Source organism: Gopherus evgoodei, chromosome 13 (genome assembly GCF_007399415.2).
Source record: "Gopherus evgoodei ecotype Sinaloan lineage chromosome 13, rGopEvg1_v1.p, whole genome shotgun sequence".
In the NCBI taxonomy this organism is placed as follows: domain Eukaryota; kingdom Metazoa; phylum Chordata; order Testudines; family Testudinidae; genus Gopherus; species Gopherus evgoodei.
The window spans coordinates 30088910-30328524 of NC_044334.1; the positions used below are offsets into that span (position 1 = coordinate 30088910).

At 52.0% G+C, this 239615-nt stretch overlaps 4 protein-coding genes and 1 long non-coding RNA gene across 11 annotated transcripts; 3 read left to right on the plus strand and 2 right to left on the minus strand.

Annotated features, from left to right (window-relative positions):
* The first annotated feature begins 16805 nt into the window (after nucleotides 1–16805).
* On the plus strand, nucleotides 16806–22175 carry LOC115661195 (fish-egg lectin-like). Its single transcript, XM_030583472.1, has 4 exons — nucleotides 16806–16960; nucleotides 18240–18467; nucleotides 19886–20225; nucleotides 21911–22175. Exons 1-4 carry the CDS (start codon nucleotides 16909–16911, stop codon nucleotides 22053–22055), a joined length of 765 nt encoding a protein of 254 aa, XP_030439332.1. The 5' UTR covers nucleotides 16806–16908; the 3' UTR covers nucleotides 22056–22175.
* A 33401-nt stretch (nucleotides 22176–55576) lies between these two features.
* DDX54 (DEAD-box helicase 54) lies at nucleotides 55577–72609 on the plus strand. 4 transcript variants are annotated; one of them, XM_030582339.1, is made up of 20 exons: nucleotides 55577–55723; nucleotides 56798–56927; nucleotides 57380–57450; nucleotides 57835–58023; nucleotides 59253–59302; nucleotides 59996–60037; nucleotides 63464–63559; nucleotides 64140–64261; nucleotides 64783–64844; nucleotides 65729–65860; nucleotides 66637–66847; nucleotides 67590–67724; nucleotides 68642–68863; nucleotides 69183–69256; nucleotides 69847–70032; nucleotides 70509–70651; nucleotides 70746–70859; nucleotides 71182–71286; nucleotides 71841–71938; nucleotides 72244–72609. In XM_030582339.1, exons 1-20 carry the CDS (start codon nucleotides 55616–55618, stop codon nucleotides 72483–72485), a joined length of 2532 nt encoding a protein of 843 aa, XP_030438199.1. In that variant the 5' UTR covers nucleotides 55577–55615; the 3' UTR covers nucleotides 72486–72609. The 4 variants fall into 4 exon arrangements, with proteins under 4 accessions (XP_030438199.1, XP_030438200.1, XP_030438197.1 ...); XM_030582340.1 differs by having other exon boundaries at nucleotides 56801–56927; XM_030582337.1 differs by lacking the exon at nucleotides 55577–55723 and adding an exon at nucleotides 56325–56453.
* A 1050-nt stretch (nucleotides 72610–73659) lies between these two features.
* CFAP73 (cilia and flagella associated protein 73) lies at nucleotides 73660–93353 on the minus strand. The gene is made up of 8 exons (XM_030582346.1): nucleotides 92980–93353; nucleotides 87542–87647; nucleotides 85704–85808; nucleotides 82447–82647; nucleotides 80293–80514; nucleotides 76790–76948; nucleotides 76266–76401; nucleotides 73660–74750 (listed from the first exon to the last, which is right to left on the minus strand). Exons 1-7 carry the CDS (start codon nucleotides 93036–93038, stop codon nucleotides 76303–76305), a joined length of 951 nt encoding a protein of 316 aa, XP_030438206.1. The 5' UTR covers nucleotides 93039–93353; the 3' UTR covers nucleotides 73660–74750; nucleotides 76266–76302.
* On the plus strand, nucleotides 82567–228363 carry RASAL1 (RAS protein activator like 1). Of its 4 annotated transcripts, XM_030582343.1 has the most exons (22): nucleotides 82567–83009; nucleotides 99898–100135; nucleotides 123927–123983; nucleotides 128182–128295; nucleotides 128989–129050; nucleotides 132187–132316; nucleotides 152235–152316; nucleotides 153729–153878; nucleotides 157119–157207; nucleotides 158345–158462; nucleotides 161518–161671; nucleotides 168737–168801; nucleotides 170859–170971; nucleotides 184847–185039; nucleotides 194967–195104; nucleotides 207852–207996; nucleotides 215310–215482; nucleotides 219162–219299; nucleotides 219864–219999; nucleotides 220666–220786; nucleotides 224675–224751; nucleotides 225944–228363. In XM_030582343.1, exons 2-22 carry the CDS (start codon nucleotides 100071–100073, stop codon nucleotides 226081–226083), a joined length of 2460 nt encoding a protein of 819 aa, XP_030438203.1. In that variant the 5' UTR covers nucleotides 82567–83009; nucleotides 99898–100070; the 3' UTR covers nucleotides 226084–228363. The 4 variants fall into 4 exon arrangements, with proteins under 4 accessions (XP_030438203.1, XP_030438205.1, XP_030438202.1 ...); XM_030582345.1 differs by lacking the exon at nucleotides 82567–83009 and having other exon boundaries at nucleotides 99612–100135; nucleotides 153729–153833; XM_030582342.1 differs by lacking the exon at nucleotides 82567–83009 and having other exon boundaries at nucleotides 99613–100135.
* On the minus strand, nucleotides 180113–193916 carry LOC115660720. The gene is made up of 3 exons (XR_004002901.1): nucleotides 193806–193916; nucleotides 188527–188533; nucleotides 180113–180123 (listed from the first exon to the last, which is right to left on the minus strand). It is a non-coding gene; the product is annotated as an uncharacterized LOC115660720 (long non-coding RNA).
* Nucleotides 228364–239615: the final 11252 nt, after the last annotated feature.

Sequence of the window (239615 nt, forward strand, 5' to 3'; positions counted from 1 at the left end):
ATGAACCCTTGGCTATACGTTTTAATTCGATCATATGATGCCCCCTTTTAACTTTAAAATATGGATCAGTTCATTGTTAAGATAAGAAAAGGAGCAGACAAACTGAATTATAATGAATATGCTTGTCATAAACAGATAGTTAAGGGTTAATGTCTCTTTTATCTGTAAAGGGTTATGAAGCTCAGTAAACCTGGCTGACACCTGACTAGAGGACCAATGAGGGGACAAGATACTTTCAAATCTTGGTGGAGGGAAGTCTTTGTTTGTGCTTTTTGTTTTGTTCATTGTTCGCTCTCGAAACTGAGAGAGACGGGACATCATTCCAGGCTCTCCAAATCTTTCTGAATCAGTCTCTCATGTTTCAAACTTGTAAGTAACAGCCAGGCAAGGTGTGTTAGTCTTATTTTTGTTTTCTCAACTTGTAAATGTTCCTTTTTTGCTGAGAGGATTTTACCTCTGTTTGCTGTAACTTTGAACCTAAGGCTAGAGGGGGTTCCTCTGGGCTATATGAATCTGATTACCCTGTAAAGTATTTTCCATTCTGATTTTACAGAGATGATTTTTACTTTTCTTTCTTTAATTAAAAGCTTTCTTTTTAAGAACCTGATTGATTTTTCCTTGTTTTAAGATCCAAGAGGATTGGGTCTGGACTCACCAGGGATTGGTGGGGGGAAAGAAGGGGGGAAGGTTAATTTATCCTTGTTTTAAGATCCAAGGGGTTTGGATCTGTGTTCACCAGGGAATTGGTGAAGTCCCTCAAGGCAACCCAGGAAGGGGAAAGTTTTGGGGGGACAGAAAGTGCTCCAGACACTGAAATTCTGGATGGTGGCAGTGTACCAGATCTAAGCTAGTAATTAAGCTTAGAAGTGTCCAGGCAGGTCCCCACATTAGTACCCTAAAGTTCAGAGTGGGGAAGGAATCTTGACAGTGCTGGTAGTAGTGCGAATACCTCAGACTCCTCGGTTAAGAACTGTGTCTCATTTTTTTAAGTAAAAGTTTAGTTGTTAATTTAAAAAACAATTAAGTTTAGTTAAGTTTTAGTTTCTTTAGTTTGTTTGATGAATAAAAAATAATATCCTTTATGACTGAGTATTGAATAAATGTCCTCCCTTAAAAATAAATAAATACATAAAATTCCCTGGGTGCACACCCTAATGAAATGTGCTATGCACGCCTATGAAAGTAAGGAAACTGTTTTTGTGCTCATTTCATTTAAATTAAGATGGTTAAAGAAGCATTTCTCTTCTGCACAGTAAAGTTTCAAAGCTGTATCAAGTCAATGTTCAGTTGTAAACTTTTGAAAGGCCTGTTCAGAGTTACGAACATTTCAAAGTTATGAACATCCTGCATTCCCAAGAGGTTTGTAACTCTGAGGTTCTACTGTAAGTTTGAGAACCACTGGCCTAGAGTACATATGAGTGTGTGGTGTCTGGCATGCAGTGCAGTGGTGACAGACTCTAGACAGAGAAACAGATTCATCTGACCGCAGCTTGTATGCCACACTGGACCATCCATCCGGGAGTGAGATTTTACTTACTTGCTGTCACTGTAGCCTAGGAGCATATATTTAGATCCTGTTGTTATATTTAGATCCTTTTGGTTCCGTCTATCACCCCACCACAGTTAGGGAATCCCATTGCAGCAAAGCCATCCACTATGACCTGCACGTTTCCCAGAGTCACAACCTTTCGTAGCAGCAGCTTAATGATTGCTTTGGCTACTTGCATCAGAGCAGCCCCCACAGTAGATTTTCCCATTCCAAATTGATTCCCGACTGACTGGTAGCTGTCTGGCGTTGCAAGCTTCCAGAAGGCTAGCGCCACTCGCTTGTGAGCTGTGAGGGCTGCTCTCATCTTGGTATTCTTGCTCTTCAGGCCAGGGGACAGCAAGTCAGAGTTCCATGAAAGTGCCCTTACACATGCGAAAGTTTCGCAGCCACTGGGAATCATGCCAGACCTGCAACACTATGCGGTCCCATCAGTCCATGCTTGTTTTATAAGCCCAGAATCGGCGTTCCACAGCATGAGCCTGTCCCATTATCACCATGATGTCCAAATTGTCAGGGCCCGTACTTTGAGATATGTCTGTGTCCATGTCCTCATTACTCTCATCACCGTGCTGCAGTCACCTCCTTGTCTGCTTTTGCAGGTTCTGGTTCTGCACATACTGCAGGATGATGCGTGAGGTGTTTACAATGATCATAACTGTGGCGGTGATCTGAGTGGGCTCCATGCTTGCCATGGTAGGGCGTCTGCTGGAGAGCAGAGTTGCAGCAGAAGCAGTGGATGACGGAATAGATATTTATAGAGAGATGCCACGAGAATAGATATTTATAGAGAATGACAAGAGGATCTCCGAGGTGGATTCATGACATCAGGAAAGCAGAGTTGCAGCGGAAGCGGGAGCCCATGATAGCCAACATGGAGAAATTCGCTATTGATGGAGACAAAAGCAGGAGAGCAGAGTGGCAGCGGAAGCGGTGGTTGGAAGACCAGTTTTGCAGACCTACTGCACTGTCTGCTGCCAGGACACAACAGTGGCGGTTTCCATTAGCTGAGCTGAGTGGGCTGCACGCTTGCTGTGGTATGGCGAGACAAGAGCAGGAGAGCAGAGTGGCAGTGGAAGCGGTGGATGATGACAGTAATATAGAGGATCTGTGAGGTGGATTCATGGCACCAGGAGAGCCGGAGAGCAGGGTGGCAGTGGAAGCGGTGGTTGAATGGCCAGTTTTGCCAACCTATTGTACCATCTGCTGCCAGCAGCACCAGGACACAACTGTGGTGGTGTCCCTTAGCTGAGCTGAGTGGGCTGCATTGGGAACTCAACCCAGAATTCCAATGAGCGACAAAGACTGTGGGAACTGTGAGATAGCTACCCACAGTGCACTGCTCCAAAAGTCGATGCTAGCCACGGTACTCCACCCATTTAATGCGCTTAGTGGGGACACACACAATCGACTGTATATAATCGCTTCCTAAAAAAATCTACTTCTATAAATTCATAGTGTAGACATACTCTTAGTGTCTGAGGTGTTTACTCGAGATTAATTAGTGGTCCTGGGGAAGACAGAGGATAGAGAAGTGAACATGAAGAGAAATCGCTGCCTAGAAAATGCTGCAGGAAAAGCTATCTGCCCTGAGCATTCTGTGCATTGAAAGTGACAAACTCCGTTGCTTATCATTTGAGGACATCATCAATAACATTGCTCTCCAAAAATCATGAAAGAAAATGTTTTAAAATTTCAGCATTAAAATGAAAGTGATGTGCTAGTAAAGAGGCTGTGGTGGGGACTGAGAAGCCATGATATGGAAGTAGGCCCCAGATGACAGGTCTGGGGACTGTCAGACAGTGGAAGGAGGACAGGTTGAGAATGCTCAGCCAGAGCCAGGGTGAGTCCTGCCCCCAATGCTCCTATCGGAAATGCCGCACTCTAGAAGGCCCCCAGTGCTCAGCACCCAGCAGCTCTTGCTTTCCCTGGGAGCTGCTGCATAATGGACACTTTGGAAAGTCTGTGCCCAATTTTGCACCTGGTGGACTGTGACGTGCTGCAGGCAGCTATGAGTGACAAGGCCTGCCCCACCTGACACCTGGCTTCAGTGGAATTGCACAGGGCAGCTCAGGCAGGAGGGGACTGCCCGCCAGAAAGGTAATGACAGGTATTGTTCAAGAACCCCACCTGCTATTTGCATGTACAGCTGGAGTTGACTCAGCAGTGGATTGATCCGCTTGTTATCTTATCAGCACAGCGGTTCCTGGGCTGGGATGAGCAGAAGAAGCAAAACTTAAAACATACAACCTGCCTCTGAGCCAGGGAACAAAGCTGGGGCTGTGACTCGAATGGCCTCAAACATCTGCCAAGGCCCACACAACCACCCACAGATTAATTCCTGCCCCACACCTAGGAGAGAGGAACAGGGAATTGTGCTTTCCATGCATGGATCTCACAGTGTTTTACAAGAGAAGCCAGTACCATTATCCCCATTTCACAGATGAGGAAATGGAGGCAGGGAGGGGGCATGATTTGTCTAGGTTCACAAAGCAGGTTAGTGGTAGAGGTGGGAATAGATCCCAGGTCCCCCTTATCCATCCAGTGCTCAAGCCACTTATTATAATGATACCACCTCCATCTTTCCCTCAGTAGATCACAAAGCCTTTTACAAAACTCAGTATAAACCCTGTTCTGCAAACAGGGAAACTGGCAGTCCCTCAGGGCAGGGGGTCCCAGCCAATCCAGCTAAACGTTGGATTAGCTGCATGGAAATGAAATATCTGGGTTACACTCTGGGGAATGGGAGAATCAAGCCTCTGACAGGTCAGGTAAAGGACCCTTGTGGAATCTCCAGTCCTCACCAAAATGTAATAAGTGAAATCTTCCCTGGGACTGGCAGGTGTTAGCCGTGGCTCATACCCCAATTTGCAACAATCAGAGCCCCTTTAGTGGCCCTTCTGTGCAACAAGGTGCCCCGCAAGATGCACTGGAGTCACTGGGGAGGTAAGGCAGGTTCCCTGTAGCACTTCAGTACCATGTAGCCCAGACGTAAATAAAGGGTTTATCATATAGATGTGTAATCCTTCTGCCCTTCTGAGTTGGCAGCAACAAGGGCCGGGTTCAGTATCCAGGGGTTCTGTTTCAATAGGACAATGCAAAACTGGCTCGAGCCCCCACCCAGTGCCCACAATTACATACCAGCCCTCCGGGTGCCTCTAGGAGGCAATACTTCTCCTCTCAAGCATGGAGTCTGAGTATAGCAAAATCCTTTTAATAAAGCAGGGAAACAATGCAGCATTACTTTGGGGAAACACCACAAACAGGATTCATAACATAAACCATGAGCAAAAGACCCACCTCCAAGTAAGTTTTGGCAATGTCCTTTTCCCCTCAGGGTCTTAAGTCCAATCAACCCCAAAATCCAACAACCCAAAAGTCTCTGTCCCTGGTCAGTGCCACCCTAGAGTTCAAAAATTTATTTGCAGAGTTTTACTCCCCTAGGCTGGGTGGAATTGTGGGGGGAAGCACACAGGGTGTTAAGGGGCACCTTACGTGGGCGGAGGCTGACTGTCCCGCCTCTCCGTGGAGTTCTGCTGCAGCCTTCACCATGAATGGCTCTGCTCCACCAGCCACTCCGCTCCTCCAGCTGTCCCCAAAAACTGCTCCGTTCTGCTCCACTTGCTGTTCTGTGGGCCACTCCAACCATCCCACATGTTGCTCCGCTCTGCTCTGCCAGCCACTCCACTCCACCAGCCGTCCCGTGAACCACTCCAGCTTTCCCTGCAAACTGCTCCAACCATCCTGAAAACTGCTCTGCTCACCACTTAGCAATATAGCTTCAGGCTCCCCCAGTAGTTAACACAGCATTCAGTAGTCTCAGCTCAGTAATTTTAGCTCTCTTAGTGGTTTCAGCTTGTAGTAGGGGAGCCCCAGTGCTAGTACACTATTGGCCCAAATTGAACTCAGCTCAGCAGCCTCTAGCTAGATTCCTAGTGGAATCAAAATAAGCTCTGCTATTCAACAGCAAAGAAGAAGAACTCAACTCAACTCAACTCAACTCAACTCAACTCAACTCAACTCAACTCAACTCAACTCAACTCAACTCAACTCAACTCAACTCAACTCAACTCAACTCAACTCAACTCAACTCAACTCAACTCAACTCAACTCAACTCAACTCCTCTCCTCCCCTCAATTCACTAGGTTGTAGAAACCCTGTCCCTTGTCTAGCAAGTGTTACTTCGTTGATGGTGAGACTCTCTGTCATAAAACAGTTTCATAGTCCTTCGTTCACATAATCAGGGTAACAACACTTTATTCCTCCTACCTCAATAACCAAGAAATTGGGGATCCCACAGCTGTCAAAGTTATCATTTTGGACTGCCATGGACTCATGCTAGGCAGAGTGGGTGTGCCTATGCAAACAAGATCAGCCCCCTAAGTTCTTTTCCACATTCGCCATAATTCACCACCAGATGTCAAGGTAGAGCTCATCCTGACTCTGCTTACAGATGGATGCGCCTGAACTGGGAAAGAGGGCTGGGCTCTTGCAGGAATTGGAGGTCAGGGAACCCCCCCATTTTATGCTTGAGCAGAAAGCAGCTGTCTTGGACACGAGCCGATGCAGTGACTGAAGAGTGCCTGGCAGTAGGGCAGGCCACTGGACATTATTTGCTTGGAGTGCCTTGCACCTTCCTCATTGGCCACACCTGCTAATGTGGCTACATGCTATGAGAGAGGCTGACATGATGGTACCTGGCTTTGCAGCCAGATTTACACTTCACCGTTGTTGCACAGCCACTGATGTGAATGAAGACTTTCTGTCACAGGGTGGCCTACGTAGGCAAAAAGCGTGTCTCCGACTCCACTCTGGAGATGGTGGGGGGTGGAACAGGGTAGGTCTATCCCTTTGAGGGCCAGGGTGCACCCAGCCCTCCTCTGGAGGAAAGCCCAGCAGGTAGGTGCTGGGAATCAGTTGACCCAGCTGGAGAGCAGCTAATGACTTGTTCTGATTTCCAGCTGCAGGATATAAACAAGGGCCCCGTTCACTTTTGGAGAGGGCTCAGAGTACGCGCTCCTGTGGCTGCAGCAGAAGGCTGTGAGAGGGCAAACGTAGACACACACTTCCCTCCCCGCTTCCCCATAGTGGGCAGGGCCAGATTCTTTAGCTACTGGGGACTGGATTAGAAGACCTCTCAAGGTCCCTTCCAGTCCTACACTTGTAAGATTCTGCCAGAGGGCCCCACAAGCCCAGCCCAGAACAGGACTATTGTTTGTGTTTGTTCTGCATTTCCTTTTGTGTTGGAGAATAAACAGAGCCCCAGGGAAAGGGCTACAAATGCAACCAGGCCTGGGTGATGTTTTGGCCCAGGCTGGTGATCACCAGCCTACAGTGTCCCAGAAAATTCAAGGCTGGTGCAACTAGCAAACGTGAGATCTCCTTTCAGTGGGGTCCTCTGGCATTTCCCCCTAGCTGCAGCACTGTGGGATTCCCCTGTTGTTCTCCACTGATATCCTTGCACCTGCCCTGCCCACGAGGACTGTCTGTGACCCCGGGGTAAGGCTGTTACAGAGCTTTGGGAGTTTACACATGTTAGTGGGTTGGTAAAATCTAACTATAGAACATACAGCCAGTTTGGGGTCTTTGCCCTGCTCCTTGCCAGTCTGCCCCGAGGTTGGCACTGACGCTCGTGAATCACTCCAGACAGCCTGACACTGGCCATAGTCTTTCCTCTAGGTGTCAAGCCCCGCTACAAAATGGCTGCTCTAGTCCCCAGAGGAGGCTGCAGTACGACAGTAACAACACAAAGTGGGGGCTGTAGCAGGGTGGTCACCCCGCTCTGGCCCGGAGGGGGTTAAAGCAGCCCTGGAAAGGGCTGCAGCCGAGAAAGCTGGGCTGATTGGGAAGCAGCCCCAGCTGTGGTCAGCTTAATCAGGGCCCAGCTGGCCCTTATAAGAGGGCTGGGGCCAGAAGCTGAAGACAGACTCTCTCTCTCTCTCACTCACTCACTCACTCAAACTTATGAGAGAGAAGGATCCAGCTGCCTGGGAAGCTGAGGAGGGTACCTAGGGTGGAGCAGGGCTGGTGCAAACATATTTTGTACCTAGGTGAAACTTCCACCTTGCGCACCCCCGTCCCTCCCCGCGAGCATCGCTTATTATAAACTTTCAAAAATGAATACTGCATAATGTGGCCTTGTTCATTAGAATTGATACACGTTCGGCTTGAAAATTTATTAATTTCATTATTAAGTCTATATATCTATCTGCCAGGAGGTTGCATCAACTGAAAATGAAAAAAAAAAATTCTATTCCTATCAGTTCTTTTTCTTGTTCACTATTAAAAGTAAAGGATAGAGAATACATTTCACTTACTAACTATGGGTATGTCTACACTGCGGGATTATTCCGATTTTACAGAAACCGATTTTTGGAAACAGATTGTATAAAGTTGAGTGCACGCGGCCAAACTAAGCACATTAAGTCGGCGGTGTGTGTCCATGTACCAAGGCTAGTGTTGATTTCCAGAGCATTGCACTGTGGGTAGCCATCCCACAGTTCCCACAGTCTCCCAGGCCCCTTGGAATTCTGGGTTGAGATTCCAATGCCTGATGGGGCAAAAGACATTGTCGCGTGTAGTTCTGGGTACAGCCTCATCCCTCCCTCCATGAAAGCAATGGCAGACAACTGTTTCGCGCCTTTTTTCCTGAGTGAACTGTGCAGACGCCATATCACAGCAAGCATGGAGCCTGCTCAGCTCAAGACAGCAGTCATGAACATTGTAAACATCTCGCACATTCTGGTGCAGTTTATGCTGAACCAGGACCTGAAAAACCAAGCGAGGAGGAGGCAGCTACTGCAGCGCGGCGACGAGAGTGAGGAGGACATGGACACAGAATTCTCTCAAACTGTGAGCCCAGGGCCAGTGCAACCATTTAGGCGGACTAGGCGGTTGCCTAGGGCGCCGAGATTTGAGGGCGCCAAAAAGCGCCCTCAAATTTTTTTTAAATGGTGAGCAGCCGCTGCTGCTGGGACAGAGAGGGAGTCTGAGCTGCAGGCAGTAGCTAGCAGCCCAGGGTGTCCCCCGGGTCAGGGTGCCTCTGCGGCAGCCGGCAATCCAGGGTGTCCCCCGGTCAGGGTGCCACCGCGGTAGCCGGCAGCCCAGGGTGTCCCCCGGGTCAGGGCGCCGCGGCAGCAGCTGGCAGCCCAAGGTGTCCCCTGGGTCAGGGCGCCGCCGTGGCAGCCAGCAGCCCAGGGTGTCCCCTGGGTCAATGCGCCGCCCCGGCAGCCGGCAGCCCAGGGGCGGGGGGTCCCCTAGCACAGGGAAACCCCGGGCTGCCAGCTGCCGTGGAGGTGCACTGACCCTGGGTCAGGGCGCCGCTGCGGCAGCCAGCAGTCCAGGGTGTCCGGAGGGGACGGCAGGCAGCTCCCGTGGAGCTGCCGCAGTCGTGCCTGCGGATGGTCGGCTGCTCACGCGGCTCCGGTGGACCTCCCACAGACACGACTGCGGCAGCTCCACTGGAGCCGCGGGACCGGCACGCGGGGCGGCGAAATTGCCGTCCGCCTAGGGCGCTCAAAACCCTAGCGCCGGTCCTGTGTGAGCCCCAGCACTTTGGAGATCATGCTGTTAATGGGGCAGGTTCTAGCCATGGAATGCCAATTTTGGGCCCGGGAAACAAGCACAGACTGGTGGGACCGCATAGTTTTGCAGGTGTGGGACGATTCCCAGTGATTGCGAAACTTTCGCATGTGTAAGGGCACTTTCATGGAACTTTGTGACTTGCTTTTCCCTGCCCTGAAGCGCCAGAATACCAAGATGAGAGCAGCCCTCACAGCTCACAAGTGAGTGGCGATAGCCCTGTGGAAACCTGCAATGCCAGACAGCTACTGGTCAGTCGGGAATCAGTTTGGAGTGGGAAAATCTACTGTGGGGGCTGCTGTGATGCAAGTAGCCAAAGTAATCACTGAGCTGTTGCTAACAAAGGTTGTGACTCTGGGAAATGTGCAGGTCATAGTGGATGGCTTGGCTGCAATGGGATTTCCTAACTGTGTGGGGGGGGTGGCGATAGATGGAACCCATATCCCTATCTTGGCACCGGAGCACCAGAGCAGCCAGTACATAAACTGCAAGGGGTACTTTTCAATGGTGCTGCAAGCATTGGTGGATCACAAAGGACGTTTCACCAACATCAACATGGGATGACTCAGAAGAGTTCATGACGCTCGTATCTTCAGGAACATTACTCTGTTTAAACGGCTGCAGCAAGGGAATTACTTCCCAGACCAGAAAATAACAGTTGGGGATGTTGAAATGCCTATAGTTATCCTTGGGGACCCAGCCTACCTCTTAATGCCATGGCTCATGAAGCCACACACAGGCAGCCTGGACAGTAGCCAGGAGCTGTTCAACTACAGGCTGAGCAAGTGCAGGATGGTGGTAGAATGTGCATTTGGCCGTTTAAAGGCGCGCTGGCTCACGTTACTGACTCACTCAGACCTCAGCCAAACCAATATACTCACTGTGATTGCTGCTTGCTGTGTGCTCCACAAACTCTGTGAGAGCAAGGGGGAGACATTTATGGTAGGATGGGAGGTTGAGGCAAATCACCTGGCCGCTGATTACATGCAGCCAGACACCAGGGCGGTTAGAAGAGCACACCAGGAAGCGCTGCGCATCAGAGAAGCTTTGAAAACCAGTTTCATGACTGGCCAGGCTACGATGTGAAAGTTCTGTTTGTTTCTCCTTGATGAAAACCCACCCCTTGATTGACTCATTCCCTGTAAGCAACCCACCCTCCCCCTTCGATCACAGCTTGCTTTCTAAGGAAATCAAGTCACTATTATTTAAAAATCATATATTCTTTATTAATTGATTATAAAAGAAGGGAGAGAACTGACAAGGTAGCCCGGGTGCGGTTTGGGAGGATGATAGAAGAAAAGGAAAAAGCCACTTCAGAAGTTCAAAATAATGAGAGCCTTTTGCTTGGCCTGTTCACTGGGGTTTAGTGGGTTGGTGCACAGAGCATCCCCAGCCCCCCGTATTCTTACACATCTGGGTGAGAAGGCTGTGGAACTTGGGGAGGTGGGACGGCGGTTATACAGGGGCTGCAACAGCACTCTGTGATCCTGCTGCCATTCCTGAAGCTCCACTAGATGCCAGAGCATGTCAGTTTGATCACGCAGCAGCTCCAGCATTGCATCCTGCCACCGCTGATCTTCCTGCCGACACCTCTGATCTTCCTGCCACCACCTCTCATCTCGAGCATCCCTTCTCTCTTCACGTTTGTCCTCCTGTCCTCATGTTTGTCCCTCCTGTCCTCAAGTTCACTGGCATCTTTCCTGTACGGTGATACCACGTCCTTCCACTCATTCAGATGAGCTCTTTCATTGCGGGTCGATTCCATGATTTCAGAGAACATTTCGTCTCACATCCTTTTTTTCTGCTGCCTTATCTGAGCTAGCCTTCGGGACGGAGGAGGGAGGCTTGAAAAATTTGCACCTGCGGGAGGGAAAAAAGGCAGAGAAGTATTTAAAAGATACATTTTACAGAGCAATGGGTATACTCTTTCATGGTGAACAACACTATTCACATTACATTGCACATGTGATTTCCGCACAAGGTCGCATTTTGCATCTTAATATTGAGTGCCTGCAGCTTTGATGTTAGAGATCACAGACGCAGGTCTGGGCAACAGAATTCGGCTTGCATGCGGCCATGGTAAGCCATTGTCTTTTGATTTCTGCAGCCTTCATATATTCAGTGCCCTCCTTTCCCGCATACCAAGCAAAGCCCGTTGAGTGCTGCGTCTTTCCTGTTAACATGCAGCAGCAGAAACAAAACTACCCCCCCCATACCAATTCTCTGGGATGATCACTTTACCCCTCCCCCCACTGCATGGCTGGTATCAGGAAAGATCCCTGCTGGCCAAATGCGAAAAAGCTCAGCGCCGATCTCACACACCCTCCCCACCCCCCCCGCTTGGCTAACTGCAGGGAAAGATTTCTTTTCAGCCACAGGCAAACAGCCCAGTAGGAACGGCCACCTCTGTGCCCTTAATTAAATTCCCATATTTCAACCAGGTGACCGTGAACGATATCACTCTCCTGAGGATAACACAGCAAGATAAAGAACGGATGTTACTTGAATGCCAGCAAACACCGAGATCAAACGGTGCTAGGCTTTGTCATTCAATGATACCAGATTACTTGCTACTAGCATGGTGTGGTCAAGTGTACTACCATGGAGGAGGGAATAAGGCTGCACTGCCCAGAAACCTTCTGCAAAGGCTTTCAGAGTACCTCCAGGAGAGCTTCATGGAGATGTCTCTGGAGGATTTCTGCTCCATCCCCAGACACTTTAACAGACTTTTCCAGTAGCTGTACTGCCCGCAAATGCATCCCAAGTCCTCAGGGCAAATTAATCATTAAAAATGCTTGCTTTTAAACCATGTTTTATATTTACAAAGGTACACTCACCAGAAGTCTCTTCCATGGCTTCATGGTCTGGGATACTGCCTTGGGAGGTTAGGAGGGTACTTCAGTCAAGCTGAGAAAAAGGTCCTGGCTGTTGGGGAGAACGGAGTGCCGTGTGCTCTCCGCAAGCTTGTCGTCCTCCTCCTCCTCCTCTTCCCCGTCCGCAGAATCCTGAGGCATGGCTGAGATTACCCCCTCCTTAGAATCCACGATCAGGGGTGGGGTAGTGGTGGCTGCTCCCCCTAGAATTGCATGCAGCTCAGCGTAGAAGCAGCATGTCTGTGGATTTGCCAAGGACCTTCCATTTGCTTCTTTGGTTTTCTGGTAGGCTTGTCTGAGCTCCTTAACTTTCACACAGCACTGTAGTGAGACCCTATTGTGACCTCTCTCCATCATGCCCTTGGAGACTTTTTCAAATGTTTTGGCATTTCATCTTTTGGAACGGAGTTCTGCTAGCACAGAATCCTCTCCCCATATAGCAATCAGATCCAGTATCTCCCATGCGGTCCATGCTGGAGCTCTTTTTCTATTCTCAGACTGCATGGTTACCTGTGCTGATGAGCTCTGCGTGCTGATCAGCTCTCCATGCTGGGCATACAGGAAATGAAATTCAGAAGTTCGTGGGGCTTTTCCTTCTGCCTGGCCAGTGCATCCGAGTTCAGATTGCTGTCCAGAGTGGTCACAATGGTGCACTGTGGGATAGCTCCCGGAGGCCAATATTGTTGAATTGCGGCCACACTAACCCTTATTCGAAATGGCAATACCGATTTCAGTGCTACTCCCCTCGTCCAGGAGGAGTACAGATATCGATATTACAAGCCCTTTATATTGAAATAAAAGGCTTTGTTGTGTGGACGGTGAGGGTTAATTCAGTTTAATGCTGCTAAATTCTAAAAAAACTCATAGTGTAGACCAGGCCTGTGAGTCACTATTTGAATTTCATCAACTGTTTGATGTAAACATTGATTAAGAGATCAAGATGACTTTTCCTTAAAATTAAGCACTGTTGCTTGTAATAAGAAATTCCCCCCGTTTTTAGTCACGTATACTTCCTCCCTTCCTTCTTTCATATCAAAATCTACTACATTTTTTTCTACCTTTAGAATATACGATTATTGTTATTAATAAAATTTATAAAATTAGAATGGCAGATACTCCGTCATACAACAAAAAACAACTGACATTATCAATATGACAAATTTCAACAACCTACACACGCATATTCACACATGATAAACATATACACTCAAATACTTAACATACACACACAATTGACACACAGTATTAGTGAACTGATGCAGGAGCAATTGCCAGAGTCTTAGATCTGAAACAACTCAACAAAAATAGTTAGCCTCAGGCAACAACCTCTGAAAACTAGTAAATAATAGCCTTATAAACAGCCTGTCAGAACGGATAATGGCTGCATGATGAGAAAAATGACGTCATTGCCACTTTGTACTGTAGTGAAGCAGTACGCTTGTGCCCGCAACGCAGCGCTGGCGTAAGTAGGATTACCATATTTGGATACAATGTGATTGTCAGAGGGAGGATTTGGCCATTAAACAATAACTGCATTAAGATGCGGTCTGTGAAACAGTTTGAGAAACCTTGACTTACATTTCTTTGGTGACATGATGTAATATTCAGTATTGCCAACCTCCAACATTCAGAACTCATGAGTTGGGCCCCCACAAAATCACTCGATATCTGACCTATCAGTCCTCATCCTCAAAGGAAACCTACAAAACACTTTTCAAAAGATGAGCCTGGGAGCTTGAATTCAAAACCTTGCTAGACATTAAAAATCATGATCCTCATAAAGATACTGGATTTATGGTTAATTACAACAACCTGCAACTAACTAATCTCCCTTTTGTCCTGGGATTAAAAGGGAGTTAATGGGCTACTTCACCCTGAATGGTCCCCTTGAATATGTGCTAAACTATCTGTTAGATCTAGTGTTTAGCTGTGACACTGTTAGTACCTTTTCAGACCTGGAGAAGAACTCTGTGTAGCTCAAAAACTTGTCCCTCTCACTAACAGAAGTTGGTTCAATAATAGATATCACCTCATCCACTTTGTCTCTTTCAAATAATGTGACAGCACAAGGGATTGTATAAAATTGTGTGTCTCTGTAAAGAAACCCCATCACCCTGGTTCTTTTCAAGTCTTCATAGTAGAATCTCAGGAGGTATCTAGTCCAACCACCTGCTCAAAGCAGGACCAATCCCTAGACAGATCTTTACCCCAGTTCCTTAAATGGCCCCCTCAAGGACTGAACTCATAACCCTGGGTTTAGGGCTACAAATCACTGAGCTATCCCTCTGCCCCAAAGTAATAAATTCAATAACAGATTTGCAGACATTTGACATCTCTACTTAAAAATGACCTGACAACTTTCCAACAACCGCTGAAAAGTGCTTTTTTGAAATGTTCTTTATAAAATAGGAGCCTCCCATATGATTTCATATTGTAAAGTTTGTCTTTAAGTTTAAACTAATATATATTGAAACTTCTGTTTCTATTTGACATTGACACGGCTTATGCATAATATGTGTTTCTTACTTTACTAATCACTTCCTTATGTGGGAAGTGTGAAAACAACAGTCTTGGCATGATTGTCCTAGTTTTGTGGCTGTGTTTTATAATCAGTTGAATTACTTTTTAAAATGTTAGCTACATTAATTTCTTTGGATGCTGTGGCTTTCTGAACAATTTAAAGAGCAGGATACATCATTGCAGCTGGAATTGTTTTTTGATTTAAAAACTGCAAATAAAAAAAGTTGGGGCATATTTTTGAAAGTTAGGTTAATGCAAATATCAAGTATTTAATCATGTAACTTTTTAAATAGGTTATTTTCTCATAGATATCTCAGATTAATCCATACAGGGAAATACAACTAGAAAGTCCACTTTTTTTTTTTCTTTTTTAAGCTGTGGAGCCTTGGCCCGTGCAACATGAGGGGAAGTTGACCCCAAGTGGCTGCGACTTACAACTCCCAGGTTCAGGTCATTGGATATAGGGGTTGGTGCCACGAAGGTTTCCTGTCAAGTCGGCCAGACGGTGATGGTCAGGAACATTTCCCAGGAACCTCACTCTGCCTGGTGGCCACGGTCCACAACAGCATGCCTCCTAGTCCTGCGCCACCTCCCGCTGCCGCTCTCAGGGCAGGAGCCAACATCAGGCTTTAGCGATCTGAAGAGGACAGTGGTAGCAGGCGGCATCCAAGTGCCTGAACTGTGGGGCCCGAAGCAACTTCCCACCCCTTCACCCCAGCTCTGGCTGCTGCTGCGTGAGGGAAGTGCCTGGCCAGGAGCTCATGGGCTGGAGAGTGGTGAAAGCCGGGAAAGTTGGAACCCGGGCAGGAGGTGGCTGCATGCTCGGATTCTGCCTGCCGCCTCTGTTCCCCGCAGATCACCAGAGCCCTTCGGGAGGGGCAGTGGCGGCAGCGGCAGCTCACACCCCCGAGAGCCACAGAACTCAAGCGAGGTGAGGGGAGAGCCGGGGGGTACACGGGAGCCACCACCTGAAGGCATCTGCTGTTGCCTGCAGCAGCCCTGGTGATGGTGGTGAGAGGAGCGGCCGCTCCCCACTAGTGGTGTCCTCCCCCGTACCTCACCAGCTCCTCCATGGCTGGGGCTCGCCATTTTTTGGTGCCCCCAACCGCTTGGTGCCCTAAGCGACTGCCTAGTTTGCCTAGTGGTTGCACCGGCCCTGGGTGAAGCAAGGCTGGGGAAGGGCAGAGGGAGCTGGGAGCCCAGGAAACTAAAGACTAGTTAGTTTAACTTCTGTGCCAGGGAAGATAATGGAGCAAGTAATTAAGGAAATCATCTGCAAACACTTGGAAGGTGGTAAGGTGATAGGGAATAGCCAGCATGGATTTGTAAAGAACAAATCGTGTCAAACCAATCTGATAGCTTTCTTTGATAGGATAACGAGTCTTGTGTCTAAGAGAGAAGCGGTGGATGTGGTATACCTAGACTTTAGTAAGGCATTTGAAATGGTCTCGCATGATATTCTTATCAATAAACTAGCAAATACAGCTTAGCCCTAGAGACTATGTTTTTAAGGGGTGCACTCAAGATGTGTCCATGTGGACGTTCCCCTTTCCAAAATCACATGCGACCAGTTCCAGTGTCAACCCTTCACCCACCAGGGCACCCTCCAAACACTGAGTGTAACAGCTCCTTCCCTCTCTGGAACACAGCTCATACAAAAAACCCTGCGGCCAGTTCACACGCCTCTTACCTGAAGAGCTAAAAGACCCAGAGAGAAGTGGAGGCTGATTCCCTGACTGTACCTTGTCTCTAGAGATCTAGTCTCCTGGGGATTTCTGAGCCCTCCCTGTGTATCTACCCCCTAAGACAAACATTTGCAAGGTCACTAGGAGAAGGCTGCATTCCTTACGTTAACCACAGCAAACAGAACAGGTGTGGCAGGGGGAAACACTTAACCCTTAAAACCTTCCATTACATAAGAATGGCCATACTGGGTCAGACCAAAGGTCCATCCAGCCCAGTATCCTATCTACCAACAGTGGCCAATGCCAGGTGTCCCAGAGGGAGTGAACCTAACAGGGAATAATCAAGTGATCTCTCTCCTGCCATCCTTCTCCATCCTCTGACAAACAGAGGCTAGGGATACCATTATCCAGAGGCCAGCCAAGTGTTCACCTACCAACCACAATACCTGCCGGGCTGGCTGCCATACAAGGGATCTAGTGTCACAATTGCTATGAGGAAACCCATAATGTTGCTCAACAGCCTTTGCTCCAGGGCGTGGTGTTGCCATGTGAGAATTTCCCTATTTCCTCATTGAGGATGTGGGGGGGCACCCGGGGAGGCAAGGTTGCTCAGCCTGCAGCTGTGCTTGAGCTATAAAAGCCCGTGGACTGCCCCAGTGCAGACACCAGGAGAGCTCCCATTGTCCAAGGGGTGCTGAGAAGATGATGCTCTGGGAGTTCCTGCTGTTGCTGCCCCTGCTTGCAGGAAGCTCAGGTATGTGGGGACAGGGATTCTGTCGAAGGGTTTGCAGATGGCTGTGTGGGTGTCTCAGCCCCAGTGCAGGACTGAGTTTGGATTCACTGCCACATTTTGGGGAACTGTTTTCAGGCAGATGCTCGTGGGTTGGGAACCAGATTTTCCTCTGCGCATGGCCTGCACTTCGCACATTGTGGCCGCAGCAGTCTGCACCAATGACAGTGACACAAACACCGATTGTTTGGTTTTTGAAAAGGTCTCATTGAGTTCTCTGTTGCCCGTCCGTTCTGCAGGAGCTCTCTGTGCCCTGACTGAGCGATGCTCCCTGCTCCCACCTTCCCAGCCCTGTCCCCAGGCTCAGCCCATCCATGTAATTTGACTTCTATATTTGGGGGGCGGCTCCAGTCAAGCCAACGGGGCCATGCATGAGGGTGGGGGCAAATTCTGTGCTGGCCCACGGAGACATCATTTCAGATTTGGGGGAGGGGACTTTAACCGTGATTCCAGGGGCTACTTAGGCAACTGAAAACTTCCTTTTCTTTTGCAGCTAATAACTGCAATAATAATAATAATAAGAAGAAGAATTATCTCTGACAGGAACATTGTATCTAATTCCTATATCTAGAAAAAAAATTAAATAAATATTCGACCCACTTAGGTCTAATACTAACATGTTCTGACATCTTGTGGCAAGTCACTTATGGGTCACTGGTTGGGTTTAAAATTGTAATGTATATTCTTACTCAGATACGCTTACTGAAGTCAGAAGGGACCATTGTGATCATCTAGTTTGACCTCCTGCACATCGCAGGCCACAGAACCTCGCTCACCCACTCCTGTACTAGACCCCTGAGCTCTGGCTGAGTTGCTGAAGTCCTCAAATTATGGTTTAAAGACTTCAAGTGACAGAGAATCCACCATTTGCACTAGTTTAAACCTGTACGTGACCCATGACCCATGCTGCAGAGAAAGCGAAAAACCACCAGGGTTTCAGTCAATCTGACCGGGGGGAAAATTCCTTCCTGACCACTAATATGGTGATCAGTTAGACCCTGAGCATGTGGGCAAGATCCACTAGGAAGATACCTGGGAAAGAATTCCTGGAGTAACTCAGAGCCCTCCCCATCTAGTGTCCCGTCTGCAGCTGTTGGGGATTTTTGCTCCAGGCAATCGCCAATGGGCCATTCACCATTCTCTATATCCTCAGCCACCCAGACCCCAAGCTCTCTCTCTTTTGTGGCTATTTCTCCCGTTTACTAACAAGTCCACATGCATGAACATTCTGTCTTCTTTTCAGGTCTGGACTGCATTGAGATACCGGGGTCATTAAAGCAGATTGATGTCGGGATTGGGCAGGTGTTTGGAGTGAACAGCGCGGGCAATATTTACACGCTGCATGGAAACAGCTGGGCCCAGGTGCCAGGCTCCTTGAAACACGTCACGGTTGGTCCTGCCGGAGTCTGGGGTGTGAACAACAACAACAACATTTATAAGCTGGTGGGAGGAAGCTGGCAACAGGTCACAGGTAACGTATGAGCTTTGATATGTCATGGGGACGACAAAAGGCACCTCTGTTAGGATCCTGTGTCCAGTTCCAAACTCCGACCCAGGCTGCTGTCACAATTCCCACCAGATGGGCCACTCTCAGGATCTGACGACAGCTTTTCTGTATAGTTACATTGGTACCGGTTCTGTACCATGAACTCTATAGGGAAGCTGATCTAGCTGAATTGGTGCAACCCCTGAGTGTGGATGCAGTTTCACAGGTTAGAAGGTGCTTATGTCCGTACAGATTATTGTGGAAAATGTAGTGAAATTAGCGATGGTGATACGAGCCCCTTGTTACTGGTCCAATTGTGTCTTCACTGGGGGGTGGCATTGATTTCATTCTATGTGTTTCCAGACTGATACAAAGCAATACAAAAACACACGTAGTCCTGTGCTTAAACTGAAAACAGAATGTTCACACAGGCCTGTCTATACATGGTTTGTACACCAGTCCGATTATTTGGATAGGAGTGTGATTGTCTACCAAATAGCTACTTCCATATAACTTGCGACACTTGGGGTTATATCTGTATAAAGGTGTCTTTTACCAGCATATCCTCTGGGTATAAGCACCTTCAGACCGGTGCTAGGAGCTGAAAGACCAGGCTGTCACACAGCTGTGGCAGTAGGACCTCGTAATCTGTGCAGTCCAGATACTCTAGGCTTCAGTGTGACACACTGAGAGGTGACAATCCTGAAATCTTATTATATAGATAACTGAGTCCACAGTAGAGGCATTGTACTCCAGGGGTTTACACTGGCTTCACACCATTGATTAAAGCAGTGCAACCTTCTCGTGTGGACAAGGCCTAATCGACTTAAGGGAAATGAAATCAGGTACCCTGAAAGCAAACTAAATGATCCCACAGCAGCTGAGTTAAATTAGGGACATGTAAACTGGTGCAATATAGTGTGTACACAAACCCCGACACTCACAAGCCCCCAGTGAGGTGGGAATATTTACTGCCCCCATATTCCGGTCACTAGGAGATTAACATCCATGTTTCCAAGCCTGAGTGCACAAATGTCAGCACCTAACTAAGACGTCCTGATTTCCAGGGCTGCTAAGCAGTGACGACTCCCACTGGTGTCAGTGGGAGCTCTCAGTGCTCAATACTTCCTATAATCAGGCCCTTGTTGCCCTAAGAGGCTTTCCAAGGGCTGTTAAGCAAGTTGGGAGAGAACTGGCAATCAGACCCAGGAATCCTGATCTCAGCTCACTGCTCCAAACACGAGACCACACGTCTCTGACTGATTTCTATCTTCCCTCTCACCCCTGGTGTCTAGTTATGTTTCTGGCTGAGTTCTCAATAGGTGGTTTGCTTCCTTATTTTCTCCATGCTGCTCCAGCCCTGCTCTTTCCTCTGAACATTGTTTTACCCTTGTTTGTTTTAGGGCTGCTCAAGCAAATTGATGCGGGTGGAGACATGTTCGTCGCTGGTGTCAACATGCATGATGACATCTACTGTCTGTCTCGTCCAGCAACGGTCTCTGTGAACAGTAACTCTGCCTTGCCCTGGGTCAATATTGCAGGAAAGCTGAAGTACTACAGCTGTGGTATGGGGGGCTGCTGGGGAGTTAACTCAGCTGACGATATCTATTTCCGGTTTGATGTCACCCCGGATCCTTGTGCAGGATCCAGGTGGGAGCACGTTCCAGGCAAACTGTCCATGATTGAGGTCGGGACCGAAGGCTCTGTCTACGGCGTGAACAGTGCAGGACAAGTATATCGCAGGTACAGTAAAGGAGAAGGCAGGAGGGAGGATTCCTCCCATGGGTGATCAGGGCCATTCACAGTCATCACTAAGAGCTTAGCGAGAACAGGATGTTGCCTGATGCTGTGGAGCAAGCCGACCCTGGTGCCTGATGTTCGCTGATTTCCTAATGAGCTGAGTCCAGGGCTCTCCAGCATCCCAATGACCTCACAGTCAGGGGGACACCACTATTTACCTCTCTCCATTCTGAAAACCGACCATTTATTCCTACCCTTTGTTTTCTATCTTTTAACCAGTTACCAATCCATGTGAGGACCTTTCCTCTTGTCCCATGACAGCTTACTTTGCTTAAGAGCCTTTGTTGAGGGACTTTGTCAAAGGCTTTCTGAAAATCTAAGTACTCTGTATCTGCTGGATCCCCCTTGTCCACATGCTTTTTGCAGGGCTGTCCAGAGGATTCAGGGGACCTGGGGCAGGGCCAGGTCATCAGCAGCAATTCAGCAGCAGGTCCCTCTCGGAGGGAACTGCCATCGAAGAATGAAGTGGTGGCGGTAGAGCTGCCGCCGATCGCGGCTTTTTTCTTTTTTTTTCCCCCTGCCTTGTACTCACCGGGCGGCATTCTGAGGCTTTGGCAGCACTTCAGCAGTGGGTCCTTCACTCGCTCCGAGTCTTCCGCTGCACTGAAGGACCCTCCGCCGAAAATTCAGAGTGAGTGAAGGGCCCGCCACCGAAGTGCCACCGAAAACCCGGAGCGGCTTGTGAGGCCCCTGCGGGGCCTGGGGCCTGGAGCAAATTTCCCCACTTGCTCCCTCTCTGGGCAGCCCCGGCTTTTTGACCCCCTCAGGGAATTCTAGTAGATTGGTGAGGCATGACTTCCCTTTACAAAAAACATGTTGACTCTTTCCTAACAAATTATGTTCATCTATGTGTCTGACAAGTTTATTTTATACTATAGTTTCAACCAGTTTGCTCAGTACTGAAGTCGGGCTTACTGGTCTGTAATTGCCAGGATCACCTCTGGAGCCTTTTTTTAAAAATTTGCATCACATTAGCTATCCTCCGTTCATTTGATACAGAAACTGATTTAAATGATAGGTAACAGACTACAGTTCATAGTTCTGCAATTTCACATTTGAGTTCCTTCAGAACTGTTGGGTGAATACTATCTGGTCTTGATGACTTATTACTGTTTAGTTTGCAGTTGCCCCACCTGGCCAGCAGGGAGGGGTTCCTGTGGAGCCAAGCACAGGAACTCAATGTCCCCCTGTGGGCCTAGGCAGTGGAGGAAGACACTCCCAGACTGGAATGGAGTGGGAGCAGGGGAGGGGAGGGTGTTCTCTATACCGCTCTGTCACTGGCTTTCATTCCATGTCACCTGCCAAGACAGAGGAAAGGCCCCATGTAGTTTGGAAGCAGGAATGTTTCCCTGGAGAGGATGTTCCCTGCCCTTCTGCCCTCAGCCCACACCACAGGGAGATGAAGCTTGCAATGCTCAGCTCTGACCCTGCTATCTTAATGGGATCTAGCCAGACACTCGTGTAGGAGGATGGGTTCTGCAGGGCCGCGAGTGGACTGCAAGGAGGAACATGTACTGGGGCTACCCTCTGGGCTGCACTGAAAAGCTGCTCTCCATAGGCTGGGATAGAGGCAGAGTCCTTCTCTTAGCAGGCCTGTATTAACACCAGTCCTGTCAACTTCCTTTCAGGGATGGAATCACTAAAAGCAACCCCGTCGGCACCACCTGGACCCAGGTGGCCAGCTTCATCTGCAACTGCAAACATGTGTCCTATGACCTGGGCCTGCTGTGGCTTATCACTGACCAGGGCAAGATTGTGAAATGCCGGATCTAAATGAGACTCCCCCGACCATCTCAGCCTCACAGTGATTAACAGTGTCCATTTAAACTCTCTCTCTCTCTCAATCTCCCTCAGTGCTTAATTTGTACCAGTGTGAGCTGAGCCCTGGCACCTCTTGGCTTGGCACTGCAGAGCCCCGGCACCTCTGGGTTTGCCATGTCAGTTATGAAAGTAACAAATTGCTTGAGCCCCAGCACCTCTTTCATTGCAAATGAAGCCCTGCTCCACTGCCTTGTCCAGGTTTTCTACATTCCTTCTCCAGCCAGTGGTGTGAAGCTTTTGTTCCAGGGGTAAAATCAAGTTGCACAAAATAGAACCAAGAACGTTCATCATTACCTGCTCCTTCTCTGCCTCTGCTGCCCCCGCCCCCGGACGCACATGCTTCTCCTCTGATAAAATTCAGTGGCTGGAAACTGAACACAGCAAGGCCCAAGCTGAAAACAAAGGGCAGTGTTTTAGCTAGGAGGGAAGTCAACCATATGAACGGATCCACAAGGGATGTGGTAAATTCACCATCACTTGGAGTCTTTTAGTCAAGACTGGATGTTTGTGTAAATGCTCTGATATACTCTGTATCAACTGCATGCCGTTGGGTGCGGTGCAAAAGTCACTGCATGACATCTGTGACCTCTGTTATGTAGGAAATCAGACTAGATGGTCAAAACTGCCCCCTTCTGGACTTTATATTTATAACTCTAATGGAGCCGATTGCATTAGCAACACACAAAACTGAGATAGGGCATAGGACGAACTTCCAATGAATGAGAAAGAAAAACAGAATTTAAGTAACCCCCAACTGGGTAATTTTCTCTGCCTTTCTGCAAACTTTACCATCACCAACGACCTGTGCTACAAGGTTCTCCCTCAGTTAGCCTGATTTCAGCCTCTCCACTTCAGAAGGTCTCAGCATGATCAGTTCATAATAAGCAACCAGGGCCAAGTTATTACACACACACTGTCCTGAGTTCTGTGCCAGAAGCTCTGCATATCCACCCCTCTCCCGCCGCATTTCCATTCTGATAAATCCAAATATCTGCATCACCAGATTAGAAAGAATAGAGGCCACATGTATCCAAGAGGAGGGCTGTGGAGCCAGAGCTGCTCTCTCTAGGCTGAGCAGGAAGGGCTGGTAAAGGTTTGAAGTTTCTATCTTGCTCGCTTTTGTTGGGGAAGCAGCTGGGATTCCCCTCTGCTTGGGGCTGTGTTTGTGCCAATAAAGTCTTGCAGCATCTCGTGTGCTCTCCTTGTCATTTTGTGCTCAGTGGAATCGATACAACTGAAGTTTGTGGCGTGCTGTGGTGCTGGAGATACCGCAGCCCAGAAACCAAGAGTGTTTGGGGGAGAGGAACAGTCTGAGCTCCACAACCCAGTATCCTGGCGGGTGCGACATCGTCATCTCCACTGGCCTGTCAACCCTCCCACTCAGCTAGTCTTCCCCCTTCTCCTCACAATGCTCACTCAAGCAGTCTGTGTTGCCCTGCTAATCTGTTCCTCTCCTTCCCTCACCTCTGACACACGCTGCCAGGGAGAGGAGAAAGGGTGAGCTAGTCATTCTGCCTCACGCTGGTCCCCCTCTCCCTTGCCATGTGCCCCATGTACACTCAGGAATCCTGATGAGTCTCCTGACTGAGCAGGTGGGCAGAGCTCCCACCTTGCCCACACAGTCAGAGAGAGACGGGCAAGAGAGAAAGAAAATCCACCTCTCTGCAGTCTGTGCAATCCTCCCCAACACTGGGAACACAGCCTCTGGCAGGGCTTTGCAGCCAAACTCGCCCCTTCAGCCTGAATCACAACAATGAGCTATGGCTCGCTGAGAGGTCTCTATAAGAAGTTGGTCCAATAAAAGATATTACCTCACCCGCCTTGTCTCTGGTATCCTGGGACCGATCCAGCTACAACAACACTGCTGCTCCCAAAATGTAATTGTAACTGGGGAATCATCATCAAATGGGTGTGTTTCTAGTGGGACTCTGCAGGGACTGGTTTTCGGCCCGACACTATTTAACAGTTTTATCAATGACCTGGAAGAAAATATAAAATCATCACAGATAAAGTCTGCAGATGACACAAATTGGGGGAGGGGTAAATAATGAAGAGGACAAGTCACTGCTGCAGAGCAAACTGGATCACCGAGTCGCCTGGGCGCAAGCAAACAACAGACATTTTAATGTACCTGCATGTAAATGTATAGATCTGGGAACAAAGAACACAGGCCAGACTGACAGGCTGGGGGACTCTTTCCTGGGAAGCAGTGACTCTGAAAGAGACTTGGAGATCATGGCGGATAATCAGCTGAACGTGAGCTCCCAGCTTGATGCCGTGGCCAAAAGGGCTAACGCGATCCTGGGATTCATAAACAGGAGAATCTCGAGTAGGAGCAGAGAGGTTATTTTACCTCTGCATTTGGCACTGGTGCAGCCACAGCTGGAATCCTGTGTCCAGTTCTGGGGTCCACAGTTCAAGAAGGATGCGGAATGATTGTAGTACGAAATACTGCTACATGTAGGAATTTGCTACCTAGAATGCACTGAACATGCTCACACAAACTGAGCAGCCTCAGTAACATCTGTGAAGGCACTGCCCGAGGACTGGTCAGTGACCAAGGCAGATGCAGCGAGCCCAGCTTCCTCTTTTATAGACAGGGTATCTGGTACTATGTTCTTCTTCCCTTTAATGTGCACAATCTCCATGTCAAATTCCTGCAGGGCTGGGTTCCAGCGTAGCAGTTTGGAGTCTGTGCCCTTGGTTCTGTTCAGCCATATTAAGGGCGAGGGGTCAGTTAGAATCTTGAACCTCCTGTTAAAGAGTTTTGGCCTCTGCTGTTTACCAGCCCACACTACGGCATAGCTCTCCTTCTCTATGGCAGAGTCAGTCTGTTCAGCGGGGGCAGCCTTTTGCTTAGGAAGGCAATGGGGTCCTTTGCATCAGCACAGCACCCAAGCCAGTGTCGGATGCATTGGGGAACAATTCAAAAGTCTTATCAAAGTCTGGGCTGGCCAACACAGGCTCTGCAGACAAGAGCAGCTTTAGCCAATCAAACCCCTTCTGGCGCGCCTCTGACCAAATCACCTGAGTAGGTTGGTGCCTTTCACATAAGTGTGTGATTGGGGCCACAATGTCGTTGAACCCCCTCACAAACCTCCTATAATAGTTCACCAAGCCTATTGAGGCTTGGACACAGGCCACTTGACAATTGCTTCCACCTTAAGAGGGTTGGGGAATATTTGCCTCCCCTCCAACCCCATGTCCTATGTAGGGGACTTTGACTGCCTCTATCTTGCACTTAGATAGTTTTATGGTTAAACCAGCTCCCTTGTGTTTTGATAGCACAACCTCCAAGTGCTCCTGATGGTCATCCCAGGTGTTGCTGAATACAGCAATGTCATCTACCTACACTCTGGCATAGTTCTGAAAACCATTTAACACTTTGTTGACCAGCCTCTGGAATGTTGCAACAGCATTTACCAAACCAGAAGGTAACAGCGTGAATTCATAGAGCCCTATATCAGTGATAAAAGCAGACTTTTGTTGTGCTTCTTCTTCCAGAGGGATTTGCCAGTAACCTCTAGTTAAATGAAACATGTGCTGTGCCCTTGCAGCACTGAAAACACCTCCCTCGTTTTGACTGGAGTTAATTCATTACAGATTTCCATATTTTCTGGAGTTGACCCATCTTGGCATTCATCCATCAAATCAATGACTGGGTGTGCCTCAGTTTCCCCTTCAACACAACAGATTTGGGGGGAGGGACAGCTCAGTGGTTTGAGCGTTGGCCTACTAAGCCCAGGGTTGTGAGCTCTATCCTTGAGGGGGCCACTTAGGGATCTGGGGCAAAATCAGTATTTGGTCCTGCTAGTGAAGGCAGGGGGCTGGACTCAATGACCTTTCAAGGTCCCTTCCAGTTTTAGGAGATAGGTATATCTCCTGTTATTATTATTATTTATCATGTTTACTCCAGCCCCTAACCTGTGTCTGAGTTACTGAAGTCCTCAAATCGTGGTTTAAAGACTTCAAGGTGCAGAGAAACTTCCAGCAAGTGACCCAGGCCCTACACTGCAGAGGAAGGCGAAAAACCTCCAGGGCCTCTGCCAATCTGCCCTGGAGGAAAATTCCCTCCCAATCCCAAATATGGTGATCAGCTAAGCCCTGAGCATGTGGGCAAGACTCACCAGCCAGCACCCAGGAAGAATTCTCTGTAGTAACTCAGATCTCACCCCGTCTAACATCCCGTCACAGACCAATGTGCATATTTACCCAGGGCCGCCCGGGGAGGGGTGGGGGGCAAATGAGGCAATTTGCCCCAGGCCCTGGGCTCCGCATAAGCTATACTAAAGACAAATCCACAGTAACCGTCTCCAGTTTGTGAGGGACCCCATGGAGCCATTAACGGCTGTTAGCCAGGAATGGGTAAGGAATGGTGTCCCTAGCCTCTCTTTATCAGAGGGTGGAGATGGACGGCAGGAGAGAGATCACTTCATCATTACTTGTTAGGTTCACTCCCTCTGGGGCACTTGGCATTGGCTATTGTCGGTAGACAGGATACTGAGCTGGATGAACCTTTGATTTGACCCAGTATGACTGTTCTTATGTTCTAACCTAAATGAACCCAAAGCTATGGAGACAGATATGAGTCAAGGAAGCCAGCAGAGTATCAGAAACCTGGAAAAATCTCTGACTGGATGGGCTCAGGCCAGGGCTGGCTCTAGCCATTTCGCCGCCCCAAGCACGGCGGCACGCCTTGGGGGGGGGCGCTCTGCCGCTCGCCAGTCCCGCGGCTCCAGTGGACCTCCCGGAGGCGTGCCTGCAGAAGCTCCATTGGAGTCGCAGAACCAGCGGACCCTATGCAGGCACACCTGCAGGAGGTCCACCGGAGCCACCTGCCACCCTCCCAGCAACTGGCAGAGCACCCCCCGTGGCATGCCGCTCCAAGCACGCACTTGGCACCCTGGGGCCTGGAGCCGGCCCTGGCTCAGGCGTTTGGTCACAAGCTGAGGTGGTTCAAAAGTTTTGGATTTTTTTTAAGCAGAATTTTTTTATTGTCTCTTTAAACAATCAAACACAGCAAGCAGCGAATATTTGGCTGTCGATCTGGGGTCCCAGCTGCTGACCTGCCAGCCAGTTATCAACTTATAATTCAGAAGCCCGTGTGCAGCGTAAAGTATCCAAATAGGTGCCACCAGACATGGGAAAACTCAGCAAGGAAAAGCAAGGGCAAAGATCACACTAAACTAATAAGATCTGCATTTTAATTTAATTTTAAATAAAGCTTCTGAAACATTTTGAGAACCTTGTTTACTTTACATATAACAGTAGTTTGGTTATATATTATAGACTGTGACAAAGTTCCTCCTTTACCTTGCTGGGTCCTGCGCTTATTGGTGGATTTTGCTAGCCTCAGAGATCTTCCTGCGTTGGATCAGGAGTTGGGAGGTTTTGGAGGGAACCTGGGCCCACCCTCTACCCTGAATTCCAGCCCAGGGCCCTGTGGACTGCAGTTGCCTAGAGTGCCTCCTGGAACAGCTACACGACAGCTACAATTCCTTGGGCTACTTCCCCATGGCCTCCTTCCAACACCTTCTGTATCCTCACCACAGGACCTTCCTCCTGGTGACTGATAATGCTTGTACCCCTCAGTCCTCCAGCAGCACAGCCTCTCACTATCAGATCCTTGTGCCTCTTGCTCCCAGCTCCTCACACGTGCACCACAACCTGAAGCGAGCTCCTTTTTAAACCCAGGTGCCCTGATTAGCCTGCCTTACTTGATTCTAGCAGCTTCCTGATTGGCTGCAGGTGTTCTAATCAGCCTCTTTGCCTTAATTGTTTCCAGAAAGGTCCTGATTGTTCTGGAACCTTCCCTGTTATCTTACCCAGGGAAAGGGGACCTACTTAATATGGGGCTAATATATCTGCCTTCGATCATTCTCCTGTTGCCATCTGGCCTGACCCTGTCACAAGACTTATAGAGAGACCTTCTAAAAAAATGTTGAAATGTATTGCCGGCACACGAAGACTTAAATTAGAGTGTATACATGAAAACTCGGCACACCACTGTTGAAAGGTTGCCGACCCCTGGCATAGAGTAACCATATGTTGTACTAAGATTTCCTTGCTTTTTTTCCCAGTGAGTCAGTATAGCTTTTGCCAGCCCAGAGGTTGGGCAGCCAATGTCTTATGTTTTCACAATGTTCTGTCCAACTTTCATGAAGTAAATACGTGGTTAATATGAATTAAAAATGCCAGGGACACTGCCTTGTGTAGACTGTGCAGCGGATCATGCTGGAGCTGTGAAAATGTCAGTTTTTTATGGCACTTTGGAGGCAGTGATTTATCATGTATTTCTGGCAGCACCCAAAATGTGCTGCTATTGCTAACATCTTTCCAAACAAAAATAAGGTACAATAGGACTTCTGTAACATTTCTGTGCTACCTGAATCTTGATGAGATAATTCTGTGCTGACTTCATTTTGGTCACTTTGTGCTTTACCGAGGAATAAAACTAGGGTTCTATTTTCTCACTGCTTGGAAACCCAGCTTATTAAACTGGATAATGCCATTGATCTATTTACAGTATAAGGTTGATATAGAGTCGTAACTAACATTAAGATTGATGCCCACTATACATTTAAAACATTTTAAAAGTGGCCTTGTAAAAATGACATGGGTTTCCAACTCTACTGTGTCTCAGTCAGGGTGGAGCACCTTGTGAGGTGTCTTTACACTAGCTCAAGGTCACAGACTCACGGGTATCCTATATTAGTTATTTTAAATAATATTTCTGATAATCTGACAATAATTTAAATGGTTATTTCTTTAAAAAAAACATCCTTATAAGTTATGTCGTATTGAAAACACCTTTCTGAGTCACAAAAAAGAAAACGGAAAGATGAAATAGGATTAGCACGGAAGGGTTCTATACTTAAGTTTGTACATCATGAAAACGGGATCTTGAAAAGTTGATCAAGATCATCAAATAACTGTCGATGAAAATTTGTATACAGACTTCACTAGTGCTTCATATGTGGCCTGTTGTAAAACTAGGCAGCTCTCCAGATGAGTTGATGTACCCACTGGAAGACTCTGCCTACCCTTGGTTGAGAACTACTGATCTAAGTTATAAGCACCTAGTACAAGCCCTCTCAACCAGTGCCCATTTATAGCCATGAGATGGCATCTTTGAGTTCCGCGGGGTAAGGCTGGTGGAGGCAGCTCTGCATTACTGTGCTCTGAGCAACATGGCGTGACAGCCTGGGGCTGGCCCATGCAATATCCCACAGCAACCCTGAGCAGGGGGACAGCAGCATCTCTTGGCTGGTCAAGCTAAGGAGAGAGAGTTTCTTTCGTCTCGTGAGACAAGAAAAAGGATCCGCCCCTTTCAGAGTCTAAACTATGGTGGTGGGGGGTTAAAACTTCTTTTCTTGTCCGGTGAACAAAGCGAAACACCAACTCTCTACAATTTCTCTCGTTCACACACAGCCGACTTTGTCTGAAGGGTTTTTTTTTTAAACCCTCCCATCATATTATCAGAGCTTCTAAATGATTCAGGCAAACTATGTAAACTCTTTAAACTCCCATATTAGTTAACTCTGAATTCTAAACAAACCCACAAGGTTCTGTAGCTGAAATCAGAAGAGTGACTGGAAAATTTTAAGAAGGAGAGACCTCTCTGAGTTGCCTATAAAACATTTCCCCATTCAGTTTCTTTCTTTGCCCACAAGGGGGTGTTGCTGTATCAATTGATACACACAGTGTTGGGTCCAGGATAGTATGGTGCCATGGTGGGTGAGATCATATCTTTTATTGGACCAACTTCTGCTGGTGAGAGAGAAAAGCTTTCCAGTAAGATGGATTGACCAGCAGAAATCCTTGTAGCAGCTACATTCTATTTAGACTCATTTGGGGAAGGTGGTATTATTATTATTAATAACAATGTATTATTTGAATTACCACAGCACCCTGAAGCCCAAGTCATAGACTATAACCCCATTGTGCCAGCCTTTCTACAGACAGCAAAAATAGAGTTTACAATCCAAGAGACAAGTGGATACAGCTAGACAGAGCGAGAGTACAATGAAATAGAGCCATGATCAGTAGTAGCCTACCCCTTGCTAAGTTTTGTGTAGGCAGCACAACACAGAAGAGTTTTAAGGAGGGATTCAAAAGACAACAATGAGGCTGTTTGTGGAAATATTTGTGAGGAGCTCCTCCCAAAAGTGAGGGATGGAATGAGAGAAAGCTTGAAGTTATTGTTTTTAGATCGAGATTTACAGGTTTGTAGAAGGAAGTCATCAGGGATCTACCCGACATTAACAAATGACATAGCCATCAGGGACATTCCCTTTCATAGAGAGAGGTATTTTGTCCCTTCCCCCACTGAGCTAAACTGTTTCTGCAGTTCCTGAAAATACCAAGTTGGAAAGAAGTCAACCCCACCTAATGGCTGAGGGTTGCCAAGCTTTGCCTGAGAGTCTACAGTGATGAGTGTGATAGAGGAGCCTGTATAGAAGAGAAAAACGCACACACACACCCCTTCTCCAGAGACTATAATCTCACACCAAGGCTGAGATTTTTCAAGCTGTCCGAGGGATTTGGATGCCTGCTCCTGATTTACTGTTTAATGGGGCTTGGACATCCAATCCTGCCATCAGGAACTAGCAGGACACCCAGACAGATCTACATGTATTTTAAAAGTTTCCTTCTCTTATTTTCCAGTGGATTAAGTGCCATCCAGCATTCAGTCACTCTTTCAATTTGGGACCTAGGTTCTTAAGTAACTAAGGTGGTTTCTGAAAATTTTACTTTTAGGTCAATTTGATTCCCAGACGAAGGGTACGTCTACAACAAAATTAATTCAAACTTATTTTATTTGAATTTTCAGAAGCAATTTTATACATTCGGTGTTGTGTGTCCCCACTAAAGCGTGTGAATTCGGCGGAGTGCGTCCAGAGTACCGAGGCTAGCATTGAATGTCGGAGTGTTGCACCATGGGAAGCTACCCCACAGTTCCCGCAGTCTCTACTGCCCATTGGAATTGTGGGTTAAGCACCCAGTGCATGATAGGGCAAAAACATTCTCGCAGGTGTTTCTGGGTGTGTGCTGTCACTCGCTTCTCCCTCTATGAAATCTGCAGCAGACGCCATACTACCAGAAGACGGTGCAGTAAGGTGCATCGCCTGTCTCCTGGTACTATGAATCCACCTCGCATGTCCTCTCGTCTTTCTATCTATTCTTTCATCTAACCATTTCCTGCCTTTTGGGGGCTATCGTGAACTGAGCCGCACAGTTTCTGCCGCTTTTTCCATGTTGTCGGTCATGGACTCCCATGGAAGCTACAGAAGGCAACAATTTCCCGCCATTTTTTGGCCATCATGAACAAAGCCTCACAGCTTCCTCTGCAAACTCTGCTCATGTTTCTGCCGCAAACTCTGCTCTCCCGCTCTTGCAGCTCTAGTGAGCTTCCCGACTCCGTGAAAGCTACAGAAGACAACCATTTACTGCCTTTTATCGGCCATCTTGAACCGAACAGCTCATTTTGCACCCTTTTTCCAGGATTGCCCATGCAGGCACCATAGTGCGGCAAGCATGGAGCCCACTCAGATCTCCGCTGCAGTTTTGACCATTGTAAATACCTCACGCATCATCCAGCAGTACGTGTAGTGCCTGCAAAACCGGGTGAGGAAGCAACAACAACGTAATTACTATACTGATGAGGACATGGACACAGAGGTTCCTAGGTGCATGGCTATAGCAGGGTGCTGGTGCAAAGGCACCTAATTAGCCCCTGCTCAGCCAGCTCCAATCAGGGGAAATAGATTGGGGCTGGGAAGAAACCTAGTGCCTGGCCTTTAGAACTGGCTGCACCTGCGGGCCTGAGGGTTCAAGGGCTATAAAGGCTGGCTGGCAGCCAGAAGGAGAGCGATGGCCAGGGGAAGGTCAGTCTCTGGGCTGAGGGTAGACTCTGAGTAGAAGAGAAGATTGTAAGGCTCGCTCTGTATCTATAGTATGTCGCTGGTGGTGGGAGAACATGTGTAAATAAAGCTATGGGTGCTGCAGAAGGAGAAGCCTCTCTGTGCTTTATTGGGGCAGCCAGTTGGCCCCAGGAAGAGAGGTGGGCAGAGGACCTTGTTACAATGGCATGTGGTGATTGGGAGATCATGGTGACATTGGGCCTGGTTCATACCGTGGAATGCCGATTCTGGGCCCGGGAAACAAGCACAGACTGGTGAGACTGCATAGTGTTGCAGATCTGGAATGATTCCCAGTGGCTGCGAAACTTTCATATGTGTAGGGCCACTTTCATAGAACTTTGTGACTTGCTGTCCCCTGCACTGAAATGCAAAGACACCAAAATGAGAGCAGCCCTCACAGTTGAGAAGCGAGCGGCCATAACCCTGTGGAAGATTGCAATGCCAGACAGCCACCAGTCAGTCAGGAATCAGTTTGGAGTCAGTAAATCTACTGTGGGGGCTGCAGTGCTGCAAGTAGCCAACGCAATCATTGACCAGCTGCTATCAAGGGTAGTGACTCTGGGAAAAGTACAGACCATTGTAGATGACTTTAATGCACTGGGGTTCCCTAATTGCGTTAGGGCGATACATGGAACACATATCCCCATCTTGGCCCCGGCACACGGGGGCAGCCAGTATGTAAACCACAAGGGGTACTTTTCTATGGTGCTGCAAGCACTGGTGGATCACAAGGGATGTTTCACCAACATCAACGTGGGATGGTACATGATGGGAAATGTACATGATATCCGCATCTTCAGGAACTCTAGTCTGTTTGAACAGCTGCAGGAAGGGACTTGCTCCCCAGACCAGCAAAATTACCACTGGAATGTTGAAATGCCTACAGTTATCCTTGGGGACCCAATCTACCCCTTAATGCCATGGCTCATGAAGCCGTACACAGGCACCCTGGACAGTAGTAAGGAGCAGTTCAACTATAGGCTGAGCATAAGAACATAAGAACAGCCGTACTGGGTCCATCTTGCCCAGTATCCTGTCTACTGACAGTGGCCAATGCCAGATGCCCCAGAGGGAGTGAACCTAACAGGCAATGATCAAGCGATCTCTCTCCTGCCATCCATCCCCACCCACTAACAGAGTCTAGGGACACCATTCCTTACCCCATCGTGAGTAATAGCCATTAATGGACTTAAACCGCCATGAATTTATCCAGTTCTCTTTTAAACCTTGTTATAGTCCCAGCCTTCACAACCTCCTCAGGTAAGGAGTTCCACAGGTTGACTGTGCGCTGCGTGAAGAACTTCCTTGTATTTGTTTCAAACTTGCTGCCTATTAAATTTTCATTTGGAGACCCCTAGTTCCTGTATTATGGGAATAAGTAAATAACTTTTCCTTATCCACTTTCTCAACATCACTCATGATTTTATATACCTCTATTATATCCCCCCTTAGTCTCCTCTTTTCCAAGCTGAAGAGTTCTAGTCTCTTTTAATCTTTCCTCATATGGGACCCTCTCCAAACCCCTAATCATTTTTGTTGCCCTTTTCTGAACCTTTTCTAGTGCTAGAATATCTTTTTTGAGGTGAGGAGACCACATCTGTACACAGAATTCAAGATGTGGGCATACCATGGATTTATATAAAGGCAATAATATATTCTCAGTCTTATCCTCTATCCCCTTTTTAATGATTCCTAACATCCTGTTTGCTTTTTTGACCGCTTCTGCACATTGCGTGGACATCTTCAAAGAACTATCCACGATGATGCCAAGATCTTTTTCCTGACTCATTGTAGCCAAATTAGCCCCCATCATATTGTATGTGTAGCTGGGGTTATTTTTTCTAATGTGCATTACTTTACATTTATCCACATTAAATTTCATTTGCCATTTTGTTGCCCAATCACTTCGTTTTGTGAGATCTTTTTGAAGTTCGTCACAGTCTGCTTTGGTCTTAACTATCTTGAGCAGTTTAGTATCATCTGCAAACTTTGCCACCTCACTCTTTATCTCTTTCTCCAGATCATTTATGAGTAAGTTGAATAGGATTGGTCCGAGTACTGACCCTTGGGGAACACCACTAGTTACCCCTCTCCATTCTGAGAATTTACCAATAATTCCTACCCTTTGTTCCCTGTCTTTTAACCAGTTCTCAGTCCATGAAAGGACCTTCCCTTTTATCCCATGACAGCTTAATTTACGTAAGAGCCTTTGGTGAGGGACCTTGTCAAAGGCTTTCTGGACATCTAAGTACACTATGTCCACTGGATCCCCCTTGTCCGCATGTTTGTTGACCCCTTCAAAGAACTCTAATAGATTAGTAAGACACAATTACAGAAACCATGTTGACTATTGCTTAACAGTTTATGTTTTTCTATGTATCTGACAATTTTATTCTTAACTATTGTTTCGACTAATTTGCCTGGTACCGATGTTAGACTCACCAGTCTGTAATTGCCAGGATCACCTCTCGAGCCATTTTTAAATATTGGTGTTACATTAGCTAACTTCCAGTCATTGAGTACCGAAGCCGATTTAAAGGACAGGTTACAAACCTTAGTTAAAAGTTCCACAACTTCACATTTGAGTTCTTTCAGAACTCTTGGGTGAATGCCATCTGGTCCCGGTGACTTGTTAATGTTGAGTTTATCAATTAATTCCAAAAGCTCCTCTAGTGATACTTCAGTCTTTGACAGTTCCTCAGATTTGTCACCTATAAAAGCCGGCTCAGGTTTGAGAATCTCCCTAACATCCTCAGCTGTGAAGACTGAAGCAAAGAATGGTGGCAGAATGTGTTTTTGGATGTTTGAAATCGTGCTGGCACAGTTTACTGACTCGATTAGATCTCAGCACAACCAATATTCCAATTGTAATTGCTGCTTGTTGTGTGCTCCACAATATCTGTGACAGTAAGGGGGAGACATTTATGGCGGGGTGGAAGATTGAGGCAACTTGCCTGGCAGCCAATTTCGCACAGCCAAACAACAGGGCAATCAGAAGAGCATAGCAGGGTGCGCTGCGCATCAGAGAAGCTTTGAAAGCGTTTCATGACTGGTCAGGGTACGGTGTGATAGTTGTGTTTGTTTCTCTTGAAGTTATCCGCACCATATATATATATGTGGGTGTGTATGTGAAAGGAAATAAAGTCCAAATTTTTTAAAAACTGTTCTTTGTTATCTGTTGCACAACACATTGAGAGAAACCTGAAGGGAGACTGGGGGATGAGGGGGGGTATTGGGTTAGGGATGTGGAGGAGGAGGGAAGGACAAGTCCAGAAACCAAATCAAATTTTGCATATGCCAGCTTTCTACTGCTTGGGCGATCCTCTGGGATTGAGTGTGTGGGTCCCTGTAGCCTCCTCGCTCATGTTCTTGGGCGTCTGGGTGAGGAGGCTATGGAACTTGGGGAGGAGGGAGGGCGGTTATACAAGGGCTGCAGCGGCAGTCTATGGTTTTGCTGCCTTTCCCACATTAGATCCACCATACTGCGGAGCATGTCCGTTTGCTCCCCCATGAGCATGACCATAGCATCCTGCCTGCTCTCATTGCACACTTCCCTCCTCTCTTTGTGTTCCTGTAATGTTTTACGGGACTCCGCAATTGTTTGCCTGCACGCATTCAGCTGGGCCCTATCAGTGTGGGAGGACTGCATGAGATCAGTGAACATGACTTCCCGAGTTTGTTTTTTCCACCTTCTAATCTGGACCAGTCTCTGGGACGGAGTAGATAGGGGTCGCATTGAAACATTTGCACCTGTGGGAGGATAAAAAGGGAGGATAGTTATTTAAAAGATACATTTCAGAGAACAAAGGGGACACTTTGGTATGAGTAAGCCATCATACACGGCCAAGCAATGGAATTCAGCTTGCAGGCAGCCTTGGGGCACGAGGGGTGTCAGAACCTAGTCCCAGATTTGGACCTTAGTGTCCAAAATATGGGGGTTAGCATGAAAACCTCCAAGCTTAGTTATCAGCTTGGACCTGGTAAAGCTGCCACCACCCAAAAAATTAGAGTGTTTTGGGGCACTCTGGTCCCCCAAAAAACCTTCCCTGGGGACCCCAAGACCCAAATTCCTTGAGTCTCACAACAAAGGGAAATAAACCATTTCCCTTCCCTTCTCCCTTCCAAGTATTCCCTCCCTGGGTTCCTGGAGAGATTCACAGAGTTTGCTTCTGTGTATCTAAACAGAGGGATTCCACCCTCTCTATTTCCAGTCCTGGAAAACAGAAGTACCGAGAGCTAATCTCTCTTCCCCCCTCACCCAGAGGGAATGCAAAGTCAGGCTAGTAAATCTAACACACACAGATTTCCCCCTGACTTCTTCCTCCCACCAATTCCCTGGTGAGCACAGACTCAATTCCCTGGAGTTCCTCACTAAAGAAAAAACTCCAACAGGTCTTAAAAAGAAAGCTTCATGTAAAAAGAAAGAAAAATACATAAAAATGGTCTCTCTGTATTAAGGTGACAAATACAGGGTCAATTGCTTAAAAGAAATATTGAATAAACAGCCTTATTTAAAAAGAATACAATTTAAAGCACTCCCGCAACTATACACAGGTAAATACCAAAAAAAAACCTATCTTTTTGGTACTTACAACTGGGAAACAGGAGATTAGAAAGGCAGGAAACAGAAATCTTCTCATAGCTGAGAGAGAGACAGACACAAGACCAAGAACAAAGGACTCACACACAAACTTCCCTCCACCCAGATTTGAAAAAGTCTTGTTTCCTGATTGGTCCTCTGGTCAGGTGTTTCAGATTACTTCTTTCCAGGTGAAAGAGACGTTAACCCTTAGCTATCTGTTTATGACAAGGGGTTCTGCTTCTTCTACATTCATTTCAATGTTTTCAAACTGCTGGGCCCCCTTTCCCATAGTAAGCAGTGCCTGGTGGGTTTACCATGTAAAAGGAGGGCCTGCGGGCTCTCTGGGATGATTGCTTCACACAACACGCCCTCCCTCCCCCGCACCCACCGCGTGGCTCCAATGAGGCTCTGAGCAGGGATGAGCCCTTTAAACTATACATGAACATCCCAGGGCAGCTGGGTTTCCCCCCCACTCCCCACTGTGTGGCTCTGATCAGGGTCTCACTCACCAGAAGTACCTTCTCCGGGAGCCTGCACTGGGAGTGGGGGGAGGCTATTGGCTCCAGCATTAAGAATAGTTCGTGGCTGGGGAGAAAACGGATTTCCCACTTGCCGCTTGTGCACTGTCCTCCTCTTCATCCTCCAGTGACTCTTCCTCCTCGCTCCGTGCAACTCCCGCCTTGCAGGTGTCCACGGACAGTGGTGGGGTAGTGGGGGCATCACCCCCCATAATTGCATGCGGCTCACGGTAGAAGCGGAATCTATGGGGCTGTGACCCAGCGCGCCCATTCACCTCCCTGGCTTTTTGGTACACTAGCCTGAGCCTGGAGACTTTAGCAAATGTATTTGCTTTCCTTTCTTTGGAACGTAGTTCTGCCATAACAGACTTGTCTCCCCAGTTTGCGATGAGATCCAGCACCTCCCATTCGGATCCTGCTGGAGCTCGTCTGTGAATCCGGGACTGCGTGATCTCCTGGGATGGTGGACTCTGCATGGTCGCCTGTGACGGTGGACTGTGCTGATGGTGACCAAACAAGATGGCTAGTGCATCGGAGTTGAAAGTGTTGTCCACAGAAGTCACAAGGGAGCATTCTGGGATAGCTTCCAGAGGCCAATAATGTCCAATTGCATCCACAATACCTTTAACCTGGGATTGCGATCTCGATTTAAGCACTACTCCACTTGCCAAGGTGGAGTACAGAAATCAGATTAAAGAGCCCTTTAAATCGAAAAAGCCAGTTTGGTCAGGTGGATGGAATCATTTTTTTTTCAAATTAACTCGGCTAATTCCGAAATAACAGACTACTGTAGACCAGGCCTAAGTGATTTGTCCAAGATCACACAGAGAGACCGTGGTAGAACCAGGAACTTACCTCTTATGTCTCATGAGTTTCAGTCCAGGGTCATAAGCACAAGATCACCCTTCTCCTTGCCTTTAATTTTAAAAAGGGAGAGGAAAATATTGAGGATGTGCTATGTTTCTCTCCATCCTCTTTGGCATGACAATGAACACAATGTACCAGAATGACTTCAATGGAGCTTTGCCAATATGCAGCAGCTGAAGGTGTGGCCCAATCGACTCTCTGACAAAACTCGGACCTCCAATTGGGTACCTGCTCTCGCTTTTCATTCATAGGCTTTTCTCTTGTGATTTCAAACTCTCAGGCTTCCTCTGTCAATTCTCACTCAGCTGGTACTAAACACCTTGAGAGTGGGGTCCGTCTCTTTCCCAGAAAATGTCTGTGATGAGGGGAGTGACTTTGTTGCTGACGTTATGTGAGTATCTGTATTTGAATTATTTAGGAATTTGGAAGAGAGACGGTTGGAACAGACCCTGGCGGTTTGCCTCTTACCTCACTCAGCTGGGTTGTGTATTCTGTGCTGGGCCAGAGGGAGAGATTTATCTTTGCTGCTAGTGGAACGTGATACTCAGACACGCTGGGGATGGATGAGTGTTGTAAAAAAACTTCTAAAGATAAGGTTGCTAGCTAGTAACCTCCAAACAAAGCTAGCCAGAGTATGTTTGCTCTAAGTGGAAATCACACCTTCCACATCCAATGGAGACATACACATAGCCCACGTCCAGACTACCCCGCCGTATCGGTGGGTTAAAATCGATTGCTTGGGGATCGATATATCGCGTCTAGTCTAGACGTGATATATCGATCCCCGAGCACGCTTACATCGATTCCGGAACTCCATCAACCCGAACGGAGTTCCGGAATCGACACGGAGAGCCGCAGACATCGATCCCGCGCCGTCTGGACGGGTGAGTAATTCGATCTTAGATATTCGACTTCAGCTACGTTATTCACGTAGCTGAAGTTGTGTATCTAAGATCGATTTTCCTCCCCTAGTCTGGACGAGGGCATAGATAGACAGACAAAGAGGTTGTGTAATCTCCACCAGTGACGGTTTTTAAGAGTATGTGGTGAGGCGGTGCCCCATCCCCTGAGGAAAAGGGCTGTACCAGGCCAGAGAAGCTGCACAGAGCAGCAGCCAATCAGCCAAGGCCTGGGGACAGCCAATCAGGGCAGGGAAAGAGGCAGCCAATCAGGACCGGGATAGGTCCTATATAAAGACTGCCTAGAAGAGGAGAAGTCAGTCACTTAGGGCTACGTCTAGACTACCCACCGTATCGGCGGGTAGCGATCAATTTCTCAGGAATCGATACAGCGCGTCTCATCTAGACGCTATATATTGATCCCCGAAAGAGCTCCCGTCGACTCCGGAACTCCACCAGCTCAAACGGCGGTAGCGGAGTTGACAGAGGGAGCCACAGACGTCGATCCTGTGCCATGAGGATGGCAGGTAATTCGATCTAAGATACTTCGACTTCAGCTATGCTATTCACGTAGCTGAAGTTGCGTATCTTAGATCGATCCCCCCCTCTAGTGTAGACCAGCCCTACGAGGGAGAAGGATGGGCTCCTGAGCTAAGGAGCAGCACCTTGGACAGAGCAGTGCTGGGCAGGCTTGGGGGAGCAGAGCGGTGTGGAGCGAAGCTCCGGCCCAGATGCCTACCAGGCTGCGGCCCTTGCTGGAAGGGGTTGAGAAGGTGCATAGGGCCAATGGGGAAGTGGCCCAGGAAAACTAGGAAGACGAGAAGGGAGAAAAGGAGGACAGGGGGAGGCTGCTGCTAGAAGGTCCCTGGGTCAGGACCCAGACTAGCAGGTGGGCCTGGGTCCCCTGTATTCCCCCTTGCATTGCCCCTGGCCACGAAGGAGAGGGGCTGAGACAGGCCGCAACCGGCCCCTGAGACGAGGGACTAGACTCTAGGGTTGTGGTTGGCCACCAAGGCAAGGACAAACATAGGTACTGCTGTTAACAATGACCCCCCGGAAGGGGGTGAGACCAGAGTAGTGGGCACTGCTGGAGGGCAGTGTCCTGAAGCGGATGAAGAGTGTCCTGAAAAGGACACTGCTGAGCAGGGAGCAACGCGGGTCCAAAGGCAGCAGAACGGAGGCAACAGGTGAGCTGCCACATGAGGAGGAGGCGCAGAGCCTTCAAGAGCTAATTCCCAGAGTGACAGACAGAGGGCGCCAGCGGTGGTGAGTCAGACCCCGTCACAGAGCAGGTCAGACAAACCCCTGTCAGGGATGGTCTAGATAATACTAAGTCCTGCCATGAGTGCAGGGGACGGGACTAGATGACCTCACACTCCAGGGCTGAGCAGTGAGGAGCACCGAGAGAGGGGCCGAAGGGTCCCAGGACAGAGGTGGAATGACTCAGGCATTTAAGGAACAGAAGGACACTTACAAAATCCACATATAGATACACAAACTCTTCCCCCCACCCACCCCAGTCAATCCATTGCTGAGTCTTCAGCCCTGCAGATGGCAGTCTGCCCTTATCCTAATGGGTACAATACACTCAGACCAACAACACGAGGAAGTTTCATTAGTTTCACCACAAGGTGTTATTTTTTAAGCGATTCAGTTAAACTAGTGCAGGTGTGTGAAGATACTAAAGGTGGCTACGCAACACAATTATCACACTAAGATATATTGTATACACCATTCCCACAACTCTACCCACATTTCCCATCAATACACCCTATTTCATATCACTATATCAAATTTTTCCCATCACCACAACATTATTTCCCATCCATATACACCCACAGCCCATTAATTTACCTGGCTCTGTCAGCCCCTGGGCCAGCACTAGCTGCTGCAGAAGTCATGGAGGTCATGGAAAGTCACGGAATCCGTGACCGTGGCCGACTTGCAGCCTCATTTAAAGCTATGACTCTACAACTCTATGAATCTATGTACATAAGACCATAAGAATGGCCACGATCAGTCAGACCAATGATCCATCTCGCCCCATGCCAGATGCTTCAGAGGGAATGAACAGAACAGGACAATTATCGAGTGCTCCATCCCGTCATCCAGCCACAGCTTCCCACAATCAGAGATTTAAGGAGCATAGGGTTGCATCTCTGACCATCCTGGTAAATAGCCATTAATGGAGCTATCATAGAATCATAGAAGATTAAGGTTGGAAGAGACCTCAGGAATCCAACCCTCTGCTCAATCCTCTATGAACTTATCAAATTCTTTTTTCAACTTATACTTTTGGCTTTCACGACATGCTCTGGCAATCAGTTGCACAGACTGACTGTGCGTTGTATGAAGAAGTACTTCCTTATGTTTGTTTTAAACCTGCTGGCTATTAATGTCATTGGGTGACCCCTAGATCTTGTGTTATGTGAAGGGCTTAATAACAATTCCTTACTCACTTTCTTCACACCACTCATGATTTCATAGACCTGCATCATATGCAACAGAACAAAACCTCAGACAGTGTAAATCTGTGTGGATCCATTGATCTCAATGAAGCTATAGGTCTCTGCACCATTTGAGGAGATGGTACATTAAATATGAACCCTTGTATTGTATATTTTTGATTTCTCCCATGTCTGCCTTAATGCAGGCTTAAGGTCATAATCCCCCTCACACACACATATTTTAAATAAAATTAGGGAATGGGACCAGCTGGTTTAAATGCACATGCCTGCATGGTAGAGTCAACAGATCTGAAACACTCCACACTAGCTGAGGATTTAGCCCATAAACGTGGCAGTTCTGGAGGGGACCTGTAGTCCACTTGTGACATTAAACATCATTTTAAAAACCAGAGGAAAGTCTGCATTAAAGCAGGCAGAGGGAAGAAATAATCAAAAATATGCAGTACAAGTGGAAGAGGAGACAGACTGGGTACTGATCAATGGAGGGAGGAATACTCAGGAAACAATGACAGGATATTGGGTAACACAAAAGAATTTGGTCTCAGCACAACAGCTGCCTAACCTGGCTCAGCATCACATCAGGCAGGTTTTACAGCTGGCTACTATGGCTGGAGTGTTATAAAAGAAACCGTGTTAGCGGCTGAGGAAGTTCCCCCACAGATGGACCACAAGAGGGGTCTGTTTTACCAGCCACTCACCCAAATGCAGAGCGGTCATTTCACAGCCTGCTGCTTCAGGTGGTCCGATCCCCCCCGCAATTTCTCCCCCTCCCCTTCCTCTCAGACACCGGGCAGAAGCCAGTTCAAGGGCAGTAGTCTGCTGTTGTGTGGTTGGCACCATAGGCACTCAGCATGAGGAGAGCTGCGCCACAAAGAAAGTGGGTGGATCTATATTTTTAAGACTTCTTTCCCTTCTCCTCTTCACAGCTGGGGAAGGCAAGGGAGAAGCTTCCCTCTGCATGTTGGGGACAAGGTTCTAGCTCACCTGATCCCCTGAAGATGTTCCTCACCTGGGTTTCAGTTGTTGCAATATTTTCCACACTCGGTGAGCAGGATTTCAGGTCTATTGGGCCAGATCCTCAGCTGGTGTGAATTGTCACAACTCCATGGAAGGCAGTGGAGTTACAAGTTCCATGAGATGCAGAGTTAGCCCTAATTTTGGATTTACAAACCACCCATTTATAAGCCTTCGTCCTGCTACCCCCAGGTTTAGAAGTTTGGAAGGTAGATAAGCAAGCCAGGTTCAAGCCAAGAGCCATCTGTATGCATGTGATATTTTATGTTTTCCAGAAAGGGCTAATGGAGAGCCAGTGACCCAACCTGATGACAGTGACTGTATCCAAAGGGGAACCAGTGCTTCTGAAATCCATCTATGACCCCATCCAGTCTCCAACGCTCTGGTGGTACAAGCACTACCCAGTGCAATCTGCAAGGATGGGCTGTATATTGTCCAAGGTAAATGAACACACACTAAATGTGGCACTTCAATGACCAGTTTCAATCATATTCAGACATAAAAATGGTTAGCCTTGTCTAAAGAGAAAAATACTATATATATTTCAAACAGTAATTATCCCATATTTAACTACTGTCCAAGAGCAGCTTAAAACAGGTCTTTGAATAAATAAGGTTGTCCAAAAATTGTCAAACAGTGCTTGTGCTTGTCACGGAGTTCCCGGGTGATGCTCTGGAACTGCTCCCCACCAAGCCAGTCAGGACTTTAGGGAGCCTCCATTCCCTTGGAGCAGACTGTCCCCAGGGCAAGAAGCTCACACGGCTTCACTGCCTGGGTCTCTCCTTGGAGCATTCAGCATCCTCTGCCCCTCCGTGCGCTTCCCACAGCGAGTCCAACCAAGCGGGGTCCTGGGGAAGCCACAGGGTCCTGCACCCCCACTTTCCAGTCAGATGTGACTCTCAGCCAGCCAGTAACACAGAGGTTTATTCGATGACAGGAACAGGGTCTAAACCAGAGCTTGTAGGTACAGAGAACTGGATCCCTCAGCCGGGTCCATTCTGGGGCCCAGTGAAGCAGACTCCCACGTCTGCCCTCACTCCTCATCCCCAGCCAGCTCCCAAACTGCAAACTCCTTTCAGCCCCTCCTCTCTGCTCAGTTCCTTTCCTGGGCCAGGAGGTCACCTGACCTCAGGGGTGAAAGTTACTTATAAGACTTACCGGTACTTCCGGAGTCCTGAGGGGGCATGGTCTCATCTGGAAGAGGCGTGGCCTCTCAAGATTTAAAGGTCCTGGTGCACCAGCTGTGGCTGGGAGCCCCAGGGCCTTTAAATCAACCCAAGGCTCTCAGCTGCAGAGGTGGCTTGGAACCCCTGGGGCTCAGGGGCAAATTAAAGGGCCCGGGGCTCCGGCCACCATGGAGCTCCAGGCCCTTTAAATCCCCACCACCCCGAGCCTTGCTGGGCTGGGGCCGGGATTTAAAGGGCCTGGAGCTCCTGCCACTGCGTGGAGCTCTGAGCCCTTTAAATCCCGGCCCCAGCCTGGCCATGTTGTACTTAAAGTACTGCACAGGATCTTTTCAGGGGGAATACAGCAAAATGCCACATGTATTAGTAACACATTTATTCATTAACACTGTATCATATGCATATGATTATAGATAGATAGATAGATATAATTAGTACACACACACACACACACACACACACACACAAGCACACTGTCTTGTTGTTGTTACCAACTAGTTGCTCCCCTTAACTGCACTGGCCAGGTGAGTTAGATGGAGGAGGGGTGGAGCCTGGCTTCTGCCGATCTGGATCGATGCTCCGATGTTTGACAAGACGAGACGCGGGGTCCTCTGCAAGACACCTCACATTTATAGCAGCTTCCCTCTCATGCAAATCTGTACCAGATTCAAAATCTCTGTCTGTGTCCGTTGGTCCTTTGTGCAGCTTGTCTCTGGGTGTTGTCACGCTGCTGTTCAAAGAGGGTGTTTTCAAAAGAAGGTGCTTGCTTCTAACCCCCAAGGCCATCAATATGTCTGACAAAAGCAGCAAAGAGTGCTGTGGCACCTTATAGACTAACAGACGTATTGGATACCCACTTCGTAGGTGAATACCCACTTTGTGGGATGCAATATGTCTGATCTTCTTTAATGAGACCACTTGACAGGTTTTATTGTCCTTGGGTTTGGCTTCCATCCCCTCTCCAAGGGTTGCAGCTGTTTGGAGGTGCTGCCTTCCTCATTTACACCTCGTTCATTCAACAGGGCAATTGATTAAGGGAGTAGGGGGAAGATCTTATTCTATACCTAGCAAAAAGACATTTTTCTTCTACTTTAACTATTCTTAGGGGCTATAATATTATACCAAGACTTAACACAAAGCTTTCTATAAGTTTTTCTACATAGGGATCTGATACAAAGTTCCTATATCAAAAGACTTGATACAAAGTGAAAATAGCTTAATACAGGATTATACAAAATAGCTTAATACAGAGATATACAAAATAGCTTAATACAGAGATTTATCTACAGCCACCGGAGCCACGGGTGGGATTTAAAGGGCTCTCGGCTGCTGGCAGCCGAGGGAGCTCTAAGCCCTTTAAATCCCAGCCCCAGCCAGCCACTGGAGCCGCAGGTGGGATTCAAAGGGCTCTGGGCTGCCTGCAGCCGTGGGGATCCCAGAGCCCTTTAAATCCCTGCCGTGGAAGCTGGTGCAGTCTGGCACGGTGTACTGGCTCTTGCCGGTACGCCGTACTGAACCAGCTTACTTTCACCTCTGCCTGACCTCTTTGTTCTCCCACACCTTTAGCATCCTCTTGCAGGGGGGAAGGGCCTGGCCATTAGTTGCCAGGCGACAGTGTGTCGGCCAGAAACTGAGGCCCCCACCAAAGTATTCAGAGGGAACGTTAAGAACAGCCCCACTTTGTCATAGTGCTCTCATGTGCTTTCCACTTCACCACCGAGATGGACACACACACACGTTTCCCTTGGTGCCAAACACACTACAAGAAGGAAAACACAACGTTAACCACAGTCTGCCATGATGGCTAGACTCTCCTTCTCGCATCTCTTCCCACCCCTGCTCCACCCCCGCCCCACCCCCACTCCACCACTTTCCCTGAGCAACATCCCGGGGACCTGCAGCGGGGAACGGGCGTGCCCTGCACTCACTGGGCAGGGGGAAGTGCAGTGACCCGGCACCAGACCGCCGGTGAGAGCTGAGGGTTTCTCCCCAGCCCCCCAAACCTGAGGAGGAGATGGAGCAGTGGGGAAGGGGCATGGGATGAGGAAGAGAAGGGAATAGGGGAAGTAGGGGCCTAGCATGTGGATCCCCTTGGCAGCAGCTGGGACTCCCCAGTTAAGCAGGCCCATCAAACCCTCACCTTGACAAGCCCCATCTCCCCTGCATCTGTACCACTCCAATAACCCCCCCCCACATCCTCCCCACTGATCCCCAACCACCTGCACCTGGACCCCCACCCAAATGAATCCCACCTCTCCTGCACCCAGACACCTCCCTCACTCCACACACACACTTTCACTTGGTCCCCCCTGCAGACTCCCATTGCCCCTGCACCTGGAACCTCCCTGTGCATCCAGATCCCCCACGGAGCTGACTGCACCCAGACTGCCCCACACAGAACCCTCTTACCCCCCTCTGGATCCCCTCACACTAAGTCTCTCTGCACTTGGATCCTGCTGCTGGGCTAAGCCTCCCTGCCCACATCTGGTGTGCCTGGTGCAAAAGGGGCAGGGCTGGCCCTTGCACTGTGTCAGGGTCAGGTTCAGCCTTACTGCCAAGTCCCTGTCCCAGGGGAGGCTGCAGGGTGATCTCCTACCTCCATGCAGCCAGTGGCCTGTGCTCCCCACTGCCGTGGTGGAGCTTCCACATTTATTAATTTTAAAATACTATGCGCAAAATTTGATGCAGAATTCCCTCAGGAATATGGGGCACTGCACAGCTGTGATGGTGGGACTGTGAAGGGGGTGCTGAACAGTAGGGGATCTGTGGGTGGGGGAGCTGGGCAGGGGGTATGGTGTGCAGGGTGCTGTGCAGTTGTGGTGGGAGGTCAGAGGGAGGGATCTCTGGGCAGGGAGTGCTGGGCATAGCAGGTCCAGGGGCACTGGGCATAGGATCTGTGGGGGAAATCTCTGGGCAAGGGGGCAGTGTGGAAGGGGCACGCTGGCTGTGCAGGGCTGGGCGGGCCAGTGTGCGTCTAACAGTTGTTGGTTTGTGGACAGTGCCCTTGTGCTGGGCTGAGTGGGGCCACTCCCACTGTGCCTCATTGCCCCCAACTGGCCCCTCGATCTGTGGACCACTCCCCATCACACACCCTATTTCCCCAATGGGGGTCCACAAATATATTTGGTGCCAGGCCCACAAAAAGTTAATCCAGCACTGGTGAGGCCACATCTGGAGTATTGCATCCAGTTTTGGGCCCCCCACTACAGAAGAGATGTGGACAAATTGGAGAGAGTCCAGCAGAGGGCAACGAAAATAATCAGGGGGCTGGAGCACATGACTTACAAGGAGAGGCTGAGGAAACTGGGGTTATTTAGTCTGCAGAAGAGAAGAATGAGGGGGGATTTGATAGCTGCTTTCAACTACCTGAAAGGGGGGTTCCAAAGAGTGTGGAGCTTGGCTGTTCTCAGTGATCCAGATGACAGAACAAGTTGACTGGCAGATGACTGGTCTCAAGTTGCAGTGGGAGAGGTTGAGGTTGGATATTAGGAAACACTATTTCGCTAGGAGGGTGGTGAAGCACTGGAATGGGTTACCTAGGGAGGTGGTGGAATCTCCTTCCTTAGAGGTTTTTAGGGTCAGGCTTGACAAAGCCCTGGCTGGGATGATTTAGTTGGATTTGGTCCTGCTTTGAGCAGAGGGTTGGACTAGATACCTCCTGAGGTTTCTTCCAACCCTGATATTCTATTATCCTCTCCCCAAGTGACCAGTGAGGAGGCATTCCTCATCTCCCACTATTCCTTTCCCAGTTTTCTCCTCTGGGCCCCCCTTTAAGGCACATTTCTCTGTGCTCCCTAGGAAGGGGAGAGGAGCCACCAGTGAGGAGAACCGAGTCTGCTATCCAGGCCCCTGTGAGATTTGAACCTGTGATGCTGGCATTCTGACCCTACCCTAACCCCCTGGCTGAGGGGGGAGATAAGTTAATGCTGAGGAGAGACAAGCCACTAGCGAGGAGATTGGGAGTCTGAGGCTGCTACCTAGGATCCCGCAAGTGAACCAGCCACCCCTGTGTTCTGAGATAACTACTCTTACCCCCTGAGATACAGAGCCAGGCCCTGAGTGTGATGAGATCCCTGAGGTGCAGCCTAGGACTGTAGGATCGTTGTGCCCCCTTAACCTTCCAGCCTGAGCTGTCTCTCCCAATGCTTTGTTAGTGACAAGCAGCAAACCTGTGATCACTCAGCACAACAGCACACTGAGCCCCACACCCAGCTAGATTACATGAATGCTCCCGGAGCCACTCTTGAATCACACAGTGAAAGGTACTGGCCGAATCCCCCCAGCTCCCAGCCCTGTACCTCAGGGATACACTGTCTTCAGGTTTATTAATTGGTTCACCACTTCATCAATGGAAAGTGGATATACACCGGCCTTTGTAAACCTGAGCAGATTTACCAAACACTTCAGGGAAACTCACTGGTAAAGATAAACAGTAAAACATGTTTACTGACTACAAAAGATAGATTTTAAGTGATAGGCAAAAAGTCAGAGTGGTTACCAAAATAAAATAAAATAAATATAAGAACACAGTCTAAATTCTCAACCCTGTTAGACTGGGCAACATCTAGGTTAAACAGTTTCTCTCACCCCATTGGATATTGCAGTTCATAGTACGCAGGTTTCACCCTTGAAACTTGGGCCAGTCTCCTCTGTTGGAGTCTTCAGTCCTTTCAGTGTCCTTGTTGCTGGCAGCATAGGTGGGGGGAGGAGAAAAAGAGAAGTATGGGGCCACTGTGCTCTGTTCTATACCCTTAATCCCATGTACTTGGAGAACACAAGTGCAGGCAGGTCTGGGGGCATTGCTGAGTCCCCAAGCATGGTTGAGCAATTCCCCTGGTGTGGCTTTGTGCAAGTGACTCATTGCATTGTAGCTTCCTTGATGGACAATGGTTCTTGATGGTTGTTTTGACACCTGCCCGGGCATTGGTTACTTTCTTTCCTGTAGTCTTTGGGGAGTCAATATCTGACCAATTCCCCAACTTACAGCATGTTTTAGTCACAACCATACAACACAATCTCATAACTTCATATGCACTAATGACATACATATTTAGATAGAACAGTGAATTTCAGCAGACTATAACCTTTCTCCTGATACCTCACATGGCATACAATTATATATAAACAAGGAATATGGGGGCTACAAGGTATAGAATGTCACACCTAGTCTCTTTGTAGAAGGAGGATGTAGATTAACGCTGAGGAGAAACGAGCTACCTAGGAAAGGGAGACGAGTCACCAGTGAGGATATTTCGAGTCCAAGAGCACCACTAAGACCTCTCTGAGCTGGCAATCGCTGCATTCTGAGACCACTGCCCTGACTCCTAGAGCTATGGAGCCGGGCACCAGAAGCAGTGGGGTGAGGTGGGGGTGGTGATGGAAGCTTGGAGTGTGCGTGCAGGGCTGTGGCGACTCCCCCAGCCCCAGGGCTGCAGCACGGCAGGGTGAGATGGCCCCCCAGCCCTGGGGATGCGGTGGGGTGAGATGGCTGGGGGGCATAGCCGTTGACTCCATGGGCCACAGAAAAAAATTAGCGAGTCCTTAGCACCCACCAGCAATAGTGCTGCAGCTCCAGCCAGGGATCAGTAGTTCCTGGGCAGCCCTGCCCCCACCCATCAGGCTGTGTTAATTGCCTGTGAGCTGTTCAACTTTTGTAGCCCCTGGGATTGCTGCAGCAGAGGCTGACACAGCCCTCAGTGGGGGGTGGGGTCCCTCCTTCAGCAGCCTCAGGGAGCTGCTCCACTGCTCCAGCCAGGGTTAGGGGTGGGCGAGGAGGGAGCACAGGGCTCCCCCTGCAGCACACCAGCCTGATCAGCAGTGGTGAGATCCTGCCGTGGCTCCTGCCTAGATCTCCTGAGCTGGCTCCAGCTTCCAGCCAGCTCCAACTGCCAGCAGCACTAAGTGAGTCCTGTTTCAGGAACAGGGAGCATGGGGGGCTCACTGCAGTGTCGGGAGAGGGGAGTCCTCCATGGGCATAGTTTGTGGGTGGGGGACATGCAGAGTCACTGCCACTGCTGCGCTGCTCTGTTTCAGTGGGGAAGTGTCTGTCCTCAGGGGTGCCATTTAAGGGAGGAAGGTGAAGACCCGCTAGGATAGTAAAAATCTAGGGCAAACTTCTCTCTCATCCGTCCCTTGCACCCAGCATCCTTTATCCAAAATACTCATTTGGCACTAAAGTTAAATAGGTGTTAACAAAATCAGACAAACCAGAGCTTTTCAAAATGTGATTTAAAATCCCTTCCCCTCTCCATTTCCCAATTTTTTGTCTCTTGACTTGTGACTGATGTTATCATTTCATTAGTTCGATTACTATAGGCTTTGTCTGGACTAGCATTTGTCCTGTTGTAATTGATTGCCAATTGCTTATTAAGTGACTGCAAATGCTAATCTAGACACAAGGGGGTCTCCTAGCTGTCACCGTCAGCCCCCAACTAAAATCTCCCCAGCACATCATCAAGGATCTACAACCTATCCTGAAGAACGACCCCTCACTCTCACAGACCTTGGGAGACAGGCCAGTCCTCACTTACAGACAGCCCCACAACCTGAACAAATACTCACTAGCAACTACACACCACACCACAAAAACACTAACCCAGGAACTAATCCCTGTAACAAACCCTGTTGCCTTCTCTGTCCCCATATCTACTCTAGTGACACCATCATAGGACCTAATCACATCAGCCACATCATCAGGGGCTTGTTCACCTGCACATCTACCAATGTTATATATGCCATCATGTGCCAGCAATGCCCCTCTGCCATGTACATTCGCCAAACCAGACAGTCTCTATGCAAAAGAATAGATAGACACAAATCAGACGTTAAGAATTATAACATTCAAAAACCAGTCGGAGTACACTTCAGCCTCCCTGGTCACGCAGTTACAGACCTCAAAGTGTCAAGTATCAGAGGGGTAGCCATGTTAGTCTGGATCTGTAAAAGCAGCAAAGAGTCCTGTGGCACCTTATAGACTAACAGATGTATTGGAGCATGAGCTTTCGTGGGCGAATACCCACTTCATCAGATGCGTGGCAATTCTTCAACAACAAAACTTCAAAGCCAGACTCCAACTAGAAAACTGCAGAACTGTAATTAATTTGCAGACTGGACTGGGAGTGGATGGGTCATTACATAAACTAAAAACTATTTCCCCATGCTAATTTTTTCCCCTACTGTTACTCACACCTTGTCAACTGTTTGAAATGGGCCATCCTGATTACCACTACAAACATGATCTTCCCTCGTCATGATAATAGCCTACTTTAATTGACTTGTCTCGTTAGAGTTGGTAAGGCAACCCCCATCTTTTCATGTTCTCTGTATATATACATATATATATATCTTCCTACTGTATTTTCCACTCCATGCATCTGATGAAGTGGGTTTTAAGCCCATGAAAGCTTACGCCCAAATAAATGTGTTAGTCTCTAAGGTGCCACAAGGACTCCTCGTTCTTTTACCTGGACATGGTGGCTCAGCCTCAGGCAAACCATAAAACATTGTGTTCCAGAACAAACATCTGCGGAGAGCCTCGGTTATCAATATAATTAGCGTTTATGATCAGTTAGCTCAAATTATAACAGGACCACCAACTCTAGTCTAGACAAAGCCGAAGCATGAGTCCCCCAGGCTAGACAGGACCTGGATTTTTAATATAAAAGGAGGCAACATAAATGTATCTTCTCTCCCCAAAACAAAAACAAAAACACACCTAGGCCCCCAAACCTTCATGCCTTCTTTACACATCTGAAGAAAATCAAACAAAGGCACAGTATCAGTTATTGCCCCTTTACAGATCAACTTTAAAAATGAAATTATCCTTTCCATTCCTAATTCCCCCAAATGAGGGTAACTGCTGATTTTATGGGGCTGAAAGACTGGATCTGGGTGTGAAAATTTGTCCATTTCCACCATTGCAAGTACATACAGAACAGAGTGCTGGGAGCACAGCAGAATAGGGTAGGGTAAGAGAAAGAAAAAAAAAACCAGCCCATTCCAAGCTGTAGCTCAGTGGTAGAGCACATACTTTGCATGTATGAGGGTCTGGGTTCAATCCCTAGCACCACCAGGATTTTTTGGGGCAAGGAAGGGATAGCTCAGTGGTTTGAGCATTAGCCTGCTAAACCCAGGGTTCTGAGCTCAATCCTTGAGGGGGGCCATTTGGGGATTGGTCCTGCTTTGAGCAGAGGGTTGGACTAGATGATCTCCTGAGGTCTCTTCCAACCCTGATGTTCTAGAAAGGTGATTAGCAGAAAGAAGCCCTCAGAAAAATCTTGTCTTGAAAATAGCCACAGGATTGGTTTAGTTGTTAAGATTTTTGAGGTTGTTTAAGTGAGATAGTCTCACTAAAATAATCATGTAACATCAACATTTTATACTTATGACTTTTTTTGTACACATACTTGGGGCTCAAACTATGGCTCTAATCCTGATATTACTCTTTCAGGATCAATTGTGGATAATTTCCACCACCACTTCCCTTTTGGGGAAGCAATAATTAAAAAGCTATTCAGGGACTGGGGTAGAATTTATGGTGCAAATTTAGGTCATTTGATCAAGAGGTTCCCAATATATGATGATGAAGTTGGAGACTGGGCCTGCTTTGAGAAGAGGGTTGGACTAGATACCTCCTGAGGTCCCTTCTAACCCTGATATTCTGATTCCCCTTGCATTATGAGCAGCTTTTATTTTCAAAGTACTCTAAAATCCACATGCATTATGAGATTATCTAAAATATTGGTATGCCACAACAGTGGCAGTGGTGCAAGTTTGGAATAATTTGGTTCAGGCGTTCCTTGCATACCGTCCCCTCTCCCCCAGTAAGGAGAAAAATTTAATATTCCAGTTGCTCTAAAACGGACCTGCACAGTGAGATTACCCTGAAGAGTGGTATTCCACAACTGAAATTGAGGTAGAAGAGAACTCCCATTGAGATGAATGGGTCATTTCACACCACCAGAGCTATCGTGTTAGGGCTTGGCTATGCTTGCGAGTTACAGCAAAATAAAGCAGCCCCAGGCACCCTAGCTCATTCCTCATCCACCCTGGCAAGGCATGTAGAGTGCTTTGACTCCGTGGCTACAGCACCTTGGCCAGTGGAATAACATTTGCTGAGCCTTGGCTACAACACACGGGCATCAGTGTGAACAAGGTGTTGGGTTACTGCGCTCTGACTGGCCTCTGGAAACATCCCATAATCCCCTTAAGTGGCCACTCTTGTCATTGTTTTGAACTCCTGTAGGAATGCAGAAATGCCCTTTCAAAGCTCCGTTTCTGACAGCCGGCATGCAAGCCGTTACTGTGGAATGCTGTTTTTGAGGGGGGTGTGGGGGCCTGCTGCTGTCTGAATTTACAAAACAGCATGCTGAGATGTCCTCAGCCCCCCAAAAGCCACTCTCTTTCCCCCCACATACACACAACACACTCCCTGTCACACTCCACCTCACCTCACCTCACCCCATTTGAAAAGCATGTTGCAGCCACTTGCATGCTGGGATAGCTGCCCATAATGCACTGCTCCCAATGCTGCTGCAAGTGTCGCAAATGTGGCTATGCCAGTGCGCAAGCAGCTGTCAGTGTGGTCATGCTGCAGCACCTTCGCTACTGCACTCTCTGAAGGCGGGTTTAACATCTGCAAGTGTAGCCAGGCCCTTAGACTATTCATCTTTCCAGGGCATCTTAATTCATCTGCGCACACCCCACTGAGGTGAATGGGCCATTCCACACATCAACACTCCTATACTGCAGAGGGCTGTGCAGAGCCCCATCCTCTGCACTAGCTCCCTGCTATTCCTCCTGCTGCCTCCCTCCAGGTGGTGGATGGGCTCCTCATGATCCATCACAGTTACCATCCTCCTTTCTTCCCATGGCCCTTCCAGCCCTACAGGGGGCATGGTGGGCCAGGAGGAGGGCAAAGCTGGTAGTTAAAGTGGCAGATCATTCCTCTCCCAGAGGTGCCCGCCAATCATGCCCCCTCACTAACACCTCTTCCTCAGGAAACAAGGGAAACTAGCTGCCCAAAACCATAGTTAATGCAGGTCTTGTTTACGCCACGGCACCTTTGCCAGCTAGACTCACCCCTGCTTAGTATCTCAATTCAAGAAGTGTGTTTCAGATTCCTGCTGGCACCCCCAGTCTGATGAGCCTTCTCTGGCCTGTCAGATTGGGTTGATATCTGCTGGTGAACCACAGCACCACTCATTAGGCTGCTTCCCAGGCTGGTGAAGCACCTGTAGTTCATTAGTTATATCAGTGTAACTCCACTGATTTCCTTGGGGTTGCTCCTGATTTAAGCTGCTACAAGTGAGGAGAGAATCAGGCATAGGCACCAACTTTGCAAGTGCTCTGGGGCTTTGGCACCCATGGAAAAAAATAGTGGGGTGGTCAGCTCCCACCAGCCACAACTGTTCAGCTGTTTGGCACTTGGCATGGGAAGAGAAGGCAGAGCAAGGACAGGAACAGGCAGAGTGAGAATGGGGCCTTGAAGGAGGGGATGGGGTGTAGTGGGGCAAAGCACCCACCAGGAAAATTAAAGTCAGAGCCTATGCTGGTGGGAGTCCTTTGTCCCCACTGCAGCCTTAGGGCAGCCTGCACCCCAAATTCCTCATCCCTGGCCCCACCCCAGAGCTGGTACCCCCATCTGGAGCCCCCACCCCAATCCTCTGCCCCAGCCCTGAGCCACCTTCTGCACCCTGAACCCCTCCTCATCCCTGCCGCACCCCAAGCCTGCACTCCCAGCCCTGAGCCTGCTTCTGCACCCTGAATGCGATCCCCAGAGCTTGCACCCCCAGCTGCAGCCTTCACCCCCTACACCCAATTCTGTGCCCCATAACTGAGCCCCCTCCCTCACTCTGAACCTCAGCCCCTTTCTTGCCACACTTCACCTCCATATTGGTGCACATAGGAAGAGCCATTCCACACATGGACGGGAAAAATTAGAGGATATGTTGCCCTTCACAGAGGAGGATGTAGGTTAACATGGAGAAGAAAAGGGGGTGGGGGGAGATGAGCCACCAGTGAGGTAATTCTGAGACTGTTACCCAGGTCTCTGCAAGATTTGAACTGGTGACCCCCGTATTCTCACACTACTGCTGTAAGCCTGGGAGCTCGGCAGCTAGAGACAGCAGGTTCATGCTGAGGAGAGACAAGCTACCTAGGAGGAAGGGGAGCTGAGTCACCAGTGAGGAGATTGTGATGCCTATCCAGGCCCCTGTGATGTTTGACCTGGTGTTCCCTGCAGTCTGAGACCTCTGCTCTCAGCTCCTGCGCTAGGAGCTGGGCTCCAGGTGCCCTTGCAGAGGGAGAAGGTAGGTTAACACTGAGGAGTGATGAGATCTCTGCTCTAACCCCGAGCACATGCAGCTGGCTGGGTCCCCACTGAGCTGCCAGACACGGTCTCAGGCACACAGGACGTGCTGGCCCTGACCTTGTAGCTACACAGCTGAATAGCTTGGACTCCAGGCAGGGCCAGCTCCATCGAGGGCGGGGTTGCCAAGCTGCCTCCGCAAAGCATCTGGGGCCAAGGTCCGTGCCCAGCAATGACCAGCCTGCAGTGCAGGAGAGCCCTGCAAGGGCCAGCTCCCGGGGGGCCTGGGGAGCGGGGCAGCCGCGCTCCCCCCGAGCTGCGGAGACGCGCAGGGTCCGGGAGCAGAGCTCAGCTCCCGGGGGGCCTGGGAAGCGGGGCAGCCGCGCTCCCCCGAGCTGCGGAGGCGCGCAGGGTCCGGGGGGACCGTGGGGCGGAGCAGGGAGGTTTTCCGGACCGGGGATTTCCCAGCGTTGGGCTCTGAGGGATCCTTCCGCGGGGGCAACGAGTCCCCGTGTCTCTACCCCGTGAGCCGGGCCCCGAGCACCGCCGGAGCCGCCGGACAGCGTCACACCGCCCCGCCCCCCGCTGGAAGCTCCTCCCCCTCCAGCTGCGCGTGCCCAGAGCCCCGCCCCGGGGCCTACCATCTCTCCAGCCGGGGAGGGGGGGCGGGAAGCGCAGCCCGCGGTGGGTCAGTCCGCCCCGGGGGCGGGGCCACATGGCGTGTTGGAGTCGGTCGCCTGCCCAGAATCATGGCGCGGGGCCGCCGCCGCCGCCCCCCTAGGGGCCGCGGGCCCGAGCCGGAGCCCGAGCTGGGCGAGCTCCGCCTGGGGCCTCCGGAGGGGAGCCCGGAGCGGGCGGTGAGCGGAGCGGGGCGGCGCCGCCTGCACGTGGTGCCAGGCCCGGTGCGCGGGGGCCGGCCGGCCGGCCGGCCGGGGGGGGTTACGGAGCCTCAGCGGCTTTGCCGAGGGCCCGAGTCCCGGATCAGTGAGAGGGGAAATGCTCCGGGCCCCCCTTCTCGTGCCGGCCCAGCCCGGCGGGTCCCGCCCCATGGCCGGGTCTCCGGGTGGGGCTCGCAGGCAGCGGTGCCGGGAGCTCAGGGCGCCATGCGGGGAGCGAGCGGAGTTCCCCGGGGGCTGGGCTGCTGAGGCAGGCGTGCAAACCCCTCGTTAGGCCGGTGCTTTTCAAGCGGGGGGTCAGCCTGGGTCGCAGCATGCCAGGCACGGGGGCGCTCTGGTCAGGCCACCGGGCTGTTCAAAGTCCCGGCAGTGCTGCTGCCTGGCTACGGCAGGCTAGTGCCTACCTGTCCGGGCACCGCACTGCGCCCCGGAAGCGGCCAGCAGCAGGTCCGGCTCCTAGGCAGGGGCACCATGGGGCTCTGTGCACCGCCCTGCCCCGAGCACCAGGCCTGGCACCAGCCAATGGGAGCTGGGGGTGGCGGGTGCTTGCCGGTGAGAGCCGCATGGAGCCACTTGTATGACTCCACCTAGGAGCCAGACCTGCTCCTGGCTGCTTCCGGGGTGCAGTCAGTGCTGCCAGGACAGGCAGGAAGCCTGCCTTAGCACCGCCACTGACCGAGAGCCGTGCAAGGTAACCCCATGCCCCAATCTCGTGCCCCAGCCCTGAGCGCCCCCCCCCAACCTGGAACCTCTTTCTGCACCCAAAATCCCTCATCCCTGACCCCACCCCAGAGCCTTCACCCCCAGCCCAGAGCCCTGACCCCCTCTCACACCCCAGATCCCTCATCCCCCAGCTCCCTTGGGTTGTGGGCATCAACAATTTTCTTCAACTGGGTCGCCAGAAAAGAAGTTTGAAAACCACTGCTCTAGGAGATTCTAAAATAAGACTGGACAGATGATCTAAGAGCTCTCTTCCATCTATCGTGACATGAAATGACATTGCTTTTTGCATGTGTGCCCTTTCCCCATTGTCAGCAGGGATCCGGTAAGGTCTTACCAGCCTTTCCAACGCCTGATTACTCCTCTGACATGGAGCCAGACACTAGAGAGATGGTACGAGCACAGAACAAAAAGAAGAAGAAATCTGGGGGCTTCCAGTCTATGGGTGAGTGAAATGGATGGTCATAAATCTGAAGGCAGAAATTGAATTTTGATTAACATGGGGTGCTCAGACTTAACTCGACTCAGGGTCACCTCAGCAATTGGTCAAGGCCTGAGTGCCAGGCAGAGGAGCACATTGCACGTGTATTCAGAAGAAATCACGTGTGCCAGCATGCGTTGAGGCTCATGCTTAGATCAAAATTGGGGGTCTTTTTCTTTGTCTTCTGGAATTTGAAGCTCTAAGTCACATTTTTGAGCTTTTTATCTGCAACTATTAGGGTAAGAAACTTTGTTAATGAAAGCTGATGTTACTCTCTAATCACATGACTCCAGAAGGTGGGATTTTAATTAAAAAACAATAATATTGTGGGACTTGCACTAAAATAGTTGGCAACACTGCACCCTTGTTATCTAAGGGCCATTTAATATTGTGATCATATTTGTCTTTTCTCATAGGCTTGAGTTATCCTGTATTCAAAGGGATCATGAAGAAAGGCTACAAAGTGCCTACGCCAATCCAGCGAAGGGTAATGGACAGGCTCTCATTGCTCCGGTGTAACTTTTATGGGGTGTATGTTTGTTAAAGGTCCTGGGGGGTTTCCATAGGTAATTTCTGCAGTGCTTTGTGGGGTTGAGGTGGGAGGTGAATCTCACTGTGCTGGTGAGCCTTAGCCATGTCTAGCATGTGGATTCCAGAAGGCCCAGTGTTAGCAAAGATTGCCCAACACCTCTGTAACCTACCTATGGAACTCATTTCCACAAGTTACCATTTAAGCTAAGAATTGTAGCAGAGTTCCCAAAAGATATGGATGTTTATGTGGATTATGAGAACATCCATGGATACCCCAGTGATTGGCACAGGATAAGAATCCTCCAGCTGGATTGGAGCAGCATCTGTTCTTGTCTTGCAGACTATCCCTGTGATCCTGGATGGGAAAGACATGGTGGCCATGGCAAGGACTGGCAGTGGGAAGACAGCTTGTTTCCTCATCCCCATGTTTGAGAAGCTGAAGGCGCACAGTGCCCAGACGGGAGCACGAGCCCTCATCCTCTCACCAACCCGCGAGCTTGCCTTGCAGACTATGAAATTCACAAAGGAGGTAGGGAGTAGAGGAAGCAGCATCAGCTGATCAAAGAGACACTGGGACTGGAGTAGCTGGGAGCTCTCTCACGGATGTGACTTGAGAGCATGGTACACGGAGCTTGTGTTGATACGGAGAGGCAATATAGTGCAGTAATTGCTGCATTTCTTGCATGACACAACGAACCTCTGGAACTCATTGCCACAAGGTATCATTGAAGCTAAGAGTGTAGCAGGGTTCCAAAAAGATGTGGGTGTTTATGTGGATTATGAGAATATCCATGGATACCACAGTGATGGGCACAGAATAAGAATCTGAATAGAATAGAACTAGATATGGTAAAAAACAAGGGTGAGATCATCAGGCTTCAGGGCATAAGCCAACTGGCTGGGGTTAGGCAGATGTGCCTGTAGGCAGGTTATTCCATACTTGTCCACTAGGAGGTTCTTTGCACCTACCTTTGAAATATTTGGTCCTGGCAAGAGACTAGACTGAGGTGGGCAAATTTTGGCCCAAGGGCCACATCTGGGTTGGGAAATTGTATGCAGGGCCATGAATGTAGGGCTGGGGCAGGGGGTTAGGGTGTGGGAGGGGGTCCAGTGTGCAGGAAGGGGCTCAGGTGAGGGATTGGGGTGCAGAGACCGCAGGGACATGGTACTGGCCGCTTCTGGAGCGGCATGGGGCCAGGGCAGGCAGGGAGCCTGCCTTAGCTCCGCTGCACCATAGGGCTGGCAATCCCACGGGCTGGATTAAAAGCCCTGAGGGGCCGGATCTGGCCCATGGGCCGTAGTTTGCACTCCCCTGGACTAGACAAAGAGCAGATGGCCCTTGAGTGTGATCCAGTCTGCCTGCACTCCTGTGGCTTAGCTCACAAGGACAGCTGTCAGACAGTGCATGGGTACTTTCTATAACGCTGCAGGTTACCAAGCAGCAACAGCCACTGCACTCTGTCTTTTGAGCGCTGATAGCTGGTTTACTACGTGGGCCTCCTGCTGCCCTATGGAGAGCCCCCTACATCGGTGGTATTGTGGGGTTAAAGATGGAGGCAGGTTGTACAAAGGGAGAAGCAGCCTGATCCAGAGTCATAGCAACTTCAGTGTGTTCATCCCTCCTGAGACAGCCAGGCCTCTTGCGCTGGGGTAGCCCTGGCATTTGAAGTGAAGAGTCCCATGGTTGGGAATGAGGGGAGTGGGGAGCTGGAGGCAAGATTAGGATTGACAATAGATGGGGTGTGTTTTGTCCTGCAGCTGGGAAAGTTCACAGGCCTGAAGACTGCGTTGATTCTAGGAGGAGAAAGGTAAGTCAGTTGCAGTCTGCTCCTAAAGTGCCGGCAGCTGCAGCAGATTGCAAGGCCTTGTGAACGTTTTGTCAAATGTATTTTTCCCTAGAATGAGTCAATTACAGTAGAAACTTATGAAACATTGGCTAGATCAATGCCCAGATGAAATATTGACCTGGCTCAGTGACACTACAGTGGGTAGAAACATCACAGCTGGGTCTAGAGCCGGATTGCCAGGACTGAATCTGGACCCTTCAGGGGGTTCCGTTAATTTTAAATGAATTTTTAAAAAAGTATATTGGCTTCTTTCAGCATCGGGACCTAGTCCTAGCCTTTGGCCCAGCTACTTGTATTTATGCATGCACGGCGGGCTGGTGCGTGGTGGGCGGTTACCGAGATGGGTGCGCCTGGTGGGCTGCTGTGCATTGCATTTGGGAAGGATTTCAGAAGCATGGTGCAGATGAAGGACCCCACTGGGCAGCTTACTGCTTTCTGGCCAACCTGTTCATTTAGAGCGATCCCTGGGAAGACGGGCTCCAGGATCAGGCTTCATCTCAGCCTCTTTCACAGAAACCAGATCCAGGGCATGAGGTTTTCTGCCTTGCAGCTTGCTGCTGGGCTGGGTGGAGTCCCTTGTTGTCACCAGGGCTGTGTTATGGCTCCCCCTACTGGTCATTATTACCAGCACCTCCGATTCTCTTTCTCCCCTAGGATGGAAGACCAATTTGCAGCTCTGCATGAGAACCCCGATATGTGAGTCTTAATGCTGAGGGATAGCGGCTGTGTTCTCCAGATGTGTGTGTGTGTGGGGGGGTCACAGCATGAGAATGGGGCTCGTGGGTGGGTTTTTTCCTCTCTCTTTGGAGCATTGAGATACAAGGTGCATCCTGCACAATCCATCCTCTAGGACTGCCCTGCTGCTTTTTTCTCTTCGTAACTGACCTGGAGCATCTGTGGTTGGGAGAGTTGAGTTAAGCTGTCTTGACTTTCCTTTCCCACTCCCCAGCAGCAGAGTCTCACCTGTATTATTTAAAAGAATCAGAGACTTGAAGGTCAGAAGGGTCCATTATGATTGTCTAGTCTGACCTCCTGCACAATGCAATCCACAGAATCTCACCTGCCCACTCCTGTAACAAACCCCTAACCTGGGTCTGAGTTACTGAAGTCCTCAAATCGTGGTTTAAAGACTTCAAGGTGCAAAGAATCCTCCAGCAAGTGACCCAGGCCCCACGCTGCAGAGGAAGGAGAAAAACCTCCAGGGTCTCTGCAAATCTGCCCTGGAGGAAAATTCCTTCCCGACCCCAAATATGGCGATCAATTAAACCCTGAGCATGTGGGCAAGACTTACCAGCCAGCACCCAGGAAAGAATTCTCTAGTAACTCAGATCCCATCCCATCACAGGCCAGTGGGCATATTTGCTGCTAATAGTCAAAGATAAATTAACTGCCAGAATTAGGCTCTCCCATCATACCATCCCCTCCATAAACTTATCAAGCTTAGTCTTGAAGCCAGATATGTCTTTTGCCCCCACTACTCCCCTTGGAAGGCTGTTCCAGAACTTCACTCCTCTGATGGTTAGAAACCTTCACCTAATTTCAAGTCTAAACTTCCTAGTGTCCAGTTTATATCCTTTTGTTTTTGTGTCTGCATTGGTACTGTGCTTAAATAATTCCTCTCCCTCCCTGGTATTTATCCCTCTGATATATTTAGAGAGAGCAATCATATCTCCCCTCAGCCTTCTTTTGGTTAGGATAAACAGGCCAAGCTCTTTGAGTCTCCTTTCATAAGACAGGTTTTCCATTCCTCGGATCATCCTAGTAGCCCTTCTCTGTACCTGTTCCAGTTTGAATTCATCCTGCTTAAACATGGGAGACCAGAACTGCACACATTATTCCAGATGAGGTCTCACCAGTGCCTTGTGTAACAGTACTAACACCTCGTTCTCTCTACTGGAAATACCTCGCCTGATGCATCCCAAGACCGCATTAGCTTTTTCCGCAGCCATATCACATTGGCGGCTCATAGTCATCCTGTGATCAACGAAGGTCCTTCTCCTCCTCTGTTACTTCTAACTGATGTGTCCCCAGCTTATAACAAATTATTGTTATTAATCCCTAAATGCATGGCCTTGCTTTTTTCACTATTAAATTTCATCCTACTACTATTACTCCAGTTTACAAGGTCATCCAGATCTTCCTAGAGGATATCCCGGTCCTTCTGTGTATTGGCAGTACCTCTCAGCTTTGTAAAAGCAGCAAAGAGTCCTGTGGCACCTTATAGACTAACAGACGTTTTGGAGCATGAGCTTTCGTGGGTGAATACCCACTTCGTCAGATGCATCTGACGAAGTGGGTATTCACCCACGAAAGCTCATGCTCCAAAACGTCTGTTAGTCTATAAGGTGCCACAGGACTCTTTGCTGCTTTTACAGATCCAGACTAACACGGCTCCCCCTCTGATACTTCTCAGCTTTGTGTCATCTGCAAACTTTATTGGCACACTCCCACTTTTTGGGCCAAGGTCAGTAATAAAAACCTTAAATAATATTGGTCCCCAAACTGATCCCTGAGGAACTCCACTAGTAACTTCCCTCCAGCCTGACAGTTCACCTTTCAGTACGACCCATTGTAGTCTCCCCTTTTACCAGCTCCTTATCCACCTTTCAATTTTCGTATTGGTCCCCATCTTTTCCACTTTAGCTAATAATTCCCCATGTGGAACCAGATCAAATGCCTTACTGAAATCGAGGTAAATTAGATCCACTGTGTTTCCTTTGTCTAGAAAATCTGTTACCTTCTCAAAGAAGGAGATCAGGTTGGTTTGGCACACTCTACCTTTTGTAAAACCATGTTGTATTTTGTTCCAATTACCATTGACCTCAATGTCCTTAATTACTTTTTCCCTTCAAAACTTTTTCCAAGACCTTGCATGCTATAGATGTCAAACTAACAGGCCTATAGTTACTAGGATCACTTTTTTTCCCTTTCTTAAAAATAGGAACTGTGTTAGCAATCCTCCAGTCATACGGTACAACCCCTGAGTTTACTGAATTCATTAAAAAGTCTTGCTAATGGGCTTGCAATTTCATGTGCCAGTTCCTTTAATAGTCTTGGATGAAGATTATCTGGGCCCCCAATTTAGTCCCATTAAGTTGTTAGAGTTCGGTTTCTACCTCGGATGTGGTAATATCTACCTCCATATCCTCGTTCCCATTTGTCATCCTTCCATTATCCGTAAGCTCCTCGTTGAAGACTGAGGCAAAGTATTTGTTTAGATATTGGGCCATGCCTAGATTATCCTTAACCTCCTTTCCATCCTCAGTGTTTAGCGGTCCCACTTCTTCTTTCTTTTCTTCTTATTTATATGGCTATAGAACCTTTTACAATTGGTTTTAATTCCCTTTGCAGGGTCCAATTTTACATGGCTTTTGGCCTTTCTCACTTTGTCCCTACATGTTCTGATCTCAATAAGGTAGCTTTCCTTGCTGATCCCTCCCATCTTCCACTCCTTGTAGGCTTTCTGCTTTTTCAGGTCCTCACTACTCGCCAAAACCAAATCTAAAATGGCATCCCCTCTTGTTGATTCTTCAACCGCTTGGTGAAGGAATCCATCAGCTATCGCATCCAGGAAAATCTGAGCCCTATTATTACTAGCCCTTGTCCTCCAATCTATATTTGTATTTCGGTAGCACTTAACTCTTGTCAAAGAGCAGAGCCCTATCCGCTGGGCACTGCGCACACACAGAACAAGCTCGCAGGCGCTGCATGCAGTGGTCTGATTCTGCACTCATGGTGTAAATGGGAAGTGACGGCACTGAAGCTGATGGAGTTCTAACCTGTAAACCGTGTGCTGAGCAGAGTCAGACCCAGAGCCTCTTCCTATGTGTATTTCTGGGAGGAGAGCAGAGACTGGAGATGGGTCTTCCTGGAGTGGACCTGTCATCTGAATGTCCCTCTTGGCCTGGCAGATTTGGGCTGGAGAGGCAAGTGGGATAGGAGGGGGTTGGTTGGGAAGAGTTGCCTTGTCCTATTTTTCACCAGAGTGGAGAACTGCAGCTTCCCCAGCTCCATCTCTCTCCACCAGGACAGGTGGGTGCCTGAGTGTGGGTAGCACCTTGGCCCTCGCATGGAGTTGTGGGCAGCTGGGTGCCTGCTGCCCATGGGTGTCTGTCGTTCCAGAATTATTGGCACCCCAGGGCGCCTGATGCATGTGGCTGTGGAAATGAACCTGAAGCTGCGCAGTGTGGAGTACGTGGTGTTTGACGAAGCTGACAGGTCAGTTCATGACATTGCCGTAGCCGAGATTTCACCTTGGGGCATTTGTCAGCCCCTCTGTTTCCCAGGGGCTCCCAGTAGGACCCTCCGTCAGCCAAGTGTGACAACTGCACCACGAGGGAGGAGCTGGGGCTTGGTGCCGTGGCTGCATCCCGTGGACACAGAGGTGGGAGTGTGGCTTTCCAGTGCCGCAGATGGGGAGAGCACTCAGCTACGACAGGCTCCGAGCGCCTGATGAGTGAGATGTGAGGCCAGTGGGGGAAAATGGACCAGGTCAAGGATCTTGGGAAAGCAGCCAACTGGTGCAATGGTGCCTCTTCTTGTCTGCTGATGCTGGGCTAGATCTTCCACTTGCAGGGCCAGCACAGGAGCTGGCAGTTGGGATTCTAGGGCTCCTGGGTGTTGGGTCCAAAGGCTCGTACTGGGAGGAAGCAGCTTGTCCTGGTGCATGGCGATGTGCAGTCCCCATGCGAACACTGCTTTCCTGGGTGTTGCATGGGATGGTAGGGCCCAGCTGTGGGGGTGGGGGTGGCTTGCTCGGTTATGTGGCTGCTGATCTTGGTGGTGTTGGCCCCCTCAGGCTCTTTGAGATGGGGTTTGCGGAGCAGCTGCAGGAGATCATCGCCCGGCTCCCCGAGACCCGCCAGACACTGCTTTTCTCTGCCACGCTCCCCAAACTGCTCGTGGAGTTTGCTCGGGCCGGTAAGGAACATCCCTCCACCCAGCCCCACGCAGGAGAGATGGGGGCTAGATGGAGAGGGGATAACAGGCTGAATGGCAGATGAGCTAAGAGTAGTTTTAGCTGTGCTGACTTGTCCTTTTGGGGGAGGGGAAGGGTTCCTCAGCTGCTGTTGCCCCATTCCCCCAGGCCAAGTGCCTCCACACTGCCTGTGTCCCATCTACTCCTTTCCTCTGCAGTTCGGGGACTGTGCTCGGGTCTCCTGCAAAATGAACGTTAGTGCTTGTGAGAGCAGGCAGCTAATTAAAGCTGCGGCATGGCACGCTGTGGGCAGGGCTCCAACTCCTCTGCCTTGGCTCCGCTGGCACATCCCCCCCTCCTGACCTGCAGCACCCCCTGCTGGGCCAGTCCAATAGGCCTTTCAGAAGCTGTGATTGCTCCGCTGTACGTGTCTAACAGTGAGTCTGCTACCTTGGCCTGTTCTTACTCAGTGTGAATTCAGGCTCCCCTTGCCTGGGCTCATGTTCTCCTGCCTCGTTCACAGGTCTCACTGAGCCAGTCTTGATCCGGTTGGACGTGGAGACCAAGCTCAGTGAGCAGCTCAAGGTGAGATGCGCCTGGGGGTCTTCAAGGCTATTGAGTTTGGGAGGGCTGGGGTAGAGGAGATTGGGGCCATCTCTTTGTTCTGGGCCTGTACAGCACCTGGCACCATGGGTCCCTGATCCATGCCTGGGCCCTAGGCTGTAGTGCAATACAAATAACTCCCCGTTTGTCTGAGCTCATCTCTCAAGCTCCAAAGAACACTGCTGTCAGTGCTGGGGAAGGAGGTGGAGGACCAGCAGTATGAGTTGTATGGCCCTTCCTCCTCAGCCCCTGCTGGGAGGACCCCAGTGTATGTATGCATCTGCCTTTCTCTGGACTGCTGCATTTCACAGCTGCAGGCAGTGTGCAGCGCCCCCTCCTGGGGCTAGTAACTGACATGAGGGTGGACGAGGTGCTACTGGGAGCCTGATCCCATCAGGGGCCTCAGTTAAATGTGGCCCTGACAGCATTAACTGGTGTTGGCACCAGGCAGGCTTGGATAGAACTTGAGCGCAGGTGAGGCAGACAGACTTTCAGGGTGGTTCTCCCAAGCCTCCAGGGAACCAGTTTAGATTGGAGGGCAGGGGAAACCTTCCATCCCTTCCCATTAGCCCCAAGAGGTGCTTTCCAGACAGGGCCAAAGAGCTGCCCAGCCAGAGGTGCCAGAGAAACCGCGGGTGATGGGCTGCAGCACAGGGCTGTGTTATTTCACTGGTAGCCCCTAGGAGCCTCGGTGGTGGGTCAGGGCACCATGGTGCTGGGCGCTTCACAGCACCTGGCCCAGTCAGAGTGAAGAGAAAACACAGCCTGCATTGTTAGCCCTAGCATCTCCGGCTTATGACGCTTCAAGGGGCGCCATTGAGGGGGCAGGGAGGGGCTTCCCCCCTCACCCCTCTCTCTGCTGGCAGATGGCCTTCTTCCACGTGCGCGCGGATGACAAGCCGTCCGTGCTGCTGCACCTGCTGAGGAGTGTGGTGAGGCCTCAGGATCAGACAGTCGTCTTTGTGGCCACCAAGCACCATGCGGAGTACCTCAAGGAGGCAAGTCAGGGAGCCAGCGCGCCATGGGCCTGGCATTACCTGTGCTGCACAGGCTGGGCCTGGTGGAGCCATGGGAGATGTAGCAGGGGGTGGGGATACATGCAGTGCTGAGACCAAGGCAGAAGAGAGAGCTCTCACTAAACCCTGGAGGAGAAGGGGGAGCTGCTGGGGGTGCTGTTTCCCAAGGCAGGGCAGAGGGGGAAGGAGCACTCTGCTTCTGTGGTGCTGCAGGCCTCTGGCTGAAGTGGTGCCTGAGCATACAGCAAGGTTGGTGTGCTGGGGGGTGCTCCTGCCATGTGCCATGCACCAGGTGGCAGGGGAGAGCTGGGGGCTCATCACCTGGTTCTACCTGTGTGTGTGGTTGGAGTTGAGCCCATTTCCTTTCCAAGACGGGCCCCTGCCTGAGCTTCCACTGACTGACTCCTGTGTCCAGGAGATGCCAGGGTGCTCCCTGTCGCCAGCACCATCCTGCTGCTGCAAGGGAGTGTCGGAGGCTGGTGCTGGGCTGCCAGGAGGAGGAGGGGCATTGCCAATGGACCTTACAGCTCTCCTGGAGGATGGTGTGGAGAAGTCTAGCATGCTGCTGCTTGGCCAGCCTAGTATATGGAGGAGGCAGGGATGCTGAGGGGAGGGAGATGCAGCCTATCCTGAAGCTGCCAGATGGAATCTCTCCTCCCTTGACTCTGACTTACATTGAGGTCCCCTGGTCTTTGGGGAAGTTCTTCCCTGCTGGGAGCCAGGCACTAACTTCTGCTCCACCCTCCTCCTCCCTCCAGTTGCTGACAGCGCAGGGCGTGAACTGCACCCATATCTACAGCTCCCTGGACCAGGCGGCCCGGAAAATCAACATTGCCAAGTTCGTGCATGGCCAGTGTGCAGTGCTGATTGTTACCGACGTGGCTGCCCGTGGCATCGACATCCCCATGCTGGACAATGTCATCAACTACAGCTTCCCTGCCAAGCCCAAGCTGTTCCTGCACCGTGTCGGTGGGTCTCTGGGGCTGGCCGGGCCACGGGAGGGGGCTGCGCTCTAGGGCACAGCTGCCTGTCCTGCTTCAGCTGATCTGCTCTCTCCCACCCTGGTCACAGCTCTGCCCAACTGGTAAATGCCATGGAGGAGGGAAGCCTCTCCACCCCCAAATATCCTCCCCCACTGCCCCTGCTGGGCAGTCACCTGCCATTGCTGTGGGAGCCATTGCTGCAGGACATGTCATTAACAGCTGTCCCAGCCTGGACTCCCTGCCGCTGAAAGCTCTCTGGGCTGGAGCCCTTATCCCGGGGCTGGGCCCTGTCCAGGACCCTGGGGGAACACAGCATTTCAGGGAAAGCCACAGGAAGGTCTCGAATCTCAGTCTGCGGGGCAAGGCCCAGGTAGCTAGCTAGGCCAGGCCCAGTGGGAGGGCGTGTGCAGTTTGGGGGTTATTCCCATTAGTGGTACAGGCACTGGTTGCCGGGTCCCTTGAGAGCAGCGGAGTACATGGTGAGATTCACCATCTGCAGTGGGCACAAGAAGGCGAGAATGCCGTGCCCTTGTCCAGCTCTCCCCTGGATGAACAGCGTGATCCCCGCTGAGTGTGGGGGCCAAACTTGGCTTCTTGGCCTCAGTCCCCTTAGCAGCTTCCCTGCCTCAGCCAGAGTAGGCCCATTAGCCAAACCTTGAGTCCATGACTGTGGCTCCACACTGCCCCAGAGTTAATACAGAGCTATTCTGTCTTGCTTTCCCTCCCAGGCCGCGTGGCCCGCGCTGGCCGCAGTGGCACCGCCTACTCCCTGGTGGCATCGGATGAGACTCCATATGTCTTTGATTTGCACCTGTTCCTGGGGCGCCCGCTCACCCTTGCGAGCCCCCACGAGAAACCCTCAGGTAAGGTCCATCTGGATACTGGCCCCTCGTCCCCAGTGTGGGGGTGTGTGTGTGAAGTTGGGGGTGGGAGCTCTCACTTGGCATTCCTGCTGGGGCTGGGTTTGCCTAAGGAGACCCACACCGTGGCTATGGTGATGCCACCAGCCTCGCAGGAGGGCTGGGTCTTGCTGCCCAACCACGGGGTGAGGAAGCACCTTGTCTCTTGCAGGCCTAGATGTTTGTGCAGGCTAACAAAGGGGTGATGGGGAGCTCTGGCAGCAACACCAAGCTCCCCTGCATGGCAGGAGGGTGACTCTTGCTGCCAGAGGCCCTGTCTGCAGATACTCCACCCTGGCACAGGCCCTGTTTGCACTATTACCAGGGCTTAGTGCTCTGTGTCCCTGAGCTGCGCTGACGTAGCGTGGCCCAAGGTCTTAGCTTAGGGGCCCAGTTAAGTTCCCATGTGCACGATGCAGTGAATCCCTACAGCTTCATCCCCCTGGACCTTCCCCTCCCCCTCTGTCCTCTCTGAGATCACCCTTTGTGTGTCCAACACATCACAGTGGCCATGTCCTACCCTGTAGTCCAGCCGGGCTCATGCTTGTTTCTGTTCTGGAATAGCTGTTCAGAGGCATAGTGGGAAGTCGGGAATGTGGAGACCATAGGCAGGGGATGTTTTGGGTGGAGGCAGGGAGTGGGGAAGAGATCAGCTGTGTATGTCTTGAAAGGTTCCAGCTGCTCCACCCCTCTTAGCCTGTGCCTTGTCCCAGTGGGGCCCAGCCCCCATTGCAGAGAGCTGCTGCAAAGGCCACTCTCCAGGTCCCTGAACTGGGTGCGATCTCTGTTCTCCCCATCCCAAGTGGACACGTGGGATGGGCTGAAGCATGGGACCGCTGGGAAGAAGTTGCAGGTCCCGAACCCCTTCTGTCCTGTTGCAGACAGGGATGGGGTGTTTGGCAGAGTCCCCCAGAGTGTCATCGACGACGAGGAGTGTCTGCTGCTCACTGACCACGAGGGCTCGCTGGACCTGCAGAGCCTGCGCAAGGTGTCGGAGAATGCGCACAAGCAGTACCTGAAATCCCGGCCTGGCCCCTCGCCCGAGTCTGTCAAGAGGGTGAAGGAGCTGGACTTCTCCCTGCTGGGCATCCACCCACTCTTCAGTGAGTGCCTGTCTCTGTCTGCGCCTTCCTGGCTCGGCGGGAGCCGCAGGCTGCTCCTGCAGCGGGCCCCATTGGGTGAGGCTAGGGCAGGAGCTGCTCCTGCACTGCTCCCTACCACACTTCCTGCTGGAGCAGTGGGGCGCTTCCCCCATAGCCAGCGCTCATCCAGCATTGCCTACAGCACTGCCTGCTGGGGGAGATGGGGCCTGGCACCTCTGAGAGAACGCTGGTGTCTCCTGCTGGGACTGGGAGCGTGGCTATGTATAAGGCACTCACTGCTCTGTGTCCCTTCCTCCCTCTCTGGGCTCCTGGCTCAAAGGTTCTTGCTTTGGGGAGGATGAGCTGGAGAGACTGAAGTTCGTGGACAGCATTAAAACCTACAGATCCAAAGCAGTGAGTACGAGCCGTGATCTGACACCAGGCCCCGGGCCTGTGCTGGGGGGAAGGGAGCTCGCTCCAGAGCTACCAGCGGCACTGCCTCGTGTCAGAGCGAGGGGGCTGGCCTTTGTGAGCCCCTGACTTGGGCGTGCTGCCAGGTGCAGCCACCCAGCCAGAGTGCCACTGAACTGAATCTTGGCCATCCACCTTGGCAGCCCAGAGAATGAGGCTCACCCCGGGGGGTGGAGGAGTAGCATTAACCCTCGCAATACCTCTGTGGTGCAAGGGAGTGTGCTTTAGGGATCACTGCCCTTCCACTGAGACACAGCTGCCCAGGAGTTTAAGGTGGGAACCAAGGAAGCTGGGACTCAGCTGCAAGTACAGCTCCTCAGGCTCTGGGAAGATGCTTCCTGCCTGCACCAGGGCTGCTGGGCTGGCTCCCTCCATGTGTTACTGGTGCTGGATGAACAGCTCCACCAGCCCCTGGGACCAGACACCAGCAGGTTGAGCTGCGAGCCCAGCAGACAGCTCCACCTGCCCTCAGGGAGAATGAGGGTAGGGGTCTTCAGGGTACGCGTCACTAATGGTTCCATCTCTCGGACCAGACCATCTTTGAGATCAACGCCACCAACAAGACCCTGGCCAGCGATGTGATGCGAGCCAAGCGGAGCCGTGACCGCAGCCTCATCAACAAGTACCAAAGGGGGCAGCAGGAGAGACGGGCTGAGGCTGCGCTGGGGAACCAGGACCCAGCAGTCCCTGCCCCTGAGGAGGAGGAAGCAAACCTCCAGGTATGGACTTGGAGGGTGCCAGCTTCTCAACCACATCTACAAGAACAACCTGTATCCTTCCAGACTGGGGATGGGGTGGGGGCACTCCTGATGGGCCGGGGTGGAAGCAGGGCAGGAAGTGATGTGTATGCAGCCATGCCCGAGGGGCTCTTGCTCTCTGCCCTCCCTGCCTGCCTGGGGACTCTGGGAAGTGGCCGGCCCCAAGCCCTGCACTGTGTAGTGTCAGCCCATGGCTGGGGCCATCAAAGGGCTGGCTAATGTCAAGGCCCCGGTAACACTTGCTGGTCTGTGGGTTGAGATGGGGGTTGGTGGGACTGTGCTGGGGGCAGGGAACAGTTTGCACAGTTGGTAGCATTGCACAGCGGCAGGGGTTGGGTAGATATCTGTACCTAAGGCACCAGCTGGGTAAGCTGGCTTAGCAGCTCCTGCCTGGAGAGCAGGGTGCTCCTGGCCCTCCTGTCTGATCTGTGTCCCAGGAAGTGTTCTCTGCCGTGGTGGGCAGGAAGCGGAAGCAGCACCAGGTGGGAGAGGGTATCAGGAAGAAGCAGCGGCATGAGGCGCAGCGGGACGAGGAGTTGTACATTCCCTACCGGCCCAAGGACTTGGAGAGCGAGAGGGGGTGAGTCACATTGACCAATGCTCCCAGCGGCGGGATCCCCTGCTTTTTGCAGCTCCCCGAACTCCTCTGACCTCTGCCTTTCCCCCGTGTCCAGGCTGAGCATTGGCGGGGAGGGCAGCGCCTTTGAACAGCAGGCTTCTGGTGCCATGCTCGACCTCCTGGGGGACGAGACCCACAACATGAGCAAGACCAAGCAGCTGCTCAAGTGGTAAGTGCCTGACCTGTAGGGAAAGCGAGAAAAGCTTCCTGCTATGGGGAGGGCTGTGGGGACAGTTGCCCCTCACACAGAGCCCTTTGATTGCCAGCAGGCAGCACCAAATGGTGGATGTTGCTTGATCATCCTGTCGTCCTCCCTCTGAGGGCTGGGGGTGTGAGTGCCAGGGTGCCAGCTGAGGGTGGGATTCTCTCTGCCAACCAGCTGGGTGGGGTTTGGTTGCTTATATCCTTGTCGCTTGGGGGGAGAGCGCTCAGTCTTCCAGATGGGGCTGATCGATGAGCCCCCATTTCTCTCTGCCCTGCCTCCACTCCAGGGACCGCAAGAAAAAGCGGTTCGTGGGGAAAACTGGCCAAGAGGACAAGAAGAAAATCTGCACAGAGAGTGGCAGGTACATCAGCGGCTCCTACAAGAACAACCTGTATCCTTCCAGACTGGGGATGGGGTGGGGGCACTCCTGATGGGCCGGGGTGGAAGCAGGGCAGGAAGTGATGTGTATCCAGCCATGCCCGAGGGGCTCTTGCTCTCTGCCCTCCCAGGACTTCCTGGCTGCAGGGCACTGTGGCAACTGCAGAGGGTGCGTGTCTGCATGGCAAGGAGCAGCTGTTTCCGGCAGCAAGGGCTGGGCCCTTCTGCGGCTGCTGCAGAGGGGCAGAGGCAATTCCAGTTTGCAATAGCAGGATGGCGTAGCTGCCTGCTGGCCATTGCCGAGCTTTGCAGCTGGGGATCTTACGAACTGGGGAGTAGGAGCCTGGGCTTCCTTCCAGGAAAGTCGTCTGCTGAGGGAGGAGAGCGGCAGCAGGCACAGGGGAGAATGCTGCAACTGCCAGCTCCAGCCTGCATAGTCCTCTTCCTTCGCGATGCCCTAGGGCCCCGAGCTTGAAGTGGGGAAGTGCGAGGATTGGGAGTAAGGTGAGGGGAGAAGACGCGGAGGGCTTGCCCCCCTCGGCCCTTTCCTTAACCCGCCGCCCCCAGCTATGAGAAGTGGAAGAAGAAATACAAAGTTGAGGAGTGGGACTCCGAGGAGGAGGCGAGGAGTGAGCCGAGAGGCGGGACGCACCGCCGGGCCAGAAGTGAGTGCATGGAGGTGAAGGCACTGCCCTGTGCAGACATTGGCGCCTGGGGGATCCAGGCAGGCTGAGACCTAGTGGGTGGCTGATATGCAGGATAGTCAGCCTCACTGCTGGCTAGAGAACTGCTACCACCGCAGAGCCCAGCTTGCTGTGCAGGGCTCTGCTCTGTGTGCCAACCCCTGTTCCCCGCCAGAATCCATTCCCCTTGGCATGGCTCTGTAGCGCAGTCCCTGACCGGCACCTTGGGGAGCTGAGCAGGGGGAGAACTCCTGGGGAGGGCTTTGAGTAACTCATTCCCCCTGCAGGAGACAAGCGGCTGGCGCCCTCCCCAGGGAAGCACAGCTCCCAGCCGGGCAAGGTGCACTCGGAGCTGAAGAACAAGCAGCAGATCCTGAAGCAGAGGAAGAGGGTGGCCAAGCAGAACTTTCTGCAGAAGGGCGGCCTGAAGCGGCTGAAAGGCAAGAAGCGGCAGCGGGTGCAGGAGCTGCGCAGGATGGCATTCGGTCGTGGTGCTGCCAAGAAGGGACAAATGAGGAAAAGGATGTAAAGAATGGAGCGTGGGAGGGCAGCAGGCCGGATCTGAGCAAAGGGCTGATTCCGAGCCTCTCCCCTTTCTACGGGGTGAGCTGCCCCATGCAGGTGCCATTAAATGACAGTGTGGGTGTTTTTCAGTTTCTGTTGGATGTTTGTCTTGAATGCAGCTTGGGGGCAGGGGGAGATGGAAGGAGTGCTGGCTGGGGAATGGGGGGGCAGGGCAGGGCTAGCTCACGGCCCCTCTGTCAGTACCTCCAGAAAGTCTCAGCACAAGCTGTTAAGGTAGCTGAAAGATGGCCCATGGCAGTGCTAGAGCTGGAGGGGGTGGGGGGGGCAGCATAGTTCCTGTTGCCTTGACCAACTAACTGTCTTCTGAGAGTGCTGGAAAACCTGTCTGGGGGAACCACAGCTGTGCTGGCCCGTGCCACTGACTTGTGTCTATGATGGAATATGCAGGGGTCCTAGTCTGGACTGATTTTCATCAACTACTCACCCCTTCTCCCAAAAGGACATTCCTGACATTGTATGAGGCTGCTTTTAAAGGCAGTTTCTGATCATAGCACCTTTCCTCCCTCTCCGGGCAGCAGCAATGCTTGCTGCTCCCTGATTTCATTTGTTCCTGGAGAGCCCCCTCTCCAGAAAGTGTAAGCTAGACCATACATGAATTTGACCTCAAAGCCCCCTGTGCAGAAAGGTAACAGCAGAGAAGGGTTTCAGAGAAGAGCACTCACTTTCCAGGCCTGGCAGCAAAATAGTATTTATGTATTAAGAGCTATAGATCTCAGAGCACATTGCAAAGGCAGTCTGTATTGTCCCCATTTTACAGATGAGGAAATGGAGGCATAGGGATGATTTACCCAAAGTCACCCAGCAGGCCAGTGGCAGAGCCAGGACTAAAGCCCAGTCAGAGTCCCAATCCTGTGCACTGTCTAATCATTCCTGTCCAGGCCGTATTCACCTGGTCATTTTATTTCTCTGCCTCTAGCCAGACAGTTCCTTAGTCTCAGGGCTTAGCTCCTTACCCAGCTGTGGTTCCTTCCCTGCCTCTTCAGCTACATGACCATTGGTGGGAGTAGTAAGTGTCCTCCAAGCTCCCTCTTGCCTGTGACACACCATCCCCTCCCAGCTATGTCAGTTGTGTGGTAGGTGGCGCTCCCACAAAGAGAAGCCAATGCTAGATCAAGAGATGATCAGAAAATCCCCCTTTTAATAAAGAGCCTCAAACTGCACACATGCTTTCTCCAGAGGAGCTGGGGGGTGTTTTTCTCCTCTGATAATACCAGCTATGTGAGGTGCTCTACTCTTGGCACATAAAAAGATGAAGGGATGTCCCCGAAGGAAAATGAATGAAGGTGCAATGGGCAGCCACAATATGGCCAGTACGAACTGGGACAGTTAGAGATACTTCTGCAATCCAGTGTTACCTATAACAGTGCAGGTGGCAAGAGGCACCATGTGTAGGCCCTGAGCCAGCCACCTGCAGTGAGGAAAACATTACTTGCTTGAGACTTTAAATGCTTCCTGAGTCCCCTCAGCTGTTCTCTCTTACTCAGGGCTGCATGGCAGTATGCAAAGTGGGGAAATTGAGCAGAGTTTGACTTGCTTTTAAAACGCGGTCTCTCTTCCTAGCCTAAACTGAACTAAGCTTTGTATCAAAAGTTAATGTAAATAATAGCCTCCAATAAACAATTTTTGCTATTGTCTTTCAACCTCCTTGCTGTGTGTGCAACGCAGAGAACAGCCTAAAGGGATATCTGTCCCCAGGCTAAGGAGACAGGGGCTGGGGAAACTGACTCAGGCTAGTTTGGCCCCAGCTGTTGTGAACGCACAGTTTGGATTTTGGAACTTTGTTTAAACTAAATCAAGGAGGTGATGAAGTGTTTTAAACTGGGTCAGGCTCTTGCTGCTTTAATCCCTGCATTGCTGAAGGATGGAGCGAAGTATTTCCCCAGAGGGGCTGCACATTCTACATAGGTCCTGATGTTCCAGAAGAAGATTGGAAGACTCCAGCCCTCGGGGTTAACGGTGCATCTATAGGAAGAGTTGATGGCTAGAAATACCTGAAGCTCACTGACTTCTGTCCCATGCACTTCAGGAGCCTTCCCCAAAGCAGCAAAGTCCTGACGTTGGGCCTGTCCATTTGGCTGAGAGGAGGTTGTGTCTGTAGAAGTGGCCATAGCACATGGCAAAGGCTGCAGGTGTGGGGATTCCATGGGGCAGCAGGAGAGGAAACTGCTCTGACAAAGGTCTGGTGGTTGTTAGCACAAGGTCTATGGAGCTGGAACAGAGAAGACAAATGGATGCTTTAGTGCAGGGGAAGCTGCAGCCAGCTCTGCCTTCCAGTTGCCATGTGAGCCCACCTGGCTTAGGCCCTTTCTACCACACAAGCAACGAGGCATAAGCACTGCTAGGATAGGATCATGTTCCAGCATGGTGGGGTTTTTTTGGGTTTTTTTGCCAGTGTGCACAGGGCTAGGATCAAAGACCCAGACTTTAGTACCAGGTATATAAAGATGGTTATTGTTCCACAGGCAGGAACCACAAGAGGTGCAGAGCAGGGTCTGACCAGGGGTCAGGCTGTATCATAGCTCTGTGTGCCTGGGCCAAAGCCAATACGCGTCCTACAGCTCCAGCTTGGGCCCTTTGGCCCATCAGCTCAAGGTGGAGTCCCAGCTGTGGTCAGCTCCAGAGGGTTCCAGTTCAGCCACGGGGATGCTGGCCATCACATGGGCTCACCATCACGGTTGAGTTGTTTTTCGAATGCAGGCTTTGTCCACAGTACCTCCCACCGTTTCACTAGCAGCAGGGTGGTACTCAGCCTGGGGATGCTGGCCAGTGGGATCAGTCACAACCTGCAGCACAGCTCCCCCGACTGGTGCTGCAAACACAGCTGCAGCCCGGGCTTGGTGCAGGGTATGGGGTGAACTGACGCTGGAAAGAGAAAATGGTTTCTAACCATCAGAGGAGAGAGGTTCTGGACCAGCCTCCCATCCCCACCCCCTGAGGAGCAGGGGCTCAAAACAATCAGACAGCTGGAGCTCTGGAAGTTTGTCAATGGGCTGATGTGAGGGGGCTGCTGCACTAGCAGGGCCTGGGCTCCGTGACCCAGGGCCCTTCCAGGCCACTGGAAAATGGGAGGTGCTAGTAGCTCCCAACCATGGTTGAGCAGGATTGACCCCAGCAGGTTCCCTCAAACACGGGGGCATTCAGGAGCCATGGTTCAGTCAGCCCCTGCCCATGGTTCCTGCGCTGCCAGTCGCTATGGTCAGCGGGGTGGGTTTGTTAATTTCAGGCATGACACTCCCCAGCATCTCCCTGCCATCAGTGTCCGGCTGGAAAGAGCAGCTGTGAGTGGTACCTTCTGCAGTCAAATGCAGGGTCACAAGTTTAGTGGGTAATTTGTAGGACATGTACTGTGGGGGAACTCCCCAGTGCCTGCCCTCCACCCACCTGCCCATCTAACACTGACTGTGTTGGTCTCTGCACAGATTGGCAAGTGTGTCTGTGATCTTTGCATAAATTGAGGTGTAGGTGGGGAAATGCTGCCTTCATTCCTGCCTAGATCAGGCTGCTGGGCTGGTGCTTTGAGCCAATGCAGGGTACACTCCTGTGGGGCAGGAATTGTAGGTGACTTGGAGGATAGTGAGTCAGTGATATGAGGCTTAGCCCCCTTGAGAGCAGCAATAAGCCACAGGCCTGAACTCGTAACACAAGGTGCAAGCTACATTCAGGCAGGTGGGGGAAGAGGGTGGAAGTCAGGGCTGCCCAAAGCCAGCATCAGCAGCAAACTCACAGTGGAGGTGGGTGCAGCTGGGAGGATGCTGAGTGGCTTAGCTGGCAGCAGCAGGCGAGGGCTGTATGGCAGGTGCAGGGTCCACTTTGCGGAGGTCAGCAAGGATGTCAGCCAGGTCGAGCATGCAGAGCTGAACCTGATGGAGACAGATCACAGCTGCTTTAGAAAGGAACTTTACCTGGATCCAGCCAGTGATGTCCTGAAAACACGGCAAGCCTTAAAAGGAGGAGAAATCCCAGCAGGGGCGGCTGTAGCAAATAGTATGGCCCACTCCCTGTAGTGGCCTCAGGTACAGAGGGGCCCACAGCTACTAGGCCTGTCCTGTCCCAGGGAGGGGCACTGCAGGGAGCAGGACAGGAGTATTGGCTACTCCAGTCTCAAGCTCTTCCAGTGGGAGGCGCTGTACAGGATGGTGCAGAAGCATTGGCTGTAGGCTGCGTTTGGTCTCCACAGCGAGCATCTCAGAGTGTAGGGCTGGGGAAAGCCAAATGCCACGAAGCAGAGCGGGCGGCTGCATCTCTGACCGTGTCGAGCTGGGTTTCAGTGTCCTCCAGGGGGACGTCCACCTGCAGCTTCATTTGCTTTGTCACCAGCTGGAAGAGGTTGAGGGTAGCCATCTTGATCTGCCCCAGTTGCAGGGTCTTCTTGGCGGCTGTGTTCTGGATCTCAGTCCACTTGGACTCCTGCATTGAGATTGGAGCAGAGGGTTATGGGATGCCTTGTCACATGCATTGCATCCCACTCCGCGTTCCCCAAATGGCCTGCCCCAGCCAAGCAGCGCATCTGCCTTATAGCACTGGAGGAGACTCATAGACTTTTAAGGTCAGAAGGGACCAATATGATCATCTAGTCTGACCTCCTGCACAAAGCAGGCCACAGAACCCTACCCATCCACTTCTATAAGAAACCCCTAACCTATGTCTGAGTTACTGAAGTCTTCAAATTGTGGTTTGAAGACCTCAAGCTGCAGAGAATCCACCAGCAAGCGACCCGTGCCCCACGCTGCAACGGAAGGTGAAAAACCTCCAGGGCCTCTGCCAATCTGCCCTGGAGGAAAATTCCCTCCCGACCCCAAATATGGCGATCAGCTAAACCCTGAGCATGTGGGCAAGACTCCCCAGCCAGCACTCAGGAAAGAATTCTCTGCAGTAACCCAGATCCCATCCCATCACAGACCACTGGGCATACTTATCTGCTGATAATCAAAGATCAATTGCCAAAATTAAGCTATCCCATCATACCATCCCTTCCATAAACTTATCAAGCTTAGTCTTAAAGCCAGATATGTCTTTTGCCCCCACTACTCCCCTTGGAAGGCTGTTCCAGAACTTCATTCCTCTAATGGTTAGAAACCTTCATCTAATTTCAAGTCTAAATTTCCTAGTGTCCAGTTTATACCCATTTGTTCTTGTGTCCACATTGGTACTAAGCTTAAATAATTCCTCTCCCTCCCTAATATTAACCCCTCTGATATATTTATAAAGAGCAAGCATATCCCCCTCCACCTTCTTTTGGCCAGGCTAAACAAGCCAAGCTCTTTGAGTCTCCTTTCATAAGACAGGTTTTCCATTCCTCAGATCATCCTAGTAGCCCTTCTCTGTACCTGTTCCAGTTTGAATTCATCCTTCTTAAACATGGGAGACCAGAACTGCACACAGTATTCCAGGTGAGGTCTCACCAGTGCCTTATATAAAACGGTACTAACAGCTCCTTGCCTGATGCATCCTAAAACCGCATTAGCTTTTTTAACGGCCATATCACACTGGCGGCTCATAGTCATCCTGCGATCAACCAATACTCTCTCAGCACCCTCGCTAGAGCAGTGATACCCAGCCAGCAGTCGCCATGCACCAGGACTAGGTTATGGCCACACAGCCCAGCGATAGTTGTCCCCTTCCTCACTGACTGGGCTCGTCTCCCTCCCACAGCCGATTCTTTGATCAGTTGCTCCATCCCCAGCAATGCTGCCTCGAGTTCCTCTTTGTGCCCTCTGACCATGGGGCGCTGCCTTCGTTCCCCCTTGGCAGCATCCCCGTATGTGAACCAGGCCTCGGCCCGGCCCTGGGAAGTAGGGATGGATTATCCCCACTTCGTGTAGGGTGGAAGGGGGCAGCTTGCTCAGGACCAGGCCGCACACCAGCAGCAGAGTTGAGAGCAGAACCCCAGCATCCTGGCTCCTACTTGGCTGAGCCCAGCTGTCCATTTGCACTTCCTGTCCTGTGGGCATGGCACCCTGCAGCAGCACCCAGCACCCAGCCCCATGGCACCAGCTGTGAGACAGAGCAGCCTCCAGCTGGGGGCACGCACGCGTCCCTACTCTGCACTCGGACAGTCCTGAATTCAAATCCTCCCAGAGAGGCACAAGTGCTAATACCTGGGGTGACCTCATTCTAGTGCAGCCCACAGGGCTGTGCCTGGTGAGTAATGGAGACCCACGCCCACACCCTGTCCAGTGGACAACAGGAAGCCACTTCAGCTCACAGGTCCCTCGGGGGGTGGAGGGTCCACAGACAGAGCCTGCCTAGAAGATGCTCTTCATGCTAGAAGCTGGCATGACAGAGCCTGATGTGCACTGGGCTCCATCCCCCCACCAAGGCTTCTGAAGGGGGGGGGAGGGGGTTGGTGGATGATGCACCCTGCAGGCTCGTGCCTGGGCCTAACAGAAGCGCTAGTGTATTATAAAAGCAGCAAAGAATCCTGTGGCACCTTATAGACTAACAGACGTTTTGGAGCATGAGCTTTCGTGGGTGAATACCCACTTCCTCAGATGCATGTAGTGGAAATATCCAGGGGCAGGTATATATATGCTAGCAAGCTAGAGATAACGGGGTTAGTTCAATCAGGGAGGATGAGGCCCTGTTCTAGCAGTTGAGGTGTGAAAACCAAGAGAGGAGAAACTGGTTCTGTAGTTGGCAAGCCATTCACAGTCTTTGTTCAATCCTGAGCTGATGGTTTCAAATTTGCAGATGAACTGAAGCTCAGCAGTTTCTCTTTGAAGTCTGGTTCTGAAGTTTTTTTTGCTGCAGGATTGCCACCTTAAGGTCTGCTATAGTGTGGCCAGGGAGGTTGAAGTGCTCTCCTACAGGTTTTTGTATATTGCCATTCCTAATGTCTGATTTGTGTCCATTTATCCTTTTCCGTAGAGACTGTCCAGTTTGGCCGATGTACATAGCAGAGGGGCATTGCTGGCATATGATGGCGTATATTACATTGGTGGATGTGCAGGTGAATGAACCAGTGATGGTGTGGCTGATCTGGTTAGATCCTGTGATGGTGTCGCTGGTGTAGATATGTGGGCAGAGTTGGCATCGAGGTTTGTTGCATGGATTGGTTCCTGAGCTAGAGTTATTATGGTGCGGTGTGCAGTTACTGGTGAGAATATGTTTCAGGTTGGCAGGTTGTCTGTGGGCAAGGGCTGGCCTGCCACCCAAGGCCTGTGTATTATAGACACGCCAAGTTGGTCTGATCCTACCCCTGCAGTGTTTGCTCTGCACCTGCTGCACCCCCATCCCTCCCTCAGCACCCTGCTCACAGGGGCTGCATCACCAGCCACCTGCTCTCCAGCCTGCTCACTGGAGGCACCAGCATGCTGCATGGGCGAGGCTGGCGCGATCCCAGCAGGAACCAGGCCCAGCCCACTGCCCCCACCCCCAGGAGTCACACGTTCTCTTTAGGGAAAGCGAGGGGGAGGGCAGGAGCCATTCTGGGCAGACTGCCAGCCCCGCCGTGCTGGCAGCAAGCAAGGGCCCAGCTGGGGAGGGACGGCAGAGCAGGGTGTGGCCAATACCCCCTCCAGCTCAGGGTAGGGCAGGCAGCAGGGCCCATCATGGAAGTGGTGTGGGAGTGTCACTGGGGCCACTGATGGAGGCTGAGAGCACCCCTGTGACCTGGCCACACATCCCACAATGCTGAAGGAGCCGCTAAGAAACTGCCCCATGCCCCAGTTTCATAGGGCCAGTGGAGCCTCTTAACAGTCCTCCGCCCCTCTGCCCCTGGCATGCCAGAGGGCTATAGTCTCCCCACTTACCCACTGGTGCACCTTGGCCCGGGCCTGCTCCTGCTGGGCCTGCAGCACGGCCAGCTGGTTGTTGAGCTGCATGATCTCATTGTTGCTCTGCTCCAGGTACTGCTGGAGCTGGGCCTGCTTCTCCGCCATGGCCTCCCGGCTCCCCAGGTCTTGCTGCACCAGCGACACGTTGGTGGCAGTCAGTGTCCTGAAGCGGTCAATCAGCGCCTGGATTTCCTGGAACTGCCCGGGGAGGGGACGGTGGGGAAGGCAGAGGGTTAGAGGTGCTCATTCGGGACAGAGAGGCAGGCCTGCAGCCTGGGAATGGAGTCCCTTTCACAGGTGGCGTAAGAGAGGGGTTACGCTGGTTTTGAATGAGCAGGGCTATCCCGTTGTTACGCTGAGTGCATCTCTACATCCGGTCAGGGACCTCCCCCACGCTGTGATGCTTCATTCCCTGCCTGCCCCCCGCCCCAAGATCTCTGGTGCACCAGCATGCCTTGTGCACCTTGCTCTAGCAGGTTTGAGTGGAGTGTCCAAGTCACCGTGGGTCACTGGGATCTGAGCCAGAACCAGCGGCCTCTCACTCTACTCCTTGCACTGGGGCCCTGCCCCACAGATGAGGTTACTGAGTGGCTGGGTCGAGCCTGAGGGGCCTAGTGGCTTTCCTAGAGGCCATGGCGTGTTCCAGCACTTTTTCCCAGGAGAGGCCACCTCTTCACCCACTAAGGGGCAGGGTTAGCTTGTTTCAGCACCACCAGTTTCAGGCTACAAACCTCCCCAAGGACATCAGCTGGGGAGGGATCAGGGCACTTGGCGGGGGTGGGGAGGCTGCTCTGGCTGAGAGGACCAGGGCAGTTGTGGTGACAGGTGCTGCAGCTCTGAGGAGTGGTGGGGCCGTGGGGGGCACAGGACAGTTGTGGGGGAAGGATGCTGCGGCCATGAGGAGGTGCATGGGGCAGTTGTGGGGGGTGCTGCAGCTGTGAGAGTGCGTGAGGCAGTTGTGTGTGTGTGTGGGAGGGGGGGAGCTGCGGCCGTGAGGGTGCATGGGGCAGTTGGGGGGGGTTGCAGTTGTGGGGAGCAGTTGTAGGTGACAGGTGCCACAGCTGTGAGAGGATGCGGGGCAGTTGTGGGGGAAAGTGCTGTGGCCTTAATGAGGCACAGAGCAATTGGGGCGAGGAGGGGGAGTGCTGCAGCTGTGAGGGGTAGTTATAGGTGATGGGGTGCTGCAGCCATGAGGGGGCATGGGGTAGTTGTGGGGGGACAGGTGCTGCAGCTGTGAAACGCACCTGTGGGTGACGGCTGCCGTGGCCGTGAAGGGGCTCGGGGCAGTTGTGGGGGAAAGTGCTGTGGCTTTGATGAGGCACAGGGCAATTGTGGGGGATGGGTGCCATGGCATGAAGGGGCACAGAGCAGCTGTGGGGGTGGGGTGGGGGGGTGCCATAGCTGTGAGGGAGTGTGTGGCAGTTGTGGGTGACGGATGCCACGGTTTGAGGGGGTGTGGGTTAGTTGTGTGGGGGGTACTGCAGCCTGAGGGGAAGCTATGAGTGAAGGGTGTGTTCTGGCCATGAGGGGGCATGGGGTACTGGAGTGGGGGGTGCTGCAGCCATGAGGGGCAGTTGTGGGTGACAGTGTTCTGTGTCCATGACGGGGTGCAGGGCAGTTGTGGTAGGGATGGTGCCGTGGATGTGAGGGGGTGCGGGGCAGTTGCAGGGGCATGGGGTCCTGCGGCCGTGAGAAGGTGCGGGGGAGTGTGTGGCAGGGTGCTGCGGCCGTGAGAGGGTGCGTGGGAGTGGGGTGAGGGGTGCTGCAGCTGAGGGGAGGTTGTGACTGTCAGATGCTGTGGCCTAGAAGCAGGACTCAGGTCACTTGTTACTGGCACTGGAGGTCAGGGTGGCTTGGTAACAACAGTGGGTCAGGGCATTGCGGGAGGGGAAATGCCAGCACATGTCTGGGGACTGGCAGTTGGGGAGCGACTGAGCACTCGCAGGGGGTATCAGGGTGCTTTTCAGCACAGGGAAAGTCAGTAACTGGGAAGGGGGCAGTGCAGAGCTGGGGAGGTGATCAGGTAGAAAATGGGGAGTGGGGAAGTTGGCATGGGGGTATCTAGAGACAGATAGTGCTCCCTGCTCCTGACCCTCCCCCCCAGCAGCTCCCTGCAGAGTCCCCCCTCACCTGCTCGGTCTTCTCCAACACCGCCTGGAGGTAGCTCCAGAAGATGGCATGAGCTTCCAGGCGCCGCTGCAGCCTGTCCCTCTCCACGAGCAGCCGGGCAATCTCCTGGCGCAACCGCATGGCCTCCACAGCCTTCTGCACCACCTGCTTCCGCTGTTCACTCACTTTGTGCAGCGCCCGGCTCCGCTTGGAGTCATTGTCCTGCCACCCACAACACAGGGAACCAGGTAACGTCAAAGGGCAAGCTCTCCACCACACTGGATCCGCATGCTTGTTGTGTAGCACTGCTGCCACACCAGAGGGTTGTGTGTTCGCAGAGCAACAACCTTCTACTGACACCTTGCTGGAGAAGCTGCTCCTTTAGCTGAAGCTGTTGGATCTAAAGCAGAAGCTCCCTGATTCAATCCCCACTGATAAGTTGCACTGTTTGTGTTTATTAGGGAATCAGAAACGGGCAGAACCAGAACCCTGGATCCAAATGCACCTAGAGTCTGGAACCAAAGCATATGGCCGAGAGCAGAGCCCAGATTGGATCCCTGTAGCTGCAAGACTCTGTAGCTGAGGTAATTAGTGCTGCCTGGATGTGCCGAGGAATTTGGATGATGAGGGAAATGGCAGATGTGCTAAATGACTTTGTTTTCACCAGACAGGTTCTTAGCAATTGAACCTCTGACATTATGAACACCAATGAAAACAAGGTAGGATCAGAGGCTAAAATAGGGAAAGAACAAGTTAAAAATTACTGAGACAAGTTAGGGCTTGTCTACATCACAAAGTTGCAGCGCTGGTGAGGGGGTTACAGCGCTGCAACTTAGGAGGTGTACACATCTGCAGGGCATCACCAGCGCTGCAACTCCCTGTTTGCAGCACTGGCCGTACTCCTGTTTTGTCTCGGGTGTAGAGGATCCAGCGCTGGTAATCAAGTGTAGACACTTACCAGCATTTTTCTTGACCTCCGTGGAATAAGCAGGTATCCCAGCATACCTCTGGTAATCAAGCAGGTCTCCTTCCCCGGTTTGCTCTTGCGTTCCCCGAACCCCCGAGCAAGCAGGTCTCCTTCCCTGCGGTTTGCAGGGGGGTTCGGGGAACGCGAGAGCAAACCGCGGTGAAGCTGGTCTCCTTCCCCGGTTTGCTCTCGCGTTCCCCGAACCCCCCTTGAAGCCGCCCAACAGCGCTGCAGTGTGGCCACATCTAACACCACTTGCAGTGCTGGTTGCTGTAAGTGTGGCCACTCTGCAGCACTGGCCCTATACAGCTGTACTAATACAGCTGTAACAACCAGCGCTGCAAAATTGTAGACGTAGACATACCCTTAGATGTCTTCTATGGAATTCATCAGGTGAACACTCAAGGAGCTGACTGAGGAGATTGAAGATAATCACTAATGTCTCAGCTAAAAGTCACGGCAGACGAGAGAGATTCTAGACAACTGGAAAGGGCAAATCTAGTGCCTATCTATAAAAAGGGGAATAAGGACAACTCGGGGAATTACAGACCAGGCAGTTTAACTTCAGTACCTGGAAAGATAATGGAGCAAATAATTAAGCAATCAATCTGTAAACATCTAGAAGATACTAAGGTGATAAGTAACAGTCTGCATGGATTTATCAAGAACAAATAGCTTTCTTTGGCAGGGTAACAAGCTTTGTGGATGGGGGGAAGTGGTAGACGTGGTATATCTTGATTTTAAATGAGGCTTTTGATACTGTCTTGCGTGATCTTCTTATAAACAAACTAGGGAAATACAACCTAGATGGAGCTGCTATAAGGTGGGTGCAAAACTGGTTGAAAATCATTCCCAGGGAGTAGTTATCAGTGGTTCACAGTCATCCTGGAAGGGCATAACAAGTGGAGTCCCACAGGGATCAGTTTGGGGTCTAGTTCTGTTCAATATCTTCATCAATGATTTAGATAATGGCAGAGAGTACACTTATAAAGTTTGCGGATGATACCAAGGTGGGAGGATTTGCAAATGCTTTGGAGGGTAGGATTACAATTCAAAATGATCTGGACAAACTGGAGAAATGGTCTGAAGAAAATAGGATGAAAATGAATATGGTCAAATGCAAAGTACTCCACTTAGGAAGAAACAATCAGTTGCACACATACAAAATGGGAACTGACTGCCTCGCAAGGAGTACTGGGAAAGGGATCTGAGAGTTATAGAGACCCACAAGCTAAATCTGAGTCAGTGTAACACTGCTGGGGGAAAAAAAAAGCAAACATCATTCTGGGATGTATTAGCAGGAGTGTTGTAAGCAAGACACGAGAAGTAATTTGCCCGCTCTACTCTGCGCTGAGTTTGGTTTCAACTGAAGTATTGCATTCAGTTCTGGACACCACATTTCCTGAACGATGTGGACAAATTGGAGAAAGTCCAGAGAAGAGTAACAAAAATGATTAAAGGTCTAGAAAACATGATCTATGAGGGAAGATTGAAAAAATTGGGTTTGTTTAGTCTGGAGAAGAGAAGATGGAGAGGGGACGTAATAGTTTTCAAGTACATAAAAGGCTGTTACAAGGAGGAAGGAGAAAAATTATTCTCAATCTTTGAGAATAGGACAAGTAGCAGTGGTCTTAAATTGGGGGAAGGGCGGTTTAGGTTGGACATTAGGAAACACTTCCTGAGGCTATGTCCAGACTACCTGCCGTATCGGCGGGTTAAAATCGATTGCTCAGGGATCGATATATCGCGTCTAATCTAGACGCGATATATCCATCCCCGAGCGCATTTATATCGATTCCAGAACTCCATCAACCCCAACGGAGTTCCGGAATCGACAGGGAGAGCCGTGAACATCAATCCCGCGCGGTGTGGACGGGTGAGTAATCCGATCTTAGATATTCGACTTCAGCTACGTTATTCACGTAGCTGAAGTTGCGTATCTAAGATTGATTTCCCCCCCGTAGTGTGGACCAGCCCTAAGTCACAGAGTAGTTAAGCACTGGAATAAACTGCCGAGAGAGGGTGTAGAATCTTCATCATTGGAGGTTTTTAAGAGCAGGTTAGACAAACACCTGTCAGGGATGGTCTAGATAATACTTAGTCCTGCCATTAGTGAGGGGACTGGATTAGATGACCTCTCGATGTCCCCTCCAGTCCTATGATTGAGTCTATGATCCAGTGGAAATGGATTTGACACATGCCTGCTCTGTAGTTTAATTTGGCAAGAGCAATACCTTCCGGGTACAGTCCATCTCCACCCCAGCCAGCAGGCTTTCCTCCCGGCCCCAGGATCTTCATGTGGGACTTGTACCTTTAGGAACTTGTCAAATTTGAAGATAGCCTCCTTGAACTGCCCCTCCTTGTGCTGCAGTTCCTTCTGGCGCTGCTGCAGGCTCTCCATCTTCATCTGGAACTCCTACAGGAGGCCAGGACAAGGCCAGTCAGGAGGTGGGGCCAGCCCAAGCAATCCTTCCTGAGCCTTCACCAGCAGGGGGGGCAAGGACCCTCAGAACACCTGGGCTTGGGTGAGGGGGCTCAGCATCTGGGAAGAGAGGGCTTCAAAGCTGCATCCCCTGCAGTGCAGGAGCAGCAAGTCTGCCTAATGCTGAGTGTTCTGTAGAGTGAGGGTAACATGCTGCCAGAATGTGGGCGTTACTGTCTCCTTCTAATGGCTCATCCACATATAAGGATACAAGCCTACTAGTGCTACCAACAGAGGGAGTTAGCCCTTCAGCACAAGCAGCAGAGAATCATGCTTTTAGCACCGAAGGTCCCAGGTTCCTGCCTTGCTATCAGCCCAAGTGGCAGCAGTTATACAGAACCAAGGAGCGGAGTGCTGACTAAATGCTGTGCAAAGCCCTCCCTGGCATTCTGGTGGATCTAGTCCCAGTTTCATCTTAATCCCCTGTGGCTCCATGTCCAAAGGATTGGCCAGCGTTATCAGTGCTGCATGGGTAGACCAGTGCACTGCCATTGTCACTGTCCCTTGGAGTCAGCCACGGCAGTCACAGTGTAGCTGAATATCCAGCTGCATTGCCTGCTAGACTGGGGGCTTCCATGGGAATTAGGCACCTAAATACTTTTGAGGATCTGGACCTTGTTAGTAACAGTTATTTGTATCATGGTAATGCCTAGCGGAGCAGGACCCCACTGCTAGAAGCTGTATAGTCACAGAACAAAATACACACCTTGGTCTATGCAGGAATACCTGGCCTGCAGCACAGAGCATATGTGGGAGTCTGAGGGGTGGGGAGCCTGGGGACAGAGTGAGGGGCCTTATAAGTCAGGACAAACCCCTGTTAAACAACATTCTAGGTTCCATCCAAACCATTTACTGACACATTTGATCTAATACCGAGGATCCAGTGATGGCCACTGCTGGTGCAGGGGCCTTCTCCTCTGCAGCAGTGCCATCTCATTAACTGACTTGCCAACTCTTAAAATCTCATCTGAATGCTTTTTTCCCTTGCCCATCTCTTAGTTCCTCTCCCCTGCCGCTGCTCGGCCATTACATTAAATCTCTCTCTCTATTACACAATTCTCTAAATGTCCTGTTTAATTGTTCTCTGCTCTTTATTTCTGTAACTATTATTACATCACCAAAGTATTTTGTACTGTTCTCTCTCTCTTGCTATGTACATACTTGGCCACACTGTGGCATATCAGATTAATAGGCCGATCAACGCTGGGCAAAATCACATTTATTGTAATCTACACCGGTACACCAAAGTAACCCATAGTGCTTTACAAACTGCAGCAACATTTTTTGCTGTTAAACTTTTCAGGTTTGGGCCAAAATCTTTTGGTTATTTGAATTTTCTCTGAACTGCAATTTTCTGTGGGGAGGTGGGGGAAGCATTTTTCCCAACCAGCTTCAGTCCACTGATGTTGGGTGTCTTTAAAGCAGGAGTTTTCTCCATTAATTGCATTGTGCATCTCTCCTCCTGCCCTTGAGCCCTCAGGAAGTGACCAGCCACTCCCCACAGTGCAACCCCAGTGACATGAAAACAGTAAGGACTCGCTTTGCATTCTCAACCTCCTTCGAGGCTCTGATGCCCCCAGCAGCACCCCTTGCCCACCCAGGAACCCCACCATTTAGGAATCATGAACCTCAAGTTAACAGGCACAGCCCTGTGCAGCTGGATTTACCTCTTTCTGTGCCAACAGGGCTTGTTCCACCTCTGCTAGCTCCCTCCTCTTCTCCAGCAGGCGGGTGGCAGGGGTCAGGTAGTCATCTTCTCTTTCAGGCATTTTCCTGCAGGGGAGGAACAAATAGGAGAGTGCCAGCCCCATACCTGGCCCTGGTGGAACTCTGCTAACTCCTCTTCAGCCTCCATTGCCATCAGTGGCACCCGGGGGGCCGAAAAAGGCATGCCGGACTGGGTACAGAACCACTGAGATAGAAGGGCTCCACACTTGTCCTTACTGCAAATGCCACATGTTTACTTGGACCCCCTGATGTGGGCTGGGCCACTGCAGCTCCACATGCCAGCTCTTCTCCTCAGTGGCCACCAAATGTAACGCTTTCATGTCAAGGGATGCACAGTCAGCAGGCAACCTAGCTAATTTCAGGGCTGGCCTTGGGGGAACACAGAGCCATGAGTACTAATTTTTCCCCCAGTTCCATCCCGATCTATCCCAGAGGACGAGCTGAAATTGGTTTCTAATCCAGAGCCTGCCCGGTGCCCAAACAGAGATTGTGGTTTTACAATCACAGGTTTCCAATTGGTTTTAAAACTAGTTTTTTCTCTCTCATGTTACTGTTAGAGAAACGACAGGGAAAAGTGACTCCTTAACAAACGTGCAGGGCAACAGCAAGCTTGACTGGGCCCAAAGCAACAAACTGAAACCAAAAAAAAGGCGAGAGCTCTTTTCCCAAATCTCTTCCAATTTGTCACAGGGTGACTGGCCTTTTAAGAAGGAATAGGTCCAGCTCACCTCTAGCAAGAGTCTGAGTGCAGGGTTGTCTGAGTGCAGGGGCCTGAGTGCAGGGTTGGGGTGTGGGAGGGGGTGCGGGCTCCAGTATGGGGCCAGAAATGAGGGGTTCAGGGTGTAGAAAGGGGCTCAGGGCTGTGAGGGGGCTAGGCTGAAGGAGGGGGTTTCAACCTGGAGCAGGGGGTTGGGGCCCAGGAGGAGTTTGGGGTACGGGCTCTGGCCAGGTGGCGCTTACCTCAGGTGGCTCCCAGAAGTGGCCAGCCTGTCCGTCTCTTAGGCAGAGGGGCCAGGGAACTCTGTACACTGCCTGTGCCTGTAGTTCCCAGCCAGGGTGAGCTGCAGAGCTGGCACTCAGTGTAAAGGTATCACACAGAGGCCACTTGGCCACCCCTGTGCCTAGGAGCCAGACATGCCAGCCACTGGAGTTGCATGGAGCCAGGCCAGGCAGGGAGCCTGCCTTAGCCCCACTGTGCTGCTACCTGCACTTTTAGCAGTGCTGACCAGAGCTGCCAGGGTCCCTTTTTGACCAGGTGTTCTGTCGAAAACCAGACACTTGGCAACCCTGAGTGAGAGCACCTGGCCTCTCTAAAGGACCAGGCAGCAGCTCAGCGAGGGGAGCAGGAAGGAGCAGTAGTTGAGTGCTAACAGGTCAGAGCAGGAAAAGCCTGTTGAGTAGCTGGCTCCTGCAGAGGCACCTTGGTAAAGGGGAAGAACCAGCTCAGGCAGAGCAGACCAAGCCTGGATTTTGGAGGGAGATTCCCATGGGCAGGGGTAGGACTTGCAGGCAAAGGGACTGGGCAGCGGAGGGATACAAGGAGCCCTCTTGCAAGGACTTGAGGGCTGCAGGAGAGTTGTAAGCAGCACAGACAATTGCCAGAAGGGGGAGCCCTGGAATATGAGTGGGGCTGGAGAGCTGCTGCATTTTTACGTATTCTGCTCGGAGGGGTAGAATGGTCTGACTTTGAGGGATCTGCTGGTGGCTGAAACTATTAAATGATGCCAGGCTGCAGGGTTTGGATTAGCCTCTGAAAGGGACAACGTTCTTTTCCCCGGGCGGAGAAGGTAACCATTGGTCTGGTCTGTGGTGGAGAAGATGGGCAACTCAGCTGGTGCTGGCCACTGCTGGGGAAAGCAAGGAAGGACTTGCTTGTTGCACTGTGGCCAGCCACAGAAGGGTGCTCTGGCAGGGCAAGCCCTGCTTACATAGTTATAGTCCTTTTAGGTGTTATTTATATTAGAGGAGGTCAGACAGAGGAGTGATTACTAAGTTGATGTTGTTGCTTTAAAAAAAAAAGTCTTTAGCATTTATGACGGCAAAGAATGTGAACCAACGTTGTGCCATCTGTCTGAGTCTGCAGCAGCCTGAAACAATAGCTCTGAGGCATGTAAACTGATCCCACTCCTTGCAATCTGCGTGTTAACTCTGATACCGAATGGCAATTTACATGTCAAGATTACTAATGGCTTTACACCTAATCAAAGAGTGCGCTACAGGTCCCTCCCTACATCCAATCCACAGGAGATATGAGTCTGTTACTGCCCCAGCGAAGATGTAGCAGTTCATGCTGTTAGCACTGGAAGTCCCTGTTTCAATCTCTGATGTATTTGCCAAGATAGTGGCTGTCACATAAGCATGCACGAACACATGTGCACACACAAAAGAGGAACACTCCTAGTACAATGCTCCCCACAAGATAATGTGGGTGGCTGCACAGGCAGGCAAAGCTTACGAGAGTTTTGTCACCCTGCTGCCACCAACTTCAGAGGGAGCAGCTTCATGTGCTATAAAGTGGCATGAACCCAACCAGGGTTCCCGCTGCAGTGAGCAAGAGTTTAGGCATAACAAGTCACTCCTGGTGTCCCTCTGTTTTAAAAGCCTGCTCTCAGTGCTTGAGATGGGAATCACAGCAAGGGATGTTTACAAATTACGCCCTGATTGGGTAGCAGATTAGAAGGCAAAGCTAATTGTTTGTTTTCCCTTTTTCCTATGCACAGAAAACTGGTGGCTATGCACTCTCATCTGAGTCCCTATAGAACTGACTCAACTCAGGGAGACTTGATTGGCTAGACAAATGTGGCCAAACTGGAGGGGGAAAAAAACCCCAAAACTTATCAGAACTGGGTACTACCCAAAGAATATGGTTACGTAATGTTTGGGGGTTGAGCTGTATCTATTCGCCTTTACTGTTTGGAGGCTCTTGTTACAACACAGCTGCCTGCCATGCTGTAGTTTGGACTGGCAGTGTAGAAGATTCATTTGCCGGGGGGATCACTAGATCATCTAGTCCGACTTCCTGTGTAACACAGGCCAGAGAAGTTTACCCAGTTACTCCCCACCCTGATCCAATAACTTGTCTGCCTGAAGCAAATCTTCCTAAAAGGCTTCCAGTCTTGAGACGGAGATTGCACCGCTTCCCTTCATAGCTACTTCCAATGGACAATCCCCCTCATTGCTAAAAATGTGTCTGGCTTCAGCTTCCAGCCATTGGTTCCTCTTCAGCCTTTCTCCACTAGACTAAGCAGCCCTTAGTAACCAGGATTTTCTCCCTGCAAAGGTCCTTAAACACTAATCAAGTTACCCCCAATCTTCTTTGTAATTGAGCTCTTAAAAACTCTTGCTGCAAGGCATTTTCTCCAGGCCACAAATCTTTTTTGTGGCTCTCCTGCACCCCTCCTATTTTCCAACATCCTTTTCAAACCGTGGACACCAGAACTGGATGCGGTATTCCAGTACTGGTCTCATGAAAGTGACCTAGGCTTTACTAAGCTCTGTTCCCAACAGGTGCAATGTAGCTGCAAGTCTCACTATCTTTAGTATATTTCTTAAAGCCGCAGCTGCTGGAGTCATGAGATTGCCTGAGAATCCAGATTTTTTTTTTAAATTTCCTAGCCTTTATGGCTGCTGAGAAAAGCTTGAAAATGTGAAGCAAGTGTGTCCTACAGACTCAGACACCAGAAAGCAAATAGGAAGGGCCCAACGTTAATTGGCTTAAAAATCACAACGCCTGACCCCTGTGTTTTTAATGCATGAGGCTAGCAATGTTGCATTCAAGTGAGGCAGTGTGATTGGGTGGACAGGACACCAGACTGGGCGCTAGGCAACAATGGTTCCAGTCTAGATTCTGCTATTAATCTGCTGCATGACCTGGGGTAAGTCAGTACCTCCACTGCTCTGGGCCTTCGTTTACCAAGCTGTAAAACGAGGGCTGTGATACTCACCCTCCTTGCTTTGACATACGTGGATGTAAAATATGAAGCGTGAGCCCGGCTTAGGGAATTGCTTAAAATACACCACAGTGCAGCCAAGGGAAGCATATGCAGGCAGCAGATGGGATCATCACATGCTCCTAACCTGTTCTATAACCAGGCCTTCTGATTCCTGAGTGCAGACAACAGCTTGTTTGGTACAAGATCAAATGTTCACCACATCCCCAGGAGCAGGAAACAACACTTCTAGAAAACTCAGATGAAGCTTTGTGTTTGCTTTTCTGTGGAGTGCTTCCAGTGCCCCATACCCACTTCCTCTGACCCTGGTTCCATCTTCAACTTTGCACCCCCTGTATTGCCAACCCGAAATGTTTAAAGAGCAGGAGCCAAGCTCACCAAAAATCATGAGACTGGCTTTCAAATCATGAGATTATGTAAAAATAATAGGTTTGGGGATATTTTTATTTGCCTTCTGCTTTTTGAGCCTTTAGGGTGCACTGGGGTCATATTTTGAAGCTTTCTCCACAGCCACAAGGGCTTGAAATTTACTTTTTCTTTAAGAATGAGGGCTGAAATAATCATATATCCACTTGACTCCAGGAGCTGGGGCTTTAAGGAAAACAATAATTATCATGAGACTCATGACAAAATCATGAGAGTTGGCTGGAAAAATTAAATAGCTGGGTGGAATTTGCTAATTTGGCTAAGTTGGAATGTTTTGCAGAGCCAGTCTGATTACACCAAAGTACCGGCAGCACCCAGGCAGGCTTTCAGCAGAAACCTGCCTGGGTTCTTGCCAACTAAGCCCAGGCTTCACCACCCTGGAGCAGCCAGTCATGCAGACTACTGTGTCAGGTGGAATTTCAGGACTTTGCAGGGTGTGCATCTCCAGGGCAGCCAGAGAGTCCAGCCCCCTGCCAGAGGGCCAGGTCTCCAGGACTACCAAGGTTTGGGGCACTGGGTCAGGGCTCCATTCACTTTCATGGAGAACTTCAAAGCTGTTGGGGTTTTTGTTCCGAATTGGAACGAAACCAAATGCTGTAATATTGAAATCCTCCACAAAACAGAATCTGCGTTCTCTGCACAGTTCTACTTGGGACCCTATGTAGTGCTGGCAGAATTCCAGCCCTGATCAACAAGAAGGGTTAGAACAGGCCACCGAGAATCACTCCAGGAAGCATCTGCTAAGTGTTTTCTTGCTGGCACAAAACCCAAGAATTAGCCATCCCTCCAGCTACCCAAATAAAGACACCCACTGCTATTAGTATCAGCAGGAAGACTACTCCCCCGAGGGCCTGAGCCAAGAGCGGCCTACCCCTACCATGCTTCTTGAGCAGAGATCTGCCAGTGCCTTCATATCTCTACAGGGGGCCTGGCTACACAAGCGGAGACCCCTTCACACACAAGCAGCTACCTGCAAGTAGGGGGCAAAGGTTCTTACTCACGGCAGCAGCAGCTTGTCCCGGAAAGCTGCCCGCAGATATTCTTCCAGTTCGAAAGCCATCGTGGCCCAGCCCCCCGCAGGGACCCTCGGCTCAGGGAATGGGGAGCCGTGGGCCCCCGGCTGCCGTCCCAGCGCCTGCAAAGGGGCAAGGCAGGGAGCAGCGCCCGCCCGTTGCTAAGGAGACGGTCAGCACAACGTTCTGTTGCCATGGTCACGCGTTCCGAATCCCGGAGCCCTGTAAAGTTTCCCTTCCACGCCTCGCTGCAGGAGAGTCTAGAGAACATCTCGTGCAGGGAAGATGGAGCCACAAAACCGTCCTAACCATGCGGATTTATTTGCAGGAGGGAGGCAGCAAGGGAAAGTGTAGCCCCCTGTAAACGAGTCTGTTCCCTCCCCTGGCCGGGGGTTTCCCTCTCTTCTCTTCTCTTCTGTCTGGTTTGCATGATTGCTACAGCACCTGGTTTAACTTAGGCTGCAGCTGCAGGACCTTGTGAGTGGCTCCCCTGTGACATGCCTGCCTCCTCCGCAGCGTGCCATAACACCAGGTGCCCCCTTGAAGCCTTATGAGCAGGTAACTGTGGATAAATATCTGAAAGAGTGAGAGGTGCCCAGACACTACGGAAATGGGAGGCATATGTGCTAAAGATAGATAGGTCCTGCAGTCAGATTTATATGGGCAGAGCCCTGTGTGCCAGTACTGAAGTTAATGGGGCTCTGGTCTGCCGTTGAAATGTGATCCTAAGATCTGAGCCCATTTATCTGGCCCTCACTACTGGATTATCCAGGCAACTCACAATCTTCCACGTACACCCCTGTGAGGTAGGGCGGTGCTGTTACTCCCATTGTACAGATCACACAAGGAGTCTGTAGTGGAACAGGGAACTGAACCTGACTCTCAGTCTAGTACCTTAACCACTGGGCTGGCCTTCTTCCCATAAATCACTGGGATAAACTAACAAGACTGGCTCACCACTGGCTTTGGTATTTAGTATTAATTTGTGGAGATGGACGGCAGGAGAGAGATCGCGTGATCATTACCTGTTAGGTTCACACCCTCTAGGGCACCTGGCACTGGTCACTGTCAGCATACTGGGCAGGATGGACCTTCGGTCTGACCCTGTATGGCTGTTCTCATGTTTTTATTACCATATTTATTACAATATTACCATAGACTTAGAAGCCCCAGTCATTGGGCTAGCCCTGTTATTGACTCCTTGCAGGTCTATGCTGCATCCCTAGCCTATCTTAAAAATACAGAGTACTGTTAGCCGATTGCTTTGTAAAGACTATTTCTCCACCTGGAGAATGTTTGTTTGATTTAGAACCCGTCCTACCTATATATTGTGACATGTTAAGGAATCCTCATCCCTTGTTCTGTATTACATGGCATACTTGCATGCACAAATCTTTATCTGCATTGCTCAGCCAATGCCTTCTCACGACTGGGTTGTCTCAGTTAGAGACACTTTCCACTTAAAAATTACATTTCTTTCACTCTGTTTGCTTGGTGCACTTACAGAAGACCTCAGTTTTGGGGCACTCAACCTGATTCAATCTGAGCCTGATTTTTCAGACATTCTGGGCATCCAGAGCTTCTGTTGATTTCTTCTGCGGTTGTAGGAGCTCAGGTCTGGAGCCACAAAGGTATTTAGGTTTCTAACTGCCAAAAAAGGTGCCTGGAATTGGTAGCCACTGTGTGTATAATGACCTGGGCTGTTTTGCTATTGGCGATTTCATCTCACTTGTGTGTCCTTCTAGAAAGTGGGGAAATACAAAACTTCCTGAAAACAGAAAATGTGATTTATAAAGCCACAAAAATTGGCAAGGGGAGATCCAGTGCAATGAAACAATTAACTTTTTTTTATTAACTAGATTTCAGCTGGCTGGCATCCCTGCAGCTGCACTAGGGATGACTGTCAGCACAAGTAGAATCCCATTACAGCAACCTGAAGATGTGAGCTATATGCTGGGGATTGGGGCTGACAGAGGCTGAAGGAGGTATAAGGTCCAAATTTTCAAAGGTAATTAAGTGCCTAATGCCTATTGCTTTCACCTAAATACCTTTGAGAATCAGAGCCTAAATGACTCCAGGTTAGAGTCATCTCTGATTTTGGCTCTCTGACTTTAGGAAAGGAATATACAGCAGGAGGGAAGAAAGAAAGAAATATCCTGTTTCATGCTTGGGTCTTTAGTCATAATTAATTACTAATTAATTGCAATAAGCATAAAATGCACTCTGGAAGAGTTGCTTTTGAAAGAAAGATTTGTCAGTTTCTCACGTGGCACCTGCTGCCCATTCATAGACTTTGCTCCATTTTGTTCTGCATCATTGCTGATGCACAATATCCGTGTGTAAATAGTTGTAATCTCTTCATATCCGGATTGCTGTAGTCACATATAGTGGCATACCAATCTAAGGTGCTGTATTACCATGGTAGTGAGCTGAAATGTGCCAAATGCTCCTGGGAAATCACTGGGCTGGGCTACTGACTGACAATGAAAATACATCCACAGCTGACTTCCAGGAATTCAGTAGGGAGACAAATAAGTTATGTGCATTTAGTCCAGGCACACACAAAGAACAGCCATGCGTTTTTAGTCTAAAGAACTTCTCTAGATAGACTTATAGACTTTAGGGTCAGAAGGGACCAATATGATCATCTAGTCTGACCTCCTGCACAAAGCAGGCCACAGAATCCTACCCATCCACTTCTATAACAAACTCCTAACCTATGTCTGAGTTATTGAAGTCTTCAAATTGTGGTTTGAAGACCTCAAGCTGCAGAGAATCCACCAGCAAGTGACCCATGCCCCACGCTGCAGAGGAAGGCAAAAAACTTCCAGGGCCTCTGCCAATCTGCCCCGGAGGAAAATTCCCTCTCGACCCCAAATATGGCGATCAGCTAAACCCTGAGCGAGTGGGCAAGACTCCCCAGCCAGCACTCAGGAAAGAATTCTCTGCAGTAACTCTGATCCCATCCCATCTAACATTCCATCAAAGACCACTGGGTGTACTTACCTGCTGATAATCAAAGATCAGTTGCCAAAATTAAGCTATCCCATCATACCATCCCTTCCATAAACTTATCAAGCTTAGTCTTAAAGCCAGATATGTCTTTTGCCCCCACTACTCCCCTTGGAAGACTGTTCCAGAACTTCACTCCTCTCATGGTTAGAAACCTTCGTCTAATTTCAAGTCTAAACTTCCTAGTGTCCAGTTTATACCCATTTGTTCTTGTGTCTACATTGGTACTAATCTTAAATAATTCCTCTCCCTCCCTAATATTAATCCCTCTGATATATTTAGAGAGAGCAATCGTATCTCCCCTCCACCTTCTTTTGGTTAGGCTAAACAAGCCAAGCTCTTTGAGTCTCCTTTCATAAGACAGGTTTTCCATTCCTCGGATCATCCTAGTAGCCCTTCTCTGAACCTGTTCCAGTTTGAATTCATCCTTCTTAAACATGGGAGACCAGAACTGCACACAGTATTCCAGGTGAGGTCTCACCAGTGCCTTATATAACGGTACTAACACCTCCTTATCTTTGCTGGAAATACCTCACCTGATGCATCCTAAAACCGTATTAGCTTTTTTAACAGCCATATCACATTGGCGGCTCATAGTCATCCTGTGATCAACCAATACTCCAAGGTCCTTCTCCTCCTCTGTTGCTTCCAACTGATGTGTCCCCAATTTATAACTAAAATTCTTATTATTAATCCCTAAGTGCATGACCTTGCACTTTTCACTATTAAATTTCATCCTATTACTATTACTCCAGTTTACAAGGTCATCCAGATCTTCCTGTAGGATATCCCGGTCATTCTCTGTGTTAGCAATACCTCCCAGCTTTGTGTCATCCGCAAACTTTAGTAGCACATTCCTGCTTTTTGTGCCAAGGTCAGTAATAAAAAGGTTAAATAAGATTGGTCTTAGTGTGTGGATCTCCCACAGGAACACGACTGCTGTCTTCAAAGACAAGAGTTCTTAGCAATTTAAAAGTGCAGGACACAGAAATCTAGGGTGTTGCCAGTTCATAGCTCTACACACCGTAGTACAAGGGACCAATCCTTATTCAATAGTCAGAGGAGTACTACTGAGTCAAAAATATATGTGGGCCTGATCCCTGCCATCAGACTGCAGCTGAGGTTGTAGGGAGGGACTATCGGTGGAGCCATGCTGTCAGGGTGGGATAGGGCCCTGACAGCAAAAGCCGGCAAGCCTTTCAGCAGGACCTATCCCCATGGGTTCTGGTGATGTGTGGGGATGGGGGAGTTGCATCCCAAATGCCCCTTGGGATAAGGAAGACACAAGATGGACTCAGTGGTTACGAACACAAAGGGGAGGGAAGATGCTTGTTGAGGTTGCTAGAGACAGACAGACTCTCTGGTTCTCTCTGGCTCCCAGAATGACCAACACAGATGGTGCTGCTTGGTGGCTCCAGGCATGGTCTCTTGACATCTGTTCTGAGTCACAGCAGCAGAGAAGGAGCTTAGGGTAGCCTGCTACACCCCTTGCAATCTCCACAGGCCCCTCTATCCTTCTTCCTTGAGGAGAAACTCTGCCAGCTCAGCTCCTCAAGGTTTCCTGCCCCCACGGGAAGGGACAATCTGTCCAGGTAGCAATCAGCAATGACATTGAAATCATGGGACGGAGGAGTAGGAGTTTGTTCAGCTCTTCTAGTATTTTTTAAGGTCTCCCCAAGACTTGGCAGGGGGTTCCTTAATCAGGGGTTTGCATGGGGAAGGTTTAGGTTGCACAGGGAGGTTTAGGTTGAATATTAGGAAAAACTTTTTCACTAGGAGGGTGGTGAAGCACTGGGATGGGTTACCTAGAGAGGTGGTGGAATCTCCTTCCTTAGAGGTTTTTAAGGTCAGGCTTGACAAAGCCTTGGCTGGGATGACTTAGTTGGAGATTGGTCCTGCTCTGAGCAGGGGATTGGACTAGATACCTCCTGAGGTCCTTTCCAACCCTGATAGTCTATGATTCTATGACAGACAAGATTGATATGAACTTCTGTTGGGCTGGCGTTGGATTTCTGATCACAGGTGTAATTTGCCACCGTGACCCTTGGCCCTGTATTAATTTGGGCCCACTGGAGCCAGCGGGAGCCTTTCTATTGACTTCAGTGGACTTTGGATTGGGCCGTTGAGAGGGTACTTGTAGAAGCTGCCTATTTATCCAGCTTCCATTCCCAGCACACACTCTATATAACATCCGTCCTCCTCCCTGTTTTGCAGACCTGATATGGGGGCAGGAAGAATTCAGGAGATAAAAATCATGTTGAGACACAGAGCTGATTCTCTCTCCTGGCCTGCTGCACCTCAACATGGCACTGACTCCAGTGGAGTTACTCCCACTTACAGCGGGGTAAGCTGGCACTGAATCAGGCCGGTAGAGTCCACTTGTCATCACTCAGCTCTAGCATGTGGCAGATGGCAGAGCGGGCTGTGGAGGTGGGCAGAGGAGCTATTCTTCTGGTAGATTTGTGAGTATTAGGTGCAGAGGCAGAGCTCAGGGCAGTGAGAGAGCTGCAGCAGAAGCACTGGGATGGTGCACACCAAGGGTATGGTAATAACCCTTCCACTCCCTCATACACACATCCCTGGACTTCCTCCATCATCATCATGCCCAGTCTTGGCTGATTGAGAGCCATCTGGATTGATCTCTAGCTGGGTCCTTAAGGCTGCACATTCCATCTGTATCCATCACTGGCGAGCTTATCTCCCCACCAAAGCTTTTGGTGCCCACACGATCACTGACATAGTAACAGCATTCTTCAGTAAATGCACCTGGGCTTCCTCCCTCCTGGGCCAAATTCCATTCTCAGCAACTCCTGGTTAACACAGCAAGAGCTTTGCTGGGATGACTCCAGTGTAACCGTGGGCAGAAACTGGCCCCTTTTTTTCTTGCAGAGAGGATAGTTTGTGAATAAGGTCTGAGCTGGGGACCTGGGTTCTGTTCCCAGCTCTCCCACTGCTCTGGTGGGTGACCTTGGGCAAGTCATGGCCTCGTCCTGTGCCTCCGTTTCCCCATCTATAAAATCGGGATACTGATGCTGCACAGAGGGGCTGTGGGGCTTTTTTAGTGTTTATAAAGCAGCAGGAGATCCCTGGGGAGAAGGTGAGATGAAGTGGCAGGGAGTTAGGCAGTGCCCAGTGTAATGGTGAGTGTTCAGCTTTGCCAGGCTGGGGTGGCATTTGGGACTTGGTTAATCCCTTTCAAGGGTAATTCGTACAGTGCCAGCTTGTCTCAAACTCTCTGCTGGCTGCCAGCACCCAGGCAAAATGCTGGTGTGATGGCAAGCACAGTGCCAATGCAAACTGCAGGCCTGGGAGTGGGGCATGCAGCCCTGCTACCAACCTGGCTCTATTCCCCAGTCTTCGGAATACACCAGCCCTGATTCTATTCAGCCAGGCAAGCCCATCCCAGCCTGTGAGCCTCAGACGCTTGCTGGGGAAGAGGCTCCTTTGCAGACAGTTGCAGCTTGACGTGCATGTCAATTCACTGAAGCTGACGTAGGAGGGTGCAGAGGGGGACAGCTGCCCCGCTCCCTGCTCCCCCCTTTGGCTGGGAAGGGAAGGGAGCATTTCCCCTTGCTGCCGCTAGGAGGCAGGGGAGCTCCACTCTGCTGGCTTCCGCCTGCTCTCCCCGGGCAACCTGTGGCTGCAGACACGATTCTGTCGCTGCCGGAGCTGTTCACTGATCCTCTCGCAGCAGCTCGCCCTGTTTGCCGCTGCTGGTGCATGGGGAAGAGGAGGGGGCAGCCTCCTTGAGCTGCACAGAGAAGCCGCACGGGAGCTTTGCACTGAAACTGACACAGCGACTGGCGGCTTTGGCGCTGGCTGGTCGGTTTCACCTGCCAGCCTGGCGTTGCACTGGCAAGACACGTTTCTACGCGAGACTTGATTTTTTTCTAGACCAGCTGCTGTTCTGGTCAGAGGCCAGAAGGGACGCAGGAGCAAGGCGCCCCAAGGCACCGCGCCCCACCAGCCTCCCACGGAGGAGGCGAGCGAGTGCCCCGGCTCCGAGCCGATGGTTCCGAGGGACGATCAGCCCCGCCGCTGAGCACTGACCCAAGTTTGGGCTGGGGATGGCCCGGAACACGTCCCTGCATTTCAGGGTGGTGGAAGGACGGAGCCTGCCTGCCAAGGACGTGTGAGTTGGATTCCCGTGCTAGTCTGTGTGATGTCCCATCTGCAGGGCGCTCAGCTGGGTCGCGGCGGTCCGGGCTGAGGCGGGGGCCACGGGTCAGTGCTGCTCCGCCTCAGGTGCGGCTCCCACTCACGGCACCTGTGCTGCTGGGTGAGGCATCTGGCCCCAAAGAGGCTTGACTTGGGGTGTAACGTGGCTCTCGCCCCTCCCTGAGAGCATCTGGCTGGTGCCCGGACTCCATTTCCATGGAGTAAACTGACCCACTCTCCGGCTGCTGCCCAGTGCTGGGGGGCGGTGGGGGGCTCCTGGCTAGCAGGGGTAGATGTTAGCTTGTGCAGAGCCAGCCTGTTGGCTCAGGACTCCCTCTTCATGCACTTTGGCCTGGGGGACCCCCCAGGCTGCCTCCCAGGGAGGAGAGGAGGAAATGGGCTGGAGGTGACGGGGTGCATGGCCAGATTCGACCCCCCCAGGCTGCCTCCCAGGGAGGAGAGGAGGAAATGGGCTGGAGGTGACGGGGTGCATGGCCAGATTCGAACCCCCCAGGCTGCCTCCCAGGGAGGAGAGGAGGAAATGGGCTGGAGGTGACGGGGTGCATGGCCAGATTCGAACCCCCCAGGCTGCCTCCCAGGGAGGAGAGGAGGAAATGGGCTGGAGGTGACGGGGTGCATGGCCAGATTCGAACCCCCCAGGCTGCCTCCCAGGGAGGAGAGGAGGAAATGGGCTGGAGGTGACGGGGTGCATGGCCAGATTCGAATTCTGGGCTTGCTCCTTAGCGCTTTCCTGTTCGTTGGTTAATTTTGGCCTGGGTCAGAACCACTCCCCCGGATCCAAAGATTGGCATTTGAACCCCTATTTGAATTTTGAAAATGGCCCAAGTTACTGAGGGGGTGACCCTGACCTGCAAGGCCCTGGGTACTAAAACCAGATCTGCAGCTGGCAGCTGGTCCCATCTCTAGGTGCGTGTCACTTCCACTGATTTGAAGCCACCACCTCCTGCTGCTAGATTGTAGCTTTGGAGCAGGGCTGGGTGTGGGGAAGGGAAAACATGACCTGGTCCAGCAGTCTCCATCCTGAGCTTGAGTTACTGTTATCACTTATCCAGTTACTATTCTGATTGATATCGATCAATAAATAATGGGATTGCAGCTGGAAGGCTTCAGCATGGTGCTACGTCACAGAGTGGCACTCCCCGGTGCCCTCGGATCCCAGCCCAGAGGCAGAGCAGGAGGTGGGCTGCTTTCCCAGGCATCTGCCCAATGCTTGGCTCCCAGGCTGCATCTTTGGTGTGCAGATGATGCTGACTAGAGGCAGTGATGTCTGGGGAGGCTGGGATTTGGGTTCTGTTCCCAGCACCGCTACTGGGTCATTCTACTCATGTCACTGCCCTGCTCTGTGCCTCAGTTTCCCCATATGTAAAAGAGAGGTAATGAGACTGCCCTACATCACAGGGAGGCTGCAAGTATGAATTAATGACTGTCCAAAGCATGGAGTGTTTGTGCTCCTTGGCTGGATGGCAGCAGAGAGATATACAATGTCACAGCACTATTGTATCAGAGGGGTAGCTGTGTCAGTCTGGATCTGTAAAAGCAGCAAAGAATCCTGTGGCACCTTATAGACTAACAGACGTATTGGAGCATGAGCTTTTGTGGGTGAATACCCACTTCATCGGAAGCATGTAGTGGAAATTTCCAGGGGAAAGTATATATATATATATATATATACAAGCAAGAAGCAGGCTAGAGATAACAAGGTTAGCTCAATCAGGGAGGATGAGGCCCTCTTGTAGCAGCTGAGGTGTGAAAACCAAGGAAGGAGAAACTGATTTTGTAGTTGGCAAGCCATTCACAGTCTTTGTTTAATCCTGAGCTGAAGGTGTCAAATTTGCAGATGAACTGAAGCTCAGCAGTTTCTCTTTGAAGTCTGATCCTGAAGTTTTTTTGCTGCAGGATGGCCACTTTAAGATCTGCTATTGTGTGGCCAGGGAGGTTGAAGTATTTTCCTACAGGTTTTTGTATATTGCCATTCCTAATATCTGATTTGGGTCCATTTACACTTTTCCGTAGAGACTGTCCAGTTTGTCCGATGTACATAGCAGAGGGGCATTGCTGGCTTATGATGGCGTATATTACATTGGTGGACATGCAGGTGAATGAACCGGTGATGGTGTGGCTGATCTGGTTAGGTCCTGTGATGGTATGACTGGTGTAGATATGTGGGCAGAGTTGGCATCGAGGTTTGTTGCATGGATTGGTTTCTGATTTAGAGTTACTATGGTGCGGTGTGCAGTTACTGGTGAGAATATGCTTCAGGTTGGCAGGTTGTCTGTGGGCGAGGACTGGCCTGCCACCCAAGGCCTGTGAAAGTGTGGGATCATTGTCCAGGATGGGTTGTAGATCCCTGATGATGTGTTGGAGGGGTTTTAGCTGGGGACTGCATGTGATGGCCAGTGGAGTCCTGTTGGTTTCTTTCTTGGGTTTGTCTTGCAGTAGGAGGCTTCTGGGTACACGTCTGGCTCTGTTGATCTGTTTCCTTATTTCCTGGTGCAGGTATTGTAGTTTTGAGAATGCTTGGAGGAGATTTTGTAGGTGTTGGTCTCTGTCTGAGGGGTTAGAGCAGATGCGGTTGTACCTCAGTGCTTGGCTGTAGACAATGGATTGTGTGGTGTGCCCGGGATGGAAGCTGGAGGCTTGAAGGTAGGCATAGCAGTCGGTAGGTTTTCGGTATAAGGTCGTGTTAATGTGATCATCACGTATTTGCACCGTGGTGTCTAGGAAGTGGACCTCCCGTGTAGATTGGTCCAGGCTGAGGCTGATGGTGGGGTGGAAGCTGTTGAAATCATGGTGGAATTTTTCCAGAGTCTCCTTCCCATGGGTCCAGATGATAAAGATGTCATCAATGTAGCGTAGGTAGAGAAGGGGCGTGAGTGAACGAGAGCTGAGGAAGCATTGTTCCAGGTCAGCCATAAAAATGTTGGCATATTGTGGGGCCATGCGGGTGCCCATAGCAGTGCCACTGATCTGGAGATATATATTGTCATCAAATTTTAAATAGTTGTATGTGAGAATAAAGGCACAGAGCTCAGCAACCAGTTGTTCCTAACAGCTTGTATTCCATCTGTGTGTGGGATGTTTGTGTAGAGAGCCTCTACATCCATGGTGGCTAGGATGGTGTTTTCTGGAAGGTCACCAATGCATTGTAGTTTCCTCAGGAAATCAGTGGTGTCACGGAGATAGCTGGGAGTGCTAGTGGCATAGGGTCTGAGTAGAGAGTCCACATATCCAGACAGTCCTTCAGTGGGAGTGCCAATGGCCGAGATGATGGGGTGTCCAGGATTTCCGGGTTTGTGGATCTTGGGTAGTAGATAGAATAACCCTGGTCGGGGCTCTAAGGATGTGTTGATGCTAGTGTAGGGAGTGTCCTGAGTAGATCGTGCAGTTTCTTAGTGTATTTCTCAGTGGGATCTGAGGGAAGTGGCCTGTAGAATTTGGTATCGGAGAGTTGTTTGGTGGCCTCCTTTTGGTAGTCAGACCTGTTCATGATGACAACAGCACCTCCTTTATCAGCCTCTTTGATTATATGCACTATTCACATTTCTCCATATACCCTGAAGTGGAGCATCCTGACACTTTCCATTGTTGAGCTCTTTTTTCATAACTCAGCTGGAGAAACTCCTGACCTGGATTTTGGCATGAAGTCTCAAGGCCACTGCGGCATAGAGGTGATGCAGTTCCATTGGGGTAAATTAGGTCTTCAGTGCAAGAGCACTTTTCACCAAGCAGTTTCTGCACTGATTAAAGCCCAGCTAGGTCTGTGTGCTAACTCCTCAAATGGTCTCGCCTGTTTCTGAAGCAGCAGTTTAGGACTAGGGGTGTCTCTGGTAGGAGAATGGGCAAGCTCCCTAGTCTGTATCTCACTATCAATTGCACTGACTGTTCTTTGTATTCCAAAATCTGCAGGTCTGATTGTCCCCTGCCTGTCCTTTGCGTGGCCGTTCATTCCCGTGTAAATCAGGGTAAACATGCTCCTGGATCATAACTCTCCAGCTATACACTTGAAAGGCTACAGTGACACAACTGCACTGCTTCAGTGCTTCCGTGTAGACACTACCAACACCAACAGGAGGGGTTCTCCTGTCACAATAGTAAATCCACCTTCTCAAGAGGAGGTAGCTAGATCAATGGAAGAATTCTTCCGTCAACCTAGCGCTATCTGCACAGGGACTTAGGTCAGCTTAACTGTCACTCGAGGGTGTGGAATTTTCACTAATTGTCTAGTGTAGCCCAGCTCTTAGGCTGCTAACCAACAGTGGACTTATTCTCCTCTTGTTTACACTCATGTAAATCTGGAGCTACATCCCTGCCTGATTCTCCATTTCCTAGTGGGTGTTAACACCAGTGGGAAGTCAGCAGATTGGGTACAGAAACCATCATTTGGGTTTGGGAGCAATTTTGATTTTGTCAATGCTCACAATACTTGATGTTTTTGGATTTTTTGGGGGGCGGAGGTCTTCAAGCCTCAGCTTCTGGAGTCATGTGAGAAGACAGTTTCATTTGAAAAGAAAAATTAGTTTATATCCTTTATGTAGTGGAAAAAAGCTTGTCAACATAGTGACAGCATAACTTAGCAGCTCAGATGCAAAAACCAGCTTAGAACCACCCCAACAAATGTAAGAGAGGTTGTTTGCTTGTTCTCATGATTCTTGGAAGCTTGGAGCTGACCATATTGTGCTGCATACCCACAGTTTGCATGGTTCTAGATACCTGGTTAAGGGGCATGGCAATGAGGAGCCAGGGGCTATGCAGCGAAACTGGTGTGAGAAGAGAATTAGCGCAGTGACATTAACAAAACCTACCTGTCTATCTGAGGCCTGGTCTACACTTAAGATTGACACAGGGCTGGTCAGCACTAGAAAATCAGGTCCATTCAGCTCTGTTGCTCAGAGGTGTGAAAAATCCACAAGAGCTCTGTAGGCAAGCTGCCCTGAGTCCCCATGCACACAGTGCTGGGACAGGTGAATTCCATCGATCTTGGTACCGCCTCTCGGGAAGGTGGATTCCCTATGCCAAAGGGAGACGCTCTTCTGTCGGCATAGGTAGTGTCTAGACTGAGGTGCTGCAGCACTGTCACTGTAGCATTTCAAGTATAGAAGAGCCCCTAGCTATGTTGCTCAGAGGTGTGAAATCCCAAGTGATGCAGCTATGCCAACTCAACCCTCAGTGTAGCCACAGCCAGGTTGACAGAAGAATGCTACCACCACTCAGGGGGTATGTCTACACTGCGGGATTATTCTGATTTTACAGAAACCAGTTTTGTAAAACAGATTGTATAAAGTCGAGTGCACGCGGCCACACGAAGCATATTAATTCGGCTGTGTGCGTCCATGTACTGAGGCTACTGTCGATTTCCGGAGTGTTGCACTGTGGGTAGCTATCCCATAGCTATCCCATAGTTCCCGCAGTCTCCCCCGCCCATTGGAATTCTGGGTTGAGATCCCAATGCATGATGGGGCAAAAACAGTGTTGCGGGTGATTCTGGGTAAATGTCGTCACTCAGTCCTTCCTCTGTGAAAGCAACGGCAGATAATCATTCCGCGCCCTTTTTCCCTGGATTGCTCTGGCAGACGCCATAGCACGGCAACCATGGAGCCTGTTTTGCCTTTTGTCACTGTTGCCGTATGTGTACTGGATGCTGCTGACAGACACGGTATTGCAGTGCTACACAGCAGCATTCATTTGCCTTTGCAAGGTAGCAGAGACATTTACCATCCCTATTGCACCGTTTGCCATTGTAAATTGGTGTTGAGATGATGGTTATCAGTCATTTTGCACCGTTTGCATTTGGAAATTGGTAATGATGGTTATCAATCCTTTTGTACTGTCTGCTGCTGTCATGGGTGCTTCTGGCTGGCCTCGCTGAGGTTGGCCACGGGCGCATGGACAAAAATGGGAATGACTCCCCGGGTCATTCCCTTCTTTATGTTTTGTCTAAAAATAGAGTCAGTCCTGCCTAGAATATGGGGCATGTGTACTAGAGAACCAGAGAGCACAGCTGCTCCGGGTCAGAGCCCCAGACGTCCCACAGAAATGATGAGCTGTATGCCATTCTGGGGGGGGGGGTGCTCCTGCAACAACCCCACCCATTGCTTCTCTCCTCCCCCACCCCTCCTGGGCTACCGTGGCAGTGTCCCCCCATTTGTGTGATGAAGTAATAAAGAATGCAGGAATAAGAAACACTGACTTTTTAGTGAGATAAAATGAGAGGGAGGCAGCCTCCAGCTGCTATGATAGTCCAGGGAGTACAGAATCTTCTTTAGACATGAAAGGGGAGGGGCTGATGGAGCTCAGCCTCCAGCTGCTGTGATGAGGACAGATACCAAGCCTTCTGTACTGTCTGCTGGGAATGACCGAAAGTCATTCCTATTTTTACTCAGGCGCCCCCGGTCGACCTCACTGAGGCCAGCCAGGAGCATTCATGGGCTGATGATGACGATGGATACCAGTCATTTTGCACCATCTGCCACCGGGAAGGGGATGCTGGTGTTCAGCGCTGCAGCATCCCGTCTACCAGCACCATGCAGTAGACATAGGGTGACACTGAAAAAAGGCGAGAAACGATTTTTTCCCTTTTTCTTTTGGGGTGGGGGGAGAAGGGTGTAAATTGAATACATACACCCTGAAACACCCCGGGAAAATGTTTTTGACCCTTCAGGCATTGGGAGCTCAGCCAAGAATGCAAATGCTTTTCGGAGACTGCGGAGACTGTGGGATAGCTGGAGTCCTCAGTACCCACTCCCTCCCTCCCTCCATGAGCGTCCATTTGATTCTTTGGCTTTCCATTATGCTTGTCATGCAGCACTGTGCTGAGTCCCTGCTGTGGCCTCTGTCTATCATTGCCTGAAGATTTTTTCAAATGCTTTGTCATTTCATCTTCTGTAACAAAGCTCTGATAGAACAGATTTGTCTCCCCACACAGCAATCAGATCCAGTATCTCCCGCACGGTCCATGCTGAAGCTCTTTTTGGATTTGGGACTGCATCGCTACCCGTGCTGATCAGAGCTCCGCGCTGGGCAAACAGGAAATGAAATTCAAAAGTTCACGGGGCTTTTCCTGTCTACCTGGCCACTGCATCCAAGTTCAGATTGCTTTACAGAGCGGTCACAATGGTGCACTGTGGGATACCGCCTGGAGGCCAATACTGTCGAATTGCGGCCACACTAACCCTAATCCAACATGTCAATACCAATTTCAGCGCTACTCCCCTCGTCAGGGAGGAGTACAGAAATCAGTTTAAAGAGCCCTTTATATTGATATAAAGGGCTTTGTTGTGTGGATGGGTGCAGGGTTAAATCAGTTTAACACTGTTAAATTCGGTTTAAATGCGTAGTGTAGACCAAGGAGGCAGTATTCCTACCGCCCTGGAAAACCACTTCTCTCACTATAGGCTGCGTCTACACTAGGGGCTTAGTGCAGTGTAGCTATACTGCTGCAGTCCCCACAGTGCAGACAAACCTTTAGGATTTTATCCTGCGGCCCATCACCATAGTATCTGAACATTTTCCTCATAAACTCCATAGCAATAGCCAAGTCCCTAGTGGACTTTGTGTTCTCTCTGGCCCTTCTCCCTTTATGGGATTACAACTCTGCTTACGGTAGGGTTTGGGTGTGTTAGGTTGACTTGTTTCACAAAGTTTTTGTTGGTTCATTGGTAGGGGCTTGTTAGGAAGGAATATCGGTATTGGGGTTTGAGGGCAGAAAGGAGGGTCAGTGTTGGAGATTTATTGGGTAGAAGGGGGGGTGATAAAGTAGGAATCTTCTGTAATATTTTTATGACCCACAGTGTGTGCCTTGATTTCCCCTATATTTTCCATGGCTACCTGGCAGGGTGTTGGGGAGGACTGTTTGTTCTCACAGCATGCTAAAGCCTGGTCTACAGTAGAAACTATGTCGCTATGGAGTGAGAAAAATCCACACCCCTGTGCGACATAGTTAAGCCAACCTAAGTTCCTGTGTAGACAGTGACAAAGCCCTGGCTGGGATGATTTAGTTGGGGATTCGTCCTGCTTTGAGCAGGGGTTGGACTAGATACCTCCTGAGGTCCCTTCCAACCCTAATATTCTATGATGGAAGAATTCTTCCTTTGACTTAACTACCGGCTCTTGGGAGGTGGATTACTTACGCCAATGGGAGAATCCCTCCTGTCTCCATAGGGAGTGTCTACAGTGAAATGCTACAGCAGTGCAGCTGTGCTGCAGTAGCATTTTAAGTGTAAACAAGCCCTAAGAGGCTACAGCCATGCCTACACTACACAGTTAAGTTGACTTAAGTTACATCGCCAATCATAAACCGCTGTAATTACATTGCTTGGGCATGTTCACACAACGCTCCTTGTGTTGGCAGAGCACGTCCACAGTTGGTGCTCTAGCACCAACAGAGAGAGCAGTGCACCATGGGTAGCTCTCCCACTGTGCAAATCACCACCTTCTCCCGCTAGGCATTCTGGAAATGGATCACAGTGCATCCCCATGGTGCATTTTTCCCATACCATAATTCCAAGGACTTCCGACAGTTTCATGCTGTTTTTCAACTGCCCCTGTGAACTTTGTGCCCGCCATCTCTTCCTAAAAGCATGATCCTGCATTGCTCTCCAGTTTTGTCATGAGTGTTGTGAACACAACACGGCTGATCCTGCAGTAATTCATGAGCTGTGACTCTTAACAGGAATCCATGGTGCTTGCCCTGCTGTGTGCCATGGAAAGAAACAATTCAAGATTGATGTTGGCATTCACAGAGCAGCTGCACACAGCAAACTGTTGCTACTGGGCTCGGGAAACAAGCACCGAGTGGTAGGATCAGATTGTGATGCAGGTCTGGGATGATGAGCAGTAGCTGCAGAACTTTCATATGTGCAAAGCCACTTCCTTGAACTGTGTGCGAAGCTCTCACCCGCATCCCTGGCACAAGGAAACCAAAATGAGAGCTGCTCCAACAGTGGAAAAATGAGTGGGGATCACCCTGTGGAAGCTGGCAACTCCAGACTGCTACCGGTCAGTTGCGAATCAGTTTGGAGTTGGGAAGTCCACCGTGGGGGTTGCGTTCCCACAAGTGTGCGGGGACATTAATCGCCTCCTGCTACGAAGAACCATGACTCTTGGAAATATGTGTGAAAGAGGGGATGGCTTTGCAGCAGTGGAATTCCCTAACTGCAGCAGGGCAATATCCCAACTTTGACCCCAGACCGTCTTGTGACAGTACATCAACAGAAAGGGGTACCTCTTTATGGCATTGCAGGTGCTTGTGGATCACCCGGGTCGTTTCACAGACATCAATGCGGGATAGTCAGGGAAGGTGCATGTTGCACACATCTTCAGGAATACTGGCCTGTACAGAAAGCTACATGCAGGGACTTTCTTCCCAGAGCAAAGGATTCCAATGGGGGATGTTGAAATGCCTATAGTGATCCTGGGAGACCCAGCCTACCCTTACTCCCATGGCTCATGACACCTTACAAGGAACACTTCAACAATAGTCTGAGCAGGTGCAGAATGCCCATGGAATGTGTGTTCGGCAGATTAAAGGGTCACTGCCTTTTTGGCAGGTTAGACCTCTCATGGTCATAGCAGCCTGTTGTGCTCTTCATAACATTTGTGAAGCCAAAGGCAAAGTTTCCCCAGGGGTGGAGCGTGGAGGCGGATTGTGTGGTGGCTGATTTTGAGCAGCTAGACACTAGGGCTATCAGGGGGGCTATTTGAATCAAGGAGGCTTTGAAGCAGCATTTTGACAATGAGCCCCAGTAATGTGTCTTTCTGTAATGAATTAAGGCAGGTAGTCTGCCACTGTGTTTGACTTTCTGTTGCAACTACCCTGTGTAGATCACCAATAAAGAATCACTGTCTTTGTAAAACTCAATTTTTATTAAACAATAAATATCCCTGGGGTGGAGTGCAAGGGTACTGCAAGAGGCTGGGGATGTGAGAGAAATGTGTATGGGGATTTTGAGGAGGGCAAGGAATGCAGTTCTGTAGGGGGTGGAGGGTCGAACACGCATACGTTCCGCCTGCAGCACAGTCAGGGACCTCGGCGTCTCTGTTTGGTCCTCCATGAGCTTTATTATCTGCTCCTGGCCCTGTCTCCTCTCCTGGCTATCCACTTGTAGTTTATTGTCTCTCTCCATGCCCTGTGATCACTGTCAGCCTGATCTGACAATTGCAGAAATTCCTGAAAAATGTGGTCCTCACTGCTCCTTATCTAGCGGAGGCGCTCCGTCAGTGCGTAGGAGCTGGCCCTCAAGGGCACATCTGCAGAAGCAAAAGAAACAACGCACAGAGTCAGTATTGTGCGTGCACTCAGTATTGAATCATAAAAGTTACATACACCTCTTTCTCGCTTTCCTTTGGCCAGCATGCAGCACAGCCAGAGCACTAAACATTGTGAGTGCAGCCTGGGCGGGGTTGCAAGATGAGACAGGGTCTGGATGGTTTCAGAAGGGGATCAGTACAAGCACCTGGGGACACTATTCTGAATACTGGCACCATTTTCCATAGGCAGGGATCAAAGTTGAGATCACACTATTGAGGATAACGAAAGATGCAAGGGAGCATCTCCTGCACATGTGCGGCTTCAGACCAGGTCTGCATGCTGCTCGCCTGTGTGCTGCTTGGTTCCTGCACAAGTGTGATGGGGTGGACTGGCCCCACACTGGGACAGAGAGAGTTAACCCTTCCCCGCTGGCAGAGGAAGCCACGCCCCTGAGGCTCTGCTGGGCATGCTCCAACCAGGAGTCAAGCATAAAAGCCTGCGGAACCGCTCAGTCAGGGCTGGTGGCTGGAGAAGGAGGACACCCAGCGGAAGGTCCAGCCCAGGAGCAGTTGTGACCCTTACAGGAGGGAGCTGAGAAGCCAGGAAGCAGCCCCGAGACTGGCAGCTGTGGGAACTCCAGGGAGCATCGGGTACTGAGGAACCTGGAGACCCTGATTCCACAAGGACTGTTACGTTTGGAGGACTAGTAGGAAGTGACTCAGGGAAGGGAAGGGAATGGTGTCATGGTATAATTCCCACTCTGAACCTTAGTGTCCAAAAGATGGGGTACCAGCATGAATTCCTCTAAGCTCAATTACCAGCTTAGAACCTGTAGCGCTGCCACCAACCAGGAATTCCAGTGCCTGGTACACTCTGGTCCCCCCAAAACCTTGCCCGGGGACCCCCAAGACCCAGTCCCTCTGGATCTCAATACAAGGAAAGTAAACCCTTTCCCTCACCGTTTCCTCTCCCAGGCTTCCCCTCCCTGGGTTACCCTGGAAGATCACTGTGATTCAAACTCCTTGAATCTTAAAACAGAGAGGAAAATTCACCTTCCCCCCTCCTTCTCTCTTCCCCTCCCAGACTCTCCCTGAGAGAGAAAGTAATCCTAACACAGAGAGAAAATTAACCTTTCTCTCCCCCTTCCCTCCTTTCTCCCCACCAATTCCCTGGTGAATCCAGACCCCGTCCCCTGGGATCTCACACCAGGAAAAAAAAATCAGGTTCTTAAACAAGAAAAGCTTTTAATTAAAGAAAGAAAAAACAGTAAAAATTATCTTTGTAAATTTAAGATGGAATATGTTACAGGGTCTTTCAGCTATAGACACTGGGAATACCCTCCCAGCCGAAGTATACAAGTACAAATTAAAATCATTTCAGCAAAATACAAATTTGAATTCCTTCCAGCCAAATACACATTTGCAAATAAAGAAAACAAACATAAGCCTAACTTGCCTTATCTACCTAGTACTCACTATTCTGAGCATGTAAGAGCCTGTATCAGAGAGTTTGGAGAGAAACCTGGTTGCACGTCTGGTCGCTCTCAGAACCCAGAAAGAGCAACAACCAAAACTAACAGCACACACACAAACTTCCCTCCCTCAAGATTTGAAAGTGTCCTGTCCCCAATTGGTCCTCTGGTCAGGTGACAGCCAGGCTTACTGATCTTGTTAACCCTTAACAGGCAAAAGAGACATGAAGTACTTCTGTTCTATTAACCCTTAACTATCTGTTTATGACAAATGGTATCTCCCACCCCTCTGAGGGCAGCGTGTTGCGGTAGGATTCCCTGCTGACCCGTGGCGGATCATGCTGTCACTGACAGGGCCCTGGGTCAGAGCCTGGTGAAGGCGGGTGGACCTGGGCTCCCCTACTGGGGGTCTGTAACTCCCCCCCTTTTGGGGGAGGACATAGTTCACCGACCCCTCTCTCTCGCCCCAAAGGTGGTAGACAAACTCCGGCTTCTGGGCCACGCTATCCCCCAAAGGGAGAAAAATTTAGAGACACTGGCCATTAGGCAACACTGCCTTAGGAGCGCACTATACAGACTCTGGCCGCTAGACCGTGCTATCCCACCAGGCGAAGAGAGTGTAGAGGGACTCGGGCCATTGGGCCAAACTGCTTTAGGAGCGCACTATAGGGACTCTGGCCACTGAGCTGCGCTACCCATCCGAGGAGGCAGATTTGAGGGACTCTGGCCATTGGGCCATACAGCCCTGACTACTGGGGAGGTAGTAAGACCGATGTAGACGCAGGGAGGTGGGGTTAACCTTGCCCCTCCCCCCCCGAATCAAAGGGGTGATGAGGTAAAGGTTAAGGCCACCATCCTAGACCAGACACGCACCAGTCTGGAGACATACCGGCAGAGGTTGTGTTGAGAGAAATATCCACCAGGAGCCAGGCCCAGTAGCCCAGAAGATCCGCGACCTCCATTGGAGGTGGCTGGAGCCTGACCGCCGTTCTAGTTGCCAGGTGGCCGAGGCTGTGGCGCTGGAGGAGTTCCTTCAGATCCTGCCCACTGGGGGGAAGGAGTGGGTGAAGCGACACCGGCCAAAGACCCTCGCAGAGGCTATGTCTCTCACTGATGGCAGAGATGGAAGAGCGAGTGGTTCTGGAGACAAGGACTTCGGGAGAGGTGACCGGCACCCAGAAGGAGTGGTGCCTAAGGCCAGCGGGGGAGGTCCCCGTTTGCCCTCTCAGCAGTCGGGGTCTCCAACAAACCCCAGACCCAGGGCCCTTCGGGGGCATGTTTGTGCCGGGACCAAGAAAAACCGTCTGGGGAGTCAAGCCTACCGGAAGGCACCCTATTGGAGGAAGGGAATTGCGATAGATGCTACAAGTGTGGACAAAGGGGGCACTCCAGGAGAGAGTGCCCCTGCATGGACTGTAATTATGGACAGGTCCTGACAGCAGACCAACGAGCCTGGAAGGAAGGGCCTTCGAAGCTGGTGATCCCGGTGCGTGTGGAGGGAACCCCAACCTTAGCACTGGTAGACTCGGGGTGCAGCCAGACAATCATTCGCATGGGACTGGTAGGGGACTCCCTTCCCACCAGAGCCCCAATACAGCCACAATGTATACATGGTGATGTGAAGTTGTACTCCACCGTCTGGGTGCAACTAGAGGTTGCCCAACAGGAGGCACATTGCTTGGTGGGGGTGGCCCCAGATTAGTGTACCCTGTGGCGTTGAGCCGCGACTGGACGGGTTTTGCCGGTCTTATACCAGGATGAAGCGGGCAGCCTGAGAAGAGGAAGAGAACCCTCTATGGGAGGCAGGGTTTGTTGGGTCAACCTGGGCCACAAGACCCCTTGGAAGGGACATCAAGGGGGCCCGAAGTAACCAAAGGGAGCCAAGCCCCGACTGATGGTCTGGCAGGGGAAGAGACGAGGTGGCTGGATGTTGAGGGAGATTTCCCAGAGGAACAGAGTGGGGACCCCAACCTTAGTCGAGCCTGGGAGCAAGCGGTCAGCCAGGATGAAGAGGTCCATCCTCGGCAATATCGGCCCCAAGGTCCCCATTTTGAGATCCACAAATCCTTATTTTATCGAGTGGCCCAGGAGCCAGAGACATGAGCCAAGGTGCACCAATTGTTGGTTCCCCGAAGGTTCCAAAGAGGACTGCTCCACCTGGTGGTCCCCTGGGCAGGGCATTTGGGGTGAGAAAAGACCTTCCTAAGAGTAGCCCAATGATTTTTCTGGCCAGGCATACACCAGGAGGTCTGGGATTACTGTGCCTCTTGCCCGGAGTGCCAGAAGGCCATCCTGAAGGGGGTACCCAGGGCCCTCCTGGTGCCTTTGCCAGTAATTGGCACTCCTTTCAAATGGATTGGCCTCAACCTGGTGGGGTCCCTGGAGAAAAGTAGCTCAGGACATAGGTACATCCTGGTCATAGTAGACTATGCGACTAGGTATCCTGACGCAGTACCCTTACGAACAACTACGACCCTCGTTATCACCAATGAGCTATTACAGATATTTTCCCGGGTGGGATTGCCACGAGAAATATTGACAGACCAGGGGACTAATGTGACCTCTAAGCTGACGGCAGAGCACTGCAGACTGCTGAACATCTGGGCCTTTTATATCTCCGTCTACCATCCCCAGACGGACAGATTGGTAGAACGCTTTAATGAGACCTTGAAGGTGATGCGGCGGAAGTTCATGGGGGACGACCCTCTCCAGAGGGACAAGTACCTGCCAGCACTCCTCTGTGCCATACATGAAGTACCACAAGCTTCCACTGGGTTCTCCTCATTCGAGCTCCTCTACAGGAGACACCCCTGGGGGATTTTGGACCTCTTGAAAGAAACCTGGGAGAAGCAGGAGATCCAGGTCAAAGGTTAGGTTCAGTATATCCTCCATCTGAGGGAATGGCTTCAGGAACTGAGCACCCAAGCCAGAGAGAACCTATTACAAACACAACGTAACCAGGAGATCCAGTATAACTGAGGGACAAATAATAATCGGGGGGAGGGATAGCTCAGTGGTTTGAGCATTGGCCTGCTAAACCCAGGGTTGTGAGTTCACTCCTTGAGGGGGCCACCTAGGGATCTGGAGCAAAATCAGTACTTGGTCCTGCTAGTGAAGGCAGGGGGCTGGACTCGATGACCTCTGAAGGTCCCTTCCAGTTCTAGGAGATTGGTATATCTCCAATTATTACCTAATCTGCTGTTACTGCCTCCTCTGAGTCTAAATTATTAGCCAAGTGGCAGGGGCCGTTCAAGCTGGTTTGGCGGGTAGGGCCCATTGATTATGAAATCCAGCTATCCGGACGACAAAGGAACACCCAAGTATACCATGTGAACCTGCTGAAGGCGTGGAAGGACCGCGAGGGTTTTATGATCTCCTCATGCCCCACAGAGCCCAAACTAGGGCCCTTAGCCGGCGAGTATGAGGAACCAGGCATGGTAGACATTGGCCAGGAGCTCAACCCTACACAGGAAGAACAGATGCAGCAGGTGGTAGCCGCATTCCCCACGGTACCGTCTGCTCAACCAGGGAAGACAACGGTGACCAGCCACCACATCGCCACTATCCCCGGCCAAAAGGTGAGAGAGAACTGCTGCCCGCTCCCTAAGAAAATGTGTGAGACTGTGCAGAAGGAGTTGAATTGATGTTAACCCCTGGGGGTGGTGGTAGAATCAAAAAGTGAGTGGAGAAGTCCCATAGTGCTGGTGCCCAAGCCATATGGTTCGGTGAGGTTTTGCATCAACTTTTGCAAAGTGAACGCCATCTCTTGCTTTGATGTCTATCCCATGCCTTGGGTGGACGAGTTACTGGAGAGACTAGGAGAGGCAGAATTTATCTCCACACTGGATTTAACCAAAGGGTACTGGCAGATCCCCTGACACCAACCTCCCGAGTGAAGACAGCCTTCCCCACGCCATTCGGCCTTTTCCAATTTACAGTGATACCCTTTGGGTTACATGGTGCTGCGGCTACATTCCAGCAACTCGTAAACCAGGTCCTGAGTCCCCACGGTTTGTATGCTGCAGCACACATTGACGACATTGTCGTTTAGAGCTCCAGCTGGAGGAGACCATATTCAGGACCTAACCAAGGTACTACAAGCCCTGGGCACCGCAGGCCTCACAGCAAATCCGGCTAAGTGCCATGTAGGACAGCAGGAAGTGACTTATTTAGGCTATATGGTAGGACGAGGGAAATTACGCCCCATGGTAGATAAGGTACGGGCTTTGAGGGACTACCCCATCCCTAAATCCAAAAAACAGGTGCAACGGTTCTTAGGGTTGGCGGGGTATTGTCAGCGGTTTGTCCCTAATTTCTCGATGCTGGCTGCCCCCTTGACAGACCTAACAAAGAAAACACAGCCCCAGAAGGTCCGATGGACAGCGGAATGTGAATATGCTTTTCACGCTCTCCAAGAACAACTGACCTGGGAGCCTGTGTAAACTCAACCTGACTTTATGAAGCCCTTCATTCTCCAGACGGACACGTCGGGAGTGGGTACAGGAGCTGTGCTGTCGGAAGAGATCGAGGGGGAAGACCACCACATTTTGTACCTCAGCCAGAAACTCTTTCCACGCGAGACACACTACTCTACCATAGGCCCTCGCGGTTAAGTGGTCAGTCGACACACTGCGGGGCTACTTGCTGGGGAACCACTTCTTCTTAGTGACTGATCACACACCCCTCCACTGGATCAACAGCATGAAAGAAATGAATGAATGAATTATTTGTGCCTCCAGCCCTATTCCTTTCAAGTTTGGCACAGGCCAGGTAAAGTCCAGGGAAATGCGGACTTTTTCTCCCAGATGGGAGAAGAAGAGGACGAGGCAGTGGAAACTCCTACCACTGTTCTAAGGGGGAGGGTGTGTGACGGGGTGGATTGGCCCCACACTGGGACTGAGAGACTCTGCCACTATAGAGCCTCCAGCCGTTAGGCTGCTCTATCCCACTAGGGGAAGAGGGTGTAGAGGGACTCTGGGCATTGGTCTCTGCTGCCTTAGGAGCGCACTATAGGGACTCCAGTCACTAGGCTGTGCTATCTCACCAGGGTAAGAGGGTGTAGAGGGACTCTGGCTATTGGGCCCTGCTGCCTTAGGAGTGCACTATAGGGACTCTGGCCACTGGGTCGCGCTACCCCATCCAGGGAGGTGGATTTGAGGGACTTTGTCCATTGGGTCATACAGCGCTGACTACCGGAGAGGTAGTAAGATCGACGTAGATGCAGGGAGTCGGGGTGTGCGTCAGGAGATCCCGGTGTCCATTAACAGACTCTTCTGCAGAGCTCCCACTGCGTAACTGCACAGGGGAATGTGAAAGAGATTCAAATAGTATCTAGTGTTAATTTCAATCTCTTCTCCCATGTGTACCACGTACCTCTACCACCTCAAACTCAGAATATGTACCTCTACCTCATGTAAATCTTGCATTATCAAAGAAAAATGAGTACCGCTCCTGCTTCAGGCACACCAGAGCTGGACTGCTGGGACTGGCTAGACCCCTCCGGAGTCGTCATGACACCGGATGAGCCTGTTGCACGTCCTCCTCAAACTGGACCTCCTTGTGGGGCTCTTGGTGGTGCAGGTGGGGTCACTGCCAAGGATGGTGTACCGCTCCTTGTAGAAGCTGCATGTTTTTGGTGCCACACCAGAGAGAAAGGTTCAGAGTAGCAGCCGTGTTAGTCTGTGTCAGCAAAAAGAACAGGAGTACTAACACATTTATTTGGGCATAAACTTTCATGCAGGGAGTAGAAAATCCAGCAGGAAGATAGATAGATATACACAGAGAACATGGAAAAATGGGTGTTGCCATACCAACTGTAATGCGAGTAATCAATTAAGGTGGGCTATTAGCAGCAGCAGCAGAAAAAAAAACTTTTGTAGTGATAATAAGCATGGCCCATTTCAAAGAGTTGACAAGAAGGTGTGAGTAACAGTAGGGGAAAAATTAGCATGGGGAAATAGTTTTTACTTTGTGTAATGACCCATCCACTCCCAGTCCTTATTCAAGCCTAATTTAATGGTGTCCAGTCTGCAAATTAATTCCAGTTCTGCAGTTTCTCGTTGGAGTCTGTTTTTGAAATTTTTTTGTTGAAGAATTGTGACTTTTAGGTCTGTAATTGAGCAAGGAGATTGAAGTGTTCCCCACCTCTCCACAGGGAAGCTGAGCAAAGACCCCAGCTCAAGAACAAAGGCCTGGGAAGGCATGAGGTAGGGGGATAAGAGAGAGCTGCTGGAGGGAGGTGGGGGCTCTCTTGCCTGGGACCTGACAGAGATCAGACCGAGAGGGACACAGAGCTTGACCAATGGGGTTCACTGCAGCTCTGCGCTAATTGGCCTGGGCTGGGCTGTGCTAATCTAAGGATGCCTAGGATGGGTTCCAGCTGAGTAATAAACCCGCCTGTTGTGACAGTGCTGTCACTGCAAACGTTTAGTGAGGTGCATTAATCCCTGCAGAGTGGACAAGTCTCTTTCTCAGCTGGACTTGCTGAAGAGAGCTCCTGGTGTGCTGAGTCCCAGAGGTTCAGTCAAAGTAGACAGTGAGGATAAGTGAGCCCCCTTGGGGTCTGGCACAGCACGGGGTTCCTCCTAGAGACTGTTCCGATCCTGGGGATGCTTGGTGAGAGGGCCAGTGGTGGCGGGTTATTGGATAGGAAGGGGGTCAATGTTGTGAGTTTCATTCTTAAGGTGGAAAGGTCTCTTCAAAAAAAGAAGGATTTGAGGCTTTTTCTAAAAATGGTCAGACTCCAGATATGCCTGATCTCCAGAAGTTCGTTCCATAGCCGGATCCCGTCAACTGACAGTGCTATGTCCCCAGCTCTCCTATCATAGAATCATAGAAGATTAGGGTTGGTTGGAAAAGGTCTCAGGAGGTCATCTAGCCCCACCCCATGCTCCTGTGCTAGAAAAGTACCACTTTAAACAAGAAAGCTGAGTGTCCCCATCACCTGACTCTGGGAGCGGCAGATTTCCAGAAAAAACCACCCAATATCATGAGACTGGCAATAAAATAATGAGATCTGGCAACCCCATGAGCCCGTGTACAACCCCACTAAAGCCAAGGGGCTCCCAGAGTTGCAGGGGTTTGCTCACACATGGATTATTGCAGGATCATGCCCTATATTTCACAGACTCATAGATTCCAAAGCCAGAAGGCACCACTGTGCTCATCTAGTTTGACCTCGCGTATGACACAGGCCATAGAACTTCCCCAAAATAATTCCTGTTTGAACCAGAGCAGATCTTTTAGAAAAATCTCAGTCTTGATTTAACAATTCCCAGTGATGGAGACTTCACCACAACCCCTGGTAAATTGTTCAGTGGTTAAATACCCTCAGTGTTAAAAATTCACACCTTAGTTGCATCATATATTAACATTAAATAGCTTTGAAACAACATTAGGATGAAAACAAGCCCCCTCCAACACACACAAGAAAGAGTCATGGGTCAGAGTTAAGGGGAGTGAGTTATAATGAAATTGACAACTGTCTAAAATTGGTACATATTCTGAGTTTGATTGTGCAACATGGAAAACATGGCAGCTTAGGTTCAGTAAGTGAGCTGGTCCATCGGCAGCCCTACATTGCCTTGTCAGGTGAGTTCCTCACTGACTACAATTCACCTCCTAACTGAGGCCAATTGTCCCAATACTGCTTATTTTCTCCTTTTGTGGAATTTTGAAACTCACTGAAAAGATGAATCCTGAGAGAGATAAAGTCCCCTCTTATCTCTGATTGCAGAGCAGAGAGATGTTGTGTGAAAGAAACCAGCTCTCAAAAATATACGAATAAATCTAACCCCTTGGGTTAGATCTCAGCCAGCGAGTTCCATGGAGGTTAATGGAGCTACGCTGACTTTATAGCAGCTTTCTCTGGCTGCTGCTGTGTATTCCCTGTCCAGGCCTGGTTTAGAGCAGTGGTTCTCAATCAGGGGTCCGGGGCCCCCGAGCAGGTTTCAGGGGGTCCTCCAAGCAGGGCTAGTGTTAGACTTGCTGTGGCTCAGGGCAGACAGCCAAAGCCTCACTGCATGGGGCTAAAGCCTGGGGCCCTTAGCCCCACCACCCGGGACTAAAGCCAAAGCCTGGGCAATTTAGGATAGTCAGGGCAGGGCAGTAACTCCCCAGTGTGTCCGAGAGCCTTGCCCCACCTAATTCTCCAGGGATTGTCTTAATTAGGAATGATGCCAGATTTCAGTGGTAGCCATGTTAGTCTGTATCAGCAAAAAAACCGAAGAGTGGCATCTTAGAGACTAACAAATTTATTTGGGCATAAGCTTTTGTGGGCTAGAACCGACTTCATCAGATGCATGAAGTGTCTCCCTACTGTTACTCACACTTTCTTGTCAACTGTCTGTAACTGGCCTCTCTCTTACCACTTCAAAAGTGATTTCTCCTCCCTTGCTGTTAATTAATTGATCTCATTAGACTGACCTAACACTTGGTAAAGCACCCCCATCCTTTCATGTATTCATACCTGCCCCTGTATCTTTTACTTCGTACATCTGATGAAGTGGGTTCTAGCCCAGGAAAGCTAATGCCCAGATAAATGTATTAGTCTCTAAGGTGCCACAAGGACTCCTCGCTTTTTTAAATTAGGAATGGGGGACCACTGTCTACCCCCCACAAAAACTTTCTTCCTCCTTGCCACCCTTCACTCCCTCTATGAAGCAATGACTATTTCTAGATCCAAATTTTTGTATCCAGTCCTGATCCCAGCCAAGCCCTGCAGCCCCCAAATACTGTGCACAAAGCAGTTTCTCTGGGATTCCTGTTCTAGTCTGCAGGCCTGAGGGTTTTGGGAAGCACCTGCGCTGAAACCTGTGGAGCACTGGCCCAGGTGAATGAGTTCTCCTTTGGCATCCTTCCCCATGCAAGGCTTGACCCCTTCTTCTGTGCTGCCCCCTGCCCACTCCAATCTGCCCTGGACCCACGGTTTCTGCTCAGATGCCTCCTGAAGAGTCACTTCTCCTTAGAGCCACAGAACCCTAGAGCCTTAGGGTTAAAAGGGCCTGCAAAGGTCACCTAGTCTCACCCCTGCCGAGATGCAGGAGTTGTTGTGTCTAAACCATCCCAGACAGATGGCTCCAGACTCCTTTGGAAAACTTCCAGGGAAGGAGCTTCCATGACCTCCCTGGGCGTCTGTTCCATTGTCCTGCTGTTTTACAGCTAGGGAGTTTTTCCTGAGACATAGGGCCTGGCTACACTTGCAGATGTAGAGCCCTGGGAGTTGCACCAGCCCTCAGAGAGCACAGTAGGGAAAGCGCTGCCGAGTGCTTACGCTGTCAGCTGCCAGCGCACTGGCATGGCCACATTAGCAGCTCTTGCAATGGCCACAGAGAGCAGTGCATTGTGGTAGCTATCCCAGCATGCAAGTGGCTGCAACATGCTTTTCAAACGGAGGGGGTGGGGTGGAGTGTGACAGGGAATGTGTTGTGTGTATGCGAGGGGAGAGAAAGTGGGTTTTGGGGGGGCTGAGAGCACGTCAGCATGCTGTCATGTAAGTTCAGACAGCAGCAGACCCCCTTTTCCCCCCACCCACCTCACACACAACCTTCCACAGTAATGGTTCGCTTTGTCCCGGAGCAGATAAGCAGCCGGCTATCAAAAAGAGCTTTGAAAGGGCATATCCGCATTCCTGCAGATTCCAAAACAGTGACAGGAGTGGCCACTTGATTTAAGGGGATTATGGGATGTTTCCAGAGGCCAATCAGAGTGCAGTAAAGCAACACCTCATTCACACTGATGCCCGGACGTTTCAGCCAAGGCACACCAAGCATTATGCTTCTCGCCGAGGTGGAGCACCAGAAGCGCTCCAGCTGCAGAGTCCAGGCACTCTGAGTGTCTTGCCAGTGTGGATGGGTCATGCGTTAGGGTGCCTGGGGCTGCTTTAATGCTCTCTAACTTGCAAGTGTAGCCAAGCCCTTAATCTAAATCTGTTCTACTGTAGTTTGAACCCATTGTTGTTTGTCCTGCCCTCTGTGGCAATAGAGGGCAAGTTTTCTCCTTCTTTCTTATTGCAGCCTTTCAAGTATCTGAAGACCACTGTCATGTCCCCCCCTTAATCTCCTCTTTCCAAACTAAACATACCCAGTTCCTTCAGCCTTTGCTCATATGGCTGCATTCCAGCCCTCTGATCTTCTTTGTCATTCACCTCTGGGTCTTTTCCAGTTTCTTCACATCCTGTCCAAGGGCAGCGAGTTATATGGGCCCATGATGCCCATGCTCCAGGAATATTCAGGGCCTGGGAGCCTAGCTCCACCAATGTTTGGGGCTGGGTCTCTCCCCCGGCCCCACCTGCTGCCCCTGCGCGCCTCCCCCAGAGTGTCTCCCAGCCCTGCCTGCTGCCCCCGGGTGATTTAAAAGGGTCCAGGGGCCCCTGGCTGCTACTGGCAGCACATCGGGGCTGAGGCAGCTTCCTGCCCACCCTCACTCTGTGCCACTTCCAGAAGCGGGTGGCATATCCCTGTGGCCCTAGGGGTGTGTGTCTCTGCATGCTGCTCCCACCCCGAGCACTGACTCTGTCTCTCGCATTGGCTGGGAACAGTGGCCAATGGGAGTGGCGGGGGCGGTGCATGTGGGCAGCGGCAGGCTGAGACCCTTGCCCCCCTCACTCCGCCTAGGAGCTGCTGCCAGAGGGGTGTGCAGTTCACTTTCGGGAGCCGCCCAAGGTAAATGCCACACCCCCCACACTCTGTCCTGCACCCCAACTCCCAGCCTGGAGTCTGCACCCCGCACCCAAACTCCCTCCCAGAGCCTTAGGCAGGTGTGGGGGGATGGGGGAGGAGGGGTGGGACTTGGAGCCATTCTGGACACCACCAAAAATTATACACACCTGCCGCCCCTGATTCTGTCTATACAGCGGTGACCAAAACTGGACACAGTACTCCAGCTGAGGCCTAACCAGCGTGGAGTAGAGTGGTACTATCACCTCCCATGACTTGCAGGCTATGCCTCTGGTAATGCAACCTGAACTTGCATTTGCTGTTTTTGCAACAGCACCACATTGCTGACTCATGCTGAGGGTGTGATTTAGCACAACTCCCAGATCCTTCCCAGCAGTGCTGCTGCCCAACCAGCTATCCCCCAGTCTGTATTTGTGCATTTGGTTTCTCTTCCCTAAGTGGAGCACCTTCCATTTGGCTTTGTTGAATTTCATTTTGTTATCTGTAGCCTAGTTCTCCAGTTTATCAAGATCACTTTGAATTTCAGTTCCTTGTGATCCAGACATCAGTGAGCGAGCCTGCAGAGAGAACTGCCAGTTAGCTCCACCCTTTGACTCTCCCAAGGTTCCCCACCTTGTCTGCCCTGCTGGATTGCGAGCTCCTGGTGGCATGGACTGTGCTTTCCCCAGGGCTCTGTTGGCTGGAGCAGGAGCAGTGACCCTTAGCAGCACGGCATGGAGCCCAGGGGGAGGCAGTGTTGCTGTCTCTGGTGGGCCTGGCACCAGAGGATGTGAAGAGCCAAAGCAGTGGCAACTAGGCCATGCAATATGTCAGGGGGGAGGAGTGGAAAGGGATTTGGGGGGTGGGAAGTGGGGGAAAGGGACCCTGTGCTTGCTGGCCTGTGCTTTCACCAGGGCAGTGGGAAGCTGTGCTGATGCAGTGCATTGCCTCTTACGGAGCCCAGCAGACCTTAAAGGACCAGGGCACAGGTCAGCTGACATTCCTTTGGGAGTGCTACCCCATGCTCCGGCCAGGCCCCCCGATGAAGGGAAGCAGCGGTGCCCTTCAGGGTGAACCCCAGGGGTTCCTGGGGATCTTGCTGGTGTGATGGAATGCCCTCTCTCCTCCCCCACCAAGGCAGAGCATCTCGCTGCCTGTGCCAGGCTCTGTTATGCCTGTTACAGGTGCTGCGCACCAGCTCACAGCTAGAACCACCCACTGGATCTAGCTGCCTTCTTCAAATGCTCTGCAAACAGTGCTCCCCCTGGTGACCTTGGAGGGCTGCAGAGTCCTGCAGGAGGCGCTTTGACATCACAGATACCGATACCCTGCTTCATACTAATCTGCCTGCTTATTTGGTTTCTCTCCCCAGGTCTGGCACCAGCGACCCCTACTGCATTGTGAAAGTCGACAACGAGGTGGTAGCCAGGTGAGTGTGCCGTGCTGGGGGCCCTGGGGATGGGCCAGGCCAGCACAGTCAAGGAAGGGCACTGGCACTGCTGGGGTTCGATGCTGGGTGACGTGGCCCAGTGCGATACAGACTGGTGTGCAGAGCAAAGCGCTGGTCTCCGCTCACTCAGCTGTCTCTGCAGGCGTTGATTTCCTGGGGGGTCTGCACCTTGCTGAGAAGGGCCTAGCCCTTGCTCATGGCTTCCGTGTATTTGGGAACAGGGTTAAAGCCCATTGCGTCCCACCACCATCAGGGGATGGAGCCATATTGGAGCCTGGCCACCTGCCCCCAGCATGGTTACCTTGGCAGTGCTGATGGGGTCTCTGGCTGGCTGCATTGGGGCGGATGTGCTGTTTGTAGGGCTCGCACCCCTGGCCCACCTGCTGCAGGAGACAGCCTTTAAACTGGAGCCATACCATGCTCTAGCCTTACTGGAGTCAGCCAGCCAACGCCTGGGATCACGTGACCTAGCAGGTCCTTAACCACTGGGTGGAGGTCTCCAGCCACAGAGACTCGAGAATCTCATCCACGCCAAGGAGCTTATCAAGGGCTGAGCAGTTACCTGGCCCATCCTGCATTAGGGGAGTAAGCTGCAAGCTCAGCTGTTTGTCCTGTTACTATCAGCAGCCTCCGGCCCAGTGCTGAGTGGGTCACGTTGGCTGGGTCTCCCCCGCTGTGCCCTGAGAAGGGGTGGGTGAAATATTGTCCTGCAGCTCTGGGGATCGGTTGTAATCCAGACCTCGAGGGGGAAATGACAGGACCCCAGGACCAAGGAGGGAAGGGTGATCTTGTGGATAAGGCCCAGGCCGGGACTTAGCAGTTTTGGGTTCTAACCCCGGCTCTGTCGCTGACACACTGGGCAAGTCACTTATGGCAGATTTTCAAATGTGATCACATATTTCAGTGTTCGATTCTGGGTGCCCAATTTGTAACACCTGGAGCCTGCTTCTCAGAGGTGCTGGGGCCTGCAGTACCTCCAGCAGTCAGGCCCGGAATGTGTTAGATCGGGCAGCCAAAAACTAGCTGCAACTTCTGAAAATGCAGGTCTGTGTTGCTCTGTGACTCAGTTTTCCATCTGTGGAGTGGGGATAATGACATGGGGATGATGACACTGCCTGCCTCCTGCTCATTAGCCTGTGCAAGGGGCTTTGAGATTCTGGGATGAGAGGCGCTGGAGCATGAACAGTGGGGGAGCTCTCTGAGCTCAGCAGGTGCCTTTCTCTCCAGCGTGTCTGCTCAGGCCAGAGAGGACCCCATGAGGGATGATGTGCCCAGCGTCACATTGCACAGAGGAATCAACTCCAGGCCCAACTGTCTCTCCTTGTTCCCCACCCTAACTCTGCCTGTCCTAGGCTGGCTGCTGAGAGCATGCTCTCACGCTGCTCTGTTCACCATGATGACTCTTATCTCTGTGCTCCCCTACCCCACACTGCGCCTCCCTGTGGCGTGGAGCCCTTTCTGCTCTCCCACTTGCTGGCTCCCAGAGCCCACAGGGTGAGAAGGGCGATGGGGCTGCAGCCACAGGTGCGTGGCCAGGTGGGGGTGGCAATGCTGTGCCATTGCGTGAGGCCATCGGGCGTGGTTGCTTGAACCAGCCCTGGTTATAGCTGCATTTGGTGGTTTCTAGCTGCATACAGCCCCCTGCTTGCTCTCTGGACAGAGGAGACTCTCCCCTCTGATTCCCTGGGGGCGGGCAGCATCCTCCGGGCTGAGCTCTCTCCCTCTGCCCCTCTGGTTCTCCACCCTGCCCCCGTGATTGCTGTGGTGCTCCAAGTCCCTCAGCAAGTCCCACTGCTCTGGAGCTAGCCAGTGATGAAATGGTTACTATGGAGAACTCCATAAATTATTCCCCCTTCTGGAGAGATGGCAGCCAGCTGGCCGGGTGCTTGCTGGAGGGGAGGGAGGGAGTATCTGGCCAGAGGTGTGGGGGTGAGCGCAGGAGAGCAATACAGGGTCAGGGGCCTGGGTCCTCCAGCTTCATCCATGGTCCCTCACACATGGCCCAGCACATCTCCCTCCCTCTCTTCTCTTCCACTCTCTCTCTCTCTCTCCCCTTCTTCTTAATCACTCCTCTGCCCCTCCCCCAGCTTTCATTTCCTGAGCCGTCCCAGACCTGGCCCAGGCTCATCGCCAGCCCTGCTGCCACTGCACGGTTCTCCCCACTGGGAAGCCACCCCGTGTCCTGCTCATAATGCCAGGGGAGAATGAAAACAACCTCCTGCTCCTTGGAACTGCCACATCCCGACCAGCACTGGGACTGGTGTCTGCGGGGAAAGCTTGGTCCAGGAATGTCTTTCAGGGGGTGGGGGGCTTGCAAACTCTGGATCCAGACCTTTCTTTCCAGGCCTTTGGAACTGGGAGTTTGTTCTCAGCCCAGCACCAAGGCTGCGTTCCTCATTCGCTCGGGCACCGTGGAGCTCTCCTGGAAGCACTCTCCATCCATGCACAGCCAGGCAGCTAGCTCCTCTCTTTGCCTGGAAAGGACAGTTTTGCAGCCTTCAGCTCAGCTCCGTGTGATGAGGTTGGGGACTGGGATTTCCATGGGTGTGGGACTCACACACTGGAGGCCAGCAGAGCATCTCCCCTCTGCAGGGTGCAGCAGTTGGTTTCCCCTGAATCCGATCCCAAGGCTGCAGAATCTCCAGCCTTTTGCTAGCTGAGAGACTTTGGAGCTGCTCGCTCTGAATGTGAATCCCCAAGCCCTGGGAAATGAGATGGGGAGCTGGGAAGTCATGAACTCTAGCTCCAGCTCAGTCACCCACTTGCTGTGTCCCCTTGGGCAAGCTGGTTAATCTCTCTGGGCTAAATTAATTCCTGCTGTGTTTTCATGAACCACAGCGGATGAGTTTGGCCCTCTGTGCCTCAGTTTCCCCATCTGTAAAATGGGGATAATGATGCTTCCCTGCTGCTGGGGGCTCAGGAGGGCTGACTGGCTCATGTCTGCATGGCACCTTGATGCTGTAAATTGCTGCAGAGGTGCTGAACTCTGTTATTGAACTCTGTTATTTTACTCTTACTTTCAGTGGGGTGTGAGCCAACTGCAGCATCCACCTCGCTGGAGGTGAGGGCACTGAAGCCAGCCAGTGCGGAGGTTTCCATGGGTATCAGGGCCTTGCCATTGCTCCTGAAAGACATTCAGATGGGTTTGAGGAGAGACTGAGCTGAGAGGATTTCTCCTGGGCCCAGGAAACTATTAACTGGGGTGGGGAGGGTGCACAGGCCCTGACGCTGGTGTGGCAAAGGTGATTGTACAGTCTTCCCCAGCTCATGCTCCCCCCTTCCCCCCTCATCACGCTGGACTGAAGCAGCAGTAAAGCCATCCCCAGGTCTGGAAGTCCCCAGGGGTGTGTGTCACACGCAGTGACTGCCTTGGGCCAGCAGCCTGCTGCAGAAAAGGAGGCTCTGAGAGCATGCTGTGGGACTGCCAGAACTGGGAGCTGCAGTTTGCTTGAGCCGTGCCTGACCAGCTGTGTGGGTTTGATCTCCAGCAAATATGGCAGGCTTGTGATGTCGCATGGGCTGGGCAGCCTTTGGGTGGCTACGCCAGGACTGGTGTGTGTGCCTGGCGCTGTACATGTTGGCAGTATCTGGGTGCGTGTGCTTGTGAGTTGGCACTTGTGTAGCTGTGTGTGTTGGTGGGGGCTGTTTGCTGCTGGGGATATGTGTTGGCAGTAGCTGCGTGGCTGATTGTTGGTAACATTTACGTCCCTTTGGCTCTATGTGTGTGTGTGTGTGTGTGTGCTGGCTGTAGTTCTGTGCGTCAGTGGACGCTGCATGCCTCTGGCAGGGGCTGTGTGTACCTCTGTGCGTTTGGTGAGTCCACGTGCGTGGCACATGCTCTTGATTCTTGGAGCTGTGGGGTCCGGATGGCATCTGTGACAGACTGGGGTGATCTCTCAATCACCGAGCAGGGCCAGAACCTCTGCCTCTCCTTCCACAGCCCTTGGGATAAAGCAGCTAGAGTAAATCTGCCCCAGAGGGCACCCCCAGGGATAGAGACTGAGCCTGTAGTTCCCACAGTGACGGCTGGGTCCACCGCTGTGATCCCTCTCACAACCCTCTTCACTGCTCCGTGACCCACAATGCTGACTCGGCTCCTGCAAGCCTGATTGCCTTGTGCAGGGGGGTGGTCCCGGCCCTGGCATTGACTTCACCTGCCCCTGTGGTCTGCTTGCAGGACTGCTACCGTGTGGAAGAACCTGAATCCCTTCTGGGGGGAGGAGTACACCCTTCACCTGCCCATGGGCTTCCACAGTCTCGCCTTCTACGTGCTGGATGAGGACACCATTGGGTAAGAGGGGAGGGCTGGGAAGGTCATGGGGGGCTGCTTCTGAGTCTGGAGAGGACCCTGGGTCTGGCTGGGGCTCAGAGCGCTAATGACGTGCAGTGGGTCTTACTGAGCCAGGCTCTGCTTGGAACAATGGATCTGCCCCTGGGTTCTGGTGCCACACGCTGGCCCATCCTTTCCCTGGGACTGGCCCCTCTGCCAGCCATGCTGACTCAGCAGCACACAGGCAGTAGGATTATTAGAGTATTTACTTGCCCTAATTCCCTCACAAATACCCCCTTCCATCCCCCACCCAAGGGCTCCTTCACAGTCAGGGCATCTGAGCTTGGGGCTGGCTGGGCCATTGGCTTGCCTCAGGGATGGCTGTGGGAGAAGCCCATGGAGGAGGAATTATCTGCTTCCCAGGACTGGTTTCTCCAGGACCTCGTGGACGAGGCACAGGACGGGCTTCAAGAGATGTAGGCTCTCTGATGCTCCCATGAGGAGCTCCCTACTGTAACGACGGCCGTAGATAGACACAGACAGTCGGTTTCTTTGGTGGGGCTGTGCAGAGCAAAGCACGGATGGCCCTGAACAGCTGGGGTGATGCGAGGAAGCCTGTTGACGTGGATTGGCCCCGGATACCCTGCTCCTTGGCCGTGCAGGGCAGTTAATTTCAGGCACTCTCTGCCCAGATCTGGCTCTCTTTCCTTGCAGGCACGATGATGTCATTGGCAAAATATCGCTCAGCAAAGAATGGATTTCGTCGAACCCGCGAGGTGGGTGCTGGGGCACTGGGGCTGCAGCGTGTCTTATGAAGGCAGCGCAGCAGGCACCAGACTGGCAATTTATGGGCCATTCCGCAAGGCCTGGGTTTGCCAATTTCAGAAAACCTAAGACCCTCGCCGTGCCCCCCCCCCGCTCCCTGTCCCGCCTCTTCCTGAGGCCCCATCCCCACTCCTCCGTCACTTGCTAACTCTCCCCCACCATCGCTCACTCACTGATTTTCACCGGGCTGGGGCAGGGGATTTGAGTGCGGGAGGGAGGGAGAGCTCCAGCTGGGGGTGCACCTGGGGTGGGGCCAGGGATGAGGGGTTTGGGGTGCAGGAGGGGATGCCAAGCTGGGGCCAAGGGGCGCAGGAGGGGGTGTAGAGTGCAGGCTCTGGCAAGGATTTGGGTGCGGGAGAGGGCTCCAAGCTGGGCCAGGGGGTTGGGGCATGGGACAGGATTTGGAGTGCGGGCTCTGGGAGGCACTGATGTCAGGTGGCCCCTTAAATAGCAGCCACATCAGGCTGCCCTAGCATTTCCTGGGTCTCAGAGGCTGCTCGATCTGCCGTGAATCCTGGACACATGGCACAAGTGATACACACACCCCACTGCTCCCCCTGGCTTACTGCTCCCCCTGGCTCACTGCTTCCCTAGCAGAGCCCAAATCACAGCAGCTCTAGGGAGAGTGCTGCTGCAGGCCCCTTCCTCCTCTCCCCATTGTTTGCAATACCTTCCAGCCCCTCTCCTTCGTGCCCCCCAGTTTGGCCACTGGCTGGTGCCTCCACACCCAACTGCTGCCCGACTCTGCTCGGACCCATTCCCAGGGAGAGCAGACCAACTTTAGCCCCATGCTTCTGCGCAGCCCATTCATCCCAGGAGGAGACTGACCAGGCCACGGCCCCTTACCTGCTTGCCGCATGGTCCTGAGACGAGCCCAGCACAGCAGCCCCCGTGAAGTGAGCTACTGGGCCCGGGGCAGGCAGTGGCAGCTTGCCCTGGCCCCCTCCCCTACTGGTGGCTGCATGCGGCCCCTGGGGAGCTGGGCTGGCTCTTCTCTCTGTGGGCTGGGTAGGAAGGGGGCTGAAGGCACTTCCTAAAGGCCACAAAACCCGCTCTGTAGGGAGCCCCCGGCCACCCTGGCGGCTGCTGCCCAGGGTTAACCCTGCCGGCCCCAGCCTGCCGCTGGGTGCCTTTCCCAGCCCCTCCACAGGGATCCACCCCCTGCCTGCCAGGCTCACACCACCCCTGAGCTCTACAAAGAGAGCTGCTACAAGCCTCCTTCACCCCCGCCACCAACCGAACTTTTAATGGCCTGGGCAGCGATGCAGACTGGAGCTGCCAGGGTCCCTTTTCGACTGGGCCTTCCAGTCAAAAACCGGACGCCTGGCAACCCCAGTGAGGCCTGGCTCAGATCCTAGCCTCCCCCAGAGAGGAGGGCCCTGGCGTGTACCCAGCTTAGCTAGTTTGTCACTAGATTTAGTGATTTTTTGGTTTCCCTAACAAGAAAGTAAATGACCGGTGAGAAATCTAGTGACTCACTGCCAATGACAGTGACGTTCAGAGAAAGACGTCACCAACATGTATAGTCACAAAATCATTCACAAGCAGCTCAATAGCGTTAATAAAATCCATTCCATGCTCTTCTTCCTATGTTCTGTTGCACACCCAGTTAATGTCATTGCGTCTCCATGGAGCATATCCATGGAAGGAATCACATTCCAGGGCTTCTCGGGCTGAGATCACTATAATCCGCATGCGAGGAAAATAAATTTGTGGAGGCTAATTAAATAGTTTGCTAAAGCCAGGCACACTTTGGAGAGAGCACCAGGCCCAGGACGTGTTTTTACCCAGATGTGTTCTTTCTCGCTGCTGCGTAGTAAGTAGCACAGCCTGTGATGCAGGGAAAGATGGCTAATGAAGTGGGCTGGGCGGGGGAAGCAGGTTAGCCAGCGAGGAGAGCCACATGGATGGACAGTGGGTGGGATGAGACAGGGCCATGTGTCCCAATGGGGTGGGGGGACACTGTGCCCCCCAAGATGAAGCCCTTACTGAAGGATCAAAGGTGGAGCTAGCTTGATTTCAATTCCCCTTTGCCCCTTCCCCTGGAAGCAGGAGGAAGGTGTCCGGCTGGTGGAGTTTTATTTTTTAAATCTACTTTCTTGGCTCCCTGCAGTGTGAGCTCAGGTGAGGCAAATGCCCTCCTCCCCCTAGCTCTGGGCTCTCCCTTCCACTAGCCTGTGAGCACAAATCCAGGCGGCAAGGAAGGGAGGCTCAGCTGAAATTAACCAACCGCAGCCATGCTGGGCTGCCGTGTACAGAGCACCCTTCCCGCTGAGCAGAGGGCGCCCTCCTGACAGTGACCATGTATTGCTGTACTTGTTTCTGGTATGCAACCGAATGTAGGAGGAGAGCACGGAGTGGGTTTTATTAACACCGTTGAGCTGCTTGTGAATGAGTTTGGGACTGTACTTGCCTCTGTGTGTGTATATATATGTATATAAAATTCTCTGTTGAATTCTCTGGAAATCTTGTTTGGTGACATTTTTTGACTCCTTTTGAGAGATTCAACAGCTACATCTAGCGACTTTTCAGGGTTGTCTGGTGACTTCCTGCTTTGTGGAATTGGCAGCACCCCCCAGCAGCCCAGAGTGGCAGGGTAACAGCAGGTGGAGAGGGCAGGTCATCTGGCAGCATTGTCCCAGTGTTGCTGACTCTCCAGCTGTTGTTTGGCACCCAAGTCCCTGCTCTTGGAGTCACGTGGTTACGAAAGAATCTCCACTTGCCTTTTCAAAAGAAAAGTGGTTTTCTCGCTTTTGCTGCTTTGGGGAAAAGGCTGCAAGTGCCATCCAAGCGCACCCGGAAGACGAGGGAAGAGACCCCCTGGCTATTGTGATAGTTTTGTAGATCTCCTGATTTTAAACCAATCTTGTGATTTTGGGGAGCTAGGGGGCTGACTTGTGATTTTTGAAAGTTTGGGGCTGGCCATTCTGCGGATAACACCCCTAAGGTCTCTGCCGTAGCATGGAGTGGGGGCTGCGCAGGGATCACACGTGGCCAGCATGGCAGCTGGCCTGCTGCGTCAGCCCCCCAAGGTGGGTGGGTCAGGGAGAGGCAGGCTGCTAGTTACAGACTCCTCCGCCATTGCAGGGATTGACAGCTGGATCAACCTGACGCACGTGGACCCCAATGAAGAGGTTCAGGGAGAGATCTGCCTGGAGCTGAAGGTGCTAGAGGAGCCCCAGAAGAGGGCCCTGCACTGCCATGTCATTGAAGCCAGGTAGGAGTAGATGGCTCCTGTATCTCCCACCCTCCTCTCTATCTTCCTCCATAGTGGTCTCCCCTTTCCTCCCTCCCCTCCCCTCCTCAGCCCAGGTGCCTCTCCAAGCCCCAGCAAAGAGCTCTCCCTTCCAGGATGGTGCGACAGGTGCCTGAGACAGGTCCAGCTAGTCCGGTCCCTCCAGGCAGGAGGCATGGTGCTGCCGGCCAGCTTGTGGGACCAAGGCTGGGGGCAGGGGCTAAGATGACAGGGGGTTGCTCTAGGCCTGCTTCAGTTCCTTTGCTCAGTGCCACAGCCCTTCCCCCTGGTCTGGGTTGCACAACACCACGCGACAGAGACACCCACTTCATCCTGGGGACTGGCAGCCTGAGACCTGGCCTGGCACAGGAGTCCAGTAAACCCCAGGCCAGTGCGACGCCTCGTGGCTTTAGGCTGAGTTGAGATATTAACGCATCTGTCTATCTGATGTCTGTCACCCTGGCATTTGGGCAGTTTGGCATGGTGCCTGGATGGCACAGCGATGGGCGCACATGAGTGCATAGCCATGGATGGCGATTCCCACAGAATGACGCGCCTGCGTTTGGTGGGCAGTGACCCATTCTGAGGTTATCCCAAACCAGCCGCAGTCAGGGCGGGGCTTGTTACCAAGCTGGAGGTGGGCAGGCACACGTCTCACCTCCTGTTAGGGGAGGAGGAGATAGCTCAAGAGGGAGCGAGACCGGGGCAAAGGGAGGTGTGCCCAGCACCCATCTGCCACTGAGCTGCCAGGGTGAGCTCTCCCTGATCAGTGGCCATGGGGACTCACGCCCTCCTTCCCACACACATGCTCCGTGCCCACTTCTGAGATGTGGAATGGTGCCAGTAGAGGCTGCTGTACTGGCACTGATGGGAGAAAATGGGCAGCGTGACCCAACCCAAACTTAACAGCACCGCTTCCTTCCCCATGGTGTGTCAGGTTACTGCAGCTGCTGCTCTGCTCTGTTCTATCTGCATTCAATACAGTGGAATAATTGGGGTTGAAATTCTTTTCCTTCCTCATCCATCTGGCACAATTCCTATAGCAAGAGTAAAGAGCTCAAGGTCCTTTTCAGGCCCTGCTTCCCTTCTGCTGGCAAATATTGATATTCCAGTAGCCCTTAAAGACCCCAGCGGAGATCATAAGAATGGCCCTACTGGGTCAGACCAAAGGTCCATCTAGCCCAGTATCCTGTCTGCCGACAGTGGCCAATTCCAGGTGCCCCAAAGGGAATGAACAGAACAGGGAATCATCAAATGATCCATGTCCTGTCACCCAATCCCAGCGTCTGGCAAACAGAGGCTAGGGACACCATCCCTGCCCAGCTTGGCTAATAGCCACTGATGGACCTATCTTCCGTGAATCTATCTAGCACCCTTTCGAACCCCGTTATAGTCTTGGCCTTCACAACACCCTCTGGCAAGGAGTTCCACAGGTTGACGGTGTGTTGGGGGAAAAAATACTTTCTTGTGTTTGTTTTAAACTTGCTACCTAGTAATTTCATTGGGTGACCCCTTGTTCTTGTGTTATGAGAAATAGTAAATAACACTTCCTTATTTACTTTCTCTCTACCACTCATGATTTTATAGACCTCTATCATACCCCCCCTTAGTCACCTCTTTTCCAAGCTGAAAAGTCCAAGTCTTATTAATCTCTCCTCATACAGAAGCCGTTCCATACCCCTAATCATTTTTGTTGCCCTTTTCTGAACCTTTTCCAATTCCAATATATCTTTTTTGAAATGGGGCGACCACATCTGCACTCAGTATTCAAGGTGTGGACGTACCATGGATTTATATAGAGGCAATATGATATTTTCTGTCTTATTATCTATCCTTTTCTTGATGATTCCCAACATTCGGTTTGCTTGTTTGCTGCTGCACATTGAGTGGATGTTTTCAGAGAACTATCCACAATGACTCCAAGATCTCTTTCTTGAATGGTAACAGCTAATTTAGTCCACATCACTGAATATGTATAGTTAGGATTATGAGATTAGGGTCCCACTGTGCAAAGTGCTGGCTGCACACAAAGCTCCCAAACAGCTCACCATCTAAAGACAAGGGGGAGGGATAGCTCAGTGGTTTGAGTATTGGCCTGCTAAACCCGGGGTTGTGAGTTCAATCCTTGAGGGAGCCATTTAGGGATCTGGGGCAAAAATCTGTCTGCAGATTAGTCCTGCTTTGAGCAGGGGGTTGGACTAGATACCTCCTGAGGTCCCTTTGAGCCCTGAGATTCTATAATCCAGGCATTACTTGTGATTATCCCTGTTTTACAGATGGCAGCACTGATTAAGTGACATGCCCATGGCAGAGCAGGGAATTGAACCCAGGGCTCATGAATACCAGGCCACAAGCCTGTCATTTCTCTCTAAAGCATTTAGGTAATGCAAAGACAAGAACCAGGTGCCCCACTAGGAATGGAGAGGAAAGGCTTTTATCGATGTTGTTTAAATCTCCCTCTAAAATCCCATTCTCGCTGTGAAGCTGACGAGAGGTTCTTGCCTGAGCTGTGCTTTCGGGAAGTGGCACTGCGACGTGTGAGGGCTCTGTCCGGGCGGGTGAAGAGATGAGATGGTGGGAGACAAACAACTCAGTTTCATAAATGTGATAGAGGAAAGAGATCCTCCCCCTATCCTGCTCCCAGCACCAGCTGATTTAGAGCTCAGGAAAGGGGGGCAGTGCCGGTGCATAGTGTGGGCAGGAGTTATGCACCCTTCCCAGCACAGCTGTGCCAGTGTCCTGGTGTCACCTCCAGAGGTACCAGCATTATGAGGCACCTCGTGACCACCTGCCCTTGGTGTGAGGAAGTCTTGCCTATGCCTGCCAGAGGTCAGGTCCCCGACGCCACCAGCCTTGGGCAATACAAGCCCACCCCTCTTAGCCTTCACGGGTTCTGTTGACCCTTCGCAGGTTAGCAATAGGCACCTGCCAGCCCTCCCCCGAGCCCTCTGAGTGCCCACCCGGAGTGTCCCGCTTCTGTTCTACTGGCCACACTCTGTATTCACAGACGCTACTCCCAAAGGAACAGTGCATCCCCAGCTTGCCAGCTACACCTGAGATCACAGTTCTGCTCAACTCTCAGCACTTAGATATGTTTATAGTGTAAACAAGCCAAAGTCTCCCAAACAAAGAGTAGAGATTTCAAATAATTGCAAGAAGATGTAACTGGAAACAAATGGTTACATATAAAATAAACTCATAACATGCATTCTAGAAGCTTGACTTAACGAACTAGATATTCTCCCCAAAGTCCTTCCAGTGTTTTTCAGTGACAGTTTGCTGTGATCTTTGTACCATGAGACAAGTCACACGGTCAACTTGCTTCCTTGGGGAAAGATTCATAGGGTTACCTCTGCCCTCCCTCCTTCTATACTCCAATGACCCATTGTCATTACTTGTAAACAGGATGCCCCCTGCTGGTTGGTTTTTCCTATATGCTTCTTTCTTGTAGATTTTTGCAAGCTCTTGATTAGGACCTGGCTCCATATGCAGATAGACCTCTAATGTGAAGCGCACAATGCCCAGACAGAGAATCTGCTCAGTCTGTTAGCCCCTGCCTGAAAGGAATCTCTCCTGTTTATTTGCCTTAACTCCCAGGCTTTGAGAACATAATTGCCAATACGGACACACAACTCCTTAAATATTATCCATACGGCCATTTTGCAATGATTGTGATGATCACTGGGATACTAGCTCATAGTGGAGACCTCACAAGCTGCCCTTTGAACTGTTATGCCTACACCTGACCCCAGGGGTCCCTGTGAAACCCCAGGCATTACTTGTGCCCTCTGCCTGTTGGCATCAAGAGGTCTCTGGGTCACACCTACCCCTTACATTGACGCGGTGGGGTAAGTCACTGGCTAATCCTTATGTGTCATCTCAGAACTGTCTTGCCTCGACAGTGCATCTGTCACTGCATTTTCTTTGCTCTTAATATGTACAATGTCCATATCGTGTTCCCAGAGAGCTGTACTCCAGCTGGTAGGTTTGGTTCTGTGTAGGCGTACCAAGGGAGGGTAGTGCGTTAGGGCCCTCAGCTTCCTATTAAACAGATTGACTTAACTGCTTGACTGCCCAAACAATTGCATGACGTTCTCTTTCTGTGACAGAGTAATTCCGTTGTAGGGGGAAGGGGGACAGTTTTTTACTTAAGAAAGCAATAGGAGGCTTTTTATTGTCTTCACCTGCTTGCATTAGTATTGCTCCCAGGCCTGTGTGAGATGTGTCCATGCACACTTCAAACACCTTGTCAAAATCAGGACCAGCCAGAAAAGGTTTTCTCACAGAATTTTCTCTTCCTCACCCAAGATTTTCTGGCAGGCTGCCATCCACACCACTTTGTTGGACTGTTTTGCAAAAAGTCAAAACTTGTGATAGCAGACTCAATGCCGCTGAACCCCAGCAAGCCTGCAGGAATCATTAGCCAAGTCTATAAAAGCTGAACTTGCTTTTGTTTTTGTGCACAGGCCAGTTAACAACTGAGTCCACTTTCAAGGGATCCAAGCAAATCTGGCCCCCTCCTACCCAATGATTTTGGATACCCCTATTTGACACTTTGATTGAGACCTGCACCCTCAGTGCAATTCTCAAGTGTTTTTAAGTATCAGGGGTAGCCGTGTTAGTCTGTATCCACAAAAACAACAAAGAGTCCGGTGGCACCTTAAAGACTAACAGATTTATTTGGGCATAAGCTTTTGTGGGTAAAAAACCTGACTTCTTCAGACGTATGGAGTGAAAGTTACAGCTGCAGGCATTCTGTACTGACACATGAAGAGAAGGGAGTTACTTCACAAGAGGAGAACCAGTGCTGACAGGGCCAATTCAATCAGGGTGGATGTGGTCCACTCCCAATTAATAGATGAGGAGATGTCAATTCCAGGAGAGGCAAAGCTCCTTTTGTAATGAGCCAGCCACTCCCAGTCCCTATTCAAGCCCAAATTAATGGTGTTAAATGTGCAAGTGAATTTTTGTTGTGCTATTTCTCTTTGAAGTCTGTTTCTGAAGGTTTTTTTGTTCAAGAATAGTTACTTTTAAATCTGTTATAGAATGTCCAGGGAGATTGAAGTGCAGGGCTGCGCAGAGGATTCAGGGGGCCTGGGGTCTTCGGCGGCGGGGAGGCCCTGCTTTGGCAGTAATTCAGCGGTGGGGGGCGGTCCTTCTGCTCCGGGACCTGCCACCAAAGTGCCCTGAAGACCTGCAGCAGGGGTCCCCCACCACTGAATTATCACCAAAGACCCGGCACTTCGGCGGCGGGTCCCCCTTTGGTGGTAATTCGGCAGCAGAGGGTCCTTCCGCCCCAGAGCGGAAGGACCCTCCACCGCTGAAGACATGGAATGGAAGAAGTTCCGGGGGCCCTGGCCTCGCAAGAGTTTTCTGGGGCCCCGGCCTCGCAAGAGTTTTCTGGGGGCCCCGGAGCGAGTGAAGGACCCCGCTCCAGGGGCCCCGAAAACACTCGTGGGGGCCCCTGCGGGGCCCGGGGCAAATTGCCCCACTTTCCCCCCCCCCGCCCACCTCTGGGTGGCTCTGTTGAAGTGTTCATCTACTGGCTTTTGTATGTTGCCCTTCCTGATGTCTGATTTGTGTCCATTTATTCTTTTACATAGGGACTGTCCAGTTTGGCCAATGTACATGGCAGAGGGGCATTGCTGGCACACGATGGCATATATCACATTGGTAGATGTGCTGGTGAATGAGCCCCTGATGGCGTGGCTGCTGTGCTTGGGTCCTCTGATGGTGTCACTAGAGTAGATATGGGGACAGAGAAGGCAACGAGGTTTGATACAGGGATTGGTTCCTGGGTTGGTGTTTCTGTGGTGCGATGTGTAGTTGCTGGTGAGTTTTTGCTTCAGATTTGAGGGCTATCTGTAAGTGAGGACTGACCTGTCTCCCAAGGCCTGTGAGAGTGGGGAATCATTTTCCAGGATAGGTTGTAGATCCTTGATGATGCGCTGGGGAGGTTTTAGCTGGCGGCTGTAAGTGATGGCCAGTGGTGTTCTGTTATTTTCCTTTTTGGGATTGTCCTGTAGTAGGTGATTTCTGGGTACCAGTCTTGCTCTGTCAATCTGTTTCCTCACTTCCCCAGGTGGGTATTGTAGTTTTAAGAATGCTTGATAAAGATCTTGTAGGTGCTTGTCTCTGTGTGAGGAATTGGAGCAAATTCGGTTGTATCTCAGGGCTTGGCTGTAGACTATGGATCGCGTGATGTGGTCTGGATGGAAGCTGGTGTCATGTAGGCAAGTATAGTGGTCAGTAGGTTTCTGGCATAGGGTGATGTTTATGTGACCATCACTTTCTGCACTGTAGTGTCCAGGAAGTGGATCTCTTGTGTGGACTGGTCCAGGCTGAGATTGATGGTGGGGTGGAAATTGTTGAAATCCAGGTAGAATTCTTCAAGGGCCTCCTTTCCGTGGGTCTATAAGATGAAGATGTCATCAATGTAATGCAAGTAGAGGAGGGGCGCTAGGGGACGAGAGCTGAGGAAGTGTTGTTCTAAGTCAGCCATAAAATGTTGGCATACTGTGGGGCCATGTGGGTACCCATAGCAGTGCCACTGACTTGAAAGTATAAGTTGTCCCCAAATCTGAAATGGTTGTGGGTGAGGACAAAGTCACAAAACTCAGCATCAGGATATGCATCAGGAACCGTAACCACACTAAACTTCTTGTAATCAACACAAAACCTTATGGTCCCATCCTTTTTGGGACCCAAAACAATAGAAGAAGCCCAGAAACTGTTGGATCCTGTAATTATTAACATGTCAGCATGCTAGATATCTCCTTACTAATGTGCTCCTGCATTTGACCAGTTGTAAGAAGTGCTCTGCTGAGCGCATGTTGTGGTCCCACAGTGTTAATCTTATGGACCATTTTGTGAGCAGAGTCTGGCCTTCTGGACTCATAGAGTCATAGACTTTAAGGTCACAAGGCACCATTATGATCCTTTAGTCTGACCTCCTGCACAATGCAGGCCACAGAATCTCACCACCCACTCCTGTAACAAACCTCTAACCTATGTCTGAGTTACTGAAGTCCTCAAATCATGGTTTAAAGACCTCAAGGTGCAGAGAATCCTCCAGCAAGTGACCTGTGCCCCATGCTGCAGAGGAAGGCGAAAAACCTCCTGGGCCTCTGCCAATCTGCCCTGGAGGAAAATTCCTTCTTGACCCCAAATATGGCGATCAGTTAAACCCTGAGCATGTGGGCAAGACTCACCAGCCAGCAGCCAGGAAAGAATTTGCTGTAGTAACTCAGATCCCACCCCATCTAACAGACCATTGGGCATATTTACTTGCTAATAGTCAAAGATCAATTAATTGCCAGAATTAGGCTATCTCATCATACCGTCCCCTCCATAAACTTATCAAGCTTAGTCTTGAAGCCAGCTATGTCTTTTGCCTCCCCTTGGAAGGCTGTTCCAGAACTTCACTCCTCTAATGGTTAGAAACCTTTGTCTAATTTCAAGTCTAAACTTCCTGATAGCCAGTTTATATCCATTTGTTCTTGTGTCCACATTGGTACTAAGCTTAAATAATTCCTCTCCCTCCCTAATATTGATCCCTCTGATATATTTATAAAGAGCAATCATTTCTCCCCTCAGCCTTCTTTTGGTTAGGCTAAACAAGCCAAGCTCTTTGAGTCTCCTTTCATAAGACAGGTTTTCCATTCCTCGGATCATCCTAGTAGCCCTTCTCTGTACCTGTTCCAGTTTGAATTCATTATTCTCAAACATGGGAGACCAGAACTGCACACAGTATTCCAGAGAGGTCTCACCAGTGCCTTGTATAACGGTACTAACACCTCCTTAACTTTACGGGAAATACCTCGCCTGATGCATCCCAAGACCTCATTAGCTTTTTTAACAGCCACATCACATTGGGGGCTCATTGGACAAGACCTGGTGATGCCTTTGCAGCACAGCCAAAATCTCTGCCTTTTCATACTTTTAGTAGATCAGTGCTCTGTAGTGAGATGTCACTATGGCATTCAGTCATCAGGTCAAACAGCAGATCATGTTTCCAATGGTGTCACGACTGTGATACCTGTTTCTATGCACAGTCTACAGCACAGCCTTACTGTCGGGCCTTCGTATATTGTAGGTGATATTGTTAACCCTTTCTATCACCTCACAGGGCTCTTCCAATGAGTTCTGCATTTTGTACTTTTTTTTACAGGGAGCAACACGAGTTTCAGATCCCCTACATCAAATGATTGGTCAGGGGTTTGTGATCATACCACTCCTCTGAGCTGTGTGGCTTGTTAAGAGGTTTTGCTGCACCATCACTATCATAGACTGTAACAAACAGGCCACTTAAAATCTATAACATTCAGGGGAGAAAATCCTACCCCTTTTTACAGGATTAGACCCTTCCGGGTCTGTCGCCAAGTGTATTTAAAATCAAACCTGACAGGTAAATAAACATACAGCAGATAAAATGTATTACTCTAACACCTTAATAACAAAGTTAATCAGTTTGGCGGTTACCAAGTCCTCCATTAACAAATGATAGCAGCAGAGATAAAAGAGGAGAGAAAGAGAGGAAGCGGGTGGAAGGAAGGTTTCACAATCACCAGACTTCCCAGATCTGGACGTCTCGATGTCCAGGTACAGCTGGGCTCTGGTTCCTTTGGTCGATCTCAGGTGGCTCGACTCAATCCCTTTACCAGGTAAGTCTCTCTCCTAGTCTTCTGTTCATCTTCCCGAGATTGAGCAAACTCCCCCACTGGGCAGAGTGAGTGTGGTGTGCTGCTGCTATGACGGGCAGGGCGAGTGAGTATGTGGAGTTCAAGGGATTAGTCTATCTGTGAAGTGGTGGGAGAGACACAGCTGCCCGAGCTCTCCCTGCGCGGCGCTCTACAAACGGACAGTGACTGGACAGCCCACGGACATCCAATGAGAGCGCTGCCCATGTGTGCTCCCCTTGCACGCTGCTCTTTGCACCTGGTCCACTTCTTGGGCTGCAGACGGCACCAAAGGGGTGGGGTCTCTCTCTCTGTTACTAGGCAGAATAGAGATCATAGGGCAACCAAAGGTTACACAGGGCAACTCATGGGAAGCAAGGAGATGAATGTATCGATAAAGGGGGGCGAGAGGGTATTATCCCTACAAGACTTTGAATCTTCCCTAAGCCTTTGCACATATTCAGCGACTGGTTCCCCCTCTGCTTCCCCCTCCCCACAGACTCTGACCTTTTTCCCATCTAGGAGCTCAAATGGGGTGAACCCTGTGGGCAAACAACAGATAGGATAACATTACATCCCAGTCACTGGCCCTGCAGCTTACCTAGATTTTGGGGTCAGTTGAGCCTCTCAGCTAAACCGTTTGTTTCTGGGGGATGGGGACAAACCCGAACACCTTCCATAAATCACTAAATAGCTGGGCCATGAAATTTGGCCCAGAATCTGATAGGATCTGGTTTGGAAAGCTTGTGTCTTGGCAACTGTCTCAACTTGCACATCAGACAGAGATTGCTTCTGGGTACCTGAGCGCAAAATCCACCACCACTAATATAGATCTTTTTCCTCTGTGCATTGGGCTGGCTAATGGCCATATGATATCCATGGCAACCCTGAAAAATGCGTCTTTGATCACTGGTAACGGGTGCCCAAGAGCCTTGCAGTGTCCTGCAGCCTTTTCCCGCTGTGACACGAGTCACGCATTGTGTAGTGTTCCGTTACCTCCTGCAGCCGCTAGGCCAATAGATGTTTTTCTTTAACCTTTCCTGTGTCCCAAGTAATCAGCAAAAGAGCAATCCTGGGCCAATAGCACTAACTCCACCCCATGCTTATGGCCCAATGAATTGGCCGTAGGGCTCCCCAGGACTCCTGTCTTCCTCCACCCCTGCTTCCACCTATGGCTGCCCCTCCTCTCTGGAGGATCCCCCCCCCCCGTTCTCTCTTTCTGGGGCATTCCTGAAGACTCCCTTGTGCTCTCCGGGGAGGTATCTGCACTCTGGCACTTGCTGGCACTGACCATGGCTGAGGTCAGAGGGGTGACTCCTCATTCCCCTGCCTGGGGGACACATTGCTGCTGCTGAGGGTGCCTGCTAGTCCAGCTCCCCAGCTGTTCCAGTGCTGGGAACTTACACCCAGCTCTGTCAGGGCCCCTCAACTCTGCCCTGCTGCACCTCCACTAGCCCAGACTGGAGGGGTGCCTGTTGAGCAAAACAGTCTTGTGATGCAGCTGGATGTTCACTGCTCCTCAAGCTGAGACGTGCTCCCCGCCCCAGCCACATCACTCTTTGAAACAGGGCAGGATTTGAATGTAAGGGGGAAAGGCCAGTGTCCTTTACCTTCTGCCTGCAGGACAGGTCATTTCAAACACAAGGATTGCTAAAGTGTCTCAGTAGCTTTATACCCCAGTTCCGGGCGACTCTCCTTTTTGGTAACAGCCTAATGGTTATAGCTCAGCATCCAGCACTGCTAAGATTCTCATCCAGGGTATTAAACATTATCTAAGAGCTATTATGCTATTATCATAGGGCTCAAACACCTTACAAAGGAGTATCATTATCCTCATTTTAGAGGTGGGGAAAGTAGGGCACAGAGTGGAGCAGTGATGTGGCCAAAGTCATGCAGGAAGTCTGAATGAGCAGGGAATTCAACCCAGGACTCATGAATCCTGGTGTGCAGGGCCCCCTTCTTCTCTGCAACTTTTAGGCCATGTGGAGAGAAGAACCATGTGCCCCACCAAGAATGGGGAGGAAAGAGTTAATGGTTTGTTTGGGGCTTTTTATTTATTTGGTTTAACTCTCTCACTGGAATCCCATTATCACTGGTAAGATGGTGAGAAGTTCTTGCTGGGAAGTGGTGCTGGGAGGTGTGAGGGCCTGATTTGTGCGGGTGAAGAGATTAGGTGTTGGGAAGAGAAACAAGACAGTTTCACAGAGCAGTGGGCCCCCCCAACCACCACATACACACAAACAGAGAAGAGTTAGTAGGAGAAGCAAAAGTGGATGGGAACCTGGGAGGCAGTGACCATGAGATGGTCGAGTTCAGGATCCTAACACAAGGAAGAAAGGAGAGCAGCAGAATATGGACCCTGGACTTCAGAAAAGCAGACTTGGACTCCCTCAGGGAACTGATGGGTGGGATTCCCTGGGAGAATAACATGAGGGGGAAAGGAGTCCAGGAGAGCTGGTTGTATTTTAAAGAACCCTTATTGAGGTTGCAGGAAAAAAACATCCCAATGTGTAGAAAGAATAATAAATATGGCAGGCGACCAGCTTGGCTTAACAGTGAAATCGTTGCTGATCTTAAACGCAAAAAAGAAGTTTACAAGAAGTGGAAGATTGGACAAATGACCAGGGAGGAGTATAAAAATTTTGCTCAGGCATGCAGGAGTGAAATCGGGAAGGCCAAATCACACTTGGGTTGCAGTTAGCAAGCGATGTTAAGAGTAAGAAGAAGGGTTTCTTCAGGTATGTTAGCAACAAGAAGAAAGTCAAGGAAAGTGTGGGCCCCTTACTGAATGAGGGAGGCAACCTAGTGACAGAGGATGTGGAAAAAGCTCATGTACTCAATGATTTTTTTTGCCTCTGTCTTCACGAACAAGGTCAGCTCCCAGACTGCTGCACTGGGCAGCACAGCATGGGGAGGAGGTGACCAGCCCTCTGTGGAGAAAGAAGGGTGACCAGCCCTCTGTGGAGTATTTAGAAAAACTGGACGAGCACAAGTCCATGGGGCCGGATGCGCTGCATCCAAGGGTGCAAAAGGAATTATTGGATGTGATTGCAAAGCCATTGTCCATTATCTCTGAAAACTCCTGGCAAATGGGGGAAGTCCCGGATGACTGGAAAAAGGCTACTGTAGTGCCCTTTTTTAAAAAAGGGAAGGAGGAGGATCCAGAGAACTACAGGCCAGTCAACCTCACCTCAGTCCCTGGAAAAATCATGGAGCAGGTCCTCAAGGAATCAATTCTGAAGCACTTAGAGGAGAGGAAAGTGACCAGGAACAGTCAGCATGGATTCACCAAGGGCAAGTCATGCCTGACTAATCTAATTGCCTTCTATGATGAGATAACTGGGTCTGTGGATGAGGGGAAAGCAGTGGATGTGTTATTCCTTGACTTTAGCAAAGCTTTTGATACGGTCTCCCACAGTATTCTTGCCAGCAAGTTAAAGAAGTATGGGCTGGATGAATGGACTATAAGGTGGATAGAAAGCTGGCTAGGTTGTCGAGTTCAACGGGTAGTGATCAACGGCTCCATGTCTAGTTGGCAGCCAGTTTCAAGTGGAGTGCTCCAAGGGTTGGTCCTGGGGCTGGTTTTGTTCAATATCTTCATTAATGGTCTGGAGGATGGCGTGGATTGCACCCTCAGGAAGTTTGCCGATGACACTAAACTGGGAGGAGTGGTAGATACGCTGGAGGGTAGGGATAGGATACAGAGGGACCTAGACAAATTAGAGAACTGGGCCAAAAGAAACCTGATGAGGTTCAACAAGGACAAGTGCAGACTCCTGCACTTAGGACAGAAGGATCCCATTCACTGTTACAGACTAGGGACCGAATGGCTAGGAAGCAGTTCTGCAGAAAAGGACGTAGGGGTTACAGTGCACGAGAAGCTGGATATGAGTCAACAGCATGCTCTTGTTGCCAGGAAGGCTAATGGCATTTTGGGCTGTATAAGTAGGGGCATTGCCAGCAGATCGAGGGATGTGGTCATTCCCTTCTATTCGACATTGGTGAGGCCTCATCTGGAGTACTGTGTCCAGTTTTGGGCCCCACACTACAAGAAGGATGTGGAAAAATTGGAAAGAGTCCAGCGGAGGGCAACAAAAGTGATTAGGGGGCTGGAGCACATGACTTATGAGGAGAGGCTGAGGGAACTGGGATTGTTTAGTCTGCAGAAGAGAAGAATGAGGGGGGATTTGATAGCTGCTTTCAACTACCTAAAAGGGGGTTCCAAAGAGGACGGATCTAGACTGTTCTCAGTGGTAGCAGATGACAGAACAAGGAGTAATGGTCTCAAGTTGCAGTGGGGGAGGTTTAGGTTGGATATTAGGAAACACTTTTTCACTCAGAGAGTGGTGAAGCACTGGAATGGGTTACCTAGGGAGGTGGTGGAATATCCTTCCTTAGAGGTTTTTAAGGTCAGGCTTGACAAAGCCCTGGCTGGGATGATTTAGTTGGGGATTGGTCCTGCTTTGAGCAGAGGGTTGGACTAGATACCTCCTGAGGTCCCTTCCAACCCTGATATTCTATGATTCTATGACCCCTCTCCCAGCGTACGCCAGCGCAGAAAAGGGAGGGTGTGACAGTGCAGAGTGTGGGCAGGAGTTACACAAGCTTTGCTGGTGTCCCTCAGTCCTGAGCTCCAGACCTGCCCCTGCTAGTCCAGTCCTGGGCTTCCCATGCAGCCAGCTCTGCCATGCCTCTCAGTCCCAACCCCCAGCCACATGCTGTGCTAGTCTTAGGCATCCCACAAAGCTCTCCCAGTGCACCTCAGGCCTGCCAGGCAGTCCCCTGCTTTTCCAGTCCTGGGCTCCCCACATGCTGAGCTCTGCTGATGCCCCATAGTTTCAGCCTCCCCTCCCTTCCCCACTGCCTGCTATTCCACTTCAGCTCCCCTACTGTTCCAATGCTGGAGGGGTGCGGGCTCTGGGAGGGAGTTAGGGTGCTGGGTGTGGGCTTTGGGCTGGGACAGAGGGTTGGGGTACGGGAAGGGGTTTGGGGTGCAGGCTCTGGGCTGGGACAGAGGGTTGGGGTGCAGGAGGGGGTGTGGGGCATCGGACTGAGGAGTTTGGGGTGCACCAGGCAGGTTGCCCCGGGGCAGGGAGCTACAGAGGACTCCCCCCCACCAGCACTCTCCCTGCCAGTAGCAGTGAGCTCCTTGGGAGATGAGGCCCCAGACCCCTGCACAACATTCTTCCAAACCTCCCTGCCCAGCTGCTGCTCAGGAGGTCCAGCCAGGATAAGTCCCCTCCACACCCCCTGGAGTTGCCTGCTGGGGGCGGGGGTGGCTGCCATGCACCTCCTTCCTCCGCAGGTGCAGCAGCCGCCTTAACCTGCCCCCAGCTCTGCTCCCTTGTAGCTGGCAGCGCCGCAGCTGGCGAGAGAGCGCAGTGTGGAGATGCAGGGGGCAGTCACCCACTGCCCAGGACAGGCAGAGATGCTCAGGGAGGTGCATGGGGCAGCAGGTGGGGACACTCCGGGGGAGGTGCGCAAGGGCAGCAGGCGAGGCCGGGGGAAAGACCTGGCCCTGAACATTGGTGGAGCCGGGCCCCTGGGCCCTGAATTTGCTGGAGCCCGGGCACCATGGGCTCAAACATCTCACCGCCCCTGGCTGGAACCTCTGCATGGCTCTGCACATGGCCCTCCAGCCTGTCCTGCAGCCCCCCCTCGCTATCCCAGAATGAGGCTTGGAAGGACAAGATATTTATGGGTAAAGTTGGAAAAAACATCCATTTCCCCATCCCCGCCTCCCCCCCCCGGACAAAAAATTAGCTCCATCACCAATAATCAACATTTGCAGCCAGGCAAAGTAAGAAAAATGCTGCCTGTGAATTTGAGAGTTTTATTTATGGCTGTTCTTTTAATGTTTCTAAAACTTTCGCCTTTCAAATCTCAGTGTCTGCTCTCATTAATGCTGATAGTCTGACTCCCCCCAATTTCTTGCAACTGTTCACATTTAAATTGATTAAAATTTTAAAAAGCTTAAAAACATATCTGTCAAAATTATATTAAAAAAATCACATTCTGCCAAGCCTACCCCTCACTGTGGAGTTGCCTGTTGAGGAAAAACTTCTTTTTTGCAGCTGGATGTTCATTGCTCCCCAAGCTGAGATGCAGCCCACCTCCAAGTGATGACAGTCTTTGAAATAGAATTGTAGGACTGGAAGGGACCTCAAGAGGTCATCTAGTCTGGTCCCCTGCACTCATGGTAGGACTAAGTATTATCTAGACCATCCCTGACAGATGTTTGTCTAACCTGCTCTTAAAAATCTCCAATGATGGAGACTCCACAACCTCCCTGGGCAATTAATTCCAGTGCTTAGCCACCCTGACAGTTAGGAAGTTTTTCCTAATGTCCAATCTAAACTGCCCTTATTGCAGTTTAAGCCCATTGCTGCTTGTCCTGTTAGAGGTTAACGAGAACAATTTTTTCACCCTTTTCGTAACAACCTTTTATGTGCATGAAAAGTGTTATCATGTCCCCGCTTCAGTCTTCTCTTCTCCAGACTGAACAAACCCATTTTTTACAATCTTCCCTCATAGGTCATGTTTCTAGATCTTTCATCATTTTTGTTGCTCTTCTCTGGACTTTCTCCAATTTGTCCACATCTTTCCTGAAATGTGACACCCAGAACTGGACACAATACTCCAGTTGAGGATTTATCAGCGCAAAGTACAGCAGCAGAATTACTTCTGATGTCTTCTTTACAACACTCCTGCTAATACATCCCAGAATGGTGTTTGCTTTTGTAGCAACAGCATTACACCGTTGAATCATATTTAGCTTGTGATCCACTATGACCCACAGACAGAGGGTGAAAGTAAGCCAGTACAGCGTACCAGCAAGAGCCAGTACACCGTGCTGGACTGCATCGACTTCCATGGCGGAGATTGAAAGGGCTCTGGTGGCCAGGCTGGGGCCGGGATTTAAAGGGTTCAGAGCTCCCCGCGGCTGCGGGCAGCCCTGAGCCCTTTAAATCCCGGCCACGGCTGAGATTTAAAGGGCTCAGAGCTCCCCGCGGCTGTGGGCAGCCCAGAGCTCTTTGAATCCTGACCATGGCTCCAGCGGCCAGGCTGGGGCAAGGATTTAAAGGGCTCTGGGCTTCCCTCAGTGGCAGGAGCTCTGGGCCCTTTAAATCCCTGCCCCAGCCCCACAAAGCTCGGGGTTCCCCCTGGTGGCCAGAGCCCCGGGCCCTTTAATTTGCCCCTGAGCCCCAGAGGCTCCCAGACACCTCTGCAGCTGGGAGCCCCAGGTTGATTTAAAGGCTCAGTCTCCCAGCCACAGCTCCTTCCCCAGGGCCTTTAAATCTTGAGAGGCCATGCCCCCTCAGGACTCCGGCAGTACCCCTGCCCCCAGATCCCTTTCCCCAGTTCTCCTTCCTAGGCAGTCAGTTCCCATTCTGTATGTGTGCAACTGATTGTGTCTTCCTAAGTGGAGTACTTTGCATTTGTCCTTATTGAATTTCATCCTATTTACTTCAGACCATTTCTCCTGTTTGTGCAGCTCATTTTGAATTTTAATTTTATCCTCCAAAGCACATACCGCCCGTCCCAGCTTGGTATCGTCTTTTTTTAAGTGTACTGTCTGTGTACTTTCTCTCTATTATCTATAGCATTGATGAAGATATTGAACAGAACCAGAACCGATCCCTGTGGGACCCCACTTGTCATGCCCTTCTAGCTTGACTGTGAACCACTGATGATTACTTTCTGGGAACAGTTTTCCAACCAGTTTTGCACTCATCTTCTAGTAGTTCCATCTAGGTTGTATTTCCCTAGTTTGTTTCTGCGAAGGTTGTGATGGGTTCCCCCTCTTTCCGGGGTGCCACCTGATGTACTGGGATCCCGCTGAGCCCACCCATTCAACCAGCCTTGGCTCCGTCACACTGTCCTGCTGTGCCAGGTCCTCAAGCCTCCTCCAGCACACGCGCGTATGCACACACACACACATGCACACACAGGTAGGGACACACCCAGCTGCAGAAAGACACAGACACTGAGATCAGCTCTGTGTGGGAAGATTTACCTGAGGGATTGCCCAGCACTCCAGTGCACCCCCCTTTGGGGTGCAAACCCAAGATCATATCGAATTGTGTTGCACAGAGATCTACACAGCTCATGAAATCCACCCCTCCCTCAATGTGGTTTTTGCCCCTCCCTCCTTTATGAATTACACAAACTGGTTATAGAATAAACAAAACCCAAGTTTGTTATCTACAGAAGGTCGATTGTAAGTGATTAGAAGGGATAGTAAATAGATCAAAGCAGAGTACTGAGCAAATACAATAAACACAAACTAAAACACTAAAGAAATTGACTACAAGTAGTAATTTCTCACCTTACATGTTGTTTTAGGCAGGTTGCAGAGCTTTTTGAGGACAAACTGATCTTGCCTGCAGCTTAAAACTGCAGATATTTCTTTCACAGGCCAGACCCCTTCTAGCCTGGGTCCGGTTCTTCCCCAGTTCAGTTGTAGGTGTTTCCAGCAGTCATCTTGGGTGGGAATTCACTGAAGAACCAACCTTGATTAACTCACTCCCTAGCCTTAAATAGGATTTACATATGGCAGGAATCCTTTGTTTCCCAGTTTGATTCCAACTCTCTCCTAGTGGAAAAATACCAGCAGTCCAAGGTGGTGTCCAGTACCAGGTCACATGATCACATAACCCTGCAGTTTCAAAGTAGCATCCCAGGAAGCTTCTCAGGAATGTGGGGAGATTAGCATCTTCAAAGACCTATTGTCTTTCCTAATGGTCTATTGACTAACCAGCCAGACTGATTGCATTTTGTCTGGCAGGTGTTCCCCAGGTGCAAACACTTTTGCAATTGATACAGAGTTAATATTCTTAATTTCAGATACAGAAATGACACATGCATACAAATAGGATAATCACATTCAGTACATCATCTTTCCAATGAGATCTCACATGACCCATCTTGCATAAAATACATCTTACTTATGCCATATTTGTATCATAAGCATATCTCTTTGAAGAATATGGGGCATAATGTCACAAAGGTCATGCAAGACAGTATCAAAAGCCTTCCTAGAGTCAAGATATGCCACATCTACCGCTTCCCCCCTCCACAAGGCGTGTTACCCTGTCAAAGAAAGCTATTGGGATGGTTTGACACAATTTGTTCTTGACAAGTCTCTGTTAACTGGTACTTATCACCTTATTAAGTGTTTGCAAATTGATTGCTTGATTATTTGCTCCACTATTTTTCTGCAGGATTTGAACCCAGGAGTCCCAGCAGGAAAGGGCCAGTATCCTTAACCTGCTGCCTCACAGACCTTTTCAAACACAGTTACTGCTAAAGTGACTTGGTAACTTTAGTCTTCAATTCCAGGCCCCTCTCTTTTTTGTTGACAGCTTAGTGATTCCTTATAGCTCAGGTTCCAGCCCCACACCTCTTACATGTAGTGCTAAAATTCCCTTCCAGAGTGTTAATAACGCCTAGCTCTCATCTAGAGCATCTACTCTTAGATCTCAAAGCGTTTTACAAAGGAGATCAGTATTGTTAGCCCTGTTTTACAGGTGGGGAAACTGAGGCATAGACAAGTGAAAATCACTTGTCTGAGGATTCCTGAGTTCTGGGTCTCAGCACGTGGAGCTAGGCACAGAATGGGGATTCCCTCCATGGGGACATGAGTGCAGTCACCTGGCTCTGGCTACAGCCCCCCTGCTTTGGGCACAGGCCAGAGTGATTGGTAAGGGAGTGTAGGGGCCCAGCCCCATTGCCCCGGAGCCAGCCAGCCAGCCAGGAGGCTTGGCAGAGAGCAGCATGATGCAGAGAAGGCATCCTAGCAACCAGCGCAGGCTCCTAGGCAACACTGTGGCCATGGAGAGTGCTCAGGGAGTGGAGATGGGGTGAGCCAATGCGACAGGCTCCATCTTCCAAGCATTCTTCTGCAGAGGGGCAGGCGGGACTGGGTGAGTCAGTTCCTCCCTATTCTTGTGGGGCAGGAGAGCTCCACAGCGTTTCTCCAGGGAACTAGGGGAGCACGTGCTACCTCCATGAGGGCAGGCTATCCCTTCCCTTTCTGCAGTGGCCTGGCATTCCTGAGGCCCAAGGAGGGATAGCTGGGGGCACTGCTGGCTCATGATGAAAGCACCAGGCAGGGCTCTTGGCGGGGCAGTGCGCCTCTCCAGAAGGGCGAGACTGGAACTTGTGTCCCTTGGCTCACCCCTTCTGCTGCCTGTGACTTGCCCCAGCCATGAGGCAGTGCCCCCCCCCCGTCCAGAGCAGGGGAGGAGGCTATGCTGCTAATACTAGAGAGTAGCCATGGGAACAGAAAGTGTTGGCTAAGGGACCCTGGTATGTGAGTGGGGGACAGGTGAAGTAGGGGACAGTGCGAGGGGGGGTGGAGGGGAAAGACAGGGTGGGAGGGAAGAAGACTTGGGGGTGCAATAAGAGAGCTTTGAGGGGTGGGCTGTATTCCCCTTAAAGGGCCATGTTCACTTTTTCTTCCCCTGTCACTCTCAGTCTTCACCCACGGCCTTTTCTTTCCCTGGGGGAATGCTCTCTGCTCTCACCTCGATCTCCAGCCAGTAGATCACCCACTTGGGATGTCCCCAAATGCTGAGCCCCTGCCAAGCTGTTCTGGAGCTTCTCTGACTCCATAGGCACTTTCCAGAGCTCTTTCGGATTTCCCCATTTCTCCCCATCCCACTCCATAGTTCCACCCTGCAGGAGTGAGATGCAAAGTGGGGAGCCCTGCAGTTTTCGGGTGCATCCCCGCCCACGCCAGCTCCTGCTGCTGTCTCAGAGGTAATGGAGCAGCTGGATCTCCCAGTGCAAAGCCAACCTGGGCACCAGCTCGCTGGTGTCCTGCGTGGGGAGGAGAGGGCCCTTACTGTACTGCTTTCCATGCTGCAGGAGGAGGGCAGAGCATGTGGCACTGAGGACTGGGAGAAGGGGGTAGGATTTTGTCGTACAGCTTCCAGTCAGCGCCCCAGGGTTTAACCTCCGGGCCTTCCAGAGGGTTTATTTTCTCCTGTGTCCTGGCTGTTGTTTGTGTTGCATTAGTGCCTTGAAGCTGTCCCGGGCACTGGCCAGGCCCCCGTTATTTCAGGCACTGTCTAAAACCAGACCAGCAACAGTCCCTGCCCCAAAGGGCTTTCAATGCCCCCTGGCCACCTTGGAGAGGCCAAGTCAGCCCCTACCACCCCATGCCTCTGCCCTATCCCTTAGCCATCCATCCTCCTCCTCTTGTCCTCTCCCCCCAGAGACCTGGCCCCGCGGGACATCTCCGGCACCTCAGACCCCTTTGCACGAGTGTCCTGGGATGGCCATGCTTTGGAGACAGCTGTGAGTAGAAGCATGCTCTCTGGCCTGGCTGCATGGGGGCAAGGGAGGGGACAGGGCTCCTTTTAGTTGCAATGCCAGTGGCACAAGGGGAGGGGCTCTGGGAGGGACAGCCAGACCCCCCACTTCTTTCATTAGGACTCCAGGTGGTTTGCATTGTGTGCTAGTGACAGCTGAGAGAGTGGTGGGAAGTCTGCCTGTGTATCTCCAACCCATCAGTGTAGGATCTGAGGCCTGAATCCATCAGCCAGCCATGAAGGGAGCAGGACACATGTGACTTGGGCTGGGCTAGGGCCTTGGAGCAGAGAGAACATGCTGCCCTCCCTGCACACAGCAAGCACAAGGAAAGGGCTTAGGACCAGCCTCCGCCCCCAGCTGACACCTGGGGTGGGGAAGAGCTCTCTTCCCAGACATATCTGTAGGTCAGGAGAGATGCAGGGCTGCAGGGGAGTGTGGCCTTCCCCAGCCCCCCTTTAGCTGTTTTAGGTGTTATGGGGATGGGAAGCCTGGGGCAGCCTTGTGCTCTTGCTCCATCCTTTGCCTCTCAGTGCAGTGGCAAGGAAATTGGGGCACTTACCCGTGGCGGAGCTATGCGATTACTAAAGAATGCTGCAGTTCTTGTTTCTAAGGGACGTCTTCTCTGGCAGGAAAACACCGGCTCGCCTCACTCTTTTGCTGCTGCAGCAGGTTTGCCCGCAGCTGAGTTTACGTGCCCATTTCACACCAGCCAAGTGTTTGCCAAACAGCCTTTGGTTTTGTTCCCAACATTGTGTAACGCTGACAGGTCCCAGTCATCGCCATCGAACCTGGGACCTCTGGAGCTAGATGCATGAGCCTCTACTACATAAGCTAAAAGCCATATGGCTGTTAGTTAAGGCTGTAGCGCAAACTCATTAATCTCTCTCTAAGTGGCCACTAGATGGGACAGAACACCACACCCAGGAGGTGTGTGGGTTACAATTGCTCTTGGCTTTTGCCGGAGTCCTGTGCAGGGCCGCCCAGAGGATTCAGGGGGCCTGGGGTCTTTGGCGGTGGGGGGCCCCCGCTTTGGTGGTAATTTGGCAGCGGGGAGACCTTCTGTTCCGGGATCCACCACCGAAGTGCTCCGAAGACCCGCGGCGGGGCCCCCCTGCCGCCAAATTACTGCTGAAGACCAGGAGCGGAAGAAGCTCCGGGGGCCCGGGCCCCGAGAGAGTTTTCCGGGGCCCCTGGAGCGAGTGAAGGACCCTGCTCCAGCGGCCCTGAAAAACTCTCGTGGGGGCCCCTGCGGGGCCTGGGGCAAATTGCCCCACTTGCCCCCCCCCCCCGGGCGGCCCTGGCCCTGTGTCACACCCGTGTTGTCATGCTGGAACAGACCTTCCCCACCTGACTCCCCATTCCTCTCTGACATGCCACCTTTCTCTCTCCCCTTGCAGATCATTAAGAAGACTCGTTTCCCGCACTGGGATGAGGTGCTGGAGTTTGACCTGGAGGAGGGGGTGCCCGGGAAGGAATCCAGAGGGTCCCAAGTGAGCGTGGAGGTGTGGGACTGGGACATGGTGGGGAAGAACGACTTCCTGGGACGGGTGAGCAGCTCCAGCCATCTCCTCAGTGCATCCAGTGTGGGGGCTGGTGGCTCTGATCGGAGTGGGGGATGACAAGAGGATTCGAGGGGAGAAGGCCAACGGCACACAGGCCTGCTGCCGTCTCAAATCTCCTGCTGGCTTGTAAGGAGAGTGGATCCCTTTCTCAGCTGGTCAGTTTGATGTGGGGGGAGGCAAAACGACCTACCAGGCTGGTATTTCAGTTCCTCTGTTGCGGTGCTCGTGGCCAGGGACAGGACGGGGTGTATGTGGGAGGCTGGTTCTAAGCCCGCCTTGCACTTGATGGATTCTGCCTGGCCTCTGGTGTAAATTAACATTGTCCCAGGGCTGCTCTAGTCATGCTTTGCTTTCCATGACCCCTCCCCTGTGGGCTCTGGGAATAGCTGGAGAGCAGCGCTGAGCCCTGATCTGCCCCTGAGCCTGTGGGCTGAGAGCAGGGCTCGTGTAGGTCACGTACACCAGTTCTACCCCAGCAAAGGGACAGCTCTGGGGCCCTCCCCATGCTCTATGTAGTCTGCCAGAGTGGCACAAGGGACCTTAGGGTGACTGAGAATCAAGTCCAAGTAGAAGAGGTCAGAGAGAGAGAGGAAAATGCTCATGAATCATTGAGAGTGAAGGTACAGCTTGGAGATAGGTGCAGGGTGTGTAACGCTATGTCCTGACACCAGCCAGAACGAGCCAGCAGCTGAGACCTGAACCTGCTGCTCAGTTCACTTGATCCCCATGTCACGGCAGTTCTGCCTGGCAGGGGAAGCAGAACCTGTCTGATTGCTATTCCACAGGGGGGTAGTGGCTCAGCAAGGCTTGGGCCAGCCTCATGCCAGAAGAGCCAGGCCAAGCAAGTAGGGAGAGAGGGCTTGTAACGATGCTGCCTTTGGTGGGACGCTTCTGAGAGTGTCAGTTCAGGAGAAATTGCTGAGAGCAGGGCAGTCACAGCCCCAGGCTGGGGGTCTTTTGCACACCAAGGCAAACCAAACCAGCCAAACAGAGAGGACTTTGGTTTTACCGCACTGACTAACCACAAGTCACACAAGCAATTCCCAGGACACTCCAGTTTCCCAGTATCACTACCAGTGCCACTCATCCTGGGGATGAATAGTTATGAAAACCAACACCCCAGTAAAACGAAAGAGGTTCTCCCGATCCCAAAGGACCAAGCCCCATACCCAGGTCAATATACAAATCAGATCTTACCCACAAATCACACTGTTGCCAATCCTTTAGAATCTAAAATCTAAATGTTTATTCATAAAGGGAAAAAGATAGCGATGAGAGCTACAATTGGTTAAATGGAATCAATTACATACAGTAATGGCAAAGTTCTTGGTTCAGGCTTGTAGCAATGATGGAGTAAACCGCAGGTTCAAATCAAGTCTCTGGAGTCCATCCACAGCTGGGATGGGTCATTCAGTCCTTTGTTCAGAGCTTCAGTTTATAGCAAAGTCCCTCCAGAGGCAAGAAGCAGGATTGAAGACAAGATGGAGGAGATGCAGCAGCCTTTTATAGGCTTTCTCTTGTGCGTGGAAACCTGTCGGTTCTCCTGTGCAAGATCTCAGCAAGATGGAGTTTGGCATCACATGGGCAAGTCACATGTCCATGCATGACTCAGTTCTTTACAGGCCGAGGCCATTGTTTACATGTTAGTTTGAATGTTCCCAGGACAACTCAGATGGGGATTGGCGTCTGCCAAAGTCCATTGTCAGTTAAATTTCTTGATTGGGCACTTACTGAGAATAGCCCCTTCTCAAGAAGCTGACCAAATGCTTCACTGAGGCTACTAAGAATCAAAACACATTCATATACAAGTACATAACCAATATTCGTAACTTCAGCTACAAAAATGACACACCCATACAGATAGCATGATCATAATCAGCAAATCATAACCTTTCCATAGACACCTCACACGACAACCTTTGTACAATATTTCCTGCAAATGTGTAACAGTGGTTGCACCGATGATCTATACGGTTATAGTTTATGTCAATAACATCACAGGGCTTAACAGCTTAGTGAAAGGAAAAGGTTTTGCAGCTGTTCTTGGTGCATGTGTTTGTGCTTGTGGGTGCCTCTGCCCTCCTGCACCTTCTAGTGCCTGGGCCACCAAAGAGGCTAAGGGGTCTATCACAGCTGCCAGGTGCGGGGGTCTAACTGTAGTGTAGACAGACTCCAAGGCGCATGGAGCAGTTTGCTGATGGCAGCCGCAGTTTCTAGGTATCTGACGGGTGTAAAGCCTGGTGCCAGGTGGGGAGCCCTTGGCCTGTGTCTGGGCCCTACTGTGCGTCTTGCTTGGGTTTAGGTCCCTTCAGCCCCAGGATCCACTGCAGGGAGATCTGCATGTCTGACCCAGTAAACAAGCCCCATTTTAATTTGGGGGTCCCCTGTTTTGGTGCTGTGGGGCAGGGGGAGTTAGGGTGACCAGACATTCCAATAAAATCAGGACCGTCCCGATATTTAGATGTTCGTCCTGCATCCCGACCGATCTTTGGTCAGGACACAATTTGTCCCGATATTTCGCTCCACCGGCAGCACTCGGCTCTTTTTTCTTCTCTGCCAGCGACCACCTCCCCCATGTGTCCCAATATTTTCTCCCTCTCATCTGATCACCCTAGGAGGAGTATAAGTGGAGGGTGGAATCCATTCAGCCTTCTGCTTCCAGGGCTGGAGCACACCGGCTCGGCAGGGGGCCCGGTACTGGAGCACGCCGGCTCAGCAGAGGGGCCCGGGGCTGGAGCACGCCGGCACAGTAGAGGGGCCTGGGGCTGGAGCTCGTCAGCTCCCCAGAGAGGCCTGGGGCTGGAGCACGCCGGCTTGGCAAGGGGTCCGGGACTGGAGCACGCTGGCTCCCCAGAGAGGCCTGGGGCTGGAGCACGCCGGCTCTGCAGAGGGGCCTGGGGCTGGAGCACGCCGGCTCCCCAGAGAGGCCTGGGGCTGGAGCACCCCGGCTCCCCAGAGGGGCCCGGGACTGGAGCACACTGGCTCCCCAGAGGGTGCCGAGGCAGAGCCACTGCAGCGTGAGGCTGGAAGTGCTCTGAGAGTCTGACCGGGAAACAGCCTGGGGATGAACCACACTGGCAGCTAATGTGAGAGCTGGAGTTTTCCCGCTATATCGCCAGGGGCTGGGAGTTGGGACAATGGGAAGAGGCTCCCCCGACACTGCAGTACTGCCCCCTGCTGTCAGCTCTTGTCCTCTTACTGTCCCTCTCTTCGTGTCCCACACAGGTTGAGTTCTCTCTGGATGCCCTTCAGAGATCCCCTGCCAAAGGCTGGTTCAGGCTCCTGCCCTTCCCCATCGCTGAAGAGGATGCTGGGTAAACAGTCAGCCTTGAGCTAGGGGCCATCATTAACCCCTGGGGGGAAGAGAAGGAGTGAACATGGCTCCTAGTCCCAGCTCTGGGAGAGGAGCATGGATCATGGAGCAGTGGTTACACCAGGGCGCTGGGAGTTAGGATTCCCGGGTTCCATTTCCAACGTAGGGGGTGGTGTATCTAGGTGCTTAGGTCAGGGGACTGGGGTTCAGGACTCCTGGGTTCTATTCCCACCTCTGTCATTGACTTGCATGCACACCTTGGGAAGGTCAGGCCCCTGCTCTGTGCCTCGGTTTCCCCAACTGAAAAATGAGGTTTAATGATGTTCCCATATGTGCACTCAGCATCTGCAGGGTGCTGAAGACATTAAGGGGCTGTCTTTAAATGGAGTTAACATGGGCATTTTATTCCCTGCCCCAATCCCTTGAGCTATAGTAACACAAAAGCAAAGTGCCCAGGGTGCTGGGGCGTCAAACCCCACTGAGCTCTCGCTTCCCTCGCAGCACATCAGCAGGGCCCCTCGTGAGCTGTAAGGTGAGCCGGTGGAGACTGGAGGCTTTGAGTCTGGGAGTGGATCAGGCACTGGAGGCACTGGGGCAGCGGAGGGATCCTCTGTAGCGTGCTGCAATAGTCCAGCTCTGGGTGACCTCTCTCCATGTTGCCATTCATCCTGCCTTGGAATAGGAGCTTGACAGGCTTGGCCGGATGGATGGAAAGGTTGCTGGAGGCTCTGGTGCCAGCGTGATTCACCCACAGAGCCCGTGCCGAGGCAGAGCAGTGGTAGGACAGGAGTGTTCCTCCACTGGTGGAAGCACACCAGTGCCATGGGGTGGTGCTGGGCGGGGCACTGACCGCAGTAGTCGCGGCCCAACCAAGGGAAGGCTGAGGTTTTACCCTGGGCCACTGGGCTGGAAGGAGAGGAGAGCAGCAGGGGGGAAGAGGTTAAGGACAGAGGGAATCAGGCTCGTCTTGGGGGTTCTTGGCTCTGGATTTTTATCGGTACTGGCTGTAGATTCTGGTTGCTGTGCTGGAGGACTGAGCTGGCTAGAACCAGGTTGCAGATACCGGCTCCCCGGTGCTGGTTTGCACTCATTCCACTCACGCTTGCCCACATGGGTGGTGTCTCGGGTGTCGTTGCAGAGGAAAGCTGGGGGCTCTGAGGCTGAAAGTCCGACTGGCTGAGGACAGGATCCTGCCCTCCATGTACTACCAGCCCCTGATTGAGCTCCTGGTGGAATCCATCCTGTGCCCTGCCGAGGTGGGTACCAGCCTGCCTGGCTCCTTGTGCATGGCTACCTGACTGTGTCTGCGTCCAAGCCACGTGCGGACAGCAACGCGAGGAGGAGGGTTGGGGGCGAATGGCAGGGTCGGGATGGGGGAGATGCTGGAAGGAGGGGAATGGGGGGTGGGGGAGATGGAAGGGAGGAGGGGAAGCAGTGGGCAACCTCAGTTTACTTTCTAGTTCCCAGGCCCCTCACTCATGCCACTAGGGGGATGTGAACAGTTCCTTGCTGTGGCAGTGTCTGTCCCCCAGCAGTAGGGTTGCCAACTTTCTAATCGCACAAAACCAAACACCCTAGTCCCCCCCCCCTTCCCCGAGGCCCTGCCCCCAACTCACTACATTCCCCTTCCCTTGGTGGCTCGCTCTCTCCTACTCACTGTCACTTTCACTGGGCTGGGACAGGGGTGGGTTGCGGAAGAGGGTAAGGGCTCCAGCTGGGGGTGCGGGCTCTGGGATGGGGCCAGAAATGAGAGGTTCAGCATGCAGGAGGGGGCTCTGGGCTGGGGGGTGGGGCAGAGGGATTCAGAGTGTGGGAGGGGGGTGCGGGTTAAGGCAGGGGGTTGGGGTGTGGAAGAGGGTGAGGGCTTGGGTGGGGCCAAGTATGAGGGGTTCAGGATCGGGGGAGCTCTGGGCTGTGGGTGCAGGCTCTGGGGTGCAGGAGGGGGCTCCAGGTTTAGGGGGGCTCAGGGCTGGGGATTGAGGTGCAGGAGCGGGGATGGGCTCTGGGTTGGGGGTGTGAACTCTGGGGTGGGCCAAGGATTTGGGGTCCACGGGGGGAGGGCTCAGGGCTGGGGTAGGGGGTTGGGGCTCAGGGTTGGTTGGGCGGATCCTGGTTAGCGGCGCAGAGGGGCTAAAGCAGGCTGCCTGCCTGTCCTGGCTCTGTGCTGCGACCCGGAAGCAGCCAGCAGGTCCAGGTCCTATGCAAGAGGTGTGGGGGCAGGAGGCCCCCTGGCATGCGCTGCTCTCACCCGCAGGCACTGCCCCGCCAGCTCCAGTGTGGAGCCAGTTCCCAGGCAGCGTGCGGAGCCTATGAGCCAGACCTGTTGGCCACTTCTTAGGCGCAGGGCAGTGCCCCAGGACAGGTAGGGGCTAGCCTGCCTTACCTCCTCAGCACCGCCAACAGGGCTTTTAATGGCCTGGTCGGCAGTGCTGACCAGTGCTGCCAGGGTCCCTTTTCAGCCGGACACCTGGTAACCCTACCCAGCAGTTGTGCCTGACCCCTCTATAGCAACATTTCCTCCTGAGCCTGCACTTCATCTCCCGGCCTTACGACATCCATCTGGGGCCTGCAACGATCTGTCCCTGGTAGCACTGAGCCACCCGCCAGCGGTGCCCAGGGACCTTTGCAACGGCATTGCCCCAGATGGCTCCGCAGGAGTGGGGTAGCACCTGACAGGCATGTTAATCTGGGTGAAGATTCAAGCAGAGAGCAGCTGTCCCCCAGCCTGTATGCGTGTGTGCATGTGCACTTGGACGTGTGTGGATGTGTGCACCGGCGTGTGTATGTGTGTGCATGCAAACTTTTGACGTGTCAATGCTTTGAGGCCACAGTGGCAGGCAGCTGAGGCCCTGCCTGGATGGCACCTGCTGCATGTCACTGCCTCTGGCCAGGGCCTTTTGGGACTTAGGGGCCATCAGGGTGAGCAGGGAGGGGGAGAGTCTGGCCCATGGGTTGCTATAGATGCTGCGTTGTTAGGACAACAGCACAGGGTAGGTGGCAGAGATGGTGTAGGAGGTTCAATAGCCAGTGGCAGTGTCTTGGCTCTCTCCTTTTCCTGTCCTGGCCTCGCCCCCAACCATGATTTCTCCACGGGGCTGTTCTGATTTCGCTGGCCCACCGGTGCCCTGGAGAGTCACGGCACCCTTCTGGTGGTGCAGCAGCCAGTCAGTGCCGGGGCAGCCTGGGGGTGGCTGTGAGCTCTCTGAGACCCCAGTCCCCTCTAGCCTGCTGGTAGTGCAGGCCGTGTGCTTGGGGTTGGAGGCCAGAGCCCTAGGTGCTCCCGGGCCTGGGCTTGCTCTGCCTTGGTGGCTGGGCTCCGGGGCACGCCCAGGCTTTGAGTACAGCAGCCAGCTCTCCTGGGGCTGCCAGGGGCTGCGAGCCCGGGCTCAGTGACAAGCCCAGCCCAGCCCTAGGGGCCGTGAAGTACAGGGGTAACAGTGGCACAGCCCCTGGGTGGGCTCCTCAAGCCACTACCCTGTGTCCTGCCAGCAACAGGCTTCAGCCATGGCTCTGGGGCTGCCCACTGGCCAGCCAGCTTCCCGGCTGCCCAGTGCCCTCACACTGGCCTCGCTTGGCCACTACTGGGGATGATGGAGCCTCCTGTTGGCTTGATGCTGAGCTGCCTGGAAGCCAGTAGGATGCATCGGGACCATACACCTCTGTAGCACCCTGGCCTCACCCAGGGCTACCTGGCCATGGAGTGAGATGTGCCCTCTGCCCTGCCCTGCAAACCGTGGGAGGCAGGGAGAGCGCTGCTGGGGGCAGGAGGCAGTTTCAGGAGGGACATGCGTTAGCTGGCAGCAGGTGGACACTCGTCCCAGGGGAAGATGGAGGGGGTGCCAGGAGTAGGAGGAGCCCAGGCTGGAGCTGTAGGCAAGGTCCTGTCCAGGGCCTTGAGGGTAAGGAACTGGCTCTGATGAAAGGGGCAGGGAACTGGGGAAGGGGTGGGGTGCTCAGCTGAGCCTGTGGTCCTGCAGGTTCAGCCTGGCCGCGCGATCAGAATGGCCTGTCAGCTTCCATCCCTGCTGCACCCCACACCTGTCTGAAAGCTTCCTCCTGGGATGGGGGCCAGAGACAGACCCTCCTGGTGTGTGGGAGCACAGTGGGTCCAGGGGGAAGAGAGGATCTCCCTGTGTGGGGCAGAGGGACCCCACTTGATGTGGAGCAGAGAGGGCTCTGGGGTTGGGGCATGCAGAGGAGCCCCACTTGGTGTGGGGCAGAGGGAGCTCCGGTGAGGGAACTCTGGGGGGTCTCCCTGGGTGGGGCAGATGCATGCTGGCCAGACAGCATCGTTGCCCTGCTGTGCGGCAGGAGGAGGACGTCAGCCCGCTGGCCTTGCTGGAGGAGATCAGCTCGGTGGAGAGCCGGCAAGACGTGGCCACGAAGCTGGTGAAGATCTTCCTGGGACAGGGCCTGGCGGTGCCCTTCCTGGACTACCTCAACCTGCGGGAGGTGACCAAGACCAGTAAGTGCTGCTCCACAGGCCTGGTGGTGAGAGCCTGGCCCAATGCCTTCCCCAGGGGCCTGCTCGTCATTGGCAAAGCTCACAGCACTGGGCATTGCTGTGAAGTGCCAAAGCCTGGACTGAGGGAGCTCCCAAAGTGATCTGGGGTGCTCCATATGGAGGATACCTGCTGCTGCTTACCTGGTGTTTGGGGGGGGGTTCTCCTGTGCCATACCTAGACCAGGAAATCTGGAGGGGGGGTAATCGAACATCCGTTGACCCCATTTCCACACCTTGCCTAGCACCGAGGTACCAGTTAGTATCGATACCAAGGTACCTGTGACACTAGTCCCAGTCAGCGATGGTACCTGTGGCCCTAGGTACCAGCTGGCAGTGGTACCTGCCTGCCCCTGTGCATTTCTCTGAGCGCTCATCTCTTGGGCCTCCCTTGGAATCACAAGCAAAAGACCTATCTGAAGTGAGCCCATCCTTCAACACCGAGACAAGATTTTAAATTCAGACTGGCCTTGGGAACCCCAAACGAAGGGGGGCAGGAACTCCCACCCCTCTCTATCCAAAGGGCAGGGCCTGCTTCCCTCTCTCCCTCTCCTGATCTCAAGTCTGCAGTCACATGGCGACTGGGGGAGTGGTGGTGGTGGGGAGCAGCTACCAAGATCTCCTGCCCCCTTCCAACCATTCCAGGCCACAGATAGACCTTGCTTCAAACTGGGAGCCAGTCACCTGGGTTTCCTGTCATAACTCCCTGATTGGCTCCTCTCCTACCGTAGCAATCTTCTCTTGGTCCTAATGTGCCGTTGTGTTTCCATGGAAACCCCAGGCTGCCTGGTTTGAAGGCGGGGGTGGCAGGAGAATGGGATATGGACCAGAAATGCTCTGATCAAACTTGGGTTCTGATACTTGGCAACATTTAGGAGCTGGAAATGGGAAGGTTTAGGGCAGCAGCATAGGAGATAGGTCTCCACACTGAAACTCAATGGGGCAAGGAGAGTGAAGGGTCAATATGTGTGGAAACAAACTCCTCCCCACCCATTAGGAGCAGCTGGTATGAGACAAGCATGGTAGATGGCACCATGGGACAGTGTGACCTAGTGGATAGAGCACTGGATTGGAAGTCAGGACACCTGGATTCTGTTCCTGGCTTTTCCATGGACCTGCTGGCTGCCCCGTGATGTGCCTCAGTTTCCCCTCCCACCCTTTGCATGTCTTGTCTATTTACAGTGGGACACAGGGACTCTCTCCCATTCTGTGTCTACAGAGCCTAGCACAGAATGGTTCCTAGCTCGGCTAAGGTCGTTAGGCCCCACCATAAAACAAATAAGAATTATGATGACTTCACCTCCAGGTATTTGAAATCTGTTTCTGTGTGTAATGATTGTACTTTGTCTGTAATGAGCTGGACCAAACTCTACATCCCAGCCCTACTGAGCTTTGCGGGGTTTGTGATCTAGATCAGAACTGCATGTCTGGAGCCACCATTGGGTGAAAGTTCCCCTGTCACTTTGTGAACATTCATAGGGGAAAATCTGCAACATCCTGTGACGCTAGCACAAGTGAGCATTGGTAGCCATGGCCATAGGTACCAGGGAGTATGGGTACCACTGGATATTAGTACCTAGGTACCCCTGGCCCTGGATACTGGGGGGGATCAGGGTCTAAGGTACCCGGGGCCCTGGATATTGGTGGGGATCAGCGTCTAAGGTCTCTGGGGCCCTGGATACTGGTGGGGATCAGCGTCTAAGGTCCCTGGGGCCCTGGATACCAGTGAGGATCAGTGTCTAAGGTCCCCGTGGCCCTGGATACCCAGTGGGGATCAGTGTCTAAGGTAACCCTGGCCCTGGATACCGGTGGGGATCAGTGTCTAAGGTAACCCTGGCCCTGGATACCGGTGGAGATCAGTGTCTAAGGTCCCTCTGGCCCTGGATACCAGTGGGGATCAGCGTTTAAGGTCCCTCTGGCCCTGGATGCCGGTGGGGATCAGCGTCTAAGGTCCCCGGGGCCCTGGATGCCGGTGGGGATCAGCGTCTAAGGTCCCTGGGGTCCTGGATGCCGGTGGGGATCAACGTCTAAGGTCCCTGGGGTCCTGGATACCGGTGGGGATCAGCGTCTAAGGTCCCCGGGGCCCTGGATGCCGGTGGGGATCAGCGTCTAAGGTCCCGGGGGCCCTGGATGCCGGTGGGGATCAGCGTCTAAGGTCCCCCTGGCCCTAGATACAAGTTGGGATCAGTGTCTAAGGTCCCCCTGGCCCTGGATACAAGTTGGGATCAGTGTTTAAGGTCCCTCTGGCCCTGGATACCGGTGGGGATCAGTATCTAAGGTCCCCCGGCCCTGGATACCAGTTGGGATCAGTGTTTAAGGTCCCTCTGGCCCTGGATACCGGTGGGGATCAGCGTCTAAGGTCCCCGGGGCCCTGGATGCCGGTGGGGATCAGCGTCTAAGGTCCCGGGGGCCCTGGATGCCGGTGGGGATCAGCGTCTAAGGTCCCCCTGGCCCTGGATACAAGTTGGGATCAGTGTCTAAGGTCCCCCTGGCCCTGGATACAAGTTGGGATCAGTGTTTAAGGTCCCTCTGGCCCTGGATGCCGGTGGGGATCAGCGTCTAAGGTCCCCCTGGCCCTGGATACAAGTTGGGATCAGTGTCTAAGGTCCCCCTGGCCCTGGATACAAGTTGGGATCAGTGTTTAAGGTCCCTCTGGCCCTGGATACCGGTGGGGATCAGTGTCTAAGGTCCCCGGGGCCCTGGATACCGGTGGGGATCAGTGTCTAAGGTAACCCTGGCCCTGGATACCGGTAGGGATCAGTATCTAAGGTCCCCCGGCCCTGGATACCAGTTGGGATCAGTGTTTAAGGTCCCTCTGGCCCTGGATACCGATGGGGATCAGCGTCTAAGGTCCCCGGGGCCCTGGATGCCGGAGGGGATCAGCGTCTAAGGTCCCCGGGGCCCTGGATGCCGGAGGGGATCAGCGTCTAAGGTCCCCGGGGCCCTGGATGCCAGTGGGGATCAGCGTCTAAGGTCCCCGGGGCCCTGGATGCCGGTGGGAATCAGCGTCTAAGGTCTCCGGGGCCCTGGATGCCTGTGGGGATCAGCATCTAAGGTCCCCGGGGCCCTGGATGCCAGTGGGGATCAGCGTCTAAGGTCCCCGGGGCCCTGGATGCCTGTGGGGATCAGCATCTAAGGTCCCCGGGGCCCTGGATGCTATTGGGGATCAGCATCTAAGGTCCCCAGGGCCCTGGATGCCGGTGGGGATCAGCGTCTAAGGTCCCTGGGGCCCTGGATACCGGTGGGGATCAGCATCTAAGGTCCCCGGGGCCCTGGATACCGGTGGGGATCAGCGTCTAAGGTCCCCATGGCCCTGGATGCCGGTTGGAATCAGCGTCTAAAGTCCCTGGGGCCCTGGATGTCGGTGGGGATCAGCGTCTAAGGTCCCCGGGGCCCTGGATGCCAGTGGAGATCAGCGTCTAAGGTCCCCGTGGCCCTGGATACCGGTGGAGATCAGCGTCTAAGGTCCTTCTGGCCCTGGATACCGGTGGGGATCAGCATTTAAGGTCCCTCTGGCCCTGGATACCGGTGGGGATCAGCGTCTAAGGTCCCCAGGGCCCTGGATACCGGTGGGGATCAGCGTCTAAGGTCCCCGGGGCCCTGGATGCCGGTGGGGATCAGCGTCTAAGGTCCCCGGGGCCCTGGATGCCGGTGGGGATCAGCGTCTAAGGTCCCCGGGGCCCTGGATGCCGGTGGGGATCAGCGTCTAAGGTCCCCGGGGCCCTGGATGCCAGTGGGGATCAGCGTCTAAGGTCCCTATGGCCCTGGTGCCGGTGGGAATCAGTGTCTAAGGTCCCCGGGGCCCTGGATACCGGTGGGGATCAACGTCTAAGGTCCCCCTGGCCCTGCATACCGGTGGGGATCAGTGTCTAAGGTCCCCGGGGCCCTGTATATCGGTGGGGAAAGGCGTCTAAGGTCCCCGGGGCCCTGGATGCCAGTGGGGATCAGCGTCTAAGGTCCCCCTGGCCCTGGATACCGGTGGGGATCAGTGTCTAAGGTCTCCGGGGCCCTGTATATCAGTGGGGAACGGTGTCTAAGGTCCCTGGGGCCCTGGATACCGGTGGGGATCAGTGTCTAAGGTAACCCTGGCCCTGGATACCGGTGGGGATCAGTGTCTAAGGTAACCCTGGCCCTGGATCCCGATTGGGATCAGTGTCTAAGGTCCCCAGGGCTCTGGATACCGGTGGGGATCAGGGTCTAAGGTCCCCGTGGCCCTGGATACCGGTGGGGATCAGTGTCTAAGGTCCCCGGGGCCCTGGATACCGGTGGGGATCAACGTCTAAGGTCCCCCTGGCCCTGGATACCGGTGGGGATCAGTGTCTAAGGTCCCCGGGGCCCTGTATATCGGTGGGGATCTGTGTCTAAGGTCCCCGGGGCACTGTATATCAGTGGGGAAAGGCGTCTAAGGTCCCCGGGGCCCTGGATGCCAGTGGGGATCAGCGTCTAAGGTCCCCCTGGCCCTGGATACCGGTGGGGATCAGTGTCTAAGGTCTCCGGGGCCCTGTATATCAGTGGGGAACGGTGTCTAAGGTCCCTGGGGCCCTGGATACCGGTGGGGATCAGTGTCTAAGGTAACCCTGGCCCTGGATACCGATTGGGATCAGTGTCTAAGGTCCCCAGGGCTCTGAATACCGGTGGGGATCAGGGTCTAAGGTCCCCGTGGCCCTGGATACCGGTGGGGATCAGTGTCTAAGGTCCCCGGGACCCTGGATACCGGTGGGAATCAATGTCTAAGGTAACCCTGACGCTGGATACCGTCGGGGATCAGTGTCTAAGGTCCCCGGGGCCCTGGATACCGGTTGGGATCAGCGTCTAAGGTCCAAAGGGCCCTGGATACCGGTGGGGATCAGCGTCTAAGGTCCCCGGGGCCCTGGATACCGATGAGGATCAGCGTCTAAGGTCCCCGGGGCCCTGGATGCCGGTGGGGATCAACATCTAAGGTCCCCGGGGCCCTGGATGCTATTGGGGATCAGCATCTAAGGTCCCCAGGGCCCTGGATGCCGGTGGGGATCAGCGTCTAAGGTCCCTGGGGCCCTGGATACCGGTGGGGATCAGCATCTAAGGTCCCCGGGGCCCTGGATGCCGGTGGGGATCAGCGTCTAAGGTCCCCGGGGCCCTGGATGCCGGTGGGGATCAGTGTCTAAGGTCCCGGGGGCCCTGGATGCCGGTGGGGATCAGCGTCTAAGGTCCCCCTGGCCCTGGATACCAGTTGGGATCAGTGTTTAAGGTCCCTCTGGCCCTGGATACCGGTGGGGATCAGTGTCTAAGGTCCCCGGGGCCCTGGATACCGGTGGGGATCAGTGTCTAAGGTAACCCTGGCCCTGGATACCGGTAGGGATCAGTGTCTAAGGTCCCCCTGGCCCTGGATACCAGTTGGGATCAGTGTTTAAGGTCCCTCTGGCCCTGGATACCGGTGGGGATCAGTGTCTAAGGTCCCCGGGGCCCTGTATATCGGTGGGGAACAGTGTCTAAGGTCCCTGGGGCCCTGGATACCGGTGGGGATCAGTGTCTAAGGTAACCCTGGCCCTGGATACCGGTGGGGATCAGTGTCTAATGTCCCTGGGGCCCAGTGAGGATCAGTGTCTAAGGTCCCCATGGCCTTGGATACCAGTGGTGATCAGTGTCTAAGGTTCCCGGGGCCCTGGATGCCGGTGGGGATCAGCGTCTAAGGTCCCCGGAGCACTGGATACCGGTGGTGATCAGTGTCTGAGGTCGCTGGGGCCCTGGATACTGGTGGGGATCAGTGTCTAAGGTTCCCAGGACTCTAGTACCAGTGGTATTGGTTCCATCAGGTCTAGTGTGGGAGCTACTCCAAGGCAGTGCTTCTTGTGAGAGCAGATGTAGTGACTGGGGTGTGCCTCTGGCTACCTGGCTGTACGTACACGAGGAAGCAATCAGGTTGGGCTTGGCCCAGCTCCAGCACCAGTGCCGTGAATTGCTTGGCATCTGCCCAGGACTGAGCTCGCGGCCTTGCTACGTGGCGGGGAGAGAGGCTGTTTAGAGAAACTCTCGTGGTGGGAAAGGACTAAATTAAAGGCTGAATTCCCCGTCACTCCTTTCCTGCCCTTGGGGCAGGGTTAGACAGATGGGGGAAGGTGACTTTAAGCTATCGTTGGGCTCCTTGTATTCTGGCGCCTGTCCAGCACCCAGTGCAACCATGGCAGCCAGTGCATAGCTATAGCACTAGCCACCCTGCTCACATCTCCTTGTAGCCCTTATGCCATCCTACTTGGCCAGGGAGGCCACATACACAGGAAAGTTCTCAGGCTTCCTTCCCGCTTCACACTATCAGAGTCCAAGGGCCTTAATGTGGCCGGGGTCTCTTCCCTGGGAGCAGCCTTCCAAGGTAAGAACCAGGGCAGGGTTCTTCTCTCCATTTCCTATCTCCTCGCCTCGTGCTGGCTCTCCAGGGCAGTGTCCCCCTTGCATGTGGTGACGTGGCTCCATCTCTGCTGGGATCCTCATGCATGTCTCCCCAGCTCTCACCTGAGGGGCAGCCCCCAGTCCCAGGCTCTGCCCACCCCAGGCTGGCCCCCTTGACTCCAGAATCCTTCCTGCACATGCAGAGAATAGCTGCTCCATTTCCCCACCATGCTCAAGCCATTCAGCTGGCTCCCCATTATTTCAGGATCCAGCATTTGTCTCTCCACCTCCTTCTGCTCCTCACAACCCCAGCCTCTCTGCCTTTGCTGGTGTGAGCGCCTTCTCCCCCGCAACTCCTGCTGCCTGAGGCAGCCTGCCTGTCTCCACCCCCTCTTCTTCCCGATCTCCCTTGGAAACCCATCTGCTCCCTGCTGCTGGCACCTCAATCTCTCTGTCCCTGTACTGCTGGCCAGAGGGCTGAAGGCTCTGACAACATCTTTGCACCTACCCCGCTGCTGTGTCTAGCTGATGCCATGTGCTGTTCACTGTCTGGTGCTGTTTAGCCCTGCAGTGTACTGTGGGATGGAGGTTGTGTGAAAGGCACTGTGAAAATGCAATGTGACACAGGTCCCAGGTGGGTTATAAATCCATTTTCTTTACTTCCAGCTGATCCGAACACACTCTTCCGCTCCAACTCCCTGGCCTCCAAATCCATGGAGCAGTTTATGAAGGTGAGTGTGGTGGAGAGTGTCCCATTGAATTCTGGGAATGCAGGTGTTAGCAACTCTGATCTGTGCCATACCTCAGCATGCTAAGGGCCCCTCTTCCATCCTCTTCCCTGTGTGGCCTGTGAAATAACACCATGAGAAAAGTCACATGCTGGTCCGAGCACAGAGCTGGGAGCCAGGAACTCCTGGCTAGTTCAGATTCTAATTGTGGTGGCCTCAGGCAAATCTCTCTGTGTTCTTGTCTGCCAGGGGTGTGCACTGGCCATGAGAAGGGCCCCAGAAGGGCTAAATTTGGGGGTTTGTCTTCACTGGACTCTTGTGTCTCCAGGTAATTGATTGCCAATGAGTGTGGAGTAGTTAACACCTTTGTGAAAACACCCCACACATTTCATCCTGGCTACAAATGTTTGTTCTTTACCCCAAGGATCACAGGGCTTAATGGGCAAAATGTCTAGTGAAGATAGACCCTGAAGTGTTTATTAAGGGCTTATCTACCCATACAGCTGCACCAATACAGCTGCACCACGGCAGTGCATCTGGTGACCATGCTCTCTGCTGAAGGGAGATCAGCATAATAAACCACCTCTGCAAGGGGCGGGAGAAGCTGTTTTACCCTGAGGCCACCCTTGGAGGGGTGTAGAGTGCTGATCTCCGGTGAGCACAATAGGGGCCAGGATTTCCTGGGGAGGTAACCATCATGCATCAGTTCTCTCTCTGTAAAGCCCCGCTCTCTGGCAGTGAGAACAAAACTGTTCTCTGCCTCCCCACTGCCATCCGCAAAGAGAGCTGTGGCACCCCTTTCAGAGGCACTGTCTGTGCCATAGGGATCCCCTGGCAACCAGCTTTCTGCATCAGAGGATGGCAAGCACCATTCCTTATAGCTCCAAGAGGGAGTGCTGGAGAATGATATGAGGCTTCAACAATCCCCTAGAAAGCAGGCTAGGGTGAAACCTGGGGCTTGTCCCTTGGGTCGCAGAATCTGTAACGAGTGGCACTCTCCAATCGCTCCTCCTCATCTCTCCTCTCTATATTGTTCATCCTTTCTAAATTAGCTGTTACCACTCAAGAAAGAGATCTTGGAGTCACAGTGGATAGTTCCCTGAAAACGTCCACCCAATGTGCAGCAGCAGTCAAAAAAAGTGAACAGAATGTTGGGAATCATTAAGAAAGGGATAAATAATAAGACAGAAAATATCATATTGCCGTTCTATAAATCCATGGTACGCCCACACCTTGAATACTGTGTGCAATTCTGGTCGCTCCATCTCAACAAAGATATGTTAGAATTGGAAAAGGTTCAGAGAAGAGCAATTAAAATGGTTAGAGGTGTGGAACAGCTTCCACACAATGAAAGAGAAAAAAGTGGGATTGTTCAGCTTAGAAAAGAGACGATGGGGGAGGGGATATGATAGAGGTCTATAAAATCATGCCTGGTGTGGAGACATTAAATAAGGACGTGTTATTTTCTCCTTTTCATAACATAAAAACTAGGGGTCACCAAATGAAATGAATAGGCAGCAAGTTTAAAACAAACAAAAGGAAGTGCTTCTTCACACAACGCACGGTCAGCCTATGGAACTCACTGCCAAAAGCAAAGGCCAAAAGTGCAACTGGATTCAAAAAAGAATGACATAAGTTCCTGGACAGATCCATCAATGGCTGTTAGCCAAGATGGGTAGGGATGCAACCCCATGCTCCAGGTGTCCCTAAGCCTCTAACTGCCAGATGCTGGGATTGGACGACAGGGGATGGATCACTTGATAATTGCCCTGTTCTGTTCACTCCCTCTGAAGCATCTGGTATCCCATTGCCGGAGACAGGATACTGAGCTAGCAGGACTATTAGTCTGATCCAGTCTGGCCTTCCTTTCTTTCTTTCTTTCTTTCTTTCTTTCTTTCTTTCTTTCTTTCTTTCTTTCTTTCTTTCTTTCTTTCTTTCTTTCTTTCTTTTATCCTCCTTGTCCCATTCCTGAGCTCTTTGTTCTGTCTTGTTTCCCCCATTCTCTCTCGTCCCCTTCCCACTCCCCTCCATCATTCCTCCATTTTCTGCTGTCTCCGCAGGTAGTTGGGATGCCCTATCTCCATGAGGTCCTGAAGCCAATCATAAACCGGATCTTTGAGGAAAAGAAGTACATCGAGTTGGATCCATGTAAGATTGAGCTGAACCGGACCAGGTGAGTGTGAGAGTAGCGGGAATCCATGCCAGGGCCTGCTGGGATAGATCTGGAGTGACTCCAGTGGCTGCAGCGGAGTAGGTCCGTATCCGCGTTGCCAGAGCTGAGACCAGGATCTGCCCATAGCACCATCCGTTCAGGGGGAAACGCCTAATGTCACAAACCAGATGCTTTTCCATAGCAAGAACTAACTGCTCAGAGAGAAACCCCAGTGCACCCTTCCCCAAACAGTACTGATCTCCTGGGGAGGCAAACTGCTAAAGGTAAATCTCACACATCGAATTGGGTCTGATCGAGATGAGGACAGTGAGGTGCCAGCTGGCACTGGAAGCCTTGAGATGCTGGTATAGGACATTCTCTCTTGACCGAGCTGAGTGACTAGATCAAGGCAGCATTCTGAGAAAGCGAGGGGCCAGTGATGCACATGGTACCTGACTGCAATTCTGGTGATCTCTAGTGTGAGTGCCGCACTCTGAGCAGCCTGATGCTTGATAGCTTCTTCTGGGCTGGGATTTGTATTAGCAGTGAGCCCTCTGCTCCCTGTGCTGAGATGGGAACACAGTGAGCTCGGGCTGCGGCGTATGCCCTCCTTTATCATCTCGCTTCTAGCTGATGCTCTTGTCCCTCACACATTCTCATGGGAGTCCTCCAGCTGTGGGGCCTGCCAAGCAGCAGATCCGCCATAGGGATCTATTATTTCAGAAGGTGGAGAAAGCTACTGGGGAGAGGCTGTTCTACATTTGATTTTGACAAATGGAGGAACTGGTTGAGAATTTGAAAGTGGAAGGCAGCTCGGGTGAAAGTGATCACAAAATGGTAAGAGTTCATGATTCTAAGGAATGGTAGGAGGGAGAACAGCAAAATAAAGACACTGGATTTCAAGAAGGCAACTTTAGCAAACTCAGGGATTTGGTTGTAAGATCTCATGGGAAGCAAGTCTAAGGGGAATAACAATTGAAGACAGTTGGCAGTTTTTCAAAGACATTATTAAGGGCACAAGAGGCAGGGCCGGCTCTAGTTTTTTGCCACGCCTGAAATTGTGCCGCCGTAAGCACATGCTTGGTTGGCTGGTGCCTAGAGTGGGCCCTGACAAGAGCAAACTATCCCACTGCATAGGAAAGATAGGAAGTCTGGCAAGAGAGCACCCTGGCTTAACCAGGAGATCTTCAATGATCTAAAAATCAAAACAGTCCTACAAAAAGTGGAAACAATGTCAAAGTACAAAGGATGAATATAAACAAATAACACAAGTATGTAGGGACAAAATTAGAAATGTCAAGGCACAAAATGAGATCAAACTAGCTAGGGACATAATGGGAAACAAAACACTCCACAAATACATTAGCAGCAAGAGGAAGACCAAGGACAGGGTGGACCCGTTACTCAATGCGGGGGTAGGGGGAAACAATAACAGAAAATGTGGAAATGGCAGAGATGCTTAATGACTTCTTTGTTTTGGTTTTCACCAAGGAGGTTGCTGGTGATTGGACATCTAACGTAGTGAATGCCAGTGAAAATGAGGTAGTATCAGAGGCTAAAATAGGAAAAGAACAAGTTAAACATTACTTAGACATTAGATGTCTTCAAATCACCAGGGCCTGATGAAATGCATCCTAGAATACTCAAGGAGCTGACTGAGGAGGTAGCTGAGCCATTAACGATTATCTTTAAAAGTCATGGAAGACAGGAGAGATTCCAGAGGACTGGAAAAGGGCAAAACTAGTGCCAATCTATAAAAAGGGAAATAAGGACAACCCGGGGAATTACAGACCAGTCAGTGTAACTTCCGTACCTGAAAAGATAATGGAGCAGATAATTAAGCAACCAATTTGCAAACATCTAGAAGATACTAAGGTGATAAGTAACAGTCGGCATGGATTTGTCAAGAATAAATCGAGTAAAACCAACCTGATAACTTTCTTTGACAGGTAACAAGCCTTGTGGATAGGGGGAAGTGGTAGATGTGATCTATCTTGACTTTAGTGAGGCTTTTGATACTGTCTCGCATGACCTTCTCATAAACAAACTAGGGAAATGCAACCTAGATGGAGCTACTATAAGGTGGGTGCAAAACTGGTTGAAAAACCTTTCCCAGAGAGTAGTTATCAGTGGTTCACAATCATGCTGGAAGGGCATAAGGAGTGGGGTCCCACAGGGATCGGTTCTGGGTCTGGTTCTGTTCAATATCTTCATCAGTGATTTAGATAATGTCATGGAGAGTCCACTTATGAAGTTTGAAGATGATACCAAGCTGGGAGGGCTTTCAAGTGCTTTGGAGGATAGAATTAAAATTCAAAATGATCTGGACAAACTAGAGAAATGGTCTGAAGTAAATAGGATGAAATTCAATAAGGACAAATGCAAAGTGCTCCTCTTAGGAAGGAACAGTCAGTTCCACACATACAAAATGGGAACTGACTGCCTAGGGAGGAGCACTGTGGAAAAGGATCCGGGGATCATAGTGAACCACGAGCTAAATATAAGTCAACAATGTAACACTGTTGCAAAAAAAGCAAACATCATTCTGGGGTGTACCAGTGGGAGTGTTGTAAGCAAGACACAAGAAGTAATTCTTCCACTCTGCACTGTGCTGATTAGGCATCAACTGGAGTATTGTGTCCAGCTGTAGGTGCCACATTTCAGGAAAGAGGTGAGCAAATTGAAAAAGTTACAGAGAAAGCAACAAAAATGAGTAAAACATGACCTTTGAGGGAAGGTTGGAAAAACTGGGTTTGTTTATGACTGGAAAAGAGAAGACTGAGAGGGGACATGATAATACATTTCAAGTACAGCTCTACCTCGATATCACGCTGTCCTTGAGAGCCACAAAATCTTACCACGTTATCGGTGAAACTGCGTTATATTGAACTTCCTTTGTTCCACCGGAGTGCTCAGCCCCGCCCCCCCGGAGTGCTGCTTTACTGCGTTATATCCAAATTTGTGTTATATCGGGTCATGTTATATCGAGGTAGAGGTGTACATAAAAGATTGTTACAAGGAGGAGGGAGAAGAATTGTTCTTCTTAACCTCTGAGGATAGGACAAGAAGCAATGGGCTTAAATTGCAGCAAGGGAGGTGTAGATCGGACATTTGGAAAAACTTCCTGTCACGGTGGTTGAGCTCTGGAATAAATTGCCCAGGGAGGTGGTAGAATCTCCATCATTGGAGATTTTTAAGAGCAGGTTAGACAAACACCTGTCAGGGATGCTCTAGATAATACTTAGTCCTGCCATGAGTGCAGGGGACTGAACTAGAAGACCTCTTGAGGTCTCTTCCAGTTCTGTCATTCTAAAATCTGTCAAGGGGAACTGTGATTGGTGCTGCTATGGGGCCTGGCGTGTGGGATTGGCGGTCACGTTGCATCGGGTTAGGATAACCATTGTGGGGGCACTGCCATGGTTACGTGGATGGTGGAGGCACCATGGTTGCTCTAGGCCAGGGGTTCCTGCCATAGTCTTAGGCCAAGTATGGACCCCAGAGCAGAGCGAAGGGGCTGGGCTGGCACCAGGCAACTGGGCTGGAACATGTGAGGGTCCAGCAGTGAGTGAGAGGATGGGGGAAACTCGATGCCTTGGTGCGCACATGGAGGAGCTGGGTGTAGCTGAGAGGAGAGCACAGGTGCGAGTGGTGTCACTGGCTTGGGTATGGGTGGGGGGGTGGGCGCGTTCCAATTAGAAATGGCAAATCAGGAAAACAGTGACACATGGAAGCTGCTGTAATTCGCGGTTCATTTTTCCCACTTAACAGTGCTAATTAAAGCAGAGAAAAGTGAGTCTGAGAAGTGATTTATGCCTCTAAAAATAACCCAATAGCATGTGAATGGCCTCTGGGGGCCAAACACACAGGCAGGGCAGCATCCCCCAGCCAGGGAATTGTGATGGACTCTTGGGTTGCAACTTTGAGGTCACCTCACTCCCTCTTCTTCTGCTGCCACGCTGAGACTTGAGGGGGAAGGAGAAGAAATGAACCCTTTGTCTTCCAGTGCCTGTGGCATGAACTCCCCTTCTCCCAGAGGGCCATCCAGGTGACTCGGGAGGTGCCCATCTCCTCAAAGACCACGTGGCCCAGATAGACCAGAGCAGCTCCCGCCCTGGGCGCTGGCAGTGGGAGTTCAGCCTTTCTCCGGAGGGGAAGGCTGTTCTGAGCAGGCTGCAGCAGTGCTTGCTGGCATGTGTTGCATTGTCGGGATGCTGCTCTGTCCTGAGAGGAGATGGGTGCTGGGTTCTGCCCAGCCTTCCTTTCATCCCGATCCCTGGGCTGCTGGCTCAGCCCTTCCCAGCTCAGCTGCAGCCTAGAGGCCTGTCTAAAAGGAGCAGGCAGGTCTCAGCCCAGCCACTAGAGGGCAGGGCTCAGCCGTTATCAGTAGCGATCAGCCTCCCCACAGAGCTGGGCTGGGGGAGTGGGGCAGTGTGTGGGGGAGTTCACCCTGCACCTGCATCTGGTCTTGGTAAACTGCAGTTTCTGCTTTCCAGCGCCATCAGGCTAGCACTGAATTGACTCAGTGCCCGTTCGAGGAGCCTGCCGGGGCAAGCTGGTGCTGCAAGCTGCTGGGGCATGGGAGGAGCTGGGTCTCTGGAGAGCTGAGTGCATTGCTGAACTAGCCCATGGACCACTGCTTCTGGGGAGAGGTGAAGGGCGAGGGGTTGCCCCCTTCCTGGGGCGGAGCACAGGGCAGCAGTGGGAGACAAGGATCTCGCTGGCTGAACACCTGGCTACTGACTGCAGGGTTATTGGGGGTTGATTCTCCTGATAAAAATGGCCCCCCAGTCCTATCCCCAGACATGTCTGTCATGGGGGGAGGACTCACCCAGCCCCTTTGCCATGGGGGAGGCTGGCACAGGATGGGGGTTATTGTGGGTATTTAGGGTGTGCGAAGCACTGATTAGCTATAAGTAAAGTCATCCCCTGCCCAGGGGAGTGTCTAAGCCACTCACCCCGCAGCATGATGGGTGGCCACCAAGACCCCAGAGCCTGTGGAGGGAGCGGCTGCATCTGTGTGTGAGCAATTCTCCACCAGCGAGAGGCACAGGCGGGTCTGTAGATTATTGACTCCCACAATCTGCCCAGTGTGGTGACCCCACCTCAACAGGTGAACAGAGCCTCTGAGTCCAGCAGAGTCTCTCTGCACCTGAGCCAGTGGGATCCTACAGTGTCCTCACCCCTGCTGGCTTTCCCGGATCCAAACCGAAAGGCATCATGCTTGGCTTTCCCTGCGCACCCACGAGCTCTCCTGGAACCCCACAAGCCAGCCCAGTCCTCCTCCCAGGATTTGCCCCGGAGTCAAGACAGTGACATTCCCAGGAGAGAGACAGCTCATGCTGGTTGCTAAGCAACAGCGTGTCAGGGATGCTGGAGCAGAGAGGAGGCTGCTTGATGAATGGTGCACAAGGCCTGTGTCGTCAGGGAGTTGCCCCTCCACGGTGATTCTCCATCTCTGTGCTGTGCTGGCCATATCCAGCAGGGTGTTTGTGGGGGGATGGGGGCTTAGGGGACTCAGGAACAAGGCCCTTAGGGCATCCAGAGTACGTTCTTGGTGACATCGGTATGAATGGACTTCTGCCACAGGTGCAAGGCAAATGCAAATGACAGTCTTGTGCCTGTGACATGATGGAGTTTACTGAGCTAGGTGTGGGCCAGGGGCAGGAAAGCCCAAAGCTGAATGCCATGCTGGTGGACTAGATGTACAGACACACAGTGAGAGGCAACAGGCAGTCCTGCCCCCTAGACAAGACAGGATTGCCCCAGCTTAGCCAAGAAGGTGCACAGATTTGCCCAAAGTCACACAGGAGATCTGCAGTCAGCTGCTGGCTCTGACTCCCAGCCCAGTGCCTTGCTCCCTCTCTCAGGGTCAGAATTGCTTCTGATGATCCATGTGCCAGCCAGGTGGGAGGGGCCACCTGCACAGTCCTCTGGGGAGAGGAGTTGCTGGGGGGCCCTGCTTTGATCTCTCAAAATGGACCGTGCAGATGAGTGAGGCCCAGGCAAGCCCTTTGAGTTTGAAGGCAGGATTTGCAGCGCCCAGCCTCGCTCTAAGCAAAGGGTCACTCTGACCAGAACTGCAGAGTGTAGGCTGCAGGGCTGGGATTGGCTTTGGGAGCTCATTGTGCTCCAAGTGTTCTGCACTAGCAAGACAAGGGGGTTCCCTGGCCTCATAGCTGCTGCATGTTTGAACCTGGCTGCCAGGGAATCCAGTTCTTAGACCCAGCCTGGGTGTGTTTTGTGTCCACGGAATTCCCCCTTCCCAGGGCAGTGGGCTCCAGAAGCCTATGGATTTTTTTTTAAATAAAGGCCTGAATTTCAGAGGTGCTGAGCGCACGCATGCACACTCCCCCTCCCCCAATCCACTAGAGCGAGCTACAAGCACTCAGCACCTCTGGAAACACATTTGTGAGTTTCTAGCTCTTACGATTGCAAGGAAAACCTTCCAACCAAGAGTACCTGGTGCAGTGCTGCCCTCCCCAGTTTGAAGCCTGAGACCCAATTTCTCAGACAGCAGCACAGTGCCCCATTCATCCCAATCCGGCATTAACACTGAAACGTAATAAGGGTGACCCAAATGTCAACTTGTTAACCATTTCACAGCTGATCAGCTTTTTAGCAGAAGCATCCAGTTGATGTGCTTATCCCACCTGACATAACCTTATTCCCAGATTCTGGACCTTAGCGTCCAAAATTTGGGGGTTAGCATGAAAACCTCCAAGCTTAGTTACCAGCTTGGACCTGGTACTGCTGCCACCACCCAAAAAATTAGAGTGTTTTGGGGCACTCTGGTCCCCCTGAAAAACCTTCCCTGGGGACCACAAGACCCAAATCCCTTGAGTCTCACAACAAAGGGAAATAATCCTGATTCCCTTCCCCCCTCCAGATGCTCCTGGAGAGATACACAGACACAAGCTCTGTGAAACTACGCAGAGTGAGTCCCCCTCTCCGTTCCCAATCCTGGAACAAAAACACTTTCCTCTTCACCCAGAGGAAATGCAAAATCCGGCTAGCAATCCAACACACAGCTCTCCCCTTGATTTCTTCCTCCCACCAATTCCCTGGTGAGTACAGACTTAATTTCCCTGAAGTAAAGAAAAACTCCAACAGGTCTTAAAAGAAAACTTTATATAAAAAAGAAAGAAAAAATACAAATGTTCTCTCTGTATTAAGATGATACAACACAGGGTCAATTGCTTAAAAGAATTTTGAATAAACAGCCTTATTCAAAAAGAATACAAATTAAAGCACTCCAGCACTTACATTCATGCAAATACCAAAGAAAAGAAACCATAGAACTTACTATCTGATCTCTTTGTCCTTACACTTAGAAACAGAAGACTAGAAAATAAAAAGTACTTCTCCAAAGCTCAGAGAAGCAGGCAGACAGACAAAAGACTCAGAGACACACTTCCCTCCACCCAAAGTTGAAAAAATCCGGTTTCCTGATTGGTTCTTTGGTCAGGTGTTTCAGGTGAAAGAGACATTAACCCTTAGCTATCTGTTTATGACACGCCCCCCAAATTGCAGACAGTGGGGAAGCTCACTGGCGGCAATTTCCTTCTAGAACTTGAAAATAAACAGATTAATACAACACATGCACCTTTACATATACTACTAAGTATATAACTAACAGACTTTTACATTTTAAGAACACTTTTTAACTACTGGATTCTGGGAAACTCTCACGGGAGAGTGCATCAGCAACTTTGTTAGAAGCTCCTGTGATGTGTTGAATTTTAAAATCAAAATCTTGGAGAGCTAAACTCCACCGAAGAAGTTTCTTGTTGTTCCCCTTGGCAGTATGAAGCCACTTTAGTGCAGCATGGTCAGTTTGTAGTTGGAACCGCCGTCCCCAAACATATGGGCGTAGCTTTTCCAGGGCGTACACAATGGCATAGCATTCCTTTTCACTGACTGACCAGTGACTTTCCCTCTCAGACAGTTTCTTGCTGAGAAACACGACAGGATGGAAGTTGTGATCTGTTGCTTCCTGCATGAGCACTGCTCCTATACCACGCTCAGATGCATCTGTGGTTACTAGGAATGGTTTGTCAAAATCCGGGGCCCTGAGTACAGGGTCAGACATGAGCGTTGCCTTAAGCTGGGTAAAGGCTTTTTGACACTCATTAGTCCACTTAACGGCATTTGGCTGGGTCTTTTTGGTTAGGTCGGTCAATGGGGCAGCGATTTGGCTGTAGTGTGGTACAAATCGCCTGTAGTATCCGGCCAAGCCTAAGAAGGATTGGACCTGTTTCTTTGACCTTGGGACAGGCCACTTTTGGATAGCATCCACCTTGGCCTGTAGGGGGTTTATGGTTCCTCGACCCACCTGGTGCCCCAGGTAAGTCACTCTGTTTTGGCCTATTTGACACTTTTTGGCCTTAACAGTTAGTCCTGCCTGCCTGATGCGCTCAAAGACCTTTTCCAGGTGTAGTAGGTGTTCGGGCCAGGAGTCTGAAAAAATGGCCACATCAGCGAGGTAGGCAACTGCGAATTCTCCCAGTCCAGCTAGTAGACCATCTACCAGCCTCTGGAAGGTGGCGGGTGCATTTCGAAGGTCGAAAGGAAGGACATTGAATTCATACACCCCCGCATGGGTGACGAATGCTGACCTCTCCTTGGCAGGTTCATCTAGCGGTACTTGCCAGTACCCCTTGGTTAAGTCTATTGTAGAGATGAACTGGGCACGTCCCAACTTTTCCAATAGCTCATCGGTACGTGGCATTGGATAGTTGTCCGGACGAGTTACAGCATTTAGCTTACGGTAGTCCACGCAAAAGCGTATTTCCCCATCTGGTTTGGGTACCAGAACCACTGGAGATGCCCATGCACTGGTAGATGGGCGGATTATACCCATCTGTAGCATGTTTTGGATCTCCCGTTCTATAGCAGCTTGGGCATGAGGAGACACCCGGTAGGGTGGGGTTCTGATTGGGTGAGCATTACCTGTATCAATGGAGTGGTATGCCCGTTCAGTCCGTCCTGGGGTGGCTGAGAACAATGGGGCGAAGCTAGTGCACAGCTCCTTGATTTGTTGCCGCTGCAGACGTTCCAGGGTGGTTGAGAGGTTCACCTCTTCCACGCCACCGTCTTTTTTCCCGTCGTAGTAGACACCGTCAGGCCACTCAGCATCATCTCCCTGGACTGTAAACTGACAAACCTGTAAGTCTCTGGAATAGAAAGGCTTGAGAGAATTAACATGGTACACTTTAGGCTTTAGTGAGGAATTGGGAAATGCTATGAGGTAGTTTACAGCTCCCAGGCGCTCTTGGACCGTGAATGGCCCTTCCCATGATGCTTCCATCTTATGGGCCTGTTGCGCCTTCAAGACCATAACCTGGTCTCCTACCTTGAAGGAACGTTCTCTGGCATGTCTGTCATACCAGGCCTTTTGCTCTTCTTGAGCATCCTTTAGGTTCTCTCTAGCAAGGGCTAAAGAGTGTCGGAGGGTGCTTTGTAGGTTGCTTACAAAGTCCAGAATGTTAGTTCCTGGAGAAGGCGTAAACCCCTCCCATTGCTGCTTCACCAACTGTAATGGCCCCTTAACCTCGTGACCATACACAAGTTCAAATGGTGAAAACCCTAAACTGGGATGTGGTACAGCCCTGTAGGCAAACAGCAACTGCTGCAACACTAGGTCCCAATTATTGGAGAATTCGTTGATGAATTTTCTTATCATGGCCCCCAAAGTTCCATTGAACCTTTCCACCAGGCCATTGGTTTGATGGTGGTACGGGGTGGCAACCAAGTGATTCACCCCATGAGTTTCCCACAGTTTTTCCATGGTCCCTGCCAGGAAATTAGACCCTGAATCTGTAAGGATGTCAGAGGGCCAACCTACCCTGGCAAAGATGTCTGTTAGGGCCAGGCATACAGTGTTAGCCCTGGTGTTGCCTAGAGCTACTGCTTCTGGCCATCGGGTAGCAAAGTCCACTAAAGTCAGTACGTACTGCTTTCCTCTGGGCGTCTTTTTTGGGAAAGGGCCCAGAATATCCACAGCTACTCGCTGAAATGGGACCTCAATTATGGGGAGTGGCTGGAGAGGGGCCTTGACCTGGTCTTGAGGCTTTCCCACTCTTTGGCATACCTCACAAGACCGGACATACTTGGCAACGTCCTTGCCCATCCCCTCCCAGTGGAAGGACTTCCCCAACCGGTCCTTGGTTCGGTTCACCCCAGCATGGCCACTGGGATGATCATGGGCTAAGCTTAAGAGCTTCCCCCGGTACTTAGTTGGAACCACCAACTGTTTTTGCGGCTGCCATTCTTCCCGGTGTCCACCAGAAAGAATTTCCTTGTATAAAAGTCCTTGGTCTATAACAAACCGGGATCGATTTGAAGAGCTGAGAGGCGGTGGGGTGCTCCGTGCCGCCGCCCAAGCTTTCTGAAGGCTGTCATCTGCTTCCTGCTCAGCCTGGAACTGTTCCCTTGAGGCTGGGGTCACCAGTTCTTCCTCAGACTGTGGACTTGGGCTTGGTCCCTCTGGAAGCGAGGTAGGTGATGGGGTTGTTTCCGTTGCTGGTGAACCGCTCTCCGCTGGTGCACCTGAGGGTATTTCAGGCTCTGGCTGAGCCTTTTGGGTATGGCTGTCTGTTGCTTCTGCCAGTTCTGGCTCGCCGATGCCCTCTGGCGTTGAGTTTGAAGATGTGGTTGCACTTGCTGGTGCTGGTTGCTGTTCCAGTTCCGGGCCTGGGACTGGAGATGCTGTGGCTGTTTCAGTGGTAGGCATGGAATCCGGGTCCACTACCTCTTTCTGGGTCTCTGGTAACACAGACGGGGCCTCTGTGGACGGCTCAGGAACAGGAATGGGTCTGGAAGCTTGCCTGGTTTGGCTACGGGTAACCATTCCCACTCTCTTGGCCCGCCTCACCTGGTTGGCCAAGTCTTCCCCCAGTAGCATGGGGATAGGATAATTGTCATAGACTGCAAAAGTCCACATTCCTGACCAGCCTTTGTACTGGACAGGCAGTTGAGCTGTAGGCAAGTCTACAGCTTGTGACATGAAGGGGTAAATTGTAACTTTGGCCTTTGGGTTGATGAATTTGGGGTCAACGAAGGATTGGTGGATAGCTGACACTTGTGCCCCCGTGTCTCTCCACGCAGTAACCTTTTTTCCGCCCACTCTCAAATTTTCCCTTCGCTCCAAGGGTATTTGAGAGGCATCCGGGCCTGGGGATCTTTGGTGTGATGGTGGTGTAATGAATTGCACTCGCATGGTGTTCTGGGGACAGTTGGCCTTGATATGTCCCGGTTCATTACACTTAAAGCATCTTCCATCTGATGGGTCACTGGGCCGAGGGGAGTTACTGGAGACTGGTGAGGTTGAAGAGTAGGGTATCTGTGGCTTTACTTGGGTGGTATGGAGGGTCTTTGGCTGTCCTCGGTTGTAGGGTTTATGGTCTGTGTGCCCCCTGGGGTAATCGTTCCCCTTGACAGTAGCTTTTTTGCTTTCTGCCAGTTCCATCCATTTGGCTCCAATCTCCCCCGCCTCAGCGATAGTTTTGGGATTTCTATCTTGTATGTACCGTGTGATGTCTTCAGGAACACCATCCAAGAACTGCTCCATTTGTATGAGGAGATTCACTTCTTCCAAGGTTTGAATGTTGTTTCCTGTTAACCAGGCCTCATAGTTTTTTGCAATGTAGTAGGCGTGTTTGGGAAATGACACCTCTGGTTTCCACTTTTGGGTTCTGAAGCGCCGACGGGCATGATCTGGGGTTATCCCCATCCTGTATCTGGCCTTGGTTTGAAAAAGTTTATAGTCGTTCATTTGCAGCTTAGGCATTTCAGCTGCCACCTCTGCTAAAGGTCCACTGAGTTGTGGCCTTAATTCTACCATGTACTGGTCTTCGGGGATGCTGTACCCAAGACAGGCTCTTTCAAAATTTTCCAAGAAGGCCTCGGTGTCATCACCTGCCTTGTAGGTGGGAAATTTCCTGTGCTGTGGAGCAATACTTGGCGCCGGGTTGTTAGGGTTGGCTGGCACATGCAGCCCAGCTTTTGCCATCTCCAGTTCATGTTTTCTCTGTTTTTCCTTTTCTTCATTCTCTTTTTGTTGTTTTTCCATTTCTCGGCGGTGGGCCAACTCTTCTTCTTCTTGCTTCCTTCTGTGGGCCAACTCATCTTCTTCTAGTTTTCTTTTGTGTGCTGCCTCTTGGGCTGCCTGTTTGATGCTTTCTTCCTTTTCTTTCATCTCCATCTGTCGCCTGTGTTCAGCGTCTTTGATTTGTTCTTCGGCGTCAATCCTTGCCTTAGAAGTCATGGTTCCTGTTTTCTTGTGTTGGGGTGCCCTCCGGTGTTTATTTTCTGAACTGCAGGCTCTCTGTTGCCTCCTGAAGTCTGCCTAGCAACAGTGCTTTTTTCCTTTTCTCTCTCTAGCTAATGTTCAATGAAGGGAAACCAGAAAAACCACTTTATTTGCATGCATATAGAGTGCTGGTATGACTCTCAATGGGAGTGCTATTGTGTGACAATAGACTGTCAATAGTCTGCTAATGGTTTCTTGCTTACTATGCAAGCCACAAACTGCTAGAGAGAGCAGAGAAAAAAAAAATTCTCTCTGGTTCCCTTTTAAAACCAAACTTTTTCTCTCTGCTAAAAAGCCCTTAGCAAAGAAAAATATAATATTCCTACTGGCTTCTGGATTCTGTCTATATCCCGCCGCTGCACACCATGTTATAACCTTATTCCCAGATTCTGGACCTTAGCGTCCAAAATTTGGGGGTTAGCATGAAAACCTCCAAGCTTAGTTACCAGCTTGGACCTGGTACTGCTGCCACCACCCAAAAAATTAGAGTGTTTTGGGGCACTCTGGTCCCCCTGAAAAACCTTCCCTGGGGACCACAAGACCCAAATCCCTTGAGTCTCACAACAAAGGGAAATAATCCTGATTCCCTTCCCCCCTCCAGGTGCTCCTGGAGAGATACACAGACACAAGCTCTGTGAAACTACGCAGAGTGAGTCCCCCTCTCCGTTCCCAATCCTGGAACAAAAACACTTTCCTCTTCACCCAGAGGAAATGCAAAATCCGGCTAGCAATCCAACACACAGCTCTCCCCTTGATTTCTTCCTCCCACCAATTCCCTGGTGAGTACAGACTTAATTTCCCTGAAGTAAAGAAAAACTCCAACAGGTCTTAAAAGAAAACTTTATATAAAAAAGAAAGAAAAAATACAAATGTTCTCTCTGTATTAAGATGATACAACACAGGGTCAATTGCTTAAAAGAATTTTGAATAAACAGCCTTATTCAAAAGAATACAAATTAAAGCACTCCAGCACTTACATTCATGCAAATACCAAAGAAAAGAAACCATAGAACTTACTATCTGATCTCTTTGTCCTTACACTTAGAAACAGAAGACTAGAAAATAAAAAGTACTTCTCCAAAGCTCAGAGAAGCAGGCAGACAGACAAAAGACTCAGAGACACACTTCCCTCCACCCAAAGTTGAAAAAATCCGGTTTCCTGATTGGTTCTTTGGTCAGGTGTTTCAGGTGAAAGAGACATTAACCCTTAGCTATCTGTTTATGACACCACCATTGCAAATTGCCTTCCCCATGCTCAACTATCCCCTCCCCCACTTCCCCCTTCCTGAGAATTGTGCATGTCAATCCAAAAATCTGCATGGTGAAAAAAAGCAAGGGGTGATATTTGATGTGGAATAGCACAGGAGCCCTGCTCTGACTTCAGTAGCCACATCAATATTCCAGTTTGCAAAATCCTCCATTTAAAAGCAATGGACCTAAATCTGACACTGCAGCCTTTCAGCCTGGCCAAGATGTGGAATGTTGATTGTCTGCCGACAAAAGCAACAGTGCGAGAGAGCTGGACTGCCCAGCAGAGGCACATGTGGATTGGTAGCTAAGGTGCATGTCTCTGGGTTTCTCTCCAGGAGGATTTCCTTCAAGGGCTCCCTGTCCGAGGCCCAGGTGCGGGAGAGCAGCCAGGAGCTCCTGAAGGGCTACCTGAGTGACATCATGGAGTCCATCATCGGCTCAGTGGAGAAGTGTCCCGCTATCATGAGGGTGGCCTTCAAGCAACTGCACAAGCGGGTAGAGGAGCAGTTTCCAGAGGCGGAGCACGAGGTCAGGCAGCGGCACAGGGGGGTGAAGGGAAAAGGGGTCAAATTCATCTGTCGGCAAACGAGGGCTCAGCCACAAACCATCACGGCTTGAAGAATCCTAGGGAATGGACTCTGCCTTCTAGCACCGTTCACCCTCACAACATACTGGCCACATGTGTCTTTGTCCACAGGCGCTGACTTTCCAATGTACTGTGGGTGCGTGACCCCCGGCTCTGCCCCAGGCCCCACCTCCACTCCATCCCTTCCCCCAAGTCCCCACCCCTGCCCCACCCCCTAGCATGCCATGTCCTCATTCCTCACCGTCCCTGCAGAGCCTCCTGCATGCCATGAAACAGCGGGGGGAGGGATGGGGGAGTACAGGGCAAGCGCGTGCCTGGGGCGGCAAGCCGTGGGGGAGGCCTGCCAGTTGCTGTGAGGGCAACAGTCAGGCAGGCTTTGGCGGCATGCCTGCAGGAGGTTTGCCAGTCCCGTGGCTTTGACGGCAATTCGGCGGTGGGTACGCCGAAGGCGCTGGACCAACAGATCACCCGCAGAAATGCCACCGAATCCACATAACCAGCGAACTTCCTGCAGAAACACCGCTGAAGGCTGCCTGACTGCCGTGCTTGGGGTGGCAAAAAACACAGAGCCACCCCTGCTCTTCTCTGGACCTTTTCCAGTTTGTTCACATCTTTCCTGAAATGTGGCACCCGGAACTGGACACAATACTCCAGCTGAAGTCTAATCAGTGCAGAGTAGAGCGGAAGAATTGCTTCTCGTGACTTGCTTATAATACTCCTGCTAATACATCCCAGAATGATGTTTGCTTTTTTTGGAACAGTGTTACACTGTTGACCCTGATCCACTATAGCTAGGGCCCTAACAAATTCACAGTCCATTTTTGTCAATTTCACAGTGATAGGATTTAAAAAATCATAAATGTCATGATTTCAGATATTGAATCTGAAATGTCACCGTGTTGTAACTGTAGGGGTCCTGACCCAGCTCTGAAGGCAGCAGCGCAGACATAAGGGCAGCATAGTATGGAATTGCCACCCTTACGTCTGCACTGCTGCTGGTAGGGTGCTACCTTTGGAGCTGGCACCTGCTCCACAGCCACTACTTTCCAGCCACCCAGCTCTGAAGGCAGCACAGAAATAAGAGTGGCAATACCCCTACAATAACCTTGCAACCTCCGCCCCTCTACCCCATGACCCTCTTTTGGATTGGGACCTTCAGTTTGAGAAATGCTGGTCTGTATAGAATAGGGTAAAAGTATACAAAGACCAGATTTCACAGTCCGCGATGTGTTTTTCATGGCCATGAATTTGGTAGTGCCCTAATAGTAACCCGCTGATCCCTTTCCCCAGTACTCCTTCTTCAGCAGTCATTTCCTATTTTGTATGTGTGCAACTGATTGTTCCTTTCGAAGTAGAGGTGCTGGAACAATTTGTGCCGTGGATGCTGAGAGCCACTGAACCAAACTTTAAACCCTCTATATACTGGAAACCATTTGAATCCAGGGAGTGCAGCAGCAGCACCCCCGGCACCTGTAGTTCCAGCAACTGTGCTTCCAAGTGGAATACTTTGCATTTGTCCTTATTGAATTTCATTCTATTTACTTCAGACCATTTCTCCAGTTTGTCCAGATCATTTTGAATTTTAATCCTGCCCTCCAAAGCACTTGCAACCCTCCCAGCTTGGTATCATCTGCAAACTTTATAATTGTACTCTCTATGTCATTGTCTAAATCATTGATGAAGGTATTGAACAGAATCAGACCCAGAACTGATCCCTCCAGGACCCCACTCAATATGCCCTTCCAGCTTGACTGTGAACCATTGATAACTGCTATCTGGGAAAGGTTTTCCAACCAGTTATGCACCCACCTTATCTAGGTTTTATTTCCCTAGTTTGTTCATGAAAAGGTATTGAGAGACAATATCAAAACATAAGAACATAAGAACGGCCATACTGGGTCAGACCAAAGGTCCATCTAGCTCGGTATCCTGTCTTCTGACAGTGGCCAACACCAGGTGTCTCAGGGGGAGTGAACAGAACAGTTAATAATCAAGTGATCCATCCCTGTCCCCCATTCTCAGCTCTTGGCAAACACTGAAGTCAAGATATACCACATCTACTGCTTTCTCCCTATCCACAAGGCTTATTACTTTGTTTGTTCTTAACAAATCCATTCTGACTGTTACTTATCACCTTATTATCTTCTAGATGATTGCAAATTGATTGCTTAATTATTTGCTCCATTATCTTTCAGGGTACAGAAGTTACACTGACTGGTCTGTAATTCCTTGGATTGTTCTTATTCCCCGTTTTATAGATGGGCACTATATTTGCCCTTTTCCAGTCCTCTGGAATCTCTCCTGTCTTCCATGACTTTTCAAAGATAATCATTAATGGCTCAGATATCTCCTCAGTCAGCTCCTTGAGGATTCTAGGATGCATTTCATCAGGCCCTGGTGTCTTGAAGATATCTAACTTGTCTAAGTAATTTTTGACCTATTCTTTCCCTATTTTAGCCTCTGATCCTACCTCATTTTCACCAGCATTCACAACATTAGATGTCCAATTGCTGCTAAACTTTTTGGTGAAAACTGAAACAAAAATGTTATTTAGCACTTCTACCTTTTCCATATTTTCTATTATAGTTCTCCTTCCCCACCCTCACTGAGTAAAGGTTCTGTCCTGTCCTTGGTCTTCTTCTTGCTTCTAATGTATTTATACGATGTTTTCTGGTTTCCTTTTCTGTCCCTAGCTAGTTTGATCTCGTTTTGTGCCTTGGCCTTTCTAATTTTGTCCCCACATAATTGTGTTATTTGTTTATATTCATCCTTTGTAATTTGACCACATTTCCACTTTTTGTAGGACTCTCCTGGTAAAGCCAGGGTGCTCACTTGCCAGACTTCCTATCTTTCCTACGCAGTGGGATAGTTTGTACTTGTGCCCCAATAATGCCTCTTTGAAAACCTGACAACTCTCTTGAAATGTTTTTCCCCTTAGACTTGCTTCCCATGGGATCTTACCTACCAACTCCCTGAGTTTGCTAAACTCGCCTTCTTGATACCCATTATCCTCCTCATGCTGTTTTCCCTCCTACCATTCCTTAGGGTATGTCTACACTGGTTGAGTTACATCACCGGCAGTTACAGCACCACTCAGAGAGCGCTGGAGGGAAACCATTGTTGTGTGTTCACACTGACAGCTACGTGTGCAATAGCGTGTTCACACCTGTGGCACTTGCAGTGGTATTCGGAGCAGTGCACTCTGGGCAGCTATCCCACAGAGCACCTTTTCCTCTTCCGCCACTAAGAGATGTGGGAACATGGAGGGGGGTCGTGGGGCATCCTGGGTCCTGTCCCAATGCCCCATGATGCATCACTTCACATCCCAGCAATCCCTGTTTCTGTCCGCATTTGGCGCCATCTTTCAATGGTTTGAGTACTGTGCATCCTGCATCTTCGGGCTGCAGGAATGGATCCCAAACTGTTGACCAGTATGCTGCTCGCTCTCACTAACACGTCATGAGTGCAGTGGAGTTATTCCTTAAACTACAAAGGCAAGAGGAGTGCGACATTGATCTCGCCACACGTAGTAGCTATGACATTAGATTGCTTGTGACATTCATGGAGGTGTTGACCACATTGGAACTCTGCTTTTGGGCTTGGGAGACAAGCACTGAGTGGTGGGATCACATTATCATGCACGTCTGGGATGACAAGTAGTAGCTGCCGAACTTTCAGATGAGGAAGAATCCCCCTTGCATGTCCTCTTGTCTTTCTGTCTACTCTTTTGTCTAACCATTTCCTGCCTTTTTTTGGCTACCATGAACCGAGCAGCACGGCTTCTGTCGCAAACTCTGCTCTCCTGCTCTTGCATCACTAGCTAATTTTTCCATGTTGTCTGTCCTGGGCTAGCGTGCAAGCTACAGAAGGCAACAATTCCCTGTTGTTTTTTGGCCATTGTGAACTGAGCCGCACAGCTTCCGCTGCTTTTTCCATGTTGTCGGTCCTGGGCTCCCTTGGAAGCCACAGATGTCAACAATTCCCCGCCTTTTTTTGGCCATCATGAACAGAGCCTCACAGCTTGCACCGCAAACTCTGCTCATGTTTCCACCACAAACTCTGCTCTCCCACTCTTGCAGCTCTAACGAGCTTCCTGACTCCGTGAAAGCTACAGAAGACAACTACTTACTGCTTTTTATCGGCCATATTGAACCGAACAGCTCGTTTCTCTCCCTTTTTCAAGGATTACCCTTACAGGCACCATAATGCGGCAAGCATGGAGCCCGCTCAGATCTCCACTGCAGTTTTGACCATTGTAAATACCTCCCGCATTATCCAACACTATGTGCAGTACCTGCAAAACTGGGCGAGGAAGCGATGACAATGCAATTACTCTACTGATGTGGACATGGACACAGACATTCCTAGCAGCATGGCACGTGGGGATTGGAAGATCATAGTGCCATTGGGCCTGGTTCATGCTGTGGAACACAGATTGTGTGCCTGGGAAACAAGCGCAGATTGGTGGGACTGCATAGTGTTGCAGGTCTGGGATGATTCCCAGTGGCTGAAAACTTTTGTATGCGTAGGGCCCCTTTCATTGAACTTTGTGACTTGCTGTCCCCTGCCCAGAAGCGCAAAGACACCAAAATGAGAGCATCCCTCACTGTTGAGAAGTGACTGGCCATAGCACTATGGAAGCTTGCAACACCCGACAACTACTGGTCAGTCAGGAATCAATTTGGCGTGGGCAAATCTACTGTAGGAGCTGCTGTGCTGCAAGTAGCCAACACAATCATTGAGCAGCTGCTATCAAGGGTAGTGACTCTGGGAAATGTGCAGAACATTGTGGATGGCTTTAATGCGCTGGGGTTCCCTAACTGCGGCAGGGCAATAGACGAAACGCATATCCCTATCTTGGCCCCGGCACACGGGGGCGGCCAGTACATAAACCACAAGGGGTACGTTCCCATAGTGCTGCAAACTCTGGTCTGTTTGAACAGCTGCAGGAAGGGACTTACTTCCCAGACCAGAAAATTACTGTTGGGGATGTTGAAATGCCTATAGTTATCCTCGGGGACCCAGCCTACCCCTAATGCCATGGCTCATGAAGCCATACACAGGCACCCTGGACAGTAGTAAGGCGCAGTTCAATTATAGGCTGAGCAAGTGCAGAATGGTGGTAGAATGTGTTTTTGGACATTTGAAAGCTCGCTGGCGCAGTTTACTGACTCAGTTAGATCTCAGCACAACCAATATTCCAGTTGTAATTGCTGCTTGTTGTGTGCTCCACAATATCTGTGAGAGTAAGGATGAGACATTTATGGCAGGATGGGAGGTTGATGCAACTCACCTGGCAGCCAATTTCTCACAGCCAGCCAATTAGAAGAGCACAGCAGGGCGCGCTGCATATCGGAGAAGCTTTGAAAGCCAGTTTCATGACTGGCTAGGGTACGGTGTGACAGTTGTGTTTGTTTCTCTTGAAGTTACCTGCCTCCTATATATATATATGAAAGGAAATAAAGTCAAAATTGTTTTAAAACTGTTCTTTATTATTTATTGCACAACACATTGAGAGAAATCCAAAAGTAGACCGGGGGGATGGGGTATTGGGTTGAGGGGTGAAGGAGGAGGGAAGGACAAGTTCAGAAACCAAATCAAAAGTTTGCATATGCCAGCTTTCTGGTGCTTGGGCGTTCCTCTGGGGTTGAGGTTGTGGGTCCCCGTAGCCTCCCCCCTCGTGTTCTTGGGCGTCTGGGTGAGGAGGCTGTGGAACTTGCGGAGGAGGGAGGGCAGTTATACAAGGGCTGCAGCAGAAGTCTGTGGTTTTGCTGCCTTTCCCGCATTAGATCCACCATACAGCGGAGCATGTCCGTTTGCTCCCCCATGAGCTTGACCATAGCATCCTGCCTGCTCTCATCGTGCACTCCCCTCCTCTCTTCGTGTTCCTGTAATGCTTTACGGGACTCCGCAATTGTTTGCTCCACGCATTCAGCTGGGCCCTATCAGTGCAGGAGGACTGCATGAGCTTGGCGAACATGTCTTCCTGAGTTTGTTTTTTCCTCCTTCTAATCTGGACGAGCCTCTGGGACGGAGTAGATAGGGGCCGCATTGAAACATTTGCACTTGCAGGAGGAGCAAAAGGGAGGGTAGTATTTTAAAAGATACATTTCAGAGAACAAAGGGGACACTTTGGTGTGAGTAAGCCATTACACACAACCGGGCAACAGAATTCAGCTTGCAGGCAGCCTAGGGGCACGCGGGGCACTACATTCATTTCAATGTTTTCAACTGCTGGGCCTCCTTTCCCATAGCAAGCAATGCCTGGTGAGTTTGGCATATAAAAGGAGGTCCTGTGGGCACTCTGGGATAATCACTTCACACAACACTCCTCTGCCCCCCACTTGCCCCCCGCACCCACTGCGTGGCTCTGATGAGGCTCTGAGCAGGGGTGAGCCCTTTAAACTATATGTGAACAACTCGGCTGGGTTCCCCCCCCCCACTCCCCTACGACGTGGCTCTGATCAGGCTCTCACTCACCAGAAGTACCTTCTCTAGGGTCATGGTCCGGGAGCCCGCATTGGGAGTGGGGGGGAAGCTATTGGCTCCAGTTTTAAGCATAGTTCCTGGCTAGGAGGGAAAATGGATTCCCCACTTGCTGCCTGTGCACTGTCCTCCTCCTCCTCCTCCTCTTCATCCTCCAATGACTCTTCCTCCTCGCTTCATGCAACTCCCCCTTTGCAGGTGTCCATGGACAGTGGTGGGGTAGTGTTGGCGTCACCCCCCATAACTGCATGGAGGTCACAGTAGAAGCAGAATGTATGGGGCTGTGACCCAGAGCATCCGTTTGCCTTTCTGGCTTTTTGGTATGCTTGCCTGAGCTCCTTGATTTTTGTACGACAGTGCTCTGTGCCCCTGGAGTAGCCTCTTTCTGTCATGGACCTGGAGACTTTAGCGTACGTATTTGTGTTCTTTTTTTTGGAATGCAGTTCTGCCGTAACAGACTCGTCTCCCCAACATGCAATGAGATCCAGTACCTCCCATTCGGACCATGCTGGAGCTCATCTGCGAATCTGGGACTGCGTGATCTCCTGGGATGGTGGACTGTGCATGGTCGCCTGTGATGGTGGACTGTGCTGATGGTCACCTGTGCTGATGGTGACCAAACAGGAAATGAAATTCAAAAGTTCCTAGGGCTTTTCCTGCTCACCTGGCTAGTGCATCAGAGTCGAGAGTGTTGTCCAGAGCGGTCACAAGGGAGCATTCTAGGATAGCTCCTGGAGGCCAATAACGTCGAATTGTGTCCATAATACCTTTAACCTGAGATTGCGACCTTGATTTAAGCACTGCTCCACTTGCCGAGGTGGAATACAGAAATCAGATTAAAGAGCCCTTTAAATAAAAAATAATGCTTTGGTCGTGTGGACAGAATCTTTTTTTTTTCTTTTTGAATTAACTCGGCTAATTCTGAAATAACAGACTAGTGTAAACCAAGCCTGAGTGGCTTGGCAGTGTGTACACCTCGGGAGTTACAGGGAAGAAAGCTGCTTTACTGTGCAGAACCTTGCCAGTGTAGACAAGGCCTGAGAATCATGAACTCTACCATTTCATTATCACTTTCACCCAGGCTGCCATCCACTTTCAACTTCCCAACCAGTTCCTCCCTGTTTGACAAAATCAAATCTAGAACAGCTTCTCCCCTTATGGCTTTCTTCACCTTCTGAAATAAAAAATGGTCTCCAGTACATTCCAAGAACTTGTTGGATAATCTGTGTCCTGCTGTGTTGTTTCCCAACAGACGTCTGAGTAGCTGAAGTCCCCCATCACCACCAAGTCCTGAGCTTTGGATGATTTTGTTAGTTGTTTAAAAAAAGCCTCCTCCACCTCTTCTTCCTGGTTAGGTGGTCAGTAGTAGACCCTACCATGACATCACCTTTGTTTTTGATCCCTTTTATCCTTACCAGAGATTTTCAACGTCTATTTTATCTTAACCTCAGCCCAAGTGTATAAGTTTTTGGTATATAAGACAACACCTCCTCCCTTTTTTCCCTGTCTGTCCTTCCTGAGCAAGCTGTATCCTTCTATACCAATATTCCAGTCATTCCAGTCCCGTCTTTATGATTCCAGCTATGTCATAGCTATATATATTAACTAGCATTTCAAGTTCTTCCTGCTTATTCCCCATACCTCTCTTATTAATTTACAGACATAAGATACTGATTTGATTTCTTCCCTATGTTCTTTCTGGTCTTTCCCTTATTCCTGCTATAATGGCCCATGCTCCTCACGGACTCTGACCTTTCTTCCAGGTCTCCATGTTTTGGACTTACCTGTGGGCTTCTGTCACCTGCCCTGGTAGAACCTAGTTTAAAGCCCTTCTCACTAGGTTAGCAAGTCTGTATCTAAATATGCTCTTCCCCTTCCTTGATAGGTAGATCCCATCTCTGTTTTATCAGTCCTTCTTCCTGGAACAGCATCCTGTGGTCAAGGAAGCCAAAGCCCTCCTGGAAACAACATCCTTGCAGCCAGGCATTGACCTCCAGGATGCATCCGTCTGTGCCTGGGCCCCTACTCTTCACCAGAAGGATCAAAGAGACCACCACCTGCACTCCCAACTCCGTCACCCTCCTCCCAGAGCCCTGTAGTCACTGATGATCTGCTCAGGGTTGTACGTTGCAGTATCATTAGTGCCCACATGGATGAGTAGCAGGGGGTAGTAGTCAGAGGCCAGATGATCCTCGACAATCCCTCCATAATGTCTTGCATACAGGCCCTAGCAGGCAGCGTACCTCCCAGGATGCCATGTCAAGGCAACAGATGGGTGCTTCCATCCTCCTCAGAAGAGAGTTTCCAACCACCACTACCCTACATTTCATCGTGGGAGTGGTGGCTGTGATCCTCCCAGCCCTGAGGGTGCATGGCTTCTCCTCCTCCACCTTTGGGGGTGATTCCTCATGGCTTGTTACCAGGGCAGCATAACAGTTCTTCATCATCATGGTGAGTGGGCTGGAAGAAGGGGTAGAGCACTGTCTGCTGCCAGAAGTAACCAGCAGCCAATGTCCTCCCTGTGACAGAGCCATATCTTCCTCCCCTAGTGGTGTGACAGCAGTGGTCTGTAGCTGGATAGCTTCCTCAGCGTTGGAGGTCTCCATATGAATACTCACAATGAATTCATCATGGGCATGGATGCTCCTCAGCCTAGTCACCTCCTCCTGTAGCTCTCCCACCTGCTTCCTGAGAAATTCCACCAGCAGGCACCTTTCACGCTGGAAGATCCCCCCAGCCTGGGTAATGCATTTCCCCCCAGAGTGGGTAATGCAGGCCACAGTCTCTGCAAATCCGGACCAGGATCTGGGTAGAGGCATCCATGGCTAGGTTCTCTGTCTGGATACAGGTTCAGGTGGAGGAGACAGGAGCAGCGTTGGCACAAGTGAGGTGACACTTCCTAACCATTATATTACAGCTCCCTTTCAAACTCCCCTGTTCTCTAGCTCCACTTGGTCACTCAGCCTCTGGCTTTTAAACCTTCTCTCCTAGGTCAGCCCTGCCCCCTCGTTAATCTCACAGGGGAGCGTGATCACAAGGCTGATCAAGGATGATCCAGGGAACAAAGGCTCAAACAGTCCCAGACCCACAATCTCTACTGACTCACTACCGATGGTGAAGGCACCCAGATGCTATAGTAATGGGGCCATATTAAACACACTGGGTAGATTTTTTTCTCCAAGTTGCTCCCATATATTTCGGAGGAGATGCACATGATGTGCTCGCTCTCTCTCAAGGATACTTGACTTATGTTCTTTGTTGTTTTCCTAAATCTAAACCAAAGTCCAACTTAGACTCAAGCGAGTGATAACTCTTTGCTCATGGAATGGTGTTTAGGGGGCTGGCTGCTGATACTGGTGGTTGCAATTCTGATCCTCTCTTAGGATGTGAAGTACATTGCAATCAGTGGGTTCTTATTCCTCCGCTTCTTCGCTCCTGCCATCTTGACACCAAAGCTGTTCAACCTCCGTGACCAGCATGCCGACACCCGGACCAGCCGCACACTTTTGCTACTGGCCAAGGTACCCAGCAGCGTGGAAGGGTGGGGGAGAAGGGGGGAACCTCCTGCTTTGTGCTGTTTGACTGCTTGTCTGATCCCTGAGAGGCATTGCTGTAACATGTCAGAGTGCCTCCACTAGCACCCTCTCTTAGTGGAGAAATCCACAGAGGGCAAAATAAACCCAAACCTTGTGGGCAGGGTTCTCAGCTGATGTGACTCAGCCCTGGTTTCAGTGGAGCTATGCCAGTTTGGAAGATCTGGCCAAGATGTCCCTTGTGTCAAGTTGTGACCTAGTTCCAGCCTCTAAGTACCCTCGTGGAGAGAAGATTCCTGGATCCTTCGTGGATTCTAAAGCATTCTTTAATGTAGCGGAGAAAGGAGCAAGAACCAATAGCTGGAAGCTGAAGCCAACTTCACATTAGAAATTAGGCATCACTGTTTAACCGTGAGGGCAATTAACCATTGGAACAAACTGCCAAGGGAAGTGGTGGATCCTCCATCTCTGGCTGTCTTTGAATGCAGCCTCGCTGCTTCTCCGGCAGTTGCTTTAGCCAAACCCAACTTACTGGGCTCAAGACAGGGGTAACTGGCTGAAATGTAAAGGCCTGTGATCTACAAGAGGGTAGACTCAATCTGATGGTCCCTTCTGGCCCTAAATTCCATGACTCCCTTAAACGAGGAACTCCTTGTGTCATAGCAAGCCTTCAAACCTCACACCGCCGGGAATAATCAACCATCCAGCTGCAGATAAAGGCCTAGCCCAGCGCCCGTTCAGAACAAAGGAATGGCTATTGTGGCCATTGGATTAGGCCACCAGAGCAGTTATTCAAAGAGGGTGGAGGGGAGGACGAGCCCTGCCTGGGTGCATGAGCAGAGAGGGTTTACTGCAGCTGGCGTATTTCTTAGCATTCTGCAGATGGTTGTTCTGCAGGGAGCCTTGGCCTGTGGGTCTGTACTAAGGCCTATGCCCAGCAGCCTGACAGCTGGTCGCACTCACTGATCAGCACACCTGTGGGGAAGGTGCAGTGATTAGATGTGGGGGTGATTTCTTGGTGGAAAGTGTTTTACATCTTTTGGGGCAGACCCTCAGCCAGTGTAAATTGGTGTAGCCCCATTGAGCTCACTGGAGTGGTGCTGTGCTGGGCCAGCCAAGGAGCTGACCCATTGTTTCTAGTCACCCCATCGAGGTGTGTTTGGGAGGCCCAGGCCCCACTGCAATCTGGAGCTGCCCCACCCTGTGTTGTAAGGTCCAGTTGAGTTGACCCTGGGGCTGAGCCGCCAACATGGACAGTGGGCCGAGTGAGCTCACGTGCACCTCAATCACCCTGCCCTCCGTGAGGCCTCCCAGGAAGGACCCCCTGCCCCAGGCCAGCTCCCTCTTACACGCAGTCAAAACCACTCTGGGCTCGGTTGTGATTGGCAGTTTGGTTGCACCAGTGCCACTGCATGTGGGTGGCTCTTCCCCCAGAGTAGGGGCTGGCACCCCCCCCCCGTGCTGGATTGTGGCAGGGTGAGAGGTGGGGCAGGGGACGCTATCCAAGGCCAGACAGGCCCTTTGTGACTTTAGTCTCATCCAGGCCATATTACTTCCCTGCCATAACCTCAGACAGATCTTTTTAAAGAACGTCCAATCTGATCTAAAAATTGCAAGTGATGGAGAATCCACCCAACCCTCAGTAAATTTTTCCCATGGTCAAAGCAGCAAAGAATCCTGTGGCACCTTATAGACTAACAGACTTTTTGGAGCATGAGCTTTCGTGGGTGAATACCCACTTCCTCAGATGCTTTTACAGATCCAGACTAACACGGCTACCCCTCTGATACTTGTTCCCATGGTCAGTTACCCCAAGGAGTGGGAGTGAATGTTCCAGAGAACGAAGGAAGGTGGCAGCAGGGGTGGAGGAGATGTAGGGAGGGATGAGTGGGGAGAGTGATGTGAGGGGAAGGAGAGAGGAGAAGAAAAGAAGTGGGGGAGTAGGAGAACATAAGAGTGGCCAGACTGGGTCATACCAAAGGTCCATCTAGCCCAGTATCCTGTCTTCCAACAGTAGCCAATGCCAGGTGCCCCACCTTCTGGCAAACAGAGACTCAGGACACTGTCCCTGCCCATCCTGGCTAATAGCCATTGATGGACCTATCCACCATGAATTTATCTAGTTCTTTTTTTAACCCTGTTATATAGTCTTGTCCTTCATAACATCCTCTGGCAAGGAGTTCCACAGATTGACTGTGTGTTGTATGAAGAAATACTTCCTTTTGTTTATTAAACCTGCTGCCTATTCATTTCATTTGGTGACTCCTAGTTCTTGAGTTATGAGAAGGAGTAAATAACACTTCCTTATTTACTTTCTCCACACCCGTCATGATTTTATAGACCTCTATCATATCCCCCCTGGTCGTCTCTTTTCCAAGCTGAAAAGTCCCAGTCTTATTAATCTCCCCTCATATGGAAGCTGTTCCATACCCCTAATCATTTTTGTTGCCCTTTTCTGAACCTTTTCCAATTCCAGTATATCTTTTTTGAGATGGGACGACCACATCTGCATACAGTATTCAAGTGGATGTACCATGGATTTATATAGATGCAATATGATATTTTCTGTCTTATTATCTATCCTTTTCTTAATGATGCCCAACATTCTGTTTACTTGTTTGACTGCTGCTGCACATTGAGTGGATGTTTTCAGAGAACTATCCAAGTGACTCCAAGATCTCTTTCTTGAATGGTAACAGCTAATTTAGACACCATCATTGTATATGTATAGTTAGGATTATGTTTTCCAATGTGCATTACTTGGCATTTATCAACACTGAATTTCATCTGCTGTTTTGTTGCCCAGTCACCCAGTTTTGAGAGAACCTTTTGTAGCTCTTCGCAGTCTGCCTGGGACTTAACTATCTTGAGCAATTTTGTATCATCTGCAAATTTTGCCACCTCACCGTTTACCCCTTTTTCCAGATCATTTATGAATATGTTAAATAGGACTGGGTCCAGTACAGACTCCTGGAAAACACCACTATTTACCTCTCTCCATTGTCAGAGAAAAACAGTCTCACTCTCAGGTGGGGTGCAGCAAGTCAGATACACTTTATTTTCTCTAGCAATTCCAGCAAGCATTTACACCTTTTGTTACATACAATAATGAGCAACAGCTGCATTTTGTTTATACATAGGTCATCTTGATATCTTATTTTTCTTACTTCTGTTTAGACTATACTCTACATTCCATACTTATCTAACACAGGGTCACTACACTCCTCACACAGTTCTTTCCCACTCGCCTCACACAATCCTCGCTTCTACAAATCTTGCGTTATTAGGGTTACAACTAGCCTGACTCTTGCTCACAAAGGGGACTGTTTGCATTGAAATCCCCTTCAAATCCCTGTCAGTTCTTGCTCTACTTCCACACACCCTTTTTGTGTTTCTAGCACAACAAACATTCCTAAATCTCTATTTGCATCAAGCCTTAGATTTCAGATTCTACATCAAATGCTTCAACCTTAGGGGTCTTGATTGGATGCAGTGGCAATGCAGGATTAGCATGGACATGAAATATACTACTATTATCACAACAATAACATAATCCTAAACCAAATAAGAACAAGTAACATTCCCACAGTAATAACGTGATGGGGTGGTTCTACAGTTTTAGTCACAAAGCACAATACATCATACTTAGTACATAAAGTAGACACTTTAAGCTGTACGAAAGGCATACTTTTCAACCTGATATATATTTTGAAGCATATGAATTTGCCCTTGTAATTCAGAGATTCTTTGAACCTCTGCTAACAGTGAAAGCAAATTTTGAAACCGATCAAATACTAAACTAGTCCAATTAGAGGGTATCTGAAACCTAAGGACTACTTGTAAAATTCTATCTGCAGGCCAGTAAATAATATGATTGCCTGTAGCAGTAGTGAGATTAAAATGTAACTCTCGCAAAGTGGTAGCCTCAGCACACGCACAGCTATCATTAGCTTGAAAAAGTAGGTGTCCTGTCAGAGTAGTTCCTTGTCCCAAACCTTCCCACCAAACTTTGTCAAACACTGCGACAACCTCCACTTGCTTCAATTTTCTTACATACTAAAGCTGCAGGGTTTCCAAGGGCCAAAATGTCCACTGATTCCCTATTCCAATCCAAATACCAGGTGTTATTCCAGGAGCACTAACAACAAATCGGCTAGGCATTACCAGGTGGTCTAATCGCCCAGATATCACGGTGAATAAGAGTAGGTTAGATAAATGTCTATCAGGGATGGTCTAGACAGTATTTGGTCCTGCCATGAGGGAGGACTGGACTCGATGACCTTTCGAGGTCCCTTCCAGTCCTAGAGTCTATGAATTTATGAATAATCCAGTTCCACGTGCATGCTCCCCATGGGCACCGCAGGATTTGGTATGTGGGAGCCCACACCCTCCTACTGGCCCATATGCTTGGAAGGAGCACTGCGAGTACTTGCACGTCCATCCTGAAGATCTCCAAGTACGTCTCCATGGCCACACATCAGATGGCATTCCTGAGGTGTCTGTAAGGGCAGTGGGCCATGCTTCATGCTCGAGATCACTCCGAATGGCCATTAGCTGGTCATTCAGAAAATCTTGAATCTCTGAACATGCCAAATCCCACTGCAATGCCTTCCCAGCCTCAGTGATATTCAATACCATCTCTGTTAGCAACTTCCAGGTCATTGTACTAAGGGCAGAATAACATGTCACTCACCAACTCCAGCCTGTACTTGGGTTAGTTGTGCTCTAGAAATAAGGCCTGTGGCTTTTTCTAGTTGCCCTAATTTCTCATCATGTTGTTGGCCCTTAAGAATATTCCAAATTGCTGCTGCACTATTTGCACCATCCCATAAGTGTCCAGCTAAGCTTCTTTTCTTCCTAGACGAGACTTACATCTGTGCCCTTTGCTGTGCTAGCCAATAGCATTTCCCTTGGAGCAATTTGGATACATGGAAGTGATTTGAACATTGGATAGGGGCAGGGTAAATTTTACAGTCCCTAATGAGGCATTAATTATTGTTTTTCTATGTCCTAATACATCTCGGGGGTAGCATTATACCACATCTATTATTTTAAATATTCTCAAGCACTTTAGAGAGGCATTAAAATTAATAGCATAGGAAGGGGTATATTGTAATATGGTACAGGTTAAATGATTAGTTACTAGGAGGGATTAGTTGGGGGAGTCATAGCTCAGTGATTTGAGCATTGGCCTACTAAGCCCAGGATTATGAGTTCAATCCTTGAGGGTTCCATTTAGGGAACTGGGATGAAAATCTGTTTGGGAATTGGTCCTGCTTTGAGTAGGGGGTTAGACTAGACACCTCCTGAGGTCCCTTCCAATCCTGATATTCTGTGATTATTTCAGTACAGATAAAATTTCCAGTTGCAGAATGCACTCTCTGAGTATGAATCTGATTATTTACTAATTGGGTAACCAAATCAATAAGGACACCTTCCCCCGATGTGCTACAGACCCCCTGAAATGGCCATTACATCAATCCCATCATAAAACCTTAATTTCAAATATTTGAAGCTCATTTGTGGTGATGTCATATACTTTTATCTCCTCTGTCCAGTCTTTTTCCACTCAACTGTTCGCTTATATGGGATATCCTGAACCTTAAAAAATATTTTTTTCCAAACAATATTTAAATAAATCACTAAAGTGTGAAGGCCTTTGCCATTGGCTTTTGTCAGATATATGGCATTGTCTGTATTTGGATGTATTACAGGGGTAATAGTGTAATGGAGGAGATAGTGGCCTTTGGTATTTGTCATTTAAAATCCAGTTAGGGAGGGCAATATATGCTGAAAGTAGTTAATCAAAAACACAGAGTGCAGCCTGTAGAATAACCCCCCAAATCCAATCAATACCACATTCCCAAGCAAGGGTCCCACAGGCTTTTCCTGCCTGTGTATAATTCTTTGTTTCTTCACCAGGGTTAGTTCTTATCGTCTTTTGTAATCAGGAATCCCTGGACTTTGGCAATTTCAGCAGAGCGAGTGTTCCTTCCTCTTTCCAGAAGCAATCATGGCTCAGCATCTTACAGGGGATAGGTTACCAGCACATCACCCTGTAGTGCTTTGGTTTCTGTAGCAAATACTGAATGCAGGTTAGCTCTGTCAGTGGACAAGGGAGAGGTTACTAGCACTTCACTTTGTCCTTTTTCCCTGCTGTCCAGAAGGCACAGCAGAGCTAGAAGGAGAAATAGGCTGATCATCAGTCAGAGAGTCATCTCCAGGTGGAGAGGTCTTTTTGCAGTGAGAAGCGTGGGTGCAGGCAGTCAGTCCTTGGCACTTCATAGTGGTGTTGGTGGTCAGCCGGACTTGGTAAGGGCCTTTCCAGCATGGAGCCAAAGCAGTCTTTCATTGGTGGACCTTTACATAGATCCAGTCTCCTGGTTCCAAGGAGTGGCTAGGCTGCTGGGGTCTTTGGGTAGCACTTCTTTACCTGTGAGAAAAGAAACCTGACACATTTCATTAATGCCTGGCAGTGTTTTGCAGATTTTACAGCCGCTTGGGCACATTCAAGCCCCCTCTTTTCTTGGTTGTCAGCCAAGTCTTAGCTGTGAGCAGTGTCCTTCAAAGGGGCCAGTGTCTTATCTTTGGACTGAGCTTTTTTTTTTTTAGGTTATCTTGTTCTATTCTTTTTCCTTCCCCTCTTCTTGGCTCCTTTTAACCTACAAAGGATACAAAGGAAACTTCCACTCTTCACTCATACACTTTTTCCCAACAATGAAAACATACACATTGCCATTATACAGTACTTTAGTCTTATTATTCAAAGTATGCCACATATATCCTTCCAGTAAAATAACTTGATTACAGAGCTTTGGAGCAACAAGCCAGGACAAGCACACCCACTTTTGAGGAGTCCGCTTGGTACAGCCTCAGGTGTCCAATAGCTTTCCTCCCTCCCCAACCCTCTGGCTAGAAACCTGAGGTAGCCAGAAGGATCCCATGTGCAATATGGGGAGCGGGTTAACCTTTCATGTCCTTGCTTTCAAAGATTGTTGGTGTGAAAATTTGAACAATTTTTTTTAAATAAAAAAGCTGGCCAATGAAGTTTCTTTTTCTTACTTAAGCAAATGTATTAGACTTCAGTATATCACATTTTCTTGATATTATCCAAACACTTTGTATTCCAAGTTGAATAAAATAAGTATCTGCATTTTGATTTTACCCTTCTATTTGATTTTGAACGAGATTGTCCTATGAAAATATTAAACATCATAATTCTGGCCTCAAGACAAACACCACAAGACAGGACATAAACCACAGAACATAATTTCTATTGTGCCAGTAAATGTGTGGTATGTTGATTGCTTTTCAGCTGCATCAGTTTTCTCTGATTTTCTGCAAGACAAAAAGAACATAGGGAAAGTTGCCCTTCTGGGCAGTCAGTCATTGCTTAAAATATTTCCTTTATATACAAATACCCTTGATGATTTCAAGCAAAACAGAGGAATTATCTCATATTTTCTTGTATTTCTTTCATAGGCAGCCCAGCTTTCAGTGTCTTCTACCTTATCAGTTAAATAATTTGCATTAATAGAGATGCTTTCTGGCTTGCTTCTGGATCCAATGCTATCCACAGCTTAAAGACTCTTACTTAAAAGGGACACAGCTGTTTTTACCATCGACTTGAAAAAGACAACACAACCTATTGTGGCTCCCTTTGGAGTTCTAATATGATTTTAATTAAGTAGCATGGTGGGTTTGCATTTCTTTTACCCCTGCTACAATATACACTGCACATGTTCAGGGGAAAATGCACATTTCCTCCACAATTCAATTTCTACAACACCAGCCACATCAATTTCTACACAAGGTATAACTGTTTCTTTTGTGCTCACAAAATCTCAGCAAAGTGACAGCTCAACCACACAGAGCCTTGTCCTTCTCTCTTTACCAGAGCCCTTTAGGGTGACCAGATGAGAGGAAGAAAATATCGGGATTCATGGAAGGGGGGGTCTGCCAGCAGAGCAAAAAAAAGAAGCTGAGTTCTGCCAGCGGAGCGAAATATCGGGACAAATTGCGTCCCGACCGATCTTTGACAAATGCCTAAATATTGGGACGGTCCTGATTTTATCAGGATGTCTGGTCACCCTAGAGTTCTTATCTGCTATTTTGTTAACAAAAACAGATTTAAAATCTTTTCCCATTCTCCTGGCTTTGACTGCCCTGCTGCAGCCACAACTTTGGTCTTTACAAGATTTACAATGTTTTTAAATAAAGCATTAAGTTACCTTAAGGGTTAAATGCTAAATACCAAAATTAAACAACACTAATTTCCTGTGTCTGGCAAAAATATTTCTCTGTTTTGCAACTTTAAAACAACACCAATTCATCTCAAACCTATATACAAAGATTGTACACACCAGCAGTGTTCTTTTAGCTAATTCGACAAACTTATTCATAGTCAAATGATTTCACTTAAATAACCTCTTTGCTTGGATTATTTACAGACATTCCTTTGGGAAAAGGCCCATTTCTTCTTCAGAATGGTTGCAAAGAAACCAGGAATTTTATTTAGCATTTTACAAAATTCAACTGCTCGATTTCCTCTAGCAACCAGGGCCGGCTCCAGGCCTCAGCGCGCCAAGTGCGTGCTTGGGGCGGCATGCCGCAGGGGGTACTCTGCTGGTTGCCGGGAGGGCGGCAGGCGGCTCCGGTGGACCTCCCGCCGGCACGCCTGCGGAGGGTCCGCTGGTCCCGCGGCTCCAATGGAGCATCCACAGGCACGTCTGCGGGAGGTCCACCAGGGCAGCGGAACCAGCGGACCCTCCGCAGGGATGCCTCCGGGAGGTCCACCAGAGCCGCGGGACTGGCGAGCGGCAGAGCGCCCCCCCGCGGCGTGCTGCCGTGCTTGGGGCGGCAAAATGGCTAGAGCCGGCCTTGCTAGCAACTACAGAGTTAACTTCTGACTCTTTTTCCTTAAATCATGTGCTTATTTCCCAAAACAACACCCAATCAACTCAGATTTTATCATTCCAATTATTGTTCCAGGGATTTAAATTTCACATTCCTGTAATTACTTACTGCTTTCTTTTACTGTGCCCTCCAAATTTCCAACCTGTTTTCCAGTCTCTCTATCTGTTGCCTGCCCACTTGGGCCCGAACAGTTTTTCTTGCTGAACCATCCCTTTCATGGGCACCAGCTTTGTTCCACTACCAATTTAGCAAGGAGGGCAGGCTTCTCAAATAGCCCCCACCCTCCTGGTCTCTTCCCTTAAACATTCTTACTCACAAGGCTACCCAAGTCTTCCCTCGTGAGGTTTGCCACCTGGCAAGGCGCATGGCCAATTGGAGTGTTAACTATTCAATTTATCTCTGTTTTCAGTTGCTCAGTTTTTCCTAGGTGTCAGGTACACGTCTCTTCTCTTCTCCCTAACTCCTCTATTGCCCAGTCCTGCTACGACCAGGGGTATAGCCACTTGCAACCCTTCCCTGTCAACCGGGGTGGAGAGAAGAATACTAAATCCCTCTCCAGTTCCTAGACCTACTGCGGCTGAGAGACTGCACCTTTAATCATGCAATTCTTAACATATAATACCAACAGTACCAAGCAAAGCAAACATAAAATAACAAGGACAAACAAATAGATGGTGTGCGTTCTGCAGGGCTCCCCTCTTACTCAATTTTCCACCAAAACTGTGACAGATATTTGTTGCCAATCTGCTTAGGATCTCAGGTGATCAGTCTGAGACGGCAGGACCGTTTGGGGGTAAGATACAGGAACACACCATGTGACTGAATTTTAAAGCTTTATTAATAAACGAATAATATAGCGGTGAGTGCGGGAACTGCTTTCATGTCATTCAAAGGAAGAAAGAAGTGTTAATGCTCAAACCCTGACCCACTTTCATAGTCACAAACATGCTGCCTGGACTGGCCATGGCATGGAGAGACAGGGAGGGTCTGGAGTTTTTTGGGCGTCCCTTTCAGAGACCTTTGCTCAATATTCCAGTCCAGGCTGACTGCCTATGGCTTCTTCAAAGTCCCCAAACCACATCGGCTCCAGGGACATGAAGCTCAGTTCCTCCTTTCACTGTTTCGTCTGTGTTTGCCATCTCTGCAGCCTCTAAACTTTGTTGTTTTCTATGCTTGGCATGGTCTGTGTCAATTCTTGCCACTGAACGCAAAGCAGCTTTCTCTTTATCTCTGGGCCAAGCTGAATTTCAAATTAACCCATTCCTTTCCTCAATAGACAAATTGCTCCCAATGTGTGTCAGAGGCTTTTTGGTGATTAAAAAGCTCCTCTGAGATATATGATCTTATCTAGATTGAAGATACCTTCTAGTGGGAATTGTTTAGATGGATTATCATGCATGTAAAAAATTCCAGTTTTCTAAATACCTGCAGGTTCTAGGACCATAATGCTTTTAACCAGTTTCCGATCCATGAAAGGACCTTCCCTCTTATTCCATGACAGTTTACTTTGCTTAAGAGCCTTTGGCAAGGGATCTTGTCAAAAGCTTTCTAAAAATCTAAGTCACTATATCCACTGGATCCCCCTTGTCCACATGCTTGTTGACCCCCTCAAAGAATTCTAGTAGATTGCTGACGCATGATTTCCCTCAAAAAACATGTTTACTCTTCCCCCACAACTTATGTTCATGTGTGTGTCTGATAATTTTGTTCTTTACTATAGTTTCAATCAGTTTTCCTGGTACTGAAGTCAGGCTTACCAGCCTGGGTAATTGTTGGGATCACCTCTGGAGCCCTTTTTAAAAATTGGCATCACATTAGCTATCCTCCAGTCATCTGGTACAGAAGCTGGTTTAAATGATAGGTTAGTAGCTCTACAATTTCACATCTGAGTTTCTTCAGAACTCTTGGGTGAATACCATCTAGTTTTGGTGACTTGTTACTGTTTAGTTTATTAATTTGTTCCAAAACCTCCTCTAATGACACTTCAATCTGGGACAGTTCCTCAGATTTGTCACCTAAAAGAATAGCTCAGGTTTGGGAATCTCCCTCACATCCTCAGCTGTGAAGACCAATGCAAAGAATTCATTTAGTTTCTCCACAATGCTCTTATCATCCTTGAGTGCTCCTTTATCATCTTGGTCGTCCAGTGGCCTCACTGATTGTTTAGCAGGCTTCCTCCTTCTGACGTACTTAAAATTTTTTTTGCTATAACTTTTTGAGTCTTTGGCTAGCTGTTCTTCACATTCTTTTTGGCCTTCCTAATTATATTTTTACAATTAATTTGCCAGAGTTTATGCTTCTTTCTATTTTCCTCATTAGGATTTAACTTCCACTTTTTAAAGGATGCCTTTTTGCATCTCACTGCTTCTTTTACTTTGTTGTCTAGCCACGGTGGCACTTTTTTGGTTCTCTTACTATGTTTTTTTAATTTGGGGTATACATTTAAGTTGAGCCTCTATTATGGTGTCTTTAAAAAGTTTCCGTGCAGCTTGCAAGGATTTTACTTTTTGCGCTGTACCTTTTAATTTCTGTTTAACCAACTTCCTCATTTTTGTGTAGTTCCCCTTTCCGAAATTAAATGCTACAGTGTTGGGCTGCTGTGGTATTTTCTCCATCACAGGGATGTTACATTTAATTATATTATGGTCACTATTACAAAGCGGTCCAGCTATATTCATCCCTTGGACCTGATCCTGCACTCCACTTAGGACTAAATCAAGAATTATCTGTCCTCTTGTGGGTTCTAGGACTAGCTGCTCCAAGAAGCAGTCATTTAAGGTGTCAAGAAACTTTATCTCTGCATCCCGTGGTGAGGTGACGTGTACCCAGTCAATATGGGGATAGTTGAAATTCCCCATTATTATTGAGTTTTTTATTTTAATAGCCTCTCTAATCTCCCAGAGCATTTCACAGTCACTATCACTATCCTGGTCAGGTGGTCAGTAATATACCTCTACTGCTATATTCTCATTATCAGAGCATGGAATTACTATCCATGGAGATTCTCTGGTACAGTTTGGTTCATTTAAGATTTTTACTTCATTTGATTCTACATTTTCTTTCACACATAATGCCACTCCCCCACCAGCATGACCTGTTTTCTCCTTCTGGTATATTTTGTACCCTAGTATTACTGAGTTGATTATCCTCATTCCACCAAATTTTTGTGATGCCTGTTATATCAATCTCCTCCTTTATCACGAGGCACTCTGGTTCACCCATCTTATTATTTAGTCTTCTAGCATTGGTATAGAAGCACTTTAAAAACGTGTCACTTTTTAGCTGTCTGCCATTACCTGATGTAATTGAATGGGACTTCTTTTCATTTGACGGTTTCTCATCAGATCTTACCTCTCTCTCTCTCTCTCTCTCTCTCTCTCTCTCTCTCTCCCGCCTCCAAGCACCCAGACCCTCCCTGTATCCCACCCAAAACCTCCCCTACTCCGCTTTCTTTTTGTTCTGCTGGGAGTCCAAGGGGAGGCAGGGGGAGGGGGGTGAACATCGCCCCAAATTTTCCACCTCTAAGACAATGCATGCAAGTTCTTGCTGCTAGTCTGTACTACTCAGAGCCAATGCCAAGCAGGCAGGTCCCTGCCCCAAGGGCAATATACAGGCAAAGGGAAGGCAGCGTAGATGGCATCTGAGCATCTCCATTCCTGTAGCACTGGCCTGGTTTTCCCTGGGATGCTCGTGGCCTGGGACGGTACTGACCTTGTCCAGCAAAGGGTCCAAAACCCCTGGTGGGGCTTGAGCCAGGCTGGAGAGATGTCCTGCAGATCCTGTGGCTGAACTGTGACCCCCCTCACTGCTTCTCTGCAGGCAGTGCAGAGCATCGGCAACCTCGGCCTGCAGCTGGGGCATGGCAAGGAGCAGTGGATGGCTCCGCTGCACCCCTTCATCCTTCCCAGCATCGCCCGTGTCAAGGATTTCCTGGACAAGCTCATCGACGTGGACAGCGAGAACGGTGAGTCCCTGATGCACTGTGGGGCGCTCTCAGGGCTCAGGGCTGCCCCCTTTCCTGCCCTGGGCTTGCTGCAAGTATTGATGCTGCCGGGTGCAGAGAGGGCAGTGCTCAGCACAAGGAGGCTCTGGCCTGGGTGGTGCCTCTGGGTGCCACCAGTGGGCAAAGAGAGAGGGGTGCGGGGCCCATGCCAACCCATCTCAGGCAGCGGGGAAGTCATGCCACAGTGCAGTGGCCTCAGCTCCCCGAAGCCACATCGCGACCACAGCTGGGCAGTTGGGTGCCTGCAGGACCTTTGGGAGCAGTCAGGGGGTCCCTCCCATCCCCCAGCCAGAGCCACCAAAATTGTTAGACTCCTTCTTCCATGGACTCTATAGGACCCTAAATCCCTTGGTGGAGCTGGGCCCTGAATTCCGAATCCTCTGTCCAATCGGTTTACAAGCTAAGCTGTGCATCTGTCGCCATAGGTCAGGTCAGGCACATGGTGGAGTTTCTGCTCTCTGACTGGACAATGATGGAAACATTTCTTTGCCTTGAAGCTCGGTCAGTCGAGCGTTTGCTGGAAGAGGGTGCAGTGGGGCTGGAGCACAGTCACTGCACAGCACTAGCAGGGCAAAGAGGCGACCATCTCTCACGTGTGACTGGCAGGATGTCACGGCAAGATACGTCAAACTGACACCCAGCTGATCCTCTGGCCCCTCACATCCCTCAGTCCTGCCTGGCTCTGGGCCAAACCTTGGAAGAGTTAAGGGCTTCCTAGGCAGTGTCTCCAGTCCACACTCAGCTCCAGCACCATTGCCCCTTTGGTGTCCCGTTCCCACACTTCAGTGAGGGAGAGTCAGCCCCATCTCCAGCCAGAGGGAATAGGGGGGTGGTCTGGGCCCCTGGGCGAGGTGTGAGAGTGGGCTGTTTCTTGCAATGTGAAGAGTGCAGCCATGGCTGGGATCATAGAATAGAATCATAGAATCTCAGGGTTGGAAGGGACCTCAGGAGGTATCTAGTCCAACCCCCTGCTCAAAGCGGGACCAATTCCCAACTAAATCATCCCAGCCAGAGCTTTGTCAAGCCTGACCTTAAAAACCTCTAAGGAAGGAGATTCCACCACCTCCCTATGTAACCCTTCTGCCCCTCTGAGTTGGCAGCAACAAGGGCCGGGTTCAGTATCCAGGGGTTCCGTTTCAGTAACACAATGCATAACCGGCTCGAGCCCCCACCCAGTGACCTGGGACACTCACATACCACACCCCCCTGGGTGCCTCTAGGAGGCAATACTTCCCCTCTCGCAAGCACGGAGTCTGAGTGTAGCAAAATCTTTTTAATAAAGGAAGGAATCAATGCGGCATCCCATTGGGAGAAACACCACAAATAGGGTTATAACACAAACCATAAACAAAAACCCACCTCCAAGTACGTTTGGCAATGTCCTTTTTCCCCTTAGGGTTTTAAGTCCAATCACCCCAAAGTCCAACAACCCAAAAGTCTCTGGTCAATGCCACCCAGAGTTTGAGAGTTTATCTGTAGAGGTCCCTCCCCCCAGCCTGGGTAGAAAGGGGCACCTTACGTGGTCCAGGGCCAACTGCCCTGCCTCTCCGTGGGTTCTGCTCCGCCTTCTCCACGAACTGCTCTGCTTTACCAGCCGCTCCACTCTACTCCTCCAGCCATCCTCAGAAACTGCTCCGCTCCACCAGCTGCTCTGCTCCATGAGCTGCTCCAGTTCTCCCTGCAAACTGCTCAGCTCCGTTTGCTCTGTGGGCCGCTCCACCTGTCCCACAGCTACTCCGCTCTGCCAGCCGCTCCACTGCCACCAGCTGTCCCGTGATCCGCTCCAGCCGTCCCCACAACTGCTCCACTCCACCAGCTGCTCTGTTCCACAGTATAGCTTCAGGCTCCCCTACTAGTTAGCACAGTACTCAGTGCTCTCAGCTCAGTAATTTCAGCTCTTTAGTGATTTCAACTCTTAGTGATCTCAGCTCTTAGTAGGGGAGCCCCAGTGCTAGTGCACCATTAGCCCAAAGTGAATTCAGCTCAGTAACCTGTATTTAGATTCTTGAGGGAATAAAAAAATCAACTTTGACATTCCACAGTGGAGAGAGGAGGGGGTGGAACTGGTGCTTCTGGCTCCACAAGGAGACTGCACCACCAAACACCAATACCTGTCCCCAGCCTCTCTCAATTCACTGGGTTTTGGAACCCATGTCCCTTGTCTAGCAAGTACCACTCAACTGAGGCCACGTCCACACTACAGAGTAAAATCGAAATTAATAAAATCGATTTTATAAAACAGATTTTATAAAATCGATTTTACGCGTCCACACTAGGGCACATTACTTCGGTGGTGTGCGTCCATGGTCCCAGGCTACCATCAATTTCTGGAGCGGTGCACTCTGGGTAGCTCAGTAAAAGAATGGGACCAATAACTTCGATTTCTGTCCACACTAACCCTAAATCGATATAGTAATATCGATTTTAGGGTTACTCCTCTCGTTGAGCAGGAGTACAGAAATCGATTTTAAGACCCCTTAAAATCGATTTGAAGTGCCTTGTAGTGTGGACGGGTACAGTGTTAAATCGATTTAACGCTGTTTAAATCGATTTAACACTGTAGTGTGGACCAGGCCTCAGGTTGAGTCTTTTCTGTCACAAAGCAGTCCCACAGCTCGGCAGCATGGGATGGGGTATGCAAATACACTCTCTGAAATTCTTTCCACCAGATGTCAGGGTAGAGCTCATCCTGACTCTGCTTACACCTAGGTAACTCATTCCAGTGCTTCACCACCCTCCTAGTGAAAAAGATATTCCTAATATCCAACCTAAACCTCCCCCAGCTCAGTGCGCTGACTCGATCCCATGTGACAGCTGCATAATGTAGCCGTCAAAGCAGGTGAGTCTGCTGGGCTCGCTCAGGCTTAGGCAGGGAAAGAGCAGAGAGGGGCTCGGCAGGGAGACAGGAGCAGAGCTGTGGTGACTGTCAGGGTGTGCAGGGCTTCTATCCCATGGGGCTGCCCCAGAGGAGGTAGGGCAGGGAGCCCTGCTAGCTGCTGTCCAGTCTCTGGAGGGGGACAAGTGCATGCAGGGCACTGGATTGGGAGGATCCCTCTCTCAGATCCCTCAGCTGTGTAGGAGCCCAGGCCCTTGCTGTCTTCTTGCTGTGCAACCACGGCTTGTGACCTGGAGGAGCCGCTGGTCTGTCCTGGAGCAAGAGTGCTAGCACTGTAGCCTGGACCCTCTCCCACCCTCGGGAAGCGGGGCTCAGTCGTAGGATTCATCTCCATGCTGCCCCACAAAGGCCCTCGGTCCTGGTCCTACCATGTTGCCCGCCCCTGGGGCAGCCACCACTTCCTGCCCCTTGCACCCCCTCCACCTTGCCCTTGAGGAAGGGGGGAACTGAGTTTCCACCCAGACCCTGCCACGCAAACCTGTGCTGTCAGCAGCGAAAGGCTTGGTCCGAGCAGCGCCAAGCACCTGGGGTGGATGTCAGTGGGAGTGGCCGGGTGCTTAGCACTCCTCAGGATGGAGCCTGGAGTGTGCAGCTCTTGATGGTGTTTCTCACCAGCTCCCTGCTCGTTAGGTACTTAAAGGGGATTCAAATCAGCAGTTGTTGCCAGGCAGTGAGGAAGGTGATGGCTAGAAATCACCTGCTCTCTCCATGTTTCCTGCCCACACAGTGCAGGGTCTGTGGTCTCCAGGGCCAATTGGGGGGCGTAGGGAGCATCCTCCAGGATTGGTGGGCTCAGCCTGTCTCTCAGACTGAGCATGGCGTGAGGGGCAGAGCAGGGGCTAGAAGGAGAATGCTGTGATGGACCGATCCAGGATGAAATGAGCATGGAGGGTGGGTTCTCTGCCTGTCCCCGGAGGGGGGGACCCTTGGATACCAGGAGACCAGCTGCTTCCTCTTGAGATCAACTGAGTTACCACGGCCTCACCTGCCACTCCAGCCATGCAACTCCCAGTCATCTGGGGCCCTGCCCGTGCTACGAACAGCTCCTGTGTCATGGGCCCTGGACACAGCACAGTAGCGTCAGGCATGGGGAGGGCATGGGCTAGTCTTGCAGTGGGCGCTGGCACCTGCACACTCTATGGCACCCCACCTTTACCTTGCCATGGGCACAAGGTGTAACTCAGTTAATTTAGGCACCTCCACACTTTCCCAGCTCCTAGGGCTCCAGGCCACCCTTACCCAGTTCCTAGGGCTCAGGGCATAATCTTATGTGGGTTTGCGGGGCCTTTCACCAGTGAAAGAGCCTTACACAGTAACATCCTTATCCTCTATTTATTAACAGTTACCTAAGCAGAACACTTTGGGGTTCTGTGGCCTGCCTTGTGCAGGAGGTCAGACTAGATGATCAGATTGGTCCCTTCTGACCTATGAGTCTATGAGTCTACTAAGCGTTCAGTGCTTACCACTCCCTATAATCAGATGAACTTTCCCTCGTGGCCAGCCAGGAGCAGGTTGTTCAGAGACTCCAGCTTCTGCACGATGGAGTTGGCAGGGTGTTGAGGTCTGGCATCTCTGATCGTGGGCTGTGCCCTGGAGCTGGTTCCCAAGAAATTCCTTTTGGACCCCAGTTATTATAGCGAAACTTGAGTCCTGCTTAGCTGTCCCGTCACCAGCTGTTGTAAACTAAAGTCCTGCAAACCAGCATTTTTCACCCAGCCCAGCCCAGCCCATTACCAAACCACTCTTTACCCAACCACCCCCACCACCGGAGCTTTTTTAAATCTTGCAAAATTAATGTTGCACCAGGCAGAAACGATCAAAGGACCAGACAGATAAACAATAGAGAAGCAGGGACCATGGAGGCAAAACAATAGAAGTAGAGATTCCACAATCACAGCTGTTAGGCGACTCCTTGCCAGACAGATGCTGTCAAACAAAATTTTCCCTGAACGTCTTACGAGCTGTTTCTTTCTCTGGTGATGCTGAGCAGTATTAGGACAGGAGCCTCCTTACCAGCCCACTATGACATTGTTTTGATGCAATTTAGACGGAATGTGAGGATGTGACTTTCTGCTTCTTAGCTCATGGCTGCTGCTGTCCTAACGTGGCTGGTCTCAGCCCGGACAGGTGTTTGAGCCAGGTTCCAAAGAACACCCCAGCGGCAGAGTCCCTGTGGCACAGCTAAGCACAGCTCAGTCCCATCTCTGCACCAAGGCCGGCTGACACTCAAACCATGCAGGGTGCTGGGCTGGCCATGGCCTGGCTGGTGCAGAACAGGGAGTTGTGCAGGGCCAGGGTTGAGCACAGCGGGCAGGCGTTGTGGGCAGGGAAGGACATTAAAGGAACAGAGCCAGCCTATTATCCATCCCGGTACAGCACACCTGGGCCCTCATCCCAAACACACTAGTCAGTGGAAAGACTCCCCCTGAGTTTGAGTCAGGCCATTAGAGGAGCAGCCCATGTTCCAGCCTCTCTCACAAGAGTCAGAACACAGCTCTGAGTCCCATGAGCTCTCGCCAGCTCTGCCGCTGCCCCTCAATTCCAGCCTCCCCCTGCTGTCCTGGCACACACATCACCCTGGTGTAATTAGGTGCCCCATAGGTCCCACTCAGTGCCAGATTTGCCTTTGCTCCTTTCCCCTTCTGGCTGAGCCAGGCTGGAACCTTTCCCTAGGGCTTCTGCAGAGACTCCATTGTGCTCCTTTCAGCCCTGTGGGGGCAGCTTAGGCTGAGACTGGAAGTGCCCCACACAAATCTTACTCCCAGAGTGCTGCCTATGCTGGAGAAGTTTGACCAGCTCATGTGCTTGTGCACCCCAGGCTTTCTGGGCCCGTTTGGAAGCAGAGCAGCTGAAAGGAGACTCAAAGAGCTTGGCTTGTTTAGCCTAACTAAAAGAAGGGATATGATTGCTCTCTATAAATATATCAGAGGGATAAATATCAGGGAGGGTGAGGAATTATTTAAGCTTAGTACCAATGTGGACACAGGAACAAATGGATAGAAACTGGACACTAGGAAGTTTAGACTTGAAATTGGACGAAGGTTTCTAATCATTAGAGGAGTGAAGTTCTGGAACGGCCTTCCAAGGGGAGTAGCGGGGGCAAAAGACATATCTGGCTTCAAGACTAAGCTTGGTAAGTTTATGGAGGGAATGATATGATGGGATAGCCTAATTTTTTGGCAATTAATTGATCTTTGATTATTAGCAGGTAAATATGTCCAGTGGTCTGTGATGGGATGTTAAATGGGTTGGGATCTGAGTTACTACAGCGAATTCTTTCCTGGGTGCTGGCTGGTGAGTCTTGCCCACATGCTCAGGGTTTAGCTCATCACCATATTTGGGGTCGAGAAGGAATTTTCCTCCAGGGCAGATTGGCAGAGGCCCTGGAGGTTTTTCTCCTTCCTCTGCAGCGTGGGGCAGGGGTCACTTGCTGGAGGATTCTCTGTACCTTGAGGTCTTTAAACCACGATTTGAGGACTTCAATAACTCAGACAGGTTAGGGGTTTGTTACAGGAGTGAGTGGGTGAGATTCTATGGCCTGCCTTGTGCAGGAGGTCAGACTAGATGATCATAATGGTCCCTTCTGACCTTAAAGTCTAAATCCCCTGCGACTGACTCCCAGGAGAGCCAGCGCAGTTCCAAAGGGCTGGGCAAGGGGTGAGATGGGCACCGCTCTCCCTGTCTCTGGACCCGCCCTGCCCATGATTACTAATTCAAATGCAGAGCTTTGTGGAGAGTCGTGTGTGGAGGGCTGGGATCAGGAGGAAAATGGCGCCCCCTTCTGGGGAATTGGAGAATGGGCCATTCCTGCCATTGAGCCTGGCTCTAGGGGGCCCTGGGACAAGGGGGGTTCCCGGGACGATTGTGGATCTGAGTGACCAAACTGCCCTGAACAATGCCTGTGTGTGCCTCAGGTCTCAGCAGCCCCTCCTACAAGGGCAGCCCATACCCTAGCCCCACGGCTACCTACCTACGCTCCAGGCCCACTCTGATTGTGTCAATGACTGACTGCAGAAGTCTCAGCTTTCTTGGTTGGGGGCTGGGGGTGCTGCAGGGGCAGATCACTCAGCCCCCTGGGAGGGGGTGGGCTTGGGAGTGCTTGGCCAGGGATCGCTCTCCTCTGGGATTGGCAGAGAATCCAGCCTCCCCACTCATTTAGCCTGGGTCTGCCCAGAGGGAGACCAGCACTGACTGTGGGTCATCGCCCTGGCCTGGGGTGGGAAGGTGATGCAGACCCAGGCTTTACCAGCGTGTAGGCACCAGAGCACACCTCTTCCCAGGTCCAAGGGGTCATTGTCAGGCAAAACCTGGCCTGGTGCAGGTGCTGGCGTTTCACCAGGCAGACAGACGGGGTAACCCCACTCTCTTCTCCACACAGCGGGCACGGCCCAGCCCCGGACGCTCTTCCACCCCTCGGTCACCATCAAGGAGGGCTACCTGCACCAGCGCAAGGCCGAGGGGCCCCACCTGCTCCCGCGCTTCACCTTCAAGAAACGCTACTTCTGGCTGAGCAGCGAGACCCTTTCCTACTCCAAGTCCCCAGAGTGGCAGGTGTGTGTCCCCCCAGTGCCCTCGAGAACGGAGACCTAGGCACTGCCACTCGCTAGGGCCAGGCTCCGGGACGGGAGGGTCATGCTAGCGGGAGGCAGGCAGAGCATGGACTGGGTCTCTGCTGTGGAGCTCTGCCGGTTCCCCTCAATCCCAGTCTGCACTCTCCTACCCCCGCTGCTACACCAGCCCTGGGCTCCCCCCAGCTCTGCCACCGCCCATCAATCCCCCCACCCTCCGTGCAGCTACACCAGCCCTGGGCTCCCCCCAGCTCTGCCACCGCCCATCAATCCCCCCACCCTCCGCGCTGCTACACCAGCCCTGGGCTCCCCCCAGCTCTGCCACCGCCCATCAATCCCCCCACACCCCGCGCTGCTACACAAGCCCTGGGCTCCCCCCAGCTCTGCCACTGCCCATCAATCCCCCACCCCCTCCGTGCTGCTATACCAGCCCTCGGCTCCCCCCAGCTCTGCCACCGCCCATCAATCTCCCCACCCCCCGCGCTGCTACACCAGCCCTGGGCTCCCCCCAGCTCTGCCACCGCCCATCAATCCCCCCACCTCCCCGCGCTGCTACACCAGCCCTGGGCTCCCCCCAGCTCTGCCACCCACCATCAATCCCCCCACCCCCCGCGCTGCTACACCAGCTCTGGGCTCCCCCCAGCTCTGCCACCGCCCATCAATCCCCCCACCTCCCCGCGCTGCTACACCAGCCCTGGGCTCCCCCCAGCTCTGCCACTGCCCATCAATCTCCCCACCCCCCGTGCTGCTATACCAGCCCTGGGCTCCCACCAGCTCTGCCACCGCCCATCAATCCCCCCACCCCTCGTGCTGCTATATCAGCCCTGGGCTCCCCCCAGCTCTGCCACTGCCCATCAATCCCCCCACCCCCCGCGCTGCTATACAAGCCCTGGGCTCCCCCTGGCCCCAGCTCTACCAGCGCCCCCAATCCCACTCTGCACTGCCCCCCTCCCCCCCTGCTATGCCAGCCCTGGGCTCCCCCTTCCCCCAGCTCTGCCAGTGCCCCTCAATCCCCCCACCCCCTGCGCTGCTACACCAGCCCTGGGCTCCCCCCAGCTCTGCCACCGCCCATCAATCCCCCCACCCCCTGCACTGCTACATCAGCCCTGGGCTCCCCCCAGCTCTGCCACCGCGCATCAATCCCCCCACCCCCTGCACTGCTACATCAGCCCTGGGCTCCCCCCAGCTCTGCCACCACCCATCAAACCCCCCACCCCCCGCGCTGCTACACCAGCCCTGGGCTCCCCCCAGCTCTGCCATCGCCCATCAATCCCCCCACTCCCCTTCTCTGCTACACCAGCCCTGGGCTCCCCCCAGCTCTGCCACCGCCCATCAATCCCCCCAGCCCCCCTGCTGCTACACCAGCCCTGGGCTCCCCCCAGCTCTGCCACCGCCCATCAATCCCCCCACCCCCCCCGTGCTGCTACACCAGCCCTGGGCTCCCTCCAGCTCTGCCATCGCCCATCAATCCCCCCACCCCCCACGCTGCTACACCAGCCCTGGGACCCCCTTCCCCAGCTCTGCCAGCGCCCCTCAATCCCTCCACGCCCCTGCTCTGCTACACCAGCCCAGGGCTCCCCCTTCCCCCAGCTCTGCCAGCACTCCTCAATCCCACTCTGCTCCGCCCCTTCCCCCCCGCTATACCAACTCTGGGCTCCTCCTTCCCTCAGCTCTGCCAGTGCCCCTCAATCCCACCCCCCACTGCTATGCTAGCCCTGGGCTCCTCCTTCCCCCAGCTCTGCTGGCGCCCCTCAATCCCAGTGTGCACTCCCCCCGTGCTGCTATACCAGCCCTGGGCTCCCCCTTCCCTAGCTCTGCCGGCACCCCTCAATCCCACCCTGCACCAGCCCGCCCCTGCTGCTGCACCAACCCTGGGCTCCCCCCAGCTCTGCCAGCATCCCTCAATCCCCCCACCCCCTGTGCTGCTATACCAGCCCTGGGCTCCCCCCAGCAATGCCAGCACCCCTCAATCCCAGCTACCCCCCCCAACTGCTATACCAGCCCTGGGCTCCCCGTTCCCCTAGCTCTGCCGGCGTCCCTCAATCCCACCCTGCACCAGCCCGCCCCTGCTGCTACACCAACACTGGGCTCTCCCCAGCTCTGCCACCTCCCATCAATCCCCCCACCCCCTGCACTGCTACACCAGCCCTGGGCTCCCCCCAGCTCTGCCACCGCCCATCAATCCGCCCACCCCCCGCGCTGCTACAGCAGCCCTGGGCTCCCCCCAGCTCTGCCATCGCCCATCAATCCCCACACCCCGCTTCTCTGCTACACCAGCCCTGAGCTCCCCCCAGCTCTGCCACCGCCCATCAATCCCCCCACTCCCTTGCGCTTCTACATCAGCCCTGGGACCCCCTTCCCCTAGCTCTGCCGGCGTCCCTCAATCCCAGCTCCCCCCCCAACTGCTATACCAGCCCTGGGCTCCCCCTTCCCCCAGCTCTGCCGGCGTCCCTCAATCCCACCCTGCACCAGCCCGCCCCTGCTGCTACACCAACACTGGGCTCTCCCCAGCTCTGCCACCTCCCATCAATCCCCCCACCCCCCCGTGCTGCTACACCAACACTGGGCTCTCCCCAGCTCTGCCACCTCCCATCAATCCCCCCACCCCCCCGTGCTGCTACACCAGCCCTGGGCTCCCCCCAGCTCTGCCACCGCCCATCAATCCCCCCACCCTCCGTGCTGCTACACCAGCCCTGGGCTCCCCCCAGCTCTGCCATCGCCCATCAATCCCCACACCCCGCTTCTCTGCTACACCAGCCCTGAGCTCCCCCCAGCTCTGCCACCGCCCATCAATCCCTCCACCCCCCTGCTCTGCTACACCAGCCCAGGGCTCCCCCTTCCCCCAGCTCTGCCAGCACTCCTCAATCCCACTCTGCACCGCCCCTCCCCCCCCCGCTATACCAACTCTGGGCTCCTCCTTCCCCCAGCTCTGCCAGTGCCCCTCAATCCCCCCTCCCCACTGCTATGCTAGCCCTGGGCTCCTCCTTCCCCCAGCTCTGCTGGCGCCCCTCAATCCCAGTGTGCACTCCCCCCATGCTGCTATACCAGCCCTGGGCTCCCCCTTCCCCCAGCTCTGCCGGCACCCCTCAATCCCACCCTGCACCAGCCCGCCCCTGTTGCTACACCAACCCTGGGCTCCCCCCAGCTCTGCCATCATCCCTCTATCCCCCCACCCCCTGTGCTGCTATACCAGCCCTGGGCTCCCCCCAGCAATGCCAGCACCCCTCAATCCCAGCTACCCCCCGCAACTGCTATACCAGCCCTGGGCTCCCCCCAGCAATGCCAGCACCCCTCAATCCCAGCTGCCCCCCCCAACTGCTATACCAGCCCTGGGCTCCCCCTTCCCCCAGCTCTGCCGGCATCCCTCAATCCCAGCTGCCCCCCCCAACTGCTATACCAGCCCTGGGCTCCCCCTTCCCCCAGCTCTGCCGGCGTCCCTCAATCCCAGTCTGCCCCCCACCCCCCCCGCCACTGCTATACAGCCCTGGGCTCCCCCTTCCTCCAGCTCTGCCAGCACCCCTCAGTCCCAGTGTACACCTCCCTCCCACGCTACTATGCCAGGCCTGGGCTCCCCCTCCCCCCAGCTCTGCCAGCGCCCCATAATCCCACCGGCCCTCCCCCTGCTCTACGAGCCCTGAGCTCCCCAATGTTTCTTCATGCAGGTTCGCTCCTCCATCCCCATCCAGCGGATCCGCGCCGTGGAGAGGGTGGATGAAAACGCCTTCCAGCAGCCACACATGATGCAGATCATAACACAGGACAACGAAGGGCAGCTGCACACCATGTACATCCAGTGCAAGGCGAGTTCCTGCCAGGGAGGGGGCCCAGTGCAGCAGGGCCCTGGCAGCGTGGTCACCAATCTGCTGAGCCAGCACCACCTGCTGCCCAGTGTGCGCTGAGTGTCCCCTCTGGGCCAGCTCTGTGGAGGACAGGGCCTGGCAGGACCCCCACCTGGGGGCCTTCGTGCGTTAGTTCAACCCATGGTGGCCCCTGGTGCGACCGTGGTGTCAGTGGGCCCCTGAGATTTGGAGCCCTGGGCAGTACCATCCAGCTGCCGGGCTGGGCTTGTCGGGCAGGGGCAGCAGAGGGTCTGTTCCGTCACTTTAACTGAGACCATTGCCAAGCTGACCATGGCATGAGAAAAAAAGAGGGGGTAAAAATCTGGATGAGTCTTATCCAATCCATGGATCACACTGCAGCCTGGAACAGTCTGTGCTGAGGTGTAGATGGGGAAACTGAGGTACCAAAGGGGGAGGGACTTATCCAAGGTCACCCAGCAGGCTGGAGCCAGAACTAGAACTCTTGGGGGAGCGGGGAGGATGCGGCGCCATCCTCTGTGGCTGAGACTCCCCTGTCTCCAGCAGAATGTGAACGAGTTGAACCAGTGGCTCTCGGCCATCCGCAAGGCCAGCATCTGCAATGAACACATGCTGCCCTCTTGCCACCCGGGTGCCTTCCGGGGCAACCGCTGGACCTGCTGCCTGCAGCCCGACCGCACAGGTAACTGGCCCCTGCCAGCTACAGGGCTGCTGCAAATTCAGCCCACTGGGCTTTGGCAAGGGAAGGGGCTTTTTCGACCCAGAGACCTCTCTATGCTGCTGCTTCTCCGCTTGGGGATAGATGGGGCCATCTAAGGGTTGGGAGATCCAGGCCCCCTCCCCCTGATAACACCCAGTCCATTGCACCTGCACAGCTCAAAGTACTTCACACAGGACAGCACTAGCCTTACCCCCATTGCACAGATGAGAAACCGAGGTACAGGGCAGGGAAATAACTTGCCGAAGGTCACCCAGCAGGCCCGGGAACAGAACCCAGGTCTCCCAAGCTCCACTCAAGTGCTCGATCCACTGGCACAGCACCTGGGCCTGGGGGAGGGTAGCAAAGGCCACACATCAGCCCCAAGCAGCTGTTAACCCAGTGGCCTGGTAGCAGAGTGGTCTGGCGGGAGCCCTGACCTGGCTGGAAGGCTGGATCTCCCTGACCCATGGCCTTGGGAGAGATGGGGGAGAGGGCTTCCCTGGAGGTTGACTGGCTAGTCAGGAGCGACCCGCTCTGATCCTAGACCCTTGCAGGCAGGGCCCCAGGCTCACCCGGTACCCTGCATGGCAACCCCTCCTGCCAGCACCTCGGGGCTCGTTGGAACAGTCCTTTTTATCCTGCCCCCAGTGCGCGGCTGCAGCCGGACTCACTCTGCCGTGACCCTGGGGGACTGGAGCGACCCCCTCGACCCGGATGCCGAGACCCAGATGGTGTACGGGCAGCTCTTGCTGGCGAGAGACAAGCTCAGGTCAGTGCAGCTGCGGGATGAGGGTGGGTAACACCAGTGCAGGCAGGTGGGGGCAGAGCCATGGCCAGGAGTTGTGCATGGTGGGGGCAGTGGTCACCCTGTGGCTGGCATGGTGCGGGGGACTTGCAATGGAGTAGGGAAGCCATGGAGCCTGGGGCAGGGAGGAGAGCTTGGGCCTTGGAGCTTTTCCCCCATTCGAAACACACTCCTTGGACACCAGAGCATGGCTACTCCTTGTCTGGACAGGATCGGGGCCCCAGGGAGGGGCGCTGAGTTCTAATCCTAGAGCTCAGGGCGTGGCAGGGGGGAGCTAGGGTGGTTCTGAGGGGATGGGGCTGGTTTCAGCTGCCCCCCCTTGCAGGTGCTGTTGGCATTAACTCTGAGCTATTAACTGCCATCCCATTCCCCTTCCCCTCGTCTCTCTGGCGAGCTGCTGGGGGAAGCCCCTGCCCCATCTCCCGGGGAGGAGGGTTTTGGTTGCAGCTGGCACTGATCATTAGCCCAGTTATCTCAGCCTGCAGCAGTCGCCACTTTTTTCTGTGATCAGCCCCTGCTCAAACACTTGTCCCCCGCATCCTGTTCCACCCCCGGTAGGGGGCAGCGCCAACCTGACACCCTCAGAGTAGGGCATGAGCCAGACTGGAGTGCAGCCTCTGGCTTCAGATGGCCCCTGGCATGGGTGAATTTCACCTTGCCTGGCTTCCAGTTCCCACCACCAGAGGTCTCCCCTCCCTAAATTGTTACCCTTGAGAAAGCCCTTATACAGTCGCGGCTTGAGGAGGGTTACGGGTCTTCCTCCCATGGCCCAAGGGGTTCCTTGGCCTGGGGGGATCCCCTGCACCCCACACAGCATCTTGGGATTCTTCCCCAACTGCCCCCTCCCTCTGGGGCTGAGGAGGAAGGTTCCCTCCAGTCCCGACCTGCAGGGATGTTGCCCTCCACCAGAGCTCCTACCCATAGCATCAGATGGGGGCATCCTGTGCCATTGCAGGGAGGCCTTGTCTACACTAGGGAAATTAGGAGCCGGAGCTGCCCATTGGTGCTGGCAGCAAGGTGGAAACCGTAGTGTAGCCAGAGCTCAGGAGCAATCCGTGTCGTGTTGTCTAACCCTGCTTGGAGCAAGTCAGGACGCTTTGGTGGTGGGCGTACCTGAGTAGACCCAGACAGATGTGCTAGGCCTTGCACCTGTTCCTCTTTTGTAGGGTTCTGCAGCACAGATGCTTCCGTCCTTCTGTAGCTTGCAGGTTTTTCAGGGCTGGGACCATCCTTCTGTTCTGTGTTTTCACCTAGCACAGTGGGGTCCCTGCAGATGCTGCCCCACTACAGATAACAAGTACTGCTGTCACAGGTCATGGGTATTGATCATCGTTTCTAGGGACGCATCTGCCCGGTGTCTCCCCTGCCTGCATGCAGGATCTTGGGCGTTCTCCCATCGGGGCAGCGTGAGCGGTGACGGGCGTGCTAGTGGGAAATGCTGGTTCTGTCACTGAGCCCACGCAATCTCCCCAGCACGGGGTGTGCAGGCCTCGAGCCTGTGCCCCTGAAGGGATTCCTGGGGGCCCAACGAACCGAGATGTAGTCTCTGCCCCGGAGGGACTGTTAGGGAGTGTGGTAGAGGCCACAGGTAGATCAAGGCCTTGTTGTGCAAGGTGCTGTACAGACACATGGGGGCCATCAACACCACGGAAGATGCGATGGCAGCGCAGGTAGGTCCCAACAGCAGTGAAGATGTGATGCACGGGCTTTGGAAGGGCAGCTGCCCAGTGCAGGCCTGTCAGGACCCTGGCTACATACCCAGGTTGCTTGCCCACCCCGACATCCATGCTGCTGCATCTTTACTGCTGGATTACCAGCTGGACCTGTCTGCACTGCAAGCACCCTTCGTGTGCGGCACAGATGAATCTCGAGTGAGAGCCTGTCACTGCCCTCAGTGCTGGCAGCTGAACCAGGGAAAAGGGGGGGCAATAGCGACAACCCCTGGGGGAACCCCTGGGGTGAGCCGCTTCCATCTCATTCCAGCCCCGTAATTGGCCCCAAGAGGAGACTAAAAGGCAGGAGAACCAGTCAGCGACCTGAACCCCAGCAGGTTATGTGGGTTCCTGGACACCTTGCCCTAGTAATCTGAGCCTGTAACATCCCAGGGGAGATGAGAGAGGGAGGGGTCCCAAGCTCTGTGCTCTGGACACCCCTTCTCACCTTTGGTTATTAGATCATTATATCAGGAGAGCTCACAGAGCTGGGCTGCGGCCCCATTGCCTTCATGGCTGTTCAGACCAGGTGGGACCATACAGACTGGGACTGGGGCAGGGGGCCATAGGGGCGAGGGTGAGGGGGCCCTGGTGCACGGGGCCATCAGGACTGGGAGCCCCCTGCGCATGGGGCTGTACAGACCGGGGCTGGGGTGGGGGGCATACAGTACAGGATGGTGGGCTCCCTTGCATGTGGTTCTGTACAGACCCGGTGAGGCGGGGGGGGTGTTGCTCACGTGTGAGGCTGTACAGACTGGAACTAGGGCAGGGGGGCCGTACGGACCGGGGTGGGGGATTTGCTTGCGTGTGAGGGTGTACAGACCAGGGCCAGGATGGAAGGGGCTGTATGGACTGGGGTGGGGGCTCCTTTGCATGTGGGGCCGTACAGACCAGGGTGAGGGGTTGGCATGCAGACCGGAGTGGGGGCTCCCTGGCACGTGGGGCTGTACAGACCAGGGTGAGGGTTGGCATACAGACCGGGGTGGGGGTTCCCTTGCATGTGGGGCTGTACAAACCAGGGTGAGGGATTGGCATGCAGACCGGAGTGGGGGCTTCCTGGCACGTGGGGCTGTACATACCAGGGTGAGGGTTGGCATACAGACCGGGGTGGGGGCTCCCTTGCCTGTGGGGCTGTACAGACCAGGGTGAGGGATTGGCATGCAGACAGGGGTGGGGGCTCCCTTGCCTGTGGGGCTGTATAGACCAGGGTGAGGGGTTGGCATACAGACGGGGGTGGGGGCTCCCTTGTGTGTGGGGCTGTGCAGAGCAGGGTGAGGGGTTGGCATGCAGACCGGGGTGGGGGCTCCCTTGTGTGGGGGGCTGTACAGACCAGGGTGAGGGATTGGCATGCAGACCGGGGTGGGGGCTCCCTTGCCTGTGGGGCTGTACAGACCAGGGTGAGGGGTTGGCATGCAGACCGGGGTGGGGGCTCCCTTGCCTGTGGGGCTGTACAGACCAGGGTGAGGGGTTGGCATGCAGACCGGAGTGGGGGCTTCCTGGCACGTGGGGCTGTACAGACCAGGGTGAGGGTTGGCATACAGACCGGGGTGGGGGCTCCCTTGCCTGTGGGGCTGTACAGACCAGGGTGAGGGATTGGCATGCAGACAGGGGTGGGGGCTCCCTTGCCTGTGGGGCTGTATAGACCAGGGTGAGGGGTTGGCATACAGACCGGGGTGGGGGCTCCCTTGTGTGTGGGGCTGTACAGACCAGGGTGAGGGGTTGGCATACAGACCGGGGTGGGGGCTCCCTTGCGTGTGGGGCTGTACAGACCAGGGTGAGGGATTGGCATGCAGACCGGGGTGGGGGCTCCCTTGCCTGTGGGGCTGTGCAGACCAGGGTGAGGGGTTGGCATGCAGACCGGGGTGGGGGCTCTCTTGTGTGTGGGGCTGTACGGACCAGGGTGAGGGATTGGCATGCAGACCGGGGTGGGGGCTCCCTTGCCTGTGGGGCTGTACAGACCAGGGTGAGGGGTTGGCATACAGACTGGGGTGGGGGCTCTCTTGTGTGTGGGGCTGTACAGACCAGGGTGAGGGGTTGGCATGCAGACCGGGGTGGGGGCTCCCTGGCACGTGGGGCTGTACGGACAGACAGTAGCTGGTGCCCCTGCCCCTAAGAACTCGCGTGTCTCCTCTCTCCACAGGGAGAAGTACATTGAGTGTTCCGATGTGGGGCTGGCGCCGGAGCAGGAGAGGGGCCCTGGTACTCGTGCCCAGGGAGGTACGGAGGTCCCTCCCCGCCACAGGACTCAGGAACGGGCCGCAGGCCTGTGGCTAGGGTTGCCAACTTTCTACTTGTACAAAACCAAACACCCTTGCCCCACCCCCTGCCCTGTTCCTCCTCCTAGGCCCCACCCCTGCCCAGGCCCTTCTCCAAGGCCCCACCTCCTGCCCACTCCATCCCTTCTCCCTCTGTCGCTCGCTCTCCCAACCCTCACTCACTGGCTCATTTTCACAGGGCTGGCTCAGGGGGCTGGGTTGTGGGAGGGGATGAGGCCAGAAATGAGGAGGTCAGGGTGCGGGAGGGGGCTCCGGGCTGAGGCAGTGGGTTGGGATGCAGGAGGGAGTGAGGGCTCTGAGGTGGGGGTGAGGGGTTTGGGGTGCAGGAGGGTGCTCCAGGCTAGGACCCCCAGTGCACTGCAGAGCCGCCATCTCCAGTGCCCTGCAGAGCTGCCCTGGGAGTCGGGCGGCAGGTTTGCACTGCACTAGGGTCCGTGGGTGGTAGGTCTGTATTGCACTGGGGGCTGGGAGTGGCAGGTCTGCGCTGCCCAGGGGGCCAGGGGGTGGCAGATCTGTGCTGCCCTGGAGTCGGAGGTGGCAGGTCTGCATTGCACTGGGGGCTGGGAGTGGCAGGTCTGCACTGCCCTGGGGGCCGGGGGGTGGCAGGTCTGCGCTGCCCTGGAGGTTGGGGGTGGCAGGTCTGCACTGCCCTGGAGGCCGGGAGTGGCAGGTCTGCGCTGCCCTGGGGGCCGGGGGGTGGCAGGTCTGCGCTGCCCTGGAGGCCAGGAGTGGCAGGTCTGTGCTGCCCTGGGGGCCGGGGGTGGCAGGTCTGCGCTGCCCTGGGGGTCTGGGGAGTGGCAGGTCTGCGCTGCCCTGGAGGCCGGGAGTGGCAGGTCTGTGCTGCCCTGGGGGCCGGGGGGTGGCAGGTCTGCGCTGCCCTGGGGGCCGGGGGTGGCAGGTCTGCGCCACCCTGGGGGATGAGGGGGGCAAGGATCTGGCTGCGCTAGCTGGCCTAGCCTGGCCTGGGGGAAGTGAGCCTAGCGGGGATCTGGGCATGGGAGTGAGCATGTGGGTCTGACCTGAGCCCGGCCAGCCCTGATCTGTAGGGCCCGCTCCAAGGCCTGTGCCTGCCAAGGGCACTGCGGGCTGCCTGCCCCTCTCCTTCACTACCCTCCTCTCCCTCTGTCCTGCAGAGCCAGGCTGTTCCTGCCAGGAGCGCCGGAGGGCCGCTGCTGCCCGCCTGCTGAACGTCATACAAGACCTGGAGCGTGCCCACAGCGCCTTCGAGCGCCGGGAGAAGGAGGAGGCAGACAATGACTCTCACCACCCCTGAGAAGCCTCCTCCCCCTTCCCCACCCCATCCCTCCCTGGTGCCTCGGTTGGACCGTGCCCGCCTGACAGTGGTGCATGAGAGTGGGCCCTGGTGCTGGGAGACACCGGCTCTGGGCTGGGAGTGGCGATGGCAGTGGCCACGTGGGCACCCCACAGCTCAGGCCAGAGGTGGCCTAGCACGTCCTGCTCTCCTGCCTCCCGGCCTGCTGTAGTGCCCAAATCAACCATCAGATGGCACTTGAAACCCTCCATGAGCCACACCGTGAACAGCACCAGCCAACTTCCTTGCTGTCCTTTTCCCTGTGGGACAGAGCCAGGATCCGCAGCCTGGGCAGGTTAGCTGTGCCCATGCCCCAGTGCCATCCTCCTGCAGGCTGTACCTGACCTTGCCACGCAGGGCCTTCCCGCTGAACCTCAGTCCCTGTGCGCCGCCAGCCAGTGCCTGCTGCCCTGGTGTCCCAGAGGAGTGTGGGGGTGGCAAACAGCCTGCCCCTGGCTCCCAAAGACAGCTCACCCACCCCATCTGTGCCTTTCCCACCCCACATTCCAGCCTTCGTGGCCACTGGGCGAGGGGAGGCGCTTCTGTGTCTGTAACTGATGAAGACCTCAAGTGAGCCCCTAGCCATGATCCTTTGAACAAGAGCCGGGCTCTTGGGTGGAATCGCGCGTGGGCCGGACCGCGGCCCTGCAGCACTCCTGGCTGTGCACCAGAAAGCTGTCCGGCCTGCATGCCAACCTCCGCCAGCCCGTCTCTCTCCCCCAATTCCACCTGCGCTGGCCCATGAGCCAGCCACCATGAACTCAGCTCTCCCCAGCACCTCCTGGTGGTGGCAAATCTAAGCTCTGCCACTGGAGGGTTAAACTCCTCCAGCTCCCCAGGGGATGATGGCTTGTGCCTAGAGCGCAGTGGGTGGGGAGCCCCCTGTGCTGTGCTCGGAGGTGGAACCCAGGGCCCTGCATCTACTGGGTGCTCCTTTAAATCACTGCCCTGACACTCCATCCATGTGTGCACTGCGTGGCTATCCGCACCGCCCCTCTGGGTGCCCCACAGCCTGCCCTGCGTGCACAGGGCTGAGCGTAAAACCCAGCTGGGTGCCTCTTTGCTTGTGCCAAAGTCCTGCTCAGGAAGCGAAGGGGGCTACCCCAGGGACGTCCCGCCAAGATGTGGAGAAGTCTACATCACTCGGAGTTAACTCTGGTAATAGGCCAGAGCAGGACAAAGAAGCCAAGTTGAAGCAGGCTGGATAAACAGACAGATCCTGGAGCAAGGTGAGGTGTGATGGGGCCAGAGGGGGGTGAGTGCGGCTGAAATGTGAGCTCCTGAACCAGCCCAAAGCCCTGAGGAATGTGAGACTGGCAGTGTGCCAGCAGAGCGCTCCCCTTCCCCTCTCCAGGGCAAAGCTCTGACCAAGGGGGCAACTGGTCCGCTCAGCTCGCTGCACCCCGTGGCTAGCAAATGGGCAGCCTGTGGCTGCGTGCACTTCCGCCTGCATGGGCCATTGGGAACAGAGTCAGGGGGCCCCGGCTGGTGCCAAATGGCCAGGCTGTGGTTGTCAAGGCAGGGGGCAGACATCTTGCAGACTGGCTCACTGGCTATCCCAGGGCAGGGGGCTTTGGACTTAACCTAGGTCAGTGATTCTCATTTGCGGACCCCTTTGGAAAGCAGTTGTCTGTATATAGAGCTGAACGCTGTTCAGTCAGTTTTCAGTCACAGTCGGTCGCAGACCCTTAGCCATCGCCCACAGACACCCAGGGTCCATGGCCCACGGCCCTAGATATATTTGCACACTCCTCTCTGTCTCTTGTGCGTCTCTCTGTGTATGTCACACACACAAACTGTGTTTAAAGAACTGTAATAAAGCTGCCAAATGAAGCCCTCAAACATTAAGACGTGCTGGACATAGGGAGGTCCAGGCACCCTGAATTCAGCCCCCTGGGCCAGTCTTCCGTTCCAGGTGCACATACAGTTGTTTTCCCCAGGGCCCTGTGCAGAGGAGGGGCCATGCACACTGAAGCAGCAGCTGGCCAATATTTTGTTTGCTCCTCAGTGCTGTGTGTGTGGTCCCAGCCGTTAGTTACTGCTCACCATTCAGCCCCTCTCTGGAGACAGAATAGTTCCTTCATGGGCGTTTTCCCGGCTCTCATGGCTATAGTATGAGGGCTTCACAAGCATTAAGTCCACTAATTTTAGGTGCCCAATATAGGCGCCAACTTCCCCTCTGCCTGGTGGGTGCTCGACCTTCCTGCCCCTGGCGCACCTCTTCCTGCCCCTGTTCCATATCCTTCCCCCAAGTTCCTGCTCCTGCCCTGCCTCTTCTCCACCGCCTCCCCTGAGTGCGCCGCGTCCCTGCTCCTTCCCTTCCTCCCAGAAAGTCCTAAGCGCCGCCAGACAGCTGCTGAGCAGCGGGGTGGGAAGCGCTGGGAGGGAGGGGGAGGAAAGGGGCTGCGGTGCGCTCAAGGGGGAAAGGAGGTGAATGGGGGAGCTTTGCTGCTAGTGAGTGTGGAACACCCACTAATTTTTCCCTGTGGGTGCTGCAGCCCTGGAGCACCCCCGGAATCGATGCCTATGATGCCCAATATGCGAGGCCTAGGACCCTCATTTTTCAGAGTACTCGCTACTATCACACCCGATATGTCCAAAGCCCAGCGCCCACTGACTGAAGTTGCAGCTGTGAGTGCTCAGCACTGCTGCCAATCCAACCCAGGGGCCAGCCTATGCTCTGAATAAGGCAGGCGGCCTGTGGGAAAAATAGTATGTGATCGTGGTAGTGAAGACTGTACTTAATGCCTACACCCGGGGCCACGGGCATCCTTAATTCTGGCATTTCCTCACTTTTGGGCACTCGACGTTGGAACCTTAATGTTGTAAAGTAGTTTTTTGTGTGTAATTTCCTAACTTTTTAATAAAGCAAATTTCAAAAACAGACATTCCATCATGTGATATCATACTGACATCCCCATGGCCCTGCAAGGTTGGAGCCTTTAGATCCAACCCAGAGGCCTCTGCCGCTGGAGTATTAGCAGTAGTAGGTTGTTAGCCTCTGTAGACCAGCACTACAGGGGGTGGGATACTTTGCTAGTGGCTTTCGCAGCTATTTGCTGAGAGACGAAGGATGAGATGCAGGAATGAGGTCCCATTCCAGGCACTGAGCAGGGTGTTGTGGTGGGCGCAGACTTTTCTGCCCCCTTTTCCCAAGTGTGACCTTTTCTGTCCTGTCCCCTCCAACCTGTCCCTGTCTTGGGCCTGTCTCTTCCCTGCCCCGACTTCTTGTCCCATTCGCCATGCCTAGCCAGTCCTAGTCTCCATTCCTTGGGCTTCTCGTATCAGTCCCAGTTTCCTTGCCCAGCACGTACCAGTCTCACCCCTCTGGACTCACTGGCCCAGTCACCTGCCACTCCCATTTCCCGGCTCCATGTCCAGCTAGTCCCAGTTCTCCACCTCCCAGCTTCTCGTCCAATCTGTGCTCCCCCCCTCCCCACCGCCCACATTTCCCATCGCCCTGTCAGTCCCAATCTCCCTCCCGGGATACTTGTGTGTCCTCAGAGTCCCCTTGTCCCTGCCCAGCCACTCCCAGTCTCCCGTCCCTGGCTCCTCATCCAATCACAGTCTCTCCCTCTATGTACTGCCTCCCAGTCCCAATCTCCTTCCCCAGCCAGTCCCAGTCTTCCCCCGGCCCCAGCTCTTGCTCTCTGCCAGCCTCGAGTCCCAGGTTTTGCCCCATCCCCCAAGCTCCTGTCCCAAATCTATTCCCTGCTACCCGCTCCCCGGTCCAGCCCTTGTCCCCTGCCTCCTCCGTGTTGCCTGGGCACTGAGAGCCCAGAACAGAGGGTCTCCCAGTCCCAGCGCTGGACCTGGCACGGCCTCCAGCAGCCGAGCTGCAATTGCCAGGAAAGTCCTGCTCAGCCTGGGCTGCACTGTGCCAGGTAACCATGGAGCCTTGCGGGCGTTTCGCTGCTAAGAATCCTCTACGGAACAGGTGCAAAGTGCAGTTTCTCGAAGGCTTATAAATTGGCCTATTTGGGGTGGGTATTCCTGAGGCTGGCAAAAGGCACATCCCCAGGGCCAGTGCAACCATTTAGGCGACCTAGGTGGTCACCTAGGTCACTAGGATTTGGGGGGCACCATTTTCTTCAGCGGCGACCGCAGCGGCCAGATCTTCAGCCGCCCTGGTCGCCACCGGCATTTAGGCGGAAGGAGCTGGGGCAGGGAGGCGCAGGGAAGGCTGCCTGCAGCAAGTGGGGGTAGGAGCGGCACGCAGGGGAACTCCCCGCCCCAGCTCGCCCCTGCCCCGCCTCCTCCCCGAGTCTAAGCTGATTGGCGCCACAAGCCTGGGAGGCGGGAGAAGTGAAGCAGCCACAGCGTGCTCGGGGAGGAGGCGGGGCAGGGGTGAGCTGGGGCGGGGGGGTGCCTCAGGGCGGGGGCTCAGGGATGGGGGAGGGCGCAACATGGAAGTTTCGCCTAGAGCACGAAACATCCTTGCACCCCGGCCCTGCACATCCCTGACAGCCAGGGCAGCCCCCTGCCAAATGCCAAGTCTCTGCCCCAAAGCACAGGGTGTGAGAGCTTCCCAAAGAAGCGGCTGACAGGATTTTTTAACAAAGGCAGAACAATGTATTCGTCCCTCGCTTGCTTCTCAGCATGGCGCAGCTGGTTTGGCTGAGCGTTCCCAGAAATATTCAGCCTGAGCCACTGTGGCCAATGTTAGCCCACACAGGGAACAGCTGGCAAAGCTGTAAGTAACCGAAGACTGGGCCTTGTGCTGGGCAGCCGTGGGCCTAGCCAGCACCACCAAGACTGGCGTATTGGGTGTGGGCTAGGCTAGCTGGGGGTGGAGACATCCAGGTTTTTGCCTGGTAGGGTTTGAGCACCTTTTGGCCAGGGTCACCACGCTTGGTGCTGAGCCGCATTCTCCTTGGCTGCTGGCAGTGTGAGCCTATGGCCAGAGGGAGGGCATGGGCTATCCCCAGCTGGTGCAGAGGGAGCTTCATTTGCATGGGCTGCCTCCCCACAATTCCTCTAGTGACATGTGGGACATCACCATAACTACACAAGAACTGGAGTTGAGGGGGGAGTGGGCTCCCAGACAGGTTTGGGAAGGAGAAAAAGCTAGTTAGGTAGGGTTGTGTTCAGGGGGTAAAGTGCATTTGTCTCTATTTTGTGGCAGTGGCTCTGCAGGGGACTCCATGTTGATACAATGAGGATTTTGTTTGGAGCCCAGCCCAGAAAACAGCAGTGGAGCAGGGGGGGCTCTGGCCTACGAAGGTCCTCTATAGGCCTGATTCACTAATGAGGTTGGGTGGTTGGTGGCACCTCCAGGAAAGCAGCTGCCATGGGACCAGAGCCCGCCCTACAGCGAGGCACCTGGACTAATGCCCCTGCTGATCTAAGATGTGAGAGGGGCTTGGTGAGATGGTCCGGGCAAGGGACCTGTGGGACATCCTCAGCAGCAGGTGGGAATACGGTTAGATGCACGACTGCCAAAGTATAGATGTGAGGGCCGTATTCATAGGCTTGGGATTTAAGGGTTTGGGCGATGCTGCAGCACTCTGGGCTTACAGTCCCATGCCTGGAGTCTCGGTTGCCAGTCCAGTGCCCAGAAACCTGGCTGCCGCCCCGTGCACTCAGAGGCTCCGGCTGCTGCCTTGCACGCCTGGGGTCTTGGCTGCTGTCTGTCTGTGGCAGGGTGGTTTTTTTTTATTTTGGGGAGGATGGCAAGTAGCCCGAACTAGGACAGGCACAGGTTGGAGAGAACTGGGCAGAAGAGTCTGTGCCCACTGGAGCCTGGAGTGGAACCAAGAGTCTCACCAGGCCTCTGCTGTCTGCAGATATCTGTGAAAGCCACTAGAAAAGTGTCTCATCCCCTCTTGTGCTGGGCCACCTAGAGGCTAAAAACCTTCTACTGCTATCAATTACCCCTTTAGCTCAAGTGCAAAGACCTGTGTGGTGGATCTAAAGGTTCCAACCCTGCTGATGACCCATGTGGGTGGCAAGATGATGGAATTTTAGTTTTTAATTTGCTTTTGTTTAAAACCTAGGAAATCACACACAAAAATCTGTTCAAAGAGGGTAATGAAAGTTGCAAAGTCTAAGTCCTTGGCTACACTTGCGAGTTAGAGCCCATTAAAGCAGCCCTAGATGCCCTAGCTCACTCCCCCACCCCCCCGTCCACACTGGCAAGGCACATAGAGTGCTCTGACTCCGCAGCTACAGCGCTGCTGGTTCTCCACCTCAGTGAGTGGAATAACATTTGCTGCGTCACCGCTGGAGCGCCGCAGCACCAGTGTGAACGAGGTGTTGCGTTACTGCGCTGTGATCAGCCTCCGGAAATGTTCCATAATCCCCTTAAGTCAAGTGGCCACTCATCGTTGTGAAATCAGCTGCAGGAATGCGGAAATGCCCTTTCAAAGCGCCATTTCGGAGAAGCCAGCTGCTTATCAGCTCCAAGAAAAAGCAAACATTTACTGTTTGCTTTGAGTGAGTGAGCGAGAGAGAGTGTGCTGTGAGTGTGCCACAGCCAGGCCGACACTCAAACACTAGGAAATACCAGTATTAAGGTTGTATTAAGCCTCCTTATGCCTGGGCCTTGCAATATAGTCGTGAATGACATGAGCACATACTAGTTTTGCCCATAGGGCCCTGCCTGCCTGAGTGCTCAGGGTGGCCCTGCACTGGGAGGAATCACAGTTGCTAGGGAAGGCGAGTGGTGTCTGTAGGGCCCCTGCCACACTGGTGTGCAGTGAGGGAGGCAGGGCTTGCAGGAAGAGGAAAGCTGGTCTCATGGCTAAGGCCGGTGCCTGCTGCCCTGGAGAGCTGGACTCCAGCCCTGCCCCTGCCATGGAGTGAGTGCCTGTGTGATTCTGGGCAAGTCACAGCCCAGCCGTCCCACGTGAGCACTTCGTGTGGCTTCTCATCTGTTTGGGTGTCTGACATGGATCCTGTGCTCTGATTCGCAGATGTGCTCAGCATGCACAGCTGCAGGCAACGGGCGCTGGGCTTTGCCCACAGAGCCCTGGAAGGCTAAGGACTCCGAACAGTCAGGGCCTAGGTGTCTCCAGTGGGCATCCAAAAGTAGTGGCTACGTTTGGCTGGAATCGCTCCGTTTGCCCAGCTGTAAAATGGGGCTAATGGCAGCCCTCACCTGCTGGGGGACGGGACGATACAGGCACTGCTACCAGGAAACTTCCGCACTAATGCTGCCCGCAGGGGAAAGCCCATGAGGAACCCCACACCTGTGTCTCCGACCAGGGGCTCACCACACGGCACTAAATGAGGCCTGGACTAGTGAGCACCGTCTGTCCTGGGGCTGGGCAACCTTCCCCTGAGGTTCGAGCGAGCCCACAGCAGCCCTGGCTGTGCAGACAAGATGGCGTATTCGCTGTGTTGAGCACATTCCCCTCACCAGCTGCACGCCTCTGCTCCCAGGGGAGGCACTGAGCCCTGGGATGCACCAGCAGTAAATAGCTCATAAATCAGCTGGGTTCCCTGTGTGGCCTCTTGGATGTGCACTGCTGCATGTGCCCTCTGCCTTCTGCTCCCCATCACAAACGGGGCTGCTCACCCTGGGGCGCGTGTTCCTGTCCCCAGCCCGGCCTTGTTTGTTTCCCACAGAGCTCGCAGCCTGTAGCCCGGAGCACAGGGGAAATGCCTGGGGAGAAGGCACATTAGAGAGAGAGAGAGTGTGTGTGTGTGCGCGCGCGCACGTGTGTCCCTTTTCTGGCCCCAAACCCCAGGCTTGCTGCAGCCAATCCTAGCAGGGGTTCCTGCCCAAGCAGCCAGCACCTGCCTGCGTGTGCTGCCAGAGACCCCTCGCTGTACCGCAGAGCTCGAGCAGCACAGCACGGGTGGGAGACAGCCTGCCATGCCTGCAGGCAGGTGTTCACTGTGCTGCTGCACAGGCCATTCGGCTCCGCCCCTGACAGCACTGGGGCATTGCTGGGGCAACCAGGGGAAGCCCATCGGCACGGCCTGGCTCCTACGTGCAACGCCCCTGCAGGGGACTCTGTGCGTATGGCCACTCAGGCCAGGGGTTGCTCTGTGTGTGTTGGGAGGGTGAGGTGTTCCTTGTAGATGAGTGTACAATTCCCTGTGTGCACATCCCTCAGTGGGCACCCTGGGGCACAGTGCTGCTTGCATGTTCCCAGTAGCGGAGTGTGTGGTTTGAGTCTGGGAAACCAGTCCAGGTCAGCTGTCCCTCAGAGACTCTCTGCGGCCCTGGGAAGCCCCAGCTCCTCGGCCTGCAGGGGTTGTGAGCCTGCCCAACCTTGCTGGGTGATTAGGCCTTTGCTGCAGCCCCACTCCAGGCCTGCGCAAAGCAACGCATGAACGATTGATTCCTTGGCACGTCACCCTGCAGTGCACAGTGCAACACTAGAGCAGGAGTGTCTGGCTGCCAGAGGGGCTGGTATCCAGAAACTACTGACCATGCAACACCGATTTTCTGCCCCCGCCAGCAATGGTGCCTGCAGCATGGTTTGCATGTGGGGCGCTCCCAGCTGCTGCAGGCCCAGGCTCTGCGAGCAGGAAGCCTGCGGGGAAAGGTGTGGAATCCCTGGCTGTAGGGAAAGCCCCAGCGCTCTCAACCCAGCTGCAGGGTGAGCTGCGGGGGATGGTGTCAGCCTGGGCTCTCCTCTGGGCTGCCCTGGAAGTCTTACTGTTCATGCTGGGAACATTGTGCCAGGCCCTGGCAACACCTGTTCCAGCTGCGGTACTCTGCTTCCCTGGGAGCTGCAGCTCAGATGCTAATTACAGCTTTAATGACCACCAGCTGGATTAGTGCAGGCCAGAGCCAGCGCTCAGGGCTGCCTGGAGACAGCCAACCGCACCAACCCCCTTCCCGTTAGTCAGGGCTAAGCCAGAAATCTCTGCCCAGGGGCTTTAACACACAAGCCGGCTGGGCAGCCGGCAGGCGCAATGCCCCAGTGCAAGCCCCAATGGTGGGCAGGGCGAGCGATGAGTAGCAGCGGTGCTGCAGTGCGCGGGTGCGACACCTGGTGCTGCGTGATCTGGGGGGTCCCTCCAGGAGCCTGTAACTGACCTGGAGACCTCACACCTCCTACTGCAGGACCCATGCTCGGGGCCGCCCGCCCACACCATGTTGTACTGCTTCAGCAAAACTGGTTTCACCCATGGTGGGGGTGCTGTGATCCTGACACGAAGGAGCTCACACTTTGCCCTATGCTTAAAGGCCTGTCTGCTGGCAAGCTGCTCATTTCACCTAAAATAACAGCATCCACCTGCAGCCAGTTTGGTCTAAAAAATCACACCTGTGCGCTAAAGAGGCTATACTGGTCAGAAAGCTGTGTGTACACCAGGCCTAAGCGCTTTTCCCTACTCTAACGGGGAGAGGGGAAACTGAGGCACAGAGCCAGGCAGTGATATGCCCAAGGTCTTCAAGCAGGTTACCTGTAGAGCTGGGATTAGCATGTCTATTTTCAGGCCAGCTCCAGCCACCAGACCTGCATTTGCTGCTCACTGACAGCTCCTTGAGCCCCTTGGCTCTAATGGCATCATTCCGATTTTCGCTGGTGTAAATCAGAGAAGAATGTGACCCAGACTGGGGAGTGACGCACTCCTCTGGGCCCCCCTCCCGCCCACACACGCCAGCGCAGGCAGCAATGAAGAGGCCGCACGCGGCCGCGGCTGGATTCCACGTTTATTTAATAAGTTGTAAAGACATCAACACATGCTGAGCATGACAGAGGCGCTTCAGACAAAGGAAATTACAAAGCCCTTAAAGATTCCCAGCCAGGCCCATCCAGAGAGCCAGGCCATGGATCCCAAAGCATGACTTCAGGAGACTCCAGATCCCACTATGCCTAGTGTGCGGCACCTTGAGCGCCACGGGGCTTTAAGCAGCTTGGCTCCTGAGGGAGCAAGGCATGCTGGGCGTTGTAGTCTCTGCAGGCCATGTCTCTGTATTCAAGGCAGCCAGCTAAAATGTGCTCCATTTTAAGCAAACCAGCTACAGCCCTGACCTCTCAGCAGGTTCCTGCAGCTGGTAGGATTTGGGCTCCTCTGGCTTCAGAGGCACAGCCACCCAGTCTGGCCACATCTCAGGGGTGCTTCTATCGCCCCATGGCAAAGCAGATGCATTGAGCGAGTCCTTCACTAAAGCGGGCTGCCTGCTCTTGCTGCAGAGCTGGGGAAAGCATCACCGGTCCTAGGGGAAGGGAGAGACAGTCTGGGATTGTGGCTGGAGGGTGGGGGATCCCGATGGCCTGCGGAGACGGGGTGGGGGGGATCCCGATGGCCTGCGGAGACAGGGTGGGGGGGGATCCTGATGGCCTGTGGAGATGGGGTGGGGGGGATCCCGATGGCCTGCGGAGACGGGGATGCTGCCCTGAGTGGGGAGAGAATCCGTATTGCACAGCTGAGGGGCAACAACACAAGGAGATGCTACAGCTGAGCTCTGGGCCAGCTCCTTTTCCTCCCACTCCTACCCCACCCAGGCACGCCAGCCCCATTAATAAATGGGTCATTCATGGACCTGGGGGAATGCAGTGGGACAGCGTGTTCGTGATGCCTGGGCAGGCTGTACGTGTTGGGTGGGAGGATGGGGGAGGCCTGACAGTCAGTCTGCTTTGCAACACAGCACAAGAAACCTCTTAGTGCTGCCGGAGGGGTAAAAGCCAAGCGGGCGCTACAGGCCAGGGCACAGATAGGGTTGCCAACTTTGCAGATAACTGAATACCCTTAACCCTGCCCCGTCCTGATGCTTCCCTGAGGCCCCATCCCCTTCTCTGAGGCCACAGACCCACTCATTCCACCACCCTCGTTGTTTGCTCCCCCGCCCATCCTTGCTCATTTTCACTGGGCTGGGGTAGGGGGTTGAGGTGCCCCTCCTTGGAATTCCAGTGTTCTGCCTCTGGAAGACAACGGGCTTCCCCCAGACACAAGAGCTGCAGAAGGCAGGAGAGTGACATCATTGAGATTCTCCTCTGCCTTCCCCGCCTGCCCCCCCAAGAGACACCAGGAAACACTTGAAAAGAAAAACTGAGCCCAGGCTGGAAGGTTGTCTAGCCTGTGAGTAATAACACCTGAGGTTTCAAGCAGCCGGCCACTGCAGCTGGCTTGCAAAAATCCCTGTAATCTGTCTGTGACCATAGGGTGAGAAATGATTATTTGTAGCCAATTTCTTTAATAAATCAAGCTTAGTTTGAGTGTTTTATTTGCTTTGTTCTGTTTGCTACCCCTTTAACCACTGAAAATCTGCCTTTTATAATCAATACATTTGTTGATTATTAAACCCAGTTTGTGCAATTTCTAACCGGGGGTGGGGGAGTCGTGCCCATCTCTCTTCATATTGAGGAAGAGGGTGGATTTTTATGAGCTTGCGCTGTGCAGCTCTTTCTATACAGCACAAGCCAGTATTATTTGGGTTTGTCTCCCCAAAGGAGACGTGCATGTGAGTGCTGGGGAGTCCTTCCACAGCGCTGACTTCAGGCTGCGTCTGCAGCTGGGTGAGGCCCTACCTGTGTGTGCTGCAGGAGGACAGAGAGACGAATTCAGCAAAACCTGGAGAGGGAATCCAGGCTGGTGGAACAGGAGGGGTTCAGTGAAACCCCAGTATTGTCTGTGTGTGCATGTGCGCGTCTAACCTGTTACACCGTGTGTGTGTGTCTCTAACCTGTTACACTGTGTGTGTGTGTGTGTGTGTGTGTGTGTGTGTAAGTAACCTGTTACACCCTCTCCCCCTCAGCTTAATCACAGGAAGGGGACTCATTTCTCTGGCCCCCTCGGCCCCGCCCTAGCTGCTGGCCTGCTCCCTGAGTGACCCAGTCCTTGTCTTAAGCCAGGGCTGGTGAGAGGCCTGTGGGCACCAGAGAAGTGTCCCATGAACCACACCAGCCTCAGAGGAGCTGCAGCTCCGGCAGGGCTGAGGCCATTACAGGTTGGCCATGTCTCAGACACCAGGCCTGACAATGGGGTAGGCTCTGTGCGGCCAGTCTCCTTGGTGGTGGGGGCAGGGAATTTCCTAATGGCCTGGGCGTTAGGTGTATGTGTGTGCATGCACATGTGTGTGTGCAAGGTGTGTACACTGAGCGTGTGTGGGTGTCAGAGAGATGTTTGCATGTGTGCGTGAGGGAGCGGGTGTGCATGTGGCTACAGTGAGTGCCCAATGTACAGTCTGTGCGTGGGGTGGAGGAGCAGGCTGTGTGCCGGGGGTGTGCGAGCAGGCAGGCTGTGTGCTGGGGGTGTGCGAGCAGGCAGGCTGTGTGCTGGGGGTGTGTGAGCGGGCAGGCTGTGTGTGTGCATGCAGCGTGGGCCTGTTCTGCTGCTCTCAGGTCCTGCTCTCTGCCTGAGATGCTCATAGTGGGTGAGAGCTGCTCTCTGGCCTGGCTGAGTCCTGGGTCGGGGCTGGCTGTGGGATTTTGTGCTGCAGGCATGTCAGGGGCTCTGGGGAAAGAGGACATTATGGGGCAGGAGCTATTCAGTGCCCCTGGGGCTCTGCCTGAGCAGAGAAGGGTGCTGGCTCAAACACCCCACCAATGTCCCGCTGGCTGCGACCGATGCTTCACAGTGAGCCCTGGGTACGTGAAAGTGCCACTGCCAGGCACAGGTCAGCAGAGGGCCTGAGCTGATTGCTGCAGGGGGCCGGCGGGGCCCATCCCTGTGGCTGGCGCTGCCAGGTACCCGCTGGCTGCCTCAGGCTGTCGGCTGAGGGGGCAGGACAAGCCATCAGGGCAGTTCGTACCATATGGGGCTGACAAGCAGCACCAGGGCGGCCTGTGGCTGTGGCAAGGGATGGCTGAGCTGGATGTCGTACCCCAGGGCGAGTGGTACAACGGCCACTGAGAGCAGGGACTCCTGCTGCGTGAGCCCCACTGATGGGGAGGCTGGGGGCTGAGAGACAGGAGCTAGGCATGGCCCACGGCTGTTAGTTATTTGTACAGGAGCCAAAGTCATGTGGCTCGGTGGGAGAGGGTTTGGGGAGGTGCTGGGGTTCCTGCCCACGTGCGGGCACTGCGGGCGGTCTGCATGGCCGTAGGTACCCTAGCTGCTCACCCCGGTGTGCTGAGCTAGGCTCGTGGGAGAGGCTGGTACGCTGTCCCCTGCTTGGGGGGGCGCCAGCCCTCTGGGCCCTGTCGAGACACTGGTGTCTGAGGCCCTCTCCTCTCTGCAGACCCTGGGCCTGGCAGCGGGAGGACAGCCACACTGGCCCATGGCCACACTGGCCCACAGGTCCTCAACAGCAAGGAAGCAGAGGGGCTCTGCCTGCACCCAGTCCTTGGCCATGGACTCACCACCTTCTCCTTCTCCTTGCTGCTTCTTACACCCCCCAGCCTTCCTCCCCTCCCCAGCTTTCTTCCTCCTCCCCAGCTTTCTGCCTCCTCGCCCCCCAGCCTTTTGCCTCCCCTCTCCCACGTCTCACACCCAGCCAGACAGTCCCCACCCGCCGAAGGAATGGGACACTCCCCCAGCCCCCCACTGCAATGCCGTCACCCCTTTCCCTGGCTGCAGCAGCAACATGCCTCCAGCCGGGGCTGAGCTCCTTGGGCTGCCTTGGGTGCTGTGGGGTGGAAGAGAGTGGG

What these genes read in the sequence shown, in the direction of transcription:
- DDX54 (XM_030582337.1), top strand. Translation starts at nt 56,340, where the DNA reads ATGACTCCACCTAGGAGCCAGACCTGCTCCTGGCTGCTTCCGGGGTGC. An exon ending in AGGAGGAAGCAAACCTCCAG is followed by an intron (nt 70,033 to 70,508) that starts GTATGGACTTGG and finishes TCTGTGTCCCAG; the next exon opens with GAAGTGTTCTCTGCCGTGGT. An exon ending in GGCTCCTACAAGAACAACCT is followed by an intron (nt 71,287 to 71,840) that starts GTATCCTTCCAG and finishes CGCCGCCCCCAG; the next exon opens with CTATGAGAAGTGGAAGAAGA.
- CFAP73 (XM_030582346.1), bottom strand. Translation starts at nt 93,038, where the DNA reads ATGGCTTTCGAACTGGAAGAATATCTGCGGGCAGCTTTCCGGGACAAG. An exon ending in AATTTGACAAGTTCCTAAAG is followed by an intron (nt 82,648 to 85,703) that starts GTACAAGTCCCA and finishes TGTGGGTGGCAG; the next exon opens with GACAATGACTCCAAGCGGAG. An exon ending in CTGAAACCCAGCTCGACACG is followed by an intron (nt 76,402 to 76,789) that starts GTCAGAGATGCA and finishes TGTCTCCATCAG; the next exon opens with GTTCAGCTCTGCATGCTCGA.
- LOC115661195 (XM_030583472.1), top strand. Translation starts at nt 16,909, where the DNA reads ATGATGCTCTGGGAGTTCCTGCTGTTGCTGCCCCTGCTTGCAGGAAGC. An exon ending in AAGCTGGCAACAGGTCACAG is followed by an intron (nt 18,468 to 19,885) that starts GTAACGTATGAG and finishes TGTTTGTTTTAG; the next exon opens with GGCTGCTCAAGCAAATTGAT. An exon ending in GCAGGACAAGTATATCGCAG is followed by an intron (nt 20,226 to 21,910) that starts GTACAGTAAAGG and finishes ACTTCCTTTCAG; the next exon opens with GGATGGAATCACTAAAAGCA.
- RASAL1 (XM_030582343.1), top strand. Translation starts at nt 100,071, where the DNA reads ATGGCCCGGAACACGTCCCTGCATTTCAGGGTGGTGGAAGGACGGAGC. An exon ending in AGCCTGCCTGCCAAGGACGT is followed by an intron (nt 100,136 to 123,926) that starts GTGAGTTGGATT and finishes TTCTCTCCCCAG; the next exon opens with GTCTGGCACCAGCGACCCCT. An exon ending in CCAAGTCCCCAGAGTGGCAG is followed by an intron (nt 215,483 to 219,161) that starts GTGTGTGTCCCC and finishes TTCTTCATGCAG; the next exon opens with GTTCGCTCCTCCATCCCCAT.